Genomic DNA, 288358 nt, shown 5'->3' with positions numbered 1-288358 from the left:
AGGCAGGTAACCAAAAGCATTGTAACAGAGAGGTAAGCTTTAAGTAATATTTTAAAACTTGGGACATAAGGAGGATCAATGAGGGGAGTTCAGAATTCCAATCCCAGGCGTCTGAAAACATGGCAAATGATATTGACGTGATGGAAGTCAGGGATGAAGAAGAGACCTGAGTTGAAGGAGATGCACAGCACTCTCAGAGCTCTGGAGCCGGAGGATGTTACAGAACTGGAGTGTGATAAGGCCGTGGAGGGATTGAAAATGAGGAGGAGAATTTTTAAAATTAAGGCATTTGCGAACGGATTGTGAGCCAATATGAGTCAGTGCACAGGGAGGTGATGAGTGAGCAAGACATGGTGCAAGTTAGGATGGGCAGCAGGGTTTGGGGTGAGCTCATGTTTGTGAAGGCTACAAAATGGGAGAAGAGCATGGGATTAGCAGTGCCCAGTGGTAGAAAGTCATAGATGAGTGTTTCAGCAGGAGATGAGCTGAGGCAAATGTGAAGATGTATGATGTTAAGGGGGTCAGCCTGAACAGTCAACTGAAATGTGCAAGTCTGGGATCTTAGGTAAGGGCGCTGATGGATATGGAGTCAAGTTGGCTGTAATGAAATTGAGGTGCCAATCATCATGTTCTAACTGAATGGTGAAACATGCTCAATAGACCAACAGGCCTAAATTGGTCAAAAGATGCACACTAAGGTTTTTGAATATTGTTTCCAGTTTTGCAACAAGACGGAAATATTCAGGCCTTGTGGATTAAATCATAGAATCCTTACAGTGCTGAAGGAGGTCATGGTGGCACAGTGGTTAGCACTGCTACTTCACAGCTCCGGGGACCTGGGTTCAATTCCCAGCTCGGGTCACTGTCTGTGTGGAGTTTGTACATTCTCTTTGTGTCTGCATGGGTTCCCTCTGGGTGCTCCAGTTTCCTCCCACAGTCCAAAGATGTGCGGGTTAGGTTGATTGGCCATGCTAAAATTGCTCCTTAGTGTCCTGAGATGCTTAGATTAGAGGGATCAGTGGGTAAAATATATAGAGATATGGGGGTAGGGACTGGGTGGGATTGTGGTTGGTGCAGGCTCGATGGGCCAAAGGCCTCTTCCTGCACTGTAGGGTTCTATGATTCTATTCTATGAAGCCATCCACTGAAGTGTTCGCCAAAAGGAAGGGAACAGTCTTGCCTGGTGATTGTCGAGCGATGTTCATTCATCCATTGTCGTAGCGTCTGCATGGTCTCCTCAATGTACCATGCTTCGGGACATCCTTTCTTGCAACGTATCAGGTAGACAATGTTGGCCGAGTTGCAAGAGTATTTACTGTGTACCTGGTGGATGGTATTCTCAGGTGTGATGATGGTATCCATGTCGATGATCCGGCATGTCTTGCAGAGGTTGCTGTGGCAAGGTTGTGTGGTATTGTGGTCACTGTTCTCCTGAAGGTTGGGTAGTTTGCTGCGAACAATGGTCTGTTTGAGGTTGCGTGGTTGTCTGAAGGCAAGAAGTGGGGGTGTAAGGAAACCAGAGCTCCCAGAGGAAACACATGCCAACACGGGGAGAATGTGCAAACTCCACATAGACACACGCCAAAGGCCAGAGTCAAACCCGGACCCCTGGCACTGTGAGGCAGCTGCGCTGTACCATCATTCCATCCTAAACAGGGGGTTAAACTACAGGATCAGAGGACTGAGAAAAATTGCAAAAGTAATATGGAATTGTTAAATCCCTACAGTAAAGAAGGAGGCCGTTCAGCCCATCAAGTCTGTACTGGCTGTCTGTCAGATCCCCTTACCCAGGCCCTATCTTTATAACCCCATGTATTTCACTTGCTAATCCCTCTAAACTACACGTCTTGAGACACTAAGGGACAATTTAACATAGACAACCCACCTAACCCGCACATCTTTGTACTCTGGGGGGAAACTGGAGCACTTGGAGAAACCCATGCAGACCACAGGGAGAGATGCAAACTTCACAGAGACAATCACCACATGGCCAGAATTGAACCTGGGTCTCTGTGAGGCAGCAGGGCTAACCACTTAGGGTAGGACCTTATCAAAGTGTGCAAAATTTCCAATGGTATAAAGGAAAATCCTGAAGATAATCTGATAACAAAGATTTTAAAGGTAGATCTAACATCAAGATCAGGAAAAATTCCTTCAATCAATGATTAATCAGCATTTAAATATATTTTTGGGTGAGATTGTGGGGTTAAAAACCTTTGAATTCATTCATGAGTCAGCAGGCTGCATTTATAAGATTTTATTTTTATGATGGATGAGATAAGATTCTCAAATGACCTTCCTCATCTGTATTTATCTTGCGAAGTAAGACACAATCAGTATAGAAATCCACATTGAATCAAACTTGACAATACACTTAATTAGACATGTTTCGCTGTTTAGCTCCTGTCTGCATACAGTTAATCTAATCAACTTAAATAAATATTATTTCATCCAGTAACGCCTTATTGCAAAGCCAAATATTTGAATCGGATTACAATACACAGACATCTTGTCACCCAGTAATGTCCAGAGAGTGTAAAGTACTTAATCTGGAGCCAATAAGTGGGTCACCCATCTTTGACATAGTTACACCTGCTGGACTGTCTTGCAAGTTCAGTCAGATTCTGTCAGGATCGACACAGTCTGACAATTTCCTCTCCAATAGGTACTTTGTCCAAACTCTATCACCATGGTGATGATGGAGCGAGACTCAGGAGTCGTTAGGCCAGCTTCCCAGACATCACAAAGTTGCCGCTGACAGCTTTCGAAGCACTTCTCAGCTCTATTAAGGGCTGCAAGATTTTTATTCCATTTATGTATCCTGCCAAAAGAGCTATTGAATATCTTATTTGCTGCCATTTCTTCTACAAATTTGGCAAGAAAAGTCATCCGATTTATTTTTCAGGTTTTTTTTTCCCATAATGCTTAACGCCTGTTTTTTCCTGAGAGATTAAAACTACTTTTGTAGCTTTGTCAGAATTAATGCTGTTAGAAATAGCAAGCTATCTTATGTCAAAGCAACATTTTTATAAATCCCTCACATTGGATTCTAATACTTAATTGCGTATAATATTCATGTTCAAAATGATTTAACCTGCTTCTGTGATTTTCTTTTGGCTTTACGTCTTATCCAATTATTTGCTAATTTAATAGGGTTCAGTAGTCTACATTTTTATTTGCAATAAACATTCTGGTAATACTTAGCTAACATTTTTCTTTTACAAATGCAATCTTGCATCAGTGTACTGCAGATTATACCCATAACAGTTTACTTGGTGTTGTAATTTTATGAAGCTCTTTAACAGATTATTTGTAATGGGCCAATTACACAACAAAGCTAATGTGATGTGCTTCAGGAAGTTTTGCAAATTGTGCATGACTATTTCAAATTAATCACATACTAGAAAGGTGAAATGGAAGATATCTTGTGATGCACACCTTTCCAGATTTACTGGTTTTGTATGAGTAGATCTCCCATATATCATTCACGCTATTCCATTTGCCACAATCTCTGCAGTGTTAGCCATCAACTCACCTATAACAAGAAAACATGCCCCATTAGTTTTATGTTGTAGTCCCCATCCAGATGCTTTTGTCTTGTGTTCCACTGCAAATGGTGCATGAAACTGAAATTGATAGAAAAGTATGGCAATGTCAGTGAAGCTTCCTATTGAGTCATTCCTTTGAATATAAAATGTTCCAGATTTGTTAGCCAAAATCTGCGGTATTCAAATCCAAAGTGGTTGGCATCTTCTCAAAACTTTGTTTAATATTGGACGCCTAAGCTGGGTGTGCTAGAGAATCTGTAAATACCCAGATAAAATTGTGGTCTGTCTAGGAGGAGGATATATTTGCGCTTCAGTTAATATCAGTTTTAATTTTATTCTGTTCTCTCATTCAGACCTGCTTTAGTTTGGGAGATGGTGGATAAGCATTGAACTAAAATGTTCACTTGGGCTTTGACTGTCAAACAAAATTTATTGAATAGTAAAAGGACAAGAAAATAGCAATACTATTTTATGGTTTTCATTAAATTCAGCTAATAGTTTGTGGCATGCAAGTTATTATGTATTAATGTCACAAGAAGGCTTATATTATTAGGGCTATTGGGGCGAATGGGATCAAAGATTATGGGGAAAAAGCAGGATTAGTCTACTGAGTTGGATGATGAACTACAATTGTAATGAATGGGGCAGCAGGCTCGAAGGGCCGTATGGCCTCCTCCTGCTCCTATCTTCTATGTTTCTAATAACATTGCCATGAAGTTACTGTGAAAATCCCCTAGTCGCCGCATGCCAATATATGTTCGGGTACTCTGACGGAGAACTTAGTGTGATCAAAGTCTCTAACAGCACGTCTTTCGGAATATGGGAGGAAATTGGAGCACCTGGAGGAAACCCACAGTGACACGGGGGCCAGGATTTTACCGCCTAGCCCGCCCTAGTTCTGTATTGTCAAGTTTGATTCTCTGTTGGCCCTCAGGTGGGATCTTACGACTTCGGTGAATAAGAATGTAAGATACCGAACAGGGAGAATGTGCAAACTCCGTGCAAACCCGGGTCCCTGGTACTGTGAGGCAGCATTGCTAACCATTGTGCCACTGTGTCACCCTTATTATTGCCCAGTTGCTGCATTAAATAATAACAAGAGCAGTGTCTTGAAGTTGTGCTTCTTTTCTTTTTATCAGAACTGATTGTCTCTTCAAAAGCTCGAAACAAACTCTTCAACCTGAAAAACTTAGGCTGATAAATCTGCTCCAAATGTGCCCGGGATCCAGTAAATTTCAAACATTGCCAATTCAATACAGAGAAATCCCCACTAATCAAAAGCCTATTTGTACAATTCACACATATTGCTTGCATTTGGATAGAATGGTCTTGAACCTCCCCTTGGGCATTTACCTGATGAAAACCTTTGATTTAGCCACAATTCCACCAGCAATGAGCTACAACAATCTTCTAACACCTCATGCATCATGTAGGATTGGTATCAAATCCAGGAGAAAATGTGCTTCTTTTCTGTCACACTACAATTTCTATGTTGCTCAGAGAAACTTATCTTTACCCATTTCTCAGTCTAATTACTGGTGGGATGGGGTGGGGGAGGGGGAGGGGAGGTGGACGAGCAAATGGACAGCAAATTGTTTGATGAAGATAGACTGGTATGATACGGTTTTCTAAGTTTCAGCCAGAACAAATGTTTCTTCACTGGGAAAGCGATTTTCAGATGCCTGCCAGGATCTTGGGTACTGTGCAGAGGAGATTTGCTCGGATAGTACGGGAGATGAGGGACAACAATTACTTCAAATCCTGCGGCAGGCAGAATGCTGACATTGTGTTGCCTGCTAATTATAATGATTGCAAACTTGAGCGGCTGCTTGGTTCAGCGGCGGGGGGGGGGGGCTCCAATTTTGTGTGAATTCTGTGAAATTAATAAGGAAGCTGGGTTTGATTTCCTCAGAGCATGGACGGTTAAGGAGAGATTTGGTGCCGGTGTTCAAAATCATGGAAGGTTTTGATAAGAATAAATAAGGAAAATATATTTTCATTGATAGAAGGGTGACTAAACAGAGGTCACAGATTTAAGTTAACTGGTAAAAACTAGTGGTGAGATGAGGAAAATGACTTTTATGCAGCAAGTTGTTGATGCACGGACTGAAAGGGATGGCAGAAACAGATTCACATAAAGGATTGAATAAATACTTGAAAAGGTAAAACTTGTATTTTTGTGGAGAAGCAAGTTAAACTAACTGATAGCTCTTTCAAACAAGCAGCGCAGTCACCATTGGCGGCTTCACTGGAGTGAGACCAGAAATCCCTGCCTGAGGTCAATGGAGATTGTCGGACACTCCGGTTTTGTGGCGGACAAGGTGGAAAAATTCTGCCCCATTTGTTGCCTCTTTCAGACCTAAGGGGCAAAGTGCCAATGCCCAGGGGGAACCTTGCCACTACCATGGGGGATAGGGCAGGTCTCAGCTGGCTGGGTGGGGTCAGGACAGCAGGGGTGGGAAATTCAAGACTATGCGGGGGGTGGGGGGTAGTGAGAATCGGGCAGGAGCTGGAGATTGGGACATGCTGGGAAAAGGGGTTTGGGGTTGGCCCATGATCAGGTGGGAGGGGAGGATGCGGAGGACAGGCAATGCAGGGGTGGCAGGGCTGGCCAGCAATCAGAAGGCCAGCATTGTGGGGCGGCGGCACATGTGCCAATCTTGGCACTGACAGATCAACGCATCCACAGTGGCCTGCTAAACGCTATGCTGCCAGCCTCTACAGAGGGAATCAGCCCCGTCCACTGATTTTTAACGATATACATGCTCGTGACCTCTGCAGTGCACCGAGTGTAGGAGATTCTTCTCTGAATTCCCACTGAAAAAAGCAGCGTGAAGTACTCCAGTTTTGAAATTCACACTGAGAATTTTTTTGGGAGAATTTCAGCCATTGTGCTGAGATACAGGTAAGGTGAAGAGAAAGGTCAATCCCAGAAATATAGGCCTGGGAAGCTACAATGATGTTCAATGACCTCACATGAGTCACAAGTTCAGTATTACATCTTCATCTGCCATATCCTACATTACCATTCTCAGATACTGCTCCATTCTCCACTCCACCCCATTCACCTACCTCTGATCTCTATCACCATGATTTACATCTCACACCTTGCCTCCCTCTCACACACTCCCACACTCTTGTTGCATGTTTTGCAACCACATCTCAGAGATCGCAACATTGCCAACCATTCAACTGGCAGGTACATATCACCTAAACACAATTCACCACACACACACTGCCACACTAGCCTCTCTCTTGCAGGACAAAGTGCTCGATGAAATGCAACAGCAACTAAACAACAGCAAGGTTGCATGCACTCACCTCCACAATGGTAATGGTGTGAGCCATGATCAAAGTTTCTGTCCCTGAGGGAGTGGCAAGGCTGGAAGCATCGAGGATGATTATGTTCCAGCCTAGCCCACTTTCTCACACTCCACTCCACTATCACCCTGCTATCGGTATGATATACAATCTGCATGATATACAATCTGTATGATATGTAGTCTGAATGAATTGTACTCTATATGATACGCACAGTCTGTATGATACACAATCTATATGATATACAATCTGTTTGATCTGTATTGTGGATGATATGTTGTCCATATGATATACAATCTGTATAATATGCAATCAGCAGAAGCATGCACCTCTTTTTCTACCTGCCTTCTGTCACTGCATCTCTCTCCTATGACTTTCTCCTTTAAGCTACCCAAGTCTGGCCTGACCAGACTATGTAAAAAGTCTGACAACACCAGGTTTTAGTCCAACCGATTTATTTGATAGTAAATGCACAAGCTTTCGAGGTTTCCCTCTTTGTCAGGTGAATGGAGAGTTCTGGCCTCAGACAGAGCATATAAAACACAGACAGTATAGAGATTACTGATTAGAATGCGAATCTTTACACCTAACCTGCTGTTCAAGTCCTAAAGTGGCCGACAATGTGAGTGGAACAGCAGGTTAGGTGTAAAGATTCGCATTCTAATCAGTAATCTGTAAACTGTCTGTGCTTTATATGCTCTGTCTGAGGCCAGAACTCTCCATTCACCTGACGAAGAGGGAAACCTCGAAAGCTTGTGCGTTTACTATCAAATAAATCGGTTGGACTAAAACCTGGTGTTGTCAGACTTTTTACTGTGTTTACCCCAGTCCAACGCCGGCACATCCACATCCTGACCAGACTATGGCACAGAGGCTAAAAGCCTAGACGAAGAAAAGACAGACAAGGACAAAACATTGTCATTCAACCTGACAGTCAAAACCACTGCTCAGATACTGCCAATGACCATAGTTTAGTGTGTGGTGTAGAGATTGCATCTGTGTATGCTGAATCACTCAACACGATGTGGCCAGGACAGGGGAAAGGACTGCTCAGGTGCCAGGTCCAAGGAGGGTAAGTTTGCACACCTATGGAGGACTTAAATGATGAGTTAGCACATGAACATTGACTGTTACAAGTGATGGCCCGGCAAAAAGCGTGCTGTCACTGACAAGAAACATGAAGGAGGTCAAGTTAGTCCCTGACTAGCATAGAAGTGATGAACAACTCCATGGGATCTCTTGCACACCTAATCATGATGCAGTGCCTGCTGGCCGATGTCTCAGCTTCCATCGCAGCCCAAGCACCCAGGATCTGAGTGGAAGCTCAGACTGCACTCATAAAATCTCAGCTTGATGCCATGGAGGCTCAGGCTGCAGTTGTTATGGTTATAGACACAGATCCTCAAAAAGCTTCTTAATGTCTCACAGCTATCCACCAATCTGTAATCCAACAAATTAGTAGGATTGCAGAGGAATTTAGCCAAGAAGATGACAGTGCCTGCAGGTTGTCCTCTCTCAGGAGAGCAGCATTCAGCCTCCCACAACACTGTGCTCTTTTTGTTGCCTGCCAGCCAGCCTAGACTGCTGATGCCAAGGCTGAGATGTTATTGTTCAAAACCAGTTTTTTTAGGCCCCGAACTGGTGCTGCAATGCCTTCTGAAGTCTGTCCCAATGAAGGTTCAGCAGCCCTTCATCAGTCATTGCAGGCACCGGGATAATCCTGTAACAAAACATCGGACTAGGTAAAAGCACAAATATCAAGGGAAGTCACACAGTTAAATAGTTGAATTTTGTATGGATTATTGGATAAATTGGGACCCAATTTTAGCAACTTTTTCCGGGCACAAGGCTTGGTAAAGTCGGTCACTGGGCGAGTAGCACAATCCGCAACAGCCTCTGCGCCCATTCACCCTTTACCAAGCGGCTAAAATGGCCACATGCATTTAAATTGACTTAATGGGCTGCACACCCAAGCTTATCGGCATTTCCCCCTTTACCATCGTGTTTGCCCTTCCAGATGTGACGCAAAACAGACATGCTCAGCAAAGGTCTGTTTTGGGCTCTCCAGCTTCTGAGGAGGTAAGTTCAGAGCTTCCAGTGGCTCTGTGACTCAGATCGGTGGTGAGAGGGTGAGGGGGGAGGAAGGTGGATCAGATTGTTCTCTGGTGGTGGAGAGGAGGGAGGTAGGCCAGATTGTTCCCTGGTGGTGGGGAAGGAGGCCAGATCGTTCTCTGGTCATGGGGAGTAGGGGGGAGGGAAGCCAAATCATTCTCTGGTGGGGGGAGGAGGGAGGTGAGCCAGATAGATCTCGGGGGCGGGGGGGGGGTGGGGTATGGACGGGGGCGGGGGGTGCGGGAAATAAGGAGGGCCGGATCGTTCTCTGGTGGGGGGCGGGGGGGAGGGAGGACATTCATTCTCTGGTTGGGGGGTGGGGGGGGGGCGGGTGCGAAGGAGAAGAGATGTGGGCCAGATCATTCTCTGATGGGGGGGGAGGGGCAGGGGAGGGAGGCGGGCAGATGGATCTCTCGTGGGGATGGGGGGAAATGAGGAGAGCCAGATCGTTCTCTGGTGGGGGGGTGAAGGGAGGCCATATCATTCTCTGGTGGGGGGGGTAGGGGGGGGGGGGCGGCTAAGGAGAATAGATGCAGGCCAGGTCATTCTCTGGTGGGGGGGAGAGGCAGGGGAGGGAGACGGGTAGATGGATCTCTCATGGGGATGGGGGCAGGAGGAGGGCCAGATCATTCTCTGGTGGGGAGGTGGGGCGGGATGGGGTAGGGGCAGGGGCATCCGCTGCCACTCTGTGGGTGATTGATGGAGGGAAAGGGGGTATTCACTGCCACTCTGCATGCGATCTGTGGGGGGTGTGGGGGAAGTGGGGCAGGGGGCCACAATCGGTATGGATAGTGGGGTGGTGGGGGACAGTCAAGTTATGGGCATGGAGCGATGTCTGTGGGGGCCACCGCTCCCGGGTTGTTTTTTGCAGCCCGACAGCAATGTGGCAGGAGTGCATTTTTCAAATTTTTTTCGCTGCGCATGCGCAGTTGGAGGTTCCGATTGGAGCAGCAGCATTTTAAATATGATAAGCCCCACTCACTGGCTTCTGCAGCACAATTCAGTCTTGCTGCTTCCTTATTTTCAGGCAGAGTGCATATGGGGGCACTGAAGGACAAGTTTACAAGTCAGATCTGTATCTCTTAGCACCTGGAATCAAAATGGTAAAATTGGGCCCTTGTTGTATAAATTCATCAGGAATGTTGTTTTTTTTTATTACCAGGGCATCTTATTTCAGCAGTGTGGCTAATAGATCATTGTGAGGGTCTAAACGAGAGACGGTACAGATCTGGGATTGCAGTCACAGGAAATGGAGCAGAACCAGACTCACTGACACACCCTGGAATGTGAGAGTGCCAGCTGCCCCCTCCTCTTTCTCCTTGTTTTAAAAATCTTTTACCCCATTCTTGAAGGTACAAAGCCAAGGCTCAGAATGGGCCGGGCAAACCCAAATCCATTCCTTTCTTGCTCCAAAAAGCCAAATTCAAAATCCCATTGAATCCAATTCAAGGTCCCACAAGGGACACAGGCAAGATCCAAGCTGATTATAAGGCATTGCACTGTGATTGTCAGGTTGTTAAGAATGCAGTACACCACCCAGGAATCGGGATAGCCACATTGGAGAGTGTCCCTCCTGAGTGGTCAAGGCAGCAGAACTACAGCTTCAATACTCCAATTGCCTGCTCAAAGATGTTTCTCCAAGCAGTATGGTTCTCATTATGTGAGTGCTGACCAGATGGAATTGGCTTTCTGAAGGGAGTCATCAACCAAGCGTAGAATGAACAGCCCTTGTCTCGTAACAGGTTCTATGGGCACCTTCTCTATGAAGCACATAAAATGGTGAACATGCTGCTCTTGGCTCATGTGGAGGTAGGAGAAGTGCTCCCAGAGGATCTTAGGTAGCTAAGACCTTCAGCTGAGAGCTCGTGTTCCACATCCTACTCTCTTTATGGGCACCATTGCTTTTTATTAGCCAGCTCTTCTCCATATCATTCTCATCCTGCAGCCTAAGGAGAATTGCTCCAATAACCTCTATGACTTGAAGCAAAATGTGTTCAGACAGCTCTTGCAGTTGTGACCGATACCTTCCCACATGAAGCACTACTTCCTGCCGTCCTCTCCAACCGCAAGCATCTTCTCCAAACACCCAATACTTCCACAAGCTCAAACAGAACCAGTAAAAAGTAAGGAGCAATTAATCTGCAAACTGAAGATAATCTTTTTAAATTACACTGGTCGGAGATGAAAGGGTCCCATAGTGCGATGAATCCTGGTTCATCTGTCTGTATTTAGAAAAGTGCCAACCAGTCATCAAATGATCAATAAAGCACTGACTCCTTGAAAAAAAAGTGCATTAGAGCAGCAAGGTCCAAATGGCAACAGGGGCTTCAGATCCCAATCTGCATACTTATGTTGTATGCTATTAATAGCAGTGCAAAATTTCTCATCAAGATAGCATTCGGCATGAGTCATGCGGAAGTAATGTAAATTTCACTTCGAGATTAAACTGGCACTCATAATGCCAAAACTACCAATCGAATTTATATTTCAAGATTGATTTAGAAATTGTACTTCAGAGTGATGTGTCAATAGCAGTGAAGAAAGCAGCATTTACTCACATCTTCTGTGCTACTTCCATCTTCAAGCCATTTGCTTAATTATCAGAACAAAGTAAAAGAATCAGAATTCTGTGGTAATAATGATGGTGAAATTGTTGGCATTTGTCCTCATTACTCATTTGAAACTGAGAGTCGTCCTATATGCAATTAAATCAGAGGTTGTTTTCAGTGATTCTATCCATCCTCATCAGACAAACTACTGAGGATTCCCTGACTGTGATCAAGTAGAAATCAACAAACTTGTGTGTGTGTGTGTGTGTGTGTGTGTGTGTGTGTTTGCCTGTGCGTATATGTGTATGTGCATGTTTGTGTATGTGTGCATGTGTGTATGTGCGTGCGTGTGCATATGTGTGTGTGTGTATGTGTGTATGCATGTGTGTGTACTGGACCCCCGTGAGTATGTGTCTGTGTGTGTATGCGTGTGTGAGTGTGTGTGTGTGCATGCGTGTATGCATGTGTGTGTATAAGCATGCATGTGTGTGCATGTGAGTGTGCGTACGTGTGTGCAAATGTGTGTGACCATGTGTGCATGTGTGCGGGTGTGTGCACATGTGTGTGTGTGAGCATGCATGTGTGCGTGCTTGTGTGTGTGTGCGTGTGTGTGTGTCTATATGTGTGTGTGTGTGTGTGTCATCAGGCATGTGTCCCAATATCATCACATGCATGAACAACATTGCAGTGAGTGCATGTATTTGGATATCTGAAACTCACCCACCGATAAGTAAGTGAGCAATTAAACCTATTAAGGAGTAATTGGTGGCCCATCCACTTTTACAGTTGGTGGACAGGCCAATTGACTAGGCAACATTCACGTTTTCACAACAAACATATTGCACAGCAGGATAAAACACATTTATCATCTATTAGACACATTAACACTGCAATGAAGTCACTGTGAAAACCCCCAAGTTGCCACACTCCGTCACCTGTTTGGGTACACTGAGAGAGAGTTCAGCATGGCCAATCCACCTAAACTGCATGTCTTTGGACTGTGGGAGGAAACCGGAGTACCCTGAGAAAATCCATGCAGACACGGGGAGGACATGCAAACTCCACATTGACAGTGACCCAATCCAGGAGTCGGTCCTTGGCGCTGTGAGGCAGCAATGCTAACCACTGTGTCACCGTGCCATTCCATCACCCATCAAGCTGATGGAAAAGCAAAGAAAAGATGTTTGAGGGCTGAGGTGCCACATGGTCTGCTGTCAGGCACTTGAATAGACACACTTTGCAGGATTTCCCTGAGTTCATTTCTTCCATACAGTCGTGCAGCTCCCTGAGGCAGCCCCACAGTCACTGTCAGCCTTAAGGGAGCTCACTAGAAACAGCCACCCATACTCGCACTTCGCTCAGTGCCCACCCTCTTCCCACTGTGCTGAATCTTCCCCTCCCAGCTGGGCTGAGCCTTTCTAGTTAATTAACCAGGCAGCGTCAAATCGCGGCTGGGATCCCACTGCGGCTGGAAGTACCTACCACATCCACTACCAAGTCATTTAATTGTGTGCACCCAATCAGTGTAAGATTCAAGCCAATTTGCCCTTATGCATTATTATTATTGCAAAAACCTTTGAAAAAATTATTAACATCAGACTGAAGAACTAAATTTCTATTTGGAGAATATCTAATGTTGTCATTATGATAAAAATTTATGTTTTTCAATTATTTCCTTAAAAATAATTTTAATATTAATTTAGCCTCTGTCTTATTCTCACAGTATGTTTCAATGATTTATTTCACTCCATAAAATGTTAATTAAAAGTGAAAAATTCAATGCATTTTACTTCCTGGTTTGGTGTCTAAAAATATGCTACCTCTTCACCTGACACTCCTTCTTTAAGACGCTCCTTAAATCCTGCCTCTTTGACCATTAATAACCACAGATGTGTCTCGGTGCCATATATTGTTTTATAATTCTGCTTTAAGGAACCTTGGAACATTTTATCGCATTAAAGGCATTAGCCAAAATCTTCCAGCTTGCCCTGCTGATGGGATCTTCCGGACCTGCTGATGGCGACCGGCCCTCTGACACATTCCTTGGTGATGGATGGTACAGGGCATGCAAAACCCCGGAGCCATAGGTAGGTACAGTAGGGCAAAATCCAGGAAGTGTGGGCTGCAGCAGGAGTGTATGCAATGGGTTAAATAGACAGCATTGAACATCCACACTCACCGCAGGCAGACAGGACAAAATACAAATGTTTTTTTTATATGGTACTAAAACAGTCACACCCCATTTGATTTGATTTGATTTATAATTGGCACATGTATTAACATACAGTGAAAAAGTATTGTTTCTTGTGCACTATACAGACAAAACACATCGTTCATAGAGAAAGAAATGAGACAGTGCAGAGTGTAGTGTTATAGTCATAGTTAGAGTGTAGGGTAAGATCAACTTAATGCACGGTAAGTCCATTCAAAAATTTGACAGCAGCAGGGAAGAAGCTGTTCTTAAGTCGGTTGGTACGTGACCTCAGGCTTTTGTATCTTTTTCCCAAAGGAAGAAGATGAAAGAGAGAATGTCCGAAGTACGCGGGATCCTTAATTATGCTGGTTGCTTTGCCGAGGCAGCAGGAAGTGTAGACAGAGTCAATGGATGGGAGGCTGGTTTACATGATGGATTGGGCTACATTCATGACTTTTTGTAGCTTCTTTTGTTCTTGGGCACAGCAGGAGCCATACCACACTGTGATACAACCAGAAAGAATGCTTTCTATTGTGCAACTGTTGGTGAGAGTTGTGGCTGACTTGCCAAATTTCCTGAGTCTTCTGAGAAAATAGAGGCATTGGTGGGCTTTCTTAACTGTTGTGTCGGCATGGAGGCACCAAGACAGGTTGTTGGTAATCTGGATATCTGAAAACTTGAAGCTTTCGAACCTTTCTACTTCATCCCCATTGAGGTAGACAGCGGCATATTCTCCTTTACACTTCCTGAAGTCGATGACAATCTCATTCATTTTGTTGACATTGAGGGAGAGATTATTGTTGCCACACTAGTTCTCCAGATTCACTATCTTATTCCTACACTTCCTGTAGCCCAGGTGGTATCACTCCAATTTTATAACAACCACATGAGAATTGATATCAATTATCAAGGTTCCAAAAGGTCTAGAGGAACCATTATGCCTCTGAAAATGTATTCAAATATCCAGGAGGTGAGACAATTAACATCCCATCAAAATCAGTTTGAAAAACACAATGCTTTGACGTTGTAAACACGTAGACAGGAGATGTCCAGAATGTGATTAAAGCTTAATCACCCAAGACAATGGAACTCTACAATGTATCAAAAACAGAACTTTAACCAATTCAAAATAACAATATGATAACCTGATATGAATGTAATGCTTTGTAATGTGAAGAAAGGGGTATAAGAATCTGTAAGAGTCAATGTTCAGTGGAGTATCTCGGAAGTAAATTACAGCCACAAGTTCTGCTCTCCCTCATGTATATTGAACAAAGCCATTTTTGTTGAAGTTCTACATGGTCTTGGAAGTCTCAGTTCATTTATTCCCTCTTACAGTGGGACCAAAAGATGCTACCACTGGCCAATGGTGAGCTGTATCCCCTATTGAAAAATAAACCCGGGGGCGGGAAGTAGGAGTGGAAAATCCCGCCCATTATCTAAATATATGTTGTTGCTGATTGGCTGCTTACTACGTTTGATGACACCACTGTTGTTGGATGCCAGGAGCTCTCTTGCACCTGACACCAGGTTCAAGCTAATGGCAGGAAATGGGGAAACCTGGTACCCAGAGATTGCTGCTTCTTCAAAGTTGGCAGCAAGCACTGCTGTTTTCCTATTGACTGTAAATCTGGTCCTACATAATAAATTATTATTGCAGGCATTAACTATCCCACATCAAAATGCATTTGCCTCCTGACAGATGATGATGTGTTTTCAATGAAAGCTCAGAGAAGCAAATGAAAATTCAGATTATCACAACATTGCAACTTCCCCGAGATACTGGGAGATTTCAACTGCAGGCTTATTGGAACGCAGGCACTTGTTCCTCTAACGGGATTTTTATTCTTGCTGAAACGAGTAGTAAAAGTTGAACAACTAACAGTCACGGTATGTTTTCAAATATGGTGTTGAAGACCTAAAGCTATCTTAGGAATCTAATTTAAATATATCCATTTGGCTCTCTGTCTATTTTCATGTTTTTGGCATAAACTCAACAGAAGAAAGCTGAAAGCACTCTGCTTAGCTGACATCCAATCCTTAATAAGATAAAATGCTTCCAACACCAATTTAACAAGACCAAAGCTATCAATTTTCTTTTACATCACAAATTCAACTCACTTTGACTGATTTTGCCTCCTTCTCTGCCTTTTTTTCACCCTGGCAGCACGGTGGCACAGTGGTTAGCACAGCTGCATCACAGCGCCAGAAACCCAGGATCGATTCCTCAGTGTCTGTGTGGAGTTTCCATGACTCCACATGTCTGCGTGTGTTCCACCTGGGTACTCCAGTTTCCTCCCACAGTCCAAAGTTGTGTGCGTTAGATTAACTGGCCAGGCTAAATTGATCCTAGTTTCAGGGGGATAAGCAGCATCATTATGTGGGGTTACGGGGATAGAATGGGGTTGTGCTCAATGGGGCTGAATGGCCTCCTGTGCACTGTACGGATTTTAACCTAGGCATCTGGTCAATCATGAATTAAGCTTCAAACTACAAATCTGTTCCCTCATCTTGGCAAATTCTTCCTGTTCTGCATCTGCCATGGTCTCTCTGCCAGTGGAAATCATTGATGTCTCCAATGTCATATTCAGACTCCCCAGACAATCGAGGCTCTGCCGAGCCATTTTGTAACATACTAGTTTTCTTCTGTTCACAATAAAATTAACCTATGAGCCAAAGGTCTCTTCTTTCCTGGGTCCATTCCTTATCAAAATCCTTGCCATGGCTTAGTGGGAGTGCTTCATACTTCCAATGCTAATTCAAAGATTGAACAGCTGGCTATTTGTCACAGAATTGTGTTCTGCCCAATATGTGGGCCGCATCAGAAAATTATGTGCACAAACATTCCAGCATTTGCAAAATTACCCTGTGACCAAATCAATTGCTGGACATCACGAGACAACTGCGAACTCAACAGGGTTTCTTCTTGCAAACATAGAAGTGTAGTTTAATTACTATCATTATTAATTTATAACATGACTGCACACTCAAATGTTACTTGTAATCATCTTTTTGAAAAGTATGCTAATGTTTTGAAAAGTCTGAAGAGATTAGTGATTACAATCATGGCTGCATTACGGTTTAAGTATAAGCAATTTAAAGGCTCAAAAGACATGAAGTGCATTCACAGTTTGCAATTACAGAGCCATCCTTTCGATGAAGGGCGTACCCGGATCGACCAGCGAGTAATTACAATGACCTTCCAATGATTTTCTTCAATCTTTGAAAGACATCAATGTTGAAGATACAAATACAAAGATTATGAGTGGAAACCTAATGCTTTTAACCTTCAAGCCATCTGCACAGTAGTGACCCACATTAATTTGACCTGCTTTTGCTACTGCTGAGGAAACTTCCCAACAAGTTGCATGTCCAAATTGAATTTGAAATTAAAGTTGTGTGCGGAATACACCATTATCTGGCAATTTGCTGAAAAAGAAGTACTTTCACTGTATGTACAATAGTCATTCAACAACAACAAATAGTTAGTCCCTATATAGCAATATCAAGATTTTTTTTAAAGCCTCAAGTTTCGTCACAGCGGTGCAGGGGAAATTTGAATATTTAGGAGACGTGACCCAAAACTTTGTCAAAAATGTCATTTTTGATGGTCTTAAAGGGGACTAGGAGGTGGAACAGGTTTAAAGAGGGAATCTTAGAGTGCAGGCACAGTTGTCAGGTGTCACCAAAGGCCAGAATCAGAGGCATGGCATAATAACTAAAATCAAAATGTGTGAAACATCTCAGCAGGTCTCGCAGCAACTGCATAGTGGCACAGTGGTTAGCACTGCTGCCTCACAGCACCTGGGTTCAATTCCAGCCTTGGGTCACTGTCTGTGAGGACAGAGGTCAGCACATTTCCCCATGTCTGCATGGGTTTCCTCCGGTGTTCCAGTTTCCTTCCACAGTCCAAAGATATGCAGATGTAGGTTGATTAGCCATGCTAAATTGCGTCTTAGTGTCGGGGATTGGCAGGGTAAATATGTCGGATTATGGGGATAGAACCTGGGTTGGATGGTTGTCAATGTAGGCCCAAATGGCCTCTTTCTGTTCTGTAAGCATTCTATGATTTCAACTTCGCAGAGGGAAATAGAAATTCTGGTTCTTCACACCCTGCCACCATTGTAAGCAAGGACAGAGATTTTGGTGCTCAGCCAAATCTCCATCTACTGCAGCAGGACCACTGGCGTGAATGGCTGGAAAATTCAAGTCCAGTACAACTCTTCTTCTTCTTCTTTATCTATATTCACTGCATATCCTTTTCCATTTTTAAAGTAGAGAAAACACAATACCATGGTTATTCTGAAAATGTGTCCAAGTGTTAACGTTGTTTCTCTCTCCACAGATGCTAGCACACTTGCTGAGTTTTTCCAGCACTTCCTGTTTTTATTTCAGGTCTCCAGCAGCTGCAAAATTTTGCTTTTATTTCAGAGATGTGGGGAGTTCGGTAGAGGGGAGCATTAGACTGGGTAGAGATAAAAAGGGCTTTGTCCAGTAACTGATTTAAACACAAAAATGAAAATGTTATTTAGCAAGGCACTAGGGAAATTTCAAGTCAATGGATGAGTGGACTTGGTGCAGAATAGGAGACTGGCAGCAGAATTTTAGCTGTGTTGAATTTACAAAGGGTGTCCAGGATGAGTGCTTATTTGGAGGAAAGTGAGGTTTGACAGTATATTGATGTGGCTCTGCACCATATTCTCAGCACCTCTGGTCTGGACAATGAACAGGAGGTGGGAAAGAGTCAGGGGAGGACATCCAAGGAGGGGGTAAATGATTATTTGATTACAGTAACAGTTGCAATGTTGCATTGCAAATAGAAATCCAAAGGTAAGGAAATTTGTTATTTGAAGTTATGGCTGTTAATGGCAGTTTATTTTTCCCAAGGATCAATTAGTAGATTTGGAAGGGGACACATGCACTGAGGAATACAAAAAAGTAATCAGAAATGACCTTGACAGCGATCAAGGTAATGGGAGTAGAGAGGATAAGGGAGGTTGCAATGTTGCAGAAGAGGCTATGAGTATGGATAGGGAGCTGCTATGAAGGGCAAAGTTTATGAAGAACAGGACGTCAGTGCCTGCTGGGGTGAAGAGGCAATGCCAAAATTGAAATCATCAAAAATATGGAGTTGATGAGTGTAGAAGTTGAGGGAAGAATGGAGGCAAACTGAGGGTGGAGGGGCAGGACGATGATAGAGTGATAATATCACTGGTCTATTAATCCAGAAACCCAGGTTAGGGACTTCAGTTCAAATGCCATCCTGGGATTTAATTAAAAGGTTCAAAATTCAATCAATAATAAAAAAAATCTGGAATTGAAACTCAATTCCATTTATATGCATTTTGCGCAGATTGCCTGTCCGACCACAGGGGTGGGATAACTTTCGATGGGACCGTAAGTTCCTACTTGCAAGAAGGGTCAGAAAAGCCCATCCAAAGGCACACCCAACTCCTGTTAACGCTGTAAAGTCCTCTTCACTAACTTCTGGGGCGTGGGGCTTGTGGCAAAATTGGGAGAGCTGTCCCAAAAATTAGCTAAGCAACAGCCTGACATAACCATACTCACCCAGTCATATTTTACAGCCACTGTCCTGTCCCACTGGTGGAATGGACCCAGCAGTGGCAGCAGCACAGCAATATACAGTTGCCCTGAGGTTCATCAACATTGACTCCTGCTCCCAATAATTCTCATGGAATCAGGTCAAATGTGGGCAAGAAATCCTTCTTATTCCTGAAGTTCCATCTTTGCATTGAGCATGCCTCCATCATATTGTGTGACACTATCATTGTGCTAAATTGGATAGATTCAATTGGGCTCTTGGGCAAAACTGGATGTCCCTCAGGCACTATTGGCCATCACAGCAACAGAACTGTGGCATAATCTGTAACCTCAAAGCCTGATGTATTGCTCACTTTACCATTACCCTCAAACCAAGAGGTCAACAAAGAGTGCAGGATAAATGCCAGAATCACCATCCAGCATACTGAAATGAGGAGTTAATCTGGTGTAGCTCCAACACAGGACTACTTGCATGCCAAATAGAAAAAGCACCATGCAAAGACAGAAGCCATCTAACAACCAATGGATCAAATCTGAACTCTGCAGTCCTGCCACATCCAGTTGTGGATTGCGGTGGTCAATTCAACAATGAACTGGAGGAAGAGGTTGCACAAATATTTCTATCTTCAATGATGGGAGAGCCCAGAAAACCAATGCAAGAGACAAGGCATTCACTACAATCTTCAATCTTCAGCCAGAAATGCTGAGTGGATGATCCATCTCGGCCTCCTCCAGAGATCCCCAGAATCACAGAATCTTCAGCCAAGTTGCATCAGTTTCAAAAAATTGCTGAAGCCACTGGATGCTGCAAAGCCCATGGACCCTGACAATATTCCAACAATATTACTGTAGATAGATCTCCAGAACTAGCTGTGCCTCTAGCGAATCTGTTTCAGTGCAGCTACAGCACTGGCATCTATCCAGAAATGTGGAAAATTGCCAAAGTATATCCTGTCCATAAAAAGCAGGACAATCCAACCCAGCCAATTAATGCCCCATCAGCCTATGCTTGATCATCAGTAAAGTGATGGAAGGTGTCATTCACAGTTCTGTCATCACTAACTCAACAATACCATGCTCACTGATGCTCAGCTTGGGTTTAATCAAGGCTACTCTGCTTGTGACTTCATTACAGCCTTGGTTCAAACATGGACAACTCCAGAGCTGAGGCGAGAGAAAGACCCCAGTCAGCTTCCATCAATTGACCTTAAGTAGCCTCTTAATGAATCTGATCAGCTCCCCACTGCATGAAAATGGTGCAAGGATGGGGTGGGTTGGGGAACCAGCCCATCAGCTAGCAATGCTACATTTAGCGTCCACCCAACTCAGCCCGTGGACATTTTTAAGGACAGCGAGAGAATAAGATTTTGCTCCTAATGGCAATCCTTCAGTGTTGGAATACATGTTATTGCCTCAATGATCATGCTTCAGAGCCGAGACTTCAGGTTAGTTCACAATGTCCTGTGATGAGAGACTAAGTAAATTGGGTTTATATTCTCTGGAATTTAGAAGAATGAGAGATGATCACATTGAAACCTGTAACATTTTGAATGGGTTCGATGGTGTGGATGCTGAGACTTTGCTTCATTGGCTAGGGAATCTAAAACACTGGCACACAGTCTCAGGATAAGGGGTCAATCATTTTGGACTGAGATGAGGAGAAATTACTTCACTTCAAGGCTTGTGAATCATTGGAATTCTTTACCACAGAGACTTGTGGATGTTCCATCATTGACTATATTTAAGGCTCAGATAGGCAGATTTTTGGTCTATTGGGGAATTGAGGGGGATGGTGGAGTGGGCAGGAAAATTAAGTTGAAGCCCCATTCGATCAGCCATGATCTCATTGAATGGAAGAACAGTTTAAACAAACTGTGTAGTCTATTCCTGCTCCTATTTATTATGATCTGATGTACTTGTAGTCTTAAACATACTGGGGGGAATTTGTAGTGGGTGGGGGGAAGGCCATCCAAAGGCCTATTGACCTCCAGTGGGATTTTCCAGTTTTGAGGTGAGAGCAGACGGGGAATCCCACCCATTCTCCTAATTGAGAGTATATCGAAAGAATTTGTTTACAGAGGGCATGGATTCTGGAGGTTTTCATCTCATTAGTGTTTTGTCATGTACATAGCATCTAGCTAGGGTACATCAGGGTTTGTCTATTTTCCCAGATTAAGCTAATCAGGACTGTAGTTTGTTAAAATCATTATTATTTATTTATAGTTCCACGTATATCTTAGAAACTCTGCAGAAGATTGACATTTTCCTCCTTCAGATCTCTGTTAGTTATGTGTCGTTACATCATTGTTACATCGACATCAGGTGCTTCTGATGTTAACTCTTTTCTCTACTCCTAACACAAAGTTTTTACCCAATGATATTCATCCTCCAACATTCCTTCCTCAAAGTATCGGACTTCACACAGTTAATCACTGAGGTGTATTTTCCAATCTCCACGATCTTGTTTTGGCCTCTTTTTGGGGTCTAGGATATTCTGCACTTTCTCCTTGTTCAGTCTGAGTGGCCATCTCTCTCTAGCGGCCATAAAACTTTGTCTTGTTTCTTGTTCGTTATCTCTGTTCAGATCTGAATAGTAAAACCAAGTTTCCAGTGGCTTTCTTTCCAAAGATATGACGGCTCTGCAATTTCTCGATCCTATGAGATCGCGATTGTGATTTCTTCTATTCTTGTGCCTTTTTTGGCCTTATATTCATTCTCTCCCCCTGGGCTATAGCACTGTTAAGTCTTGTGCCCTGTTCCTGAGGTTGATGTTATGAATTTGTTTGCGTCTCTGTCCCTTTTTAACTCTGTCACAGTCATTCAGGGTGATATTTGGTCTTGGATTCTGTTGCAGACTTGGACATTGTGTTCTCAGCTCTCTTCCTACTAACAACTCTGATGGTGAGGAGGCTTTTTGAAGTGATGAAGTTCAAAAACTAAGAAGGGTTAAGATCTTCATTCTTCTTCGTCAAGTCTTTGATACATTTGAACATCTCCCTCAGCTTCTCCATTTGTCTGAGGTCAGAACATAATCGTACTCTCACTTCATTTAGAAACAACAACCACTTTTTCTTCTAACCAGCCTTTCCCAGTTTGAACGCGGAACAATTTGCCAATCTATCAAGACTGCCTCCCTCAAATGGAATAAGTTTAATGGATTTCTGAAATGTTGATCGGCAGAGAATCCACTGGAAGTATTGTTGGAGCTATTTCTGACATGATTCAATGGGACCCGCACTTGTGTGCTCATCAGTCTAATTCTGAATTTGGAGAAACCGGCAACCTGAATTCTCTCACTGTCTTCCCTGGAATTCTAGAGTACCTAGATAACAAGAACACCTATATCAGACTCCTATTTATTGAATATAGCTCAGCCTTCAACACTAATATTCCCACGAAACTCATCTCCAAACTCCGTCGCCTGGGCCAACGCACCTCCCTCTGCGATTGGATCCTGAACTTCCTAACTCACAGATCACAATCAACACATTCTCCACGATAATCCTCAACACACTGTGTTCTCAGCCCTCTACTATACTCCTTGTGCATCTATGACTGTGCGGCCAAATTCCCCTCCAATTTGATTTTCAAGTTTGCTAACCATACCACCGTAGTGGGTCAGATTTCAAACAATGATGAGACCGAGTACAGGAATGAAGTAGAGAATCTGGTGAACTGGTGTGGCAACAAAATAAAAGGAGGCTTCAGGAAGCATAAAGGAGAACATGCTCCTGTCTACAAGAATGGGGACAAACTGGAAAGGGTCGAGAGCTTCAAGTTTTTAAGTGTCCAGATCACCAACAACTTGTTCTGGTTCCGCTCCCCCCCATGCTGACACTATAGTTAAGAAAGCCCTCCAACACCTCTACTTTCTCAGAGGACTAAGGAAATTTGGCATGTCAGCAACGAATCTCACCAACTTTTACAGATGCACCATAGAAAGCATTCTTTCTGGTTGTATCACAGCTTGGTATGGCTCCTGCTCTGCCCAAGACCTCAAGAAACTACAAAAGGTCATGAATGTAGCTCAATGCATCACACAAACCAACCTCCTAGCCATTGACTCTGTCTACACTTCCCGCTGCCTTGGCAAAGCAGCCAGCATAATTAAGGACCCCATGCACCCCGGACATTGTCTCTTCCACCTTCTTCCTTTGGGTATAAGATATAAAAGTCTGACGTCACGTACCAACTGACTCAAGAATGGCTTCTTCCCTGCTTCTGAATGGACTTACCTTGCATTAAGTTGATCTCTCTCTACACCTTAGCTATGACTGTATCACTATGTTTTGTACTCTCTCGTTTCCTTCTCTGTGAACAGTATGTTTTGTCTGTATAGTGCACAAGAAACAATACTTTTCACTGTATGTTAATACATGTGACAATAATAAATCAAATCAAATCACTGAAGGAGATAACATGGAGACCAGCAAGAACTGCGCATTAAGTGCAAGTGAAAGGTATCGAATTAAAAGAAAACCTCAGCATGGCTGAAATATTTGAAGAGAGGTTTGCTGTGTGAGGTGACACATTGTGGCAGAGCTCTTGGGGCCCATGTACCACTGGTTCGAGCTCTGGTCCTGCCATTAGGATAGGGCACAGTTCAGAGGCTGGGAACTTTCCCCAGGAGAAGGGAAGGCAGCTGTGGAGGTGCATAACTCTGGGCTGCACTCGCATTTCTTATAAAGATCAATAAAGGTATAAGCAGAAAGCTGAGAGCAGTTGACCTCACTGCCTTCTCCAAGCAGAGAATGGCTGGTCACCTGTCAGGAAAAGGGTCAACTTAGGAGCAAGGTTTTTTGAAAAATGTAGGGTTGTAAAATTGCTGCTGTGCCAAGAAGATGTGCTGTGGGAGCATTGTTTTCTTCAGGATGATTTCAATATGAGAATAACATGCTCAAGAAACTGTTTCACTGTAACACATTCAGCAATTCAAGTTACAAAATCAACCCCCAAATTGCTGCCATTATTGGGCTGAGTCTTACACTACCTGCAAGAGGGGGTGGATAGTTGGTGGAAGAGGGCGGGGTGGGGGGACTGAAACAGATACTGGGGTGGAACATCCCTCACATTCCTGCCATTTTACCAATGGCGAGAAAGTTGGAGGACAGGCCTTTTACCCAGAGGCAATTTGCCATTTAACTGGCCAACTGAGGCCTTCACCCCTCCAGCAGTGACAATTTACTGGTGGTGGGGAGACAGCGTCCCTGCTAGAATGGAAGACCACCTACTGATCACCGATAGGACAACCTCCTGGCCCATGGAAGGATGGGCCAACGGTGTGGGTTCGATTCCTGTTCCAATCTCCTTGCGCTGCCCCAGAGAGTGGAAGGCAATGGCAAACCATTATCGACATAAACCATCAAGAACATTGTTCAGAAGGAAGCATTAGCAGGCAATGAGCCAAGGATCTGCCTTTGGACAGAACGTAAATGACATGGCATCCTTTATGACATCCTTTGGGACGGAAGAATCAGCGAAACCACAGAGTTGAATGGACCTACCTTATATTAAATTGATCTTTCTCCACACCCTAACTATGACTGTAACATTACATTCTGTACCTCCCCTTTCCTTCTCCCCATGTACTCAATGAATGGTATGCTTTATCCATATAGCGCATAAGAAACAAAACTTTTCACTGTATCCCAATACGTGTGACAATAATAATAAATCAAATTAAAAAGAAACATGTGCATAAATGGTTAGGTAATTTTAGTCAAGTCTGTTCTGCCAAATTTATGATAGGAGAGAATTCCCATAGAAATTTTCCCCCTTTGACGCGGAAATGGACCCTGCATTTATATAACATCAATCGGAGCCTCACAAATGTTCCAAAGTACATCTTGTACAATAACTGTTTTAAATTATAGCCACTTTTCTATCTAGATGAGTGCAATGGCCATTTCTGATGAGTTATCTCCCAGAAGCAGGAATGAGATGAAATCCAATGAAAGAAAAATCAGTCTTCATGCATACTTTTTTAAAAATGTTATCTTGTTTGAAGTTAAATAATAAGTGGGAAATCGGATAAACATATTTGAAAATTTCCACAGAGCATTACACATGCACCAGAATCATTGTTTTAAATATGGCATCTGAAGAATATTGCCTCTGATCAGGCAATGCTCACTCATGAACTGAAGTGTTGTTGTTGATTAGATAATACAACATTAATTGAGGTACACTCACATACAAGGTTCATTTGTTGTCAGTTTGGAGAATGTTTGTATATGTTGACAATAAACATTGCAGTCTTCCTTTATAATAAAAGAACTTGAGGGTTTCATATTTATCATTTTTTTTATCAAACAAATTTTGAGACAAGCCAGCCCATAACTCCAAGCTAATTACTTAACGTTTAATATTGCACCTTTGCGAATGCAATATTATCACTGTATTTTTGCGTTGAGAACATGATTATTGAAGTTTGCACTAAAAACGTGGAAAACATCTCCATCTACTGGTGGGATTTACCTGCTTCAGCTACAGTTCCTAAAATTTCACACAACACAATTTTATTAACTGCACACAGGAGGCAAATTCTAAGCTGTTTTACAGCAGCACTAAAGGAAATTGTGCCATGATAAATGGTGCTAATGTTTTTTTGCCAGTCGCACAGGAAACAATGATGACTTTATTTGTGGATTTTAGTGGCAGTGTTCTGAATTAATAACAGTCACCTTTGGTGCACGGTGGGTGAATTTTAATTCTGTGTCACACAATGTGATCAGCATTGTCACCGCAATTCTGCTGAAATGCTGACACCACAGAGGTGTTGGTCCAGCAAGGTGAGTTGCAAGGCTTCCCCAGAGGCGCTGATGCAAAGTCAATGAGGGTAATTTTGGCTTTAATTTGAGATGGGTCAGTCTTCTGCAAAGTCAATTTGAAATGGAAACCAGGGGAGATTTTTAACAGACTCACCCATTCTAACTAATGCACAGTTTGCCACAGTATGCAACACAATGCTCAACACTCATTTGAAGTTGCACAGTCACCTGACAGAAATTAAAAAATAAATACGTTGGCTGATGCAATGTCAAATGATTTCACAGGAAATATGTTCTGCATGGCCACTATTCTGAGGAAAGTAATTTCCTCCTAATCCTAAACACTGTCCTGAGACTCAAAGACTTCTGTTCTCATCCTTTGGGGTGGCACGGTGGCACAGTAATTAGCACCACTGCCTCACAGTGTCCACGTTTCAATTCTCATCCTGGTTGACTCTCTGTGCAGAGTTTCCACGTTCCCCCTGAGTTTGTGTGGGTTTCCTTTGGGTGCTCCGGTCTCCTCTCACAGTCCAAAGATTTGTGAGTTAGGTAGACAGGCCATGCCAAATTACCCCTTAGTTTCAGGGGGACTTGCAGGGTAAATACATTGGGATATATGGATAGGGCTGGGTGGGATTGTTGTCAGTGCCGATTGTTGGCAGCCTTCTGCGTTGTAGAGACTCCATGATTCCTGTAATTTGCTCAAAGTTCATGCTGAAGGTTTATTATTTTAAGTTTTAGTTTTGCTCCTGTCTGTGGACAATGCTCTCAAAATAACAATCCTTTGTTATATTTGTATCTCAATGTATATGCTTGGCTGTGAGGAATACTTTAATTGTTTGATAATCCAGACACAGAGGGCTGCCTGCTGACATTTAATTTACTATAACCTGAGATATTAATCTAATGGTAGATTCTGCATTTTTCCAGGTCTACAATGCAGTAAATTCTTGATTGTTCCCTGATAGATACTGCATTTTTCCAGGTCTACATTACAGTAAATTCCCTGATTGAGTTACGTGCACCAATGTAAATGCAGCCTTTAAATATTCCACTTGTCTTTATAATATCTGCCTGTGTCATATCTCTGGGAAATTAGTCATGTGAGTCTCTGAAGCAATCTAGAGCAAGAGAAGTTGAGAAATGGATCCCAGGGTACTAAAAGAGATGGCAGGAGGGTAATAGTAAATGCACTTGTGGTAATTTACCAAACTTCGGTGGACTCAAGCAGTTCCAGCAGATTAGAAAACAGCAAATGTGACGCCACTATTTAAAAAATGAGGTACACAAAAAGTGGGTAACTACAGGCCAGTTAGTTTAACTTCTGTACTCGGGAAAATGCTTGAATCCATCATCAAGGAAGAAATAGCAAGATATCTGGATAGAAATTGTTTAATGGAAGACACAGCATGGGTTCATGAAAGGCAGGTCATGTTTGACTTATTTAGTGGAATTCTTTGAGGACACTATGAGCACGGTGGACCACAGGGAACCAGTGGATGTGATGTATTTGGATTTCCAAAAAGCATTTGACAAGGTGTCGTGCAAAAGTCTATTCAATAAAATAAAGGTGCACAGCGTTATGGGTAATGTATTAGCATTGATAATGGATTGGTTAACTAACAGAAAGCATAGACTGGGGGTAAATGGATGTTTTTCTGGTTGGTGATCAGTGACTACTCAGGGATCAGTGTTGGGACCGCAATTGTTTACAATTTACATCAATGATTTGGAGTTGGGAACCAAGTGTAGTGTGTCAAAGTTTGCAGATGACACTAAGATGAGTGGTAGAGCAAAGTGTGTAGAGGACACTGAACATCTGCTAAGGGATATAAATAGTTTAAGTTAATGGACAAGGGTCTGGCAAATGGAGTACAATGTTGGCAGATGTGAGCTCATCCATTTTGGTAGAAATAACAACAAGAGTGATGTTAATTTAAATGGTAAAAAAATGCAGCATGTTGCTGCGCAGAGGGACCTGGGTGTCCTTGTGCATAAACCACAAAATGTTGTTTTGCAGGTGCAGCAGGTAATTAAGAAGGCAAATGGAATGCTGTTCTTCGTTATTAGAGGGATGGAGTTTAAAAACAGGGAGATTATGCTCAACTGTATAAGGTGCTGGTAAGGCCACACCTGGAGTACTGTGTACAGTTTTGGTCTCCGTACTTGTGAAAGGATATACTGGCACTGGAGGGGTTGCAGAAGAAATTCACTGGGTTGATTCTGGATTAAGGGGGTTGGCTTATGAGGAGAGGCTGAGTAGATTGGGACTATATTCCTGGGAAATTAGAAGAATGAGGGGGGATCTTATAGAAACGTATAAAATTATGAAGAGAATAGGTAAGATAGAAACAAGGAGGTTGTTTCCTGGCAGGTGATACCAAAAGTAGGGGCAGAGCCTCAAAATAAGGGGGAGCAGATTTAGAACTGTGTTGAGGAGGAACTTCTTCAGTCAAAGTGTTGTGAATCAGTGGAATTCCCTGCCCAGTGAAGTAGCTGAGATTACCTCATTGAATGATCTTAAGGCAAGGATAGATAAATTTTTGAACAGTAAAGAAATTGAGGGTTATGGTCAGCGGGCAAGTAAGTAGAGTTGAGTCCATGAAAAGATCAGTCATGATTTCACTGAATGGTGCAGCAGGCTTGAGGGGCCAGATGGTCTATTCCTGCTTCTAATACTTATGTTCTTATGCCCTTAAGAGACCTGAGACTACCTGCATGGGAGAAAGAGGACAAATCATTCAGAATATGCATCCAGGTATCGATTGCTGCCAGAGGAAAAAGTACTTGCTACCCTTCCCAGACCATCGTGTATATCAAGACATGTGGCTGAAGGTTTTGTGTTGTTCTGTGCAGATTTTACCAGAGTAAATACATTTCTCTCTACTCATACAAACAACATATAAGCAAATGTAAGGCTGGAGCTCAATCATTGCATTGAGCAGTGGATAACATCACTCAAAAATAATACTAACTGCAATTATTTACACATCAAATACAAGCAGAAATTAATAATGCAGTTTATTTTATGTAGTTGCTTTGCTTGTAAAACTGTAAAATATGTGTGAAGAAGATTAAAGTTGGTAGAGAGAATGATCATGAATAAAATACAAGCTCCTCGGCTAAGTTTTTCAGACTTGTGATCCTCTTTGTACTTTTTATGCATCTCCCATCCTGATTCAATTATCTTTCAAACTACCAAATTAACTGCCGCGTATACAAGGAAAGATAATTTGAGATTATGTTGCTTTCTCTGTCTATAATGGTTGGCATAAATGTTGATTCCTATGCTGAATGATAACAAATCCCGTGCTATATTTATTCCTCCCAGCTCAGTGATGCAATGTCACATTTTACACATGCTTCAGATGGCTTCCCGCATTCCACACTACATCTGTGGTAGCCCAGGTGCATTCAGCTTCTCATAGATCTGAGACTTCATTCATCTGAAAGCTTTCGTTCTTGAGTTCTTTGTTATTTGGCCTCACAGAACAGGTTTTCAGGTCTCATGCAACCTGTGACATTTCCCCGAACCATCTCTTATCTTACAATCACATATTCATAAATTTACTGACTGTCGAGAGGAAGGATTATTAAACAGCTACACAGCACTTGATCACAATTTTCTTTCGACACAGTTTTGTTCATTTGAGACTGTAAAAGATTTGATTTGATTTATTATTGTCACATGTATTGGGATACACTGAAAAGTATTATTTCTTAGGCGCTATGCAGAAAAAAATGTATCGTTCATGGAGTACATTGAAGAGAAGGAAAGGAGAGGATGCAGAATGTAGTGTTACAGTCACAGCTAAAGTATAGAGAAAGGTTAATTTAATAAAAGGTAGGCCCAATCAAAAGTCTGATGGCAGCAAGGAAGAAGCTGTTCTTGAGTCAGTTGGTACATGGTCTTAGATTTTTGTATCTTTTTCCTGACAGAATAAGATGGAAGAAAGCATGACTTGGATGTGTGGGGTCCTTGATTATGCTGCCTCCTTTTTCCAGGCAGCGGGAACACTTGAGCTCAACAATAAAATAATTCTTATCTCGGGTATGTTTGTTTAGATTTCATGCATCCCACTTAATAATCCAAAAGTCCCTCTTTGTCATTGCTTGCCTACAAGACGTACATGCTGGGAAAGTGATGGCAGATTTCCAATTGGCAGAAAATCACAGAAGCACACGTCTGAGATTTATGTACATCTTGAGCACAAGTCCAACTGGAAGTGGACTTTTCCTGGTGGCTGTAGTCGTGATGAATGATACAAGAGGTGATATCCATCAATGAAACTTGTACGTGCAGCTTTTAGCTTTCCCTTTACATTTTTGGAAGTAATTAGCTGGAGTCAGGAAAAGGAAATTGGGTAGTATTCATACCAACTCCCAATCCGGTTCTAACAATTACCAAAAAATTCAAATTCTGATTACTTACAAGATCTTTAAACTGTCAACATAACTAGATTTTACTGATTATTGCAGCAGCAACATATACACAGTCTCATATCATTAAAAATGTTAATTAGATAAAGAAAATATCCAAGCAGATTCTTTGAAGCAAGAGATCATGCACAATAGTCAGAATATCTGTGTAATCAAGGCCTGTCTGATTGTAAGGGATTTTAAGCTCAACGTGAACTGTTATTGCCCTAATATTCATCAGCCGTTTTATTTATTTTTTGAGAAAATGAACAAGGAAGCGCAAATGCACTCATAAAAAGAGATTAGATTCATTAACATTATCAGTAGAAATGAGATTTAAAATTACATTTATCAACCAGCAGATCAGATAAGAGCTCTGCAGTCCTGTTGTGAAAGGCCTAAGAAAATTAAACAACTAACGTAGGAAAACATAGGAATCATTAAAACATAGAAGGAGCAGTAGACCATTTGGCCTATCTCACAAGAAACTGGCAGAATACTCGAGATTTTTCAATCCTCACCAGCTGCATGCAAGGTTATGCAGAGAATGTGGATATTGGTTCATTTATCCATCATACTAAATTTTTGCCCAGTTAGGACAAGATCATAATATAACTAATTTTAAACAATCCTGCCATTTTGTCAGGAACCTTGAATAAAATGGCAAGGCTAATTGGTTCAGGGCACCACACATACTACACACAATAAAAGATGGGTGACACAGTGGCACAGTGGTGAGTACTCTTGCCTCATAGCATCAGGGACCCGAGTTCAATTCCTGGCTTGAGTCACTGTCTGTGTGGAATCTACACATTCTCCCCATGCCTGCGTGAGTTTCCTCAGAGTGCTTCAGTTTCCTCTCACAATCTGAAAAACGTGCAGGTTAGGTGCACTGGCAGCGCTAAATTCCCCCTCAGTGTAGCCGAACAGGCGCCAAAGTGTGGTGGCTGGGGGATTTTTACAATAACTTCATTGCAGTGTTAATGTAAGTTGACTTGGGACACCAATAAGTAAACTTTAAAAAACCTTTATAAGGAAAAATGAGTCAGGAAATCAGGGATAGGTGGCATCAAGCCTAACTCTTAGAGGCCGTACATTATAGAAGGAAAGTAGAGTTGAAGAGAATAATTTTTAGAATGGGGTCAAAAGGTTCAAGATAACTTGAGACAAAAATATTAAAATAAATGAACATCGCTCCTATAGAAATTTAGAGTTCTCGAATATAAGAACAAAATAGGGCATGGAGTAGTATATATATCAGCATGTTCCATCATGCAATACAATCAGGCCTAATCATCAACCTCAACTCAACATGCTAGCTGAACCCCATAACCCATGATTTCTTTAGAGTCTAATAACATGTCAACATCAGTCTTGAGTATACTTAATGAGTGAGCTTCCACTGCCCTTTGGGGTAGAGAATTCCACCGTCCTCACCTCAGTCTTAAACAGCCTGCCCTTTATTTTGAAACTGTGCCCCCTGGTTCTTGACTCACCAGCCAGGGAAACATCCTATCTATGTCTACCATGTTGTAAGAACTTTGTAAGTTTTAATGAGATGAGGAAGTAGAAGGCTTCATGAACACCGTCATCCTCAATAATTCCAGAACCCAGTACATGAGTTCAAAAGACAAGACAAGAAGAATTTTCAATCATCTTCAGTCAGAAATGATTCATCTTGTGTTTCTCCTGAGGGTCCCAGCATCATTGGAGCCAGTCTTCAGCCAATTCGATGCAAAGCACATGATAGCAAGAGAAGGCTGAAGGCACAGGGTGAAGCCAAGTTTATCGACCCATTTAACAATCTGGCTATAACATTAAAAGGACTTGTGTTCTGCTTTAGCTACACCCTCAGCAGGCCATTCTAATGCACCTAGAAAACTGACATCTGCCTGACACTGTGAAACATTGCCTATGTGCGCGCTGTTCACAAAAAAAAGGAGAAACCAAAACAGCCAATTAGCTTAGTCACAATCATCAGCATTGTGTTGGAAGGTGTTGTTGAAAGTGTTATAAACACACATTTTCACCAATAACCTGCTCTCACCAATTCTCAGTTTTAACTTCCCAAGGACATTCAACTCCAGACCACTTTACAACCTCAGTTAAAACATAGGAAAAAAGAGTTAAATTCAAGAGGTGATATGAGGGCGACTGCCCTTGACATCAAGGCAGCATTTGACCAAGTGTGACATCAAGGAGCTTCAATACAATTAAATTCAATGGAAATCAGAGAAATATTTTCCCCTGGTTGAAATCATACGTCAGACAAAGAAGAGGCCAATTGTCTGAGCCTCAGGACGTCCAGAAAATGGTGGCCAAGGTTCACCTATCTTCAGCAGTTTCATTCGTGACCTTTCCTCCATCGTAAGATCAGAACTAGTTATGTCGCTGATGAATGCACAGTGTTCCTTGTTCTGTTTCATTTGCATCTCCTCGCATAATTGACAAATCCATGTCCAAATTGCACCAAAACCTGAATAATTTTCCTGGTCTGGGCTGATAATTAGTGAGCAATATTCATGCCATACAAGTGCCAGACAATGATCATCTCTAAAAAGGGAGAGTGTAATCATCTCACCCTAATATTTAGGATGGGATTTTCTGGCCATGCTGCCCCAAAACCTAAAATCCCACCCAAGTTCAATGCATTGTCCACCCCTACCCGCTGCAATTCCTGTGGTAGGCAAGACAGGAAAATTCTGGTGTCAATGTCATTCCCATTGGTGAATTCACCACCATCAACATCCTTGAAGTCACCATTGACCAGAAACGTTATTGAAGCAGTGATATAAATACTGCTGCTAAAACATCAAGTCAGGACATAAGAACATAAGAACATAAGAACATAAGAAATAGGAGCAGGAGTAGGCCATCTGGCCCTTCGAGCCTGCCCCACCGTTCAATAAGATCATGGCTGATCTGTCGTGGCTCAGTTCCACATTCCCGCCCTCTCCCCATAACCCTTAATCCCTTCTCTTATCAAAAACCCATCAACCCGCTTCTTAAAAATATTTAGCTAGGTAGCCTCCACCACTTCAACGGGCAGAGAATTCCAGAGATTCACCACCCTTTGAGTGAAGAAGTTCTTCATCAACTCCGTTCTAAACCGCCCCCCCTTTATCTTGAGGCTGTGCCCCCTAATCCTACTGTCCTTTCTGAGCGGGAAGAGTCTCTCCACCTCTATCCTATCCATCCCATTCATCATCTCATACGTCTCAATGAGATCTCCCCTCATTCTTCTAAAGTCTAACGAGTACAAGCCTAGTTTATTCAGCCTCTCCTCATAGCTCAACCCCCTCAACTCCGGCATCAGTCTAGTAAACGTCCTCTGCACTCCCTCCAAGGCCAAAATATCCTTGCGTAAGTACGGCGCCCAAAACTGCACACAGTGCTCCAGCTGCGGCCTCACCAATGCCCTATATAGCCACAGCAAGACCTCCCTACTTTTATATTCAATCCCCCTCGCTATGAAGGCCAGCACCCCATTCGCCTTCCTGACCACCTGCTGCACCTGCAAGCTGGGTTTTTGCGACTCATGCACAAGGACCCCGAGGTCCCTCTGCACCGTCGCCTGCTGCAGTTTTTCTCCACGTAAGTAATAATCCTTCCTACCATTATTCCTGCCAAAGTGGACCACCTCGCACTTGCCAACATTAAATTCCATTTGCCAGTTCCTGGCCCATTCGCCCAGCCTATCTAGATCCTTCTGCAGACTCTCCACACCCTCTGCACAATTTGCCTTTCCACCAATCTTGGTGTCATCAGCAAATTTCAACACCATACACTTGGTTCCCTCCTCCAGATCATCTATATAAATGGTAAATAGCTGAGGCCCCAGCACCGACCCCTGAGGCACTCCACTAGTCACCAATGGAAGGTTGGAAGAAGTTGGATATTCTGCAAGGAATGATTCATCTCCTGACACTTCTGCAATCTGCAAGGCACAAATCCAGAGTGTGATAGAATACTTCCATTTATCCGGATGAGTGCTGTTTCAACAACAGTCAAGAAACTCAGCACCATCAAGATAGCAGAGTGGTTAGCACTGCTGCCTCATAGTACCAGGAACCCGGATTCAATACCTGGCTCGGGTCACTGTCTGTGCGGTGTCTGCATGTTCTCCCTGTGTCTGTGTGGGTTTCCTCCAGGTGCACCAGATCCCATCCATAGTCTGAAAGATGTGCTGATATGGGTATATTGGCCATGCTAAATTCTCCCTCAGTATACCTGAACAGGCGCTGGAGTGTGGTGACTAGGGGATTTTCACAATAACTTCATTGCAGTGCAAGTAAGCCTACTTGTGACGCTAATAAATAAACTTTAAGACATTGTTACCCGATCACCAATATTAAACATTCGCTACACCAACTAGTGCAGAGTGGCAGCAGTGTGTGCCAGCTACCACATTCGCTGCAGCAGCTTTCCCAACACTCCTTCGACAGCACCTTCCAAGTCCAGGAGCTCCACACGTAAAGGGGGTGGGGCAGTAGATGCATGGAAATATCACCATCTGCAAGATAGATCTGCAAATTCTCTTCCAAGTCACGCACCATTCCAACTTGTTGTTCCTTCATTATAGCCTGGTCAAAATCCAGGAACTCCTTCCTTAACAACACCATGAGACCACTCCTGTGATTCAAGAAGGTGGCTCATCCCTACCTTCTCAAGGGCTATGCACAATGTCTGTTGGTTTTGCCGGTAACATCCGTGTATGAATTTTTAAAATGCGCCTATATTTAGATAAGAAACCAACAAATTATATTTTTTCGCTTTGGATAATAAAAGTTGAAGAATGCTGCTTTCCATCACAAATATTCCTATAACACAAATTCCATGTGGTACAATTCAGTATCATGACTGTATGACATTTAATTCCATCCTATATTTGTGCTTTGTGTGAATGATATCCCTTAGCAATTCTACATTTATCTGTCTAACATTATAGTGTTCTTAATGGAATTGTGGAAAATGTCTGTGAAGAGCAGATTGATCATGAGCAGTTTGATCTTCATGGGTGTGAATAATATTCCTGAATATCAGCAGACCAATAAATAGAAAATAATGTGGCTGGTTGTGTGGAATACTTTGTTTTTCTCAACTTATGATAATCACCTCACACCACATTGTTGCATTCAGCTAATCTCTTGCAACAGTCATGGCCTGGTTATTGGAATTAATTGCAATATGTAATTGAACAAATTGTAGATTTGTAGAAAACGTTTCCAATATTGTCCATAGAAAGCGAGATGAAGTGTAATCTCTTTTCACAGACTATCTACTCTATCCAGTTTTCCCAACCACCCATTTAATTGCCTAGACTTTGAAGTATGTCTGTTCAACTTCCTGGAGTACACGCATGTGCAGTCAAATGCAAAAATCCAGATGGTTTTCTTTTATTCATTTGTGGGACATGGACGCCACTGCCTGGTCAGCAATTATTGCCCATCCCCAGTTGCCCTTGAGAAAGTGGTGTTGAGCTGCCTTCTTGAATCACTGCAGTCCATGTTCTGTGGGTTGACCCACAATGCCAGGTTAGGGAGGGAATTCCAGAATTTTGACCCAGCGACTGGGAAGGAAAAGCGAAATATTCGCAAGTCAGGAAGGTGAGCTGCTTGGAGGGGTACTTGCAGGTGGTGGTGTTCCTATGTATTAGCTGCCCTTGTTCTTCCAGATGGAAATAGCTGTGGACTTGGAAGATGCTGTCTGAGGATCTTTGGTGAATTGCTGCAGTGCATCTTGTAGACAGTACACACTACTGCCACTGAGCATCACTGCAGGAGGGAATGGATGTTTGTAAATGTGGTGCCAATCAACTGAGCTACTTTGTCCTGGATGGTGTTGAGCTTCTTGAGTGTTGTTGGAGTTGCACCCATCCGGTCAAGTAGGGAGTATTTCATCACAGTCCTGAACTGTGCCTTGTAGATGGTGAACAGGGTTTGGGAGTCAGGAGGCGAGTTACACGCAGCAGTATTCCCAGCCTCTGATTTGCTGTTGGAGCCACTGTGTTTATGTGGCGAGTCCAATTGACTTTCTGGTCAATGGTAACCCCAAGGACAGTGATAGTGGGGGATCCACTATTGAATGTCAAAGGGTAACACTTAGGTTGTCTCTTTTTGGTGATGGTCATTGCTTAGCAGTTGTGTGGCGCAGATGCTATTTGCTACTTGTCAGCCAAGCCTGGATATTGTCTACATCTTGTAGCAGTCAGTGATTCTACATTTCCCCAGAGGCTGCATTGTTAAGTTCTCCCCAGACTACAGGCAAATAGAAATCAGTGAACTAATGAAAAGTTGCCCTTTTACTCTATTCATCTTGCTGTAAAAACACTTCAAAATGTTACAACTTGCTGAATGAGGTGTAGCACTGCTAAAAGAAAATCTCTGGCCTGAAAAATTTAAAATTCTGTGATGTTTTGTGCTCATTACACCAATAACAAGGGGAATTCTACCAAGAAAATCAACCCAATCAAGCAGAAAGTCCACACCATCATCTGGTTATTTTTCATCTGAGTTTGATGGATCTTGCTTGTAAGCTAATTGGCTGCTATATTTCCAACATTACAACTGTACATTCAAATGCATTCAACTGGCTGCAAAGCATTTTGAAATACCTGGAGGACATAAAAGATGCTGTATAAATGCAGGTCTTTCTTCAGATATCTGTATAATATGACCAAAGTTCCAAAGCTTCGGTCCAATTAACAGGAGCCATTCCGTGCACAGTTGCAAGAAACAGTTTCCTTTAAGCCAATAGGTAATTAAGGTAATTGTGACAGTCCATCTGAAAATATATGGCATCACATAACTAGTTTTACAACATTGATTCAAAAGTAATTGGCAAGGTTATTATCATATGGTTAGCCTGAGACCTATCTTGGGTTTTCACATAGATTTAATTGCAAGTAAGAACAGCATTTTGACTTCTACAACTAAGTAATCTGGACATTCCAATAAATTTTTCTTGATAACTTGGCCCTATAGGGAGCAAGTACTTGTATTTAGTGCTATGTCCAATTTCACAAAGCAAAGTTCAAAATGCATTGGGAAGCTCAAGACACTTCACGGGTTGATCCAAGTAAATAATGTCAGAGCAACCTCAGTATCACAATCCATCTTCGCAGACCCACAATCTGCTATATTATAGAGAATTATAACACAGAAATAGGCTAAGCGCACATGCAATGGTCTCACGCCTCCTTATTCTGCATTCCTTCAATCACCTATCTAACTTATTCTTCATTGTTCTCACAGCTTCTGCTTCAGCCACTTACCGTGAGAATGGATTTCATAACATTTCAATCCACTGAGTGAAACAAAAGGTTTCTCCTGTCCACTGTCCGAAATCTCTTATATTTATACCCATAGCCTCCTTCTTTGGATCCCCCTCACCCCCATTGCCCTTCTTGCCCCTGCAGTTGCTGGTAACATTCTCCAAAAACTTTCCTCAATATTAAATTGATAACAACATCAACTCAGGCAAAATGTTGGAGGCAGTGTAAGTCTCAATCTGCTTGTCATGACCCTCAGCGTATGCATTTGAAAAATCTTTCTTCCAGAAATGAATCCCATGGAATTGAAACTCCCACATCCTAGGTTTTTCTCTGTTCCTCAACCGTCATTACTTGCTCCTGATCACTCATACTACTCCCCAGGAGCTCATCGTTCAAATTTTCTTGTGTGTATCTGACCCAGCATGCAAGAGAGGCAAAGTTAAAGGAGCTAGTGTGTCTGATGATAGTAGACCTGGCACAAGTCCCTTCAATACACCAAAAGAAATAGACATGGTGCAATGACTGCATAAGGCAGCCTTCACATACAGTTATCACCAGACGGGAACAACACAGTGAAACTTCTCAATACTTCCTTCATGTGACTGAGAGAAGAGCATGAGAAGGAAACACAGCAGAAGATTATCACAGATTTCGAGATGACACCAGCCCTCCTTCCTTCCCATTTCTAGAATTCTTCATGTTTGTCCTTCTTATGACTGCCTCCTTTTCCTGTAAATATTCAACCTCCCTTGTTAGTAACTCATCTCCTAAAATCAAAGTAAAAGAAGAGAGAAGTTCTAATTATCAAGATGAATTTTCTGAGTATCAGTAGCTAACCAGTACTGGGTGTTATGACATGCCAACAGTTAATGATATGAGTCAGAGGCTGGAATTTTACCACCCTGCCTGCCACAGAAATCAGAAAGGGTGAGGGGTGGATCATGAGAAGGTCCGTTGGCCTTGAGCAGGATTTTATTGTTTTGGAACGAGTGGGGCCATAAAATTCTGCCCAAGATCTTTTGGTTGTGTATATGCAGTAAGTCCTCGCTTAAAGTTGCAGTTGTGTTTCTGAAACTTTAAGTGAAACAACTTTAAGTAAGTCAATTTTTCCAATTAAAGCCATTCTAAAAACTGTAGTTAGATTCTGTAGAATCTTCCTCATCAGAGGAAAAACACATTAAAACATTCTACTTTGCGTGTTGTTATTCCTCAAATTGTTAAATTTCCATGTTGGTAATTTAAACAATTCAGGCCCCCAGTATATCAACTTTAAAAAAAATAGTGATGATCCTGGGCAGACATGCAGAAAGAAACTTTTGTTAAAGTCAAATAGGTTTTACAGTCACCAACATTGTCCTTGCACTTCTACCCAAATATTATTAGTCACTTGTGACACCATAAAATATGGAGTTGGAGTAGCTCCATCCCATAGAAAGGCAGACAGGGTGAAGGGGCCAACTGCATTTGCTTCAAGGACTTTATCAGACGCTGAGAAAAAGTACTAACAAATCAGTAAAGAAAACCTAGCAGTCATTTACATGGTGAAAACATTTCGCCAATATGTCTATGGTCAGCATTTCACTATTGCGACAGATCATAAGCCATTGTTGACCAATGATCCGCTGAGGCAACAGGGGCCAGTGTCACCTATTCCTCAGCCAGAATTTAGAGATGGCCCTTGCTGCTGGCAACAAACAGTGATACCTTCAAGCATTGGCCAGGAACGCTGAAGTCAAAGATGGGTGATTTGAGCTGCCTCCCACTATCACAACCATACCATTGTCACTTGTTCCACAAGAGATAGTATTGGCTTGCACTTCCTGGATACCTTATCTGTCTCAGCAACTCAAATAATGTCATGGATGGATAGGGACCCATTGAAGTCAAAGGTCAAGAAAATGGCACTGACAGGATGATACTTCGACAGGGCAGGGCTGATGAAGTCATATTTACAATGCAGGGATGAAATAACCTGTGAAGTGTAAACGATGCCAGACTCTGCAAGCATTGCCACCACCAGTGAACATGCATCCCTGGGTGTGGCCAGGCTGTCTGTTACCATGGCTTTGTGTAAATTTTGCTGGACCTTTTTTCGGACACATGTTCCTGATCTTAATAGATGCCCATTCCAACTTGTTGGACATTCAGCTCATGAGATCCACCACAGCTACACTTACTATCAATAAACTGAGGCAGGCCTTGCAATCCTGAAGTGTTGGTACCAGGCAATGTAACAGCATTCACAACAAATGAATTGCAGACTTTGGTCAAGTCTAATAGCATTTGTCATGTCAGGATGGCCCCCGATTATCCTGCCTCAAATGGGTTGGCGGAGTGAGCCACGCAGACATTCAGTGCTTTCATGATAAAGGAGGCTGTAAGGCTGTTGCCATTGTGATTGGCAAGCTTTTTTGCAACCCCATGACACTACACCTCAAGTCATCACTGGCGTCATGCCTGCAGAGCTACTAATGGGTCAGTGCCTGCATACCTGTTTGGACTTAGTGTTCTCAAATTTTGTCAAAAGGGTGGAGGCTAGGTAAGCCTCCAGAAAGAGCATCATGACACTCAGAAAGGGGACAGATCACTTAATGTAGACGAGCTCGCATTGGCACGGAATTTTGGTGGCCGACCTGCTAGGTGTCAAGCAGAGTTGTGGTGAAGACTGGGCCTATTTCATATTTGGTGGTGGCACAGGGCTGTTAAATTAAGAAGTATGTCAACCACTTACACAAGAGAACAGAACCAACCCCAGGAGACAAGCAAGTGTACCCTGCATCAAGCCTCTGAACAAAACAGTTGCATGTCCATGGTGGGATCGACAGAGATGATGGTCTGAAAGTTTCTGGACCAGTTGATTTTATGAATTATCTTTCCCTGGTCTTTCTTTTGTAATTCTGTTGTTTGCCTCTGTGTTAATTGTTTTTCTTGTTTACTTATTGTTTAGTCTAAGAAGTTGGGGTGGGGAGGAAGGAGTTTAGTAGCGTGATCCCTTTAAGGAATGTTCACTGGGGGCAAGATGATTGGATTAGAAATAATAGAGCAAGTGCGCATGGAACATAGGCCAATCAGGATCAAAGGTGAGCATTCATGGAGTTTCAGTTTCAATCAGGGTATTGTTAGGAATAGACCAATATGGTTGTGCTGTTAAACTCTTTGTTGTAGTTTTTCTCATCAATAAATTCTTTAGTTAGTTATTGCCACATCAATTTGCCTCAAATTATTACAGTGTGAGAGGAAGGAAGAACAGCTTTGACTTGCAAAAGGTAAGCCCTGAATTGAAGAGACAGAAAGAGGGTGGGGCAGGAAGCAGAAATTGCTGTGAACAAGGGAGACAGTGAGAGAGACAGTGAGAGAGGAAGTGAGAGGATCAGAGAGCAACTGAGGCTGTGAACCAAAGGATCAGCAGTGGGATGGAGGAGCAGGTAATGGCAAAGGCCATGAACTGAGGGGTTGGCAGCGAAAGGGAGGGTCAGCACAGCCCAGTCCAAAATGGCCCCAATGGCATGTCTCATTTACCTACAGTGTTAAAATGAACAACTTAAAAATGGGGCAATTTAAAATGTGGTTTGAGTGAAGGAGAATGTAAACCTTGTTGTGTAAAAAGCATTTCCTATAAGACTTTAAAGTACAGTAGTATGAACTGTAATAGTCAGTGGGATATATTAATGAAGATTAATGGTGGTTTTTTTCTACCTTTGCTGATCTAAGTAATTAAATGCTTCTAGTTGTACTATGTAATAGACGTCGCATTCATGATAGTCACCACCTCCTCCCAATTTCATTGTGCTGTTACTCTTGGAACGCAAAAATGCCCTCTGTAGTAGAGATCCCCTTGCCTCACTGCACTTTCTCCAGCCCACCACCCCGCACCCAACCCAACCCAACCCAAACTGGAAAAGGAACCGTGATGTGTCCTTCTGCTTTCCTTACAGATATTGCTTTTCCAAAGAAGCTGATTAGCTTATAAATTTGCAAATCATCATTTTAGCTGCTGTAGGTCTTTAAATGCTGCAGTAATTGGATTCATTCCAAGCAGTGGATGAGCTCTCAGTTACGGTTGTATTCATTCTGGAAGCTTGTCCATACTGCGACCCAGCAATATAAATGTCTTGAATAGACGAAGATTTGGACAGCTGCCTTTCTTCCCATGCTTGGTTTCCAGTTGATCATTAATCTGACCTGTAAATCAAACATGACTGTCCATTATAATTATCTAAGCAATTTTCATTTTGGATTCTGTATAATAGAGCATAAATAACAAAGTGACTGAGATAAAATTTGACATGTTCATGCAGTCCAAGTCAAGTTCAGATGATTATGTGCATAATCAGTTGAGGATTATTTAGTTTTGTTAATGTGCCAGTCCAGTTTGTGCCACCCATTAACTTGCCCCCAAGCAGCCACTGTAGATTTTGTGTCTAATGTCAGACTATGACTGACTTTTCAATTAAACAGTTTTACCAGAATTAAAATGTTTTATCATTCTTAAAAACATATTGCTTTGTTCATTTGAGTAAACCAACAAGAAAGATTTGCAATGTCTGAAAGTCTCTTCTGAACTACACTGCAATACATTTTACAACTCGCATAGAATATTTTTCTACCCTCATTCCCGATTTTATTATTCTGTGATAAAGGGCTGTTCATGCTCACATTATTAAGCCTATGATGCAAGATTACCTGACCTCAGTCGCTTTGTCTTTACCACGTATGGTTACTTAACCTCTTCAACTGAATATGATTATCCATAATCTCTGGAAATAGGTGGGCATCAGTGAGAATAACTTATATTGTCCTTTAAGACATACAAGCAATTCTTTATTTTATGATGTGCTCAATATGCTAATACAAGACAAAACTAGTTAGTGTACCACTGAGCTTATGGCACTTGCAGAGCTCAAAGCAGTTTAAGAGTGAAATACCTGGGGTATTTAGGGTGATTTAGCTGGGGTTGATCATGCATTGTCTGAAGCTCTTTCTGGCTTGGATTCTGTATTTTTCTGTTTCTTACTCCAGCTGTTTCTTTTTAATCTAGCTTTAGTGAAGCAGTTTATCTCAAGTCCACAGAGACACTTTCCATTTAATTCAATGAGCTCCGTTAATGGGAAAAACCGTCTCTTCAAAAAGGCAATCCAGCTCACTGAATTAAAGACTCTATCCCCTTTGTGCATTTTGGGACTTGGTTCATTTTTGGGGGCTGTTTGGTGTGTTAGACCAAAAAATGCACTAAGGGCCTGAATTACAGTGATACCTTATGGGGAAAGCTTATTTATTATACAATTAGGGTGGTGAGAAAGCAGTGATGTGATGACAATTCTCCTAGGTTATTTGACCAAGGTGAGAGCTCAGTGCTGAAAAAAGGATCTTTGAAATGCAATGATCATCTGAGCCGGTGAGCAAGTGCAAAGGAACAAGGTTAGAATTACATTTTGTCTTGCACCCCACCCGTCCCAAAGTTACTCTGAATTAGCCATGCATAAATACATGCATGATACATCTAATGCTATACTGAGCTGGAGAAGCATAGCCCTGGCTTAAATTATATACCCATAAATCAGGCTGCAATGTAATAAGCCAAACTTTGTTGGTTCTGCAGTGCTTTTTTTTTGATATGGATGGGCCACCGTTTCTCTTCACTGGCCGCAGATTGGATTTTGATATCCCAGTTCAGTCATGCTAATAATCACAATGTTCCAATAATATGCGTTTGATTTTGTGGGGAAGATGAACAATTTTCAGTTCAAGATTGGCTCAATCAGTGCCATTGACTCTTTGGGATTTTCAGTTTGCTGAATTAGTTTGTTTAATACTTTCCTTTCATGCTGAAAATCCACAATTAGTTATTTATTCCAGCTATCTCTGTGGCCAGTACATTTTATTTAATTTACATAATTAAAAACTTTTTAAAGGAGCAACAATTTAGAATGCTCTCCCTAATTCAAAATTTTTACTGAACCCCAAATGTTCTCCATAGAATCATAGCTTACCCAGCGTGCACAAGAGATCATTTGGTCCATCAAGTCTACACTGATTCTATGACAGAGTATCTCACCTAGGCTCTATTCCTGTAACCCCACACATTTACCATGGCTAATCCCATCTAACCTACACATCTTGGGACACTAAGGGACAATTTAGCATGGTTAATCCTAATCTACACATTTTTGGCATGTGAGAAGAAATTGAAGCACCCAGAAGAAACCCACACAGACATGGGGAGAACTTGCAAACTCCACACAGTCACCCAAGGCCAGAATTGAACCCAGATCCCTAGAGCTGTGAGGCAGCAGTGCTAACCACTGTGCCATAATGAAATAATGAAGTTTTCTAATTGACACATGTGAACTCATTCTATTGGTGGATAGCTAAGGCTTTGTCCGTACATAAGGGCTGGAATGTTTCAGCCTTTCACACCAGTGGGATGTTGTGGTCACACCAAGGGTTCACCCCCACTGTGGGTTTCCTGGCAGCAAGGGTGTGTATTAGAAAGAAGCCCCTTTGACAGCCATGGAACCATGGACAATACTGGGCCACCTCTGCCAGTGCAAAACAGGCGGTGTATTGTGTGGAAAATTCCACCCAAGGAGTACTTCTAAACTGGAAGTTGGGAGTGTGGTGAATTTGGGTACTAGTGGTATAGTCTTATTTCCTACTCATACTCCTGCGAGTGTGGATTACATCTGGGCATTTACGTCAAATAATATCAGATAAAAACATTCTAATTCTAAAGCAAGTCAGTGTCATACAATTGTTCAGAATTTTTATAAAATCAAGGAAAATTGCAATCAAACATGAATAACAATGTGCAGTAGATTTGTTTGTTGTAGCAATACTGTAAGGATAGAAGTTGAATCTTGTACCATTCAATTGTTTGGGACATTGTATCGAACACCAGGGATGCCTGAAAAATGTCCAACCAAAACTGGATTCAGCTTTTTTTCGGGCACCCAGGAGGTCATCTGAAATTTAAGATTCTTGTATATGCTAATATGGTGTTTAACATGTCTTTTAAGCAGTTTTGGGGATTGCCCTAGCTGAAGTTTAATGGGCTTGTTTCATGTTGATTTTCTTGAGCTCATTATGGCCCAGCCACTGTGTGACTGGGAAGGTGCCAGATGTTAAAGTGCATTCACCTGAGTTTGGGAGGAGGTGTCAGAGACATCAGAGAAAGAGGAAAGTCACAATGAATGCACCAGTGGGCAGCAACATGAAGCCTTAGGAGTCACTTCTTAGGATAGAGTATTTAAATAATCAACATATGTATGGATATCTGGCAAAGTTTACTGAAGCAATGAGAGCTCATGCTCTGCAAATAGACTCCGTACATTCATGAGCTCCACATTGCCCTGCAGACAGAACCAGATGAGCTCTGATCATGAGAGATTAGCCAGTCTCATGGAGAGGCACATGCAGCAGCATACAGAGTGGATGTCAGAACAGTGCCTCAGCCAGGAAAGGGTGTAAGCCTCCCCCAGCAGCCTGGATCAATTCACTTGAGTTTGAGTGCTGACCTCTACTGAATGCATAACGAGCTGTATTCTCTGAAAAGGGCAGTAGGATTGTTGGCACAGCAGTTATTAGAAGGGACAATTCCTATACACCAACAGCCAGTACCATCAACCCCACCTGAAGTCTGCCCTAGGGTTGTGGAGGTTAATGAAGAGGGTGAAGGTAGCAAGAACTCACGATCTTCGAACTGCCCAGCACCTCAGCTTGAGCTCTCTTTTTTCTTCTTGCGTTTCCATGACCATAGCTATCCATGCAGAAATTCAGAGATCACAGAGAAGGAGGTCCTCAATTGGTTTCTGCATGATGAAACTATCCACCATTCAGCAATGTCTTCAGCCATTTTTGGCAAGAAAAATAATTTTGACAAGTTTCATGAGCGTTCGTGGTAGTCTGCCTCTCATTCGCTCACCTCGGAGTTACTTGATACACAAAGAGTGGTCTGAGCTTCCGGAAGAAGTGATTGAAGCAGGGACATTGACAACATTTAAAAGGCATCTAGACATTTACATGGATAGGAAAGGTTTAGAGGCATACGGCCAAATGCAGGCCAATGGGGTTAGTTTAGATGGGCTTTTTGGTTGGCATGGACCAGTTTCGGCTGCAGGCTTATCTCCGTGCTATTGATTCTACAATACAGCTCAGAAACCCCACCCTCCTACTCCTTTGTGTGAAAGCCAGGCACCTGCGATTGATTTTTGTCGCTTCTGTGGCAGTTGCTCCATTATCCAAAGCGGCCTCTGAATGCAACCAAAAGGGTACCCTCCCCGAGGAACCCTGTAAACTTTCCACCTTCTCCTTATAGTTTGAAATTGCGCGACTCATGTTTCCTTCCATTTGAAAATCAGATCTAACTGAAGGCAGGGGAGGCCCACCTTGAATAGAAAATAGGGGTCAAGTGATTGAGACTTGAGTAGGTGGAGAGAGTGAGAACTAGGAGTTCAAGATGTTGAGGCTTGGTCAGGGAGGGATTGGGAAATGGATTGGACCTGGTACACGGGGCTGAGAGAAGCAACAGCAACAACATGGTGATTGCTGGCAGCCCCAAGAGAGGAACAGAAGTAGGCCACTCAATCCCTTAAGAACATTCAGTTAGATTATGGCTAATCTATGGTTTAAATTTGTTCATCCACTTTTAACCCATAATCCTTTGATATCTTAGCTGATAAAAATCTGTCTGCACGTTTAAATTAAACCTGCATCCGCAGACTTAAAGGAGGAGTCTTCAAATTTCCACAACCCTTTACATGAAAAAGCATCCTTGGATTTCACTCTTGAATGACCTCGCTCTAATTTTAAGATTGACCCCTTCTTCTTAATTTTCCCCCATCAGTAAAAATAGCTTCTTTGTAATGACTTTGTCAAATCATTTTTATAATTTTAAACACACCAATTAGATCAACTCTTAGTTTCCTATTGTGGGGAATACAAATTAAAGCAATCTATCCATATTAATAAAGACACATTAACAAAAGCCTTGGTATCATTTTGATAAATATACACTGTCCCCACTTCAAAGCTACCTTATATCCCTCTGACGTGCAGTGCTCAGAATTGAAGACAATTCCCTGAATGGGATCTGACATTTATTAGTGAGGCTTAACTTCCTCCCCTTTATCATATAACAAGGAGACAAATATTCCACTAGCTTTGTAGCTGATTATGTTTTGTACCTGATACCAATTTTCAGTGACTTGTGTGCATGAATGCTCAAACTACTTTGCATTTGGTCTCTTGCCATAAAGAAAATGTTTTGATTTGTCCACCTTGCATCTGAAATGGATCGCTTCACACTTTTCCCGATCTACATTACATTTTGTCTGCTACTTCCCCTTGTACCTTTTTGATTTGATTTATTACTGTCACATATATTAACATAGAGTGAAAAGTATTGTTTCTTGCGCGCTATACAGGCAAAGCATACTGTTCATAGAAAGGAAATAAGAGAGTGCAGAATGTAACATTACACTCATAGCTAAGGTGTAGAGAAAGATCAACTTAATGCAAGGTAAGTCCATTCAAAAGTCTGACAGCAGCAGGAAAGAAGCTGCTCTTGAGTCGGCTGGTATGTGACCTCAGACTTTTGTATCATTTTCCAAAGGAAGAAGGTGGAAGAGAGAATGTCTGGAGTGGGTGTCCTTAATTATGCTGGCTGCTTTATCGAGGTAATGGGACATGTAGACAGAGTCAATGGATGGGAAGCTCGTTTACGTGATGGATTGGGCTATATTCACAACCTTTTGTAGTTCCTTGCAGTCTTGGGCAGAGCCGGAGCCAGCCAAGTTTTGATACAATCAGAAAGAATGCTTTCTATTGTGCATCTGTAAAATTTGGTGAGAGTCATAGCTGACATGTCAAATTTCCTTAGTCTTCTGAGAAAGTAGAGGTGTTGATGGGCTTTCTTAACTATAGTGTTGGCATGGGGGGACAGGACAGGTTGTTGGTGATCTGGACACCTAAAAAGTTGAAGCTCTCAATCCTTTCTACTTTGTCCCCAAAAATGTAGACAGGGGCATGTTCTCCTTTACGCTTCTTGAAGTCGATGACAATCTCATTTGTTTTGACATTGAGGGAGAGATTATTGTTGCCGCATCAGTTCACCAGATTCTCTATCTCATTCCTGTATACTCAACACTGTTTGCGATCTGACCCATTACGGTGGCGTCATCAACAAACTTGAAATATTGCTGAGGTCTGCACAATTTACTGTTCCACCTAACTGAGTGTCAGCTGCATACATGGACATATAGGGCAGTATCTTGAGCCCTCGTTTGCCACCAGCGACTGAAGATCTGGAAGTCGCAGTTCTCGCTGGCGGATGCAACTTTGGATATCCCCCACCGCTCAACAGTGATGTCATCAGGCTTTCGCTCACAACGGGCATGAACATGATAGACATACATTTCCATGGATCTTAACATAATTCATAGAAGGAGCAGTGCAGAAGGAGGCTATTCGGCCCATCGAGTTGCACCAACTCTGACAAAGTATCTCACCTAGGCCCTCTTCCTTGCCCTATTTCCCCCTAACATTTGCCATAGCTAATCCAACTAAAGTAAGCACCTTGGGACATTAAGAGTGGAATATTACTGGCACATCCACCCGAGTTTCATACAATCCTGCCCGAGGTCAACAGAGAATGCCATTCTCTGAGCCTCGCCCACGCCCAGAATCGGGGCGAGCTTGCCGGTTGAATTCCAGCCTAAGTGGCAATTTACCTTGGCCAATCCACCTAACCTGAACATTTTTGGACTGTGGGAGGAAACAAGAGCATCTGGAGGAAATCTACACAGGCATAAGATGAACAAGCAAACTCCAAACAGTCACTAAAGGCTAGAGTTGAACCTAAGTCTCTGGTGCTCTGAGGCAACAGCGCTAACCACTGTACCTTGTGATATCTTAACCCTTCGCCATATCTTCAAACCATACCAACATGGCGTCACATCATTGTGGTTTACAACAGGTTCGCACAGGCGTGAATCTGCCATGGGGGTCTTCCTTTAAAAGGAAGTCTAGCCCTCAGAGGCTAAGGGACAATTCTGGCAGTGCCCTGGCAATGTCCCCTGCTATTGTCTCTGTCCAGGCAACATCTCCTCCAATAAATCCGTTGTTATTTTGAATCTTTTTCCACATTTTTTTTTCTTTTCTTGTTTAAAACCTACAACACCAAACATGGTTAGGGCATGAGACCAGGGAACTTCACTACATGTAAGTAGTGAGAAATTGTTCCAACTGCTTGGGTGAATGGGCAACAAGATGACAGATTGTGTTTTCATTGGGTGAATGGATTTGAAAAGGAGACTATAAATGCTGAAGCTATAGCCGTCAATTTGGAAAATTAAGGAAATTTCCAGGCTGCCTTTAAATTATTACTTTTTAATCAAGAAATATTTTTATCAAGAAACCAAAATGTTTCACCTGTCAAGAAGCAATCCGTACTTTTTACAGCTTTTTTATGCCCTCATCTTCTCAAGTCATTGAATATTGGGAGATGGGCAATGGTGGGAGGAGGGGGGTTGAATTCCTGTGTTGCTCACCCTCTCTGGTATGTCCGTCCTATGCTGATTCTTTGTGTGAGTTTGCCTTGGTAATAAATACCCATCATCATCCATTGCTCCATTGTCACCTGATGTACAGACACTCTTCCAGCAGAGGTCTCTGAGTAGCAAAAAGATGCAGCAATCCTGACTGTTTTTCCATATCCCACTTGATGAGATACATTGCAGTTCATCTATCACAGATGGCGGCAGCTAAAATAAAACAGCATGGATTAAATATTGAATTTGAGTAAGTAAGATACTCATCTGAGGAGACCCAAAAAGGCATTTATCAGTGACATTTACTTGCTGATTTTTTTTTTCTGGAACTGTTATTTTAGATAAAAATTTCATCCCAGATTATCATTTCCTTTAAGAATTTACAGAATTAGGGCCTTAACTGATTCCTATTTTAGGCTACTAATGAACTACTCACCATCAATAAATTATGTTGATAACACACTGTCTGCAGTTTTGTTCAACGCCCTAGAAAAATCAGTTAATATTTAAAAGTCATGAACAGTATCATCACAATGAATAACGTCCCTGATTCTTAATGAAATTTTAAAGTGGATGGGACCAGGGGAAAGTTTTAGACAAGATGTTCTTAAAATCTTCAAAGTTCTGAGCTCTTAACCAATAATGTGAGTTTTCTTTTAATCACTTCAATCACTTTCTATACTGTGTCCTGCAGATGGCATCAGTCTGTACAGTTTCTATCTTTTTCAATAGAGCGTAAGAGTATTTTTACCATGTCCAGTGTAGCAAGTGACAAAGAAGGCGGGGGGAGTGGGGAGGTGGGGGGAACAAAGAACAGAATTCTCCCATATCGGGACTAAGTCTTATGGCAGGAATGTAGAGTGTTTCCCATTGCGGAGGCTGGCAGGTAAACTTGCTAAATTTTCCAGCCTTGACTCATAAATTACGCATCAGGGGTCTTGTGCCACATTCTGTGAAGAGACAGGCCTAATAGCACATAATTCACCCTCCTATTCAGGTGCTATATTGAAAAGGTGCCCAAATTTACTGACCCACTGTTGAAGAAAGAGGGTGGATCACCTGAAAATGAAAATAGGTTTCCAGGAGTGCTCTGAGGCTGGAGGATGGACCTCCTGGACACAAAATCTGGAAAGTTAATCTGCAGATGCCACCCCCCCATACCCCCAAACTCTCACCCCCTTACCCACTGTAGTGGTATTCTGTGGCCTAAGGTTGCCAACGGTCTCCTTCCGAAATTGTGGAGGATCGCACCATGTTGTTCCAAATGTGTTTTGCTCTGTTATGTTTTCCCGCTGGCACACAGAATTGGGTGTAGGTGCAAATGAGTTTCACGCTAGCCTCCAGTGGGCTTCCCCTGCTCTGCCATGATGGGCACCTGTGGAAGATCCCACAGGAAATTCACACATAAAACCAATTTTTGGGCCTCATGCCAACTTCTTCCACTCTGCCCACCATTGAACCCTCCAGCGGTTAATAACTTACTCCCATAGGAATATGAGGGGCATGATCTTACCTGCTGTTTACGCTACGCTTCCACTGCAGCACGGTCAGAGAATTTGGCGGGTAGCCAAATCTCCATTCACTGCAGCAGCATGGGAAAACCCCACCAATGTGAATGATCAGCATGTATCAGTGTCATGGTAAGATTCTGGCTGAGGTGTTTGCTGTATTGATCGGTGTCTTAGGTAATTTAATATGTTTCTCAGATGTTTATAACTTCAATGTAATTTAACATCCTGGATGTTGTTTGTTACAATTGAATTTAGCTAGCCCGGGGAGCCAAGCTGGGAGGCAGGGAGAGCTGATAGAACAACAGGCAGAGAAGCTGCCTACTCAAAGGAGCTGAGCAGCCATTTATCATAGTAAAGGCACGTTTAGGGAGCAGTTTATGCTGTTGTCGGCATTGCGTCAATGGGGGTAGTGAGGTCTCCCCCGCCCCCTTGACCCCCCCCCCCAACTGGGAAGGTGGTTTCCCTGCCACCAGGCTCAATGACACAAAGGTGGGGCACTTGCCAGGGAAAGCAGCCCCACATACCAAATGATCTTCCCAGAATTGTTTCTCCTCCAACTCTTGGCACGGTGCATTATCTTTTTAACTTATTGACGCATCTCCTGAAACCTTCTGCCCACCTCAGCAGTGACCGTCTCTCCCGATGTCTCTGCTGAGGTTTCAGAGCTCATGGGTTGGCATCATCAGGAACTAGCCTGCCTGCTATTGGATGGTAAACCTGCCATTTAATTGCAAGGCTGCCTGCGATGGAATTGCTGAGCTGGTCCCACTACTGGCAAGTGAGGGTTCAGCTTCTGTTTTTCCTTTGGGGTCCCAATCAAATTTAGGCCATCAATTCTTTGATAAAAATATTTCCCAGATTTGGATTTGATAAAAAGTAAATGTAAAATGTATTTGTGCATCATTTGGTGTGTTTCCAACTGAAATATCTTAACTGCATATGTGAAATGTGAGCCATGAATCATCATCATTAATGCTGTTTCTTGGGGTGATAGAATTCATTGTGTATTTTGTTTGCGAATTGCAGATATAGTTTGAAGTTGGGTAGATAATAATTCCTTACGTTTGCAGTGTTGATTGGAATAGAGTCATAGAGGTTAACAGCATGGAAATAGGCCCTTTGGCCCAACTTGTCCATGCTGCCTCTTTTGTTAACCACTAAGCTAGTCCCAATTGCCCGCGTATGGCACATATCCCTCCATACCTGTCTTATCCATATAACTGTCTAAGCACTTTTTAAAAGACAAAATTGTACCCGCCTCTAAAACTACCTCTGGCAGCTCATTCCAGACACTCATCACCCTCTGTGTGACAAAACTGACCCTGTGGACTCTTTTATATCTCTCCCCTTTCATCTTAAACCTATGCCCTCTAGTTTTAGATTCCCCTACCTTTGGGAAAAGATTTTGCCCATCTAGCTGATCTATGCCCCTTATTATTTTATAGACCTCTATAAGATCACCCTTCAGCCTCCTACGCTCCAGGGGAAAAAGTCCTAGTCTATCCAGCCTCTCATAACTCAAACTATCAAGTCCTGGTAGCATCCTAGTAAATCTTTTCTGCACTCTTTCTAGTTTAATAATATCTTTTTTAAAATAGGATGACCAGAGCTGTACACAGTATTTCAAGTGTGGCCTTATCAGTCTCTTGTACAACTTCAACAAGATGTCCCAACTTGTCCCACCAGTCATTTTCTTCTTCCCGAGAATATAGCTGCCTGTACAAATGATTACTTCCGATTACATTGTTTAAACATAAGTCAGGAGATGGTATCCTGAGGTTACACTTATCATTCCACTCTGACCTTTAGTTTGCAAGCATACAGACCCAATTTCCACTGCCATCCAATGATTTGAATTTTTCAATAATTCTGAAGGCAGTTCCCAGGTCTCTGATCAATGAATGCAAACTCAATAGCCAAACAATTCATTCCTGTTGATGGATTCAGATAGGTAACAGAACCAAGAATGTTTCCCAAGTGCATGTTAAAATTAAATAATAAATGTTTGCTCAACAATGCCAACTAGGTGGTGTTATCAGCATGTAGGACATGATCACTACATTCAATCTGTTATAAAAATGCAAGTTGTTGCCTTGCACCCTGATGTAGTATTTCTACAAAGTGCTGCTACACACTTGAACTCATAAGAAATGAACTTGGATTGAAATTCCCAACCACTGGCGGTTTCATTGGAATCAAATCACCAATCTGATTTCAATGTCACACTGTCACTTTTGCAAAGCTACAAAGCGAAAACTACTTCACAGCAATGCAGAAGTGTCAGCTTAATTGCAGCCTAAATTATTAAACTTCTGAGTGCTATGGACAGGCTTAACTGCATGTACACGGCCAGATTCTCAACTGAATGGCAACTTATTTCAGTGAGACTTTTTTCCCCACATCTAAAGTTGTCTTGTCAGTTTTCTTTTATCAGTTGCAAAAACTAGCCTTTTGAGTTATCCAAAAAAGATGTTGGGAGCAAGTGGGTAGGAGAAACCGAGTAAATTACACATCTTAAGGCAGGAAGGAGAAATAAAATCTGACAAGATAGAAAAAAAAGCAAAATACGTTTGTTTTTTAGTACAAGTATAGAGAGTATAAAGGAAAAGGAATGAAAGGGTAAACATAACTTTTACATCTTTATTTAAAATGTTTTAGGTACTTGTTTTAATTTGTGTTTTAATAGAAATAATGGACATTTTTCTTAGAGTCATAGAGCAATACAGCATGGAAACAGGCCATTCAGCCTAACCAGCCCATGCCAACCATTGTGCCTTCCCAGCTTGTCCCAATTACCCTCATTTGACCCATATCCCTCTAATCCTTTCCCATCTATGTACTTACCCAAATGCTTTTTAAATGTTGCTACTGTAATAGAATTTAAATATTGCTATTGTAATAGAGTATTCTGTTCACAAAATATGAAGGCTGACTGTTTTGCCAGAGTACATGAGTACAAAAGCAATTTCTCAAGAGAGAGTCCAGATTGTCCCTGGATTTTCTGCAAATCAAAGAGTTCATTTAGGAATTTAGTAACTGTATTAAACCCCTCTTGACATTTGCATTCACAATACAGACTCAATGGGCTGAATGGTCTCTTTCTGTACTGTAGGATTTCTATGATCCTATGATCTATGAACTGTATTAAAATGACTTCCTGAGCTGAATGTTTTTGTCCCTCACTGCAACTGCCTAAATCTAGAACAACAGCATAGATTAAGAAAGATTGATCAGGTCATAGAAATAATCACACTTATCACTAACACTTGTCAAATACAAAGAGAAAGTGTTAGAAATAGACAGCAGAACCATCTGTCTGAAAAGAAGAGCAGTTTGTGTTTTACTTGGGATTTCCCTTTTCAGCTGCTGATGACCCAGATATTCTATTATAAATGCAGTTATCAATAATGTACATTTCTTTGAGTTTTTTGACCGCATATAGTTCAGTTGACAGAACAATAAGGGTATGCTGCGTACAATTATAATTCGGAGTGCCAGACCGACCAGTCCATACTTGTTAGCTTGGTCTGTTTACTTGATTTTTGTTTCAAACAAACTACTGATCAACAGAAAGGATACTCAGCATGGCCTGAACACACAATGGGATGCCAGATGCTCATCTGCTTTTGAAGAATGATGTGGAGCCTCATTTTCTGACACAAGCATCCTGTGTCTTGTGGGAATGCACATGGAAGCAGCGTGCCAGCGCTAATCTATAAATAGTTCTTTCGTGAGTCAAGGTCGAAATCTTTCTACTTTCAAAACAATAGTCATTGTGCAGAAAACTAAAATTAGGTGTAGGAATATGCTAAAACTGTCCAACAATAGTATTTATCAACTGAGCCTTGATTTAGACTGAAATGTAAGCTCAATATATTCATTTTTAAAACCTTTACATAATTGAATAGATATTTTGGTGGCTCATTTTGTATTATGTGAAGCCAATAATATTTTGACCTATTGGTATGTAATTCAGGGGTGCTGGAGCGGAGGGATTTGGGGCTTCTTGTACACAAATTAACAAAGGTGGCAAGATGGGTTAGAACACAGTTAGGAAAGGCAAATGGGATATATGAAGTTATGGTGGATCTTTATAAAACACTGGTTTTGACCTCAGCTTTTTGATTTATTATTGCCACATGTGTATACAGTGAAAAGTATTGTTTCTTGCATGCTATACAGACAAAGCATACTGTTCATAGAGTACAGAGGGGACACAAAAAGGAGAGGGTGCAAAATGTATTACAGTCATAATTAGGATGTAGACAAAGATCAAGTTAATATGAGGAAGGTCATTCAAAGGCCGGGTGGCAGCAGAGGAGAAGGTGTTCTTGAGTTGGTTAGTATGTGACCTCAGACCTTTATATTTTTTGTTCTGACAGAAGTAGGTGGAAATAAGTATGTTTGGGTTGAGCGGCATCATTGATTATGCTTGCTGCTTTTCTGAGGCAGTGGGAAGTGTAGACAGACTCGATGGATGATGTGAAAGCATTGAGGTGAATCCAGAAAAGATGCATGAGAATGTTTATAGGAGCTGAATCTCCAATTACATTGACCATGGAAGTTGGAACAGGTCTCTTTTGAGATTGCAAGATTGAAGGGAGATTTGCTAGTGTTGTTGAAAGTTGAGGGGTCTGCATAGCATATACAGAGGAAAACTATTCACGCTGATTGATGGGTAAAAGCAGATTTAAAAGATTGGCAAAGAAACCAGGGATGGCATGAAGAAAATCTGTCACATGGCATGTGGTTGGGATCTGCAATGAACTGCCTGAGAGTCTGGTGATGGCAAAACCAATTGTTCCTTTCATAAAGGAATTAGATAATGATCTGAAGAAACAAAATTTGCAAGGCTATAGGGAAAGTGGGAAGTGTGGTGCAAGGCAAGGACTAACTGAGTTTTTTTTATTCATTCGTGGGACATGGGCATCGCTGGGTGGGCCAGTATTTATTGCCCATCCCTAGTTGCTCTTGAGAAAGTGCTGATGAACCGCTTTTTTGAAACACTGATACAACTGAGTGATTTGCTTGGCCATTTCAGAGGGCAGTTGAGGTTCAACCATATTAATGTGGCTCTGGAATCTTATGAAGGCAGATCCGGTAAGGACAGCAGATTTCCTTTCCTAATGGACATTAATGAATCAGGTGGGGTTTTCCAACAATCAACAACGGCTTCATGGCCATCAGTAGATGTTTAATTCTAGTTATTTTTTTAACTGAATTCAAATTCCACCACATGCTGTAGAGAGACTCGAATCCAGGTCCCAAGACTATTAGTTAAGTTTCTGGATTACTATTCTAGTGATAGCGTCACAGACACTTGACTCCCCTTATTGCTTTTGCAGAGAGCTAGCACAGGCACAATGGGCCATATGCTATAACCATTTTATGATTGTATGTTCTCAATGTAATTAATGACAAAATAACATGGATAATCTGTGATTTATTGTTCAGGAAAATGCCAAAAGTTGATATTTGTTATGTACAATAGTGATTTTGCAAGATGTATTGCCTAGAGTAGAGAATATCTATTATTGCCATTGCATAATTGTGTTAAATGAATGTGTATTGATATCATGTCTTGCACATGACTAAATATCATAAAGAACTTCACAGCTGGTATAATACTTCTAATGTGTTTTTCTTGTGGGGGTAAGATACTGCAAATTTTCAACAAACATAAGGTATCGGGTTTTCTGGGACTTGGTTCAGAGTGGGGCAGGAGCTAAAAATAACTCTGAGCTGGTGTGCCAGTTCTCCAGAGGCAAGATGCATTTTTGCGGTGATGGGAATGGAGTCACCATGCTTGCTTGCCTGTATGCACATGGCAGATAACCAATATGATCTCAATTAGGCTCTTAATGAACCAATTAAAGGAGGGCCCTCCTTCTTCTAGTCAGCTCCATATTTCTACAGAGAGGGTCTACAACAGGAGGACCTGTTTAGGGGCTAGGAAGTGGGCAACCAGCAGCAACTGAAGGAGCTGTACTCCAAGTAGGCTTGGAGGCCCTCCCTGTCTACCTGATGCAGCAGCAATTATAGGATATCCTATAAAAGGGTTAACCCCCACCCTCCGGAAGTTGTGGTCTAATTTCTGAATCTATCTTTAATCAACATTTTTTTAAAAAAAGTGGGAATGGGGCATTACCATCTGAAAGCACTCTCTCTCTTATCTTCCATTGTGAACTGTTGTCTCCCCAACTTCCACCCCAGCTCCCCCCACCCCCCAACCTCCTGCTGCCCCACCCCACCCAAGGGGAAAATGTCCTGTGGGTTACTGTTTACTGTTGGGTCAGTTCAGGAACTGTTTCCCACCTCCCCATAGTAACATCCAATTCTAGGTCCCAATGGAAACGCAAATTTGCATTTATGTGGACATATGAACTTTAACAATAGCAGTGTCTAGTTACAGGTAATATGCTGCAGTTGTTGGGGTTAGGAAAGTGGCAATATGAAGATCACAGGCCCAATTTTCTGACTCACTTAACACTCTATGCTAACTAAATGCCAGGCCCAAAATTCACTTTTTTTTTAACAATTACAATGTACTTTTTATTTTTCAATATGGTTTAATAGAACGGGAAATGTATATCACAGATGGGTTTAAAACACAAGCTCAAGCAATTATTCGGGACATGCTTGTTACTTTGTGATTCAAAAGCTTTTTGACCTTGGGCAATGTTTTATTATCACTCTCCATATAAAATCTTAATGTGCAATCACACAGGAGTGATAATACCCAAGACTTAAGATTGCTGGTTTGTCTGTAGACAAACATGTTTACATCACACTGTATTTCTGTAGTATAATGATAAAAATGGAACACATGCTACATTGTTTTGCACCAAAATAATTCATTATTTCAAATGGCTCTTTTAATAATAATTATTGGAGCAAGAGGACTAGCAGAATGAAAGAGCAAAATATTGAAGAATATTCAAGAAATTGTCAGGTTTGCACTTTAGACATTGAAGATGCAATAAGCTAGAAATTTCTAACTTGAAACAGAAGCTGGTTTGTTGCATTCAAACACAACATTTATTCAGAACACACGTTGAGACATTGACAGGCTTGACACCCATCTTACTACCCAAGAGCACAGCTCCAGCACTGTCCACTGGTTGATTGGCAGAAGGGACGGATAACCAGCACCATTACCACATTTACTCCCTCCTGAAGTGCCTTAACAAACTACACAACATATGTAGATCTCTTGCCTTTAGCTTCTCTTCTACAAATCATGTTTCTAAGATCTTCTGTGGAAATAATTAAAGAAACACAACTCTACCGGGTTGATGTTTGGAACAGGAATGATGGTGTCCTGAGCTGCAGAACAAGATGCATTACCGGAACTGGGTAGATCGTATTCAACAGCTTGCCGGATGTATCAGGAATAACAGCTTTAAGGTAAACATACACTTTAAAGGTTGACAATGAAACGTCAATCACAAGTTGACCCTGAGTGCTTTGGGATGTTTTTTTTTTCAAATGTGATCCGTATGTTTGTGCACTGCTTTGTCCTTTTACTTGAACTTGAAATGGCAATGGACTAGTTTCCGATGTTACCCACGTACAGTAGGTTGCCTACTTTGAATTTACGGGCACCACTGTGTATGTCTTGGTTCAGTGTTTAATTTCTGTCTCATCTCCCTCTCCAAATTGGGAAATGGCAAATTCAGACAGGTATGCAAGCAGCATTTTGTCAGCCAGCATGGAACTAATAGCAGTCTGTGGCGTCATGTGGTAATTCAGATGGAATGTGTAAAGACACGAGACTCCAAAGTACTTCCAGACAATTTCTTCATATTGGCTTTGAAGGTCTGTTGGTGAGAAGCTAGCAGGGAGCAGTCTTTCTGAACCTAATGCCATTCAGGTCAGTGAACCTCTGAAATTCTGCACTGGTGAAAGCTGTTCCGTTGTCAGAGAAATTAAGAGTTCAGAGCTTCTCAATAGTCACAGCTAACGTTGGTGTCTTCACTTCGTAGACATCAAGCCACTTCAAATGTGCATTGCTTCAACAGGAACATGGTGTCCAGAAATGGTTCCACATTGTCAATATGCAGTCAGACCCAAGGATGGCCTCACCACTCCCATTGGTGAAAAGGAGCCAGAGGGTCCTATTTCTGGTGTTGCTGGCAATGGGATAAGTGATTAACCATGTTCTCAAGTCACTGTCTAACCCTGGCCGCAAGACATTACCACGTGCTAACAGCACCATCCTAGACATGACTGGGTTTGCTCTGAGAAGGGACCACGACTCTGGAACCCCACAACAAGATGCTGTCCTGGCAACTCATTTCAGTGCTTCTTGAATAAAAGGGATACAGGCTTTTTCAACTTGGGAGAATGATCTTGAAAGGTAGTTAAAACTGATCCACCATTCGATGCAATAGTATGGCTCCTATGTCGTCATAAGAGCGTTACATGTCAGCACAATTCTTTAGATGGATAATACCAACGAGCATGATGACTAAAGTCGTTTTTGTTGTTTCATGCTGCAAGCCCCTTGACCAGTGATGGTTCTTCCTCTGCAATAGGTGGAGTGGTGCAAGGATGGTGGATAGATTAAGTAAGAAACAGATATAATAATTCATCATTTGTTGGAATGGCTTAAGCTCTGTCACATGACAGGGTGACACATATTTAATGTCTTGAACAAGATGCTGCCCCATAGCATCTACTCTGTGGTCCAGGTTGGTTACCTTAGGTGCCAGAATAGTGCATTTTTCTCACTTCAATTGCACACCATAAATCTTTCCAGCACTTGCTCAAGGTTAGCTAAATCTTCAGCTTCAGTTGGTGCAGTGATGATTATACAACCACTTCACAAATCCCTGCAGGAGAGGTCCCATGGTTTGCTGACAAATGTCACATGCGGATGAAATTCCTAAAGGCAACTAGGTATACCGGTAGTGGCTTCTGTGAGTATTGATTGTTACAAACTCCCTCAATGTGCTGTCCAATTCCAACTGCTGATAGGCATGAATCATGACTTGCTTCCTGCTAACTTGACGTATAATTAATTTTGTGAACAAGGTGATTGTCTAACATTGCTGCTCTGTTCATTATCAGTTTGTAGCCACAATGTAGACATATGGTCTGGTCTCACTTGACACTTGGGATAATGGCTGAAGCCCACTCAAAAAACTGAACAGGCTGAATTATTCCCAAGTTTTCCAACCTTCACAACACTGCTTCCACTTTTTCTCTTAGTGAGTAAGGCACCAGCCTGGCCTTGAAACACTTGGTGTTGTGCGGGGTCAACACATACTTTAGGTTGCACACCCTTCAGTTTTCCCAATTCATCCTGAAAGATTATCATATTTCTTCAAAAGCTCTGGAATTCCATTTAGGCAAAAAGAGATGTAGAGAGAATTTGAGAGAAAAACATATATAGCGAGAGATGTTTACAGAGTTGTTTCTGATGCATGTTGTCAATGTTTTTGGAGTTGCCTCTTCGTGACTTGTTCTGAGAAGGCTGTTCAATTGTTAAAGTCAAACTTTCTCCACTTTCTGCTAATTGTTGTTAATTGACATTTTTCTGATTTATGACCATTTTAATGGTGGTTACACTTTCTGAATTCACCATTTAAAGTGTACTTCAAAGAACAAAGAAAATTATAGCTCGGGAACAAGCCATTTGGCCCTCCAAGCCTGCACCAACCTTGCTGCCGACTGACCTAAAGCCCCCTACCCTTTCAGGGTCCATATCCTTCTATTTCCATGCTATTCATGTGTTTGTCAAGACACCCCTTAAAACTCACCACCATATCTGCTTCCACTATGTCTCGTGGCAACGAGTTCCAAGCACCCACCACCCTCTGTGCAAAAAAAAAACTTGCCTCGTATATCTCCTTTAAACCTTGCTACTCACACCATAAACCTATGCCCCTTAGTAATTGACTCTTCCACCCTGGGAAAAAGCTTCTGACTATCCGTTCTGTCCATGCCCCTCATAATCTTATAGTCTTCTATCAGGTCACCCCTCAACCTCTGTCGTTCCAGTGGGAACAAACCAAGTTACTCCAACCTCTCCTCATAGCTAATGCCCTCCATACCAGGCAACATCCTGCTAAATCTTTTCTATACCCTCTCCAAAGCCTTCACATCCTTCTGGTAATGTGGCGACCAGAATTGAACACTATATTCCAAGTGCAGCCTAACTAAAGTTCTATAAAGCTGCAACATGACTTGCCAATTTTTAAACTCGATGCCCCAGCCAATGAAGGCAAGCATGTCATATGCCTTTTTGACTACCTTCTCCACCTGCATTACACTTTCAGTGACCTATATACCTGTACACTTGGATCCCTCTGCCTATCAATACTCTGCCATTTACTATATATTGCCTATTTGTATTCAACTTTCCAAAATGCACAACCTCACATTTGTCTGGATTAAACCCCATCTGCCATTTCTTCGCCCAAGTCTCCAACCGATCTATATCGGTTGGAGACTTGGGCCTTCGAGGGCCACTGATGGTCCTCATCGTTATCCACAAATCCACCAACCTTTGTGTCATCTGCAAACTTACTAATCAAACCAATTACATTTCCTCCAAATCATTTATATATATTACAAAGTTTCTGGCACTGATCCCTGAGGAACACCACTTGTCACAGCTTCCATTCAGAAATGTACTCTTCCACTGCTAACCTTTGTCTGTTATGACCAAGCCAGTTCTGTATCCACCTTGCTAGCTCACCTCTGATCCCATGCAACTTCACCTTCTGCACCAGTCAAAGGCCTTGCTGAAGTCCATGTAGACAACATCCACTGCCCTATCCTCATCAATCATTTTCATCACTTCCTCAAAAATCTCAATCAATTTAGTGAGACACGACCTCCTCTTCACAAAACCATGTTGCCTCCTGCTACTACATCCACTTATTTCCAAGTGGGAGTAAATCCTGTCTCAAAGAATCATCTCCAATAATTTCCCTACCACTGACGTAAGGCTCACCGTTCTGTAATTACCTGGATTATTCTTGTTACCCTTCTTAAATAATGGAACAACATTGGCTATTCTCTAATCCTCTGGGACCACCCCTGTCTCCAGTGAGGATACAAAGATTTCTCTCAAGGCCCCAGCAATTTCCTTTCTTGCCCCTCTCAGTATTCTGGGGTATATCCCATCAGACCCTGGGGACTTTTCTATCTTAATGTTTCTCAAGAACCCAAATACCTTCTCCTTTTTGATCTCAACATGACTCTACACACTGTATTCCCAGATTCATCATCCACCAAGTCCTTCTCTTTGGTGAATACTGAAGCAAAGTACACATTTAATACCTCACCCATTTCCTCTGGCTATACTTATAGATTTCTTCCTTTTCATATGATGTGGTTTATGATTGGGGGGTATTGTAAACAAGTGGTCCCCATAAATCTCAGTTCAGATAAATCAAACATCTTACAAGGACACACAACTCTGACCCCACACTCCACACACTTTCCACCTTGCTGAGAAATATTCCTTCATACAGAAGTTGCCGTTTACTTTTCAGTTATCATTCTTGGGTCAACTGTAATATTCACATTTCTGAGTCACAAGGATGTAAGTTCAAGTTAGAAGCCTTGTGGTATTCGACGCTGAATAGTTAAGCTTTTTACCTCAAAGTATTTTACCCAGCAGTACATCCAAATACAGGAATGTATAATAACCACATTGTTCTCACTATGACCGCAACAATATACTTTATTTCCTTTCTGCATAATTTCAAAGGTGATGAGCAAGAACATTAGATTGGTGTTAGATGTGCATCCAAAGATCTAAGTTTACTACATGTAATGATCATTAATTTTTTTGAAGGAATATTTTTGATCAGCATAACTGTCTTTAAGAATACATGGATCTGTGGTATGTACAATTATTTATGGAATTAAATGACCATTTGTTAGCACACGTATCACTGAAAAAAGACACATGTTGACTGTACTCAACCACTTCCTGCTTGAAAAAGTCAAAACTCAATGTCCTATATTAAATGTGATGCTGAGATTGGACAGCATGTAATAGATAATTCTGTGCTAAAAATTGTGCTGTTAACCAATTTAAGATTATCAATGGGGCTTGGAGTGTGGCTCACTTATGTGTGCCAAAAGCTACATGTATTCACATCCAGGGCTCTATTTTACAGACTGAAAGAATATGTACACACATTGTGCATGTTTCAGCTGAACAAAGTAGGCAATAGTCATTCTCTGTTTCATTCCCCAGAGAAAATTCTTAACCAATCAAAGGCAACCTGCCTAGTCTGAATTTAAGCAAAGTTTGACAGTTAACTGTCAGTCATTAGTTAACTGGTGCATGCTCTTTGGCTGTTTCTTGAAATATCAAAATCCACTTGCCAACCAGCACTCTCTTCTCATGAAATAGAAATTGTTGCTCCACCTGACTTTTGGTATTGTTGTGAATGTCCTGATGATTGCAAGACAAAGTTCTTCAACATTTGTCTTTTTTTTTTAGTTTTTTTTATGGGTATGTTATTCCAGCTACCAACAAAGTGTCCCTCCAGAATTCAGTGCAGTAAGGAGATAGTTTGACATTGTGAGGGGTGTCAGTATGGATTTTGAGCTGGTAATAGTGGCAAAATGTTAACGTTTGCTGTCACTGCACTGGAACTGACAGCAACAACAAGAATTCACAGATATGAAGAATAATGTGGAAATCGAGAAGTTGCTGTCAGTGATTCTACACACCTCCAGGGAATATACTGTCAGGGAGCTCAGAGAGCAATGTCCAAGCAATCAGTAACTTGACAAAGAACTTACATTTACACCATGAGTCACACTGTAAAGAATCCTTGAGAAAGATGCTCCTTGTCGAATGAGCTGTAACTGGGTTCATAAGTGTTTATTGCACAACATCATTGGTCTAGGAAAATCAATTTATCGTTGTTGAATGTCATATTTATTACAATTGGAAATTCTTCATCTTGAAAAAGTAAGGTTTTTAGAGTTTGTGTGATATCCTAGCTTATATCTCAACCATTTATGTCACAATGTAAAATTTTAATTTAAAGGTGAAGTGTACAGTACTTCCTGGCTTGCTGTCTATGTGACTATTTCAATGTGAATGGTTGCTTAATTTATTTGCTGATACTGCTGCACTGAGGGTGCTAGATTTAAAATACTATCTGAAGGGGAACATCTATGCAATAGAAATTGCTATGTCATTTTCTGGCCATCTTTTTTGGAGGTCAGTGAAGAGTACTGTGGCTTTGTGGCCACCATCTTTTTGGATGAAACATTATAACAAGGTCCCCATGTGTTCTCTCAGGTGGGATCAATAGATTCTGTGACACTATTCAAGGAAGAACAAATGTGTTTTCCTGGTATCATGAGCAACAATTAGCCGTCAACAATCAAAGCTAAAATAAGCTAGCTTATTTATTTATGTGCTATTTATTGGTCCTTGCTGTGCATACATTGCAGGTAAACTCAGCAGACCATGTAATAGAAACTATACTAAAGGTTTTACATTGCCTGTAAAAGATTTCAGAAGAGTATAATATAAATGTAATTTTATTTTTACTCTCTTCAGTTTTGTTTCTCTTTGTCTTGTGATGACTATGACTCTTGACAATTTTCAATGGGCTTCAGTGATGCACTGGGCCAATAAAGTGATTAATTTCAATGCCTCTGCAGTCCTCCTTTCTGAGATCAACTAGCTTAGCACCAACCTGGAATCTCTCCTTGCGCAATCCTGGATTGGAGAATGGGTCTACTCCTGATAAATTAACTGATCAGGGAAGACCCTCAAAATGATTGTTTTCCTATAGGTGTTGAAGTCAGGGTAGTTCCTTGTGATGGATTTGATAGTCAGATTAGAATGAGAATAGTCCCCAAGGATGAATACCACGTAGCAAGCAACAGGGAGATGACTGAATAGTGGAGATTTGAAATAAGGTTTATGATGTATGAGCTTTGTTAATAGAATTGATTCTTGAATAGCAGAGACTTTGGACAACCAACTGATATCCTCTGAGAAACTATAATTTTTTTTGTTTCTTTTCCTATTCTGAGTAGTTCTACTGCTGTGGTTTCGGCAGACACAGTAAAAAGTCTGACAACACCAGGTTTTAGTCCAACCGATTTATTTGATAGTAAACTCACAGAACCAGAGTTACATTTCTCACTCCCCTTCTCTGACAGTTGAATAGTCATGGCAGATGTTCTCTGGGTTATGGAAACTGAGATCTCTACCAAAAACTGCCCCAGCTACACCTGTTCTGGGCCTTTGAGGCACGAGTCAACATGTGAGGCTGTGACTAAAGAGGGAAGAGAGAGGAGAGAGGTGAAAACTGCTCTGCATCTTCAGAGGAGGAAGAGTCTAGGCTGTACAGGTGCCTGCATCTATTTGCCTGGTTTTAACATGATTGAGTTATACAAGCATTACCTACTCTGTTTAGTTTTTAAGTTGTGACATTTGCCCACCACAGGAGACATTTCTGATTAATTTTCTGGAGAAAATTGGGCGCCTTATATTCCTCACACCTGGCTGCATTCTACTTTATCTGCTTTCAAAACTAATGAAATGCAACACACTCTCATTTTAATGAGTTTGTTTATTTGCAAAGTGACAACTGCAGAATAACAGAGGTTTTAAAGGTAAATACACCAAGGGTGCAGTAAGGAAGTAAAGATTCCTTGCATGCTGCACGAAAAACAGTGACCAAATGTTTGGTATAAATTACAGTACTGAAAAGATCCAAGCTTACATAAATATATACTCCCTCAACCTTAGAGTCCAATGATATACTGAAAGGCAGTGTTAAATAGTTGATATAATTCCAATTTTTGTCCTTCCGTGTTGCAAAATTAGTCTGTAAAAATAGGAAACTTTTCATCCTATATAACCTTCCAAAAGCTCGCTATTTGTCCAAAAATTATGTTGTGACAAAGATGGCTTATGAAAGTTTCTCAATTTGCAATGAAATCAAGTGAAGTTGCTAAATCTCATCTCACTTTATTTGGCATAAAAATTACATAGAAACTGATGTGCTGTACTGCAAATGTGTTTTATTTTACAAAATGGCAGATCTTTCACAATTCATCTTGTCAGCTGTATTAACTCCAAAACTGAAAGTAGCTTCTTTCAGATGCAGCACAAGAGTTAAGACTGGCAGCTGAAATGTAAACATTATTAGAATGTCACGGCTAGAAGAATTCAGAACTCCTGGACTTCCCAAAATATTTGAAGTACCTCCATAATTTAAGTTTGGCAGATGTATGGAGCACCACTTCAGCACCTCCTGTATAGAGGTGATTAGCTGTTAACAATATCAAATGCAATAACGTATGCTGAGAAACTGTAGCTTGCATGTTCTTCTACAGTGCATACATACACCATAAATATGATGTTGGTATCAGATGGGATTGGTTGCAAGTTTGGTACAACACTATCAATGAAGTTGTACTGCACATGTTTTTTACTGCAGATAGATCGGAGCTTACTTGATGGAAAAATGACCCTGTTTATATTGTTCGCTAATGCAAGTGAACTCTCGTATAGCACTTAGAGCTGATTATTACAGACCACTGAACACTGTAGGCCAATTAAACTATACTCCAGACCATTACAGGGGCAGCTCCTAATTGGCCAACGTATATCTGAATATTTTGAAATCTTGGAGGAAGAAGTTTACAGTTTCCAGTAGATAAGCACAATATTAGCTGAGACAAAAAAGAAACAGAAACATTTCATAAGTCATCATGCTTGGTTGTGAATTCTGTAACCAGCAAGACTAGGAGGTGCAGATTGTTTTCCAAAGTAGACAAACCCTCTATTACCGGTCTCTGATTTTAAACAAATAAGTTGGGCATGAACACTAATCCTTCCACCTGCCCTGCAGCTGAACTACTTTAACTTTACCCTATCAACAGTAAGAAATGTATTCTCCCAAAACTGTAACATTGTCTTGTGTTGATCTTGGCTCAGTAAGGTACAAAATGTTCTTCCTGTTCTGAATGGTCATATGAAATATTGTACAATACAGTTATCTCAATATCAGTTTGTCCATTCAGCAGTTTTATACACACCTGCCATAATTCTGTTGGCACATTCAAAGGCTCAGAAAATTGGATTCACCAATGATACGTTTGCCAATATCAATATGATATGTACATAGACATTTGGATTAACAGTATATTTATATATCTCCATAAATATAACTCTGTATTGCTGGCACTGCATAAATAGTCTATGATTAACTTTGGTGTAATTTATTTGTGTTGTTTTATTTTATTGTTGCTATACTAATTAATATATGAACTTCAAAGACTATTTAATATCACAATCTATAAATGATCCGTAGCCCATTTAACAATCATTTTATGCTGTATAAATATATCTTAGATCACAAATGGGAATATTGAAATTTTTAAATTGATTTAAAGAGACCTCTTATTAAGATCTCAGTGTGGGCAGCTCTTCAGAATAATAATGGTGTTGTATGAACATTTAGGTTAATGCTCAGTCAGTTCTTTGAATCCTTTTAAATTCAGTAGATAATTTGAAGTTTCATTCAGGAAAGAGCTGATTGATCATCTGAAAATTGACTGAGGTGTGGATATGACATTGTTGTTAAAGTAAAAGATCTTTGTTACTTGGAATATGCTTTTGTCATAATGTTTTCATCCTCTGTAGGCCTTTTTCCCCAGATCAAGGCATTGCAATTACACTGGTTTTGAAAACATGTTTAAGATTCATCGGAAACAACATTTACAATTTCACATTTTAGAGTTTCACCCCAGATTGAGCGTCAGAAAACATGTGACACATGATCTACTTTTAAAATACTATTAAAATTTAAACAATTAAGCACAATGCACCAAGGATATTTGAAATCCATTGTTAGTGCAGATACTATAGATGCACACTTCTGGAAAAAATGGGTCTACAATATTACTACTCTGCTATTTCATTATCAGTCTATTTTTGATTAAGTTTGAAGCTGCTCCATTTCTTTGCATTGGGACAGTGAAAAGTTTAAAGCTAAATGATGCACGTTTTTAAAAGATACTTTTGGGGTGAATATTTCTGAAAAAGAACAAAGACTTAAAATTAGGATGAACACTTTATCGTGTATGGTACTACACTGTGTATATCAATATCTCTGGAGTTTCCTGCCATCTTTTATATTATATTACTCCTGTTCAGGTGATAAAGAATAGCAGAGTAGTTGAGGAAAGACGCCCAGCCTGTTTTTTTTTGCACAGTATTTTAACATTGCTTTCTCGTACCTTTCTTATCAGTAAGGTTTATGCCTGTGACAGGGGCATTATGTCTGCATTGAGCAATGCTTGCAAAACCCTGTTTTGATGAAAGTATTTATAATGTAATTTTTGATAATTGGTTTGAAATTTTAAATTTTGGCTTTCATGAGAAAGGGAATTTATGACTTAAGAATGGAATTGTTGAGTGTATGAAAATGGTTGCATGGATTAATTTAGTATTATCTATATTTCTTGACTAGTTTAGAAGTGATGTCTAAAGTAAGTGTTGTTCCTGTGTGTAATTTAATTTTGATTGTATTTTATTTCTAATGAGATAGTGATAAAACTTTCTCCAGACTGAATCCATATTTCATTGTCATATAATATGCTTTTGTATGAATATTTTACAACATGAAACCTTTCACATTCTTTCCTACATTAAGTACAGTACTAGTCAACCAGCATAAGCAGTATCCATATAATCACTCATAATGTTTTCCAAGAGGCCGGATTCCCACAATAGATCACTCTGTGGTGAGGCTCTATCAGTGTCTACCTCACTCTGTGGTGAGGTTCCAGTGATGTGCATCTCATTCTGTAGTGAGATTCGAGTGATGTCCATCCCATTTTCAGTCAAGGCTCTGCTAAGATCCACTTCATTTTGAGATGAGCCTCCATCAATGTACAATGCTGCGATGAGGCTGTGGCAACCTCCATTTAATTCTGCAGTCGGCTTATTAGTATGTTTTCCAGCAGACAGCACTTCGTTTAGTGCCGAGTCTCTTGTGTTGGACACTCCTAACTGTGGTGAGGCTGATGCAGTTTTTTGGAATGTTTAGTTTTTTTATATACACATTTTTTTGACCCTCTGTATCTTCAGTTAAACAAAATAGGCGTTCTTTTCAGTGCTTCATGGAAGTTTGACCACTACAACACAAGCACCAGCTCTTCCGATCTTTAGAGGCACCTCCTATTGGTAAGAAGTAAGTCTATGAGTAACTGAATTTTACAGCCTCCTAGAAAAGTTTAAGATTAATACTATAAGGTCATTAACTACAATTTAAACCACTGAGGGAATTCCAATGGTTGCATCTTTGACAATGTTATGGGACATTCTCTAAATGCTGTGGTATTAGAGTTTGTAAGGGTTAATGTATGGGATTGTGGAAATAGCATCCCTCATGACAATGATGTAAGAAGACATATGATTAGCAGGGATGGAAAGGAGAATGTTCATGGCTTCAGCGGTGTAACCTAGGGTAATTCTCCAGCATCCACGCAGCAAGTGGCAGAGGCACTTGCCATCAGCTCTTGGAGAGATCTTGAGGTCCCAATAGTGAATTACATTCCTAGCCTGGGCAAACATTGGGGAACCAGTGATGAGTATTGACTTCAGTGGGACTGGAAGATACTGCTGGTAGAAAAGGTTGGAGATTCCTACCCCTAGTTATCAATAGCTCAGCATTAATCATTTGCATAAAATAAATCCGTTGTTCAAACACACCAACATCTCAGTAATCATTCCAAAGCTGGACTAACCACCATATAATCAATATCACCTACATTATTCAACCTCTGGTATTAGATTTCGGTTCCTAATGAAAAGGTTGGTCTACTACCAACTGAGCCAAATTAATACTCAGGCGGTCTTCAACTTTACAATGTTTGAGTTACATTACACTGGCAATTATACTGAAGCAAGATCTCAAAGACATTTCATTAATTCAGTAAAGACAACTATCATGGCTTGGTTGAGGAACAATTCCCCCATTTAAAACATTGTTCCTATGGGAAAACCATTTCCAAGTTAAGATGTCTTGACTCAAAATGTGAAATCTTGTCCTCAGTAATTTCTGTTGGTTGTTTTGAAAATTCATCTCATTTAAATGTTATTGATCTCTATGGGGTTTGCAACAACTGCTAATTTATTTTCTAGGAAAAAACCTAAGTTTAATGTAATTGTAAATCCATTTAACATTCTACTGGATCTTAATGATCTATTACCTCTGTCCATTCATTGTTTTGTGCATCGTAAGATTCTACAGTATTTAGGTAAGTCTGTCCATCATATCCTCCCACAGCATATAACCTGTCCCCAAGGAGACACACTCCTACAGCATCTCTTGGAACACTTAAAGGTGCCACAGTTGTCCAGGTGTCTGTTTTCGGATCGTACCTACAAATGTAAAAATAACAAGGTTAGTTTGCAAAACTGGCCAATCTATTTATGAAAGATGTTTCGATATACATTTTCAGAAAACTTGGTACAAGCTTATGGTTGTAAAAGTGGTTGGCTTGTGAATTAAAGTTTTCTCATTTTGAAACCTTTGAAGGTTCATTATTGTCAAATATGTATGTGCAGGCTTGAGATATAATACAATACATTCACACAGTTGCAAAAAGGCTAAGCAGTGGAAATAATCAGATTATGTCTGTGAGAACTAATTTCCACTTCCAATTAATTAAATGGAGTTTTGGAAAAATGCCATGAAAAGACAAATAGGATTCTAAATTTTAAATAAAGGGAGTGGGACTCTCTAGACATCCAGGCCAGCAGGATTCTCTAGGCCCACTGCAATGAATGGAGATTTGATTGAATGCCAAATTCTCTGTCCTCGCTGGCAGTGATGGCAGGACGTGAACAGCCAGAGAATTTCATCCAGGACTTCAAATACAATGTACAGGGTGGTGATGAAACTTCAGAAGATGTTCGTCAGGCCAAGCCTGGAATACGTGGGTAAATTTTGCAGAGCGAGGATCCTCCCCGCCCCCCCCCCCCCCCCCCAAAACGTTGAGAATGGTGTGAGTCTGACATGCTAACCGAGCATGCTGATTCTCTGACTCAAGCTCCAACCAAGCAAGATTCTGCAGTAGAAGCAGAGCATTGCAAAATGTACCCTGTTGTCTGCATTTTTTGGCTGCCCTGTTGCAGAAAGGACATTGGAGCCAGGAAAAGTTGGAGTTATAAAGAGGGAAATGGAAAACTTGAGCTGTGTTTGCTGATTACTAGAAGTGTTCAAAAATGTAAAAGGTTTTTCAATAGATAAATATTGAAAGGTTACTTCCCTAGGTTGATGAGTCAGTGTTTGATTTTTTTCTTGCAAAAGCCAAAACACATTCTATCACAATATTTTAGCTCAAATTAGACAAATATTTAAATATTAAGTACTAGGAATTGATACTCTGAGCAGATAGCCAGGATGTGGAACTAACACAGGCATTGATACAGGGCTGGATGGCCACATCCCCTGCTGAAATTCTGGATGTTCTATGGAATGTCAGGGTATTGTGCTAAGAAGGTGCTCCAAAATAACCTAAGAAGGGCTACGAACTGGGAAGGGAGGCAAACTAAACTTTATTTTTCTCATTCTCCATCTGTTAACAGGTGTTTTAATTTTTGAGATAAGTTGTGGAAGTGTTTCCATATACATGTGCATGCAGGCATGCACAATCACACTTTTACAACTAAGAATAACTTTAAAAAGGAACCAAAGATGTGGTTATTTATTCATGTGAACGTCAGAGGGCAGTGGGAGCTCCTTCATGTATGAGGAATTCAGCTAGCTGAGAACAAGAGTTGCAAAATTCCTTCAATGTTGGCGAGATGAGATTGACAGAGAATTAGTTTGATATACAGATGATGGCAGGAATCCTCCAGGGAACCAGGTTTTGAGGAGGTTTAGAATTGAGACACGCTTTGTTGTCAGCTTGGAGTCTGGCTTGGATGTTAGCCTGGTTGTTAACTGTGACTGCTTTGGGAGTCCAAGAATGTAACATTAAAATTTTCCAAAACCAAGGGAACTTGGATAACATGATCTTACCTGTTTGCAGTGCTGATGAAGAGTCATCCAGACTCAAAACTTTAGCTGTGTGCTCTCTCTCCACAGATGCTGTCAAACCTGCTGAGATTTTTCAGCATTTGTTTCAGATTCCAGCATCTGCAGTAATTTGCTTTTATTATGGTATTGCTTGTTAATGATTCAGATTACCAAACAGTTCTGGTCAAAATCATCGTACACCTCAGGAGATAGATGGTGGCTATTATCCACCACAGGTATAACCAATTTTGCTGGTTCTCTTTGTTTTACATCCACACTGGGGAGACAGATAATCTCCTGCTTCATTGATTGTAATGGGTCCCCACAGTGATAGGTGTGAGATTACACAAGGATTAGGGTTGAGCTTTCTTCCTTCATTAGTGTTGGAAGTTTCTAGAACTGTAGCCAAGTTACAAATCATGTGACCTGTAGCAGCCTGTATTTTGTCCATTTTAAATGAATAAAAAGTAAGGTTTGATTTAAGCAATGCATGATTTCTTTCATCTTGCTATCCATACAAATGTTATAGTTTTCTTTTTAACATTGTACTTCTTAGGTATCTTTTATTGATGCCATGATCGTAGCCCCTCTGATTTCTCAATTCCTGAGGTTGTTCAATGGCAGTAAGGAACCATTCTGCAAGCACTTCCTGTAACATAATAGGTTAATAGAACAGGTATGCTAACGAGCGATGTGGACAATGATATATCAATGAAAAGTCATATAGTACAGATCCTGCAAAGTGTGCAAGCAGCCCTTGGGTTAAGTGATCAGTAACCCACTTTGTATATATTGTACTTAGGCTACATACTTTTGAATAACTACCTGAGTCAAGCTACCAGTCCTCTTTGTAAGATACATGACCTATCACATCCATCAAAGGTTTATAGGCAAGAAAGGTAGTTAGCTGAAGGGACCAAGAAACTTGGCCATTCTTACCGTTCAACACAGTCTGACAACCTGGAGCAGTGATTAGAAGCAGGGGCATCATGCCCTCCCACTGCGTAAAGAAAACCATTGCACGTGGCAACTCCTACCCCTCCTCTTCTCTTGGACATGGGTGCACACATGCTCCATTTATTGGTGTGAGGATCAAAACACTCCATTGATCGTAGGCACGAACTGCCATCTCGCCCACCTACTGCATACAGCCTGCAAAACATAACGTTCATCATTAGGAATTTGCAACATGAACAGAATAAAGACCCTCAAGAATGCGGTTCAACCCCTATCTTAAGTTCAATTTGCAGGCATTTTGGGGGGAAAAAAAATGAACATATATCCATTGCTACACGAAGAACCCCCAGCTCTGAATCCCAGTCTGTGTCGAGTTAGTCAATTCCTGCTGCAAGCACATGTGACCACCTCGGGAAAGAATGGGAGAAAATTTGAGATGGGAGGAGCGAGGCTGCAGATGAATGCAAGTCAGGGAGAATTTGATTCCCATGGAAAAGATAGAGGCACATTCTGGGTCAGTCCATATTATTTCAAGTGAGCAGATCTCCTGTTACTTGTCTAAATTGCAGTGGAAAAGAGTATTTCTAAATAAGGTTTACAAACTTTTCCATTAAATGGATAAGGCTTTTGCAAGAGATGTCATGACTTTGTGGTGATTCATTAGATAATGTCAGAACGGATTAAATCAATAAAATTTTACTGTCTCTCACAATACTATAGGGAGGAGGGCTCTAATTAGCAGTAATTAAATTCCAATTGATGTTTCAACATTGTTAACCGCTGTTCAGTTCTGTTCCTTCCCCAAAGAATAATGGACAAGATTAAAGGTCAGTCTAAGTGGAATATTAATACGTTCCTAAATTTGTTTATTTAGTTTAATGTGATTGATTCTGATGGAATTTGAGGTAGAATAGCTGTTAATTATGAAGTGACAAGTGATGTAAATAACCATCAATTCTCTTCTTGAGCACCTTGAATTTCATAGAATCATAGAATCTAGAAATTCTAGAATGTAGAAGAAGGCCATTCAGCCCAGCGAGCCTGCACTAAATACAATCTCACCTAAGCCCTATCCCCATAGCCCAACATATTAACCCCTCTGACAGTATGGCATGTTAAATTGCCCCATCAACCTAACCTGCATATCTTTGGACTGTGGGAGGAGACCGAAGCACCCAGAAAGAATACAGGGAGAATGTGTAAACTCCACAGAGACAGTGACCCAAAGTTGGAATTGATTCCAGGCCTCTGCCACTGAGGGGTAACCATGTTAATCGCTGTGCCACTGTGCTGCCATTTGTTTCATATCTTCGCCTATATAAAATTCTTCAGCATGGAATACCCAGTTTGTATTTCTTACAGTTGTAACAAGAAATGTGGAAACCTGTTGCTTAAAATAATGAATAAACAAGCAGTTTCACATTACTACCATAGAGTGAATGCAAGCAGGCTTTTTCCACTGAGGCTAGGGGAGAAAAAACTAGAGGACATGGGTTAAGGGTGAAGGGGGAAAGTTTTTAAAGGGAATATTGGGGGGGAGGGTTTCCTCACACAGAGTGGTGGAAGTGTGGAATGAGCTGCCAGATGAAGTGGTGAAAGCGGGCTCACTTTTAACATTTGAGGAAAAACTTGGACAGATACGTGAATGAGAGGGGTGTGGGTGGAAATGGTCCAGGCGCAGGTCAGTGGGACTAGGCAGAAAAATAGTTTGGCACAGCCAAGAAGGACCAAAAGGCCTGCTCCTGTGCTGTAATTTTCTATGGTTCTAATGGCTAAGCAAACGATATTTTCCACTAACAGATACTGATATCAATCCAGAAAGATGTTGGGCATACAGTTAAACAATGCTGTATATGAGTTTCAGTGCCAGTCCAATGTCAGGTCTTTCAGCTGTATGTCCCAGTGGTTAGATGATCAAATCAAGGAGTGGTTCCTTTGCCTGTTTGTAATAGCCAAGTGGCCTGTGCTTGCAGATCCTAAAGCAAAATGTCTACTAGTAGATGTGATTGGGCAGTGCTTGCTGAACAATCCTGAATATGCTAATGGCTACACTAACACCAATTTATGATAATCAGTCAAGTTTGTGACATGGTTCATTTATATTTGCCAGAGCTGACGTACATTCAAGCACAAGGACCCATTCTCTGCATACAAAAGGAATGTGTTCAAACCATGTACCATTTTTGATTTACCCAGGAGCTTAAGAGACCAATAGTTCTCTATGGCCTTCTCCAAATGCATCAGCCAATAGAGTCAATTTGCAAACCAATCAACACTTAAGCCAGCACCATATTTCATTTTTGCACCCCCCCCCTCCAGTTTCTATAATCTTCTCTCCTACATCTGCCAATTCATTCTTTTTCCTTTGGTTCAAATAGTGCAGATCATATTTTGATACCTTACCCATGTGGGTGTCGTTCAAGCATTTGGTTTGAGTGCCTGGCGTCATGGGGACATCACAAGCAAGCCTAATTCTGGCTTTGCACACTTCCAGTGGAAGTGACATGGGTTTGATAGAATCGTGATTATGTTACTGCTTCCTAATGACCCTTAGACATGACACCTGACTTATTAAGCCAATGTAGGAATTTACATTTAGATAATTAAATAAATCTATAATAAAACAACTGGCTTAGTAACATTGAAACAACTGGATTGTTGTTAAGATCCAATTGGTCACTGATGTCCTTTAGGGAAGGAAATTATGATTTATCTGACTGCAGAACAACAAGAGTGTGATTGACACTTATCAGCTCTTAAAAATAACCTAACAAGTCACTCTATCACCTTCCCAAGGGCAATTGGGGATGGGCAATAAACATTGCAATGCCTGCATCCTGTCATAGATATATTTTCTGTTTTTTTTTATTAGAAGGAATTTGTAGACCAAGATCATGGGACAGTTTTCCCTTTCAGTACCCTGGGGTGTCCATCTGACACTTAAGCTGGGATCAGCAGAGATCAGGGACTGAACGCAAGACCTTTCTTCCTAGTTTGTTTCGTTCAGCTGCGCTGCCTGAAACAAACACTATTAAAATGTACTGCAGAGCTCACAACAAATTCCTAATATGTGCCCAAAAGGATATCCCGTGTACCAAACATTCAAAATATTTCGAAAGTATGAATATTGTATAGATTTGAGGAGAGCTGTGTGAACTTGTTGGTCTGTGGAGAAAGCTAAAAATATACTTGATCAATACCCAAAGACAGCCTCACACCAGTCGGACAATTTAGTATTTTACCCTCTTCAATGTCTGAAGGGGAAAATAACATTTCATTGAAATATGAGGCAGAGTTGTTCAAAACTGGCTCTGTGCCTGCTTTTGAACTTGGACATCCAATTACTGGACAGAAAAAAGGGCTACTCTGATCTTTTTCATAGGAGTTGTGGAACATTCTTTGTTGCAATTCTATTGCAGTCCCCCTCTGTGACCTCTTCCTTTGTTACACTGATGATTGTGGTGGAATGCTGACTTTGCTGCAACCCACTACATCAAATCCTCCTCCCATTCCTGCAGTGTCCCTGCCATGCTTGATCTCCTACACTCCCCAGTGAAGCTCAATACATTCTTCAATGTCCATGGCTCGTTCTTCCTAGCGGTGCCCTGCAGGACATTGATTTTATTTTTCCTCTCGCATCTTATTTTCTCCCATCCACTTTCATTTCCTGCCTCTCCCGTTTTAAAGCTACTTGTATTACTGTTGTTCCAATAACTGGCCTTCCTGAAACGGGTATTTGGATGTGTTACAGCTGCTCACCATGCATTTCTGACATGCCTTCAAATAGTTGTCAAGTGTTAAGACGTTTTGAGTGCATTAATGTTCCATCTATTGGGAAGAGCTGTGTACATCAGTGGCTCTGAGCAGAGAATTGAAAATAATGCTGACGATACCCAAAGACAGCCTCAGGCCATTAGCATAAATTAGTCAACTTGTCTTTCCCATGCTTTTCACTGGCTTACTTAGCAACTTCCATAGGCTTGTATTTGAATTCTTTTTCCCTGCCTCCTAAAGTGATCCTTCTGTGACATTCCTCTTTCCAGTTCTTTTTACCTTGACATCTACTTCCTGTCTCTCACTATTTTGTGTTGTTCAGTTCGATAGTGGGGCCTGAAAGGATCTAGAAGCACAACATTAATGTAACTTTACAGTTGTTGACTGACTGCTGTTTCATTCCAGCATTTCTTGTTTCAGATTACCAATACTTACGCAATTTTTCATTAAATTGGAGACCAGGTTTCAATTCCCTGTGGCAAAAATGCTCTAAGGCCCAGATTTGAAGGTTGCAATAATGACAAAACTGTTCGTGTTCATGGTCATTATTCAACTAAACTGATAACTTCTGGCACCTGTGTAAGTGGAGTTAAATGTAAAAATCCCACATCTGCGCTGTGATTTCCTGCTCCTCCATAATTTGTGCTGCAGGCGGTCATCTTTCAGAATGAACAGAATGATGAGAACAAGCTCTTTCTACATTATAATAATGCTATTAACCCCCCCTGAAAAAGTGACGCTCTAAAGTAACTGAATTTTTTACTAGTATTCTACTGATGAACAAACCCGCTGACCCTGGAAAGCTAATTTTATATTTGTATGATATTGAATGTTTCCTCCACCATGAAATGTCATTGTTTTCGTTGTAAAAAGATTTATGACATTGTAATTTTTTGTCTTTGGCCTAATTGTTCTTTTGTTCTCTGTGTAATTTATAAGTGAAGGGTAATGGTTGCATGTTTACTTCCTGGTTTGCTTTGAGAGACTTCTTCAATATGATTGGCTATTAGCACTGCCGGACAACATCCTCTTACATTGTTCTTTTTTCAAAGGTGCAAATCATACAAAAAGATCAGTGGAACAAAAACATGGATTCTTTACAGAATCATAGAATCCCTACAGTGCAAAAAGAAGCCATTTTGGCCCTTTGAGTCTGCACTGACAACAATCCTACCCAGGCTCTATCCCTGCTAATCCCTCTAACCTACACATCCTGTGACACTGAGGGACCAGCTAGCATGGCCAATGCACCAAACCCACATATCTTTGGACTGCGGGAGAACCTGGAACACCTGGAGGAAACCCATGCCAACACAGGAAGAACATGCAAACTCCACACAGACAGTGACCCAAACTGGGAATTGAACCTGGGTCCCTGGCTCTGTGAGGCAGCAGTGCTAACCACTGTGTCACTGTGCCATCTAATCTGATGACTAATTAAAGATAATATTCACTAAGAGGGTAGGTATTGTACATCTAATCTCTACCACTGCTGCTTGCAGATTGACTACAAGGTATGTGATTAATACATTGCATCCTGTGGCAGTCATAATAGTGATTGACAGTATTTAAGATGTGCCACTTTCAAGGTGCAGGACACCATATCTGAACACGTGGTGGGGTTGGAGAAACTAGGCTGGTTGTTCTTCCAGTGGGGACATTGATGGAGACTTTTTTTAAAAAACAGGGCGGCACGGTGGCACAGTGGTTAGCACTGCTGGCTCACAGCACCAGGGACCCAGTTTCAATTCTGGCCTCAAGTCACTGTCTGTGTGAAATTTGCACATTCTCCCCGTGTCTGTATGGGTCTCCTCTGGCTGCTCCAGTTTCCTCCCACAGTTCGAAGATGTGCGGGTTAGGTTGATTGGCCATGGTAAATTGACACTGGTGTCAGCGGAATTCGCAGGGTAAGTACATGGGGTACAGGAATAGGTCTTGGGTGGAATCGTGGTTGGTACAGACTCGATGGGCCAAATGACCTCCTCCTGCACTGTAGGGCTTCTATGAGATCAGGTAGAATTTCCACCTGCCCCTGGCAGCAGGGCCAATGGTGGATGAAATGGGAGAGAATTTGGCATGAGGCCCAAATATCAGTTTCATGCCTGTATGAATTTACAGCAGGATCAGAAGTCCCACCAGAGGCTGGGTGTGGAACAGATTTGCATCCAGCTAATAGGACGCAAATGAAGTCCTGGCCAGAATCTTCCCCCAAGGTCTGCTTCTCCATGACACCAGCAGGAAAACCCATTGGTCCTGAACACATCTGGACCAACATGGCATGCAGAATTTAGGACTAGCCTGTCAAATGCCTGAGGCTATCTCAGAGTTTGGGATGAAAGCCAACAGACACCAGAACATCACAGCAGTGTATGGAGGACCATCAATCTGGTGGATTTTCCAGCTTCAGTGTCTTCAGGAAGGTCCATCATCCAGCTTCAGGGTGTTCTGGGAGATCCAGTTTCTTTCTTCACGAAATCCTTTTTTTTTCTTCAATGGTGGGTCAATGATGTTGGGTGCCTTTTCAATATTGCATTCAGGTGTGACAGCAGGATGCATTCCATCATTCCCACCTACTGAAAAGATGGCACAAAACCCTTGGGTCATAACTAATGAGGTCAGGATTGGAGGACATGGCTTCCTGTCAGCTTCCACAGTGAGAAACACTCTCAGTTCCTGCCTCTACCATCACTCTTAGACCCGAATGAGAGAATTCCACCCATGACTGCTGCTGGATGCTTAGAGATTCCGTAAACTTGGTGCTGAATTGAAACTAGTATCAGGAAAATAGATTGTTAGACCTTTTGTAGATAGTTTTCTTCAAGGTCAACAGCAAGTGCTGTCAAGCTACCACTGACGATGAAATTTGGGCCATTGTACCATTAAGTACATTTGGTGAGTTACATTATTAAAAAGTTATACCAGCATTTATTTTTGAATCAGTGCAATGATTTAACATGAGAGATGTGTAATTTTGCTACTTACTTGCCATTTAATGCTGCAACTCCTACCGTGCTTCTTGGAGTTGACATGCTAGCAACATAGTTCCACTGACGAGCTTGTGGATCCCATCGTTCCACTGTGTTAAGGTAACTCCATCCATCGTGTCCACCAACTGCATACATTGGTCCTTCAAGTACTGCTACTCCTGAAATAAAAGTGGATGGAATTGAGTCAGCCTTGCTGGCATCAGAAGCAGATTGTAGGGACCCATGGTCAAGTGCCGAGGCGGGTTTGTTAGAAGGCCCATTTCTATTTTCTGAGACATTGAATGAGTTGTATTAAAAGTGGTGACATCCTCAAGCCCCCACCCCTCACATCCCATCACCCTCTGAGTCACCCTATTGGCTGAGAATGTATGATACCAGTAAGATAATAACAGCAAGTGCTCAGAAAAAAATACCAATTCAAAGACCATCTTTAAAAAGATACTTCTGTGTCTACAATCAGCCAGGGCAATTAGAGTAGAAGTAGCAGAAGCTTTAAACACATTGTCCGAGTGCAGGGTGTCGAAATTTGCTGATGACACCAAGATTGGGGGAACGGCAAATTGTGCGGAGGGTGTGGAGAGTCTGCAGAAGGATCTAGATAGGCTGGGCGAATGGGCCAGGAAATGGCAAATGGAATTTAATGTTGGCAAGTGTGAGGTGGTCCACTTTGGTAGGAAGAATGGTAGGAAGGACTATTACTTACGTGGCGAAAAACTGCAGCAGGCGACGGTGCAGAGGGACCTCGGGGTCCTTGTGCATGAGTCGCAAAAACCCAGCTTGCAGGTGCAGCAGGTGGTCAGGAAGGCGAATGGGATGCTGGCCTTCATAGCGAGGGGGATTGAATATAAAAGTAGGGAGGTCTTGCTGCAGCTGTATAGGGCATTGGTGAGGCCGCAGCTGGAGTACTGTGTGCAGTTTTGGGCGCCGCACCTGCGCAAGGATATTTTGGCCCTGGAGGGAGTGCAGAGGAGGTTTACTAGGCTGATACCGGAGTTGAGGGGATTGAGCTATGAGGAGAGGCTGAATAAACTAGGCTTGTACTCGTTAGAGTTTAGAAGAATGAGGGGAGATCTCATTGAGACGTATAAGATGATGAATGGGATGGATAGGATAGAGGTGGAGAGACTCTTCCCGCTCAAAAAAGACAGTAGGACTAGGGGGCACAGCCTCAAGATAAAGGGGAGGCGGTTTAGAACGGAGTTGAGGAGGAACTTCTTCACTCAAAGGGTGGTGAATCTCTGGAATTCTCTGCCCGTTGAAGTGGTGGAGGCTGCCTCGCTAAATATTTTTAAGAAGCGGGTTGATGGGTTTTTGATAAGAGAAGGGATTGAGGGTTATGGGGAGAGGGCGGGAAAGTGGAACTGAGCCACGACAGATCAGCCATGATCTTATTGAATGGCGGGGCAGGCTCGAAGGGCTAGATGGCCTACTCCTGCTCCTATTTCTTATGTTCTTATGTTCTTATGTTCTTACCTCTTAAGCTTATCCAAATAAACATTCAGGCATCAATAAGAGTAATCACAAAAAAAAAACAGTTCGAACAACATAAAGACATCAAGAAAGCAAATTAAAAATTCCACTTAGTTGTCATAACAGAATCCTAGCTGAACAAATGCATTTATGCATCTTGGCACTCAGCCAGACATTCATAATGAGGCCACCTGGGAACTGTTTCTGTAGGAACAGATGGACAGACTTCTGGATTCTCCACATGTGCTCTTTATATTAGGATATTTTGAAAAGAGACAGGGATAGATTGAAATGTAGTGACTTCTAAAATGTTCCACGGTACGGAAAATGGATCAGAATAAACAGCCCTTAAAGTTTGGGGCCATTTTAAAAATAGTATCAAAGCAAAAAACATAAAGATAGAACATCCTTATTCAGCAAGCAGTCCAATGTTCTGCTGAAAAACATGCAGGGGATTTCAGAAGTACTGATGATAAAATATTACATTAACAGAATAATCCTGACTTCATAGGCTGTGTATAGTGAATTGATCAAAAATAAAGATTCCGTTTGAAGTATCTGAGAGATTGAGGCTCAGATTTTAAGATCTATTGTAGGTCAACATCAGACTGATGAGTTATCCATCTTGCTGCTGAAGTGTAGTTCAGTTCATGTAGATGATGATGAGCCCTGATAGATTTATGGTGTAAACCCATAATCTCTTTTAGAGTCTATTTGGGCATTTAGATTGTGCAAGGACATCAGAGTTTTTGGTCTTTTAAGAGCCAGCCTTCAGGACACAACTTTCTTTGTTAGTGTGATTGTATGGAAGAGTGCCATGTACAGATCAAGTACTTTGAATCTTAATTTGAATTATGGATGGGGTATAAAAGTTGGAGTGGAACGAACTAGAGTGAAGTGATGAATTTCTAAATTGATTCAATTTTTCATTAGTCAATGTAGGGTAAAGAGTTAATTCTAATGATAGCTACTGAGCATATGCATAAGGAGCTAAAGCCCAGTGATATCTCTCTCTGAGAGGAAATGAGAGTGAAGCACCTCAGGGAATAGTGCCACCTGTATCTTGGTCTTATTTAACCTTTGTAAATAGTTAGCATTTAAATGTTTTTGAACAAAAGGCCATCGGTTCCAACAAGATCTCTTCTGGCATAAGAAGCTGACAAATTGTAAAATAAACCCACAATAAAAGATGATGACAGCAGTGACTACACCCACAGAAAAACAGTTGAAAATGATAGAAAAAGCCTCAAATGAAACTCAACAACAGTGCACAGCAGCTGGTGAAGCATCTCAAGGCTAACTATATCAGAGATGAAAAAATTAAGTTTTCAAAGTTTAGTTTCATAGGTAGGCTGACATTAACATTGCAATGAAGTTACTGTGAAAATCCCCTAATTGCCATACCCCAGAGGTTGTTCAGGTACACTGAGGGAGAATTTAGCATGGTCAATGCATCTAAGCAACACATCTTTTACACTGTGGGAGGAAACCGGAGCACCCAGAGGAAACCTGCACAGACACAGGGAGAACATGCAGACTCCGCATGGACAGTGATCCAAGTCAGGCATTAAACCCGGGTCCCTGGTGCTGTGAGGCAGCAGTGCTAACCACTGTACCACCGCAGTCAGAGACTGTCGAGTCAAACGTCATAAATACAGCCACAAACCGGGATCAGAAGTGGTTACTACATTACCCCTACTAGAATCCTTTCATAACATAGAGGGCCCCAGATAGTCTGAGCAATGGCAAATTTGCTGACGGGTATTTTACCGGGTACCCCAGCACCACCCTTGCAAATAGAACAAAGATCAAGGGCTGAGTTTGGTCCTGCCAAAATCGACCAAGACTTGCAGGGCTCTATGTCCACCATGTGGCAGAGTCAGAAAATCCCGGGCATGTTAGCACTTGTATGCTGTTGGGAGCATAGTAGATAATGTGGTGGGCAGACAGGCTGAACGAAGAGACAACAAATGGATTTCACTGGAGTCAAAGTTAAAGTTAAAGTTTATTTATTAGTCACAAATAAGGCTTCCATTAACAGTGCAATGAAGTTACTGTGAAATTCCGAGTCTTCACAGTCCAGCACCTGTTCGGATCAATGCACCTAACCAGCCTGTCTTTCAGAATGTGGAAAGAAACTGAAGCACCCAGAGGAAACCCATGCAGACATGGGGAGAATGTGCAATCTCCACACAGTCAGTGACCCAAGCTGGAAATCAGACCTGTGTCCCTGGAGCTGTGAAGCAGCAGTGCTAATGGTGGTACTGTGCCGAAGTGGCACGGAAGAAGAAACAGAAGCAGAAACAGAACTGGACTGGCCACATAAATGACCACAAGAGCAGTTCAGCGGCTAGGAAACCTGTGATAAGTAACTCACCACTTAACTCGCCAAAGCCTGAACACCATCCACAAGGCACAATTCAGGAGTGTGATGGAATGATGGATGAGTGCAGTGCCAACAATACTCAAGAAGCTTGATGCAATTCAGGACAATGGTGTCTGCTTGATTTGCATCCAACCCAATACCTTAAATATTCACACCCTCCACCAACATACAGTGGCAGCCAATGTGTATCGTCTACAAGATGCACTGCAGCAAGTCACAAAGACTCCTTCGACAGTACCTTCAAGATCTGTCACCTCTTGACAGTTAAAAGGACAGCAGATACGTGGCTTCTCCATCACCTGCAAGTTTCCTTACAAGTCTCACACCGTGCTGACGTGGAAACAGTGCCATTCCTCTTTGTCACTGCGTCAAAATCCTGGAATTCCCTTCATAACAGCACTATGAGTATTCCTACAATACATAGACTGCAGCTGGTCAAGAAGGGAGCAAACCACCACCATATTGAGGACAATAAGGGATGGGCAATAACTGCTGGCCCAGTCAGCAATGCTCACATCCCAGGGACAAATCTTAAAAAATACAGAAACTCATGGAAATTGTAGAATCAGAAAGGCCCTTTATTTTATAAAACACATTTTAAAGGAGATGGTTGAGAGAAGATTTGATAGGTGTCTTCAAAATCTTGAGCAATGGAGGAAAAATCAATAGAGAAAATCCTGTCTCTATTGTCAGAAGAGTTGAGAACCAGGGAACATTTTATTTAAGTTTGTTTATTATTATTGTCGCAAGTAGGCTTACATTAACATTGCAATGAAGTTACTGTGAAAATCTCTACACCACACCATGGGAGGAAATCAGAATACCCAGAGGAGACCCAAGGAGAATGCGTAGACTCCGCACAGATAGTGACCCAAGCTGAGAACCGAACCTGGGTCCCTGGTGCTGTGAAGCAGCAGTGCTAATGACCGTGCTGCAACCACAGCTGATTAATAAGAAATATGAGGAAAATGTAATTGTGCAATGAGCAGTTAGGATCTGGAACCCTCTACCGAAATTATAATGTGGGTAGATACAATAAGAGCCTTCCAAAGGGAATTGGATAAGAATGAAGAGAGAGCATTCACTACGCTGTTGGAAAGACTGGGGGAACAGTGTTAGGTAAGTTGCTCATACGCAGGGTCAGCACAGGCAAGACTGGCTGAATGGCCTTTGTGCTTTAAGCCGCCTATGACTTTGTGAAATCCTGCTCATTAATGTGAATTATTTTAACTGCTTAAAACGCAGATAATGCTTGTATTTGATTATATTTAGTTATGTTGATTTTGCACCTGCTTAATTGTAAAGAAAGTCGCAAAAAGACAAATAAATCTCATTTAGGGGTATTTTCACATTTTAGAATCAGCTTGAAATACTTTGAGAGATTTTCTGGCCCCACTCGCCCCAAGGCTGGAAAATCCTGCCTGAGGGCAACAGACCTTTGCATGGTCTGCACATGCCCCCGCCCCCGCCCTCCCCCCATCCACTGTGATTCCCTTGGCAGGTGGGATGGGAAAATTCTGCCCTTTATGTAAGTATACAGATATCAATAGTGAAAGCTTGCTAAAGATTTTACTTTCAATGAATTTTCAAATGCCCAGGTTAAAAATACCATGGGCAGAATGTTTATCTCCCTGTCGGGTCTGATATATAGTGAATCATACTAACAGCCAAAAAATCCGACAGCCTTCCACATCAGACCTCAAGTATTCCTGTTGTACATTTGAGAACAGGTTCATGGTCATCTTTTTGTGGAGCTGCTTATTATTTAAGGCTATCCCAAGTTAGCATGAGCTGAGTAATGAACATAGCTGGTCCAATCCAGAGAATTTGCATATTTGGAATTAGGACAGTAATCTAGTATGGCAAGTAAAATATAGACACAGGATCATCCACAGTTAATCATTTCAAGATTGGAAATATAGTTTGAAATCTCTGGTTGCTGCGTTAAGATAGCAGGTGTATTTTGCAATAATGGCATTCGGTGTCCTGTTTTTACTGCAGATGCTACCATAGGGACATAGTCCAACATTAGAGGGCACCAGTGGATCGATATCTTTGCCTACATGGTGCTCTGCATATTGTCTAACTGGTAAGGAGTCTGGACCTCCACTTCTTCAGAATAAGTGTATCCATCTCCGAGTATATCTATTACATAATACAAATAATAGTGCTCGTGTTTGGATTAATAACTCATGGGTTGTATGGCCAGGATTTTCTGGCCACTGTCGCCGGTAACATTCTCTGATCCCACTGCAGTGAGTGGGGATTTGGCTGAGCGCCAAATTCTCTGTCCCCATTTGCAGCAGCTGGGGGGAGCGGGGGGAACAACGAGAAAACTCCAGCCCGTATCTGTCAATGACATAAATGAGCATTTTGTTTTAACTTTCGCTATTAATGTAGTCTTGAAAATCACTAAGTATACCCATTAAATAACAGGGCATATATGTAAATTTGGATTTAACACTGAATGACAGAGCACTCAAATGGGTCAGCAATGGATGCATTCAGTATTGACACAACAACTTTACTGTCTAAGTCCACACAGGAAGAGTGGGTATAGGATGGAAGGATAATTATAATCCATTTGGGAATCAAACCCTGAAGAGAAATTGGTCCATTTCTTGCCCTATTGTGTAACATTGTCCTACATCACTCTGCTTATAATGGAATAAGAAATTGGCAAAATACTTTGTTAATGAAATTCAGACTGTTCAACTTTTCCCACATTTCAAAAGTATTTTGCAATTATCTAAATCAACAGTTATGACCTTGGGTCTGTAATGATTCCAATGCATTTCCAATGCATGAAAAACATGTGAGAAAGTTTAGATTTATTTAATATCAGCAATTTACTCCCATTTGCTCCTCCTTTATAATCATGCAGGTCACTCTACAGCGCTATACCAGGTTCTGTTCATAACTGTATGGGCAATGACAGGCCAGTTTGTTTCTAACAATTAGAATATAATGTCAGCAATAATTATCATATCCGAGCAACCACCAGTATTAAAGTAGCATCAATAGGAAAGTTCAAGCATGTGTGCTAATTGGCTCTTTAACGATTGAAGAGGGTAATATAGTGCACCCAATCTAACACCACAGTGATTCTTGCCAATGTCTGATGACCCAAATGTGGATCAAAGATTCGAATACTTCCAGCAAAAGAGACATGCCTTTTAAAAAGGCAATTCCTGTGTGTCATTATAACATGAACATGTTTGTGACATAGAAATCTATACAATGAAACAAATTGCTGAACCTTATTTAATGGGTTTATGGGAGTATAAGGCAATTGCACTAATTGAGTGATACATTAAAACAAAACAAAACATCTACTCACTTAAATGGAAAGGGTTCTCTGCGCTTCTGAGTGCTGCTATTAGGCCAGTCTATTAGCTCAATCAGTCATGGGGTGCTTTGATGTCAATAGTTAAATTATCGATCATAATCACTCAAACCATTTCCTTCACATTGTCTCCCTTCTGCTATGTCCTGGACAGCACCTTTCCCTCAACATCGCTTCATAAAAATCCAGTTGAACTGGTCATTACCTCAGTGTTGTTTTTGGTGAGGATCTTTCTGTGTCAAATTAGCTGCTGTATTTACTACATTATTATTATAGCAGTGACTACACTTGAAAAACTACTCCATTGGCTGTAAAAGTGCCTTTGGCCATCTTGAGATCAAAGAAGGTGAGAAAAAGATAAAAGTCTATCTTCTGTTTTGTTTGGAACCTGAGCAGAATAACATGATGGCAATACTGAATGACACTTGGGGAAGGTTTTCTAATCTGCCCATGGGACCGCGTGGTGGCACAGTGGTTACCAGTGCTGTCTTACAGTGCCAGGGACACAAATTCAATTCCCAGCTTGGGTCACTGCCTGTATGGAGTTTGCACATTCTCCCTATGTTTGCGTGGGTTTCCTTTGGGTGCTTCGGTTTCCTCCCACCATTATGTGCATTGACCCGGACAGGCACCGTAGTGTGGTGGCTAGGGGAATTTCACAATAACTTAATTGCAGTGTTAATGTAAGCCTTACCTGTGACAAATAAATAAACTTTACGCAGGAATCGTAGCGGCGACAGACCATGCGCAGGTACATTGACCCTGGGCGGGATTTTCCATTTTTGAGCTGCGCAGCACTGGAAAATCCCACCCACAATGTTCCCTGGTCACAGCAATAGTGTATTAAATCAATGTTCATCTAACTTCTAAATGAAATAACAGACTAAAATCTGAAATAAAGCAATTGGGTGTTTCAATATTTATTAAAAGATATGAGGACCAAGATTCCCTGGTGTTGAAGCAAAATTCTGATGAGGTTGGTGATCTGTTTTCAGAAAGTAAATCAATGTAAATCACTCGCAGCTATGGAAAATATTGGCGCACAGCACTTGTTTTATTTTGTTCATCATTTTTTAATGCCCACTTTCTAAAACCATGAATTACATCGGGATGTTGCAGTTTTGTGGGGTCCTTCGAAGTAGCACAAAATGAGCAACCGTAACTGGTAGTGATTTTCACACCATCCTAACTCAACTTCAATGGAATAGAAAATCAGACAGGTTGTTCACTCTCACCCATTGGCGTGACTACCAATACCAATTTCACTCACTTAATACTTTAATGTGACTGGAATAAGCATAGCAGCTCAGCTTCAGATATGAAATGTCTTTGCCTTTTGTGCTCTCCTATTTTTTTTCCACATTAGAGCTAGAGTAATGAATCCGTGAAAGATTCATCATTCCTCCTCTTGATTTAACAGCCTGACCTTGATTCTATGAAACATCTTTTGAGGCCAAGTAATTTTAAACAAAAACTTCTATTATACCTAATAATCCAGATATATATTTTATGAAATGATGCCAAGAAGTTTTTGTTTAAGAATTTCAAGTATGATTGACGATGATGAAATGATAAAGCACTACACAGATCTCAAATTAAAATCTTTATTTTCAGTACGTAATATAGAATTTGAAAATAACTTTTAAGTTTGAACTATTTTTGCTTCAATCTTGTAACTGTACATTAAACTTACAGAAGACACAATTGATAAACCCTCTTGCCTCAATAAGATGTTAATTTGCCACGAATAGCTTGAGGGAAATCAACTTTGTAATTTGCTGCTGTACAATTGATTTTCAATTTTGTTTATATTCAATGAGACTCGAGTCTCTCTCTGAGTCTAACTTCAAGACTTCCTATTGGCCAAATTGGAAAATATACCATGTGGTGCGATAATGAGCCATTCAAATGAGCAAAGTGCCTTATTTTGTTCAGTCAGACTATTGGTAGATGTCCCAGTTCCTCACAAGCTGATGAAATCCAGATGGGCACAATTAACACACTGAAATGTTAAAATGAAACATTTCACCATGTCAGATGTTGAAATTTGAACTCATTAAAAATCTGGAAATAAAAGTCTGTGACTAGTGTCGATTGTTGTAAAAACCCATCCGGTTCACTAATGTCCTTTTAGGGAAGGAAATCTGCCATCCTTACCTTGCCTGGCCTACATGTGACTCCAAAGCCACAGCAATGTGGTTGACTCTTAAATGCCCCATGATATGGCCTAGCAACCTATCTAGTTCACAATAATTAGGGATGGGCCATAAATATTGGCCCAGCATCCCATGAAAAAATTTTTAAAAAAACATTTTGGGAGCAGCCTTATCTTCTCGTCCCACCAGTCAATGGGTAGGGCAGGCCGGTAAGGTCACAACAGAGGCAAAAAAATCAGGCACATGTCCGAACTCTCGCGATCTTATTGGGCTCAGATTTCTGGTGAGATCAAGTCAATATGATATGAGATGTGAAGGGAAACTTACACGCTGTGACATTCTCATACGCCTGCTGCCCTTAGCCTTTCAGGTGGTTGAAGGAGCCTTGACAAGTTACTGAGATGCATCTTATAAGTGGTGCATCCTGCAGTCACTGCACTGATGCTGGGAGGAGTGTATGTTTAGGTTGGAAGATAGTGTGTCGACTAAATATGTTGTTTTACGTCCTGGATAATGTTGAGTTGCTTGACTGCAGTTGGAACTGCACTTATCCAGGAAAGTTTAGAGTTCTGGGGAGGCAAGTGGCCACCAGGAACTGAGCAAGAGCAGTCTATTTATCTTGTTTATGGAATTTCAGTTCTCTTTCTGAAACGACCATAACATTTATGTGTCATGAAATTTGGACGTTAATATATGTCTCAGCACTTTGTTGCAAATTGCACAAACTTACTACAGGAATGTATCCTTCAATATTATAAAATATAAACATAATTAAAAAAGGCATTTGTTATGTCCTGGAATACTGCAGTTTATAATATGTTTCTGTCCACCTCAGACAAATGAACACAAAATTCATGTACATCAACAATAAAGTTTTAATTTGCAATAACAAACATGCATTATAATGTAGCTTGTTACGATAACTCAAATGAACTTTGTGGATATTTGATGATTCCAATCATTGACTGGACATGAAGCTCTGTGTTAGTTGTGTTTCCTGGCAGGTTGGGTACTGCCTGCCAATCTTACAATCCCTGTGCATCAGTGACTACTTTAGCAATGAAATTGGCTGTAGTAACTTCAAAAAACAATGACATTGAATAACTTCTTTTTGGAGACCAGATTTTTTAAATGGGGTCAGAAATCTGACACCAGATGAATTTGGGTTCCTACTCAACACCAGACCTGCACTGGTCTTGAGATACTATTTTGAAATGTAATTGGGCTAATGGTGGTTTGGTGGTTAGCATTGTTGCCCCACAGCGCCAGGGCCCAGATTTGATTACCCAGCTCGGGTCACTGTCTGTGTGGAGTCTGCACATTTTCCCCATGTCTGCATGGGTTTCCCCCAGATGCTCCAGTTTCCTCCGACAGTATGAAAAACGTGCTGGGTAGGTGCATTGGCCATGCTAAATTTTCCCTTAGTGTACCCAAACAGATGCCAGAGCGTGGTGACTTGGAGATTTTTACACTAATTTCATTGCAGTGTTAATGTAAGCTCACTTGTAAATAAATAAAAAATAAACTTCTAACTTAGGACAGGAGCCTGAGCCCAGTTAGAGGTGCCTAGTGCTCCCAAAAGGCAGGAACTAGCTGTCTGCTGCCACCATGTTGGATGGACCTGGTGCTAGTTGACCCTTCCACCTAAAAAAAAAAGTACAGATGGAAACCAACTTTCTTTTCCTCTGGGTGACTGCCCCAGGCAATTTAAATTTGTTTAGAAAAAAGAGTGAAAATCCCATTCTGTTCCAAACAGGCCCCTTAACAAGATTCTTGAAGAACATAATGGGAGGTCAATAATTGGCTACAAGTAGGTTTGTCATTCCCTCCATGTCGCAGGCCCTTTGAAAGTTGCAAATTGTTTTAGGCATTGTGGGATCGATCCAATGCCGCACCTCAGGAACACAATTTACCAATCATGCCCATAGCAGTTCCTGGTTCCAATAGCAACTGAAAATCCAACCCCAGATATTTGGAGTATAGTTGGCCTCATCCAACTGTAGAATAAAAAGTTTGGATGAGAATCTAATTCATTCTAACCCTATTCATTTCACGGACAGAGACAAGAATTAAAATTAGAATCAATGCCTTTAGCCGTGTCAAAATAACTGAATGGTTAAACGTTTCCTTTGGCTGCTTTTATGTTATATGCTGGATTTAAATTTATTATATTGCCTCACTCTACACTGTAGAGCTGTCTGGTCTGTATTCTGGATAAATTAAATTGAGAGTTTAGCTGTTCAAGTTTACACTTGTAAGATTCTAATTCCCGAAATATAGGACACTCGATCAATCCAGGAACATAAGTAGGTCTGTCTAATATGCTACACAGTGACAGCAGGTGGTAGTTGTTTTAAGACATGCAGATAATTAGTCCATAGAGTGTTTTATTAATAAAAGAGCAATGTAGTAATATATAAATATAAAATCTATGCACAGGTGTGAAGGGCACCTTCCAGTCAACCTGGCTTGTCGGATGCTCACACACAAGCATACGTACCCACACATGTGCACACACACAAGGTGATAAACGCTGCGGCTGTTTTAGATTAGCTGGTTTCTTGGATGCAATCAGATGTAGAAAGTGTTGCAATTATTCGGCAATGTCAGTTTGCTGGTCAGTGAGTGGTAGAGTTGGCTTCTTAAATTGGGTGACATTCCAAGAGAGAGAAAGAGCAGCCCTCAGCCATTTTCATCTGCTAAAAACGTTCTCAATACCTCCTATGCCACATGCAACCTCTAACATTTAGCAGCCTTGTTTTGAAATAATTCAGCCATTATGTATTTCTAAGACGTTTTGGATGTATCTACCTGTAGCAGCCTTGTTTCAATATCCAGTACTTTGCATTTTAATGTCTCTTTCTTAGACAGTTTCAATGGGTGTGCGGAATATCACATTCCCCTGAGGGGAATTTGTTTCTCATCTTCACTTTGGAAGTGTGCCTTTGCATTTTTAAGCAGTTTGCTCCATTTTATTTCAAACTGCAACACTTCCAGTCAGTTAAGTTGAAAATTCATACTTTTAAAAGTAAAGTATGAACACTGCCAACAAAATTTGCTTACGTTAAATGGTAGTCATGCCAACAAAAATATTTCTGAAAAGCTATTTCATAGACATGTAGCATTAAATATATATAATTAGGAGTACCTACGTTTTTGTAAAGGACAATCCCCCAAGTTGTGATGGGAATAATATCTCCTGCCGTCGTCAAGATCCTGGGACTGGCAGACAATGTGATATGGGTTGCATATCATTCCTGCCACGAACAACCTGTCACCCACAATGAGAAGAAATTCAAAGATGTGCGGGTCAGGTTGATTGGCTCTGCTAAATTGCTCTTTAGTGTCAGGGGTAAGCAGGGTAAATAAGTGGGGTTTTGGGGGTAGGGCCTGGGAGAGATTGTGATCAGTGCAGGCTTGATGGGCCAAATGGCCTCTGTCTGCACTGTAAGGATTCTACGATTCTAAATCAGCGAGTAGGCTTCCAGCAGTTGCAGGAGCTCCAAAGATCCAGGGGTAGAGAGGCAAGTCAGGGTGGAAGTATTGTAAGTAGTAAGGTTGCTTGATCTAATCAGAAATCGCCAAAGGACTTAATGGCAAAGGTGATCACACTTCAGTCAGGTGTAAACAACTGCTTAAAATATTTGCACCCTCCATTAGAGTCATAGAGTCATTGAGGTTTACAGCATGGAAACAGGATCCTCGGCCCAACTTGTCCATGTCACTCTTCTTTTTAAACCCCTAAACTAATCCCAATTGCCCACATTTGGCCCATATCCCTTTTATACCCATCGTACCCATGTAACTGTCTAAATGCTTTTTAAAAGACAAAATGGTACCCGCCTCTACTACTATATCTGGCAGTTTTTTCCAGACACCCACCACCCTCAATGTGAAAAAATTGCCTCTCTGGACATTTTTGTATCTCTCGCCTTAAATCTATACTTCTAGTTTTAGACTCCCCTATCTTTGGGAAAAGACATTGACTATCTAGCTGATCTGTGCCCATCATTATTTTATAGACCTCTATAATATCACCCCTCAGCCTTCTAGCTCCAGAGAAAAAAGTCCCTGTCTATCTAGCCTCTCCTTATAAGTCAAACCATCAATTCCCGGTAGCATCCTACTAAATATTTTCTGCACTCTTTCTAGTTTACTAATATCCTTTCTATAATAGGGTGACCAGAACAGTACACAGTATTCCAAGTGTGGCCTTACCAATGTCTTGTACAACTTCAACAAGATGTCCCAACTCCTGTATTCAATGTTCTGACCACTGAAACCAAGTATGCCGAATGCCGCCTTCACAACTCTGTTCACCTGTGACTCCACTTTCAAGGAGCTATGAACATGTACCCCTAGATCTCTTTGTTCTGTAACTCTCCCCAACACCCTACCATTAACTGAGGTGAGTCCTGCTCTGTGACAGGGACAATGACTTTCAAAGGACACGAAGACTTGCCCTGGTGTGGCAGGGAGAAGGGAGCCTGCTGAAAACTGGGGAGGGTTTTTAACTTGAACCTACAAGTCTACTTATCTGCTGGGAGTGGTTTAACTTACAAAATGGCCATAAGATATTTTCAGTTGTGTCAATTAGTTGATGGATCCTTTTAGCAGTTGGCTATATTAGTTGCCTATTAAATAATGTTTAGCCTAGATTGATTTTAGTTTGTTTGTTATAATAGAAGTCTTAAAATTGAAATCCTGGCCTGATTTTTTTTTTTCTGTTGGTCACTCGGAAATCCATTTTTATTTTTAATAATTATTGGTTTCTATGGGGACCTTTAATATATCTAAAATAAGTATTTGTGTTCAAGATACAAATAGCTTTTGCTTACCTAGGCCATGCCTGTGAGTGGACATTGGAGGCATTATGGACCAGACTTTAGCTGTTGGATTGTAGCACTCCACAGTGTTGGATGTCTTTAATCCATCTCTCCCACCAACGACATACAGCTTACTATCAATCACTGCCACACCAAACTGCAGTCGTCTCCCATTCATTGTGCCTACTTGTATCCAATTGTTTGTCCTGAGATCATATTTCTCTACTGTTGTAGCACCTGTAGAAATTGGTAGTTACACATTACAGAAATACTGAAAGAGTTATAAACTTAGAAGATATAAATTCAGTAGAATTGTTAAGCCCTAGCTTTCAACCAGCACTTGGCACAGTGATTCGCACTGCTGCCTCACAGCGCCAGGAATCCGGGTTCAATTCCAGCCTTGAGTGACTGACTGTTGGAATTTGCCCGTTCTCCCCGTGTCTGCGTGGGTTTCCTCCGGTTGTTTCGGTTTCCTCCCACAGTCCAAAGATGTGCGTGTTTGATTGATTGGCTATGCTAAATTGTTCCTTAGTGTCTCAAGATGTGTAGGCTAGGGGAATTATGGAGTAAATATGTGGGGTTATAGGGATAGGGCCTGGGTGAGATACTCTGTCAGACAGTTGGTACAGACTCGATGGGCCAAATGGCCGCCTTCTACACTGCAGTGATTGTAAATGAGTCTTAACATTGCTGGTGAACCATGGCTGAGTAGCTTGGCTTCCCGATGCTCTGTTACCATTATTTATTGTCTAAGGTGTTAAATCACACAAGTTTACAATCGTGGTGGGATGTAAAGCAACAACAATTAGGGTGGTCGATACAGATATAGCAATACCACTCTGCAAATGCAAAGTGGTGAAATGTGGTTTTTCATTGTTTGAAATTCCCACAGGAGGTCCTAATCTGAACTGTGGCCCATTATGAAAGCATGGAACAATGGTCAAAGCACTGATCATAAAATTGTGGGACAATAGGGCATGGTGGCACAGTGGTTAGCACTGCTGCCTCCCAGTGCCAGGGACCTGCGTTCAATTCTGGCCTCGGGTCACTGACTGTGTGGACTTTTCACATTCTCCCCGTCTCTGTGTAGGTTTTCTCCAGGTGTTTGGGCTTCCTCCCACAGTCCATAGATATGCAGGTTAGGTCGATTGGCCAGGCTAAATTGACCTTAGTGTCAGGGGGACGAGCAGGGTAAATATGTGCAGTTAGGGGAACAGGGCCTGGGTGGGATTATAGTTGGTGCAGACTTGATGGGCTGAATGGCCTGCTTTCACACTGTAGTGATTCGATGTATCAGAGACTTCCTGGAGAGAAATGAAGGAATAATTTCTCAGCTGAAGAAGTGGAAACTGCAACATGGAATAGTGGGAAATCATTTTTAAAACAAGCAGAGAGGAAAACTTTGTCCAGATTTCCTCTTGCCTTTGAGGGCATGCTTACTAATTTCACTCCTAAATGGGTTAGTTTTAAGTTTTAGATTGTATTGTCTTGTTCTGGATTTTCCCAGCAGAGGAAATAACTTAACTACATGTACTTTAATGAATCCCAATATTGTGAACGTAAGCATAAAGACCATCACCAATAAAATTACAAGAATATTATCGTATCTTTCCAAGTGTGTTAATATTATCACCAATACAGGCTTCAATCACTTGTTCAGCCTTACCCTTGGTAGTGTCCATTCCTCCTACTGCATAAAGTGCTCCTACTGTAGACTTTCGGGGTTTGGTTCTGGGACTTTGCATCATAGGTCGTCTCTCTGGCAACAGGTGATACCTCATAGCTTCCATCAGAAGTTTTTGACATTCTAGATCATCAGCAAACATTGGATTGTTTTCCAAATCAGCCAAAAGCTATCAAAATAAAATAACTCATCAATCAACATTTGTTAACATAACAGCATGTTAGAAATAATTTCATTGTGCATTATGAGATTTGTCATATCCTGCATGTCAGGGAAGGTGATGGCGTCGTGGTAGTGCCACTGGACTAGTAATCCAGAGACCCAGGGAAGATCTGGGTTTGAATCCCATCATGGTAGATGGTGAAATTTGAATTCAATAAATGTCTGGAATTAAAAAGTCTAACGACGATCACAAAACCATTGTCAATTGTCATAAAAACCCCTCTGGTTCACTAATGCCCTTTAGTGATCAAAATGTACCATCTTTATCTGGCCTGGCCTACATGTGACTCCAGATCCACCCTCCAATGCCCTTTGGAATGGAGGGCAGTTAGAGATGGACAATAAATGCTGGTCCAGCCAGCGATAATTAAAATGCTAATAGGCACAAATTTTTGAAGATGATGTATTAGCAGTTCTATGTATGTGACAACATTAAGGGCCTGATTTTAATTTCGGTGGGTTGTGAGAATTGGTGGTGAGGGAGGTGGGGTGGTGGGGGATAGTTAACATCATGAGGCAGAAATGCCCTCACTATTGAGATGAGACCTGGGTGATTTTTAAATCCCAGCAGCCAGTCCCCCACTTGTTTCTATTGGGAAGTCAGCTAGGAGTGGTGGAAAATTGCACAGCTGGATGACCCATCCTTGCAACAGCAGGTAGGCAGCAAGACTGCTTACAGTGCCATTATATGGGGATGTTGCTATCAGTAAGGTAGGGCAGGGGGTGTGGCTTGGGGGGATGTGGTTGTGGGGGCTGGGACAGGGGGAACTATGGCACTCAGGACCTATTCTTTCCTTGTGAGGCCCAGAGTAGAACTCCTGCTCCTCTTGGCTCCATGAAGAAAAATCTTTTAAAAATTGTAGCTGCTTGTGTCTCTTCTGACCCACATTCAGGTTGTTAAGTTCAAATTGAGCTTGGTCCTGATAACATTGTGAGGATTTGAGATGCTTCTGCAAAAAAGGAAAGAATTAAGCTATGTTTAGCCTTGGATCTTCACCACCTGCTCAGGGACTCCAGGGTGAGTAAGTAACATAGCAAATCCCCAACCATCATTTCCATAGGGTGAATTTAGTTAATATTGTGCTCATGGTCTCATCAGAAACAATTAAGAGGAATTTAGCATTGATATCAAGAGATTATCATCAAAATATTGCATGAAATGTTTCAATAAAGATAATCAGTAAATAGATATTGTCATACTGAACAATGTTTTCAGAACTCTGTGAAACCAACTTGCTATCCATTTACCTGTGGAGAGAGTAGAGGTAGTCTGATGTAAGATAGGAGCATTGCAAGGTCCTGTTGTCTCTTCTGCAAATCGTGTTTTACCCACATCATCAAAGCTTGAAATATGGTCTCCTCATCAGGAACATTAATGTCGTCACTGGCGAGGAGCTTCTCAATCTCAATGGCAGGGAGCAGAAGGAACTCCTGGTTCTTGATCACTTCCAGGAAATGCTCCTGTGCAGCAATAGAATGAAACAAGGATTGGCGACAGCAATCAATGTTTTTGACATGACATATAAATGGGATTGTAACATCCTCTCCACATTCATTAAACATGAATGTACCTGTTGACCGCTGGTAGGGTTTCACTGGAAGTGGACACTCAGCTGATGTAGGAGCAGCACTCCAAAAGCTTGTGAATTCAAATAAACCTGTTGGACTTTAACCTGATGTTGTGAGACTTCTTACTGTGCCCACCCCACTCCAATGCCGGCATCTCCGCCTTAGGGTTTTGCTGAGCATCGCTTCAATTTCTCAAGTGATGGTGTAGGATTTTATTCATTGCCGGAGCAATGAATAAAATCAATCAATACACTAAAACCCAGGTAGGCAGCAAGACTGCTTACAGTGCCATTATATGGGGATGTTGCTATCAGTAAGGTAGGGCAGGGGGTGTGGCTTGGGGGGGTGTGGTTGTGGGGGCTGGGATGAAGTCGATTATCATGGATAATATCAGCTAATAGAAATAAACAGCCATTTAAACCACTGCAGAAGAGCCCCATGTAAATATTTACTCTACAATGAAAGCTCTAAGATGAAGTCAACACGAATTGAATGCTTCTTGATGGAGTGGGAGGATATTTACAGCAGCAATAGCAAGATGATTCCCCACCCATGCCCCTTTTGCCAGAAAGTGACTGAGTTCCAGAAATGTGGGACAGACAACTAATAAGTTAAAACATGTCTCCTGAAATCACAGAAGGAAGTAAATGTCAGTGCTGTAGGGAGTTGCTCAGAGAAGCCAAAAGTGCAATAAATGCCAACCTTGGGTAGCTGCAGAAGAAAGTCTGCATGTTTAAAAAAAATATATTATTTCTACTGAGCTATGCTACCAGCAGGCAGAGTTAACCATTTCAATGCTGATGTGAGAAATCAACATGGATAGAAATATTTCAGCTGGCAGGGTTTGTATTTAGCAGGACAGCAGGAATTCACAAAAGGACTTGTTGGCATTGCACCGAGCCTAAAATAGATTAATCATTCATCTTAGTATTGTTTATAGAATATTGCTGGCATGGCATGTCTTCTTAATTTTCTAGTGAATAGTCACTGCACTGTGAAGCTCATTGAGGCATTTCAATATAATGAAGGCTCTATATAAAACCAAACATCATAAACATCAATATTATTTCACTTATCCTTCAGAAACATCTGCTTTTGATTCTTTGACAGATTTGATTGAATAGCCAAGTCAATCTGTCAATGAACAAATTAAGAAAAACACAGAGCAAAACATATGGAGCAGGCCTTTTCAATTTACACTTTGGATTAGCATCATTTATATGTAAGAGTACAAATGGTAGACCTTCGACCTTCATAATGACCAGACATTAACTGAGAGCTCTGCAATCATTTTCATGTGCAGTTAGCCTGCTCAAAAATTGCATTAAAAAAACTAAAAATATTTTGAATGTTATTAATTGGGGCCCAAGAATAAGAGGCAACAATACATTTCTGTTAAGCATTGGTTAAGCCACAGCTGGAATGTTGTTTTATTTGGTCATGGGATATGTGTGTCACTGATAAGATCAACATTTATTGTCCAACACTAACTGCCTTTGTGAACGTGGTTATGAGACATTTTCTTGAACTGCTACAGTCCCAACACTGTAAGGGAGGGAGTTCTAGGATGTTGAACCAGCAATAGTGAAGAGTCAGCAATAGTGATCAAAATGAGGATGATGTGTTAGTTGGAGAGAAACCTGCAAGTGGTGTGTTTCCATACATCTGCTGCCCTTGATCTTCAAGATGGTAGAGGTTACATGTTTGGAAGGTGCCATTGAAAGAGTCTTGGTGAGTACATCTTATAGATGGTACACATTTCTGCCACTGCACTGTGCACTAGTGGTGGATGGAATGGATGTTTAAAGTGATGGATGAGGTGTTGATCCAACAAGCTGCTATGTCCTGGACTGTGTCGAGCTCTTGAATGTTGTTGAAGCTTCACTCATCTATCTAAGTAGGGTGTATTCAATCACACACTTGTGCCTTACAGAAGGTGGTCAGACTTTGAGGAGTCAGAAGTCAGCTGTTTATTGCAGAATTCCCAGCTTCTGACATGCTTTTCCAGCCACGGTATTTATATGGCTCATATAATGTCAATGATCAATGTTCAGTGGCAACCCCTAGTTTGTTGGTGGTGCAGATTCAGCAATAGTGATGTAATTGAATGCCAAGGGGAAGTGGATTTCATCTTATTACAAATGGTCATTGCCTGGTACTTGGTAGCATGATTGACTATATTAGTAAAGTGTAATTTATATCATTAGCAACAATTGAGCAGAAAACCTAGGCTCTGGAAGCACAGCAAAAAATCAGAAATATCAAGATATATATTGTTTAAATGTTACTGATTACTGCAGAAGTAAATCAAAAAGATTTCAAGACACAAAGCAGAGCAAAATGTAATGGTAAGTTTAAAAAGGTTAAGTTTCTTCACACAGGCTTCTACATTACAGTCAGAAAACATAGAGCTAACATCTGGGCCAGAAGTAATTTAGGCAGCATTATTTCTGATTTCCATTTCATTTATTATTTGATGATATGACTCCTTTTGTTATTTTGCAGATTTGAATTCCAAACCCATACTGTGAAGAAGAAATCTTTACAGCATCATTTGGCTTTTAAGAACCAACTGTGACATGCAATTAGACTACAATCTCCATTGGTCTTAATGAACCTCTCATGAGCATTCCAAAGTCAGCTTTAATCTATCTTCCGTACCAATGTGTTATTTGTTAAAATGTATTCTCAGCATAAATGTGCAATATGTTACAGGGAATGATCAATGTTAAAGGTGTGAAAACAAACAAAAGCTTTGGATAGCAAAGTCTTCAACCTCATCCAGGCACACCTCTGAAAACAATTACCAGGGACATGTAAAATTACGCACTTTGACTCCACTTCTCGCATATGAAATATTGCCACATGCCACAGTAATATCATGCTACAGCAGGCACACTGGCACAGTGGTTAACACTGTTTCACAGCGCCAGGGGCCCAGGTTCAATTCCGGCTTTGGGTGACTGTTTGGGGTTTGTATGTTCTCCCCTGTGTCTGTGTAGGTTTCCTCTGAGTGCTCCGATTTTCTCCCACAGCCCCAAGATGTGCAGGTTAGATGGATTAGCTAAGGTAAATGTGTTGTTATGGGGCATGAGGCAGGTCGGGCCTGGGGAAGATGTTGTTTAGAAGTGTCAGTGCAGATTCAATGGACTGAATAGGATTATATTATACTGTGGTGCTGAACTGTGGACCCAGTTATCATGATTTTAATTCCCACCATAGCAAACTAAATTAATAAGTAGGGTCATTGTTAACTACTGGCATCAGTTGGATTGTCACAAGCATGCAACGGTTCATAGTTATCAGGAAAGCAACCCTGATATTCATAGGGAAGAAAGACAAACATTTATATGGTACCTTTCATGACCACCAGACTTCCTAAAGCACTTTACAGCCAAAGAAGTACTTTTGAAATGTACTCACTGTTATCTGTGGGAAGCTTGTCAATCAATTTATGCACAGCTAGCATTCACAAACAGCAAAATAAAAACAAAATACTGTGGATGCTAGAAATCTGAAATACAAACAGAAAATGCTGCAAAAACTCAACAGGTCGTTGTGCACATGTGAAGAGAGAAACAGACTTAATGTTGAGAATCTGTATGTCTATTTCTAGAGCTACAGAGAAGTAGAAATGTGATAGATATTATAATGTTGAAGAGCAGGAGAAGCAAATAGAAGGTCAGGAATAGGTGGGAACTCAGGAGATCAGGATGACTTGCTCCTTCATTTGATATGAGGGAGAGATTATTGTCATGGCACCATTTCACCAGACTCTCTATCTCTTTCCTGCACTCCATCCCGTCATCAATCTTCTGGTCCCATCTGACCCATAGTGGGTTGGATCGCAAACAGTGACTTCAGGAAACATGGTGGAGGACGTGCCCCTATCTGCATCAATGGTGCTGAAATGGAAATAATCAAGAGCTTCAAGTATCTAGGTGTTCAGATCACCAACAATGCCTCTACTTTCTCAGAAGACAGGAAATTCAACATGTCTATTATGACTCTCACCAATTTTTACCAACGCACCATGGAGAGGTCCTTTCCGGATGTATCACAGATAGGCATTGCTCCTGTCCTAACCAAGACTGCAAGAAACTATAAAGGGCTGTTAACGTAGCGCAGTCTATCATGCAAACCAACCTCCCATCCATTTTCTCCATCTACACCTCCTGCTGCCTCAGAAAATCAGCCAGCATAATCAAAGACCCCATGCACCCCAGATAGACTCCCTTCTTCCATTGGGGAAAAGACACAAAAGTCTGACAACATGTACCAACCCACTCAAGAGCAGCTTCTTCCTGCTGCCATCAGACCTTTGAATGGATCTATCATATATTAAGATGATCTTTCTCTTCATCCTGTCTGTAACTGCAACACTCTATTCTGCACCCTCTCCTTTCATTTCCTACGCACTCTATAAACAGTATGTTTCGACCATATAGCACACAAGAAACAATACTTTTCATTGCATCCCAATACATTTGACAATAATAAATCAAACCAATTATTTTATAGATGTTTCTTGATATCCTCAGGATATCCCAATAAATGTCTTAAGTTTTACTTATTAGTATCACAAGTTGGCTTACATTAACACTGCAATGAAGTTACTGTGATAATCCCCTAGTTGCCATACTCTGGCGCATATTCAGATACACTGAGGGAGACTTAGCATGGCCATTACACCTAACCAGCACATCTTTCAGACTGCAAGAAGAAACTGGAGTACCGGAGGAAATGCACCCAGACATGGGGAGAACGTACAAACTCTACACAGACAGTGACCCAAGCCGGGAATCAAAGCTGGGTCCCTGGTGCTGTGAGTAACAATGCTAACCACTATGTCATTGTACCCAAAGGTAGCTTTAATTGAGTTGAGCATATGCTGGGACCCAATTAAACAAACTGTTTATTAGCAGTACTTTTTGTTGGCAATTACTCTCTGGTGGTGTTTAAGCTTACTCCTGACAACATCACACCCTTGTTTGTTCCACAAGTACAACATTCAGTTAATCTAGCGGAATTACTTGAGTTATTTTTGTACTGTGTTAATGTCTTTCATCTCTTTTCATGGTTTGTTAGAAAATAAAATGCACTTGCAAAACAAGCAGAATTTGAAGTGTTGATTCCAAAAGTAACAAAGGGATGTGAGCCATTATCCACATCCTATCTCAACCTCTTGCTGTGTTTTTGTCAGGAAAATAGGAACAGGAAGCTGAGTCCATTGCAGTTTACAAAAATAGGCAAAGCTGTTTATCAGGATGGGCTTCATGTGTGTGAGAAAGATACTGAAGCAGGAAATTGTTAATAAGATCTGTACCATTGTGTCCATGACTGAAGAGATTAAACTGGTGGCGGGGGGCTTAGGTCTTACTCAGTGTATTCACTTTTAAGTCACATGTTTCAATGAAGATTCCTGTGTTTCAGTGAAGATGGCATGAAAACTATGCAACATTGTAATTAAACCATGATTACAATATGGTTCTGTCATATCTAACATAATGCACTGAAATTCCGCTGAAAGTACTATCAAAAGTTTTGTGGATAATTTTCCCCTTTTGTTTTGATGATGTTTTAATGGTTTAAAAATATCACTTTTGAACAAACAATGGATCTCACTTGAAGAGAGGTTGGGAACAAAGAGCAACCAGAAGAGAACATGCTGGAAGATTTCAGCAGGTCTGGCGGCATCTGTAAGGAGAGAAAAGAGCTGACGTTTCGAATCTAGATGACCCTTCTTCAAAGGCCATCTGGACTCGAAACGTCAGCGCTTTTTCCTTCGCAGGTGCTGCCAGACCTGCTGAGATTTTCCAGCATTTTCTCTTTTGGTTTCAGATTCCAGCACCCGCAGTAATTTGCTTTTATTTAGCGGGGAACAGCAAACTCGAATGAATTCAGATTTGAGTGGGGATAGCTAAATTAAACCCTTAAATCTGGAAATTGTCATGTGGAAAACAATTGATTGACATCATGCAGGTTCCACTGCGTTGCAGAGTTATTTGTCCTGTCAAATCATGTCTGGTTTACCAGCCGTGCTGCACTTTAGTGAGGTGTAGATATGAAGCAGGAGTTTAGTGGCAGGCAGATGTAATTTACGAATATGAATTTTCTGCAGATTTAATTAAGGAATACCTTTCATTTATGTGAGGCTTTTTCACAACTTCTATTGTTTCACAGTCAATGGATGAACTTTCTTGCAGTGCAGTCATTTCAAGCTTTAGGATTTTTACAGTAACAAACTGTTGAGGTGGCATGGTAGCACAGTGGTCAGCACTGCTGCTTCACATCTCCAGGGTCCTGGGTTCGATTCTGGGCTCAGGTCACTGTCTGTGTGGAATTTGCACATTCTCCTCATGTCTGCATGGGTTTCCTCCAGGTACTCTGGTTTCCTCCCACAGTCCAAAGATGTGTGGGTTAGGTTGATTGGCCATGTTAAGAAATTGCCCCTTAGTGTCCAGAAATGCATAGGTTAGAGGGATTAGTGGGTATAATATGTAGGGATATGGGGGTAGGGCCTGGGTGGGATTGTGTTCAGTGCAGACTCGATGGGCCGAAGGGCCTCTTTTTTTGTACTGTAGGGTTCTATAGTTTAAATGTAAACAAGCAGCAATTAAATATTTACTTAGTTGGCAGATAATGCTGTAAATCCAGAAAATAAATTCCTTAATAGTTTCTTAACACAGCTAAAAAAAAACCCATGCCAATGTGTTACAGCACACTTCCCACAGAATTACAGTCCAAAGTTACTCCCAGTTTCCAATGGGCTCACTTCCCCACTTCTGGCTGAGTTGTGATATCAAGTGACCATCAAAGGTCCTTTCCTCAGTCTTCTGAAGAATCCCAAATCAACCTCCTGCAGCCTGGCTTATTCTGAAGATCTCTTCCCCCTGTCATGAAGGGTGGATCTTCCAGAGTCCTTAAATTCCCACAGTTTCCATCTTTTTAACTGGGGAAAATCCTCCCTCCCGTATGTATTCTCTCTGGTAGTCATCAGCTTTACATCCCATGCTGCTGCAGCATCTGCTCCCTGTAGCACTCCACAGCTTTCATTGTCTCTCACTGGGCAAGAATTTCCAGGAAAATAGCATAGGCCAACAGAGGGCAGGAAGCCACCAAAAGCAACGGCCACTATCTCCACCATATAGCTTGGGGCTTTGAAAAATAACTTCAATGGGTGGATGCCATGATGTATCACTGGCGAGTGATCCACCTGCTCCACAGCAACTTAGACACTCGAAATCGGGGCACCATTTTTAAACAGTGCCCCAGTGCAGAGGGAGAAAAAGACCTTCCCCTATAACTTCCCCACACCATCCCCTGAGTATTGCCAGGAGGTAGTACCCCAGCATGATCCTCTCCCCAGCATGAGAGCATGATGCTGGTGTACTGCCTCCTGGTAATACCTAGAGGATGGTGTGGGAGAGTTACAGAAGGAGCTCTTTTGCTCCCTCTGCACTGAACGTTGCATTCTCCTGATCTTTCCTGGGAAGTCTGCTCACCAGGCGCACACCTTAGGAAACCAATCGTGATTCACTCCATTCTGCTGTCATACCAATATGGATGGACTTTCTGACGAGGGGGATGTTTCAGGCATGGTGGCCTGATACATTCAAATGATTGGGACCCTCATTGAGAAATGTGTCTCATCACTTAATGGGGGCCAGGGTGGGGGGGGTGGGGAGGGGGGACAATTGTAGCACACACTTATGCTGAGGGAAAATGTGATTTTGCAGTTCTCATGATGTTATCAGCTCCCAGTGCTGATACTGCCCAACATGAACCATTTTCAAAATCTTTCAGACAATTAATCTGCAACAGTAAAATCTGTCTCTCCCTTTTTATTATGGTGTTAGACTTGGCACATGCATTTGACCTTAGCTGCCTGTCCCCATGCTAATCAAGCCACACAGGCTTGCTGTCCAGCAGAACAAGCAGCGGGTCACATGGCCTCATTCATTACTCCATTTATTCTGAATTAGAGACAGTTTAAAGCATAACCATCTTGTAAAACCTTACATTCCAAGCATGTTATTGACTCGCAAGTGTGATCTTCTCACATAAACAGTCACTCCAGTATCACTATCAGTATTATGTCCGTGACAGTCTTTGACAGAGAATGGTAAATTCAAGGTCAGTGTTTCCGTGGGACAAATAAACTGATGCAACTTAATACCACCTGCGGATAGTGATAGACTTCTAGAGAACACAGACAGGTTGGTACATGGCGGATTAAATTTAATGCATAGAAATGTGAAGTGATACGTTCCAAAAAGAAAAATAAGGAGATGAAATGTAAATTAATGGGTACAATTGTAAAAGGGATGTTGGAACAGCAGAAGGTATTTAATAAGAGAACTGTTGTCTTGCCCACAGGCTGAAAAGCCAGAGAGAGCACCACATTGGGAACAATGTTCCCACCCTGCCATGCTAATATTCCAGCGCAGCAGGGTGGGAGAATCTAGTGGCTGGGCATGCACAGGATGTACACATGCATTCCTGCCACACACATCTCCCAGCACTGGGTTTTCAGCATCATCAGATTCACACTGGAAACAGGCGGGAAGAGAGTTAAGTCATTTATATCTTTATTTAAATCTAATTTTAACGTAATTAGCAGGCCCAGGACTGAATTTTCCAGGCCCGCTAGCCTCTGGCACCCCGCTTTACAGTATCTCGCCACTTTCGGGTGCTTCTTATGAGCAAAAACAGTCACTAAGAGGTAGCCTGAGAAGAGTTGAGGGAGGTGGTTGAAGAAGTGAATCTCCTAGAGGAGATGATGAGGGTCATGGGGAACAGTTATAGAATGAGGCAAGGACATATCGAGTAGCAAAAATTCAATTCTCTAGCTCTCACTCATAGTGAAGGCTCACGTAAACATGGTTCATGGGATGAGATGCAACTATTCACTATATTAATCCCAATGTAGATAGTTCCTGAATGTATGGTTTTGCTGAATGGAATATTTGAGGAAAGAAAATTGGGGTCTAATTGTTTATTCATATCTTCAACAATAATGAATGGTGGAGAATGCACATTATAATCTAATTGTCAAGCTTTCAACATTACCTAGTACAGCACAATGAAACACCAGTGATTTGTAAGTATCAGCTGAAACTGCAGTTTAGAATAAAGTGTTGAAATTGTCCTTCCTGCTTGTTAGTAAGATCACTTATTTACTGAAAGCTGTGGAAGGCACAGAGCTTTCAGGTTTTCGTTTACACTGTCTGGAGCTGATAGATTCTTTATTTCGTTTTAGGTTTCTAATGTAAATGAATTCAATTTTACGCAATTTAACTTTCTCTGTAAATATTTCAAAGATGATTGTTGCAGGTGAATTTGAGAAGTGATATGATGATGTGCATATAAATAGATAATAGCCGCAATTCTCCCATCCCGCTGTGCTTCTTTTTAGCACATCAGGCCAGGAGAATCCTGCAGTGACCGATTTGCGGGATGTGCGTGAGTGTTCATGTCCTACTTACGCCTTCCAGACGGGGACTTCTGGATGCATTTGCATTGGAATTTGGGCTGAGAAGAACAGACCATTTAAATGGTAATTATAATATTATTTCAATATCATTGGAGGGCCTGGGACCGAAGTCTCTGGGTCCATGAGCAGCTCCCATCCCACTAGAGTGTTTCACTCTTGCGAGGATTATAGTAGCTCTTCACTTTCAGGGAACTAGCGGCCCAACCCCACTGGAATGAAGGGAGAGCAATTGGGCCCTCCCAGGGGGGTCAAGGAGATGGTGCCCCCTGGGCATTGACAACCTGTAAGTGCCAGTCTGGGCCCCTAGCACTGCCCAAGGGGCAAAGTGCCAATGCCCAGGGGGCACCTTGGCACAGCCCATCAGTCACAGGCCAGTGCCAGGGAGGCAGGGCATATGGGGGCAAGGAATGGGAGTGGGGCCGATGGGGCAATCAGTCAGGATGGGGGTTCCCACTGCCACTCTGCAGTCGGGATCGGTGGGGCAAGGAGAGAGGCCAGCGATCAGACTGGGCTGGGTGGTGGGGGGCTATGGTCAGCCTGCAGTGGGAAGGGGAGGGGTCAGCACTGCAGGGGGGTCGGTGTCAGGACTGCGGGGGGGGTTACTGTTGAGGGTGGGGGGGGCTGGAGATCACAGCAGGTCAGCAGGGTGGGGATCTGGGCTGGGCCTAGGAATGGTGGGGGGTAGCAGCGAACAGGAAGTTGGAGGGGGGGTGGATTTTGGGGAGGGGGGGGGTCGGAGAGCCAGAATTGAAAGGGTCGCAAGGCTGGCCAGCAATTGAGCTGGCAAGCAATTGGGAGGATGGCAGTGCGGGGCCACTACGCATGCCCTGATCTTGGCACCAACAGAGCAGTGGCCCACTCAGCGTGCTGATTTAAGCCTCTCCAGCGGGCACAAGCTCCAGCCCCTGAAATTCATGCTGGTGGCCTTTGCAGTGCACAGAGTGTGGGAGATTCTTCTCTGAACTCCCACTGAAAAAAAAACTACATGAATTACTCCAGTTTTCACACAAATTCGGCACTTAGAAATTTTTTGGGAGAATTCCCTCCACGATGTTTTGTTTCAATTCTGAAATTTGTGACAGGTTCACTCCTTGACTCCTGTACTTTGTATCGTCCCTGAAGTTACCCCTGTCCACTGTATTATATTATTTACTGTCACCTTATTCTTGTTTCTCTGCCACTTTCCCTGGGCACCCCACTTTAGGAAGATTGTGAAAGTTTCGAGAGCATGCAGGGAAAATTTCTGAGAATGGATCCAAGGTTGTGGGACTCCTGTTATATGGATAGATCGGAGAAGCTGGGGCTGTTCTCCTTAGAGAAGAGAAGGTTGAAATGACTTGTGATAGCCAAATAATGTTCCCTCAGTGTGTTGCTTTTCACAATAAATGTCATTGCTTCCACTAATTCAAGCCAAGTCAGCATAACCAAGCCAAGTCAGCATGTAGCACAACTGATATAGCACTGGAATCTTACTTCAGTATTCGGGGTCATATTTAGACAAAATCATCTGAACATTCTGTAACATTTAAATGTTCTATTTCCATTCTAATTAACATTGCACAGAATTTCCCTCAAGTTGTCATTTTTGTCTTTTGCAATTTTTATTTTCTGCTTATCATTTGTATCTATTTGATGTCATTCCATGACTCAGTTGTCTACTTTCTCCCCTCTTTTTTGTTCAATTTCAAAGATGCTGTACTGAAAAAGGAAATTATTGACATAATGCTTTTCACAACCTCAGGATGTCCAAAAGCACAATGAATGAAGTACTTTTGAAGTGTAGCCACTTTTTAAATCTAGGAAACGCAGCGACCAATTTGTACAAAGCAAGATTCTATAAACATTTATGGTAACAATCAAATTATCTGTTTTGGTCATGTAGGATGTTGGGTAAAAACTGTTCTTCTTTGCAAGCATAGAATCATAGAATCACTACAGTGCAGAAGAAAGCCTTTCAGCCCATCCAGTCTACACCAATTCTCCAACAGGGCATCATATCAAGATTTATCCCCATAATCCCACATATGTACCCCGCTAATTCGTCATTCTTGGGACAGTAAGGGCCTGATACTCCCAAAAAAAATTCTAAATTCTGTATCGGCAGGAAAAATGGTATAATTCACGATTGTTTTTTCAGTGGGAGTTCAGATTCGAATCTCTCGCAATCTGTGCACTGCAGAGGTCACAATCGTGAATATCATTAAAAGCTCTGGGGGCAGGGCCTATTCATAAGAACATAAGAACATAAGAAATAGGAGCAGGAGTAGGCCAACTAGCCCTTCGAGCCTGCCCCGCCATTCAATAAGATCATGGCTGATCTGTCGTGGCTCAGTTCCACATTCCCGCCCTCTCCCCATAACCCTTAATCCCCTCTCTTAACAAAAACCCATCAACCCGCGTCTTAAAAATATTTAGCGAGGCAGCCTCCACCACTTCAACGGGCAGAGAATTCCAGAGATTCACCACCCTTTGAGTGAAGAAGTTCCTCCTCAACTCTGTTCTAAACCGCCCCCCCTTTATCTTGAGGCTGTGCCCCCTAGTCCTACTGTCCTTTCTGAGCCAGAATCTGACAAATTCAGGCCTCTGCACATGCACAGTGGCCCAGAGCTGTCAGACTGTATTTTGCTGACCAGCTCAATCCTGGAGCACTGCAACCTCCAACCTCCCCCCCCACCCCCTCCAAGCAGTGATGATTCCCCTCCCACCGCACCCCCCCGCCCCGGGGAGGAAGATCACCCCTCCCAGCAGACCACCGCCTCCCCAAACCCACCCCGATTGCTGGCCTTCCTCCAGCCCTGACCAATTCTACCTGCAGAGTGGTAGCGGAACCACCCCCGCCCCCCCAACTCCCACTGATCACCCCTAGGCTGTGCCCACAATAGGCCCCACCCAGTTGACACTGTCTGATGCCTAGTGGATAGTACCAAAGTGCACCCTGGGCATAGGCACTTTGCCTCTTGGGCAATGCTGGGGACACAGCCAGGGTACCCATTCCCAGGGAGCACCACTCCCTGCTGTCTAATGCCTGGGGGGGCCCCAATTGCCCTTCCCTTCATTACAGCGGGGTCTCCTGCTAGTTCGCTGCAAGTGGGGAGCTACTGTAAACCTTGCCAGAGTGAAATCCTCCTGGCGAGGGGGGAGATACTATGCGGCCCAGAGAATAAAGTTCCAGGCCTGATAATGACATCTAAAATAGATTAAAAATAGATTTAAATCAATTACCTTGCCTTCCCGTCAGTTTCTAGCGCAGTTCCAACTGTGCCTGTTCTCCAGCTGTAGGAGATGTGCATGCATCAGCGATGCATGCGCGAATCCCATGAAATGGCCTCTCCCAACCTAACGTGCCAAAAAATGTGCACGTTGGGATGGGAGACCCGGGCCCTAAGAGGAAATTTAGCATGGGCAATCAACTTAACCTGCACATCTTTGGACTATGGGAGGAAACTGGAGCACCCAAAGTAAACCCATGTGGAAAACTTGCAAACTCTACACAGTCACCCGAGCCATAATTGAACCAGGGTCCTTGGAGCTGTGAGGCCGCAGTGCTAACCATTGTGCTGCCCACCATGTCAGGGGATATTGTAATGTCCAACTAAGCAGACAATTGGAGCTTTGGTTTGAAGTCTCATTTGAAAGATAGCAATTCCCTCACTACTGAACAGAAATGTTAGTATTATACATTATCTGCTGAAGTGTCTCAGATGGGTTCTGGAATAAGAGAAACCCATCAAGCCTGCATAGACTTACAGAACTGATACTTTATCGCCAAATTACTGACATCACTACAACCATTTAATAAGATGGCTTATAAAAGCCAAAGATATAGGCTGGAATTCTCCAATGTTGTTCACACTTGCCACTGCTGCCAGCAAGCAGAGCGAATGTGGTGATTAGCCAGAACTCCATTCGCTCCAGCGGGAACAGAGTTTCCCAGCCACGGGCAAGGCCAGAGAATTCCAGCCATGGTTTGAATTCATTGGTTGGACAACTATTGAACAAATTATTAAATGTTTCCAAAATGATACCATGAACAAGAGCAGATCAACAATGCCCATTGAGAAACAATTGGGTTTAGGGAGGGAACTCCAGAGCTTGGGGCCTAGGTAACTGAAGGCATGGCCACCAGTGATGGAGCCATTAAAATCAGGGATGCTTGGGGGAGATTTGAATTAGAGGAATGAAGATATCTGAGAGGGTTTTTTGAGCTGGAGGAGATGACAGAGATATGGAAGGACCTGCCAGTAGAGGGATTTGAAAACTAAATGAGAATTTTAAAATCAAGGCATTGTTTAAATGGGAACCCATGTAGGTCAGCAAGTACACAGATGGGGGAGGATTAACGTATGGTTTCCTTGCAAATTAAAACTCCCTTTAGCAAATTCTTTCATGCCATACTGAAAGACACTATAGCATTCTGTGCCTGTGAGAAATACTGTGAAAATTATCTGAAGGAAGTTTACAGACTCAAGTCAATTTAATGCAAAGTCCTTTGTGAACTGGAATTCTGCTGCCTATTTCACACTGATTCCTATAGTGTAGTGAAAAATGTAGAAAACAGCAAAACAAATTGTTTCCAAGATCTTAGCTACAACATTTATTGTTTAAAAATGTTTACATGCATTAATTCTAGAGAGTTGCTTAATGAATTACACACTATAATGGTTTTATACTTAAATATTTGGTAACTTCCTCACTTGGACAGACATTAGATGACCAATGTGATGATGTGCAATAATTTCCTACTCTGCGTTCAGATTTTAGGACATTGATTGCATTTCTTCGCACACCACCCACCACCACCACTACCACTTGGGAATTCTGTCTCAGGAACTGCCTTCAGAAACAGCTACAAAAGCTGGCAACAACCTTTGATAACCTTACCGTAGTATAGCTATGGGCCACATTTAGCAGATTCATGCAGCCTTGAGCATCAGCGAAGGATCTTATTCCCAAACAATTGGATGGATGGAGCTGTTTCATGAGGAAGTTGCAGCATACATCCACCACTTGAGAGAGCTGGAGAAGACATGCTGCAGCCAATAAGCTCTCTATAGTTTCCTCTTTCAGTTCCAAGAGGCCTGTAAAATATACAGCGAAACCAATCAAGAGCAATGTAGAAGAAGCGTTGTAATTTTATTCTGAGAGGCATTCCAGTTTCAACATCTTGGGCCCATTTAATTGAGTCCCAGCTCTACATCCAAATATTTTGAGACAGTACAATTCATAAACAACTGACAAATTTGAAAGAAAGTTATTTCCCTTGAAGAGACTGAGTAGATTTTTTTGTTACCATCTTATTAAGCAGAACATTTAAAGTATATATTTCTTCCTAATTGTTTACTTCATTTTTCAACGGCAGCAATAAATCTGCCAGTCACATTTCAGTAATTTGATTACATAACTAACACATAACAAAGACAATTGTTTCTTTAAAAAGTTGCAAACTTTCGCATCCCTCCTGCCAAATGTTTCAATATCTTCCCAATACATCTCATTAGTTTTGGAATAAAAACAAAATGCTGGAGAAACTCGGCATCTGTGGAGAGAGAATAGAACCAATGTTTTGAGCCTTGCCTTTATTTTGCTTTCATCAAAAGCTTTGACCCTGATTCCTCCTTAATTTCCCAACTGCAAACAAGCAGACTGAATCTCTGTAGCAGATGGTACTGTCCACGTGCACCATTTCAAATCTAGTGTGAGAAATACTTGGTAATGTACAGCAGACTAAGGACATGCATATCACATCCTTCCATGGGGTATTGATTCATCAGCTGAAGGGGGACTGTACATTGTAACCAGTAAGAGGTTTCCTTGCCCATGTTTAACCTGAAGCCATGAAACTTCATGGGATCTGGATTCGGTGTTCAGGACTCCCAGGTCAATTCTCTCCTGACTATATTACTGTGAAGCCTGCCACCTCTGCTGAGTCTGTCCTGCCAGAGATGGTAATGGTGATGTCTAGGATGCTGTGAAAATGATAGAACATAGAACATAGAACCCTACAGTGCAGAAACAGGCCCTTCGGCCCATCGAGTCTGCACCAACCACAATCCCACTCAGGCCCTATCCCCATACATTTACCCACTAATCCCTCTAACCTACACATTCCAGGACACTAAGGGGCAATTTTAGCATAGCCAATTAACCTAACCCGCACATCTTTGGACTGTGGAAGGAAACCGGAGCACCCGGAGGAAACCCATGCAGACACGAGGAGAATGTGCAAACTCCACACAGACAGTGACATGATTATGTCAGATTGTTGCCTGACTAGTCTGTAAGACAGTTCTCCCGATTTTGGTCCCCAGACATTAATAAGGAAGACTTTGCAGGGTCGACAAGGCTGTTTGTTTTGCTGTTATCTTTTTAGATGCCTAGGTCAATGCCAGGTGGTCCATCCAATTCCATTTCTTCATTGAGACTTTGTAGTGATTGATACAACTTTGTGCCTTGCTAGGTCATTTCAGAGGCCAGCTGAGGGACAACGACATTGCTGTGGCTCTGGAGTCACATGTAAGCCAGACCTTTGGATGTGGTCCCACAACACCTTTGGAAGACATAAGTTGGGGGAGATAAGTGGCAATTTGAGAGGTAAGGTATCCTTTGCGATTGTTAGAAAATGATGGCACAGTGGTTAGCACTGCTGCCTCACAGCGCTAAGGACCCGGGTTTGATTCACAGTGTGGGTCACTGTCTATGTGGAGTTTGCATGTTCTTCACATGTCTGCGTGAGTTTCCTTCTGGTGCTCCAGTTTTCTCCCATGGTTTGAAAGACATGCTGATTAGATGCATTGACCTGAATAGGTGCCGAAGCATGGCGACTAGGGGAATTTCACCGTAACTTCACTACAGCGTTAATGTAAGTCTTACTTGTGACTAATAATTTTTTTTAAAAAACTGGACGTTACTGCATGTAAAATGTGTGTGAACTCATTGAAACTGTCACAAGAATTGTAAAAAGCAATTGTTAAGGCTTTGAAACAATTTCCCTTTAAATCTTTGAAAAGAAATCTGTGTGGAGTGTTAAAATAAATGATTGTTTGCTATTTCACTCTGGCTGTTAACTTAAGCTGGAGAGCCACGATTACAAAGAACAAAAAAAATTACAGCACAGGAACAGGCTCTTTGGCCCTCCAAGCCTGCACTGACCATGCTGCCTCCTACCCTTCTGGGGACAATATCCCTCCATTCCTATCCTACTCATGTATTTGTCAAGACACCCCTTAAAAGTCACTATCATATCTGCTACCACTACCTCTCCCAGCAGCGAATTCCAGGTATCCACCACCCTCTGTGTAAAAAAACTTGCCTCATACATCTCCTTTAAACCTTGCCCCTCACACCTTAAACTTATGCTGCCAAGTAATTGATTCTTCCACCTTGGGAAAAAACTTCTGGCTATCCATTCTGTCCGTGCCTCTCATAACCTTGTAGAATTCTATCAGGTCAACGCTCAACCGCCATCATTCCAGTGAGGACAAACCAAGTTTCTCCAACTTCTCTTTATAGCTTTTATTCTCCATACCAGGCAACATCCTGGTAAATCTTTTCTGTACACTCTCCAAAGCCTCCACATCCTTCTGATAGTGTGGCGACCAGAATTGAACACTATATACGAAGGGCAGCCTAACTAAGGTTCTATAAACCTGCAATATGACTTGCCAATTTTTAAACTCAGTGCCCCAGCCAATGAAAGCAAGCATGTCCTGGAATGTTGTATGCCTTCTTGACTATCTTCTTCACCTGTGTTTCCACTTTCAGTGACCTGTGTACCTGTACACCCAGATCTCCCTGCCTATCAATACTCTTAAGGGTTCTGCCATTTACTGTATCTTTCCTATCTGTGTTAGACCTTCCAAGATGCATTACGTCACATTTGTCTGGATTAAACTCCATCTGCCATCTCTCCACCCAAGTCTCCAACTGATCTATATCCTGCTGTATCCTCTGACAGTCCTCATCACTATCTGCAAATCCACCAATATTGTGTCGTTTGCAAACCTACTAATCAAACCAATTACATTTTCCTCCAACACATTTATATATATTACAAACAGCAAAGGTCACAACACTGATCCCTGAGGAATGCCAGTTTTACACCTGACGAAGGGGCTAACCCGAAAGCTTGCAAGTATATTATCAAATAAATAGGTTGGACTAAAACCTGGTGTTGTCAGACTTTTTACTGTGTTTACACCAGTCCAACGCCGGCATACCCACATCAATGCCAGTTGTCACAGCCTTCCATTCAGAAATGCACCCTTCTACTGCTACCCTCTGTCTTCTATTACCGAGCCAGTTCTGTATCCATCTTACCAGCTCACCTCTGATCCCATGCAACTTCATCTTTTGCATCAATCTGCCATGAGGGACCTTGTCAAAGGCCTTACGGAAGTTCACATAGACAACATCCACTGCCCTACCCTCAATCATCTCCTTGAGAAATCCAGTAAATTAGCGAGACATGACCTCCTTTTTACAAAATCATGTTGCCACTTGCTAATATGTCCACTTATTTCCAAGTGGGAATAAACCCTGTCTTGGAGAATCCTCTCCAATAATTTCCCTACCACTGATGAAAGGCTCACCGGCCTGTAATTACCTGGATTATTCTTGCTACCCTTCTTGAATAAAGGAACAACATTGGCTATTCTCCAACCTAGGATATATTTACATTCCTTCAACTATATAATCTCTTAAAAAACAAATATACATTCAAGTCCTGAATTCCTTATAAAAGCAAACATTAATCTTAATGTTGCATAGCCTTCCATTATCACTGTAAGTTGCCTGTCATTTCACAGTTTGATCAACAGGTACATGTGGTTATAGATTCTTTGAAGAGTGGAGCCATCAATTGCAATGTTTGCTTTTATAAGGAATTCAGGACTTGAATGTATATTTGTTTTTTAAGAGATTATATAGTTGAAGGAATGTAAATATATTGTGGGGAACGGGGTTTCCGTTTCCATTTTCGGGGAATTGGACGATTGGTGGGATGGGAAATCCCAGGGAGTCTAAAAACGTGGTTTATGGCAGTGAGATTTCACATTCTAATTGTCCCCACCTCTTGCCAATGATGTAATGGGAATCCCAACGTTAATATCATCAGGTGTTTATGCCCGATAGAGCCTCTCTGCCATTAGATTGTCCATTTATGTTGGTGTAACCTCAGGCTGACAAGAATCACAAGAAGTCTCCCATGATCTGCACATGGCAAGCAGAACTCACCAGAGATGCACTGCTGAGTATATCCCATGGGGAGTGGGTAGGGAAACATGCCTGGGCAGTACTCTGGTATTGCCCCTTGGCACTGCCTGGGGGTGGGTGTTCTGGGGCAGGAGGTAAGTTATATAGTTTTTTAAGAAGTCCCTAAAAGCACAACAGAGGAAGCTGCCCTTGGAATCAACGGATCCCATGCCATTTTCAAGATGGCGTCGGAGCGAGGCTACTTCTTGCAAGCTCTGCCCAGAATACCTTCTAATTCTATCTTATACTCTTGTTCTATGCTTCTAAAACTTCACTCTAACTCTGTTAAACTCTCTTATAAATGTAACACTACATTCTGCAGTCTCTCATTTCTTTCTCAACAAACAGTATGTTTTGTCTGTATAGCGCGCAAGAAACAATACTTTTCATTGTATGCTAATACATGTGACAATAATAAATCAAACCAAATCATTTTCCCACTGGCTGTGTCACTCTGCCAAAAGAAAGATTTCACCCAGTAAATGGGTTTTTAAGTATGGGTTTTTTTATAATTATAATTTGCAATAGGCATTTAGAACTTTATTTAATTTCTTCTCAGCATGGGTCCTGAGGTCTGCCCATTGTGGATACTGGGTGAGTTGGCATGTCAGGTTGTAAGGGCAAAGAGTATTGGGTGAAGGTTGGTGACAGTTGGCAATAAGAGAGTGAGTAGAGTGGTATATGAGCAGAATGGCATGGAGCTCGCATGAGGTGCATGAGGGGTGGTTATAGGTTGGCATGGAGGGCATGATGGGCATGGTGGGCCATGAGGGTCAGGGACACGAAGTGGCATGTGTTGCCATAGTTGGAGCATCAGGAGTGTGTGGGAGGTGAGTGATGCAATTGGTGAGGGATGGAGGTTTGTTTTTTATTTTATTTATTTTTTAAAACTTCCTCACAGCGCTGGTGCACAGCTTCCTCACTCCTTCCATGACTCCGATTTCCACCCATCCCCTTCATGGACCAAAAGTCCGAGCTTCCGGGGCACTTTCTCCCGGGTTGGGTTTGCGGAGCAGGAAATTGGCTCAAAAGTGAAAATCCAAGCCAAAAGTTATATTTGAAAATGTCATGAGGGAACTATGAGTAAGAGTTTATTATTTAAATCCAATATTTTTACAAATTACTTGGACTGAGTTACCCAAATTAAAAAAAACAGTAATTTTACCTTAATTGTTAACAACTTTGACCATGTGATTCACGCAAGATTGTTAAATGGTTAAAAATAAGAACAAAATAAATATATAGCACACTCTTGATTTGCTGTGCTAGAGCACAGAAACAGGACGCGAGCATTTAGCAAGGCAGGAAACATAACCCAATTTTAAGTATTCGCAGAAGCAGACGTTTAAAAAAAAAATCAATGCACATATCCTGCACCTTGAAATGTATTCAGAGTCAAGACGGTTGATTCAGATTTTCTGTGAAATGTAACTGTTATTTCCTTTACTGGAAATCTAAAATGGAGGTTGACTCCAATATCGACTTTTGCTACCGAACACATAAAAAGTCATCTATAAATATGACATTACAGGTCACCTGTGTAAGCATAATGGACAAGTGCTTTAAGTGCATCTGGGTCGACGCCCTCCATTTTAATCTCTTCTTGCTTGGCCTCACGTACATCATTCGTAAACATGGCTGCAAAATAGTCCGAAACAGCACTGAGGACTAGCCTGAAAGCAATGAAGACAACATAAGAAATAAGCTGAAAACTTTGAAACAAATACCACACCACTAATGTTTTTGTCAACTTCATTAGTCTGAAAGCTGCACTTCTTAAAAATAAAATGTGGATCAAACATATTTTATATGGCCTTTAATTGGTTTTATACAACTATTGAGTTTTCACACCAGGGAATTATTTAAGTCTACTTAATTATGTTTAATAGATTTTCATTCTGCTATATCACTTTGATTACTGGTCAAAATGCACTACATTATTTATGCAGCAACATATAAAATAGTGAAATTTAGATTTATAATTGCTGCCAATTCAGTAAAGGAAGTCATGAACACAAGTTAAAATTGTGTCTAGTAATAGGTGGCCCCAGAGGAAGTGCTAATTATGTAAACATCAAGAAATTCTACACTGTTGTAAGTTTTTAATGAGATCAACTTTGTTCAGCAAAAATAGGATTCAATCATCGACCAGGCTTTGTTTAAGCACTGATGTTTCAAGCATTAAGCCAAAAGCCTTTAATCATTGCCATCTGGCACTTCCAAAGGTTTAAGACAGGGACTCGGGAGAAATGAGGACAGTGATTTAATGTTTAATTCCTGTTGTTAACTTGTGGCCCATTACACTTTTAGCGGACTTCATTGTTTCTTTTTTATCATTTTTAATAAATCAAGTCACATTGATTTCCTTTTTCCCTGAAGTAGTTCTAAAAATACAGACACAATATTGTTATTGCCCAGAGCAATAGTTTATTTGTCAAGTCAATCTGCATGGCAATAAGATACACCGATATTTTATTCAACAGCATGGCACACAAATTGGCGCTGTGTATTGAATAACTAAAACCCGCAACTTGGAAGCTTTCTTCCCATGGTATTATGCCTCTTCCTTTTCTCTTTGTTTTATGCCATCACTGATGTCAAATATTCCTGATGTCAAGAGCCTAAATTGGTATCTTATTGATATCTTACACAAGGGCAAATAGCGAAGAACAACAATTTCTAGCCTTGCCAGTGATACTCACATACCATGAGAATATATTTTTTTTTAAATAAAAATGAGACATATAAATATATGCCACCAGATGAATATTTTAATTCCAATATTTTTGTTCACAGTGCTGCAAATTTAATGGTTTCTTACCATTCGCTCTGGATTACCCTTCATATTCTTCAGAGCCATTTTATTAGGGTTTTGATGCATATACTTTTGCAAAGGTTAAGTGTTGATATTAGACAGTGTTGTAAAACTTCTAATATTTTGATAGACCTGTCTTAAACCAATATTTTATCATTGAGTAGTTTGGTAAAAATGATTCAAAGTGAACCATTTTAGCTTTCATCAACTGAACAGCACTGATGATTCCATATGAGTCTAAATGCAATATATTGCTCAGGCGCTGACTGTATGGGTCCTGTAATTCAATCAAATATACTGCATACTTTACCGATGAGCAGGAATCTTGTGATCTCCAGCAATCAGGAGAACATCACACAGTTGCTTGTGCTGGAGGTAATTCTCCATTTTCCGAAATGTTTGTTCTGCATGATTCATTGACTGGAAGAACTCATCTGAACTACCGGAACTCATCCTATTGGAAGAACAGCTGTTCAATGCCAACCTGTGAACAAAGGAAAGGAAAGCAGATTTGTTAACGAACATTGGAAGCTAAACCTACAATCATCCATGTATTTTTCACTTCAAGTTTGTTTCTGAAAGCTGTTGTGAAAATCAATACTTAGTCAGTCTTGTTTGATATATAACAAACCAACAAAACAATAGAGCACTTTGATTCTCTCTTGTTGAATAATACAAAGTTGGTTAACAAGCTAATCCATTTTTAAGCACTATTGATAAAGGCTAGCAGCTATGGATGATTTTTTTTTAACCATTTGCTATTTCAGAATACTACTCTTAAGTCTAACAAAGTTATTTTCTTTAAATAAAATAAAACTGTCAGGAGGAAAAAAGGTATGTTCTTCTGCTTGAGAAAAGCAAATCATTACTGGATTTTGGATTCTTCAGTGATTATAACCTTAATAAAATACAAGGTATCCATCCAGCATGGTGGCACAGTGCTTAGTACTGCTGCCTCATAGTGCCAGGGACCCTGGTTCATTTCCCAGCTTGGGTTACTGTCTGTGCAGACGCTACACATTCTCTCCGTGCCTACGTGTGTTTCCTCTGGGTGCTCCAGTTTCCTCCCGCAGTCTGAAAGACGTGCTGGTTAGGTGTATTGGCCATGCTAATCTCTCCCTCAGTGTCTCTGACCAGGCTCTGGAGTGTGACAATTGGGGATTTTCACAGTAGCTTCATTGCAGTGTTAATGTAAGCCTACTTATGACACTGTAAGAAGTCTTACAATACTAGGTTAAAATTGAACAGATTTATTTGGAATCACGAGCTTTCAAAGAGCTGCTCCTTCATCAGGTGAGTGCAATTGTGTCTTTGTCTATATATGCCATGTTTGTGAACCGACCTCTCCATTTGTCGGATAAAGGAGCAGCATTCTGGAAGCACGTGATTCCAAATAAACCTGTTGGACTTTAACCTGGTGTTGAATTACCAGGTAATTTATGAGCACAGGTTGCAGGAATTTAGCTTGCCTTTCCTTGAGTTTAGAAAATTGAGGAGTTATCTAATTGAGGTGTTTAAAATGATCAGGAGATTTGATAACATAGACACAGAGGAATTATTTCCTTTGGTGAGGAATCCAAAAATAGAATGCATGCTCTCAAAATTACAGCTATGCCAAAGTCAGGAAGTATTTTTCACAGGGTAAGGGAAATCTGAACTTGCTCCACCAAAAAGCTGTAAATGTTGAGCTAATTTTTAGTTTTAAAACTGAGATTGGTGATTTGTTGTGAAATAAATTGAGGAAACTTGAGAAAAGGGTGACTAAATTAGGATGAGGAAGCTGAATGGGGGAACAGAGTAAAGGGAATGGAAGATCCATTCTTGTTTCTATATTTCACAGCTCATAGCACCATTATGGAAAAGAGCAAAAGTATCAATTCTCTCTGATTTGTGTTCTAATATTAGAATCCCTACAGTGCAGAAAGAGGTCATTCATCCCATCAGATCTGCACCAACAATAATCCTACCCAGGCCCTATCCCCATAACTTTGCATTTTTACCCCGCTAATCCCGCTAACGTACACATCCTGGGACACTAACAGGCAATTTAGCATGGTCAATGCATCTAACTCATACATTTTTGGAGTGTGGGTGGAAACAGGAGCACCAGGAGGAAACCCATGTGGACACGGGGAGAACGTGCACACTCCATACAGACAGTGACCCATGGCTGGAATTGGACCCAGGTCCCAGGCGCTGTGTGACAACAGTGCTCACAACTATGCCACCGTGTTAAAGATCATGAAAAAAGTTATTAAAGATAAGGCATTTGTGCAATTAACAATTGTCCAATATGATCCACATGAACCATTGTTATCTAAGATTTAGCTTGGTAATCACTGAAAAATGTTTAAGCTTATTTTGCTCCTGTTTTGCAACAATTGTTTTATAAAACTGGGGACGTGGCAGAGTCAAGTCACAAATTTAAATATGAATTTTCTATGCGCTTTGTTCAAACACGTGTTTGATGGACCTTTTTAATTCAACAATTTTTTGGATATGACGTGGCCCATGAAACTCTTTCAAAACATTCTTAACAGCCTACTCTTTTTTGCAAATCACGGAGTCTCTCTGATTGAGAATGATTTAAGTCAGATAACTTAGTGGTTGATGAGAAAAAAGAGGCACATTGTGTATGATAAATTATCAATGCAGTTTTCCCAATAAATTCCATTATTATTTTCTATTACATGGAGTTAGCTAAGCTTAGCACTTATTAAAATGTCATAGTACTTCTATTATTTGCTTATTCCATTGCTGGGAAATAAATGTGTTTGACAGTTAAACCCGAAAGAAGGTCTAGTAAAGTTGGTGTAGACTTGATGGGCCAAATGGCCTTCCTTTGCACTGTAAGGATTCTAAAGTTTAAAAGTTTGCATTTATTTATTAGTCATAAGTAGGCTTACATTAACACTGCAATGAAATTACTGTGAAAATCTTCCAGTTGCCACACTCCAGCGCCTGTTCAGGAACACTGAGGGAGAGTTTAGCATGGCCAATTCACCTAACCAGCATGTCTTTCAGCTTATGAGAGGAAACCAGAGCATCTGGAAGAAACCCATGCAGATACAGGGAGAACGTGCAGACTCCACACAGACAGTGACTCAAGTTGGGAATCAGCCCCAGGTCCCTGATGCTGTAAGACAGCAGTGCTAACCACTGAGCCACCATGCCACCCTACATGTGGCTCTAATTGAGACACATTCTAGAGAAGTTTCTATAAAACATTCTATCATCAATCTTTTATTAAGTGCGAGGGCAAATACTACAAGAAGATTATTAAGCCTAAATGGAAGTCAAAGCCTTTGATAGGATCTTGTTCATTCTAATTAAATGCAATTCCTGATCCAAGCGTTTGATTTAAATACAATATCTGCCTCTATAAAACTCAAATGTCCTTATTTAGTAATGATATTGTTCTGATTATAAAGTAGTTTAGTCCAAATAATGAATGAAAACTTTGAAATACATCCATCACGTTTGCAAAGCCTGCTAATTTGCTCATGTTTCCCAGGGATTAAAGAACACTTGATTATTATTCACCTGCTTCATTGGCTTTCATCATGTCTCATGGATTTGTGCAAACAACATCACAAAAATCCATTAGTTTTTAAAAAGAACTTCAGAATGCGCATTGTGATATCTCATTTATGCATAATTCTGGTAGAATTGCATCACACCATTCACTCTAGTTTCTGCATAATGCCTCATTCACGTACAATATCCCTATTAACAATTCAGGTTTTCATTGATTTCATAATCAATATGATTAGGGTGTTGCAAAACCTCATTTAGAGGTGCATAAGAAAGCTAAATCATTATACTTATACTATTTAGAATTTCTGGTCACAGCAAAGTATATCTTGAAAAATAGTTCTGGGTTTATCACAAGACAACTGCATTGACAACTGCATTAATGGGGATTATGTGCTTATATTTTATGTTTTTATACATCTTGTAATGATTTTTAACAACTACTTCATCGTGATTATCTGAATTTAGGAATCCTTGTTACAACTTAAGATGGACATTTTAATCACTTAAGTAGTCAGCATTTTGCTTTGTTTTTATGAAGACACACAATAGGGACCAACTTGATATGTAAGCAATGGTCAGCAACCATTTATTTCCTGTCTTCTAATCTCCCAAAAGCTTCAATTATTCAATATTCTATGTGATTTGTTGTGAACTCAACTTTTGGCTATTTTCTTAATAACGAATAATTAATTAATATTGATATATAGAAAATCAATTCAACAAACCTGCATCTTAGTAACTGTAATTAATGTTTCAGATTAAAAGGTAAATGATGTTCTTTACCACCTCCATAAATGCACACACTTTTAAAATCAGGAAACTAAACATTGTCAGTAAACAGATTACAAATTGAAATAGGAGAAACCGGCATATATTAAACCAATATAACTTTACCACTAACTAGAATGTCATCTAAGAAGCACCATACGCCCTTCATTCCATCCCATCCTCGTCGGTGCCCCTTTTTTGGGGCGGCATGGTGGCACAGTGGTTAGCACTACTCACTCACAGCTCCAGGGACCTGGGTTCAATTCCTGAATTGGGTCACTGTCTATATGGAGTTTGCACATTCTCCCCACGTTTCCTCCAGGTGCTCTGCTGTCCTCCCACAGTCCAAAGATGTGTGGGTTAGGTTGATTGGACATGCTAAGTTAACCCTTAGTGTCCCAGGATGGGATATGTTAGAAGGATTAGCAAGGTAACTAAGTGGGGATAGAGTCTGGGTAGGATTGTTGTCGGTGCAGACTCGATGGGCTGAATGGCCTTCTTCTGCACTGTAGGATTTCTATGACGATTCACTTAGCACTAGATCCAGAGCATTCTGGGGGAAGTAGAATCCTAAAATGGTAATTTACGTACTAGCACAATCCATTGTGTTTATGAGTGGTAAATAATAAAGTAGCATTTGACAGGTCTGTCTTACTGAACATCTTCGCTTTAGCTGAATCAGAAAACAAATCTTCATTGGATGGCTGCTTCCATAAGAGTTTTAATTTTTTAAGTCGACTGTAGCGTATTTCCTCAAACCCTCAGTTCGTGAAGTGACTTTTAAAGTGATCCGGAGCAAACTCTCTTTAGGGTAGAAGTATTGTTTATTCATACATTCAAATCTAGGGGATGGATGTCTCAAATACGTACATAAGCACACAATAAAGAAACAAGAAAGGAAAGAGTTTTATTACAAGAAATAACTAAGAGCAGTAAAAAAAACAAGTTAGAAATATTTATTCACTTGAATGCTGGAGTCCACTATATCAGAGTCCACAGGGGAAAAGTTGGGTGTTCAGCAGCGGCAGTGGAGTTGACAAATTAGGAGATGGATTTCATGGAATTATAAACTCTGTGAGGAAGTGATAGGAGAGAACATCGAGAACAATGCAAGTTTAGGACTAAGGTATGAGGGACCTGCAGAGGAAGTTTAGTGGAGATGCAGGTGATTGTTTACTGTAGAGAGAAGAAGTCAGGGGTATTTTTTGTGTTCCAGGATGATTCTGAAATAGTGAACAGTTCTGGCATAAGGGGACAGAAGCCAAATGTACTCTTATATGTTTCATTCAGATTTGGTGGTTATTGGCTGAACCAGTTTTCTATCATATCCTTCCAACCCTGCATTCCTTGGATTTAAGGAAATGGAGTCAAGGACTGCAGCAAGCAAGCTATCAGGGTGTCAGAAAGCAATGGTTTTGATGGAAACACAGGGGCAAAGGTGAGGTGTGGTTAAACAGGTAATAGCTTCAGAAGTGTCAAGGTCAACAATGGACCAAAAGCTGGACAATTGGGAAGTGAAAAGTATAGTGAATTGGGAAAGAGCTTCTTTCAAGAGGGAAACACAGAGGTAAGTGGAATTGGGAGGAAAAGGGTGATGTGTGTGGAAAGTGATACAAGGGGGCGGGCTATGAAAATGGCTTGGAGCATTTACGTGGAGAATTAAAGGAAGGGAAAATAAGACAGCAGTGAACTTTGCAGAATAAAGGGCATTGAAATGGAATTTGAAACTCCAGAGGATGAGAGGTAACATGGCGCAGAGTTGAGGGAGGAAAGCAAATAGCTGTGAGGAAATTATTACAGTACATGCATGAGGGGTACTGAATAAGGATTTAAATGAGAACTGAGAGTCATGGAACAGGGTAAATTGCTCTAAAGAGTAGGAAGAATCAGAGGTGTAAGAGGGCAGGATATGATTTGATTTGATAAGAGCCATATCTTCACCATGATGACAATTGGTGGATGACATAGTCAGGTGGAGAGACATCCATTAGGGGAAAGATGGCATCATTCCTTAGCTAGTTTTTAGTAAGGGCCATGATGGCACAAATATCCATTGTGCGCTCTTTGGATGACAAATCCCTGTCCACAAGACTTTCTGGAAGGAGAGGTAGAGAGCAGTGGGAGTTGTTCTTCTAGCAGAGTCCACAAGGTCAGCACTGGGTGGGGTGAGGGGGACAAGAAGGAGATTGATAAGATTACCCCGATGGGCATGCTGGGCATGGCTTTGTCACCAGGAGAGTCCCAGGACTTTGCTTATATGTGGCAGCACTGAGTGCATGTGATGTTCACATTTTCAGTATGCTTTTATCCAAGTAAAAACAAGTTTAAATTGACTATAATTACTGTAAGTGCTCTCTGAACAAAAGTCCTAACAGCAGCCTTATTTGTACTACTTCACCATTGAGTCAAATTATTATTAGGTTTGAAAATCTGTAATGATTCTGCAAAAGCCATTTGTCAATAGCTTTTAAACAAGCAAGATGGCAAAATTATTATGAAATGAAATATGTTATCTTGTTTGAGCATACTTTGCAGTAACAACTTGGGAACTTCTTAGCCAACTTGGGGCAGGTGACCACCCCAAATCACAGCCGGAGTGAGAAAGTAAATTGTACAGATGTGTATTCCTTTGATCATTTGATGTTCTTTGAAATTAATATTGAAGCTTGAATTATTTCACAATCTTTATGCCAATAAGTAGATCAACAATCTTAGCATAACACGATTTTTATGCTATCCTTTTCACAACTTGGCTTGCACTTTGTGTATGTCTGGTTATACAAGCAAAGTTGTTGATTGGTCAAACTCATTGTTCGTGCATATGTTTTGCACTGGTCTGTATGAATCATAAAATAGAGTAGTGATTACGATCGCTATAGAAGTTAATTCATCTACCCCTTGGTTAAGCCATTAATATATTAAATATATTGCTCATACAAACCAGTGTAAGTTTTAATCTGTGCTTTATCTGTCATCCATGACAGGGTGCTGTTAGATTCTATCTGGAAGATCTATGGGCTTTGATCCATATGTAGTCCAGAACACCCCTATTAATACCTGCAGAAGTTCATGCATTCACAAGCCAGGAACAACAATCAGTAGTGATATAGATGATACAATTAGACTAGCTGGAACCTAAGAGTGTCTCTTTCCTCAAAACATCATTAGGATCTAATAAAATAGTGCAAGTGGGGGGAAATTTCCAGGAGCTATTGCGGCTCCAAATTATTTACTGCAAATTGACAGAGCATATTTCAAAAACTGAAAATCATCCAAATCAATGTTGGCACTCTTCTGAATCTTGGTGCTAAACTGTACATTGTGAAAGCTTGAGGGAAGTGATAAAAATTATAAATACACAGTGTCTATTTGCCTTTCATTTCTTGTTGTAAATAATTAGCAACTCCTATTTCTAAATCACAGTTGAAATTCTCAGTGCAGAGCTGCCAATATATATTAGATTATATATGCATCGTTTACATTTTCAGAAGGATTTTAATTTGCTGTTGAATTTTCCAGCCTATCCCAATTGACAGCTATTTTTAGCACTTCTCTCTGCAGAATGGAAACATTATAGGTTTCTCTCTTTGTGAATCAGCTTATTAAAATATCTTGGAGCACAGATGGGAAATTTGAGATGATTGATGGATAGAATCGGAGAACATTTCAAACCCATTCTACCTCTCCCTCTCACGTCCCTACCCCCACCTTTAATAAAACAGCTTTCAATACCAGAAAGGTTTGGTGTGTATCCTCTCAGTGCAGATATCACGAGCTATCTATTAGGGTTGCTTTTACATTTTGTCATATTGAAAATAAGGTTTGTGTTGAATTCATTTTAAAAGCAAACAAAGTACAAGACTGCACTGAGGCACAGCGGCACAATGGTTAGTATTGCCGCTGCACAGTGCCAAGGACGCACGTTCAATACCGGCCTCTACTGAATGTGTGGAGTTTGCACGTGCTTCTTGTGTCTGCATGGATTTCTTCCAGGTGCTCCAGTTTTTTCCCACACTCCAAAGGTATGAAGGTTAGATTGATTGGCCATGCTAAATTGACACTTTGGGTGGGATTTTCCAGCTGCCTGCCCCCAAAACTGGAAAATCAATGGACCTTTCCATGGTCTGCCCCTCACCTGCTACAATTCCTGTGGTGGCGGAACAGGAAAATTTGCCCCTTAGTGCCAGGGGGATTAGGAGGGTAAATACATGGGGTTACGGGGTTAAGGCCTGGATGGGAATGTTGTTGTTGCAGGCTCAATGGACCGAATAGCCTCCTTCTGCATTTTAGGGATTCTATGATTATACTTTATCCTGACAACCTGTATGAAACCCTGGAGGAAGTGTTGTTTTCATTCTCAAATCCATTGCAGGCAATCATCCAAGTGTCCTTTGGAGACTGACTAGTAATTACGTTCTACCAAAGCTCTTGCAGCTGAATTAAGGAGAATGCCAACAAACGGATGAGTGAAGATGTTGTCCCTCGATGCAAGGTGGATTAGGAAGGAGCCAATTGTGGCTATGCTTTTCAAGTTGAAGCTAAGAGCATTAGTACAAACAGATTGTGTACTGCTGAGATGGGGATAGGAAAAGCTGCAATATTTTGCTGCTACGCCGATTAATAGTATCAAACCTAATACTTTATCTTGCACGCCATGACAATATAATTGACAGTAGCCACCAGGTGACATAAAGAGATACATCAGCACTGTATGGGGTGAGGAAAAGCCATCATGGGGAATAACATTTGTAACTTGAGACAGAGTACATTCTGTTCAGGTGGGCTAAAATGAAAGTAATAAAACTTAACACAGAAAGTACTGTAAAGCATACCAGTCTGTACAGTTATTCAAACATAATTTTCCATATCTTCATTTGTGTCATTTTGTTTTTCAAATTCTTAATTAATTCAATAATGTATTTTTATTTTGATGATTGCCAGATAGAAGTTACTAATGTATTAAAGAAGCAGCTTTATCTCTCATTTCCAGCAACAGTGTTACACTCTGATATTCCAAGTTCACAAGCCAATTTACTGCCAGTCCCCAAACTATGCCATTGGGTCATATCTTCATATTCACACTTGCAAACATAATGCCAGTCAAAACTGAGAGCATGCGGGCAAGATTTTATTTGAGCCACTGCATAAAGGCTGGCACTGCCAGGCTTACTTCACTTCTGAGCCTCAAAGGCCAATGGAGAAAAATAATATTTGAACTATTCTGGTGCAAACAAAATTGAGGCATTTGAGCAAAATTGTTTTAAATCATTAAATGGTGATGAGGATCCACACATTGCAAGCTGAGCAATTGTTGAAATCCAAAACAGGCAGCTAAAATTAGATAGCACAGCATGAACGTCCCTTTGTTGAGTTAAGGAAAAGAGAAGTAGAATGTTGCTCAAGAGTGAAGTGGGAGGGTCTGGTGTCTAACTTCTGCAGTTAAGATTGTATCAGTTTGCACATTGATATTATAGATAATATGTTGAAATATGTAATAAACCTGTCTCTTTGTTGTAGACTTGTATTTTGTTACAAAACTGGCATGTACATGACAAAGTAGGAAATTGCCCAGGTATGCCCTGACCTCAAAACAACAGGACAAATCCAATCCAACCAATTGCCTTCCCATCAATCTACCCTCAAACTTCAGCAAAATGATGGAAAGGTTTGTTGATTGCTATAAAGTAGCACCTACTCTCCAATTACCTGCTCATTAATGCGCAGTTCCGGATTCTGTCAGGACTACTCAGCCCCAGACCACGTACCACTTTGATCCAAACTTGGAAAAAAAGAGGTAAGTTCCAGAGCTTGATTTTTTTTAAATTGATCATATGGGGCACCAGGAACCTTAGAACAATTGAAGCCAACAGGAAAAATTCCCCACTGGTTGATATCATTCTTAACATAATGGGAGATTGTTGTCGTGATTGGAGGTCAATCATCTCAGCCCCAGGTTATCTTTGCAGGAGTTTCTTGAGATAGTGTCTTAGACCCAACTGTCTTCAGCTACTTCAGCAATGCCCTACATTCTATCACAAGGTCAGAAGTGGGGATGTTCGCCGATGATTGCACAGTGTTCAACACTGTCATGACTCCTTAGATACTGAAGCAGTCCTTGTCCATATGCAGCAAGATCTGGATAACATTTAGGCTTGGGCTGATAGGTGGCAAGTAACACTTATGCCAGGCAATGGCCATCTCCAATAAGAGAGAATCTAATCATCTCCCCTTGATATTCAATGGCATTACTATTGCTGAATCACTATCAACATCTTGGGGTTTACCAAGCACCAGAAACAGCACTGAAACAGCCATATAAATACTGTGCTACAAGGGCAGGAATTTGATGGTAAATAATTCACTTCCTCACTCCCTAAAGCCTGTCCACCATCTGAATGACATAAGGCAGGATTGTGATGCAACTTCAACAAAACTCAAAAAGCTCAACACCATCCAGAACAAAGCTGCCCACTTTTCTGGCACTCCATCCACCACTCAACACTCACTTCCTCTACAACTGATGCACAGCGGCATTAGTGTGTACTATCTACAAGATGCAATGCAGCAACTCACCAAGGGTCCTTCGACAGCACCTTTCAAATCTGCAACATCTATCACCAAGAAGGGCATGGGCAACAGACAGATGGGAACAGCACCACCTGCAAGATCCCTCCAAGGCACAGACCATCCTGACTTGGAATTATACGACCATTCCCCTCACAGTGGCTCAGTCAAACTTCTGTAAGTCTCATCCTAAAAGCGCTGTGGGTCCACATACACCACATGGACTGCTGCTGTTCAAGAAGGCAGCTCACCACCACCTTCTCAAGAGCAATCAAGGATGGGTACTAAATACTGACCTAACCAAACCAGCCCTCATCCCCTGAAAGAATTTTTAAAAACTCCACAGCTGAGGCTGTGGTGCGCACTGGTAGAATCAGTACTGTTCTTTATTAAATTGTGCAATATGCTTCATGTGAGTCCATTACCCCTGAGCTAGTATGACTATTGTGTCGCGCACTTTCAGCTTTGTGGTCGCTGTTATGTTTATCATTCTATACCTACGTCGCTCCACCTATACTGCACTGAAGGAGATATCAAGCTTTTTTTTAACAATGCTATCTGTAATTATTGGAGATTGACAGTGGAGAATAATGTATGTCCTGTAAGAAGCAATTCATTCTTCTTCTGCTGATGTTAAAAAAAACACTTAAACCATACTTTCTTCAAAACCACTTAATTGAATTAGAAGCTTTTCATTCCTCGATTATTTTATGGAAATTTCTCTTAACTAATTATCATAGTGGTTAACAATAGAATGATTCCAAAAAGATTCACTCCTCAAACCGTTTTAATTATTTTAATACAGGACAGAGAAATAAGTTTATGCTGGAAACTGCAAGAGAAGAAATGTGAGAATGAATTTTTAAATTAAAATTCATGAAGCGAGTTGATCCCTACTATTCATTATTGGAGAGAAACATACACATCAATAAATCAATAAGGACACCAGTAAAAAGATTGCACTGCCTTTAACTAGAATTTATCTCCAGTTTTGAATAAATCCATTATCTCTAGTTAGAAATTCTTTTTGTGGTACAATGAATCATTGCAAGTTTTAAAGAACAATTTCTAAAAAATTCAAAATCTGTATCTCACGTATTTTTGGGTTGTGTGCAATTTTGGATCTGAGTCTGTGATAGTTGGAAGTTATAAAATGATAATTTTGCTTTTGAGTATGTCAGAATGTTTTGAGAAAGAGGTGTCATGAAATTATGCGCAGCTGCCTCACAGTGCCAGGGTCCCAAGTTCAATTCCGGCCCTGGGGGCCACTGTCTGTATGGAGTTTGTACATTCTCCCCATGTCTGCATGGGTTTCCTCCCACAGTCCAAGTGGAACGGCATGATGGCACAGTGGTTAGCACTGCTGCCTCACCGTGCCAGGGACCTGGGGTTGATTCCCCAGCTTGGGTCACTGTCTGTGTGGAATTTGCACGTTCTTCTTGTGTCAGAATGGGTTTCCTCCAGGTGCTCCGGTTTCCTCCCCCACTCTGAAAGGTGCGCTGGTTAGGTGCATTGGCCATGCTAAATTCTCCCTCAGTGTGTTCCAACAGGCACCGGAGTGTGGCAACTAGGGGATTTTCACAGTAACTTAATTGCAGTGTTAATGTAAGCCTACTTGTGACTAATCAATAAACTTTATTTACTTTAAGATGTGTGGGTTAGGTTGATTGGCCATGCTAAATTGGCCCTACTGTCAGAGGGATTAGCAAAGTAAATGCATAGAGTTACAGGAATAGGGCCTGCGTTGGGTTGTGGTCAGTACAGACTCAATGGGCTGAATGGCCTCCTTCTGTACTATAGGGATTCTATGATCTATGATAACTTGTCAATCTATACTTTATTCTACCTACCTACTGGACATAGTTTAAATTGTACATCCTTGTATGAAGTCAAGAGCTGAACAGACACATCACCATTAGTCAAAGGTGGACTTCAACTCTGTAGGTTAAAATTATGTGTAGAAAGGAGTAAACATTTTATTTTTTGTATCATGTGGAATGTATGAATTAAATAATTATTCAGTCATCTGCCAGGGATAGGGTACAACCAGGAAATGATAATGTCACTACAGTATTGCTTTTGGATGACTGAATGTCTTGGTTTGTAACTGGGACTGATAACAGTTCAAACGCCAAGGGACTCGATCTTGAGATATCAGCAGCTTGTGGCTAGTGCGCTGAGCCTATCAAAGTGACCCGAGAGAACTTCATTTATCATTCAAAAAAAACCCTGCTGTTGTCAATTTAAAAATTGATTTTAATGACATGAACTCTGAATATTGTCAGGTTGACCTCCAAGCAGTTAATTAATATCAAGAGGGAATGCAGAATAAGACAAGGCTTTAGGCACCAAGGAACGAGAACTAAGTTAGAAATTTGATGCCAGTGGGGATTCAGCACAGAGGGGGCAGGCGATGCTGTTTTTCACTCTCCAGTAGCTGATGACTGTTCTTCAAGTTAGGAGATTTGGTACTATTTCTGCTGTGTAAATTATTAACTAATCAACTTAATCAAATAAGTAATTTAGGCCGACACAACATAGATTGTGGTGTAACATGGCTGTCTAACCTTAGCTGGAATGGATCACAGTCCTGGACAATCAAATGTTTGCAGCTTGAGCACTTCCAGCTCGGAGTTCCCAACTTAGTTCTCGTTCCTTGGTGCCTAAGGCCTTGTCTTATTCTGCATTCCCTCTTGATATTAATTACCTGCTTGGAGGTCAACCTGACAATATTCAGAGTTCATGTCGGTAGAATCAATTTCTAAATTGACAACAGCAGGGGCTTTTTTTGAATGATAAATGAAGTGCACGAGTCACTGTGATAGGTTTAGCGCACTAGCCACAAGCTGCTGATATCTCAAGAGCTGATCCCTTGGCTTTTGAACTGTTACCAGTCCCAGTCACAAACCAAGACATCCAGTCATCCAAAAGCAACACTGTAACGACATTATCATTCCCTAGATTCAAGCAACAGAGTTACTGAGCTGGAATTTAATATGCCGACACTGCACATCATCAGGGATGCGGGAGAGTTACATAGTCATTTTGTTTCAGGGAGCAGTCAGATCCCTTAGGCTAGGTAGTACTTTCGAGTTTGTCAATTATCAGGGATGGGAGGTATCATTGTGAATGAGGCAGGAATGGGGATCCAACAGCAAGCGATGGAGAAGCCTCCGCCTTTGACTTTGACCTACAGGTATGAACTGCTTGTGACCTGTGTGGATGAAGAGAAAGACTGCAGGTTGGATGAGTAAACTGACCATATCACCATGGCACAGGATGCTATTCAATTAACGGAACCAAAAAGGAAAGTGGTAGTGATAGGGACCAAACATTCAGGGGCTATATACTGTTCTTTGTAGCTGTGACTGGAGACTCCGAATACTGTGCTGCCTGACCGTTGCTAGGTTTGAAGACATCTCCGCACGGCTGAAGACAAATGTGGAATGGGCAGGAAATGATCCAGTTATTGTGATCTATGTAGGAACCAATGACATAAGTAGAACTAGGAATGATGTTCTGCATGGAAAGTTTGAAGCGTTCGGGTCCTAATTAAAATGCCTGTAATTAGTAGAATGCTGCAAAAATCAGTGTCAGGGCCTGAGCTATTTACAATCTTTGACGAGAATTCTCCAGTCATTCACACCCTGCCACCATTGCCAGAGAAGACGAAGAACTTGGCGCTCAGCCAAATCTCCATTCACTGCAGTAGAACGGGAGAATCCAGCTGGCGTGAATGGCCAGAGAATCCCACCCTGTATATCTTAGACAAAGAGAAAGATCACAATGTAGCTAAGTTTGTGATATACAAGGCAAGGTAGAAATGTAAGTTTTGAGGGGAACACAGAAGCGCTGCAAACAGATGTACACAGATTAGGTGAGTGGGCAACAAAATGGCAGATGGGGTATAATGTTGGCAAGTATAAGGCAACTCACTTTGGTCATAAGAATATAAAAGCAGAATATTTCTAACAACGTGTGAAACGTGTAAATATTGATGCTCAGAGAGACTTGACTCTGCTCATTCAAGGAACTCAGTGAGTTAGCATATAGGTGCAGCAAGCAATTAGGAAGGCAAATGGAAAATGGCCTTTATTGCAGGGGGATCAGAGTACAGAGATAAAGCAGTCTTGCTATAATTGGTACAGAGCTTTGGTGGGTTGGCACCTGGATTAGTGTGTGCAAGTTTAGTCCACATATTTAAGGGAGGATATGCTTATTTACATCGGAGGCACTATAGTAAAGGTTCATTAGATTGGTCCCTGGGATTAGGGGTTTCCTATGATGAGAGGCTGAGTAAATATCAGGCCTAAATTCTCTGGAGTTTAGAAGAATGGTCTCATTGAAACTTATGAGATTGTAAAAGAGCTTGATAGGGAGAACACTGTGGGCCACAACTTCCATCCAGAGGTGGAAAGTCATAGCCCATTGGAATTATGAGAGTTTAAAGTGCACTGACCTGCTCTGTAAACCTTGTACAAACCTCTTGCTGGCTGGAACAATTTGGAGTCTACAGTACAGGTCACAGCAGTGCAACTCCAGTAAATTCAGGGCAGGCCACACCACTTTTTTTTATTGCACTGGCTGCCAGAAAGCGGGTTGGTTTAAAGAGCCCAGTGAAATTGACAGGCCAGGATGAAGGTAAGCATCCAGGTATGTGGATTGGATTTGGCTTGGCTGGTCAGGGGGATTGGGTTAGGAGGGGGTGGGGTTGTGTGGGTTGGGAGGTGGGGTGTCATGTAGGGTCATGTATTAGTATACAGTGAAAAGTATTGGTTCTTTCATGCTATACAGACAAAGAACAACATTCATAGAGAAGGAAATGAGAGAATGCAGAATATAGTGTTCTTGTCATAGCTAGGGTGTCGAGAAAGATTAACCCAGTGCGAGGTAGGTTCATTCAAAAGTCTGACAGCAGCAGGGAAGAAGCTGTTCTTGAGTTGGTTGATACGTGACCTCAGACTTTTGTATCTTCTTCCTGGCGGAAGAAGGTGGAAGTGAGAATGTTTGGGGTGCAAGAGGGCCTTAATTTCGCTGGCTGTTTTGCTAAAGCAGTGGGAAGTGTAGACAGAATCAATGGATGGGAGGCTGGTTTGAGTGATGGACTGGGCTTCATTCATGACCCTTTATGGTTTCTTGCTGTCTTGGACAGATCAGGAGCCATACCAAGCTGTGATACAACCAGAAAGAATGCTTTCTATGGCGCATCTGCAAAAGTTGGTGAGAATCATATTGGACATGCTAAATTTCCTTAGTCTTCTTTTTAATGTTTCATCAACAAAACATAAACTTGCAATTTTTAATCAATCAGGATTGATAAATAAATTCTTTGGGGAGAAAAGCATTCTGTTTCAGGAAAATCATGAAGTTTAGTTTTTTTTAAAGTTTTAACTCAGGCCAAACACAAAATTATACCATGTCAGAATTGACCAGTTAGTGTTCATCACAATAATTTTTTGATGTGCAGTAATATTTCCTTTCATTTTACCTGTTAGCTATGACCTGCCATAAGACAGTATAACCAATATAAAAATATTATCTATTGCTATATATATTCTAGCTTTGACATTTGGATATTATAGTCAGCTTTTACTGATAGGCTCAGCAATAGATTGGAACAAGCTTTCCCATTTAATTATGTTTTCTCCATCAAAATGTATTGAAAGTTTTGCATTATTTTTCAGCTAAAGACAGGATTTAATGGAGTGTAGCCTCTGAATGTAGCCTGAAGGACACGCTGAGCAAAGGAGCAGGATCTATCACAGCATTGTTATCATTTGAATTTATTATAAATCAGTCTTGTAAAAATTTGAAACAAAACCAGTTTCTAATTCTTTCCTGCAGCTTTTCTTTGAAACTGACTCACTAGTGTAGTACCCATCCAGATATCTGAACCATTCCTAATGACAGGTTGATACAGCCAGAAAGGAAAGGAATGAAGACGCACGGAAGTGTAGAGCTAATAAAAAAGCACAACATCCTGGCTACGTGACTATATTGTTGGTCAAATAATCACAAGCCGACAAACAGAATAAAATATGAACAAGAGAATAATCTTAAACCTTGAAAATTCTCAAAAACAAACTAGCATTTGCTGCTCTCTGCCCATTTTGTGATTTCTGGCTGAAAATGGATTTTACATTAGAATCAAAGACAACAACTTACTTTAGCAATATATATATAAGCAGTAAGATCAATGCAAGAAGTCTGCTTGGGAACATAGGAATTAGGAGCATGAATAGGCAACCTTCAAGCTTGCTTTGCCATTCAATCAGATCATGGCTGATCTCTCCCTGGTCTCATATCAACAAACAACCCAAATTTTATTGCTGTAGGGAATATTTAAAGGCCAGATTTCAGCTACCAAAGTGGGAAACTCAAATCAGTAAAATTCCTGACTCAGCAGAGCTGTGTTTAAATGGTCCTGCCACATCCCATTTTCATTCCTGGAGGTGGGCTATAGATATGCTTACTGATCCTGGAGGCATTTTGTAAGTGGCCATGGAGGTCAATGAGTGCTGAGATTGACTGGTCAGAACTATCTCAGTTCTCTGTGGTTCATATTCCGATACTACCCCCTTAACCATTTCCTCAGCATGAGTTAAGATCTTTAGAAAAGAGAAAATCGGGTTGTTTGAACTCAATATTAATTTCAACTGGCCCTGTCAAGTTCAGATTTCCCACCTGTGTGACTCATGCTTTATCCCTGCCATCAGAAATGGGATCCTTCAGAAATAGGCGTAAGATCTGGGTCCCATCTGTCATTGTAAGCTCCATAGAAATCTTGCCCTTTGTAGTGGGGCCTCCAGCAGCAGGTGAGGGAAAGAACTGAGTAGGGAAACTGGTTGGCCCCTGTGGGCTTCTTCCTGCAGGGAGCAGAGTCTTTAACAAGCTGAGGGGCAGAGCCTAAGCCATAAGGCAAGAGGGAAAGCAACAAAGACAAGCTTAACACTTGAGTGGCAGTGTGGTGGGAGCAAAGGTCATGAATAGGGCAGCTTGAAGCACCTGTGGGTGGCTAAAGAGCCAGGAAGTAGAACTGTTGATGTAGTCAGGCTTATTGACCACACACCTGAGTCAGAGAAATCTTGAGGAGAAGGAGAGAAAAGTAACAGCAAAGGGCCAGAGCAGCAGTTCAAGATTGGTGAGTCACTGCATTGAGGTATCAAAGGTAAGAATAGGAAAAATCTGGAACATTGCTCATGAATATTCACTTTTAATATTATGTTCCTTGAAGTTAAGCTTTCCCTGGAGGAGTTCATACAGCTTTAATGCCAGTGGAATATAGGATTTTTTTTAACCTTTGTGCAGTCTGTGTACTTAAATTTCACATTACACTAGGACTTTAAAGTAAATGCCAGACCATTCGGGAAAGAAATTAGGAAAGATTTCTTCACACGAACCGTGATGGAAGTGTGAAAACCTGACATGAAAATCATAGGCATTAACTCAATTAATAATTTGAAGTCTGAGATGGATCGTGCATTGCTAACCAAGAAAATTGAGGGTTGTCGAACCATGGGAGGTAGATATAAATCAGCCATGAGCTTATTGAATATTGAAACATGCCGAATAACGTGAATAAACATACTTTATGTTTCTAAAGTATATGTGGCACAATGTTTTGTGTCTCACAATATCTTATAGTAACCTGATTTGTGGCCCTGGTCCAAATTTTGCTAGAAAATTGGCTAAACAAAGATACTAAAGGTTGATGGGAAATGTGGCCAAGTTATACAGGTACTTCAAGGAATCACAGGCAGTTCTGCCACAGGATACAAGGCAGCAGGATGACTGGACTTCAAAAGGTGATTGTTATCAGCTTGAGGTGCCAGAGATGTGAAATGAACAAATGGTTGTAAACAATCTGCTATCACAGGAGAAGTAGGAGATAATGGTTGTGACAGATGGGAGGCCATTAACATGGACATCTATAGTAAACGGTTGGAACAGAGGAATGAAAGCAGCTACACCATGTCTGACCAAGGAAGATATAAATATTGTCACAGACTTACCAGTGATAACCTATAGGAAGAACAATCGTGGAAGGAAGCCTCAAGCTTTTTGGGCTTGAAGACAGGGTGTGATCACCTTTCATGCCTGGCCAGTATGATTAGATGGTGACATCTGCACAACTTCACCAGAAGTCATTAGATACGAATTATTTGTTTAAACCTGTGCTGAGGAATTCGTAGTGACAGTGAAGGGAAGTCAAATTATTTGTGTGTTTTAAACAGGTTAGAGTAGTGATTAGACATTGGGATTTTGTATTCTGTTTAATAAAAAAGTGACATGATTCAAGAATAACAATGTTGTGACTGTTAATCAACTGGAGAGAGGGTCTCAGTCAACAGATTAACAGCCAAGGCCATTCTGTGGCATGATATGCTTTGAACCAAAAATCTCTTATTGTAAGTATTTTCACAGTAAAGGAATTCATCCATCTGAATATAGCAGCATGATACATGCATGTGTGACAACAGCCAACAATTGACTATCACCTATATTAGAACAGCTCATCTTTGCTGTACCGTCTGGAGGAGAAGGCTGCGCCCACAAGGCTGGATTAACCTGAACAGGATGAAAACCTGATGGCTTATGGCTGTTGAACAATTCTAAGACCCTTTCTGAATAAATGGGGAAGAGGCACAGAAGAGTTAAATGATAGTGAAATAGGTTAATACTACCCTACTCATTGTCTTCCTTCTTGCCTTCTTATCCTGATCAGCCACTAACTGTTATCAAAGCTTACAGTGAAGCATAATAAAATGTGACTCATTCTGCTGTAGGTTTCATTTTATAATTGTAATGATGACGGTATTGTAACATATGTTTCTCTCCTCTCTTTGGATGTGTCACTGAAGCAGTGCCAGAGCCAAGTGGTTCATGCCTCGGTACCTCACAGATGAACACTCTTGCAAGCATCAGTTCAGGTATATCCACAGCAGGGATTTCAGCTAATGAGGTAGAGGAAGATGCACGGCTCAGAAAGAGTGGGTGGTTGTGGGAAGAGGGGCAAGAGTAGAATTTTGTTGTTTGAATAACAATGTTATTGTTAGCTGTGCTCAGCAATTTGGATCTCCCAGAGCTTGCTTCAAAAGAAGAGTATTAATTGAGCCATGATAGATTATGACAAACAAGCTGTGATCATTCAGGTAACACCAGGTTTTAGTCCAACCTATTTGTTTGATAATATATATTTGATAATATATTATCAAATAAATAGGTTGGACTAAAACCTGGTGTTGTCAGACTTTTTACTGTGTTTACGCCAGTCCAACGCCGGCATACCCACATCATCATTCAGGTAGACAGAGTGTAAATGGCAATAGTATTTTTATACATCTGACCTCAATATGAAATGTTTTCCTGATCCTTGGACATCATCTTAGGCAATGGCATCAAAACAGCCAGTATCACATAGCTCCCTATTATATACTGCGCCTAGTGTTCACTTCTATTGCAGTTAAGGGAACCCATTTTCAAGCACTGCATATAATAGGGGAATGATCTGACAGCGCTTTTGCACTTTTGAGAGCAATTTTGTAACTTCATATCATGTCAAAGGGAGTCTGAAAAATGTGTTAAAATACATGTCAAAAACAGATTGTATTTGTGAAATGTTAGTTTGTCAGTACATCACTCCAAGACACTAGCTGGGCCAGGTAATGCATATAGAGATTTAAATATCTGTTATTATTAATTATGTATTAACTTATTCACACAAAGAAGAATGCAGCTAACATGTCAATATTAAATGAACCATATTTTATTTGGCGAAGACATACAGACTGGCTTTCATAGAATTCCTACATTGCAGGAAGCCATTCAGCCCATTGATCCTACCCTGACAACAAATCTACTCAGGTCCTGTCCCCATAACCCCACATATTTACACTGCTAATCACCCAGATATTAAGGGTGGAATTTTCTCATCCCGTCCGCCACAGGAATCGTAATGGGCACGGACCATGTAATGATCTATTGACCTCGGGTGGGATTTTCTTGTCTTGGGTCGAGCTGGAAAATCCCACTCTAAGGGTGAATTAGCATAGTCAATCGACCTAACCCATATATTTCTGGACTGAAGGAGGAAAGCGGAACACTCAGTGGAAACCCACACAGATACAGGGAGAACATGCAAACTCCACACACTCAGTCACCCAAGGTTGGAATTGAACGCAGGTCCCCGGAGCTGTAAGGCAGCAGTGTTAACCACTCTGACACTGTACCGGCCCATATTGATGCAGCAGTCCTATTAAAATAATCGTTTTTTTAAGAGGTGAAATGTAAGATGAGTTGACGGCTTAGGCCTGTCAATATCCACTGAGACTAGAGCTACAAGATAAAACTGGTCAGGAAGGAATAAAAATGTAAGAAAGAACATAGATGCCAGGAATGGGACAAGTAAAGATTAAAGGCAGTACTTGCAGAAATGACAGCAAATGTGGTTTAGCATAACCTGAGTGACCCAATTCAAGGCTGTTATGCATGATATTATCACTTGAATATAACTATCACTGTATTTGGATCAATTCTGTTCACTGCACTTCACAGTTGACAACTTAAACTTGCTCTAGGCGTAATATCTCTAGAAAAACATCCAAATTCTCACATATCTGTTGGAAGTGGATTCATACAATAGCAAAACACTGCAGATGGTGGAAATTTGAGGAAGAAAAGCCAGCAAATTCTGGAAATACTCAGCGGGTCCAAAGCATCATCTGTGAAGTGGAGAGCAAAGATAACAGGAGGACCATTTCCACCTTAGTTTTTGCACAAACAGTGGGATGACTTTCAGATTGGGAACCCTTGGGCAAAAGATGGAAGGGGGTGTGACAATGTTGAGATACCGGTTCCATGGCTTTTCTTTCCAAATATTCCCAGTATCCTAAGCTCCAACCATGTGTTCAACACCTGAGGAAACTCAGCAGTCCACCCCACCCAACTTTTCAGATCAATTAACATTGATCAGAAGTAGTTAAAGTTAATTTATTTTCACAAATTTCAATAAACTGGAACTTCTAACTGCATCGCAATGGAAATTGTGTCAGCTGCGTATTGGACCCGACAGTGCATTTTTTTTCTCTGATAGATAGTAGCATGTTTTATCTGAGGGAAGGGGCTGGACAGGGCGGGGGGAAATGAAACATGTCGGAAGAAATGTGAAGCGTTAAAATGTAACTACTCACAGCTTTGAGTTCAAAGTAAGGATGTGGCATGTAAAGGGCTAAATTGATATGGTTAACTTGATTTGGAGTCTCCTTAGCCCTTTTGTTGGTCTCTATGAAGATACTTTGAAGATTATGGGAGAAGATATTCACCTCAGTGAAAGGAGGGATCTAAAAACCTCTGACAATTGTCTGAATGAGACTGCTTTGCTCCTTCATCCTCACCCAGCCTTCTAGCATGGTGATGAATGTTAAAACTTTTGCTTTGATAGGTACGGCCTTTGGGAGAGGTGCTTTTGCTGAGTCTGACTGACAAACTACAGGGCGCCCTTAAAGGGGAAATCAAAATGTAAATTAAAATCAAATTCAAATTATATGTTTTTTTAAAGATTCAATGAGAATATTGTGTTGAGCTTCTATCATTGCCAGAGAATCACCTGCAATAGCTAGCCTTCCCACTCCCACACCATTATTTCTTGAATTCCTCAAGAATTTATCTTGGCAACCCACATTTTCAATGGCTTAACGTTGATGCTTTGTGATTCTGCTTGACAATACGGTTTTTAAAATTTTATTTATTAGTCACAAGGAGGTTTACATTAACACTGCAATGAAGTTACTGAGAAAATACCCTAGTCACCATACTTTAGCACCTGTTTGTGGACACTAAGGGAAAATTTAGCGTGGCTAATGCATTTAACCAGTGCATCTTTCAGACTGAGTTGGAAACCCATACAGACACATGCACACAGAGGGATCAAACCCAGGACCCTTGTGCTGTGACAAAGCAGTGCTAACCATTGTGCCACAGTGCTGCCCTTAACACAGGTGTCCTATGTTCCAATAAGGTATCAAAAATGTATGTGGAAATAGTTATTGAATCATTGCTTGAGAGAGAATGATATTTCAGTTTCCATTGTTTGTACAGATTGTAGTTAGCTTATTTAAGAGTAGAATTGACATGTACATCCCATTTTAGATATGCCTAAATAAATCTACCCAGCAGTTTGAAAGTGTTCAGAAAAGGGCTTGTAAAATCATTCTTGGCCAGGATGACCATTATTACTGAGATGCCTTACTTGACTATAGCCACACGATAACCGAGTACAGACATAATCAACTCTGCTGTTCCTTTGAGAGAATTGCCAAAAACTTCAATGCTTCCAAAACTCTGCTGCTCATATCCCAACTTGCATCTATTTCCCCATCACTCTAGTGCTCACTGTCTCACATTGTCTACCTGTTAAACGATGCATCCATTTTAAAATTCTCATCTTCATGCCCCCAACCCTCCCTACCTCTGTAACCACCTTCCGTCCATGGCTCTCCAAGGGTTCCACATTCCTCTAATTCTTGAGCTTCCCTGATTAAATGTGGTAATGTCACTGGGTTAGTATTACAGAGGCCCCTGACTAATTCTCTAGGGAAACAGGATTAAATCCCACCACGGCAGCAGGTGAATTTTAAACTTAATGAACAAAATCTGGAATTGAAAGCTTGTTGCAGTGATTGTCACCATGAAATTATCATCAATTGTCGTAAAAATGCACTTGCTTCATGCATCTCCTTTGGGGAAGGAAATCTGCCATCCATACCTGGTCTGGCCTACATGGGACTCTAGATTCACATTAATCATCTGCAATAGCTTCCCTTCCCACTCCCACACCATTATTTCTTGTATTCCTCAAGAATTTATCCTTGGCACTCCACAATTTCAATGGCTTAACATTGCTGTTTTGTGATTCTGCTTGACAATACATTTTTTAAAAATTTTATTAGTTACAAGGAGGCTTTCATTAATGCAATGAAGTTACTGAGAAAATGCCCTAGTTGCCACAGTCCAGCGCCTGTTTGTGTACACTAAGGGAAAATTTAGCATGGCTAATGCACTTAACCAGCACACCTTTCGGACTGAGATGGGAAACCAGAGCACCCGGAGGAAACCCATGCAGACTCTTAACTGCTCTTTGAAATAGCCCAGTAGGCCATTCAGGTCAAGAGTAATTGGGGGCAGCAACAAATGCTGTCTGTCCAGCAATGCCCACATCCAGTGAAAGAGCTGGGACCGTAAATGATAGTCACAGCAGAACATTTGAAAACCTTTTAATACCACAACTATTTCCATCTAAAGCTCATTTTGATTTTCACCTCCATTTTTACCTTGAAATTAAATGAAGATTGATTTTTTTAATATTGTTTTTCCACTGCTTTGCTTCCACTCTGAAGAAATTAAATACTACCAATGTTTAATGACTTGCCAATTTCCCTTAATTTATAGGGAAAATAATTCTGTAACTCATTGACATGAACAGCAGCTTTGATATTATCTGGCTCATGTACTTTACAGTTGCTATATTATTGTGTTGTATATAGCGTCCAAAGTCTGCATAACAGTTCAAAATCCTCCCAAATATTGCATGAAGTTGTTTCTGGTGGTATACTATAGCTTAAATCAAGTTAAAAGATATAAACAGTAATGACTGGAGGGACATGAAGATAAATTACCAGTCATCATGTGATATAGCTGTCATTTTGAGTCTGTTTCTTTCATTTAACAAGTCATTTGCACTAAGAGGCTTTGTTATTCGTCAGCCCTAATGTTCTACCCAAGGAATTAAAGGCTGAGTGCTTTTTAATATCGATAAGAGGCTCACAAGTCTCTCTGTTAAATCACCCGTCATAGATGGTAGTGGTGCGTCGTATTTAATAATCCACCACTGAGTGAGTGAGTCTTGAACCTGTGAACCAGCCTGCAGTGGCCCATCTGTTTATTTATAACTTTGTTACTTCTAAAATGATGCTCAGTTCGGTTGCAATCTGTAGATGTATTGGATTATTGCAGAATATAGACAACCCACGCTAAAACAATGAAGGCTTTTTTGCCGTATAGTTAAAATATTCTTGTATCTTAGTTTGCCAGTTTTAACAATGATCACAGAAATATCCAGGATTGAAGATGTTTGTAAAGTAGTACTGGAGCAAACTAAACCTGTAAGCTCAAGGGACAAGTAAACGGGACAGTCAGAAATGCATCATGTTAGCTCCCTCACAAACAGTTAATTTTCAATAATCCATCCATCAACTAGAAACTTGAAACCGACAAAGAACAGTACAGCACAGGAACAGGCCCTTCGCCCCTCCAAGTCTGATCATGATGCCTGCTTAAACTAAAACCATATGAACTTAAGGAGTCCATCCTTCCATTCCCTCCTATACATGTCTAGATGCCCCTTAAATGCCGCTATGGTACCTGGTCCCACCACCTCCCCGGGCAGTGTGTTCCAGTCATTCACCAGCCTCTGTATAAAAAAACTTGCCTCACTCATCTCCCCTAAACTTTTCCCCACGCATCTTAAACTTTATGTCCCTTAGTACTTGACTTTTCTACCCTAGGAAAGAGCATCTGACTATCCACTCTGTCCATGCAACTCATAATCTTCTAAACCTCTGTCAGGTCACCCCGCTACTTTAAAATATTTTACATTCAAAGTACATGGAATAATGTAATGAAATGGTGAATATAATGTTAGCACTGCAGCCTCAAAGTGCCAGGTACTCGGGTTCAATTCTGGCCTTGAATCACTGTCTGTATGGAGTTTGTACTTTCTCGCCGTGTCTGCATGGGTTTCCTCTGGGTGCTCCTGTTTCATTCCACAGTCCAAAAGATGTGAGGGCTAGGTTGATTGGCCATGTTAAATTGACCCTGGTGTCAGAGGGATTAGCAGGGTAAATATGTGGGGTTATGGGAATAGGGCTTGGATGGGATTGTGATTGGTAAAGACTCAATGGACCAAAAGGCCTCCTTCAGCACTGTAAGGATTCTGTGAATTCCATTTGAAATAAACCAGCGATGATCCGCATGTAGTTTACTTATTCACAAATGTTATTGCTAAACTGTTTATGCTTTCTGAGCTATTATACTTCAAATAAAATAGAATCAAGTGTTTTAAGATTTGACTCCACACGTTGGCAAATGCCATTTCGGTGAGAAAAGCCTCTATGGAAACTGATAGCTCACCTTTAACAAATATAATAAGAACAAAAATGTGTTCCAAGTTCTTCACAGTACCCAGTATTTGAGAAACATTATTAAGTATTTCTGAAACTATCTCTGCATTTTAGCGATGTCTGAAATGCATATATGCCCATGAAGAGCAAAACTCTCCTTTTGCATAGGGAGTTTGTTGATGTTTAAGCAATTGTTTATTCATTAAAAAATATCTTCCCAAAAGTACAGTGTGCATTATTTAACCAGTGGTTAAAGGTTATACACGGAGTTTAATGTCTTTGTTTCTGGATTGGTGCCCAGTGCTATTTAAAAATACATGAAGCTCAATCCAGCAAACACATTAACTTGTATTGGGAATACACAGTGAATTGTAATAATTTAAAGTATACAGTTTCAGTTTCAATAACTGAGTTGACTTCTATGTATAAAAGAAAATACCAACATACATTTTGACCACCCACTCCCCAAATAGCAATGGGCCAATGTCTCAGTGTCTGGATTATTGGAGACCAGACTTATAACTAAAACTACTTGTCAGGAACCTGCAGAAGTTCTAATGCAAGGGCCCATGATGTGGGAATTGCCCAAGAAGTTTACACTTCTTGTGGACAATTTCCCCACTTCCTAAGATCCTCCACGAATGTCTCCAACTTTCCCAATCCAACCCAAATACCCCACACTCGACCCAGTTACACCACTGGCTAACCTCTCCAACTAGCCCTGACTACACTCCTGACCTGACCACATCACGAACTATCTTCCAGACCTAACTAACCCCCTGCCCAATCCTATTGCCCACCTACTATGTCACCATTTATCCACCCTACTGACCTACCCATTCACTCACTCACCAGCTCACCCATTCACCCATAAACCAATATACTCCGCCATTCACTAACACTTAACACGTGCCAGTGACTGTTGTAAAAATTCACATGCCCTATCTTCCCTTGACTCTACTCCGCTCCAACAGATTTCCTCAAGGGATGCAGTGCTGCACATTTCTGTGATAGTCAGGATCAGAATACTCCAGAAAAAGTGCACCGCAATGATGAGTCAGGGCAATTTACAAGCACAGTAACAATCAGGCAATCATTGCTACTGCTCTGAAGATCTGGGTTAATACCTCTAAGTTTGGGGTACATTTATTTTATAACTGAAGAGATTTAGCTCCATGCGGATGCTACACTTGTGGGGTAAATGAAACCTGAATTGGAAAAGAAAAATTAAAAGTCTTTTTCCACAGAAATGGTGATTAAAACACTAAGAACTGTACCATAAAAGAAAATAAATAAATATTTCAAGAGTAAAGTTGTGGCACAGCAATTCCTTGATTAAACATAATTACCTACATTGAAACTGTATGACTCAAAAACTTGGAAATCTAATTCTGGGCTTTTTTTTCCTGTATTCCAACAGTTGCAGTTATCAGGGGAATAATTTTTCATGAATCCATTGTGTAGTGCTTTGTTAAGTGACTATTGATGGAGTGTGTTCAAACTTAGCTATCATGACTCATGAAATGTCAGTTCAGAAACAATCGGTACATGAATTCTTATTGTCTCAAAATATTGAAAAATACAGAGTTAAAACTTCAGCTAAACCCCTTAGGAGCTGTGGGGAGGATAATGCATGATTACTCTGCACCTTGTCCAGTTGATGCAGGCAGCATGCACAACAGCTCATTTCAACGATTGTGGTAATGTAGCCTACAATGAAACGCACGACTGGTCTTTTATTGGCTGGCATATACGTCTAAAGACAGCTTCTCTCCTGTACCAATGCTTGAGCAGCGTATGGCCACACGTCAAAAACATTTGAGAGAGGAAGATGGTTGCAACTGGAGCAAGTGAGAGTGTTTCCTGGTGCAATGCTGGAGGCCCAAATGCAGACTTCAAGAGAAGAAGAGAGGTGATGTCCCCTTAGGAGGCCCTTAAAGCATATTCCCTGGAGTCAATGACCGCAGATAGTCAGGAAGCTCAGTTCCCCAGGTCAGGCCCCAAAGACCTGGCTGCAATGGAGAAAAAGGTTCAATTACCGCACACATCTGGTTAGGGTCAATGAATGCATCTTCAAATGAAATTTCCAGCATTGCACCACCAACCTCCCTCAATGCATCAAAGCCTCATCACTCACCCATTAGCAATCTGGATTTATGTCTAACGTAAAGATGCACTAGCAAGCACACCTTCACACACTTCCCATTGCCGCTAGCCTCATATCCATCAGTTGTCCACTTCCACTTACGTCCAGCTTTCAGCTATGGCAGGCACCAAGAAACATTGCAACACTATCTTGCAGGACAAGGTTGCGTGTAACCACAGGGAGCAGCAATTAGGCAGGGGACAGGCGCATTTGTACCTGCTGAGTCTCTTGGAGGAGAGAGTGATCCACATTATAGGGCTGGCATTACGGAGGCATGTGGTGTTGCTGAGAACATTAAGGATGAGTGTATGCACCTTTTCAAATCCCCCTTCATAATTTTACCTTCATCACCAAGAGCAGCAGCTTCCCTGCTTCTGTCAGATTTTGAATGGACTTATCTCGCATTAAGTTGATCTTTCTCTACACACTAGCTATGGCTGTAACACTACATTCTGTATTCTTTCATTTCCTTCTCAATGAATGGTATGCTTTGTCTGTATGGCAAGCAAGAAACAATACTTTTCACTGTATGTTAATACCTGTGACAATAATAAGCCAAATCAAAATCATTTGTCTGCCAGTGCAAGCTATAAATAGTGTGACCAAACATCTCATGCTTTCTACATTCTAGTTTTCCCTTTCTCAAGCAGCCTAAACTCACCACTACCACCCCAAACCACTTCTTCTTTGTTACCAATGGTTTGGCCAGCCAATACATAAAACCATGGAAACATAGTAAACAGGAGCAGGAATAGGCCATTTGGACCTTCAAGGCTTCTCCACCATTCATTATGATCATGGCCAATCATCCAACTCAACCTGGACCCACCTCCCCACCCCACCTCGCCCCCCCACCCCTCAACCCCATAAGCTTTGATCCCCTTTGCCCCAGGAGCTCTATCAAACACCTTGCTGAAAGCATACAATGTTTTGGCCTCAACTACATTTTATTATAGTGAATTCCACAGCCTCACCACTCTCTGGGTGAAGAAATTTCTCCTCATCTTAGTCCTAAAAGGTTTACCCCGTATCCTTAGACTTTGACCGGTGGTTCTGGACATCCCCACCATTGGAAACATCCTTCCTGCATCCACACTGTTAGAATTTTATGGATGTCTATGAAATCCTCCCTTTCTCTTCAAAACTCCAGCAAATATAATCCTAAATGACTCAATTTCTCCTCATATGACAGACCCGCCATCCCAGGAATCAGCCTAGTAAACATTTGTTGTACTTCCTTTATAGCAAGAACATCCTTCCTCAGATAAGGAGACCAAAACTGCATGTAATATTCCAGGTGTCATCTTCCCAAGGCCCTATATAATTGCAGCAAGACATCCCTGCTTCTGTACTCAAATCCTCTCGCTACGAAGGCCAACATACCATTTGCCTTCTTCACTATTTGCTGCATCTGTATAGACAGGCACAAGGAACAGCAGAAATTTGCTCAAGAACCTTGACCTGCATTCACAGCCACTGGCTCAGGCACTGGCACTATACATAGTTTAGTGCACAGAGTATTAGTGTATGTGGCACAAGGGTGAGATCAGCGCATGGTGAGTCATTGGGCATAAGTGGGCTGCAGCCAGGTCAGGAAGGAAGGATGGTGCATATACCAGCTCTTCATAGAATGAGATTGGAGACTAACTCCACTGCTGAGATTTTGATGCACTGTCTAATGACCAGTGCAGTATAGATCGAATGGTGACAATGCTGCATACAGATAGAAGTATGACAATATTGTACCTTTAAGAAATTTAGGCCATATTTATTTAGCAGTTTGTTTTATTATTGGTCCCATTTTGCCTGCATCCACCATCCCTGTTGTTACTGCAGAAGCATAATTGATTTTAATTGTGAATATGTTTGTTTTTATCTGGGCTAATGTCGGCTTATTCATTTATGTTTTCCCCTGACATTTTACAGAGTGGGGTTTGACTAGGTTTTGACAGGAAATGCCAGGTGACTGGGCAAGCTTAGGCTCACAGAGAGAAATCTAGTTCAGCTGCTGCTTGAGAGCTGTACAAAGAAATAACTCTTTCATTCCCTGTATTCTGAGATCTGCCAAAAAAATAAGTCTCTTTCTCACAAACACTGCTCTTCAAGGATATATCCTCCTCTGAAACTGCTGTATGGGAGTCAGAGGCAGGTGTCTTTCTATCCTGAGGGGCTAAAAGACTGGACAGCCAGCATCCACATCAGTATATCTGATTTTGGTGCTAATTGCTTCTCAAGAAGCACGTGTGTCTATGGGGATATTGCTTAAATTGGAACTATAGAGATGAATAGCTATTAAGAATTATACTTTGTCATGTTTAAGCATTTCAACTGGTAAAAACTATGATAATTCTTTCTGTTATATTCTAACTGTGTTCTTAAATAAAGTTTCTTTTTAAAAAAAGCTTCCTAGTGAATCAATCGAATCACATCTGAACCTTATGCTCATCTTAGTTCCAAAATCAAAAAAGTTGGGATCTAGGCAAACTGTGTAACATACCTTGGAGTTTCTGATCTGGTCCCTAATAGAAGATGTGTGATATTTTGTTGCTGCAATGGAACCTCAGTCTGAGGTCATGATGTCCTGTGTGTAGAGTCATACAACCTCTAATTGTTTTTAAGATTAGGTTTATTAGTGTCACAAATATGTTTACTTTATCATTGCAATGAAGTTACTCTGAAAATCCCCTTCAATGTACTCTGTCCCCTGTTCAGCTACATTGAGGGAGAATTTAACATGGCCAGTGTAACTAGCATGTCTTTCCGACAGTGGGAGAAAACCGGAGCACCTGGAGGAAATCCACACAGAAACAGGGAGAATGTGCAGACTCCGCACAGACAGTGACCCAAGCCAGGAACTGAACTCGAGTTCCTGGCACTGTGAGGAGCAGTTCTAACCACTGTGCCACAATTGCTTATAGCTTTGGATGCGAGTGCTCAAAAGGAATTGCAGTCTCCCGCAGCAACCTGTACTCTAATAGATAACTAGGAGTGCTGAGGCATTGCACCAGAGAATTGGCAGTGGCTCCATGAAGCACAAACCTGCTGTCTCCTTTTTGGGCAACAGCATTTGTTCTGTCATCACCGCTGCTTCATTAGTGGACTTAGATTGCAGAAGTGAAAGCCAGTGCCAGACTTTCAAGGTTAGAGCTGCTCAAAAGACGACTGCAGTCACTCACACTGAAGCTTAACAGTCTTTCACCAGCCATGCTGCAGCCACACTGTGTAGAAGCATGAGACCAAACAAAGGCATTCATAAGACAATCAGTAAGAGAATGTTGAAGGGCAAATGCTTCAATTTTGTATTAGCAATTAGCTTCACAGAGCCAGGGACCTGAGTTCGATTCCCGGTTTGGGTCACTGTGTTTGTGGATGTTAAACGTTCTCATGTGTCTGTGTGGGTTTCCTCCAGGTGCTCCGGTTTCCTCCAACAGTCTGAAAGACATACTGGTTAGGTGCATCGCCGGACTGTGGCGACTAGGGGAATTTAAAAGTAACTTCATTGCAGTGTTAATGAAAGCCTTACTTGTGACTAATAAATAAAATTTACTTTATTATGGAAAATATTTTTGGATGAAGGCATCATGAAATGGTACTTTCTGATTTTGGCCAAGAGGTCACTTGATAGTCCATGGACAGGGATGGAAAGCTGAGGAGTTGTAGAGCAATGGGAATGTGGTGGAGATTGAATAGCCAGTCAGCACAGGCAGCTCATCTGGACAGAGGGGGTGCTGGATGCCATTTCCTTCTTCCTCCTCCTCTCACTCCCCTCCTGCTCATTCTTCTCTATATCTTCCTCTTTCTCCTCCTCTTCTTCCACTTCTACCCCTTCCCAAAATGACCAGCTCAAGCCTAATTGCAAGGCCTGCATCCTCATGAGACTGAGTTTATGAAGAATGCAGCAAACCATCAGGATCGCGGAGGCCTGTTCCAGTGAATATTTGTGTGGTCCATGCAGCAGAATCATTGTTTCAGAATGCCAATGGTTTGCTCCACAGCCCTTTCTGACAGCAGCATAGTTCTCAGTGTAGGTGAGAAACCTATGAGTGGCCAAATCAAAAAGCAGAGTCATGAGCAATGTGCAACCCTTGTCATCAAAGTGGCTCAGAGATGACAGGCACAGCTGACTGCCCCGAGATGGAAGAATAGCTGCAATTTACTCGCTTGATGTTCAGGATGTGGTTACAAAGCACACCAGCCATTCATTAAGTGAATGGTGGTCTTTCTGGTTGTGGTACGTCTTTTTAATATGTAGGGCCCCCAAAGCCACATGCATGCAGTCAGTGACTCCCTGCACCAATGAGATTTCCATTATTCCAGCAAAGTTACACCCCTGTTTCTTTCTCTTAAGTGTGAAGACCATGAGGTTCCCTTTCCTTTTACACAGGGCCTCTGTCACCTCACTGGTGCAGCATTGCATAGCAGATAGTGAAAAGTTGGCAGCATTCTCTGTTGCGACCTGGAACGACACATGGGTGGGCAGTGAAATTGAGGGTCATTATGATCTTCATGACCACGACCACTGCCCTGCTGTGTAGCTTTAGTTTTTTTTTATTCATTCTTAGGGCACAGGCATCACGGGCTGGCCAGTATTTATTGCCCATCCCTCGGTGCTCTTGTTCAGAGAGGAGTTGAGGGTCAATCACATTGCAGTGGGTCTGGAGTCATACATAGGCCAGACCAGGTAAGGAGAGCAGATTTCCTTCTAAAAAGGACATTAGTCAACCGGATAGGTTTTTCTGACAATCAAGAATGGGAATGGTTTCATGACCATCATTAGACATTTAATTCCTGATTTTTTTAATTATCGAAATCAAATTCTACCATCTGCTGTGGTGGGATTCAAACCGGGTCCCCAGAACATTAGCTGAGTTTCTGGATTAATATCTAATGATAATACCACTAGGCCATCAGCTTCCCAGGTAGGAGGTGGATGACTGTGATAATTCCTTGGTGAGTTACAGCCACTTTAGACACTGTTTTTGGCTGAGGTGGATATGAAAGATGTCCTCTTTGAGAAGCTCTGGTGGCTACAATTTTCTATTGAGAGCCTTCCCCAGGTCCTCCCTCTGTGCACAATCTCTGCCGCCTATACTCCATGTTTCCATTGTGCTGCAACTGAGATGGATGGTGATCATTGCCCCAAGAAGCAAAAGCATGTTTTCTGCTGATAGGCCAACCAACTAATCCTCTCACTTTGTTTTCAATATCCAGCTCCACCTCTTTCTGAGATCAAAAGCTTTTTCCAATTCCTCCAATTACATGGTACTTTGTAACAGGAAGAAAGATCAAAGGAACCTCACCCGGAAGTGCCACGGTGACCTCTTCAAATAGTTTGGGGCAAGTTTCTCATACAATATGTTCAGCAAGCAGTGTTTAGGATATGACATTAACAGGATTTGTTAGGTCCAGAAATGGCTGATTTTGTTTTTATTCGTTTACAGGAGAGCCAACATCTATTGTCATCCCTAGCTGTCCTTGAGAAGGTGATGGTGAACCACCTTCTTGAACCACTGCAGTCCTTGTGGTGTAGATACAACCACAGTGCTGTTAGGAAGAGAGTTCCAGGATTTTGACCTAGCAATCGTGAAGGATCAATGATTATAGACTTGGATGTTGCACCCCCTCTACCCCACGGGGTGTATCGCAGTGTGGAGGTGGCCCATCATTTTCTGTTAGTGCAATCTTCTGGTCCCACCACTGTCAATGGGGTTCCCAATTGGGCGGCACAGTGGCGCAGTGGTTATCTCTGCTGCTTCACAGTACCAGGGACCCGTGTTCAATTCCCAGCTTGGATCACTGTCTGTGTGGACTTTACATGTTCCCTGTGTCTGCATGGGTTTCTTCCAGGTGCCGCAGTTTCCCCTCACAGTCCAAAGATGTGCAGGTTAGGAGGATTGGCCATGTTATACTCTCCCTCAGTGTACTCGAACACGTGCTGGAGTGTGGTGACTAGGGGACTTTCACAGTAAGTTAATTGCAGTGTTAATGTAAGACTACTTGTGACTAATAAATAGACTTTTGAAAACTTTGGTTTGCACTCTCCACCTCCAGGGAAGCCACGGAGGGTTGTCACCATCAATGGGACTGGAAGATCTCATTGTTGGGGATGGCTGGAAAATTCTAACAATTTTTCCAAGTCATGCTGATGTGGTGGAGGGGAACTTGCATGTGCTGGTGTTCCTATGCATCTGCTGCCATTGTCTTCTAAAGCCAGAGGTCGCAGGTCCGGAAGGTGTATTGAAGGAGTCTTGGTGAGTTGCTGCAGTGCATCTTGTACATGGTACACACTTGGTACACACTGCTGCCACTGTGCATCAGTGATGGAGGTGTTGGTTGACGAAGGTGGTGGATGGGGTGCCAGTACACTTTGCCCTAAATGGTGTTGAGTTACTTGAACGCTGTTGGAGCTGTAACCATCCAGACATGATGTGGAGATGTGGCAGTGGACTGGGGTAAACACGGTAAGAAGTCTCACAACACCAGATTAAAGTCAAATAAACCTGTTGGACTTTAACCTGGTGTTGTGAGACTTCTTACTGTGCTCACCCAGACAAGCAGAGAGTATTTCATCCTAACTTGTGTATTGTAGATAATGGTCAGGCTTTGGGGAGTCAGCTGGTGAGTTATTCATTGCAGAATTCCCAGCTTCTGATCTGCTTTCGTAGATACAGAATTCAGTTCCACTTCATTTTTTGATCAATGGATTCCCCCAGGATATCGATTGAGCACCAAATCAGTGTTAAATGTTGTTTGAATTCACAATCTGCCCACTCCACATGCTTCCAGCACACACACAGCATGCCCACTCACGCACCCTTACAATCATGGCATACCTTATTGAAATTGAACCATCTGCCACTTCACAGGCTCCAGAGTATTTCACATTTGATATTAGCCAATCTAATAATTGTATGAAACATGAAGAAGGGATTGATTTTATGAATTTAAATCTGACTGATGTACAGTCAAAGCTCAGGTATGTTAATTTTTTCAATATGACCTTCACCCCAAACAGTAATGTTTTGACTTTTTCAATAGGGACCAGTAATAGTTGGTGCTTTATTTACTTAACTGTTAAGCTCCTTCTTAAGGATGTTTGTCTGCTAAATATTGATTGCAATCTCTTGTTAGCTGCTAAATCTTGTGCGTGGACAAAAATGGAATTTGCACTGGTGAGGTCTCAGTTTGAGATCTTCCCCACTCCTCATCAATGACATGCTCAGGTTCACGCCCAAAAAGGGTGTGAACCTGATTTGCATACATTATTATATGATATTAAAGAGCTTGACACCCCTGGTCTTTCTTCTGTTGTTGAAGTTGGAGGTTGTTCCCCCCCTCTCTGCTGTGGTGTCCTGAAGGGAGGGGGATGGTCTTAAATTTAACACAGAGATCAGGGCGTTCTTTCAAAATGGCATACAGTCACAGAACCCTGGCGTTGCCGATACGTTTAGGCCCTGCCCTCCAGCAGGTTGTGTGATTATCGCCAGTGCATTGAAACTGTATAGTGTGCTAGATAGTCAGACAAGAAAAGATGTCTATGAAGCCAATGAGTTTCACACAGCTTTCCTTTTGGGAAAGTTGCACCCAATGGATGGAATTTTCCCATTTTTTTCAGGAAGTCAGACTCTGATTGAAAACCGGAGCATTGCCAAGTTCTGAGTTCAGGTCTTGAACCTCTCTGAAGAAAAAAAATAGTGGGCATGTATGACACCATCACCGTGACAGAGTGGGGTCTGATGGAATTAAAAATGGCACTCAGATCAGCACAGAAAGAAATACCATCACCACAAGAATTGGGGGTCCCCCCACCACCTGCCACCAACAGCATTAGGGACTACCCATCCCAACAAACATAATGTATACCCAAAGGGGCTCCTCAGAGAGTCTGCCTGTGGCACTGCCCCAATACAGACTGGCAGTACTGGATTGGCACTGCCAGGTTGGTCTCTGGCAATTTGGCAGTATCAACCTGTGCTGGGGCAATGCCAGCCTATACCAAGGGGCAGTGCCAGAGAGCAGTGCCAAGGGATTTCCCTGCATACTACATTTATCTTTGCACCCCTGAGACTGATCATCTCCACTGATTTGTGTTTTTCAATAGCTGTTGGAAACCTTACAGACATGACTGCACATTGGCAAGGTTTGAATATTCAGTGAGGAGGAATCATATGGTGGCGCCGGTGGGTGGGGAGCAGCTCATTTATTATATTAAAATATATGTAAAAGCATATAAATGAGTCTCTCATCCTTCGTGGGTGTGAGCCACAGTATAAGACTGGTGAGGTATGGGGAAAAATCGGGAAATGAGAACTCACTGGTAAGCATCGCGTTTCCCAACTCTCGCAAGATTTTGCAACGATGTCACTGTTCTCGCTGATGACAGATGAATTCAAAATCACCCCCAGTATGTTTCAAAAACGGCTTGTTTAAATTTTCTGGCAATGAATTATTGAGGTTTTATGTGAAGTTGGCACAAGAACCTTCAATCATGAATTCTACTCTTCAATAAACTAGGAAGAAGTAAACGCGAAGAGTGAAGCTATTTAAGCTGACATTGTGGTGAAGGATTATCTATTTTAAAGTAGTATTACTTTTGAGACTGCTGGAACAATGCTCTGTGACTGATCACTAAAAATTTGACTTTAGCCGGAAATCTTTACTGTCATTCATGATTAAAAAGTGAAGGGACTACTTAGAACCTTTCCTTGGTTTACGTGACGCCTTCAATTATTTATTGAACTTAACTAAGTGAAGAATATTTATAAAGCTTCATGAAAAGTTTGCACCTCTTTAAAAACATTCCTTGAAAGTAATCAGGGGCGGCATGATGGCACAGAAGTTAGCACTGCTGCCTCACAGCACCAGGGAACTGGGTTCAATTCCAGCCTCGGGTCACTGTGTGGAGTTTGCACATTCTCCCTCTGTCTGTGTGGATTTCTTCCAGGTGCTTTAGTTTCCTCCCACAATCCAAAGATGTGTGGGTTGGGTTGATTGGCCATGATAAATTGCCCCTAGTTTCAGTGTGATTGGCATTGTAAATATGTGGGGTTACGGGAATAGAGCCTGGGCGGGACTGTGGTCAGTGCAGACTGGATGGGCTGAATGGCCTCCTTCTGCACTGTAGGGATTCTATTGTATCAATTAACTGATATTGATGGTACTAGGCTCTGGATCTCTTTTTAATAATTGCTTGCAGAGAGGAGCAACAGGGGTGTCAACTTTTGCCAAATTGAAAATTAAAAAGTCACATGGACTCCAAAAGTTGTCTCTATTTTCTCCATCCACATATGCTGCCAGACCTGCAGAGTTTTTCCAGCGTTTTCTGTTTTCATGGTTGAGAATTACTGGGGACAAGATCGGGGAGTGGAATGTAGCATGATTAGAATATAGATTCTCAAAGGGAGTTGTTTTATTGTTTATGTTGTTGGCAAAGAGTGAGAAACAATATTTATTATGTGCATGTATATCCAGAATGCCGCACCACATACAACTACACTAAGCTGGTGCTGTACAGCGATGTATCAATGAGTTGGCATATGGTGAGATCTGTGATGCACACTCAAAGAAATCTCCAGCTTTTTGTATCTAAATGTGTGATTTTTTTTAAATTCTGGGATTCACAAGGCAACACAGAGGCAACAGAACTGAGTAAAACCCAAACATTTTAAGCAGACTCAACGCTTCATTGGATTGAGAAAAATCAACTCGAGCAAGTGCCAAAACGGAAGAGAAAAACTGAGTGAATCCGGCAAAAATAAAACCAAACCAGCCCTTACTGCAGCAATGAATACACAGTTACAGCGTATAATTAATTTGGAGATCGATTATGTTATGGAGGCATTTGAGAAGATTAACATTCAACAGTTTTCTAAATGGCACCAGTGTAGCGGAAAGAGTTAGGTTCATCCTTTTGACAACAGCAGACAAAAAGTTAAATTTGGTCAACTGGACTGGGAGATTATTGAGAATGGTAATAAAACAACAGATTTTTTAAAATTTAGCATACTTCTCCAGCTAAAGTCAAATCAGTGGATCTAGATTTATGAGTCTAAGGAAGGAACCAGGTGAGCCTAATGACAATTTCCTCAGGAGGTTGAAAACTGTAGCCAGCAAAACAGATTTGAACAAAACAGATGGAAGACTGGTAGATCAGATCTTCTGGTGTTCTGCATACCTAAAGTACAAAATTATCTGATTGGAAAGAACAAGCTCAGGGCACCATAGATTGTAGATACTGCCAAAAGACATGAAGCCATCAGTAGACAGATGAAGATGCAGACTACCAGCTACACTTCAGTTACGTCAAAAGAAAGGCAGCAGAGTTGATGCAGTGAAACAGCAAATCAGCCTCCCATCCACTGACTCTGCCTACATTTGCCGCTGCCTCGGCAAAGCAGCCAACATAATTAAGGACTCCATGCATCCCAGACATTCTCCCTTCCACCTTCTTCCTTCGGAAAAACAATATAAAAGTCTGAGGTCACGTACCAACCAACTCAAGAGCAGCTTCTTCCCTGCTGCTGTCAGACTTTTGAATGGACTTTCCTTGCTTTAAGGTGATCTTCCTCCACGCCCTAGCTATGACTGTAACACTATATTCTGCACTCTCTCATTTTCTTCTCTACCTATGGTATGCTGTTTCAGTATAGCACACATGAAACAATACTTTTCACTGTATGCTAATACACATGACAATAATAAATCAAAATGAAAGAATGCCCACTAAACAGAGAGAAATATGTGCAGGAGCATGGATAATCATGAGTTTACAGGCAGAAGGAGATGTCCCACATATGCATCAAACTGCAGAGCTTGGGGACAACTCAGTCACTGAGAAAAGATGTGCTGAACAAGGAAAGAAGATGGTAAAGGGGTTAACAGAGGCAAAGCAACAGGGCAAAAAGGAAACAAAATAACCATATCCCAGATACTGATGATAAGTTTGAGGGCACATTAGTCATAGGAACCACACAGATAGCTGAAATGTCTGCAAGTGACAGTTTACAGAGAAAAGGCATTCACACAACCATTTAGTTCAGGAAAAAAGTGAGAAATAAGCCCATATCTATAAATATGTAACTGAATCTTGATACCAGAGCACAGAGTGACATCACCCCACACAGACTCTATTAGAAGAATTTCCAGAAAGTTTGAAAGAAAACGGTTCCCCAAGGAGAAATGCTCTGAAATTGATTAACATCATGCAATTGGCATATTGAGATTCAACAATTAGCAATACCTCAAATCAGAAGGACATGGAAAGGAGAAGACTTTACCTGTGTTATAGAAACAAATGGTCCTCCTGAACTGGGGTTGGGCAGTTGTGAAGTGTTGCAGTTGATCTCAGAAAACAATGAATGAAGGGGATGTCACAGAGAGTTGTAAGAAGTGCACACACTGCAATGTGCCCTCCAATCAGGAGCAAGGATGACTTGGACCAACTGTATCCTGCATTTTCATGAAATAGCTGGATGCTTTGAAGGTTTTGCATATTGCGTCACTATTGATCTAACGTAGACATCAATGAGTCAGCCCCATATACCAGTAGAAGTAAGAGCAAAATTTGAAACAGAGCTCAAGAAAAAGAAAACAATCACCAGAATCTCAGGACCTACAGATTGGGTAAATTCACACAAACATAGGGAGGTCAAATTGCTGCCCAATTTGATTAAAGGACAAAATGTACAAACACAGAATCCAATCATGAAAATCTGGAACTCAGCTTGTGAAACTCAGACTCCAAGGTTGGAGACATTAATTGAGATTAAAAAAAAAGCAAATGAGAAGGAATAGAATCCATGCTCAACCTACACCTGAGCTGGAAATGCAGGAAAAGTTTCAACATCACTAACCAGTGAGACAATATCAACAGCATCGCTAACATGCAGTCAACAATATAAACAAGCAACACAACATCAGGCAGCAGCACACATAACTCCTAAACCACCAGGCCCAATAACACCAATACAGACTGCCAACTCAGCACCGAGAGCAATGAATGCCAAATCCATGAAATGGAGGCACAACATCCTACCATCTAAGCAATACTTTGAATTATGCTTTTGAGAAAAGAAAATAAGCCATAAAAGGCTGCTAAGATGCTTCACTTAATTGTAAAAGTTGGCTGTTACTCAATTTTAGTTTAGACATAATACAAAAAAAGTTATTGATTGGAATAGTTATATCGAGGGGCGGCACAGTGGGTGGCACTGCTGCCTCACAGCACCAGGGACTCGGGTTCAATTCCCGGCTTGGGTGACTGTGTGGAGTTTGCACATTCTCCCCATTTCTGCATGGTTTCCTCCGGATGCTCTGGTTTCCTTCCTCAATCCACAAATGTGTGGGTTAGGTTAATTAGCCACGCTAAATTGCCCTTTAGTGTCGGGGACTAGCTAGAGTTAAATGCATGGGGTTTTGGGGTAGGGCCTGGGTGGAATTGTGGTCAGTGCAGATTTGATGAGCTAAATGCCCTCCTTCTGCACTATAGAATTCTATGATTTTATGATAACGATGTTTTCTTGTTACATTATTCATTAAGAGTTAGAAACTAGATTAGCTCATTTTTTCATGTGTTGTGGGTATCACTGGCAAGGCTAGCATTTGGTGCCCATCCCCAATTGCCTTTGAACTGGACAGGCTTGTCACAGCATTTCAAAGGGCATTTAAGGTTACATTGCTGTGGTCTGGATTCACATGTAGGCCAGACCAGGTAAGAACAGCAGATTACCTTCTATAAGGACATTAGTGAACCAAGTGGGTTTTTCTGACAATTGACAATGGTTTCATGGTCACTATTACTGAGACTAGCTTTTCAATTCCAAATTATTGTTTGAATAGTGTGGCACGGTGGCCCAGCGGTTAATACTGCTGCCTCACAGCCCCAGAAGTTAAATTCCTGGTTTGACTTATCATCTGCGGAATCTGCGTGTTCTCCCTATGTCTGCGTGGGTTTCCTCCAGGTGCTCCAGTTTCCTCATACAGCCCAAAAGACATGCTAGTTTGGAGCATTGGACACGCTAAATTCTCCTTCAGTGTACTTATATGGGCGCTGAAGTGTGGCAACTCGGGGATTTTCACAGTAACTTCACTGCAATGTTAATGTAAGCCTACTTGTGACACTAATAAATAAACTTTAAATTGAATTCAAATTCAGCTGTCATGTTAGGATTTGAACCCTTGTCCACCGCACATTAGCCTAGACCTGTGGATTACTAGCCCAGGGACATTAGCATGACACCATCATCTTATATATTGTTCTGCACCTACATACTCAGAATGCCACATCAATGCACTACAATCAGGTGTTGAACTGTCAATCTGCAGCACATGGTGAGATCTGAGATATATGTTCAAAGGAAATGTGCTTATTTTTAACTTCTGGGAACCAGAAGGCATAATACTGGCACTGCATCCAAGCAGTTACAGGGAGGATGCAACAAAGAGAAGATACTTTAAATCTGCTTGCTACCTTGAGACTTTTCACTTGAATTGTTTATGAGGATTCTCTTTCATGATGATGAGTTTTGACCACTCTGTGCCTCAAGGTTTAAGTTCTGAAATTTCCTTTGATTCTGTTATGCAAAATCATTGCATAATTTTAATAATTTGTCGGGGAGTAGTTACAGATGCAGACCATTCAGCTCCATCAAGTCTGTTACTCTATTCAGCGAGATCACAGTGCACACCTTACGTGCACCAGTCTGCCTTAGCTCAGTGTCATTTTATAACCTTGTGTAGAAACAAAAATCAAAAAAAACCTGTTGATCTCAGGTTTAAAATTAAGAATTGAGCTAATCTTCAGTGTTTTTGTGGGGAGTTCAAAACTCCCTCAAACCTTCATGTGAGAAGTGTTGTTATAACACCTCTCCTGAACAGCTTAACTCCAATTTTAAAGTTATGTCCCCTTTACCGAGACTCGTAGGCCAAATTTTACCAGGACGTCCACCCCAATTCCAGGGGCAGGCAAGGCTCGGAGTATGGCATTCTCCGTTGGCCACGGGCAGTATTGTACGAATCTCAGGCAGACATGCTGGTAAAATTCTGTCCACAGAATCATAGGATCCCTACAATACAGAAGGAGGCCATTCAGTACATGGAGTCTGCACTGACCACAATCCTCCCCAGGCCCTATCCTCATAACCCCACACATTTACCCTGCTAATCCCCTGGCACTAGGGTCAATTTAGCATGGCCAAACAACCTAACCCTTTAGAGTGTGGGAGGAAACCAGAGCACCTGGAGGAAACCCACGCAGACAGTGGCCCGAGGCCAGAATTAAACCCCGGTTCCTGGCGCTGTGAGATAGCAGTGCTAACCACATGGCATTGTGTCGCCTTAATGACTCAGGGCCTGGGAAAGTGAAGGGGTTTTGGGGGGTGGGAGTGAGGGCACAGATGATGCCAAACATTGGGGCATAGAGGCTAAGTGGAGACCTGGCTTGGTGCTTTAACTGGAGTTCCCATTGTCCAGCCTGCACTTCCAGAGCTTCAAACCCAATAGACCAGATTAAAAATAAATCAGAACTGTCAGTCTGACAATACTGATTTTGTTTTTAAAGCCAGTCTTTCAGGTCAGTTTCACTAACTGCTGCATTGCTGGTTCTGAACTTCAGAGAGATTAGTGATTCCAATTTATAGTTTTTGAAAATCCTGCCAGAAAAATCACAAAGTTACGCTAAGGTCAGAAGCAGTACAGCAAGTGAGAAGATTGGTTGAAATTGGTATATTAGAATCATAACCTTTGAATAAATTGAGGGTTAGAGGGGTGTTGGGGAATGTTAGGGGGAGGATTGAGGGAGGTGGCGGGCTGGTTGGAGAGGTGATTGGTGGAAGTTATTGGGGTATTAGGAGTTATTAGGAGGGGATGACTGGGAAGTGGGCTTTGGGAGTTGGGAGGTAGGTTGAAAGGATGGGTTGATGAAGGGGAGGTGACACTTCTGAGGTTTAGCATCACAAAGTAAATACTGTACATTTCGCAAAATTAAGTTTTGAATTTAGGCCAGCACAGTAATAGCAGACTAAACTTTTATTATGCCATAAAATAGACACAATTCTGGAGGCATATTGCATCGATATATCAGATGTTTGAGAATATTGACACTCATCAAAATAAATGTGAGAATCTGAAAGCCAGGAGTGATGTAACACAGGATATTAACTCACTATCACTCGTTTTATGACTCTCTCAAAGTCTGGGAATGAAATCTCTATTTATCACCAAAAAGATGGTTTAAAGAAAGGTTTTACAAATCTTTATTCCATCCTAAGTTCACCCGACCCAACACCATCCTGTTCAAAATTTAGCAAAGCTCATTTACGCTGTGGGATGATCATTTCTCTGGGGGTAAGGAATATCAATCGTCTATTGTAACTCCACTGAAATCCCAGAGAAGCAGCATAAAGAACTGTTATCATAAAAAAGGCCTTCATAAAAAACCCAACTGGATGACTTAAGTCTTTCTAGAAATTATTTCTCTCAGGAGTTTGCTGTCGCACTCTTTTTTACTATTGAATTTTCTTAGATTTATTCATTCAATTTGTCCGTTTCTTTCACACCTTGAACAACAATTCGAATAAAAAAAATACTATTTACACATTTTTTGGTACAAGAGTAATACACCTTCATATGCAATCTACAGGTGGGCTATTAATTCAGTGTCCAACACAATTGTATGATGTGTTGACGCCAGAGAAGTCAGAATGATAAGTTTGTATTAACTAAATGATTCAATTATTTAGTAAATGCAGTGATTTCTTTGTAGCTACTTTCCTAACGTCAGTTGATTGCTCTGTGATTAATTATCCTCAGAGATTCAGCAATGGGCCTCCAATTCATCAATGACACAGTCACTCTGCCTACTACATGCAAGTATTGCAAGTATAATGAAAGAAAGAGAACATCTACATTGAACCAGCACCTTTCACGATGTTCCAAATTACTTTACTGTCAGTTAAGTACATTTGAGTTGTAGTCAATGGTATAATGTTGGCAACATTGTCAAGTGTTAAAGCAGTCTTGAGGGGCTGATTCCATTTGTCTTCCTTATTTTCTGCTGTACCTGCATGCTATATTTCTGTGATTCGTGCAAAAGAACACCCAAATCCCTCTGCACTGAACTAGTCCGGAGTTTCTCCTCATTTGCCTTTGTATTTTTTTTATCAAAATGGAAACCATACCACCTTAAACTCCAACCGCCAAATTATGCTCATGCATTTAGCTTATACATATCCATTTGTAAATTTCTTTTTTCTTTATCATAACTTACTATCCTACCTATTTTAGTGTTATCTACAAATTTGACTGTAGTTCCTGCATCCAAGGGTCTTACATACGTATGTGGACCCTGCATCCAAGTCATTAATATAGACTGTAAATAGTTGTAGCCTGAGAACTGAACCCCGTGGCACACCACTAGTTGCATCTTGCCAACCAGAAAAAGACCCGTTTATCCCAACTCTCTGCTTTGTTTTGGTTAGCCAATCCGCTATTCAAGCTAATAAATTATCCCTAATCCCACATGAACCAACCTTGTGGGGGAGTTTATTAAATGCCTTCTGGAAATCCAGATATACCAGATCTACAGGGCCGCCATTATCCACTTTGTTTGTTGCATCTTCGAAGAACTCAAGCAAATTAGGCAAACATGATTTATCCTTCATAAAAGCGTACTGGCTCTGATGGATTGCATTTTGATTTTCTAAATGTTCCGTTAATATAATAACAGATTCTAACAACTTCTAACAACTGAGATGTTAAACTTATTTACCTCCAGTTTTCTACATTTTGCTTCCCTTTTTTTTGAGTAAGGGTATTATATTAGCATTTTTCCAATCCACCTGAACCATTCCCTCATCTGGGAATTTTTGAAATATTGTAGCCAATGGATCCACTCTGTCCGATGCTATTTCCTGTAAGATCTGGGGATGTAGACTATGAGGCCCCGTGGACTTGTCTGCCTCCAATCCCAATAGTTACATCTGTACTTTTTCCCTCCTGATAATGATAATTCTATACTTATCCCTTTCTATTACCTCTGCATTTTCTGTTACTATTGGGATGGTGCTGGTGTCCTCCGCAGTGAAAAGTGAGGCTGAGTAGTTGACACAAAGTGTTGTCCAAAGGACTGCTGTTTCCTTATTTTAATTTGAAGTATTACCCACATTAATTTCTAAAGAGCCCACATTAACCTTTATCCTTTATATTCTAATACAATCGCATTGTAATACTTTTTGTATTAATCTTGATATTGCTCACAAATTTCTTATTGTATTTTGCAGCTCTAACTAAAACTTTGTCTTCCTTTGTACAGATCTCCAAACTTCAGCATGTACAATATTCTGCAGTTTTATTTGTTCTTTCCTTAGTATTATATTACCTCTCATCTCTTTTATTGACAATGGCTGTTTTATTTGACAGATAGGGCCCGATTTTACCATTTTCATTCTAAGTGCTGAATCTAGACATACTGCAGATCCGATTTGGAAATCTGCTTTCAGGCGCTCCCATGCATACTCAGCCTGAAAAAAATTTGTGAGTCCCATTCGTGCTGTGGGTGGGGCTTAGCGCGCCTGAAACGAAGGGAGCTCTGAACTGCGCATGCGCAGTTAGAAAAAAACTTGAAAAAGCTCGCCCATGTCAGATTGTTCTCAAGCCACAGAAAGCAGAGAAAGCGGCGCAGGAGCGAAAAGCAGGAGCGATGGCCCCCACAGACATCACTGTCCCCCTTATCCACCCCCCCCCCCCAGTTCCCACACACATCACTATCCCCTTTATTCATCCCCACACCCGTCACCCAGACCAATCACCACCCCTACTCCCCTCCTCCCCCAGTGATCACCAGCAGAGCAGCAGCAGCAGACCCCCCTGCTCCCCCTCACCAGCCCCACCGGAGACCCATCCACCCCCACCATCAGAGATCCGTCAGCTGCCCCCCATCCAGTGATCCATCTGCTCTCCCTCGTTCCCCCTGCCTGTGATACATCTTACCCGTCTCCCTCCTCCCACCCCCCCAACAATGACCTGGCCTCACTCATTCCACCCCCCCCCCCTGAGAATGGTCTGGCCTCACTCACCAGCCCTCACCCAGAGGAACATTTGACCCTCCTCCTCCACCCTCCTCCCAGACAACAATCAGCACTCCCCCTCCTCCCCCCCACCAGCAATACATTTGACCTGCCTTCTCCTCCTCCTCCTCCCCACCCCCCTCCACTAGACAATGATCTGGCTCTACTCCCCTTCACCTCCCCAACCAGAGAATGATCTGATCCATTTCCCTCCCCCCCCACACCACTGATCTGAGTCAGAGAACCGTTGGAAGCTCTGAACTCGCCTCCTCAGCAGCTGGAGTGCCCGATTCAGATTTTTATTTAGCATGTCCATTACAGCTCGGCTCTGGCAAACACAGTGGTAAAGGGGGAAATGCTGATAAAGTTTGGCGGGTAGTTCATTAATTCAATTTATGCATGCAAATACATTTAAATCGCTGTCACATCTGTTTTGGGCGCAAATCAAATCACTGCCATTCCCGGGTTTCGGTAAAGTGGCCATCTGCGTGGATGCGGGTCGCATTAATGGCCTCTCGCCCGACTTTATCACGCAATGTAAAATCGGGCCCGTAGACTTGTTTTCCCTTAGTGGCACATACTTGCCCTGTAATCTGTTAAATTATGATTTTTTTTTCAAACTATTTTTTACTCCATTCTTAAAGTTACAAAGCTAATTCTCAGAGTGAACCAGGCAGCCCTAAATCAATTCCCAGTTTACTCCAATCATTAAATTCAAATTCCAATTAAATCCAATTTATGGTCTCCAAAAGAGAGACAAGATCCAAGCTGACAAGATAAGGCCCTATACCCCATCTTGGGCTTGATCTGATGCTTGATCTTACATCGATATTCAACTGTAATTTTGCACAAGTGCTTTGACCATTTAGTAGGTTATAGTTTCTATCTCCGCTTTCCCAAAATTTAAAAACTTGCTAACTGAGTTAAGTTTCTTCTTTTCAAACCTGGCACTGAATTTGATTATTGTAATCAGTGTTAGATACATTTCCTCTTCCTGTGAGATTTTTAACTATGTTTAGCTTGTTACTCATTACTAAAACTCTTGTGGTCTGCCATCTTATTGGTGCAAGAACATATTAGTCCAACAAATAGATTGAATGCATTCAAGAAATTCCAATTTTGCTGGTGTGCTCTCATATTTCAGCTCAATTATTATTATAATTTAGGTTGTTTTGTCCCTTTATAGACTTCAAGGTTCACAATGTATTTATTAGTGCAATATATTAAAATATATTAAAAATACATTAAACATTTGTTTATCATGCTGGCCCTTTGAAAGAGGCATGCAATTATTCTCGTTACCATCCCCACCCTTCTCCATAGTCTATACCTTTTTCCTTTAGAAGTATTTAATAAATTCCCTTTTGAAAGTTCTTATTGAATATGCTTCCACCACCCTTTCAAATAGTGCATTCCAAATCATACAGCATTTTTTAAAAATCCTTTCTCTCGTATATGAAGTCTTAAGTCTTTTGCCATCCAACAAATTATTTATCTTAAATTTGTTACTTCTGAATATTGACTCTTCAGCCAGTGAGATCCACACTGCCCTACTTAATCCTGTCATAATTTTGAACGCCGCTCCAAATTTTCCTATTAATCTTCTCTTCTTCAATGAGAATAATCCTGTCTTCTTTAATCTCTCCACATAACTGAAGTCCTGAAATTCCTGATACAACTCTAACAAATCTCCTTTGCAACTTTTCCAAGTCCTTAAAATTCTATCTGAAGTGTGATTTACAGAATTGAACCCAATACTTCAGCTTATGCCTATCGACTGACTTGTAATGGTTTAGCACAATTTCCTTGTTTTTGTTGCTTCTATTATAAGGCTAATAATTCCACACATTTTTTAAACAGTTTTCGTAGCCTGCCACCTTCAAATATTAGTGGATATACATCTCCAGGTTCCCCTGTTCCTGCACCCCTTTTAAAATTGTTACACGCACTATACAATTGTCTCTCCTCATTCTTCAAAAATAAGTAGGTAATCTCACGCAATTAATGTAACATCACAAATTTGCCATCAAATGAAAGCCACATATTTTATGGATGGCCTTGCATTTCCTCCCTATCCTCATCAGTTCTCTTACATTCATTAGACTTGACAACGTTCAATTGAGCATTTCTCGACATGAATAAGAAACCTTGAAAAATAAAAATTCCTAAATGTTCCTGTATTTTTATTCAATGCATATTGCTCCATCTTTTGTAATCCACAAACAGCATTGCAGTACAGATGAAAAAGAAAAAGAATTTTTTTGAACACATAATTACCTCGAGGACAGCAGTGTAAATCCTTAAATGCTTGTGGAAAAGTACATTGAGCTTTATGCAACTGTCCCGTGAACTTTGAAAGACAGAACATAAGAATCTCTAGGGATAGGAATCTGCCTTTTTTCCTAACGATGTCCAATTATGCAAAAGTTCAACCCTTTTCTAGTTTCAAAATAAATTTCCGAATGTAATTAATGGAATTCAAAAAATATATGCTTTTTTAAGTGGAAAAAAATGTTGTTTAAAGACTTGGAAGGTGCAAGAAGCATTAACTGTCAGTACAAATCCCCAGAAAAGTGCAAACTGTCTAGTGATCTGGTCTGGCTTCATCTAGAGAACACTATTTCAATGCTGGTCATCGCATGTCAAGGAAACTAGACAGATTCTCTACTCAATGGAGGAGAGAACAATGATAGTGATTTTTTAAATTTGATTAATTATTATCACATATATTAGTATACAGTGAACAGTATTGTTCCATATGTGCTTTACAGACAAAATACATTATTCATAGAGTACATAGGGGAAAAGGAAAGCTGAGGGTGCAGAATATAACGTTGCAGTTACAGATAGGGTGTAGAGAAAGATCAGGGCCATTAATATTATTAGATAGTTTAAAGGAGTTAGAGTTAAGTTTCAAGAGCATAGAATGAGAGTAAAAGATAGATTTTGATGGCGCGCTGGGGACAACTTGCAAAAAATCACCTCACTCCAGCACCATCTTTCTTTTCTTCACACCCAGAATGAAAGACAATGAGAAACATCTTTATGAACTAAAGCCATTCAGCCTCATAAGGAAATATCACAGTTGAAACAATGCACAACAGGGTATAGAAGTAAATTACTATATCATTGGCATGATAAAATGATATCAGCATTCTGTCCTGATCTTTAAATTAAGGTACATGATTACAGGAAGATTGACAAAATACCGTAGGCTAGTCACAATGTTGCTATCCATATCATCAAGATCCAATGTTTATTGAGTAATCAGAATAACAATTAGATCATTATTGTAGATTTATTTTTAAATTGCTTGTAAACATGAAATCGCATTAGAAAATGCTGAAAATCAGTGGAGGTTAACCAACAGAATTCTTCCAGCCAGGTTTTTGTGTTTCTCTGGATAGTGATAGTCACACCTCGCAATTCCAGCAGCATCTGTTTCTACTTTGAATCATAGTCAATTTTTCCTTATCCAAAAATTTCACAAATTTGCATCCTTAGATATAAAAACAACTTTTTTGAGTTTAGTTTGAAAGTTTATGACATGAATGGAATCATTTTTGTTTGGGATGTGTGCATTGCTGGCAAAGCCAACAACATTATGCTCCCTGAGTTACCTTTGAAAAAATGGTGATGAGCTGCCTTTTTGATCTGCTACGGTCTTTGCAGTGTAGGTGTGTCCACGTTGTTATTAAGGGAGGAGTTCAAGGATTTTGACCCAGTGACAGTGAAAGAGTGACAATATATTTCCAATTTGGCATTGTGTGTGACTTGGAGGAAACTTGTAGTTGGTGGTGTTCCCATGCATCTGCTGCCCTTGTCCTTCTTGGTGTTAAGAGGTGTAGATTTTGAAAGTGTTGTTACAGGAGTCTTGGTGAGTTGCTGTGGAACATCTTGTAACTGGTACACACTGCCGCTGCTGTGCATCAGTGGTGGATGGAATAGATGCTTAAATTGGTGGAAGGGGTACCAATCAAACAAGCTGGATGATTTTGAACTTCTTGAATGTGAACTTCACTCGCCGAGGCAAGTGGAGAGTACTCCAATACTCTCCTGACTTTTGCTGTAGATTGCTTTGAGGAATCAGGAGGTCAGTTAGTTTTCTGCATCAAATTTGCTTTTGTAGCCATAGTATTACTATGGCTGGCCCAGTTCAGTTTCTGGTCAATAGTAACCACCAGGATGGTGATAGTGGGGAATTCAGTGATATTAATGTTGTTAAATGTCAAAGAAGGGTGGTTAGATTCTCCTTCATTGGAGAAGGTTGTCGCCTGGCACTTGTCTGGCATGAATGTTACATGCCATTTGTCAGCCCAAGGCTGACTGTTGTCCAGGTCTTACTGCATGCAGGCACAAACTTCTTCACTATCCAAAGAGTTGTAAATAGAACTGAATGCTGTCCAATCATCGGTTAACATCCCTACTCCTGACCTTACAATGGATGAAGAAGCTAAAAATAGTTGGGTCGAACTCAGCATCCTGAAAAATTTCTGCCATGATATGCCGGCACTGAGATGACTGATATCTAATAACCACAACCTCCTTCCTTGCTACTCCATATGACTCTAGGTATTGGAGAGTTTACTGTCTGCTTCCTATTGATTTCAATTTTGCTTTGGCACCTTAAAGTCTCATTCAGATAAATACTACCTTGATGTCAAGGGCAGTGCCTCTCATCACATGTCTAAAATTCAGTTCATGTCCAGGTTTAGTCTAAGGCTGTAGAGATTTTGAAGCAGATGGATGTTAGACTTGATTCAATAGTCGCATTATTGCCTGCAAGAGACCTGAGCATTGAAGTTAGACTCACATTGAAATGTAGTAGTACTGAAGGAATGCTGCATTTTTGCGATGGAATTGCCTTCTGTGTGAGACACTAAACAAAGCACCTTCAAATTAACTTAAGAGAGCCTATCAAAGGATTTGAAGCAAAATGGGCAAGTTTTTACTTAGATAAGTCAATATTTATCCAGCCACCAAAAGTACCAAGTCAGATGATTGGATATTTTGTCTCATTGCTGTTTCTGGGATCTTGCTGTGCTCAGATTGCTTGTGTCTCCCTACAATATGACAGTGATGATACTTAGGCACTAATTCAATGTCTATTTGGTGCTTTAGGAAACCATGAAGTTATGAACAGTGCTAAATGCAAGTTCTTTCTTTATAATTGCAAAGAAGCATTTAAAATGTTGTCAACTATCATCTTCCACCCAATATTAAATATTAGTTATATAAAAAGGCCAAAGGTTTAGATCATCATAGGGAATTACAGATTTATCAAAAAACTGAAATTAATGGATCTGTTTGTAACTTCTGCATTATGGCTATAGGTTATCCATATAGAAGATGGAGTCAGCTAATTTTATTGCACTGATCTGGAATCAGGTATTTGTTAAGGATTAATAAATGACCATCTCTTGAGAATTAAGGATATTACAGTAATGATAGAACATCTATCTGCTTATGAACAAAAGTCACACGAGCTCACTTAGGGCAGTCAAGAAACTACATTTTTGGCCTCAGCACTTACAGATTTACATGTCTGTTATGGGACAAACAAGATTTTTGTCTGTTTTGTTGTAGCAACAATAAGAGCAGAATTTTTTGTAATCCATTCCTGCCAACATTTGGAAGTCCACTGCCATTTCATGCTCAACTGAGCTCCAGTTGGCCTTGGGCAGGACTTTCATTCACCATTGCATGGAAGTCCAACCTGGAGAGCTATTGGGCATTCAGATTGAGTGACAACTCTCCAACCCATCCAGGCACAGTGCTGGAATGGCTAGAAGAGTTACTGCAGCGCTCTGCCTAGAACTAATACCTGGGGCTGTTCTTGAGATAAGGTCCAAGGGCCCTGGAGTGAGAGGATAGAAGCTGTCCTTGGGAATTGGGAGGGGCAATCCCAGCATCTGGGGAAAAGAGTCCCCAGGTCCTGGAAGGGTTGATACTCTAAATTAGAGGCCTTAAGAGAATGGCACCCCTCTCCCTTCCTCCACAAGATGAAAGTTTATGCATTTCTCAGTTTCTCATCCTGCTCTGACCCAAGCCTGTCAGCCTACAAATTGAGGCTGGGCATTAAAAGGCCCTTAAATAGCCATAAAATGGCTGGTTAAGTGTCTTAATTGGGAAATGGGTGGGATTTCTGCCCGAGATCCTCCCTGGCTCATTGTGAAATTGCATCTGGTTCTGGGTGTTTGGGAACTCAAAGGGCATCCTTTCTATGCAATTACACACTTCCCCACCCCCATCTCAGAACCCACCTGGAGGTGAGTAAAATTCTGCCCTGGAAAGCCTAGACAGTATGGTGGCAGGGGGGTTAGCACTGCTGCTTCACAGCCAGGGACCTGGGTTCAACTCCCGGCTTAGGTTAATGTCTGTGCAGCATCTTCACATACTTCACATCTGCATGGACTTCCTCCGGGTGCTCCAGTTTCCTACCACAGTCTGAAAGACGTGCTGGTTAGCATTAACCATTCTAAATTCTCCCTCCAAACAGATGTCAGAGAGTGGCGACTGGGCGATTTTCACAGTAAGTTCGTTGCGGTGTTAATATAAGCCTGCTTGTGACGAATAAATAAACTTTAAAAAACTTTTTATTTTGTCATCTCTGATATAGTTAGCCTTGAGGTGCTTTATCAGTTGCTCTGCACGGCTGTTGGGTTTCATTTAAGGCTTTTTCTAGCATTTTCAACTGTTTCTCAGAGAATCAACCACATTGCTGTTGTTCTGGACCACATGTAGACCAGACCAGGTAAGGATGACGGATTTCCTTCCCTCAAGAAAATTAATGAACCAGATGGGTTTTTCTGACAGTCAACAACAGTTTTATGATTACTGGTAGATTCTTAATTTCAAATATATTTTTTATTGAATTCAAATTCCACCATCTGCCGTAGCGGGATTCAAACCTGGGTCCCCAGAGTATCATACAGCCCACCACTGCTGCCTATTAGAAAGGAGAATTTGGTTCTCAACCAAATCTCATTCACAGCAGTGGGACTGGAGAATCCTAGCTGCAGAGCAGGTCGGAGAATCCTGGCTATTCCCCAAAATTCCTATGAAGCAGTTGATGTCTATGCTGAAGTTTGCACGGTATTACTGGAAAATTCAATCCAGTTACTAATGATGTCGTATCATCAATGTGTTACTCAATTAGGCAAAGATAACTTTTTGTACTTGTATAATAGACTGTCCCTATTGACTGAACAGTAACCAAGTTCAGTACTGTAGGGAGATAGATAAGAATGTATTAGAGAAGTGTAACCGTTAGCTGTATTGCTGGGACATTTTGGATTTGCATCCAATCAAAAATGGATGGAGAATGTAATATATAGAAAATATAAATTCAGGATGTAATTTGGTCAAGATGGATTCCAAACTCTTACCAAATACAACAGTAGAACTTTGTAACATTGTCACTGTAGATCACACTTTATTCCTTCAGAATCCTTGTCGAACGACTTTCATCATTTTAATTGACAGAGGGCTGTTACACTGACAAGAGCATCAGTCACAGAGAAGATATATGCTTTCAATTACTATTCTCCTAATCTTCCCTAATGTTTTTGATTATTTCGCTAAAGGCCCTTTAATTTTAGTATTTTCTGTCATTTGAAACAATCTCAAGCAACAGATTTCAAAATATTTCATAATCTATATCACTGCAATCAATTAATAATCATGGCTTATCAGTAACAATTTTTCTTACACCTTTAATGTAATGAAACATCCCAAGGGGCTTCACATGGGTGCTGTCGAATAGAATTTGACACAGAGCACATAAAGAAACATTAAGATGAGTGGCCAAAAGATTGGTTGAAGAGATTTTTCCTGGGAGTGTTTTCAGATAGGAATGAGAGATGGGGAGGTCTTGGAGGAAGAAGTCTGGAGCTTAGCACTCTGGCAATTGGAAGCATAGCCACAGCCACCAATGATGGGGATGCGAAAACTCAGATGCCTAATAAGCCAGAAGGAACAGAGGATAGCTCTGAGGTTAATCGGCCTGGAAGAAGTTACAAGAATAGAGAGAGGCAAGGCCATGGAGGAATCCAAAAACAAGGATGAGAATTTAAAAATTGGGGAATTGGAGTCAATTTACAATAGCAGATAAAGGGGCAGTGAGTAAACAGAACTTGGTATGAGTTGGGATATCAACAGAGGACAATTCACCTGAAAAATATGTGCATACATACGTTTGATAAATAATTTTTAAAAAATATATAGACTTAAGGAATTCAAATAGCACATTTAGTCTGAGCATAACTATGTGAAGATGTTGCGATGTTACTGGCTACTGCCAGACTTTAACAGACAACACCTTCATTGATGGCTATTTTGTCTTGTCACTGACATTGCATTAGTGGAAAACAGGAGACATGGTAAGCCAAGCATCCCCACTGTTCCAACACACACACCATGAGTTTGGTTTTGTGTGCATGCTCAAAAAGGGAGATGTGTGTGTGTGTGGTGTGTGTGTGTGTGTGTGTGTGTCTACCTGAATGAGGGAGCATGTGTGTGTGTGTGTGTGTGTGTGTGTGTGTTTGCCTGAATGAGGGAGCATGTGTGTGTGTGTGTGTGTGTGTGTGTGTCTACCTGAATGAGGGAGCATGTGTGTGTGTGTGTGTGTGTGTGTGCTTGCCTGAGTGAGGGAACGTGTGATAAAGAGATCCTGAGGTTGGGCTCAACACTGAAACACACACCACACAAACACATACAGACACGCACACAGACTGAAACAGAGACACATACATATGCGCACTTCCCCTCTCTTCCTCCTCCTCTGTCCTCAAAAACCCATTCACGTACCAATCAGGTCGAGTAAGACAATCCAGGCGACCAATGTCCGACCCCGACAAATACCCAAGGCCAGCTCAGAGAATGCACCATCAATGTCAAACACAAAGTCAATACTCGTTAAACCCAACTCCTCAGCTCAGCCCCTGTCCTCTCCCCCTTCCCTGCTGACCAAGATTTGGAGCCTAGTCTGTTTCTCTCTATCTCTACCTATTAAGCGAAAAAGCACAAAATGGTTTCATTAGTTAGTGGCTATTTGGCACTTCAAAGTAACCATTTTCTTAATCACTTTTTTTTAAAATATTCATTTTATTGCTTTGACATTATTGTTAATGGTTTCTTCATACCTTAACTTTTTTTTTGAAATTCATGTTTAATGATCTTCCAAACCTGATCTCAGGCAGTTGCTGCTGGGTTTCTTGGTGATGGGGAACGAGAGGTTCACAAATTTTCAAGGGCTGGCAGAAGGGGTTATTTTTGCTTTGATAGGAACTAAAAGTGTTTGAAATGCTCAGCATGTATAACTGCATATGAACAGAAACCAAGAGGTCGGTGATCCTTTGTCAGAACTACTGTGGATTGTGGACCTGAAGTATTAACTCTTGTTTCTCTTTTCTATAGATGCTGCCTGGCCTGTTCAGTATTGTAAGAAATCTCACAGCACTAGGTAATGTCCAACAGGTTTATTTGGTAGTAAATGTCACTAGCTTTCTGAGCGCTCGCTGCTCCTTCGTCAGGTGAATGGGGAGTTCTATTCACAAACAGGACATATAATGACACAAACTCCATTTACAAAATAATGGTTGGAATGTGAGTCTTTACAGGTAATCAAGTTTTAAAGGTACAGACATTGTGAGTGGAGAGAGCCTTGAGCACAGGTTAAAGAGATGTGTACTGTCTCCAGACAGGACAATTTGCAAGCCTAGGCAAGTCATTGAGGTTACAGATAGTGTGACATGAACGGAAGATCCTGGTTGAGGCCATCCTCATGTGTGCGGAACTTGGCTATCAGTCTCTGCTCAGTGACTCTGCGCTGTCGTGTGTTGTGAAGGCTGCTTTGGAGACCACGGACTCTGCGTTGTCGCGTATCATGAAGGCCATTTTGGAGAACGCTTACCCGAAGATCAGAGGCCGAATATCCATAATCGCTGAAATGTTCTCCAAGAGGAAGAGAACGCTCTTGCCTGGTGATTGTCGAGCGATGTTCATTCTGTTGAGTATTTCCAGCATTCTGTTTATATTTCAGATCGCCAGCATCTGCAATATTTTGCTCACCTATTATAGGTTCCATGCTGGGCATTTGTAAGTGTGGTTAGTTTTAAGTTAAAATTATCCATTTTTCTGTTAACAAAGCCCACTTGTATGGATAGAAATAGCACATTACAGCAAGTGAGTTTGTTGGTGCTAATTTATTGGAAAGTTTCACCATTTTTAAACTTGGAAGTGAAACTGGGAGCCACACACCAATAGCGTATGTAACTGTCAGTTCTTTGTATATGGAACTGTAGTTTGTGGTGCTTGAGGTTCCAGTCTTGAGGATTGTATTGTCCAGATATTGTGTAGGGTCAGGTTTGAAGAAGAGGAGCTGGCTGCACAATATGAATGAACAAGTTGTCTGTATTTGTTTAACAGCAGTCTTTATAAAGGGTATCAAACTGAAACCTGAGCTCTTGATGGGTTTTATAAATAGAGGCATAGAATACAAAAACCAAAATGTTTTGCTGTACCTGTATATAATGATTTGATTTGACCCCACTATGGTTCCCAGTTCTGGACATTTGAAGTATGTGACAGAGATATATCATGCTATACAGAAGATGATATTGTAGGAGGAAAATAGGAATTAATTTGTGACTGATTTTCTGTAACTTTATCACTGGTTGATGCCTGTATAATGGTTCAGTGATTAAACTGGAGCATGCATATTCTAATACCTTGCTGAATGTCTTGCCTTTGACATTTCTTGGAGGAAATGAACAAACCCAATGCATTGTATGCATCATTATTTGGAAGAAATACCATGTTGCTCTTTGAAAAAGGTTTGAATGGTGGCATAAATAAAGAAAGTTCAACATCATTCTAATTTGTTGCAAACATAAGTAGCAACAGTACAATGAGTTGTGTTACATTTATAGCTGTTCAAACCCACTATCAAATGCAGAAAGTTATCCCCTCAGTTGTGAAAGTGTTTTCCTAAGAAAAGCTGCCAAAGCGAAAATAAACAATGAGAGCGGAACTGATTTATTTCGATTAGAAGCCCTGAAGTAATTTTATGTCTAGCTTAAACCTTTTTTATTAAACTGATCCAAAAATATAAGGGTTGATTCCCCTGCCAGGTGCTCTCAGAGACCTACACCTGGCTTTGACTAAGATCTCCACTGAGGAGAATGTGTCCCTATAATTGAAGGTCAGGCAGTACAGTTCAGAATGGTGCCCACCTGTGTTCAATTCTAAATTCTGAAAGACGTAAAAATATATATATGATTAAACTTAATTCTGTAAGTGGCCTGAATTCTGTCAAGCAGAATGGGGTCAATTCAAATCTTACACAATCTTAGACAATAATTATGTGGATATCCTGGTAGCTTGTTTTGGAGACTCTTAAGTATCTTAACAGATTTCTCTGCATGGGGTTAAACACGCACTGATCAAAAATAAAGACCCATTTTGCTTCTTTTCCATTTGTTTCTGCTGCCTCTTTTCTCACAGGAAATGGGATTTCCCTTTGATTGTGTTAGAAGTTATATCTGAACTTATTTATGAAATGTGGACCCAGCAAACTGAGAAAGCCACTTGCCTTGACAAGTGGCCAACTAAAATGTTACAATTCCAAGAAGAATTACTCCATAACAAAACCCTGATCAATTAATTGTGTCACAATAAGCACATAACTATAATAGTTTATAAATAGGGCTGTAGTTATCTTACTGAGGCCATCTTCCAGCAGCATCACCCTTATTTACAATATGCTCAAGGTGCCACTCAGCAGCTACAGAGTGCAGGCCAGCCCTAAAATCCTTCAACTGCTGCCTGAGTGGACCCAGCTGGTTTTAAACCTGCCTCTGCTCCTTCTCTACTGGGCAAGCCTCCACTGACCTAACAGGGGAATTTATATTCTACAAGGCTCACAGGAAGATCTATTGACAATCCCTCATGGCTATTGTATTATCGCTCCCCTTCAAGTCCGTTTCATCCCCAACACCCCACCACGGGAGGGCCTTTTCTGTCACTTAGTGAACAGCCTGTAGATAGGACAGGACCAGGGGGTGTGAAGCGGATTGGAGACCTTTGTTTCCGAAGGAAGCACTGTGAAGCCACTGACACTAGTTCTTCTTGAGATCTTGCTTCTGTTGGGGTGCTGGTCTCTTCCATCTCCATCTCAGAATCCATATCCTCGTCATTCAGAGGAGCAAGCGTAGGATTGATTTCTAGCCATGGCTCAATGCTGGCAGTGGTCATCCCCATGTCTGATAATGAGACATGCAGTGGCACAGGCTCCCTACTCCAGGTGTTGCCTGACAACCTTGCCTTCCACTTGGACCTTGTAAGCCCTGATTTTCCTATTACGATCCCAGGGACAGCTGAGGCTGTCTCCAAAGTTTCTCGTGAGAACTGGGTCACCAGTTTTGAACATTCTTTCTGTCCTTTCAGAATCATAGTCCTCTTCCTGGTTCTCGAGTTGGAATTCCACTCTTCCCGCCAGGTTTGGGAACAAAATGCTTAATCTTGTCCAAAACCTCTGTCCTATTAGTGATTCCTGTGACACGTAGTCTGATAGTGGAATAAAAATCGCACCAGTTTGGTCTTTATGAACATCTATAGGTTGCTTCTTCATGCCAATCTTAAACGTCTGCCCCGCCATTAAGCTAACTCCTTCAATGACAGATGATCGGATGCTGTTCTAATGTGTTTGATTCCATTGGAAGGCATGAAGGTCTGAAACCTGGTACTTGTAAAGCCAATGCCATTGTCAGAGAGCAGGACTTCGGGCATCCTGTGCTTGCAGAAACTTTGTTGTAGTTTCTCAGTGGTAGCATAAGTGGTGAAGTCCGTGTCATGTAGCTCCATCCATTTGAAGTGCATGCCAACTATAATTTAGAACACAGAACCTAAAAAAGGCCCAGAAAAGGCCCTGCGCATTTGCACCCAGCACCTACCAAGCCATCCCCATGAATATAGGGAGGCTGAGGGGGATGGAGGTGGAGGGGTTATTTTGGCATGACTTAAACTGTCTGACCAAATCAGGTATGTGTTCGTTGCACATTGAATAGTGTTTAGATAATATTGCTTCAGTTTGTTTATGACAGTCGAGGTCTTTAGAATTGAAAGCTGATTGTGTGATCTTTCTAAAAAGTATTTGTTTCGACTGGAATTGTAACATGAGGGATGCACACTGAAATAAACATCAATTATTGCTGGACAACCACCACCTCGACGAAATGCTATCTATGTGCCTGGAACTCGTTGGTCTTCCAGCTCATGGAGCTGTTGACAACCATGGAGGCAATTCTCCCAGCAGTACAGCGGGCCAGGAGACTCAAGCAGAGGCCATGTAATGGGCTGGGTGCTATGGCGTCCACCAGCCTCTGGCCACAAGATTTCTGGCACAGCCACCTCCATGCCATAAGCCAGTGTGGAACTGAATTATCTTAATGTTCATTACTGTCTGATTATCAGGCCCAGGACTGAAGTCTCCAGGCCTGCTGAAGTCTTAAAAGTCTAAAAGTCTCACAAAGTCTAAAGTCTTACAAAGCCAGGAGTGTTTCACTCCAGTGGGGTTTATAACAGCTCCCCACTTGCGGCAAGCTGGCAGCCTGAGCCTGCTGGAATGAAGGGAGGCCATGAAGGCACCCCAGATGTTCAGGAGTAAGGAAGGATGCCCCCTGCGCATTGCCAACTGGTAGTGCCAACCTGGCCACCTGGCATTGCACAGCCGGAAAAATGGCAATGCCCAAGGGAGCACTTGGCACTGTCCACTGGGCATTGGGCAAGGCCTAATGGGGTGAGGCCTAATGACGACAGGGTCTCTGGGGGGGGGATATCAGTAGGGGTGGAGGGTCCCACTGCCACTCTTCACTGACAGAGAGAAGGAGGCTAGCAATCGGGGCTGTCCATGGGATGGGGTGGGGACGGTTGAGGCTGAACTGGATACGCCCAGGAGGTCAGCAGTCAGGTGGCGAGGGGGTCACGCAGCCAGTGATGCAGGAGTTACAGAGATGGGCAGTAATCGAGCTGGCCAGCGAATGAGAGGCTGGCAGTGGAGGGCCACTGCGCATGCACCAATCTCTGCTCGGACAATCAACACATGTACAGTGGCCCTACTCAGTGCTTTGCTGCTGGCCTCTCCAGTGGGAATAGGCTCCATCCCAGCTTTTTCATTATATTTATGTTTTTTGAACTCTGCAGTGTACAGCGTGTGGGAGATTCATTTTGAAAATCCTGTTGAAAAAACCAGCTGGAGTTACTCCAGTTTTTACGCGCATTTGACACTTTGAATTTTTTTGGGAGAATCCTACCCTAAGCATTGCCCTCTGTGCTGAGGGATGTACTAAACTTGGAGCATCACTGCAAATGCTCAAAAGGGAATAGCCACTGTCTAAGGCCCTACCACTTAAATATACGTGAAACAACGTAAACCGCAACCCCCCACCCCCATACTGTATATATCAAAGGATGTTTAACACAAAATATTAATTTATATTAGAAATATAATCTGTAATGTCAAATGTAATCAGGCACCTCATGCACTATATGAAAGAAACTGATGTTTACTGCAATTTATGTCATGTAAATTTTCAGCTATTTTGTGATAACAAATTTTATACTTTCCGTAAAAGAAAAGATTGATACAGCAGCAGTTGGATACATTCACAGTGATGTGGTTAGAGTGCTCATCTGCAATGTATCACAGCAGACCAGAAAGAGCTTTGTTCTTAAAGTTCATTATATATTATCAATGACATAGATATTTTTATCACCAACACTGCGTGGGAGAAGTGTTCCACTCTGCCCCAAGTACCAAACGCACCTTAGAACAATCTATAAAAGGAAGTGACCTGCAATTGACATTCACCTCAGAATAATCATGAAAAGTACTCCAGTTGTCACAATTCAGGTTGACTCCAGATATCTTTATTCACACCCTCAAAACAAAGATTAGTTTCTTTACTCAACCATTCATTCTATTTGGACTGAAGTGTTACTTTATGGTTATTTCAATCTAGGAAAAAATGGTTGCATGAAATAATATGCTCTTTGTTATATTCCAGGTCAGAAACTTCAATATATTTTATGAAGCCAACCTAGACCATAAGTTTCTTACTTTGCATTTAGCTAGGGTAAGCATAAGGTATGGAATCACTTCAGGTATGATCCAAATGACCCATTGGAAGCTTCTTTCAGACAAATTTTAATTAAGAATACTGTCAACACATAGAAAGAAAATTAGCAATAACTTTTACCAATTACAAACAAGAAGAAAAACAAATGATAATGTATAAACCTTAATAATGCATTGTTCCAACATAATAAACCTCCTTGCACTATAACTGTGCAAAGTTGAGCATAGAAAGAACATAAGAACATAAGAAATAGGAGCAGGAGTAGGCCATCTAGCCCTTCGAGCCTGCCCCACCATTCAATAAGATCATGGCTGATCTGTCGTGGCTCAGTTCCACATTCCCGCCCTCTCCCCATAACCCTTAATCCCCTCTCTTATCAAAAACCCATCAACCCGCGTCTTAAAAATATTTAGCGAGGTAGCCTCCACCACTTCAACGGGCAGAGAATTCCAGAGATTCACCACCCTTTGAGTGAAGAAGTTCTTCCTCAACTCCGTTCTAAACCGCCCCCCCCTTTATCTTGAGGCTGTGCCCCCTAGTCCTACTGTCCTTTCTGAGCGGGAAGAGTCTCTCCACCTCTATCCTATCCATCCCATTCATCATCTTATATGTCTCAATGAGATCTCCCCTCATTCTTCTAAACTCTAACGAGTACAAGCCTAGTTCATTCAGCCTCTCCTCATAGCTCAATCCCCTCAACTCCGGCATCAGCCTAGTAAACCTCCTCTGCACTCCCTCCAAGGCCAAAATATCCTTGCGTAAGTACGGCGCCCAAAACTGCACACAGTACTCCAGCTGCGGCCTCACCAATGCCCTATACAGCTGCAGCAAGACCTCCCTACTTTTATATTCAATCCCCCTCGCTATGAAGGCCAGCATCCCATTCGCCTTCCTGACCACCTGCTGCACCTGCAAGCTGGGTTTTTGCGACTCATGCACAAGGACCCCGAGGTCCCTCTGCACCGTCGCCTGCTGCAGTTTTTCTCCACGTAAGTAATAATCCTTCCTACCATTATTCCTACCAAAGTGGACCACCTCGCACTTGCCAACATTACATTCCATTTGCCAGTTCCTGGCCCATTCGCCCAGCCTATCTAGATCCTTCTGTAGACTCTCCACACCCTCTGCACAATTTGCCTTTCCACCAGTCTTGGTGTCATCAGCAAATTTCGACACCATACACTCGGCTCCCTCCTCCAGATCATCTATATAAATGGTAAATAGCTGAGGCCCCAGCACCGACCCCTGAGGCACTCCACTAGTCACCAACCGCCAATCCGAATAGCACCCATTGACCCCCACTCTCTGCCTCCTATTTGACAACCAGTCCTCTATCCACGCTAACACCCTACCCCCAACTCCATGCCCCCTGACCTTCTGCAATAACCTCTTGTGAGGTACCTTGTCAAACGCCTTCTGAAAATCAAGAAAGACCACATCCACCGGCTCTCCTCTATCCACCGCCCGAGACACATCCTCATAGAACTCCAGTAAATTTGTCAGACACGACTTCCCCGTAACGAAACCGTGCTGCGTCTGCTCTATCAAGCAATTCCCCTCAAGATGCCAGCAATTCCCCTCAAGAAAGTAAGAATGCTCATGGATTTTCTAGCACTACAACACCTGCTATGAATTAGTTCTTGTTCGAGAAATTTCTAGCACCTCGAGGTAGAGATAATGCCATTGCTGGTGTCTAGGTAGTGAACCACCAACAGCAAAATTTTCTCTCCTTTAAATAAGAGAGATTGCTTCCAGTACTCGGTCCACACAGCTTCTAACTAAACAGTAACCAGCAGAATTCCCAATACCAGGGAGAGAGGCACAGAAATACTGCTTTTCAGTCGGGAGTCCCAACAGCTTCCCAAGGGGAGACAGAGATAGAGATAAAGCCTGCTTGCAGCTTGAAAACCAGGACTGTCTCTAGTAAACTGCATGAAGCTGAAAGTAAAAAAAACTGTCCCACCTGACCTGTCAAACAGTCTTCCCACAATACTTCAAAAAGGGTCATGAAGTCCTAGCGAATGCATTAGGCCTAGATTAAAAACAAACTAAACCCCATTTAATCCATTTAAGGGGCATTAAAAGGACATCTAATCAGACAGCCAGGACCAGATGAAAAGAACAAAACTGCTTATAACTGCAGAGAACATGATTAAAAAATACATTCATTAAAGGCACAGTAATATCACATATTTTGTCACTGAGATGTGCTCTGGCAGTAGCATTGGATATCACCAGACAATGCTGATTGAAAATGATGCACAGACAGATAATAAGGCTTGAATGAAAAATGTGAGTCAAGTGTATCAAGACTAAATATGACAAAACTTTAAAGAAATGACAGATAGAACTAGATTGCAATAAATTACTTCAATTGCTGTCTCTCTCAAAGTAATACAAGTCAAGAGCTTGTGGTAATTGCCTAAAATACATTTTCAAACATGAGCTATGCACGCTGAATGAACAGTTTTTATATGAGAGATGAACAACACAGTGCCCTCCAATAGCTCCCGGCATGTATACATTGAGATGTAAACAGGCCAGCAAAGATTCCACATTCTATCTCTTCATTTCCTTTCATCCAGGCTAGTACAACAAGATTAAATAGATTTCACTCTCAATTAATCAAAGCTAACTCAATGTGAAACACTTCCTGCAGTGAGTTACCCCTCAATCATGTTCAGTTTTCACAATTAACAATCCGGCCTCTTGAGCACCAGACAAGCAATTCACATACCTTCAGGACATGGGCATAGTGAAAGACTTGCTTGCAGGACACCTCATGAGACAATTACAAAGGCTACAGTTGGAAGTATAAGCAATAGATTGTAATCGATATTAATTATTTCTAACATCAGAATGTTCCGCGTGTCTCCCAGCATTTCCTTTAGCTTTAGGAGGTCAGACAAGCCTCTTTCAAGCTGACACTGAGATATTGGAAAATCTGGTGTATTTATCATCTTCCTTGCTACATAGAGAGAAAAATGGACAGCTATCCCCAAAAGAATTTACATTGCTGCAGGATTGGAAAAAATCAGCTTATATAAAAACTAGAAGGATTCTAATAACTTGATGCAAGATATTGGGCCAAATTTTCTCATTCTGTCAACTATAGGAATCATAGTGGGTGAGGGGAGGACCATGGAAAGGTCAGTTGACCTGGGGCCTGCTTTTCCAGTTTTGGGGCAAGCACAGCCAGAAAATCCCACCCATAGTATCATAAAATTAACAATAATTGTTAATAATGAGAAATAAAATATACTGGAGAAATTGTTTTATTGCAGCTCTCATTGGTATTTATATGCAATAATATTCAGAATACTTTTTGACCTCACAAAACTCTTTGAGATTTAGCTTATGGAGAATCCTCCTTAAATTGACTGTCTTCAGAAATATGTCACTTACTCCCACTTACTCCACCATTACAAGCAAGCCATAATTCTCACCAATGGAATCACCACAAATCCGATGTCAGAGAAAACTGGAGTCAAACAAGACTGTCATTTCACCAACCCTTCTCCATTTTCCTGCAATGCTGGATCTCAACTCCAAATACAGTGGTAGAGTGGTTAGCATCACTGCCTCAGAATTCCTCTGAGAGTGCCAGGGTCCATGTTCTCTTCCCAGCTTGGGTCACTGTCTGTGTGGAGTCTGCACATTCTCCCCATGTCTGCATGACTTTCCTCCCACAGTCTGAAAAACGTGCTGGTTAGGTGCATTAGCCATGCTAAATTCTCCCTCAGTGTACCCGAACAGGCGACAGAGTATGGTGACTGGGGGATTTTCACAGTAACTTCATTATGGTGTTAATGGAAGACTACTTGTGACACTCGAAGGCAATCAGAGAAGATGCTTAAAAGACAAATAATAGGGAGAGAAATAATAATAATTCATGAAGAAGATTATATAATTGCAGATCAGAGTTCCTCTGAGAGTGCTGCAAAATTAGAAGAAATAGAAAAATATGTACAGTAGGGCAGCACAGTGGCAGAGTGGTTAACAGTGTTGCCTCACAACATCAGGGACACGAGTTCAATTCCGTTCCTGTAACTGTGGAATTTGTACATTCTTCCCGTGTCTGTGTGAGTTTTTTTCCCAGGTGTTCCACTTGCTTCCCACACTCCCAAAGATGTATATGTTAGGTTGATTGGCCATGTTAAATTGCCCTTTTTTTCGGGGGGATTAGTAGGATAAATATGCAGGGTATTGGGGATATAGAGATCCTCAGCAAGATTGTTGTGAAAGCAGGCTTGATAGGCCAAATGGCCTCCTGCACTGAAGGAATTTCGTGATAAGAACATGGAACAAAGCACTGAAATGCAATTTATTGAGAAAAGTTATGCCAAGTAGGAAAGAATATTTTAAAAATTAGCGATTTTAAAAAGAAAAATTAAAAACTAGTTAATCTATTGGGGGAAGTAATTTGATATATTTAATGCAGTGAAACTTCAAAAATATTAGCATAGATCTGTTGGTTTACCTCAGACTGTCAGTAAACCAAGAATATTTTTTAAAAAATATTATCTCAGAAAATTTGAATACACATTTCTATATACTGCAAATGAAGAGCACTAGGAGAATGAATGATCACACAGAAAGTAATGAGTTAAACATAAAGTCCAAGAAACCTTGTGTAAGGGATAAAGTAACAGTGATAAACACATGCACGAGAATGTCGTAGAGCTATGTTGTAAATCTCATTTTCCCAAAGAAAATGCTCATTTGAAACTGAAACTCTGCATCAGCCACTTCACAAATTGACAATTTATTTTCATTAATGAAGCCCGCGTCAGAAGTACAGCAAATTATGGGCAAGGTAATCCATTCAACCATTCGTAGCTGATAAATCATCTACAGGGTTCTTTTGAATTAACTGTACTGAACAGTATTATTCAGATGTCAACCTGCTAGATCCCGAGGTAAAACTGATGAACTCCACAAGTAGGCCAACAAGGAAATGAATCAGTGTAGTCCATTAATTCACTGAATAAGGATTATTGAGCTGAAGTAGCAGGTAGAATTCTTAAATGAATTGTTTGCATTAACTGAGATTTTTGTAACTAGAATTGCTTTCTTTGCAAATGTACCAGCACTAATGTGTGACACATTTAGGCAGATTTATTGGCTTTAAAATTGCAAATGAAATGAATTCCTACAAGCGCTGTTCCAAACTGAAAGAATAGCAATTAACATCGGCACGCAGCAATTCCCCACTTCTTCATTGTATATATACTATGATAGGTTCATTATAATATCTGTTTTAAGACCCAATCTGGAATTTGACATAGCTGTAAAAAGGACATTACAAAACTAAGCATTTATATTTTTGATTTAATGTAATTTAAAATATCGAGCAAAATTACATTTAAAATGGAGGTTTAATTGAAATTTACCGAATTCAGATTGAGGAATTGAAGATAAGCTTTCAGAACAGTTAGGGTCCATAAATTAGGTAAAATGAAAGTATTTTTAATGAAGGAACATTGACACAACAAATGCAAATGAAAGACTCAAGGAGACCAGCTGATCAGTCACACCAATCCCATTCTGCCACATGGTATAATTTATGCACACTGTGCCCACTACCTGCCCCTTTTCACCAACAATAATGTCCTGAGGGACTTAAAAATTAAATGAATGAAATTCAGAATCACAATCTCAGTGTCACAACGATAAATGCTGTGGAAAATGGAAAAGTAGTTTCAATGTTCCTTTGAGACTGGGGGATTCAGGATCATTTTTCGAACAGTGCAAAAGCAGTGCTATGACCCAATGAATAAGTGTGCATATCAAATTCCATTAGTAATTTCTTAAAAATCAGCTGGAATATAGATAAAGCATTTCAAATGTTTCCATATTGTCATTGTGTTTGATTCTGATGCTGGATCCTAGCAGTGGAAGCATGTATCACACTGCAACATTGATATTCCTCCTCACAACTTCGAAAAAAAGCCTCAGGAAAAGGTCTGAAATTTACTCTTGAGGTTTAAATTATATTTATCAGGCATGAAACCTTCATTTTTTTTTTGCTGTGCTCATTTGGACCCTTCAAGCAAACTAGTTTTTCTGTAACTCACTTTATCTTAATTATTCCACTTCACCTCTTGGTGCTATTGATTCTTTGCTAGGATGTGCTGTTATGGGTTCACTAAGGCTGGGTGAGAGACCATTGCACATCAGGCAAATACAATCAAGGCAGATGCAGTCCACATTCAACATTCTCACATGCGTGCATTCTACATCAGGCAGATTACTGGATATGCAGTCAGCAGATGAAGAGCTAGTTAATGTTTTCCTCATTATCCCAGAGGCACTGAGAGATCATTTGTAGTTCCTTAAATAGCATCCCTGACTGAGGTCAGCTTATTGAACACAGAAACCTTGGGTTTTCCTGTATGGATCAGCTACTTCCTAAATATTGAGCCATGCAGAAAGCCTAATGAGTCTATATGGTCCTGTAAAACAGCACTAAAAGAAAACAGATTATCAGGTAATTATTACATTGCTACTATCTGGAGTTTGTTGTGCATTAATTGTGTGCCATGTTTCTGACATTGTCTACACTTCAAATGTACTTAACTTGCTGGTAGGCACTTTGGAATATCCTGCAGTTGTGAAAGGTGCTGTACAATTGGAATCTTTCTTTGTCTTACAAGATCTTTTTTTTTAAATGATTGTTTTAACGGGGAGGATTATTCCACCCATTGCAGCGCCTCCCCTACCGCAAGTTCCCTGGCAGCGGAGGGCGTGAACAATGGGGAAACCTCGTTGACAGTGGCAGGACCAGAAGATACTGCCACCAGCCAATGGTGGGCTGTCTCTGCTGTTGCAAAGCATGCCACAGGTGGGAGAGGAGAGGGTGGAAGCAGAAAATTCCATCAAACATATTACAATTGTTGCATACTTTCAAATCCTATAGCAATATCAAAATGAAGGTCATGTAAAAGGTTGCTTGACGGTTGAATGCTAGAAGATTGAATTTATCCAGTCAACAAATCTGCATTTCAGTGTCAATCTCAGATAGTACTTTGGTGTCTTTAAAGGGAGCATGATTCCTGTTTGTTCAGCTTGACGGAGTGTTACAGCATTCAGTAGAGTCCAACACGCCACAGCGTTAACACCCTTCGTGAAAAACAAGGCTACCATTTTAAACTTGATGATGAAACCAAGTGTCCGTGCCCCTATCAAATCTTTTCATTAATTTTAAATTAACCAAGCTTATCTCATTTAATGCAGACAAAGCTACAGGAAGCTTCTTCCATCATGCCACAATGTCATCAGAATTTTATCTTGTTATAGTTCTAATGCCAAGCATTATTTCCAATTCGGTTTCGGATTGAACATGACAATGAGCCCTTACTGAATTATATCATCTCAATTAACTGGAAGCAGCAGGAAATTAAGTTTAATATTTGGCTGATTGAATGGTTGGGCAAGTAAAATAACCTGCTGAATGAATTTTGTGATGACCAATTGTTGTTGGGGCTGCTGTGTTAATAAAATTTTGCTGAAGAAAAAAGCAATATCTTGAAATAGCAGAGTACTCAGAATACTAATACTGAGTGTACGTTTTGAAGTGCAGCCTCAATAATAACCATCCATAATGAAGTCCCAGGAAGAATAAAATTAGGATATTTTCTAATCTGATTTCCTCATGCCTTGCTTCATAATGGATCTTTATCCATCTCCAATATGGAAAAGATTTATTGTTTAGGGTGTAAGGATGCATTCTTGATGGGGAGTGTGTGATTTTAGCCCCAACTTATGTTGTATGATAGACATTAACCAACTCAAACATAACTATACTTATCACTTCTTTCACTTCCGCAGTGATACTTGAAAATGTTGCCTTTTGCTCATTTGATAACAACAGGACTGAAGCCAAATGATTTTTTTTTGGTTCAATCGGCATATGTCTGCACAAGATGATCGGGATTAGTATTTAATAAGGCTTTATTGAGGAAGAAAATCTTTAACTTCCTTAATTTCTTGGTGAATGCATTTTCAGAGTTTCAGTCATATGTGAATCTCTCAGTGCGGAAGAAGAGGCAGAATGAGCAACCAGGCATGCAGAACCAAAACAGAAAGAAAAGAAGTTTATAAAGTGTACTGATATAGTGTCTCTTATGGCCTCAGGAAATCTCAAACCTAATTCATGAAATCAGAAGGGGCAGTGTACTAGTCACACTACATGACTAGTATAGTGGAAATCACCGCTGCCCTCAGCTTATTGAATACTAGAATTTACTGCATCACGATATTATGCCTGAATTGATGGTTTCTCATATGACCCTTCCAGGCTAACCTCACACTTTTACTTGTTGTATGTTTGAAGAATGCTGCAACTGTACAGGGCACTGGTGAGGCCGCAGCTGGAGTACTGTGTGCAGTTTTGGGCGCCGCACTTACGCAAGGATATTTTGGCCTTGGAGGGAGTGCAGAGGAGGTTTACTAGGCTGATACCGGAGTTGAGGGGGTTGAGCTATGAGGAGAGGCTGAATAAACTAGGCTTGTACTCGTTAGAGTTTAGAAGAATGAGGGGAGATCTCATTGAGACGTATAAGATGATGAATGGGATGGATAGGATAGAGGTGGAGAGGCTCTTCCCGCTCAGAAAGGACAGTAGGACTAGAGGGCACAGCCTCAAGATAAGGGGGCAGCAGTTTAGAATGGAGTTGAGGAGGAACTTCTTCACTCAAAGGGTGGTGAATCTCTGGAATTCTCTGCCTGTTGAAGTGGTGGAGGCTGCCTCGCTAAATATATTTAAGACGCGGGTAGATAGGTTTTTGATAGGCAAGGGGATTAAGGGTTATGGGGAGAAGGCGGGAAAGTGGAACTGAGCCACGACAGATCAGCCATGATGTTATTGAATGGCGGGGCAGGCTCGAAGGGCTAGATGGCCTACTCCTGCTCCTATTTCTTATGTTCTTATGTTCTTATATGTGTAGAGGACTCGGCAAAGAAGTTGTGTCATAGAAAACTGGGATGATAATGGTGGAGAACAGCCACCAAGACCAGATCTGCTGCTGCAGTCTGGGAAATAGGCAAGTGATCTCTGTGATTGGTTACCACTGCAGTGCACTGCCATATTTTGAAAATATTCTCTGAAGCACATTTTAAGTTACCCCTTTCCCAGGGAATTCAGACATCAGAAGTATTTCTCTATCAAATAATTCCATGTGCAATGAAGCCGCAATCTTTTAAAAATTCATTCTTGGTATGTGGGCATTGGTGGCTGGGCCAACATTTATTACCCATCCTTGATTGCCTTGAGCACCCTTCTTGAACCACTGCAGTCCAACTAGTCCAGTTACATTCACTATTAGGAAAGAAGTTTCAAGATTTTGACCCAGTAAAGGAACAGTGATGTATTTCCAAGTTTGGATGGTGGGAGGTTTGGAGGACAAAGTAAAGTTATTAGTCACAAGTAAGGCCTATATTAATACCACAATGAAGTTACTATGAAATTCCCCTAGTTGCGACACTATGGCACCTGTTCAGGTCAATACACCCAACAGCGCATCTTTCAGACTGTAGCAGGAAGCCAGAGTACCTGGAGGAAACCCACACCGACACTTGAAGAACATACAATTCCACACAGACAGTGACCCAAGCAGGAATCGAACCCAGGTCCCTGGTGCTGCAAAACAGCAGTGCTAACCACTGTGCCATCTTTCAGCTGCTGGTATGCCCATATGTTTGTTCCTTTATTACAATCCCAGTTGTTGTTATAGCATCAGAAGATCCAGAATGGAAACCTAGCTCAAAAGACTGTAACTTTTCCCTTTTTTTAATAGCATGTGCAGGAACAGAGTCATGGGACCATTAATTAGTTTTAACAACAAGAACATTTTTTCCACAAGAAAAAATTGGATTATGATACAATAATCCTTTACTCCCCCCTTCACTTTACAAATACATACAGATCTTCAGATTAACATGGATAATAAAGTACGGGCAGGATCTTGAACCTGCATTCTCTGTGCGTGAGATCGCCAGTGAGGGCTCAAATTTGGATGAAAAGCAGAAATTTCAAATCGCGTCAGTAAGATGGTGATCTGCGATTTTCCCCACCCTTCGCCAGAAATGCAATCAGGATTGTGCCTGTAATGGACGAGAACTTGATTTTAATTCATTTCCATGAATTTAGATATCATTATATAATCCCTTTACTGAATTTTCATACCTAAACGCAAACCTGTCAAGGGATTCCCTTCAGAGGTGCAGAGGTCAGTATAGCCCCCGTGGGAGAGGGACGTGGCCTACCAGTGCACTGGCAATGTCCCCTTGCACTGTCTCCTTGCACAGGTTGGTACTGCTAGGCTGGCACTGCAGTGGCAACCTGGCAGGTGATGGAGGGAACGGACTCAGAGGAGGATGGGAATGCAGAGGAGGTGGGGAAGGGGATGTGAGGGATGGGGATGCCGATGATGATTAGGGAGCGGGAGATGCTTGGGATAGTCAAGGGAGAATTTATTCTTCGTTGTGATCAGAGCATCCTTTGAAAAGGGCATTCCAATCTCAGCAGAGCTGGTTTCTGGCTCTAAGAGTCCTCAACCCACCAGCGTGATGACACAAACATCGCCCATTCTTTTTCTCAGATGTCAAAGCGACAAGATCTGGAGATAAAACAGATCAATTTAAGCTGGGAAGCTTCACGTCAGTTTTCTCACCATGAATAACACTTCCCCATTTCTGCTAAGATTGCCCCCTATATTGCCCCCTATATGCTAAGTTACAACAGTCTCAGTGACACAATGGCCCTTTAACCACACAAGCTGGCTGCGGTCAAATACACTCTTCACTCTGAACTTCAAATGGATGCCTGTGGACTTCTTCTCAGAATCCCCTCACACCCAAATAATTATCATAGCAGAATTTCCAAACTCTACTCTCAAAAAGCATGCCTTAAAACATTCTTTCACAATAATGCTTTATGTGTGAAATCCTGTCAAGGTTTTCCAAATTTTAAACAAAGCTTCTGTTCCAAATTTAAAAGCAGATCTAGTATCCATGTTTTATAGCACTGTCTTTAGGACTTCTTTGTTTTGACTGCTGAAAAAACTGCTTTAGTTATTTTAACTCTTGATTCCCAGACTCTCTTAATAAGCATTAAACTTCTGATTTACCTCTGAAGTTTGCTGTCCCACTTTAAGTCTGGTTATTGCGATAGTCTCAGAACACTTTGTTTACTCTTCCTTGAATTCTTCTAAAAATACCTTGTTCTCTGTTCTCTTAACTTCAATGTCTTGAGACATTCTTTCTGTCCCAACTCCCTGATTATCTGGACAGTAACTAGTTATTTGGGAAGCCTGCCTTTTTGCAGCTCCTCTTCAGTCCAGTCTTTCTCCTGGCAGAATTGAGAGATGTTCCGTCTCTAGTGTCCTTCAACATACATGCATAGAAACTAGAGGCAGGAATAGGCCATTCAGTCCTTCAAGCCTGCTCAACCATCCAGCAAATTCTCACCTCCCTCTGCTCTCCCTCCCAACGTTTTGGTCTCAACTACTTTTTGGGGTAATGAATTGCACAGATTCACCACTGTCTGGGTGAAGTTTCTATGACATCCTCTCTCATTCCTCTAAATTCCAGTGATTATAATGCTAACCAATTTAGTTTCTCCTCATATGACAGACCCGCCATTTCAGGAATCAGCCTGGTTAACCTTTGCTGCTCTGTCTCTATAGCAAGAACATTCTTCCTCAGATAATACTCACATAATACTCCAGGTGTGGTCGTACCAATGCCCTATACAATTGCAATAACACATTCCTATTCCTATATTGAAATCCTCTCGCTATGAGCGTCAACATACCATTTGCCTTCTTTACTGCCTTCCGCACCTTCATGCTTTCAGCAATTAATGCACATGGACACCAAGGTCTCACTGAGCATCCACCTCTCAATTTACACTGATTCAAATAATAATCTGCCTTCCTATTATTGCTACCAAAGTGGATAACTTCACATTTATTCTTATTATGTTGCATCTACCATGCAGTATAATGCAGTTGACAACTGCCAAGAGATTCAGCTAAACTATTAACAAAAAAAAAATCCTACCTTAAAAGGGCCTTCAGTTGCAACTAGTGCTATTTTGCTGGTCTATTCACTCTTCATGACATAATCCTCTCTAAACACAACAGAATCACAATTGAAAATGAAACCAGTCCACACATGTACAAACAGCTTTGTCCAGCATGAATCTAACTATAGATTTTAACTCTTTCAGGCACACTTAAAACTATAACTCATTTCTAATATTCACCAATACCCATATACATCCCTTAAAATGACCATATTTTCCTAACACCCTGTCCTTCTTGATGGTACTGATGATGTATTTGGAAGGTAGTGTGTGGAAGGTACTGTCCAAAGAAGCTTAGTGAGTTGCTTATGTGCCATGTTATATCAGTTCTTTCCATAGTAAGAGGCGATTTTCATGGCTTATCAGATATGTTTGTACTGAATAGTCCATATTTTCACATTGATAGACTATTAGTTCTTTCTACATAAGTGTGACACAACATTGTTGAGCAACGCACAAGCCAACTTATTTTTCATTTGATTTTGGCTAAAAATGTTGCATGTTCCATACACTCTACGTTTGGACAACTTATGTTTTATTTTCTTATAAAGAAATGATGACAGGCTAGATGTTATCTGAAAACTAGCTGTACAAATATTTGGTATTTGTGTTTGAGTTTTTCAGTGGTGTTAATTTCCTGTGGATCCTGACCTCCTGCATTAGCCTTGAATATATTTCCTGCACTTTAGCACTTTTCCAGTTGAGCAATGGGGGATGCCAATTAGGGGATGAGATGTATGGGATACAAAGGCTCACTGTCTGCAGTCCAACGCTGCATCCAACCCTGTGAAGTGCCAAAAGTCCTTTGTGCTGAAGCCATTACGGATTCAATATTTTGGAATTTGTCCTGTGGTCACTTGCAGAAGAATACATCATGGAACAGAACTATCCACTGAGCAAGATAAAGCATATTCTACACATGTCATTAATGCCAGATGATTTGTCTCAGCAGAATTCACTTAACATCAGTGAGTTCTCAGCAGTTCTCCAGCACCTTCTGCCCAGCAACTCAGAACTATCTGCAACGACAAACTGGTTCAAGCTTGCCACAGCTACTTTGTGCTGTTTGGATCCTACAGCAGCAGTAAAAGCATTGATGAGAAATGCCACAATGGCTAGGTTTATGGTTTATGCAACAGAGGCTTGCACTTGTGGATGTCACTGATATTTCCTGCATGGTGGCAGCGTTGCAGATAACTTTTCAGCCAATTAACTAACACATTACCGAACTGCACATCTGGAGACAAGGGGCTGTTTAAAACACACCACTAGAAAATACACTGGCTGTGATCTATGATCTACAAACAATTCTGGAGTAGCAGAGAGCAGACTGACTCTTTTGCCAAAACCTAATTTCTGTTCATCACCCTCAGTACAGTTACCCATTCACTATCAGTGCCCTTTCCTTCTTGTTTGAAACCTTAACCGCATCACTGAATTTTCATTCCCATTATACCACCATAATTTAAAAGAAAAATTACTCAAGTCATGTATCTCTATGAACCTTGTCTCTGTGTAATGTTGGGGATCTTAGTTTCACTGTTAATGCTTTGAGATGGGATCCAGTAACTGAAACAGAACTTGGAGATATCATTTCAGCAAATATTCAACAATCTGATGACTCTATGGTTTGATTCTTAACTTTTCATCTTTTAAACTGATTAAGTGGCTTGTTGTTATCTGACAAGTTGTTTTAAAACAGAATTCATAATTACAGGTACAACATCATGAGTTATTTGCTGTTCACGTCAAAACAATCTTAATGTATAAAACTGACCATTTAAAAATTAGCTACACCACTATTTTGTTAATTCCTAATAACTGAAGTGTTACTACTGTAAAACTAATGTTGAGATGAAGAGGGAAGGGGCCAAACGACTCTCCTCTTGTCCCATTCCTCGTTTGACAGAACAGGTTTTTTTTAAGTGATATCCTTTCCAATTCAATTAATGTTTAACCATTCACAAACGGTGACTATAAATGACACAGACATGACATATATTCCCTGAACAGAGGTATTCTTTCAGTTGAGAGAGCAGCAGTAGGGAATGGCAATTTATCAATGGGTGAGCTGTAAGGGATGCATAGGTCCAGTATCTGTAGCTGCATCTAATCCCATGAAATGTCAGAAGTCCTTTGTTCTGAAGCCATTGCAGGTTGAATGTCTAGGAGTTGATCCTGTGGTTACTTGTGCAAGACTACATCATGGAACAGAACTATCCTGTTAGCCAGATAAGGCATATTTTCCATGTTAAATTAATTTGCGATTTAAAAAAAAAGAGAATAGCATTTATTATACATGACACGGTTTAGAATTGGAAAATAAGAATCCCTACAGTGCAGAAAGAGGCCTTTCAGCCCATCAAGTCTGCGCCAACCACAATCCCACCCAGACCCCATGCCCGTAACCTCACATATTTACCCTGTTAATGTCCTGACACTATGGTCAATTTAGCATGGCCAATCAACCTAACGTGCACATCTTTGGACTGTGGGAAGAAACTGGAGCACCAATGGAAGAAACCCACTGGTTTCTGTGTGGAGGAAACCCACGTGGACAAGGGGAAACTGTGCAAACTCCACACAGACCGGAATTGAACCTGGGTCCCGAGCTCTGTGAGGCAGCAGTGCCAACCACTGTGTCACCATGATGCGCTAGTTTAAGTAAAATAGTAAAAACATGCTCTGACTTTCACACACACTCAAAGCTCACACTTGCTCAAAGAGATCGAGATGAAGTGGAAGGATAGATTAAGCAATTGAAAGTCCAGTAAATTTAAAGGGGTAAGTGGATCTTGAAGATTGGTTATTTGGCTAGCTTCAGGCTGAACCCAGTGGTCCTTCTGGCAGTTTAAAGATGTAGGCAGGTGATATATCTGTTTCTCTGAGTATGGCAGCTGTGGGGTTGAGTTCTTATCAAAAATCTCTGTCGTTGGCAAATGCCGCCCCCCACCCCCAAACACCAACCTTTTCCTTTCCTTTTGTTTCCAACTCCTAAGTTATAGTTCCCAGTGACCTGCAGTATCTCGTGACAGGAATTGATCTACAAGATTTTAACAGTTTCTGCAAGCTAAATGTGAAAAAGGTTATAACATCTCTGCTCAATACTGTCCACATCCATGCATTTTCATCAGAGGTTACTTTCTAATTTGCAAACACTGAGGCTAGTTGGGTACTTCACTAATAGCTCAGCAATGATCAACCAAGTCAACTCCAAGCAGGTTACCTAGAGCAGGTAATTTGGCATATTCCTTATGCTGCATATAGTGCATCCAGTGAACAGCTAAATTCTAAGATTGCTTGGACGTGGAAGGAGGTGAAAAATAGTTTTTACTATTGGAATTTGTACATACCAATATTGCCACTCGTTTCCCCTTGTTATTTGTAACTATCATGAAACTATTGTGTTCTGATGTACACCATTGTCCTGGATTTTTACTGTGACAGAGAGGCTCACTGTCTTTTGAAAAGGGCAGATGTGCCCGGAAATCCCCAAACGCGATACCTACATTTTCATGGGGGTGGGAATGGGGACAGGTCCCGTTTTGTATATACACATTTCACGGATGTGGCTACCATTGGAAATCAACAGCTGCTTCCACTCAAGTTGAATTTTATTCTCACAGGTGACTGAGACATGACGTGCGCAGAGTAGCTCTGGTAGGAGCAAACTCTCAACTTTTGTGCATAACCAGGGTGCACCTCTTGAGAGGTGCAAGTGCCCCTGAGGAGCTTACTATAAACTTGTCTTAGCTGCCCCAGGATATACAAAAAAGTCAATTCCAACTATGTTGTTTTAATCCAAAGTTCTGAGCCAGTGGGTCTGCTGGATTTGCATCTGGAGGCCCGAGTGAGGGCAGATGGTCAGAAGGAATGGCCTGCACTATGTGCACCTGGAGTGAGGAGGAGGAGATCCAGGATGCCCAGGTACTACCCTGCAGGAAGGCTGTATAAACCTACCTAAATATGATGGAGAACCAGAGCTGAAAATCGCTGAGTCAAAGTCCCAGGATGTTGACAGATAAATGTCGTATGATCCAGCAACAACTTGAGCAAGAATCCGTCTACCCCATATACTGCAGTGGCTGTGAAGGTAACCATCACCCTCCTGCCTTAGGATCTTTCCAGACCTCATCAGAAGATCTGTCTGGTATATCCTGGTCAGCAACATGCAGCTGTAGTAAGGCTGAACTTCTACTCTTTCTGCCTGGGGGGGTGATCACATTACTTGCCCATTAGATTTGGTGTCTCAGACGCAGAGCGCCACAACTTTTGTCCAATTAGTGGCTTCCCTCAAGTGCAGTGTGTTACTGATTGCACCCACCTTGCCATAAAGGCTTCAAATCATTATTTGGGCATCTTCGTAGACCAAAGGCTCTTGTACTCAATCAATGATTGACCACAACAATGTCTTCCTTCATATGTGTATAAGGTCACTTGACAGTTGCCATGATACATTCAAACTAAAGTATTCCCAACTCCTTCAGCTGCTTCATTCACCAGCACAGTTCTGTGGTTGTCTAGTAGGGGTTAAGGACTGCCAGTTAACAATCTGGATAACGACCCCCTATCGAACCCCTCAAACAAGTCAGAGTGCATCTACAACATCAACCATATTGTCATTGAGCAGGCAATTAATCTCTTAAAAATGCGCTTCAGACACCACAATTGCTCAGGCGGAGCTCTGCAACATGCCCAGCAAGGCTAATAGTAGTGGTTTGCTGCATGCTGCTCAACCTTGCACATCGGAGAGGCTTAGAAATCAGTGACGATAATGCCATGGTCAGAGATCCAACATCTGAGGAGAAGGTGAGAAGGGTGAGGAGGAAAAACAGGACCCCCATCAATTCTGATGATTACCAAGTGGAGGAAGAAGGGGAGGTGCCAATGGCAGAGTAGCTGGGGGGATGTGCATGTAGCCAGGGATCATCGTCAGCTGTGTCCTTCAGCCAAATGAATTCACACAAGGTCCCTGAATCTTACACTTTCCATCAGTCAGAGCCTGATGAGCAATTTCCAAATAAAAACATTTTACATTGACGCCACAATGATTCAATGGTGAGGAAAGTGGTGGCCTGCCTCATCGTTAAGCATTTGTTAGGGATCTCCTTGAGACTGCAACTTCAGCCTGGGCAGCCATGTGGCTCAGTTAAAGGCTCTGGTGGAGGGGCGGGCAATGGCAGGGCTGAGAAGCTTCCAGTGCCTTTACCCCACTAGGTGACCTGCACAGTGTTAGCCTTCAGGTGGGGTTGATAGGGTTGGCCACTGCTATGTAACCATCACCCATTCCAGTAACCTCTGTGTTAACAATGTGATCATCCTGTGAAGAGTACATAACTCCTCATGTATTCCATGGATGTCAGCACTCATATGCTGAGTGGACTGATCCAGGTTACTGAGAGAGGCTTGTACCTTACCTTGCCAGACATTTATTCTGGGTGCTGCTGCGTGTGTTTCCTCATGGGATTGGTCAAACACTCATAGCCAGAGCTCTTGCAGTTGAATCCCTAGGAATATGTAGAGCTCATCATGGTGATGGACTCCTTCATTCACAATCCTAGAGCTCCCACTGACTTAGGGAACCCCACGAGATATCTACACATCTTTTACTTATTGTCCAAATACTGTGTCCCAAAAGGTGATTCCTGAGGCTCCATGTTCTTCCCATTGGAGCTTGAGCATCACTTTCCTCTCTCCTCCAAGCGGGACAGATGTGTACAGATGTGTTTGACATTGATACCTCCTCCTGTATCCTGCTGTGATGACTTTCACTTTGTGCCACCAATGCTACAGGTGCACTACAACCCTTGTATCTGAATTGGCAGTGTGTGACTTAGTCAGAAGCGATGCTGTCTCAGACATCACTTCCTTCTCTTGATGTCCAAGGGATGATCTGGCATAGGGGAGTGAGGGAGCAGAGCTGGGACAAGTGTGGGGCACAAAAGGAGTTATTTAGATATAGCCTGTCACATTATGAAGACATGCTGTGATGCACACCACTGTCTTTAACTATTCTGATGCTGCCTATATGATGCAACCCCTCTCATTGTTGCACTCACTCTCATTCAAAGTCCCCTTGTGCTCAATGCATTGACACCATGATCGCCACCATTAGCCCCATGTGCCAAAGTGATTTCAATTGTCTTTAGCACCTATTAGCTTCACCATCACTAATAGATAGCTGCTCAATGACCCGGCAATCTCCATTGCCACCACTTCAACAGAGCAAATTCAGACTGATCCCCCCAAGTCTGGGCCACCTCCTTGCTGGTCTTTATCCTTTCCCATGACATGATTTTATGTTAGTCTGTCATATAGTGCATTCTATTAGATGGTGTAGGAAGGAATGAATGGACTGAATCTTCCCAGGCTGTGTAGAACTTCAACAAAAATGGCTTTATTCAACATGCATGAGGGAGAGCAGAAATTATGGCTGTAACTGCAGCTTACTTCTGAGCTATTCCACTGAGCATTAGCTCTTACAGATTCTTATACCCCTTCCTTCACATTACAAAGTATCACATTTATATCAGGTCATCAAATTCTTAATTTGAATTTGTTATCATTCTGTTTTTGATTACATTGTCTTGTGTGCTTTAGTTTTAACTGTTTTCTGGACATCTCCAGTATAGTTATTTAAGATATCAAAGTGTTGTATTTGTCAAACTGATTTAGATGGGGTGTTAATTGTCCCATCTCCTGGATACTTGATTAAGTTTTCAGAGTTCAACGATTCCGCTTAACCTTTTGGAGACTTCACAAGTGATATTAATCCTCATAAAGATGTTGTGTAACCTTGGAACGATTCCATCTAGGCATGACTGTTATAGTGCGTCTGAGATGTAGTTATTTGCATTTTGGCCTGTCTGCCTGCAGTGAGTACTGTCTGTTTAACCCTTTCCCTTCCTCTCCTGCTGCAAGCCCATATTCCCTGGGTTTTGCCCTAATACAGATGGGTGGCAAGTGGATGTAATAATGAATGACACCATTCATCATTCATCCACCCACTGAGTCTTGTCAGCTAACTGTATGACTGCAGAATATAAGTACCCTCTGTAGTGGTGGTAAGGTAATGCCATCTCTATGGCCGTATGTTGTAAATCCACACCATGTTTCATTAGTTCAGGAAAGTGCACTTTGATTAGATGACAATTTTTTTTCCGAGGATAATTCCATGATGAGTCATTCTTTGCAGGGTCAGCTACCAGTTGAACAATATCTACTGAGTTCCCAGTCACCTAATGAGGCAATGATATCTCCTTTGAGGCACAGGAACTTCACTGTAGATGACTAAACTCTCAACTGGACCTTTCTGAACAGCCTGCTTTTATTTCTTATCCCGAGTCACCCAACCCAGCTTGAGTCCATCTCTGACCATTCCCTTCTTCCAGGCATGCCCAAATATAATCCACTCACCCCTAGAACCAAAAATCTGATGTTTGGCGAGACGCTTATGGAAAGCGAGCAAGAAATTCTCCCATCTCTGTGCACCGGACACACAGATATAAGTCTAGACCACTGTGTAAAGTAACAAGAATAATAGTCTTCTCAAGAATACCATCTGATTCAGAGTACTGTTGGAATTTTATTGTAAAATTGAGTACTTTTTAGACATAATACAAGAGTTATTCAGCAAGTGCAAAATAACTCAAAATGGATCTGATTTTCAGCTTGTATGGATGTGTGAGTTTCATATAATATCATTAACTGTTTTCTGATTCGTAACAGAATAACCCCTACCTTACAGAACATATGTGGGTAGAAGAAAGGGGACTATTAAAATCTAATTCAGGATGGTATGACTATTGGGTTTTTTCACTCTGTACAATCAAATGAAATATTCATTTATGATCGCATCTGTTATATAATCTGAATATTTAATTTAAGAGTCTCTTTGTGCTCTCCCACGTAATGGTTACACTCTTGAGATAGGTAACAAAGGGGAAAAGAACAATTATTTCCGCTTTGAATTATTGAATAAGATGCATTCAAAAAAAAATTCTCTTTGGATTACATTTTGACACTGCCACCAAGAGCCCCACATTAAAACAGCCCAAGCATTAAATCCTTCAACGTAGTCCAATTGAAGCATACGGTATCTGCTAGAAAATCCTTTACAACTGCAATGTATATCTGAAAAATACCTCCAACCACTGATCTGAACATTACCATTACAATTCTCCAACCCTGCACACTCATGCACAGATTGCACTAGGGCTAGAGAATCGCAGGGGAGGGGACATAGTGCATTTAATGCAGGGGAGAAGCTCCTTCTAACGTGATGGCCACAGGGAGGAGCTCAGAGGCCATTGATGTTCCTGGGCGGTCACGCGCAAGACTGGCCAGCGACTAGCCATTACCCAATGGCACTCTTGCCGTGGCACTGCCAGAGTAGCACTGACAAAGGGTAGGGCTTGAAGGGGGTTCACGGAGGGGTGCCTGAAGATGACAGGATCTGAAGGGGGTGCCTGAAGGGGCAGGGCCTTCAGCAATCCCATAGTGAGATATTACTCACTTGGGGGAGTGGAGGTCTAATGCCAGCAAGTATGGATTTGGGGTGGCAGAACACTCTCATGCCTGTGTGATATGGGTGGGGACCATAAGGGTTCTGGGGATGTAGAGCTGACATAGACATTTAGTGATGGAGTGAGGCTGCCCCTCCGGGGTCAAGGGTTGGGGATGTTCACCATGTCTGTGGGGGTGGGGGGCTGGGGTTGCGATATCTGTGGGAAGTGGTGAAGGGGAACATTCAATTTAACTTAGAGATGGGAAGCCCAATCTCAGAGGAGCCAGTCTTGCCGGCGTTCTTTGATCCCACTCCAAAAACAATTTGAAATATGGGAGAATACACTGAGACTCTTCCCAAGGCTCAAAAAGATTTCTCAGTGTGGTTAAATTGAGAACTGAATTGCCCCAACCCTCCTAATGGGAATCTCATCTGCTTTTCTGCTGGGGCCAACACATAGAAATCTTTTGGGAGAATTGCACCCCACATCTCTTAAAAAACAGATATAAGAAAGTGACAACTTTTTTTAAGCGTCTTATTCAGTTTCAATATACCTATTCTGTCTCAGCTTCTGCTGAAACCTTCAGCATCTTTTCCTTACTTCTGAACTGGGCATTTCTGATGTTTCCTTGACCAGTTTCCCATCTCCCATCCTCCATAAACTTCAGCTCATTCAGAGTTCTGCTGCTCATCTCTTAACTTGCACTGAGCCTCATTCATCCATCATCTGTCTATTTGCTGATTTACACTGACTCCCAGTCCAACGATGCATCAATTTTAAAATACACATTCTTATTTCCAAATCCCTTCATGGCATCACTGTTCCCTACCCCTGTCGTACCCTGCGACCAGTCAGGATTTCTGTCCTCCTCCAATTCTGGTTTCTTGCATGCTCCTCGCTGTCTTTGTCCCTGCATTACAGGCCATGCCTTCAGCTGCCTCAACCCGAAGGTCTGGAATTCTCTCCCGACACTTTTTTGCTTCTCTAGCTCTCTCTCCTCAACTTAAGATGCTCTTTAAAACCTATCTCTTTGACCAAGCCATTAATCAATTGTCATACAATCTCCTTATTTCATTTAAATTCTGTTTAGATAACGTTCTTATGAAGTGCCTTGAAATACTTAAATAGATTAAAGCTATATAAATGCTAGTTGTTATTGATGAAACAGTTCTCATACTATGTTTATATTATTACCCCATTACAGGATTGAAATGATGTTGTGGGGGGGGGAGAGATTTTGCTCCTGCTTTTGCCGGCTATGGGGGATATTGTGCCTTCGTTTGCCAGCTATAGGGGATGTTGCACCTGTGTTTGCCAGCTATGGGGGATATTGCGCCTGCGTTTGCCAATTATGGGGGTTATTGTGCCTGTGTTTGCCGGCTATGGAGGATGTTGGACCTATGCTTGCTGATTATGACAGATACTGTGCCAGCGTTTGCCGGCTATGGGGGATATTGCGCTGGTGTTTGCCAGTTGTGGAGGATCTTGTAGCTGTGTTTGCCACCTAAGGGGGGATATTGCACCTGTGTTTGCTGGTTATGGGGAATATTACACATGAGTTTGCCAGATATGGGGAATATTACACATGCGTTTGCCGGCTATGGGGAATATTACACATGCGTTTGCCGGCTGTGGCAGGTATTGCACCTGCATTTGCCACTATGTGGGGTATTGCACCTGCATTTGCCACTATGGGGGGTATTGCACCTGCGTTTACCAGCTATGGGGATTATTGCACCTGCATTTGCTGGCTATGGGGAGTATTGCACTTGCGTTCGCCAGCTATGGGGATTATTGCACCTGCATTTGCTGGCTATGGGGAGTATTGCACTTGCGTTCGCCAGCTATGGGGATTATTACATCTGCAGTTGCTGGCTATGGGGAGTATTGCACTTGCGTTCGCCGGCTATGGGGATTATTACATCTGCAGTTGCTGGCTGTGGGGAGTATTGCACCTAAGTTTGCCGGCTATAGAGGATATTGCACCCGCATCTGCTAGTAATGGGGGATATTGTGCCCAGGATTGCCGGCTATGGAAGATTTTTTACCTGCTTTTGCTAGTGATGGGGGATATTGCGCCCATATCCATTAGATATAGAGTGATTTTGGGCTCATATTTTGCTGGCTATGCAGGATTTTGTGCCCACGTTTGTTGGCTATGGTGGGGAATTTGTATCCAGGTTTGCCGGCTATGGGGGGGATTTTGTGCCCACATTTGCTGACTATGGGGTGGGGGGGAGGTTGTACCATGTTTGTCGGCTGTGGGGGATATTGTGCTTGTGTTTGTTGGTTATGAGGGAGGGGATATTGCACCCACATTTGCTGGCTATGGGGGAGGGGATATTGTGAACACGAAATCCCTGTGAATGCCTGAAATTGGGAATCTCACCGGCCAGACCTCAGGTTCTGATTCTCCCACTCCTCGTCAATGACATAACAAGTTTTCCACCCAGGAAGATCCCCACTGCATTGTATCCACCCCCGCGCCCCCCAACTGGGAATTCCCCCTTCACCGCTGTGACATCTCATAGGCAAGATTTACAACAGGTTTTCAAAATGTGGAACAGGCCAAGTGCACCTGCTAGGGGTGTCCAGGCATGTATAGCTCCAGAGAGAGGAACATGCCTGGGCACTGTCCACTGACACTCCCTCCTGCACCCTGGCAGTTTTCCTGGCATTACATTGGCATCCTGGCAGTAATGGAGACCAATGTACATGGGGCAAGAGGAATATTTGGAGCTGGGGCCCTGGTTGGTGAGGATGGTATCTCTGTCTGAAGGGGAAGGTTCTAAGGTGTTTTTTTTTGTTCCAGAGGCCCTTTAGAAAGGACGCCCTGACCTCTAGAGTGCCAACATGGCTCTGCCAGCAAAACGGTGTGAGACGCACCTCCAACATTGAATTTAAGTGCTGGACAAAATGGAGAGAAAAGCTAGCTGTGCAGCTGGAGAGCTACACACCGGTTTTCTCACCTCATCTGGCACTTTAAAAGGAAACTACTTCATTTCTATTCAAAACCCAGGATAATGGCTGGAATTTTAACATTGCACCCACCATGGGAATCGGAGCAGGTAGGGAACGGACTGTGGAAAGGTCTGTCGACCTCGGGTGGGATTTTCCAGTTTTGGAGTGAGCAAGGCTGGAAAATCTCATCCAGTGCATCAGATCATTTCCCAGCACCTATTAAATGTCCAGAACAAAAAGCATTTGAAGAAAGAATTTATCAGATTCAGGTGGCCTACCTCTTTAAAAAGATCTGTGCCACATGTGGAAAATGCTTCCACAGGAGTGAGATGCTGTAATATTCATGAGTATTCTGCTGCAACTTGATGAGATGATGTAGGAAGCATTTGCACACCTCCATGTTACACCCACCTTATCATTAGTATTTGTATGTCAATTCATTCTGATTATGATGCTGGTAAATGACTATATGCTTGTGGGTGGTAATGATTGCCATCTGTGTGGGTAGAACGTGTTTGTCAGGGTGAAATTATCATCCATTTCCAGTCTGCCTGTTTTAAAAATCTTCAGCCTTTATCAAATTTTAAAAAGAGTGCTTTTTCATTGGGTATAACTGAAGCTGTGTTTTCAGTGTGCCAGGTCTCTGGGTGGTCAATTTTGCAGCAATTCGGAGGTGGGACTGAAAGGCAGCATTTTTTTTAATCATTATCTGACACATACCTTGTTGATCAGCCAAATCATAAAATCTACAGTGCAGAAGGAGGTCATTTGGCCCATTGAGTCTGCACCGACCAGAATCCCACCAATCCCATAACCCCTTGCATTTACCCCAGCTAGTCCCCCTGGCACTAAGAGGCAATTTAGCATGGTCAATCCACCTAACCCGCACATCTTTGGATTGTGGGAGGAAACCAGAGCATCTGGGGGAGAATGTGAACTCCACACAGACAGTATCCCGAAACTGAGAATTGAACCCAGGTACCTGGCGCTGTGAGGCAGCAGTGCTAACCACTGTGCCACCGTGCTGTCTCTCTTCCATTTTCTGGCAATGTTGTTAGGACTTTTTAAAGACAAGATAGAAGGATTTTTTTCATTGGAAAATTAATATATTTTTATGCCACCAGTCACAGAAAATACTCTTTGATGCCATAACATATGACTTTGATGTCTTTTTTTTCACAATCCTGAGGGAGTGAAATGATCCTCGGGTTTCTCATCAGGTATAGAAGTGTTTTTCATTGAATAATTGAATGGTGCAAGAATCTTGTGGACTAAATGGTCAACTCCTGTTTCTGTGTTTGGAATTGAATTACCAGGATTTGCAGTCTATTATAGCCTTGTACAGTTTGGAATCTCAAAGTCTGTGTCCATAGTAACATGCTGACAGTCAGTTGCATTTGTCAGCCAAACCATTAGGAAAGTCCCTGGCAGGATTTCCAGTCCTGAAGATCGGAGGTGGATGGGTGCAGAGTTTTGAATCACGGACTGGTATGTCAATTTGCCATCACCCATCCCAACTCCCAGCTGTATTCCTGGAGGCAGGATGGGGGCAGTAATGTTTTCTGCCTGCAAGCAGAAGGTAGTAAATTAAAGGTGGTGAGTAATAGGTTATTTAAGACGTATTGTCCGAGACAGACTAGATGTTTTCTGTTAGCCTGTGGGTCCCCCAAGAAGTTAGGGAACAGGTTGCTGCCTGGTGGCAGACTTTGTGGCCCTCCCTGTCAATTTGTCTTCAGGTGCAGCTACAGGCTGCCCTTTGGAGGACCCTTTCCCTGAGGGAATTTTTTAATTTAAGATTTTAAACATTTAGAGGGTGAAGCTCCCATCTGAAGGTTTCCTCTCTCTCGCTTCCCTGAACCACAAGCTGCCGCTGCTTCGTGTTAGAGGACTTCTTATTTTTACCGTCAGTTTTGGACAGTTTGTTTGCCATCGTTAATCGGACTATGAGCCCACCATCTGATCTCTGGCCAATTCTGGGAAAAGCAGTGACTGTTCAAAAGGTTAAATTAGCAGAGGACAATGTTCATTATTTCTGGGAAAATTATTCACAATTTTCTGATATTTTCTCTACTTTGATAAAGATTTCTGTGAGTGATTTTCGACTCCACCCACCCCCCACCAATATATGGATTGACTTTTCCTTCTTTTTACATACTTCTCTCTGTCCCATGATGTGGATTACTCTTCAAAATATAATGGTGGTTTTGACAGTGTGCCTTTAGGCTCTTGCAATATTCTTAGAGCAGCCTATAGAAACTTGGTTTTCAAATTTCTCTCCTTCTCAGTGGCCACCTGTTCCCTGCTCCGCCTGTTGTCAGGAAGCTTTTTTGGCGCAAATGCAGGCTCAGAATTTGAATCTAACCACTATTGATCTATTGTGCCTATATCCCAACACTCTTCCCATGTGCTGCCCCTTCACTAAACAGTCTTTGACACAGAGTTACTTGCTGAGGTCCAAGACTTTACGAATCAATATGTATGGTGTAGAATTATGTAGAATTACTTAGATTTTACAGCATAGAAACGTACCACTCAACCCGACAGGTCTTTTCTACACACTACCCCCCTCCTGTCTTGCTTCATCTCACCCTATCAACATACTCTACACCTAGTTTCTCCCTCATATAGTTACTTAGCGTCAGCCTAAACTCATATATGCTTTTCAAATCAATCACTCCATGTTCCACATTCTCACCATGCACAGTACCTGGACCATCTTTGGAGTGGGTCCAATATAAGTTTTGGGAAGTATAAATCAGAAGTTTCTACTGATAGGGTACTGGGGAGAAACACCAACATAATCTGCTTTCGACAAGTGCCACAAAATGAAGCTCTGAATAAACATGATTTTGACACATTTTAAATATAACCCAGAATAAATCATTTGTCTCCTCTGCTGACTGTAGTGAAAACAGAAGTACGTCTGAGGCTACGTTACCAGACCACACAAAATTCTGCTCTCAGCCTATGGAGTTGCAGCATACATTTGCATCTTTTTACTAAGCGGTGATAAACATGTGATTGCAGGCAAATTATCTAGAGGCATTAGAATCCTTCATGAGAATATCGTAATAATACGCCAAGCAGCTGATCAGTCACACTTATCAGAGATAAAGGACCAGAAAAAGCTAAGAGCATGCATAAAATATGCTGCCAATATTATGCATACTCTCAATTATGGCCCAAATATATATACATACATATTTTAAAAGGAATTATATAAATTACATTCAGTTTTCCTCAGTATTAGTGTTTTCTCATTGCAAGCTCCTACCTCTCTGTAGCCTCGTCTGTAAGATCAACACCTTCAGATTCCACTGCTCCTTTGTTTTCTTTCTCTTCTTCTTTAACAGTGTCTTCTTGTACAGAAATTTTAGCAAGTCCTTCATTCTCTGGCGTGCGTGGCACAGTATTCTGCTGTTGCCATGGCTGACTGTCAGGTCTGCTGTAAATAGGAGCTGGCACAGGTGCCAGCAAACTGTTTACAGGACTACTGTTTTTCCTCACTCCACCTCTGTCCCGAGAGTGGCTTTTCAACCTGTTTTGACCCATGCCACGGTGCTCAAATCCCTCCTGCTGGAGGCAGCCACTGTTACCAGAAGAGCTTTGCGAGGGGTGGCTGAACCATTTCCACCTCAGCCTCAGAATCTGCTTCATGTCAAACTCTTTCCTCCCGGACACAGACATCATTGTCCAAGGCAGTCTTAAACTTGTGAACGTGAGCCTGCTTTTGTTTGTTATCCACCGTCGCACGCCTCTGCACCAAATCCCTACACTGGAGAAACCAACAAGAACAAGCCCTTTCTTCTCTGAGCTGTACACAGTACAGCTCGCACTCGCTGCAAATACTAAGCTGCTGCTAACAGTGTAGGTGGGATACCATACTGACAGGATGATGAGGTCAGCCCTCAAACGAGTAAATCAGATTAACACAGGAAGACAGCAACCAAAACTCTAAACAGCAGCTGGTCCTACACACAGTTAAACACAGGTTTAGCAGCACTGTTCTTTGCTTAGCAAGATCCCGTCTGTTTAAGGAAATACAAGCTGTAATATAAGATCCAGGAAAACCTGCAATAAATAAAGTACGAGGCTTGCATTTCCCGGGAGAAGTGCATGCAGCCTGTTCCTTTTCTATATGGCACTCACATGAACTCACTAAAGGATTGAGACAACAACAAAAGCATTTATTTTTGGTCTGGCTTTAATGGTTCCTTGACTTGCCTTAACACTTTCTTCACTGAAGAAAAGAGGTCAAAAGACAAGTGTCAACCCCGGGCACACACTAAATAGCAGTTTAAAGTGGTGAGAGGGGAGAATGGTCTGAGTCAATTAGGATGTTTTGTGATGTGATTAAACTGGGGCAAAGGCTGTTTAAATCTTGCAGAAGTGTCATTGATCGAGCACAGTTTCTCTGCATGATGTACGATGTGAAGGAATCACTGAAAGCAGGTTAAAAATAACTAAAGATGTGATTTCTTCCGACACACAATATCAGTTTTGATTCATGGTTTTCCAGTTTTTTCGCTGGCAATAAAAAAAAATCCCTAAGGATGACTTGACTCTAATGCAGGAGGTCGTGCTTTAATCAGAGACACAAAACAGAAGTAGAAATTTTGTTCCAAGTTGCCTGTGACCAAAACTTCCAGCTGTAAATACAAGCCAGAAACAGAATGAAGTTCTCTCACTCTATAAGCTTTGGCTGTCATAACTTCTTGACATTGAAAAATGATACTTAATCTACCTCACTGCACCAGGGACCCGAGTTCAATTCCCGGCTTGAGTTACTGTCTGTGTGGAGTTTGCACTTTCTCCCCATGTCTGCATGGGTTTCTCTTGGGTGCTCCGATTTCCTCCCACAGTTCAAAGATGTGCAGGTTAGGTGAATTGGCCATGCTAAATTGCCCCTTACTGTCAGGGGGACTAGCTAGGGTAAATGGGGTAATGGAGATAGGGCCTGGGTGGGATTGTAGTGGGTGCAGACTCAATAGGCCGAATGGCCTCCTTCTGCACTGTAGGATTCTACGATTTCAGATATGGATAAAAATCTTCACGTACGTTTCTGTAGGTGAAATTGTAGATTCAGTGAGAAAAACTTTTCTGCCATTTATAGTAAACTATTATATAATTATAAAATGACCCAGGTTGGAAATGACCCAAGTGCAAATGATAAAACAAAAGCAGCACTAAACTTTCTTGGAATGTTGTACAAGATGGAGTAAAGTCAACAATTTATTCCAATATAAGCCTGGATTTTAACTGACCAAATCCATCAGGAGCAGGGGAAGGGTGGGAAATGATGGTGCTGTCAGTCAGGTACAAGGAACACAAAATCAGGATTGGCATAGCGCCAACCTGGCAGTGCCAAGGGGGCAGTGCTAGAGAGCATTGCCAGTCCACTACCTGGCCATGTCCCTCCTCCCTGGAGGCTATGTTTACCTTGAAGCTCCTAGGAGACATCCTCATGACAAATTCACGCCTAGGTGAACTTGTTGTAATCCATGCTGATGTGATATCACGCCTGAGTGATTTGAAAATACAGCAGAGGTCAATATCTGATGAGGGGACGTGATAATAGTACTAAAATATCTTTAAATTAATGCTGTTATAGTCATGAACACAATGATGTCACCAGCGAGGAGCAGGCAAGATCTAAAATCGCGATCTCACAGACAAGATCAGCGACCTCCGATCTTCAGCTCCTGCCAGCATTCATATGGATGGTAGGCGTGGGCTAAAGTTGCCCCCTTTGTGACAGGAGCTAAAATAGAATCCTGAAATCCTTCAAACCCTGCACTAAGACATTAAGAGCCCAAACATATGGAAATGTCACAATCTGCGAGCAGCTGCTAAACAAGGAAGGTGAAAGAAAATGAACCAACATCTGCAGGCACAATATTGGGTAAGCGAACATGGTACAAAGCTTTCCAATTCCAGCTCCTGTCAAATTGAGAGGCAATGTATGGCAAAATGGATAGTTCTTTTTTCCTACATACAGTGGCAAAACTACAAGATAACAATAGAGTAGATTAACAAATTGGAACCGATAAGAGGAGCCACACTGCTGAGGAAGGATCGCTACAAAGTGTCTACCACTCTAAATCGAACTGAAGAAGAAAGAAAACAAACAGCAGGAATTTTGAAAGCCTTGAACACACACTTTGAAACCCGAGTGGATGTTACATGAAGATGCTATGTATTCAAAAGTAGAGGCCAAGATGCAATGTAAACCATAGATCAGTACGTGACTGCAGTAACACAGCTTTCAGAATTATGTGAAATCGAACAGCAAAAGATGATCTGAATAAGGCAGAATAGTTTTAGGCATTTGAGATCCTTCAGCGAGAACAGGTCTACTGAAAGAGCTGAAACTTACTCAAGATCGTGATAGATATGTTTAAAAATGCAGAAGTTGCAAAATATCAGCTGGAGCATACGTATGATAGAACAGGCGAGGATATATATTCTGCTGAGAGATAATGCAGGCTGAAAGAGTAGAGCAAGCACAGATAAAAAGCAAGATGCAAACACTACAGAGGATATCCTATTTTTAAAAAGTAAGAGAAGTGTTTTGAGCGCAAGAAACCAAATAATTTCACACACAAGTGTTTGGCTAGAAATAAGCAAATGCAGATGGCCTATGGAGAGATATTAGCAAAAGATCCTGGTCAAGACATCCAAAGATGTGTGGGTTAGGTTGATTGGCCATGCTAAGTTGCCCCTTGGTGTCAGGGGGAGTAGGGTAATTACTTGGGGTTACAGGGCCAGGGCCTGGGTGGGATTATTGTCATGCAGGTTCGATGGCCTCCTTCTGCACTACAGGAATTCTATGATTCTAAGAACTATAAATGATAAAACAGGTTGATTGTGTCAAGTTTATAGGAGATAAATTGTTGTGACTTTTACAATGATGAATGTTGAAGGAGAGCATCAAACAAACATGAAGTGTCAGATAGACATTGGTGCTTCTTGCAACATAATGACCTTCACAGACCTGTGTGAAGTCACTCAACATGGCAATACAAACTAAGTTTGAGGCTATATAATTCTACAGGACTCATATCGAGAGGACAAATTAGGCTGAGAGCCCAATGTGATGGCAAGAAAGAAGATTTAGAGTTTTCTATCATAGATGGGATGCCAACAACAATTCATCTCAGCTAGAGCAGGTCTGAAGCTTAGATTGGTAACCCTGAACATGCCAACAGAGGTTTACAAAATGTACAAAACCATTCACCCAGAACAGATCATAGAGGGGGAGGCAAGGTGGACTATGGTTGGCACTGCTGCCTCACAGCTCCAGGGACCCAGGTTCAATTCCGGCCTTGGGTCACTGTCTGTTTGGAATTTGCACATTCACTCTCTGGGTGCTCCAGTTTCCTCCCACCGTCCAAAGATACATGGGTTAGGTGGATTGGCCATGCTAAGTTGACCCTTGTGTCATGGGATTGGCAGGGCATAAAATGCAGGTTATGGGAATAGAGCCTGGGTGGAATTGTGGCCAGTGCAGACTCAATGGGCCAAATGGCCTCCTTCTGCCCTGTTGGGATTCTATTCTAGGAGCACAGAGGTGTGTTTACAGGGTTGTGACATCGACCTGGACAACACCATCTGGAAGTGGATGAGAGTGTAAGACCAAATCATCATTTGCCGAGAACAGTTTCAATCAACGACCCTCAAGTCAAGCCTAAAGGAATTGGAAAAGAAAGGAGTAATCAAGAAAATAACAACTTGTACGGACTGGGTTAGCAGCACGGTTGCAGTGAAACAACCTGGAAAGCTGAGAATATGCTGAGACCCAAAGGGTCAAACACTGAAGCGATCTCACTATCTCGTACAACTACTGAAGGAATTTTGCCACAACTTGCCAAGACAATGATATTCACTACCCTCGATGTGAAGGATGACTACTAGCAAGTGAAGCAGGATGAAAGTTGTAGCTTTCTAACAACATTCTGGATGATGTTTAGGAGATACAGATGTTTGTGCTGCCGTTTGCCCTTCCCAGAGCTCCTGAAGAGTTTCAGTACACACAACATGAGATAGTCAATGATCCTCCGGGTATGGAATTCATCATAGATGATCCACTAGTCTAGGGATGTGGAGGCACAATGGAAGAAGTCACCGCTGACCATATTCAGAATTTAGTACAACAGCTAGAGAGAGCTCACCAGTTGAATCTGAATCTAAAATTGTAACTGAGGATGCCTGAAGTCAAATGCATAGTTCGCGTACTGCCAGCAAAATGTCTTCACCCAGATCCTGACAAAGTGAGAGCTGTGACAGTGATGCAGTGCCCAACAGATGTGAAAGCAATGAAACAATTTGTTGGATTTATGAATTATACAGCAACAGTTTTGCCTAATTTGTCATTACTATGAACTATTACACCAACTCATTGCCAAAGATGTGCAGTGGTGTTAGAATAGAATAGAATCCCTATAGTGCAGAGGGAGGCCATTTGGACCATTGAGCCTGCACCAACAACAATCCCACTCAGGCCCTATCCCGTAACCAAACGCATTTACCCCGCCAGTCCCCCTGACAATAAGGAGCAATTTAACCATGATCAATCAACCTAACCTGTACATCGTTGGAGTGTGAAAGGAAACCAGAGCACCTGGAGGCAACTCACGCAGACATAGGGAGAATGTGGAAACTCCACACAGACAATGACCCAAGGCCGGAATGGAACTCAGGTCTCTGGCATTGCGAAGCAGCAGTGCTAACCATTGTGCCACCCTGTGTTATGAGAAAGAACAAGAATCCGTGTCCATTAAAACCAAACACCAGTGCCGGTGTTGAAGTACTAAGAAAACAATGAGGAAGTCACATCTCGTGTGATGTCAGCAAGACGGATCTGGGAGCAACCTGAATGTGGCAAGAACAAACAGACATGTTTATATCCAGGGCAGATCGAGAAAGAGTGCCTAGCTATTGTTTTTGCTTATGAGCATTTTCATCAATAGTTGCTTGGGAATTATAAAGTAAGAGTGGATCCCAGCCACAAGCTACTTCAAAGCATTTTTCTCAAATTGTTACTATCTATTCCAAAGATTCGTGAAAGAATTCGAGTAAATCTGACATGATGTATACAAGGCAATCCTTGAGTGGAGCAACATCGGCTGAAGCCATGGAAAGCAGTCTTGGCCAAAGATCAATGCCATGCTGCAACCAAACTATTCTTCCAATGGCAAAAAAAGCCACTGAAACCAGAGGTGGTGGTCACAGATGGGAACGAAAAAAATCAAGGCGAAATGGTAGAAAATTAAATATTATTTTGACAAGACTACCAAACTATTACCAGAGCTAAGAATCAGCAAGTCAGTCAAGGTACAAAACCTTCAACACAGAGCAGAATTCAGCCCATTTAGGAACTTGGGGCGTGTATAGAGAAATTGTCAGCTTGATTGTATGCAGTGGGAGTGACTGGCCAAAATATGCCAGCGCAAGTGTACAAGTAGCAAAGCTGTTTCTTCACAGTGTGAAGCTCTTCTTTCACAGCAATTAGGGGCAAGAAATCTCACCAGCTGTACTGAGTACAGAACTACCATTAATCCCAAAAGTCAACATATTTCCAACAACCGCAATGCAACAGCAACAACTACTAAGGCAACAATTGTCATAAGAACATAAGAACATAAGAAATAGGAGCAGGAGTAGGCCATCCAGCCCTTCGAGCCTGCCCCGCCATTCAATAAGATCATGGCTGATCTGTCGCTGCTCAGTTCCACTTTCCCGCCCTCTCCCCATAACCCTTAATCCCCTCTCCTATCAAAAACCCATCAACCCGCGTCTTAAAAATATTTAGCGAGGCAGCCTCCACCACTTCAACGGGCAGAGAATTCCAGAGATTCACCACCCTTTGAGTGAAGAAGTTCCTCCTCAACTCCGTTCTAAACCGCCCCCCTTTTATCTTGAGGCTGTGCCCCCTAGTCCTATTGTCTTTTTTGAGCGGGAAGAGTCTTTCCACCTCTATCCTATCCATCCCATTCATCATCTTATACGTCTCAATGAGATCTCCTCTCATTCTTCTAAACTCTAACGAGTACAAGCCCAGTTTATTCAGCCTCTCCTCTCGCCTGCTGCAGTTTTTCGCCTCGTAAGTAATAGTCCTTCCTACCATTTTTCCTACCAAAGTGGACCACCTCACACTTGCCAACATTAAATTCCATTTGCCATTTCCTGGCCCATTCGCCCAGCCTATCTAGATCCTTCTGCAGACTCTCCACACCCTCCGCACAATTTGCCGTTCCCCCAATCTTGGTGTCATCAGCAAATTTCGACACTCTACACTCTGTTCCCTCCTCCAGATCATCTATATAAATGGTAAAAAGCTGAGGCCCCAGCACCGACCCCTGGGGCACTCCACTAGTCACCATCCGCCAATCCGAATAGCACCCGTTGACCCCCACTCTCTGCCTCCTATTTGACAACCAATCCTCTATCCACGCTAACACCCTACCCCCAACTCCATGTCCCTCGACCTTCTGCAATAACTTCTTGTGAGGCACTTTGTCAAACGCCTTCTGAAAATCTAGAAAGACCACATCCACCGGCTGTCCTCTATCGACCGCCCTAGACACATCCTCATAGAACTCCAGTAAATTTGTCATGGGACACTCTTTGGACACCCTGATGAACAGCCAATGTCAATGCGCACAAATACTGTTAAGATACCTGCACAATTTGAAGTCTATGTATGAAATCAGGTGCAAAGATAGACGAGTAGAATGAACAGTTGTTAACTCACACAAACAGTGGATGCATAGTGAGCAAATTGGATAATTGAGAAAAATGCTTTGAAGTGGCTAGTGGCTGGAATCCACTGTTACATGATTCTGCATGCATATGTATCTTTTGTTTCGAACTTTCATGAAAAGGGGATGTTTTGGATTTCAAAGTGCAACTGTAATTTATGTCCCACCTGACTTACTATGGTCACATGACCATGCAATGAGGCCATCTCCCTGGAGGGTGCGATTTTGTCATTACTTTAATAAAGCTTTATAATGAGAAAACACCGGTGTTCTTAAACATGAAACAAGGTTCTTACCTCTTGAATCTAACAGTTTTTGCTTGGATTTGTTAAAGGCAGAAGTGGGATGATTGGAGTGGGAATTTGGTCAACATTCTGGAACACTTTTGCTGTTCTTGTCATGTGGACAAACCTAATAGTCAATTTACAAACATCGGTAACAACTTGTATTTATTTGGCACCTGTGACCAATAAAATGTCTGCAAGTTTCACAGAGCAAAATTTAACTCCAAACCGCAAAACGAGATATTATGGTAGACACCAGGATCAAAGAGAGAGAGTTTAAGCAATCTCTTTCATTTTAGATTCTGTTTCTCTGTAACCATATCAAGGCTATGACTAACAGCACAAGGAAAAGAGTTAACAAAAACACACTGGTCGGGATTCTTCGATCCTGGCACCCACCACCACTGACAGCAAGAATGGAGAATTTGTCACTCAGCCGAAATTCCATTCACTGCAGCAGACCAGAGAATCTCAGCCATGGGTGAAGTTGGGGAATTCAGCCATGATCAAGCACTGAGCAATTGAATGTGACATATAATATGTGAGTAAACTAGCCAGAAATATGAAAACGCATGATGAGATCTTTCATAAACTGATAAAAAGAAGAGCAGTTATGATAAACGTTGGTTCCTTAGAGGCAAAGACTGGAGAAAGTATCATGGGGAATGGGAAAATGGTAGATATTTTTATGTCTGGCTTCGCAGTAGAGAACACAAATTACAATCTGGTAAAAGAGGGTGACCAAGGGGCTAATCAAAGTGAGGAATTCGAGTTAATTAATATCAGCAGTGAAAAGCATTGGAGAAACTTCAGATACATAAAGCTGACAAATGCACAGGATCCAATGGCTACATCCCGAGTGTAGTACAAAGAGGATATGATAATGCTTATCATGCATTATAATATATCATTGGCATCTGACAGTCACGTGTCACACTTGAGAGAGAGAGAGAGGATGGAACACCATGCTCATGACCAACATAAGTACTCTGCAACCCATTCAGATGTAATACAAATAACAGGTGTTAAACAAGTACCAGAGTATGACTGCAGTCTGGACTATCTCAGAACATGGTGGCAGCAGTGTAGACATCAATGTAAACAGTACATTGGTGTTAACAAAGGAATCACAAAGTGAAGGGTCGGATCTCAAGCAATGATGAGACAGAGTACAGGAATGAGGCAGAGAATCTGGTGAACTGGTGCGGCAACAATAATCTCTCCCTCAATGTCAACAAAATGAAGGAGGTTGTCATCAACTTCAAGAAGCATAGAGGAGAACATGCCCCTGGCTGCATTAATGGGGACGAAGTAGAAATTGTCGAGAGTTTCAAGTTTTTAGGTGTCCAGATCACCAACAACCTGTCCTCAACAACAGACATGGGGAGAACATGCATTGGGCCTTCACAATAAGAAGCACAAGCATTGAATCAGTTCCTTTCTCTGTGCTGTGAGTTCATTAGCAGACAATATTCTCTTGAGGTTGGGTCTGCGGAGTCCATTGTGGACTTTGAGACAATTCTCAGAGCCTATGACACCTATTTTAGCCCGAGCGAAAGTCAGTTATAGAATGAGCACATTTTAACCAGAGATCGTAATTGGAATCAATCGAATTATTTCTAACCATCCTATATTGCTGAGCTAGATCTTGCAGAAATGTTGCTGTGGAAGATGAACTAATCCATGATTATATAGTTGTGGCCGTGCAAGACACAAACTCTCTGATTTTCTGCAGATTACAGATTACTTTCGATCAAGTGGCCCAATGTGAGAGTCAGGCTGTTCTTCGAGCATTTCATTGGACTATCATTTGGTGGGATTCTGAGATTTCACATGACTCCACTAACTGGATAGACTCATTGGCCCTACACATAAGAAAGTCTCCCAAGCTACCAAACTGGGCAGAAGTGAGGGAAGCTGCACACCTTAGTCATTTTAAGATGTTTGCGCTGTGGTGCAAAGAACCAAGGCAAACACCAGGGCTGCCCAGCAGGAGGCGCAGAATGGTCCCAGTGCAGCAAAACTGGGCATTGCCAAGTATTTCTGCAAATTTAACGGGCGGAAATTTCCCCCAAAAAATAACAGCAAGAAAACAGGAGTCCGCTCCATCACTCTGTTCAGTGAGCTCCACACTGCAATCTTCTAGTACTTTGCCACTTTTTTTTTGACAGCTGGGAGCTTGACGCTGGTATGGGGGTGGGGGGGGAGGCAGAGCCTACACATGCCAGTGAAACCAACTCCTCCATCTTCTTTGACAGTGGAGATGGGGAGTAAACTGCTGGAGAATTCTGGCCAACACACTTTAAAAAGATGTGAAACTTTGATTTTTAGAGGTTTAGGTACAAGGAACACAGATAACATCCAGGTAAAAATTAAGAAAGCAAATGGCATGTTCGATTATTACAAGGGGATTGGTGTAAAAAAACGTAATTTTGCTATAATTGTGCAGGGCTTTGATGAGACTCCGCCTGGATTACTGTGTGCAGTTCTGATCTTTGTATTTGAGGAAAGGTTTTGGTGGCAGTACGGCAAGAGATCAGTAGATTGGTCCTTGGGATGAGAGAGTTGTCCTTTGATAAGAGACTGACTGAACTGGACCAATATTTATTTTTATTAATGTCACACAAATCCCCTGGTCAGCACCTGTTCAGGTACACTGAAGGAGAATTTAGCATGGCCAATGCGTCTAACCAGCATGTCATTCAGACTATGGAAGGAAACCTGAGCACCTGGAGGAAACCCAGACATGGGGAGTACGTGCAAACTCCACACTGACAATGACCCAAGCCAGGAATTGAACCCGGTCACTGATGTTGTGAGGCAGCAGTGCTGCCAGGCCACTGACACTATCCGAAGTTTAGAATAATGTAAACATAGAAGACACTGAAGAATTCTGACAGGATAGGAACTGAGGGATTGCTTCACCTGTTGAGGAATCTAGAACATGTGTGTGCAGTATCAGAATAAGTAATTGAACGTTCAGGACTTAGAAGAGGAGAAACCTCTTCACTCAAATGGTTACGAATCTTTGGAATTGTCTGCCCAAGAGGGGGTGTGGATCCTTCATAATTGAATATTTTTAAGACATGGGAAGGCAGATCTTTGACATAGGGAATCAAGGGATATGAGAAGTCGATGGGAAAGCAAAGTTGAGGCAGACAATCAGCCGTGATCAGGTTGAATACCAAAAACAGGAGCAGGCTCAAAAGGCTGAATGGTCTAAGCCAGCTCCCATTCACACAGCATGAATCCCCAAACTATCACAAATACTGTTTAATGAATCATGAGTTCACTTTGTCAATTGTCACATTTCCGTGACCATCAAACTCATTTTGTGGTGCTTATGGAGGTCTGCTCATGTTTCTGAAAATCTTTGCAGAGTTGACAACTTTTTCGCATTCCGAAGGAACTGTTCCGATTGTAGCTGCACTTATAGAGAGCCCGATTGTTTCTGAACATTTGTACAGTAATTTTGTTCCCTGCTTAGTGCTCCTGGTAGAATAATTCTTTCAGAATGTGCATTAGTTTGACATTAATTACTGCAAACTCGCATTTTAAATAGTTCATCACAGGTGCAACGCAATCATGCAAATCCTGCTGAGCTAAGCCACCCAGCAATGTTCTATCAATACATACGCAGTGAACACGTGCGTAATAATGCATCTATAAAGTGCAATTTAATACCTACCATCTGCTAAGCAATTGCTGAGTCAGAAAGCTACTATATATCTTTCATCACATGTACATAAAAATGACAAAACTACTGGAATACATCTAATTGCTAATGCGCAATTACAGTGGAACTCTACAATTTATGAACTACCTGATTCTGCACACAAATTGCAATGATTATAAAAATGGTATGGTGATAAAACACAGGGAGAAGCCATTCAGTGCATCCGACCTATGTTGGCTCTTTGCATTCACAAAAATCTGAGAATTGAAAAGATTGCTCGCTGGCTGTTTTGTTCCCTAATTCCTCTGGTTTTGAAGGCTGTACCTCATCACTAAGATAAGCAGCGATGAGGGAAACTACTTGGCCTATCTACTAACTCCTTCCATAAAAACACACAGATTCCAGCACAGCATTGTGATTCTTTTGAGTGATCTTAGATTCATTCTGTTGTGCTGCAATTCAATGATGGTCTGATTCTCTCGTACTTTGCCCAAACTACATGTTTCAAACTGGATAGTAAATGTCAGAATTATACCTAACAAGATGAAATCTCAATGAAATATCAAGTTCACCTTATAAGTTTGAAAGGGACATGATTCATAGAATCACAAAATCCCTACAGTGCAGAAGGAGACCAATCAGCCTATCAAATCTGCACCAATTCTCCAGCAGAGCATCTTACCCAGGCCCTATCCCTGTAATCCCACATATTTACCCCATTAATCTCCCTAACCAACACCTCTTGGTACATATAGGGAGAATTTAGCATGGCCAATCAACCTAACCTGCTCTATTTTGGACAGTGAGAGGAAACTGGAGCACCTGGAGGAAATACAGGTTGATTGGCCGTGCTAAGAAAATGCCCCTTAGTGTCCAGGGATACGTAGGCTAGAGGGATTAGTGGGTATAATATGTAGGGATATGGCCTGGGTGGGATTGTGTTCGGTGCAGACTCGATGGGCTGTAGGATTCTATACATGCAGACACGGAAAGAACATTCAAACTCCACACATACCCAAGGCCAGAGTTGAACCCAGGTCCCTAGCGCTGTGAGGCTGCAGCACTATCCACCACACCATAGATTAAGGAATGGGTTAATCTGGAGCACAGGTTTAGTGTGGAAGTGGAAGAGGAGAATCTAAGTTTAAAAGGTAACTACAACTCCTTCTTCATACAGAGAGTCATCATCAATTGGAATGGATTTTGGGGTAAAAGAAGATTGACAAAATCACTGTAGTCATTTAACAAACAATTAGATGAGACATTTAAGGAAGTGTAGATATTTTTTGGATGGGTGAATTAACTGACTTTCCTTATCCATAAGTATTTTAGAATCTGATGTCCTCAGTCATTCTCTGACAAGAGTTGTTAATGAGAAATTATCATTAATCACAAACCTGGCTAGTTCCTTCTCTTGTCAGTTTGAAAATTTGTCATGAAATATTAGATTATTAGAATCTTCCATGTGCATATAGCTCAGTAACACATCAGTCCAACTATGTTAATAAATATCTGGCACAAAACACAAGCTATCTTCAATTTCCATACATGAAACACATATGCAGTTAACGAACAAGGACATTTACTGTAACTTTTCAGAAGCTAAAATGTATGATTCAGGACTATAAAACAGTACTGACAGCATACCTCAACTTCTGTTTAACAATTCTGAACACAAAAAATTGGTAATATTCCTTATTACAGTTCAGCTGTGGATAGTAATCTCAGATTACTCTCTATGGTTTGCAATATCACAGGCAAACTCAGGTTATACCACCAGCTGTACCTTATATTGAATTTAGCAATATGTTGTGTGTATGTATGATTGAACTGAAGCATAGATCTCTTATTCAGGTGCAGCAAATTTTCAATGTTAGAAGTGTTCAATAAGAAATTAGATATAGCTCTTGGGGCTAAAGGGATCTCGGGATATGGGGAGAAGGTGAAATCATGATATTGAATTTGATGATCAGTCATGATCAAGATGAATGGCAGAGCAGGCTTGAAGGGCCGAATGGCCTTATTCTTCTATTTTCTATGTTTCTATATCAGCGCCAATTTCCCCCAGAAATTAAAAATACAAGAAAGTTCCACACAGTTTGTCACAGGGCCTTTGTACAGTTAAGCTTCATACCATGCTGGTGCAACGTCCAAATAGCGTGAAGCTATCTGCAGTTTTCATCTTTATGCATTGGAAGCCACATTGACAATCTGATTGTGCTATTACAGCACCACTTTCCCATTAGTGTGCACCTAAAACTATTTCACATTACACATAAATTGTTCCTATGTATTACACATCAAAAAAAAACTGATGTCTTAACGGAAAAGAAGAAAGATGACTCGAAACAAAATAGAGAATAAGGGATTGCGACAAGAGTTTTCCACAGGATCAGCCTCTGAGAAGAATGATGCATCAACCATTGCACCACTGAGAATGCAACCACCTGTAATCCTGTTTGGCAACACTCAAAGCTAAATAGAGCAAGGGTGTAGGTGGTAGATTATAGTAATTAACAGATTTACGATGGTTAACTTCTGCCTATGCTATTCTGTACTGTAATGCACAATGTCGCTGTGCAGCTGTTTTAATCAATGTGCAATACACTAAAACACTGTTTTGAGTCTTCCAATTCCCTTGAAAGACACAACTCTCAGAACTTGACTCCATACCCAGACTAGCTATTCTACTGCATGGAGGTTGCAGAGAAAGATGAAGTAGCAGGTCATTCTCAAACTCATATCCAGTACAGTCCTACTCTTTAAACCATTTCCCGACAGGAAAGGACACAAGGGTTGCAGAAACATTAGAGCAATGATGGGCAACCTAGGCTAGTCAGTGGGCCGCAAGATTGAAATGGATGAGCACCTGGCACCATCATAACATTCAGGGCTAGGGACCAAGTGCTGGCAGATGGGATTAGGTGGGAATTCAGGTGTTTCTAATATGTCAATGTGGGCTCAATAGTCTGAAGGGCACTATATAATTCTATGACTATATGAAACATGATGTGGAGATGCTGCCATTAGACTGGGGTAAGCACAGTAAGAAGTCTCACAACACCGGGTTAAAGTCCGACAGGTTTATTTGGTAGCACAAGCTTTCAGAGTGCCAGGGACAGGGCATCCTGCATGACAAGATCCTCACCCACAGCTCAAATATCAGTGGTGGTGGGATTAGGCATCAATTTCTTATTTAAGGGCCTCAATTGACATTAGTACAGGAAGACCATTCTTAAACCTTCCTACCTTGGATTGAATCAGGGGAGAGGCAGGAAGGTTTCACCCACAACTCCCCACAGATTAAATACCCTCCACCTCCAAACACACCTCAGGGGCTTTAAATTCCATCCAATATGTTGCTACGTGTATTATGTTAATAAAATTGGCCCTCCATTATCCTGAGTAAAGTTTGTTCTCCATCTTGCTGCCTCAGCAAAATTTACTCAGGGTCATTTAACTAATGTTAACTGAAATGTAAAGGATTTCACAAGGAAAGTATATTTCAATCCATCTAACGTCTCATTTAAAATGCAAATGCTTTGGGAACATGGGCTTATAATTATTTCATTACATTATATAAGCAGAAATTATTCATCTTATCATGAACATTGCTATTGGGACCCAGTACAAGGCTGATTTAAGTCAAGTTGCTATTCTTCCTGTGTGATTTGTTCTCAGTTTTTCTGATCCTGCTTGGATGAGTGGTTGCCACATACCAGAAAAGTATGGGATGATGAACTTAACAAATTTGCTGGAAACATTGTATCTCTCTGATTTAATAACCATACCCTTGAAATGTCCTTATAATCCTCTCTTTCCAGCAAAACCAGAAACCACAGCATTCAGCTACATTAATTTTTTAATTTCAGAATGGTAGCATTACAGCTTTTAATTTCAGAATGGTAGCATCAGAACTTTAGATTAAAGCAGAGTATGCCTTTTCAAAGAATGTCCAAAAATACTAAGCTGCTAGGTTAGTGGCAAATAAAAACATGGGAACAGAGGATCTCGAAGCAAGAGTTGGCCATTTGGCCCTTAGAGTTGAAATCACAACCAGCTATGGTCTCATTGAATGACAGCGCATCAGGCTCAATTTTCCTACACGTTCCCCCTAAAAGCTCAACTCCCATGTCTATCAAAAATCTCTCAAACTCAATTTTAAATAAATTCAATGACATAATCCTCACTGCCTTCAGCAGAAGAGAATTCCACAGACTAACTATTGCAGGGTGTTGGTTACAGTTCAGTAGGTCTGAAGAAGTTTTTGTAGTTATACATATGTGAACTATAAATCTCCACTGACTCTTGGAAATATTTACAAATATACAGTAAAGGGTACAAGTTAGGAGCTGTCCCTATGTTTGCTGGTACACATGGATCTGTCCAACACTCAACTGACCCTGGGTGTGAATCCTTTGTGGCAGTACTATACTCACCAAAGTCTATCAACTCACAGCATTCGCAGGACCCACCCCCATCACAACAGGGCTGTAACACTCCTCCCCAAGTTTTTTTGACTTTTCCTTCTGGGGTGCAGCAGCATATGTCGAATATTTGTAGTATCCATGTGCCATATTATGTATAACATAGGTAGCTTATTTGGATTATTGTGAGCAACAATGGGCCCCATATCTAAGGAAGGATGTGCTGACCTTGGAGAGCATCCAGGGAAGGATCATGAGAATGATCCCGGGAATGAAGGGATTGATATATGAGGAAGGTCTGAGGACTCTGGGCCTGTGCTCAACGGAGTTTAGTAGGATGAGGGGGATTCTCATTGAAACTTACAGAATACTGAAAGGCCTGGATTGAGTGAATGTGAGGACATTGTTTCCATTGGTAGGAGAGACTAGGATCCAAGGGTACAACCTCAGATAAAGGGACAATCCTTTAGAATCAAGACAAGGAGGAATTTCTTCAGCCAGATGAATCTGTAGAATTCATTGTCACAGAAGGCTGTGGAGGCCAAGTCTTTGAGTGTATTTAAGACAGAGATGGATGGCTTCTTGATTGCTAAGGGGATCAATGGTTATGGGGAATGGGAAGGGAGAAAGGGATTGAGAAACATATCATCCATGATCTGATGGCAGAGCAGACATGACTGGTCAAATAGTCTAATTCTGCTCCTATAGAGAGCACAGTAAGAAGTCTCACAACACCTAGAGCAGCAGGTAGAGAGAGAAACAGAGTTAAGGTTTCAGGTTAATGATCCTTTGTCAGAACTGAGAAGGCTTAGAGATGGAATTGTTTTTAAGCAGGGAAGTAGGAGGAGAAAACAGTAGAGGTTTGTGAATGGCTAGAAGGCAAGATAGATAAGTAACAAAACGGATGATGGTGAAAGACAAATGGGGATGGTAAAAGGCCAAGTAAAAAAAAAAAGACATGTCTCACAGAGACATAAATGAAAAGGCAAAGTTGCCACCATTAGCTTCCATACAAAGGAAAAGAGCCGAGGTTATAAGCTGAAATTGTTGAACTCAGTGCAGAGTCCAGAAGCTGTCAAGTGCCTAGCTGAAAGATTAGGTGCAGTTCCTTGGGCTCACACTGAGCTTCACTGTAACAGTGTGAAAGCTCAAGGACAGATAGGCCAGGGTGTGAGTGCAGGGGCGATTTCAAATGACAGGTGACCAGAAGCGCAGGGTCACACTTGCCAACTGAATGGAGATCTTTTGCAAAGCAGTCACCATGTCTTTGTTTAATGTCCCCAGTGTAGAGTTTGCCTTGTGAACAGTAAGTACAGTATGCTAAGTTGAAAGAAGCACAAACGGCTGTTTAATCTGGAAGGAATGTTTTGACACTTACGTGTTGAGGAGTGAGGAGGCCAAAGTGCAGTTGTTGCATTGTCTGCACCATAGAAAAATTTTGTGGGAAGGGGATGGAGTGTTGAGGATGATTGAAGAGTGGACCACAGTGTCGCAGAGAGAAAGGCTGAAAGAGCAGGGAAGGAGAAGATGTGCGTGTGGTGGTGGTAGTGTTGCACTGGGGATAGCAGAAATGACTGAGGATAATCCGTTGAGTGTGAAGACTGGTGTAGTGGAAAATAATGACAAGAAGAAACCCTGTCACAGTTCTGGTGGTGGTGGAAAAAAGGAGTGCAAGCAGAAGAATGGCAGACATATCCGAGGGCTCTGTCTGAGGGAAGAGAAGCTGGGATCCTTGGTTGAGGAAAATGGAAAAAATATCAGAAGTGCTTGCATGGAATTTGCATCAACAGAACAGATGCAATGGAGATAGAGAATTTGGTAGAGTCCTTAAAGGAAATAGAACATGGGACAGTACAGCACAGTACAGGTCCTTCAGCCCTCGATGTTGTGCCGAGTTATGTCCAAACCCAAGATCAAGCTATCCCATTCCCTATCATTCTGGTGTTTTCCAGAATGGATTGTGAGGAAATGTAGCCAAGGTAGTGAGGCTTATAATTAATATCAGTTGAAAGCCTTCACTAGAAATAAGCACAAAGAAGTTACAGAAGGGAATGTTGAACATGTGAAGGTGAGGGGAAGGTGGAAATTGAACAGTAGCACAAAGGTGGCTTGTTCACCATCCATCTTCCTGAGGATAAAGCTGAGTCATGCCACTGAAACAGTTGGAGTCCTTGAATTTGTTTTTTAAATGCAGAGAATTCTGACCATTGGATCTGTCAGGGCACTCCTGTTTTGAGGTCTTGAAAAGGTGGTAAAAGCAGGCAGTCTGGGGTTTGGGGGTGATGAGGTTAGAGAGTATAAGGGGAAGATCTCTTGAGGAAATAAGGTCAGAGACAGTCTTGGAAATGATGACTTGAGGTGAGTGGTGGGGTGATGGTCTATTTGAGAGGGTGTCAGTGGGATTTTCCAGCTGCACTCACCCCGAAACTGAAAAACCTGCCCGAGATCAATGGAGCTCTCCATGGTGTGCCCCTCACAATCCAATTCCTGTGGAACAGGAAAATTCACCACTTGGAGTCCAGCCTCAGCTGATTAGAATTCACTTCACCACACAGCATGGGTTCTATCTTTGTCAACAAATTTAATGGCAATATTAGGATTGGATTGAAAACAATAGAAATGGTTTTGCTCATTTAAACAGTCTGCCTTAGAAACAGTCTCTTCTTGTGATTTTCCTACTCAGTCACTGAGGAAAATGAAACATCATTGTTTTTCTAGGGCTGTCCACTCTAACATTCCACATAGATCCCATTTGTACCTTCTGTGAGTGCTGTGTTGCTCATCCGAATGGAATGTTTAAATGGATGATTATGTGTACATTGTTCTTTTAGCAGACATACTTTTCTTTGAGAACTCCACTGAGGGCAATTACAGATCAAATTCTCTGTCATGGATTATAGGATACCTTTTGGAACACATAAAGTATCTAGCTTACCTAATATGCATGTCTTTTCTAATTCTTCAATAAAATTTGAGCGTTATTGGCTAAGCCAGCAGCTACTGCCCATCCTTAATTGCCTTGGAAATGCTGCAGTTTATGTGGTGTAGTTACATCCACAGGACTGTGAGGGACGGAGTTCCAGGATTTTGACACAGTGGCAGTAAAAGGACAGTGATATAGTTTCTAGTCAGAACGGTGTGCGGCTTGTCCTTGTCCTTCTAGGTGGCTGAGAGTTTGGAAGAGTCTATCAAAGGAGCCTTGGTGAGTTGTTATAATGCATGGTAAATGGTGCACTCTGCTGCCATTGTGCATTGGTAGTGGAGGGAGTGAATGTTTAAGGTAGTGAAAGGGTTGCCAATCAAGTGTGCTGCTTTATACTGGATGGTGTTAAATTTTTTGAATGTTGCTGGAATTGCCACCATCCAGGCCAGTGGAGAATATTCCATCAAACTCTTGACTTGTACTTTGATGGTGGACAGGCTTTCGGTAGTCTGGAGGTGAATAACTCGCTACAGGCTTCCTAGCATCTGATCTGGTCTTGTAGTCGCAGTATTTATATGACAGGTTCAGTTCAATTTCTGGTCCATGGTAACATCAAAGATGTTAATAATGAACTCAACTGTCCATTTCTTCTTTCAAAACAGTTGGTTCAGAGAAAATTAATAATTTCATTGTCAGAGACTTACCAACAAGAGATAATATTTTATAGTCTTTTAAATAATAACCATTTGTCATCTTCACACTTTTCAACACAACTGATAATACTGTTTGTGTTAAATTGCTCTAAATAAAGACATGAGGACTAATTTTCAAGATCCTTATCCATGGGAATTTCTTGCTTGCCCTTCAGGCAAAGATCAGGATAAAGAGGCAAGATTTCTTATCAGGTCTTGTTTCCTTTGTTTCAAAAAGAAAAGGGGCAGCACAGTGGCACAGTGGTTAGCACTGCTGCCTCACAGTGCCAGGAACCTGGACTCAATTCCAGCCTTGGGTCACTGTCTGTGTGGAGTTCGCACATTCTCCCCGTGTCTGCGTGAGTTCCTCGGGTGCTCCGGTTTCCTCCCACAGTGCAAAGATATGCAGATTAGGTGGATTGGCCATGCTAAATTAACCATATTGTCAGGAGGATTATCAGTCTAAATATCGGGTTACAGGATTAGGGCCTGGGCAGGATTGTGGTTGGTGCATGGTAAATGAGCCGAATGGCCTCTTTCTGCACTGTGGGCATTCTATGCTTTCTATTGTTTTTCAAAGCCATAGAAGCTGGGCCTGCATCTGTTGCAGCTGAGAATCTATAGGAATTTTCCATTGAAGGAGGAGGGATATTTGTGATCTACCACCTCATTCTCTGCTTGGCATAGGGGCAAAGGGAAAACTTGGCACTGCAGCCTGCCCGTACCAGTCTTACTGGTAAAAGAATATGTGGCACGGAGAAAGGTACGAGCAGTGCAGCACACCCATTTTTAAAACCAGTTTTTAACACTTCTTGGATGGCCCTGTCATCCCCGAGGCCTTGACATGCAATTACAGTGCCTGCAGATGCACCTCATCTCCTATACTGGACTCTATCAGAGGGTGCCTTCGGACTTAGTAAGTGACATTCCCAATAGTCCTGAGTCTGGACAGGAATAATGCATTGGGAGGAGACAGGGTAGGGTTGGGCAAGAAACACTGCCCAATACAGTAATAAGTAAGAAAAAATATATGCCCCTGTCATCCTGCCTGATTTATAATATCATAGTCTCTGCCATCCCCTTTCATTACTGGATTCAGGAGAGAATTATTCATCATCTGCTGATATAACATTTCTTTAGTGTCACACTTCAGGAACATTAAGAATTCTCTCTTATTTCCTTCATGACACCCATGCTTTGGAAAATGTCCCCGTTTCTTAATTACTTATTAATAATGTTAATATTTAATTACTTATTAATAATTACATTGACGGTCTTTATTTGTTAATTAGAATTATAATGTGCACTTTCCAATTGTACCGCAAATGCTATCACAGGAGTTGAACAAAAATCCCAGCATGGGTTTGTACAATATGCTTTACACTGTTTGGATATACTGGGTGGAAATAACTTTTCATAGTCAAAACTTAATTAGTATTACAATTATTAGACGAACTTCTACTCCTTTAGTTAGCCAACACCAGCATCAATCTATAACTTGTATATCTCTATTTGCTGCTAATTTGATTGGAAAACGGAAATGTCAGGTGGGGAATGTGTTAATGACTTAATTATTGATTTTGGTTTCTTTGCTGGGAGTTGCATTGATTCTCCAGAGTCTGGTGTGAAAACCCCAGTGAATGGAATTTCACCACCATAGCTCTTAATGGACTCTGGGTCCCACTGAAATGTATAGGAAGTGAAACCTTGTCAAATACATTAAGTTATTGGTGTGATGGCTTCCCCAAGGCATTTCAAGTCCATTCTAAGATCAGTCTGACCTCAATACAGCCTTAGTTCAAACATGGACAAAAGAGCTGAACTCCAGAGATTTACCAGGCTGATTCTGGGGATGGCGGGACTAATGAACGAGGAGAGATTGATTAGGTTAGGATTGTTTTCGCTGGAGTTCAGACGAATGGGGGGATCTCATAGACACCTATAAAATTAAAGCAGGACTAGACAGGGTAGATGCCGGGGGGATATTCCTGATGGTAGGGGAGTCCAAAACCAGGGGTCACTGTCTGAGGATTCAGGATAGACAATTTAGGACGGAGGAGAGGAGACATTTCTTCACCCAAAGAATGGTGAGCCTGTGGAATTCATTACCACAGGAAGTAGTCAATGCCAAAACATTGAATGTATTCAAGAGGCAGCTGGATATAGCACTTGGGGTGAATGGGGAGAAAGCAGGATTAGGCTATTGAGCTGGATGATCTCCCATGATTGTAATGAATGCTGGAGCAGGCTTGAAAGGCCAAATGCCTTCCCCCGCTCCTATCTTCTATGTTTCTATGTGAGGTAAAAGTGACAGCCCTTGACATCAAATCAGAACTTCTGTAGAAGGGTCATAGACTTGAAATGTTAACTCTGTTTTTCTCTCCACCAATGCTGCTAGACCTGCTTGTCTGGCATTTTCTGTTTGCATTAGCCACATCAGTTTGTATTAGCAGGTTAGAAGCTATGAATCCCCAGAAATAATTCACCTCTTAACTCCCCAAAACCCATCTACCATCTACAAGGTGCAAGCCATGAATGTGATGAAATACTTTACTCCTGTTCAGATGTATGCAGTTCCAACAACACTCACGAAGCTCAACACCATCAGAATGAAGCAATTTGCTTGACCCCGTCCACAAATATTCACTTCCTTCATCACGGACGAGCAGTGACAGCCATATGTACCATCTACAAGATGCACTCCAGGAAGTACCAAGATTTCTTCGGCAGCGCTTTCCAAATCCACAACCACTACTACTTAGAAGGACAAGGGCAACAGGCACATGGGCGCACCATCCCTCTAAGCTACTCACCACCCTGACATAGAAATATATTAATAGTCCTTCATTGTCACTGGGTCAAAATCCTGGAATGCCCGACCTAACAGCAAGATGGGTGTACCTACACCTGAGGGACTGCAGCAGTTCAAGAAGACAACTCACAACCACCTTTTCAAGGGCAACTGGAGATGGGCAGTAAATGTTGGCCTAGTCAGCGATACCTACATCCAATAAATGAAAAACCATCTTTATAAATAATATTTCATTTTTTATATTTTTTCATATTTATTCTAACCCTTTCTGTATAAATGCGACCATAATCAATTAATGAACTGGATTCCGTGTTGTATGTTTGGCACCATAAGCATGAATTAAAAGTTCATCATTGTAATTCTTTATATTCTAGGGACAATTTCAGTCTCACTCAGTTGTTTTTCTTGTGTTATTAGTTTTACATTGTTTCTCTTGTTCTGTACAATATCTCACTGATTTCTCTCATCCTATAGGTTTGCAGAAAATGGTTTAACACTAGTGGTATTAAACAACTAGCTTAATACAAACTACTTGTTTCACAGGATCCCATAACTGAACTGACCTCTTGTTGCCCCAGCTATATTTATTTTATCATTATTCATTTTTACAACAGATAATTCATAAAACTCTCATCTCAGTTGCATTCCTAGATATGTTTGTTATAATATTGAAGTACACATTACCATGATAAAATATTGAGTATCAGAGGATAGAATCCCTACAGTGCAGAAGGAGGCCATTCAACCCATTGAAACTGCTCCGACAACAATCCCACCTAGGCCTTATCATTGAAACCCACACATTTACGCTGCCAGTCTCGCTAACATACACATCCCAGGATACTAAGGGGCAATTTAGCATTGTCAATCAACCTAACCTGTACATCTTTAGACTGTGGGAGGAAACTGGAGCACCTGGAGGAAACACACGCAGACAATGTGCAAATTCCACACAGACAGTGACCCAAGCCGGGAATCGAACCCAGGTCCCTGGAACTGTGAGGCAGCAGTACTAATCACCGTGCCTCCACGCTGCCTGACTGGCAGACTATTGGAATACAATTACTCCTGCAGTTTTCACAATTTTATTTTTCCCTTTTCTCAGAAAGATCGGTGTTCAGAAGAAATTAAAACATCTGTGACAGATTTAATGCTAAAATATAGGTCAAGACGCAAAAAACTGGTTGGAATGATAACTATTCTTTGTGAATCTGTGAAAATGATTAGTTACGCAATGCATTTTGTAAGTAAGTGTAAGACCAGAGAAACAGTCCTCGATGGGACATGAACTGGTATTTTTGAGGGGTGAAATATGAGATGGGTTATAAATCAATGGTCAATGAGAAAAATGAAGTATGTAAACTAAACTATCACAGTTTGGTTTAGTCCTTTCATTCTTCAATGCAGAATCTTTACTCTTAGAGGAGAATCTCTAGAAGGTGCCCATGTACCTGTTGCCTTTGTCCTAAATGGTAATGGCTTTGGATTCAGAAGGCACTGCCTAAGAAATCTTGGTATTTTCTTTTTCAGTGATTAAATATCCCTTTTTGCAAAGGCATGTGAATAGTTAAAACTTTCAGCTGATTAAGAGAACTAAGTCAATCAGGAATTCCACTCAAAACCAAGCAATCCACTTTATCCACCATTTTTGAGATAAAGTGTATTCAAATCTTTCCTACTGCTATTTTCTTACCATTTACAAACAACATGCGGGATTTTCAGTGTCGTCTGGGCATGTCACTTGGCAGCTGAGGTGGTCCGCTATTGGCCGGTGGTGGGACCTTCTGATACTGCCATTGTCAATGGCGTATCCCATTGGATGCAGTCCCCACTGCCAGGGAACTCAGGGCGGGCATTTGCCATTTACAGGACCAAAAGATCCCGCTGGTGGGAACAACCGGAAAATTCGGATCAATGTTTCAGCAGTGTAATATTCAATTGTTCACCTGATATTTCATTGCGTAACTGTTGATTAAACCAGCCTCCCATCCATTGACTCTGTCTATACTGCCTGCTGCCTCGGAAAAGCAGCCAGCATAGTTAAGGACCCCACAAACCTCGGATATTCTCTCTTCCACCTTCTTCCCTCGGAAAAAAAATACAAAAGTTTGAGGTCAGGTACCAACCAACTCAAGAACCGTTTCTTCCCTGCTGCTGTCAGACTTTTGAATGGGCTTACCTCGCATTAAGTTTCTCTGCACCTGAGCTTTCACAGTAACACTACATTCTGCACTCTCTAATTTCCTTCTCTATGAACGGTATGTTTTATCTGTATAGCGCGCAAGAAACAATACTTTTCACTGTATGCTAATACATGGGACAATGATAAATCAAATAAAATCAAATCAAATTATTCTCTGTTCTGTGCGCTGTTTGTTGAGCCTGGGTGCCGTGACTGGGAAAAAGAAACTCAAGATGATCTGTAAGCCTGTGCTGTCTTGGGATCAATGGATTTTAGAGTTGATAGCCAACTTGCTGATTACAGAGATAGATAGCTCAGAGCAGAAGGCCGCTGAATATTCGTGCAAAGACATGTCTCAGTTTGATATGACAGTAAATGCTCTCGAAAAATACTTTGAGCCAAAGGAAAGTGTGATGATCAAATGATATATATTCCATCAGAGATGCCAGGGAAATGGTGAGATCATAAAGCAGTACGTGGCAGCATTGCCGCAGTTGGCTTCTGCATATGAATTTGACACTGCAACTAATGAACTAATTCACAACCCCAATTGATTGAAAATAATTCAATTCTACTAACTGGGAATGCTTGTTCAAAGAGAATGATGATAAAGCCACGGTTTTCGCAGCCCAAATCAAATCCACCATGGTAGATTCAAAGCTGTTACGCAGAAATGCACCCTCAGACTTTGGATCACAGCCACGACTTTCCCAACCAGCTCATGTTCAAGGGATTTGGACAAAGAAACTGAAGCGGTCTAGTCAACACTTGACCCATCACGGTCAGTAATGTGCCTAAACTGTAGAGGTACACATCAGTTCCCAAAACCATACCCCGCATGAGGGGAAAAAATCTAACTCATACGTAAAGTTTTTATTTATTCATTCATGGGATGTGAACATTGCTAGAAAAGCCAACATTTGTTGCATGCAGGCCGGATCAGGTTGGGACAGCTGATTTCCTTCACTAAAGGGCATTGGTGAGCCAGATGGGTTTTTATGACAGTTAACGCTAGTTTCGTAGTTATCATTATTGAAACCAGGTTTCAATTTCAGATCTTTTTAATTGAATTTAAATTCCACCAGTTGCCATGGTGAGGTATGAACCTATGACTCAGTGTGTCAGCTGTATCATTAGTCCAGTTAATTTATCACCATCTTCCCCAAAAGCAGTATCACTTTGCAAAGGGGCACAGGTCATCAAAGAAGAGGACTGTGTCAATTCAACAAGTGAAGGCATCTCTTCCTGAAAGTATGTCACGTGTATACCATCACAGATGTTAAAGCACCAGATTGTTTTAAGGAATGCTCAGTTGAGATCATGGGCAAGTATCTATATTGAACAACAAATTTTATCATTGTTATTTTCACAACTTACTCTCAGTCTTGTCAAAGACACGCTCCCAGAAAAAGTTTATTTATTTATTAGTCACAAGTAAGCTTACACTAACACTGCAATGAAATTACTGTGAAAATCCTCTAGTCATTCGGGTACACTAAGGGAGAATTTAACGTGACCATTTAACCCAACATGCACATCATTTGGATTGTGGGAAGAAACTGGAGCACTCAGAGGAAACCCACTCAGACACAGTGAGAATGTGCAAGCTCCACACAGGCAGAGACCCATGCGGGGAATCAAACCCGGGTCCCTGGTGCTGTGAGGCTGCAAAGCTAACCACTGTGCCACCATGCCACCCCAAACTCAATTATTCCAGTTTTAGGAACAATCATAATTCTAGTGCGCTATGAAAACATCACCCGAGATAAATTCATGCTCTACATAGACAAAGGCAGAAATCTAATGAATGATAAGCATTTTCAATAGGCTTGATTTCTAACTTGAGGATCTCACTTAGTCACACATTAATGCTGAAACAGACAATACCCAGTGATATGATGCCTTATTTATCAGGTCTTGGATGATTAAGGGGTACTCTCATGCTCTTCACATTGACATATAACTCCACCAGTATCACAAAATGTAAGATGGTTGCCACTTGCAACTCATATTGTAGTGTCACAGGGAAGTGAAAGAATTTGAACATAAGAACATAAGAAATAGGAGCAGGAGTAGGCCATCTAGCCCTTCGAGCCTACCCCGCCATTCAATAGGATCATGGCTGATCTGTCGTGGTTCAGTTCCACATTCCCGCCCTCTCCCCATAACCCTTAATCCCCTCTCTTATCAAAAACCCATCAACCCACGTCTTAAAAATATTTAGCGAGGTAGCCTCCACCACTTCAACGGGCAGAGAATTCCAGAGATTCACCACCCTTTGAGTGAAGAAGTTCCTCCTCAACTCTGTTCTAAACCGCACCCCCTTTATCTTGAGGCTGTGCCCCCTAGTCCTACTATCCTTTCTGAACGGGAAGAGTCTCTCCACCTCAAAAAAGACAGTAGGACTAGGGGGCACAGCCTCAAGATAAAGGGGAGGCGGTTTAGAACGGAGTTGAGGAGGAACTTCTTCACTCAAAGGGTGGTGAATCTCTGGAATTCTCTGCCCGTTGAAGTGGTGGAGGCTGCCTCGCTAAATATTTTTAAGAAGCGGGTTGATGGGTTCTTGATAAGAGAGGGGATTAAGGGTTATGGGGAGAGGGCGGGAAAGTGGAACTGAGCCACAACAGATCAGCCATGATCTTATTGAATGGCGGGGCAGGCTCGAAGGGCTAGATGGCCTACTCCTGCTCCTATTTCTTATGTTCTTATGTTCTATCCTATCCATCCCATTCATCATCTTATATGTCTCAATGAGATCTCCCCTCATTCTTCTAAACTCTAACGAGTACAAGCCTAATTTATTCAGCCTCTCCTCATAGCTCAACCCCCTCAACTCCGGCATCAGCCTAGTAAACCTCCTCTGCACTCCCTCCAAGGCCAAAATATCCTTGCGTAAGTACGGCGCCCAAAACTGCACACAGTACTCCAGCTACGGCCTCACCAATGCCCTATACAGCCGCAGCAAGACCTCCCTACTTTTATATTCAATCCCCCTCGCTATGAAAGCCAGCATCCCATTCGCCTTCCTGACAACCTGCTGCACCTGCAAGCTGGGTTTTTGTGACTCATGCACAAGGACCCCGAGGTCCCTCTGCACCGTCGCCTGCTGCAGTTTTTCGCCACTTAAGTAATAACCCTTCCTACCATTATTCCTACCAAAGTGGACCACCTCACACTTGCCAACATTAAATTCCATTTGCCATTTCCTGGCCCATTCGCCCAGCCTATCTAGATCCTTCTGCAGACTCTCCACACCCTCCGCACAATTTGCCGTTCCACCAATCTTGGTGTCATCAGCAAATTTCGACACTCTACACTCGGTTCCCTCCTCCAGATCATCTATATAAATGGTAAATAGCTGAGGCCCCAGCACCGACACCTGGGGCACTCCACTAGTCACCATTGAAGCATGTTATATCATTGAGTTAATCAATTCATTACTATGGATATTGAACCTAGTCATTGCATGACACAAAAATGGCAAACTTCCACTATTCACCGACCTTAAGGGAGCCAACAGGGAAATTGGTTCTTAAGTACACAGAGATCATGGTGCCTCTTCGAAAGCTTCAGCACAAAGATGCACAACGGGGATGGACAATCACACCTCAAACAGTGTTTGGCCAAGGCAAAGATAGAATCTCCCCCAGAGTTCATGCATTTCAACCTGCATGTGGAACCATTCATCACAACAGATACATCAGGAAATGCAATTAAAGTTGTGCCCTCAAAATGCATGGAAGGAAGCAAATGACCAATTGATTATATGATCCTTGGAAACTGAATGTAAATGCTCTACTGGAGAGCAGGAAGCACCACCCTGCATCTATACTTTAGAACATTGGCACATATATCTTTCTAATAGGAAGTCCACTCATTGCAACAATCTGATTACTGATTATATCGTTAGCCATTTCAGGATCTGATCAATGACGCTTGCGCAACTATAGACAATCAGATTGTCTTCATCAGCATAAATTTAAAGTTGAGTATCTTGCATTCTCATGCAACTAAATAACTGATACTTAGCCATACTACTACCATGGAAAATGTTAGTGACAGTGAAACAACTTGTGACATTGAAGACTTTGCAATTACGTGATTTCACATGTGACCCTGAATCTTGTTACACAACAGGTGTTGAAGGCAAAATTGGGGATAGGTAGCATATTACAGAAAATAAGCCTGTACCTAAAACACAAGTGGCCAAGCAAAACAATGGAAGAACTGTTGCTATATTACAGGGTATGCAATGAACTCCCATTGTTTGATGACAACGTGAGACAGTTGAGCAGTTTTCCCTAAAGTATTACAGTAATGTGTATTGCAATTTGGCAATGAAGGACTTTCAGATGTTGTTAAGATGATGCAGCGATCCTGTAAGCACTGGATTTCTGCAAGAAAGGGTTCACTAGATACTGTATAGCTTGTACACTCAGTGAACAATCTATTAAACTGTGTCCTGCTTGTCTACAATTGACCCCATGACCCACAAATCCATGGCAACAACTCCACGGAGGTATTTTTGGAGAGGTGCAAGCATCCTCTAGCAATCAACGTTTTTTTACTTGTTGTTCATGACCCACATAGAAAATGGCTGTAAATCACGGCAACAAATTTCACAACGACCACTTTGGTCGTTGACATTGAAATGAGTTGTTTGCAAAGTAGGAATTGCCAGACGCCATCATTACAGACAGTTCACGGAGCTCCTGACAGAATTCAAAATGTTATGAATGTAGCCCAATTCATCACGCAAACCAGCCTCTCATCCATTGACTCTGTCTATGCTTCCCGCTGCCTCGGCAAAGCAATCAGCATAATTAAGGACCCCACGCACCCCGGACATTCTCTCTTCCACCTTCTTCTGTTGGGAAAAACATACAAAAATCTGAAGTTACATACCGACCGATTCAAGAACAGCTTCTTCCCTGCCGCTGTCAGACTTTTGAATGGGCTTACCTTGCATTAAGTTGATCTTCCTCTATATCCTAGCTATGACTGTAACACTACATTCTGCACTCTTTTGTTTCCTTTTCTATGAATGGTATGCTTTGTATAGCACAATACTTTTCACTGTATGCTAATACAAGTGACAACAATAAATCAAATCAAATTAAAAATTCACACCGTAAAACATCATGATATAACCCACAGTATATCATGATGTCAGATGGTGGAGAATTTTTGATTTGATTTGATGTTGAGTGAATTAACAGGGTGATATGGACAATCTGAGAGCTAGTATGTTAGAAGGGAATAAATACGAACAACCCTTTTTCCACTTCACACATGTCAATTCGCCCACATTCTCTGAACAGAAAGCTGCTGGTTAAATTTATGATAGGTTATGTGAACAGATTTAACTATTCTTAAATCATCACGACTGCTGTCAGGAAAAAAAAGCTGAAGAAATCACCAAGCAATTGGGTAAGGTAAAAACATAGTTTCAAAAGTGAACACATGCAGGAAAATACAATTTGAAGTCGGAGATTGGGTTTGCATCAGGCTGCCAAATCATGATCAAACCTCAGATCATCTCTATCATGACCAGAGGTAGCCAACTCGGCCTCCCAAGCCTGCTCCGCCATTCGATGAGACTTGATTGTAATCTCAACTCCACATTCCTGCTTACCCCCAATAACCTTTCACTCATTTATTAATCAAACATCTATTTAGCTCTGCCTTAAAAATATTCACAGATTTTGCTTCCAATGCCTAATCAGGAAGAGAATTACAGAGACCCTTTGAGAGAAAGCATTTCTCCTCACCTCTGTCTGAAATAAGAACATAAGAACGTAAGAAATAGGAGAAGGAGTAGGCCATCTAGCCCTTCGAGCCTGCTCCGCCATTCAATAAGATCATGGCTGATCTGTCGTGGCTCAGTTCCACTTTCCCGCCCTCTCCCCATAACCTTTAATCCCCTCGCTTATCAAAAACCCATCAACCCGCGTCTTAAAAATATTTAGCGAGGTAGCCTCCACCACTTCAACAGGCAGAGAATTCCAGAGATTCACCACCCTTTGAGTGAAGAAGTTCCTCCTCAACTCCGTTCTAAACCACCCCCCCTTTATCTTGAGGTTGTGCCCCCTAGTCTTAAATGAGTGACCTCTTATTTTTAAACAGTCACTGGTTCTCTGACAAGAGGAAACATTCGCTCCACATCTACCCAGTTAATACCCATCATCATTTTCAAGATTTCAAGTAAGTCACGTCTTTTAAACTCTTCTGGATACAAACCTAACCTTTCCAATCTCATAAGTCAAACCGCCCATTCCTGGTATTAGTTTAATAAACTTTCTCTGAACTGCTTCCATCATTTCCATCTTTATTTAAATAAGGAGGCCAATGCTGTACACAATACTCCAGATGTGGTCTCACCAATACCCTGTACAACTAAAGCACAACCTCTCTACTGTTGAATGATACGACAAATGAGGATGAGAGGTTTGACAGCAAGCCAAAGAGGCTATTTACATTGAGGAAACATTTCCTATTCCAAGGGATGACCACAATGTTAATCATCCACTTTATCCCAAATGACCATCCAAAACAACAACTTCATGGATCTCAATGCCATCATCAGCAATCTTTTTATCACAAAAACTCGTTCTGCGCTGAGAGTTCAGATTATCTGTTTTCTCTCAGAAATTACTTGATGCATATATGTTTGTTGTTTAGGATGATTCAATTACAGAATTGTTAGAATGCAGAAGGAGGCCATTCGGCCCATTGTCAGGAAACAGCAGTAGGCTTAAGTGATCTATGGCTGTATTGTTAGATATTAGAATTGTTTTAAATATAAGTGAGTTTAATTTAGTGATTTTGCATAAAAAAGTGTACAATTCTGGTTAGATTTATATTAAATAAAGGTGTTTTCATGCATGTTTCAGCTCAAATGAGTTTCTTTTGTGCTGAGAGTGTTTACAATGTGTAAAGTAAACAAGAGACTGGGGAAAGAATGAGATGTTGCTTAGCAACCACGGGTCAACTTTAGGGAAAATACCTTTGTGAGTTTAGTTTTAACTGAAAACCAAGATAAGATGGAGCTTAGCAGGGAGATGGAACATCTCTCACAACTTTGCTCGAAGAAAAACCATACAATGGAGTAAGGACAGGGAAGTAAGTGGCAAAAGTCTAAAGTACAGCTAGTTAAGGAAACTTGAGAAATGAAGAGAAATTTTCAGGAAACCTGAAGTTAAAGGAACAGAAGAAATTTGAACTGGAACAATACGCTATTCATTGAAGACAAGACATAGCTGAGAAGAGATTGGCTATGGGAAGCCAAGAAGATCTTAAGTGGCTCTCATGTTTGCAACATCAGACTACAGCCTGTGAAGTGGTTTTGAAGTAATTGTGGAGCAATCAGTGGGTGGATCTTGGAGATGGTGTAAAACCATTCGAGACAAAGGAAAGGCAAAAGGAGAGTTGGAAAACCTGGAGGTGGAACCTTGCTAAAACAACTGAGAGAAAAAGGGGGATTGAATATAAAAGTAGGGAGGTCTTGCTGCAGCTGTATAGGGCATTGGTGAGGCCGCAGCTGGAGTACTGTGTGCAGTTTTGGGTGCCGCACCTGCGCAAAGATATTTTGGCCTTGGAGGGAGTGCAGAGGAGGTTTACTAGGCTGATACCGGAGTTGAGGGGGTTGAGCTATGAGGAGAGGCTGAATAAACTGGGCTTGTACTCGTTAGAGTTTAGAAGAATGAGGGGAGATCTCATTGAGACGTATAAGATGATGAATGGGATGGATAGGATAGAGGTGGAAAGACTCTTCCTGCTCAAAAAAGACAGTAGGACTAGGGGGCACAGCCTCAAGATAAAAGGGAGGCGGTTTAGAACGGAGTTGAGGAGGAACTTCTTCACTCAAAGGGTGGTGAATCTCTGGAATTCTCTGCCCGTTGAAGTGGTGGAGGCTGCCTCGCTAAATATTTTTAAGACGCGGGTTGATGGGTTTTTGATAAGCGAGGGGATTAAGGGTTATGGGGAGAGGGCAGGAAAGTGGAACTGAGCAGCGACAGATCGGCCATGATCTTATTGAGTGGCGGGGCAGGCTCGAGGGGCTGGATGGCCTACTCCTTCTCCTATTTCTTATGTTCTTATGTTCTTGTGCTAGAAGAATTGAAAACCAGGATGTGGATCCTTGTTTAAAACAACTGATGGGAAACTTTGGTTGAAAAAAGATTTTAAAGCATGTCTTTTTGGGAGTGGAATTTAGAACCGCTTGTGTGACAATTATCTGGGCAGAATACACAGAAGACTAATTGCATGGTATCTGCCATTTGGTTTCAAAGTGGGGTGCTGTGTGATCACAGTCAGCCTGTTGTTTTCATTAAACATAAAGTCCATATAACCCAAAGTGACATAAAATATATTGTGCAACCCAAGTTACTCTTAAAATCTGTGTGCATTTGTGAAGCTAAGAGGGAGTGAAGGAATTTAGTAATATAGTTAAATTTTTAATGTTTGATCATTTTTTGTTGTTAAAATCTAATTGGCCTTCATGTGGCTATTCCTCCATGTTTTCCTCAAAACAAAGTTACAATCTTTTGAGCTGGATACCTAGTCTGAGATCTTCCCGTCCAGTTACAAGATCAATTTAGATCGTAACATTATCATGCCTGCAACAGTTCTCTGAGTGAGCAATTCACCTAGTGCTACTTTCCTGTTTTCTCTTCACAATACTGCCCATTTTTCCTTTGCATTCTCTTTTGAATGCTTTGATTTAACCTGCTGCCACCAAATCTTCTAGCAGTGTATTCCAGAACCAAGCCACTCACTACATGAAAGATTTTATTCATATTTCTTATGCTTCTTTTGTCGAACACATGAAAGCTGTGTCCCCTCATTCTCAATCCTTTCATGAGTGCATAAGGGTTTTTCCTATCTACCTTGTCAAGATGCCTCATGCATTGACTACTGTATCACTAGTAAATCTTGTTTCAATTGTCTCTTCTCCAAGGAAAACAGTCCCAAATTCTCCAGTCTATCTTCATAACTGAAGTTCCTCATCCCTGGGTCCATTCTCATGAATCTTTCCTGCATTCCTTCTGAAAGTCAGGCACCCAAAACTGGACATAATACTCCAGCTGCTTTATTGACAGCCTTCTCAACCTGCCCTGCCATCTTCAATGACTTATGTACATATGAACCCAGGCTCTCTCTGCTCCTGCACTCCCTTCAGAGTTGTATCCTTTAATTTGTATTGTCTCTCCATGTCCTTCCCACCAAAATATTCACTTCATACTTCTCTACATTGGACTTCATCTGCCACTTTTCTGCCTGTTCTGCCAACTTGTTAGTGTCCCTTTGAAGTTCTACACCAACCTCCTCACGGTTCACAATGCTTTCATATCATCTGTAAACTTTGTAATTGTGTCCTGTACACCAAGGTCTCGATCATTAATATATATCAGGAATAGGGTCTCAACGCTAACCCCTGAGGAAATCTACTACAAACCTTTCTCCAGCCTGAAAAACATCCAGTAACCACTACTCTGCTTTTTGTCACTCAGCCAATTCCATATCCATGTTCCTACTGCCCCTTTTATTCCATGAGCTATAACTTTACTCACAAGTTTGCTGTATAGCACTGTATTAAATGTTTTTTGAAACTCCATGTACACCACACCCACAGCATTGCTCTCATTAACACTCTCAGCTATTTTTTTCAAAAAAACTCCAGCAAGTTAGTTAAACATGATTTTCCCTTAAATTTATAACTTTATTTATTAATGTCACAAGTAAGTTTACATGAACAGTGCAGTGAAGTTACTGTGAAAATCCCCTAGTCACCATACGCCAGCGCCTGTTCAGGTACACTGAAGGAGAATTTACCACGGCCAATGCACCTAATCAGCACATTTTTTGGACTGTGGGAGGAAACTGGAGTACCCAGAGGAAACTCATGCAAATATGGAAAGACTCTATATAAAAGGTGACCTTAGCCAGGAATCTAACCCGGGTCCGTGGTTGCTGTGAGGCAGCAGTACTAACCAGTAAAAACGCGGTGCTGGTTTTCCTTAATAAATCCGCATTTGTCTGTATGACTATTCATTTTATCCCACATTATTGTTTCTGGAAGTTTCTCCAACACTGAAATTAAACTGATCGCCAGCAGTAGCTGGGCTCATAGTGTCATGGAAACAGGTCCTTCAGCCCAACTTGTCCATGCCACTTCTTTATTTTTAAACACCAAGCCACCCCTTCAAAAAACTCAATCCTTACACTCTTTTCAAACAAGGGTGTAACATTTACAATTCTCCTGTCATCTGCCACTACCCCTAAGTTTAAGGAAGATTTGGAAATTATGGCAAATGCTTCCACAATTTCCAATTTCACTTTCCTTAATATTTTGGATGAATTGGTGCTTTAGGAACTTAAAATACAGGCAGCCTATTTATAATACTTCCATTTTAGCAATTTTAAATCCCTCTTGTCTGTGAATTCATCATGGTCTGGGTAAAACTTTTTTCACTAATTAGTCCTACCTTCTCCTTCTATCATCCTTTTACTATTTGTATGCTTATTGAAGAATTTATGATTCTCTTTAGTGTTAGTTGCCATTTTATTTTCATGCTTTCCCTTTATTTCTCTAATTGCTTTCTCTCTCTGAACCTTCCATGACACCTGACATCAGTCATAAGCATACTTTTTTTCATTTTCTGTCTTAAGCTCTATCTTTTGTCATCTAGTGAGCTCAAGATTTGTTTGCCCTACCTTTTCTTTTCAAGGGAATATACTTTGACTGTGCCCAATTAAATTTCTTCTTGAAGTTTCCACTACCATTTTAACTGCCAACCTTTGATTCCTATATATTCAGTCCAGATCTATTCTTACCCCAATGAAGTTGGATTTTCCCCAATTCATTATTATGAGCTGATGTTATTCTTTGTTCTTTTTCATAGTCAGTCTAAAACTTATAATATTGTTTGGAAGTAGCTATATAGTTTTAATTAATTTATATTCATACGTTATTAACAGGGTGTAATTCAGGTTTAAGCTTAATTTATACTTCTGAAGTTAAGGAGTTTTCAGTTATGGTTTCACTTTAAAAGACTTCTTCCTTTTTATGAGGGGTTTTACGATTTTAAAACAAACACGGTGTATAGAAAACTGAACTGTTGCCTAGGGGCCCATAGAGGCAGCAAAAGTAGTTTGAGTTCAGTTAAACAGCAAAAGTAGTTTGAGTTCAGTTTGAGGCAGCATGGTAGCACGGTGGTTAGCACTGCTGCTTCACAGCTCCAGAGACCTGGGTTCGATTCCTAACTTGTGTCACTGTCTTTGTGGAGTTTGCACATTCTCCTCATGTCTGCATGGGTTCCTCTGGGTGCTCTGGTTTCCTCCCACAGTCCAAACATGTGCAGGTTAGGTTGATTGGCCATGCTAGATTCACCTTAGATGCATAGGTTAGTGAGGATTAATGGGCAAAATATGTACGGATTGGGTGTAGGGCCCGAGTGGGATTGTGGTCAGTGCAAACCCGATGGGCCAAAGGGCCTCTTTCTGTACTGTAGGGTTTCTATGACTCTTAGAGAATGTAATCTAAAAAAAGAAAAGTTTTACAGAATCTGCTGGAACAGAGACATGAAGAGGAAACTGCAGAGAACAGATCCCAAACTAAAGAACAGAAAGGTCCTAAGAGCAGACAGAAGGGCAATTTATCATAGCCAATCCACTAGCCTGCACAACTTTGGACTGTAGAAGGAAACCGGAGCATCTGGAGGAAACCCAGATAAACATGAGGAGAATGTGCAAATTCCAAACAGATGGTCACTCAAGGCCGGAATTGAATCCAGATCCCTGAGGCAGCAATGCTATCCACTGTGCCACCATGTTACCCAGTACATATTTTCTTTTTTATCTGTTTAATCTTCCTTTGCTGTATTCTGAATTCATCTCTTCCTTCAGTGCTGTCACTGATTTTTGCCTCCTTATATGTTTTCTCTTTCAACTTAATACTCTCCTTAACTTCCTTGTTTAGCCATGCTTGGTTTATCCCTCTGTTAGAATCTTTCCTCCTTACTGGGATATACATTTTGCTGACAGTCACAAAATAACTCTTTAATTTCCTGCCACTGCTTTCTTCTGTTGCCCAGTCCACTTCAGCTAGCTCTATCTCATTTCATTGTAATTCCCTTTACTTAAGTTAAACACAGTTGCTTCAGATCCATACTTCTCACTCTCAAACTGAATATTAAATTCTGTTATACTATAATCACCACTCTTTAGGGGATCTTTTACTATGAGGTAATCTATTAAACTTGCCTCATTACCCATTACCAGGTTCCCTAGTTGGCCCCATGTCTAGGAAACTATCCCTAATACATTCTATGAATTAATTGTCAAAGCTAACCTTTCTACTTGTTCAACTCCGTCATCTTGAAGATTAAAGTCACCTATAATTATTACTCTATTCTTTTCATATGTTCTTATTGTTTGCTGATTTATACGCTTTCCTACAGTGCCGCTACTGTTTCGGTGTCTATACATTACTTCTGCCAATATTTTCTTTCCCATGCTGTTTCTTGACTTCCACCCAAATGGACTCTACATCATCCAAGCTGAGATTGTCTCTCACAATTGTTCTGATTTGATCACTTATTAACAGGGCTACCTCATCACCTTTTCCTTCCTCCCTGTCTTTCTGAAAGGTCAAATATCCCTGACTTTTAAATTCCCAGTTTTGATCTCCTTTTAACCAATTCTTTGTAATGGCTATGAGATCATATCCATTTACCTCAATTTGAGCCATCACTTCATCTACATTATTCTGAATGCATCATGCATTTAGGTACAAAGCCTTTAGGTTTGCCTTTTTGCCATTTTTCGTCATCCTAACTTTTCTTTGTACTGTGCCCCTATGTGCCTTGTGCACCTTGATTTTTACTGTTCTTATTTTTATTCCTATCCTTGTTTCTCTTTTCCTTGTCACCTGCCTGGGTTCCCACCTCTCTGCCATTCTAGTTTAAACCCTCCCTATCCACGCAAACACTTGCCCTAGGGCATCAGTCCCATCCTGCCCAGGTGTAACCTGTCCACTGAACCCACCTCCCCCAGAACGTCCCCATGCACCATCTTTCCAGCCATGTATTCATCTGATATATCCTGGCATTTCTACCCTGACTAACACATGGCACCAATAATAATTCTGAGATCACTATCCTGGAGGTCTACTTTTCAACTTATTTCCTATATTTGACTTTTAGAATCTCATTCTTTTTTCCTACTTATGTCATTAGTAACGACATGTACCACAATCACTGGCTGTTTCCCCTCCCCCTCCAGAATGTCCTGCAGCTGCTCTGAGACGTCCTTGAGTGTGGCGAATGGGCCAGGAACTGGCAAATGGAATTTAATGTTGGCAAGTGCAAAGTGGTCCACTTTGGTAGGAATAATGGTAGGAAGGATTATTACTTAAGTGGCGAAAAACTGCAGCAGGCGACGGTGCAGAGGGACCTCGGGGTCCTTGTGCATGCGTCGCAAAAACCCAGCTTGCAGGTGCAGCAGGTGGTCAGGAAGGTGAATGGGATGCTGGCCTTCATAGCGAGGGGGATTGAATATAAAGGTAGGGAGGTCTTGCTGCGGCTATATAGGGCATTGGTGAGGCCGCAGCTGGAGTACTGTGTGCAGTTTTGGGCGCCGTACTTACGCAAGGATATTTTGGCCTTGGAGGGAGTGCAGAGGAGGTTTACTAGGCTGATGCCGGAGTTGAGGGGGTTGAGCTATGAGGAGAGGCTGAATAAACTAGGCACGTACTCGTTAGAGTTTAGAAGAATGAGGGGAGATCTCATTGAGACATATAAGATGATGAATGGGATGGATAGGATAGAGGTGGAGAGACTCTTCCCGCTCAGAAAGGACAGTAGGACTAGGGGGCACAGCCTCAAGATAAAGGGGGGGCGGTTTAGAACGAAGTTGAGGAAGAACTTCCTCACTCAAAGGGTGGTGAATCTCTGGAATTCTCTGCCCGTTGAAGTGGTGGAGGCTGCCTCGCTAAATATTTTTAAGAAGCGGGTTGATGGGTTTTTGATAAGAGAGGGGATTAAGGGTTATGGGGAGAGGGCGGGAATGTGGAACTGAGCCACGACAGATCAGCCATGATCTTATTGAATGGCGGGGCAGGCTCGAAGGGCTAGATGGCCTACTCCTGCTCCTATTTCTTATGTTCTTATGTAGCAACAGGAAGTCAACATACCATCCTGGGGTCTCGTCTGCGGCCACAGAAATGCCAATCTATTCCCCTGACAATTAAGTCCCCTACAATTATTGAATTCCCACACTTTCTCCTCCTCTTCAATGCAGCAGAACCAACTGTGGCACAACAAATTGGACTGTTACTGGGAAGCCATCCCCTCCTCAACATTATCCAAAATGGAACATCTGTTCTGCAGTGCATTGGACCACATAGGGTTCCTGCACTGCCTGCCTAGGTGGCAGTTACTCTTCCAGGTGGTCACCAATTCTCTTTCTGTGTGTGGAGTCTTAGCCTGGGCTGTGACCATGACTCTGAATATGCTATTTACAATGCTCTCAGCTTTATGGATGTTCTGCAGTGTTTCAGCTGCTGCTCCAACTCAAACCCTGCGTTTCCAGCTGGAGATACTACCTGCACACAAAGAAATGTAGAGAATAAAAGCAGGAGGAGGCCTTTCGATCCTTTTGAGCCTGCTCCACCATTCATTATGATCATGACTGATCATCAAATTCAATATTATGATCCTGACTTTCCTCCCACGTCTCCTTACCCCTTTCACCCCTAGAGCTATATCTAATTTCCTCTTGAAATCTGCTGGCCATGGGCACTAGAAATATTCCCTGCTTCCCACATGGAGCACAAGGAGCTCTTCCAAGTTCTTCCACATTTTTCCTGCTTCCCCAGTGATATTAATCTTTCACCATTCTCCACTCGTCACTCGGTGACATTTATTCTGGTTGAAAAGCAAGATGTCCAATCAGAAATCCATCCCACCTATTTAAAGTTAGAAACTAAGGTAATGAAAATATGCTTCTTGATTTCTGTGAATCATTTTATGCATTGGAGGAAAGTTGTGTCCTAAAACTGGCTGTTAGCATTCAGATAAGACAGCTTATAGAAATCTTTTAGATGTATTAGCATGTTTTGAAATGATCAGCATGTGACAATTGTGGGTCAACAGTTGACTGCAGCAATGAGGAATGTGAAAAGTATATATGTGATAATGGAATAAATTGATTTTTGTTACCTTTGTTACTGCAACCATCCTTCTCCCAAACTTCCATTTCTTTGACTTTCCCTTTATCTCACCTATCATCACTTATGTATTCACTTTTTGAAGTCTATTCATCAGGATTTTTGCAAGGTGAAGCTTCCCCTTTTGGCTCCATGCAGAGACCTATCTCCATGCCAGTTTATGATCCGTAAAATGGAAGTAAAAAAAAACACTGTCTATCTCAGTAAATCCTGTGTCAAACAATAATCAGGAAAAGCATGTAGTCCTGTGCAGGCTAAATATCCCTTACTTATACATTCCTCAGGTGTGTTGCTATCTTTTGGGGCAGTTCGAATTTAGTTAAAAAAAAAGGAACATGGTTATCACCCAGAGCTGACTTCTAGACTTTCTGGATTGATGCTCTCTATTATATGTTGCTTTTCTTTAATACTCACACAGATTCCACATTTTCAAATCAATCCCTGAGCTAATCTATATCTGCTTGCCCCTTTATTAGCCACCTATCTGCATTCAATCCACATGTCAAACATGAATTTCTGATGTCTGGATTTAAAAGCTGTTCAAATAATCTCTCAGTTGATCCATAGCCTTTTCGTTTCAAGGAGTCATCCTTTTTCATGTTTAACAACTTCTGTGAAGCTTAATGTTTTTCATGCAGTCCTCTCTACAGTCTTAGAAGAATTATTATAACTCTGAAAAAGTCTTTAAATCATTTCTCAATTTCTGCCACACTATTATAAGCTGCTGACAGGGTATATTGAAGAATTGAATGAGTAATTGTAGAAAAAAATTGCACTAGGTATATGTTATTTCAGTGAGCTTCAGGCAATGATTTTTTTTATTCATTCACTCATGTACACTAAGATTTTCAACTTGCTTTTTCACCACATCAAAATCACTGTGTACTCAGATACGTTTTGTTCAAAATTGGCATTTGAACAAAGTCTTGAACATAATAAAATTTCCCCAGGTATCTCACGCAAGTCTTATCTAAGAAAATGTGACACTGAGCTAAATTGAAAGTTAGTGGGACAAGATAGATCAAAGAGTTGGTTTTACCTCTGCTGTGTATTTTAAAACACTGCATCCCTGTGTGACTAGTCACATGATGTGCTGTGATGTCATCAGAGGCTTAAATGGGTTTTTTTATCTCTCCTCCATCTTGGACTTCAAGCTGTTAAATAAACCTGCATTGAGTTCATTCAAAACCATGGCTGGAGTTCTTTGGCTGTTCACACCCACCATTGTTGCCAGAGAGGAGGGAGAATTTGATGCTCAGCCAAATCTGCCTTCACTGCAGTGGGATAGGAGAGTCCTGCCCGAAGTCAACAATTTGCAAGAGCTACTTTTAAGTTGTGGTGAAACTAGTTGCTGAAAAGTAGGCCAGTCAGATTGATAAAGACCTGTTCTTGTACCACGGCGAAGTGTTTGCATACACTGCAGAAAAACTTGAACTTTCCACCATCTGATCTATTTATATATTTCATGGCAGTAATAATGTATCAAAATGAAGAACATTTTGGCCTCATTGCCTCATGTTACTTACAATGAACTTGCTAGCTATCACTCTTGTCTAATCAACACTGCTGCACCTAACATCACATGTTCAAAATGTTTAAGATCCACAGAAGTTATTTATTCCATTTAATTATTAAAGTTGACAGGAAGTCTCTTGGAAAAACAATACTTGTTCAAAATGTGAAGATATCATCAAAGAAGCTCTACATGAGCTTTTAAAAGAAGCATTTTCTAATACAACAGCTAATGCTGGAATATGTGTTGTTAACTCTTCTTACAGCCTTCATGTCGTCCATGCCTAAAGTCACTTTAAGCTCAAAACAGTGACCTCAGAACTTGTTGAAACCTCAGTGGTCCCTGAGACTTATTTTGCTGCATTGCAGATATAAGTCAAAGCCCAACATGATAGACTGTGTATTTATAAATGAATCATGGATGTTCTCTTTTACTTAAATAAAAGCTATAAATATGACTTTTAAAGTCAAACCTAAAGTCAAACAAGTAATTATTTATTCGGAAGAAACAATCTAAATATCATTTTGTTTTACACAAAATGTACAAACTAAATTAACTATTGTATTAAATAACAAAATTGCTCGGGACATCACTATATTACAAGTAGAGCTTCGCGGGGATGCAGACCACAGATCTAAGTTATACTGCTAAATCCGCATTCCTCTCTGACCATGGTGATGAATGCTCTGGGCAAGCCCATGATCTGCTCATAAACATTCAACAACCAATGAAATTGGATTGTTGATAAACAGAGAAGATTGTACAAACAGCTCATTTTAAGATTTCAAATTAAGCTCTTTGCTATAGCCCAGTTTCAGATCCACTGCACTGAATCTCGGATACAATTATACTGTTGCCGCAGAGTGGGCATTGAGTAGCCATTCACAGTGTTTGCATTATCATGTTGCCACATAAGGCCAGAGTCAGGGATGGGGCAGTGTGAGACCCCAGAGGAGATTGTTCACAGTATAAATCCGGCCTTGTGTCAAACCTGGAGACAGAGGTGCTGAGAGAGTCTTTTGGATTTCTTAATATGTGTGAAAATCATTGCAGTTCACATATATGTATGGAGTGCACTTACTGTCCCTTATGCTGTCAAAATATTTAAATTGCCTTTTAAATTGGCTGGGTCACTGTCTGTGTGGAGTTTGCACATTCTCCTTGTGTCTGCATGCGTTTCTTCCAGGTAATCTGGTTTCCCCTCACAGACCAAAGATGTGTGGGTTAGGTTGACTGGCCACGCTGAAGTGCCCCTTAGTGTTCTGGGAAGCGTAACTTAGAGGGATCAGTGGGATAAATATGTGGGGTTACAGGGATAGGGCCTCAGTGGGATTGTTGTCAGTGCAGACTCAATAGGCCGAATAGCCTCCTTCTGAACTGTAGGGATTCTGTGATTCTATGATTGCAACCATGTACGAACAGAACATTCTCTGCGCATGAGAGTTGCAGTTGAAGCCAAGGGGCAGCATTTTCCACTTGAGTACTTTAGGCATATACTCAGTATTAAAATTAATGCTCAGGTACTTAAAAGTTGGAGTGTGCATTTCTGGGTGCGAATTTCCTGGTCATAGGAAATTCCAAACACTTACTAAAGATATAGGAAAAAGGAGCAGACATAGGGTCTGCCATTCAATAAGCTCATGGCTTCAACCTCAACTCTATTTATCATAGGATTGTACATTACAGAAGGAGGCTATTTGGCCTATCAAGTCTGCACTGACCACAATACCACCTAAGCTCAACCCCCATAACCCCATGCATTTACCCTAGCTAGTCCCCCGACACTAAGGGGCAAATTAGCTTGGCCAATCCACCGAACCCACACATCTTTGGAGTGTGGGAGGAAACCAGAGCACCCGGAGGTAACCCACATAGACACAGGGAGAACGTGCAAACTCTGCACAGTGAGCCAGGCCGAGAATCGAACCCGGGTCCCTGGTGCTGTGTGGTAGTAGTGCTGGCCACTGTGCCACCATGTCACCCCAGCTATTTGTAATGCCCTAACTATGTTAGACATTGTGAGTTTTAAACATAAAGAAAAGATGTTGGTCAAAATTCTCCTAGCTTGCCGACTGAGAGAATCAACAAAGAACAACACAGCACGGGAAACAGGCCCTTCGGCCCAACGAGCCCGCACCACCATCTTAACAATGTATTTTTCCTACACCTCCCTTGACCCGTGTCTATGCTTATGGTATCCCCATTGGAAACCAGATTCGGGGAGAATACTTTAGGGACAATTTGTTACACCAATCAGCCTAAGAGCATATCTTTGGGGTGTGGGAGGAAACTGGAGCACCCGGAGGAAACCCACGCAACCACAGGGAGAATGCGCAAACTCCCACAGACACTGGCCCAAATCCATGTATCTGCACAGCTAGCAGTGATAGTCACTGAGCTGTTGTGGTGCCCATCTGCTGGTCCAGTTTTAAGCATACACAAACGACGCGAAGTACTAAGCCACTCTCGAAACATCCAAGAGCAGCCCATGCACGACCCACCGTGTGCATGCCCCTCATTAGACAACAAGGTGGACCGACACACCTGCGGAGTAAAAGAGACAAAACATCAACACATGTAACATTACGTTTCCAGAAACGTCCCAAGGCTCTGACCCTTATTTAAAACCGTCTCCAAAACCCTCCATCCCTGTTTCACTCATGTGTCTATCTAAGTAAGCCTTAAACAAGTCCAGTGTGCCTGCCTCCACCACCTTACTTGGTAGTGCACTCCATACCCCTATGACCCTCTGTGTGAAAAACCTCCCTCTGGCATCCAAATTATATTTCTCCCCCCTCACCCTAAGCTCGTGGCCCCTCGTGATATTTGTCTCCAATCTAGGAAAAAGCCTGCCACTGTTTACTCTACCTATACCCTTCATTATTTTATACACTTCTATCAGATCTCCCCTTAATCTCCGTCTTTCTAAGGAAAAGAGCCCCAGTTTACCCAATCTTTCCCTGCTCCTATTTCTTATGTTACTTATGTTACTTATGTTATGTTATGTTACTTCCATACCAGGCAGCATCCTGGTAAACCTCCTCTGCACTCTATCTAGGGTCTCCATGTCGTAGCAGGTGAGACCATCCAAAGGCCCGTTGAGCAAGGGTCAGAATTTCCAGTCTTGGAGAGTGTTTAGCTAGAGAATCCCGCTCACTGCTTTCACATGTAAACTCAGAATAGCAACAAGAGATTTAGTGAAGCCGCTATTACCAGTACAGATTAGAAAATGAATCTAAAATAGGAGCCTGTGAAACACCCCAATGACATAATCATTAAACCATAGAACCCTACAGTGCAGGAAGAGGCCCTTTGGCCCATCGAGTCTGCACCGAACACAATTCCACCCAGGCCCTACCCCCATTTCCCTACATATTATACCCCCTAGTCCCTCTAACCTACACATCCCTAGACACAAAGGGGCAATTTCTTAGCATGGCCAATCAACCTAACCCACATACCTTTAGACTGTGGGAGGAAACCGGAGTACCCAGAGGAAACCCACATAGACACAAGGAGAATGTGCAAACTCCACACAGACAGTGACCCGAGCCAGGAATTGAACCCAGGACCCTGGAGTTGTGAAGCAGCAGTGCTAACCACTGTGCTATTGTGCCACCCAATGTGACCAGCTCTTAAAGTAATCACACAACCACTTAAATATATAACACTATTTTCCTGCCCAATCTCAATGTCCTTGGATGTTTTTAAACAGTAAGTTTTACACACCTTGTTAGTGTATCTGAAGGCAGGGGCTTACAAAATAGAATGAATGGCCTGTCTTCCACCTTTCCCCCCATCCCTGATCTATCTCCTATAATACAGGGTGTGAAAAACATGTTCACCCACCCTTAGGACCTCCCACCCTTAGGCCTATTGAAGCTGTAAAGTGACCAACTATTGACCACTTAAGGGCCTCACTGCCCCATGGCTATAGTTTTATAGCTGGCTGAGGAACATGTGGGCAAGAAGAGCAGCCCAGCAGCTTTCATGCACGGGCTGCTGGCAGACAGGAAGTTGAGGATACCTCCTTGATGAGTGGGGGAGTAGGAAGAGGATTTTGAGGCAATTGCCCCAAAAGTTATACATTACTTTCATCCTACCCTCCCTGGCCTCTAAAACCCAAGCACAAATCCATTGCTCATCTTCTTCCTGGACTGCTGTAGTTCTAGAAGTGACCACTACTTGCTTTTGGGACTGTTGGAAACATAGAGATGCCAGATAATCAGACCGGCGAGGGCGGGACTTCCTCCAGATAGGAGCGGAAGTGCCACTGTAAACTAATTAAGGTTAGTCCCAGCTTATTAGTTTGCAGAGCAGCAGGGCTTCTGGACAGCGAGGTGTTGAAGGATTTTTCAGTTGAGGTTGAGTGGGTGAGTAATCAGTTCCCCTGTAAAGTTTTAAAGTTTATTTATTAGTGTCACAGCTAGGCTTCCATCAACTCTGGCATGAAAATCCCCTAATCACCTCACTCCTGTTCAGGTACGTTGAGGAAAATTTAGTGTGGTCAATGTACCTAACTGAACTTCTTTTGGACTATGGGAGGAAACTGGATCATCTGGAGAAAACCCACGCAGACACGGGGAGAATCTGCATTTAGACAGTGAACCAAGTCAGAATCGAACACAGGTCCCTGGCAATGTGAGGGCAGTGATGTTAACCACTGTGCCACCCACAAAGTCCACCCAAGTGTCTAAATGTCAGTCTTTAATATGTTTAATGAAATATTGATACCCCTGTACAAGACAGGTCACCTGTGGTGGCTCCACAGTACTGGTGAGTGATGGGGAAGAGTTAACAGCCAGGTGGTGTTGCTTATCACTGTCATGTGGACAAATTGCTACTGTTGCAAATACAGTACCCAATGGTCATCATTTCCACTATTTGCTCAAATGAAAATTGTCTCCTGTGGATTTATTGGCTGCTTCAAACAACCATGCTCTTATGAGGTTGCCATGTCCTGAGCTGACAAGCCCCTACAACCAAGAAAAATGTTTGATAAGCTTCTTCCTGGAAAAGTAAAAATGAATGATTTTAAATTCCACAAATGAATCAACAAGAGGGATGTGTAGCAGCAGGCCTTAATAGGAGGGTAATGATCCAATTAGCAAAGCATGTAGCTTCAGTAGAGAATTGTATCATTTAAATTCCAGTTAAATTCACTTTACCAGTCAAAAAAGAATAAGTATCACATCTAGTGGAACAAGGGTAATTTGTGAAGAGGTAAATGTGAATTTAATGGGGTGATTCTCCATCTAAATCTCCAGCAAACTTGAATTATATGGATATTTTGAAATTTTAATCTAGAGAATGTTATTTGGATCACATGAATATTGGAATGCAACAATCTATTAGCTATGCTCATGATATCTCAATAAAAAGAATACAGACTAGATACTGCTATACCAATAATGAGACTAACATTACTTACTGTTATTAAGTCTAAATTTAACCAAAACTTTCAGTGACTGCACAAGCAGTGAAGAATGGAAACCAGCAGGTAGCTGTCCGAGTTGCTCTGTTCCTCCAAAGTTACATTATCTCTCAACAAGAGATGGCATTGATAAACAGAGGGTAAAATCTGCCAGCCAAGCCCATACTTGACTCAGAAGCATGTTAAATGGTGTGTGACAATGTTGAACACTTATCCTGACATCACTGTGCTCTCATGCAGTTGGTGGATGCAAGCACAGGTCAGAAGCTAACCACTATCAATTATGCTGTTTGTTGAGGGGATTAACTCCCCAGCTGACCAGCTGAAGTCAAGCAATGACAGAGAAATGGGCACGTGTTATCGCTGGCACTTCACACACCTGTTCCTCTAACCACCATCTGCCCCACTTGAGGTAGCACGTTGGCACAGTGGTTAGCAGTGCTGTCTCACCCAGGGACCCAGGTTCAATTCCCGGCTTGGGTCACTGTCTGTATAGAGTTTGACATTCTCCCTGTGCCTGCATGGGTTTCCTCCGGATGCTCTGGTTTCTTCCCACAATTTGAAAGACGTGCTGGTTAAGTGCATTGACCCGAATAGGTGCTGGAATGTGGCGACTAGGGGAATTTCACAGTAACTTTGTTGCAGTGTTAATGTAAGCCTTACTTGCGACTAATAAATAAATTTTAATTTTTAATTTTTGTGACAAAGACTGTAGTTCTCAGATGACTGGTGCATTGGACTCTTCAGTCACCTGCAAACTTATTTTTAATTTGGAAGCTAATCATCCTCAACTCTGAAGGACTGTCTAAGAAAAGATGATTGTGATTGTACTGATAAGTGCATGACAAAAAGCTTCAAGTAAAATGCCTGTTTCAGTAATAGTCAAATTTACAACACATGTAAGCATGCCATCACTTGCCCTCCCCCAGCCCTCTCCCCAACTCTGTCCCAAATTTGGGCAAAGTTCTTTCCATCACACCACCCCAAGACCTTCCGCTAACTTTGCCTCTGCCAGGTAGAAATTCTGGTCATCACACTGCCAAAAGGATGTGGAGGCTTTGGAGAGGGTACGGAAGAGATTTACCAGGATGTTGACTTGTATGGAGGGCATTAGCAATGAGGAGAGATTGGAGAAACTTAATTTGTCCTCACTGGAACGATGGAGGTTGAGGGGCAACCTGATAGAAGTCTACAAAAATTGAGGGACATGGACAGAGTGGATAGTCAGAAGCTTTTTCCCAGGGTGGAAGAGTCAATTATTAACGGGCGTAGGTTTAAGGTATGAGGAGCAAGGTTTAGAGGAGATGTATAAGGCAAGTTTTTTACATAGAGGTGGTGGGTGCTAGAATTCGCTGCTGGGAGAGGTAGTAGAAGCAGATACACGAGTGACTTTTAGGGACATCTTGACAAATACATAAATAGGGTCAGAATAGAGGGATATGGTTCCAGGAAGGGTAGCGGTTTTAGTTCAGTCGGGCAGCATGGTTGATGCAGGCTTGAAGGGCCAAAGGACCTATTCCTGTGCTGTAATTTTGTTTGTTCTTTGTTATAAATGGTTTAATTGATCCACTATGACATATCTCATAATCCATATAGTGCTAATGATGTTTAACCCTGAGTGTTCACACACCCCATGAAAGTTGTGAAAGACTAATCAAGGCCTTTTTCTCTGTCTGTGCTGCACAGGTGAACCATCGTCTTCTGAGCCTGCCAACCTGAGGCAGGGGAAGCCTCAGAGCAGCATCGCATCCCTGTACCAAGCACCAGTGCAGGTACTGACAGCTTGGCAGGGATTGGTGTTGCAGAAACATGGCAATCACAAACCGGTGAGGGTACTTCACATTTGCCCATGCAGAATGTTGTCGAACAAGCCTCTGACAGTTGGAGGAGTGCCTCAGATATTCCAGAGACTGCGTCTAAGTTGGCTGATGAACCTCTGGAGTTATCCGTGAGGATGGCAGATGTTGGCTATCCAACATGGGGTGCATGGGAATTTGGCAGATATACCATAGGGTTGTGTGCTCCAACCTAAACTGTGGAAGTGTCCGTCCAATCCACGTGCACAGCAATCATCCACTCTTCAGAACTCCAACCTTCCTCCACAGACAGACTGGTGTCTGTCCTGAGCGGGCAAACCCACTGTATTGCAGAAGCAATCATGGGGATGCCCTCTGTCCTGCTCTCTATTGCCCTGGGTTTGAGCTCAGGAGCCCAAACCCAGGAGAACCTATGGCCTGGACATCTCACCAGCTCCTGGAACTTCATGGAAGGGCAGAGTGGACTAATTGGTCCTCATGGTGGAAGATGAACAGCAGCTGCCACCATCTGGTAGCACCACTCAGGGCACTTCTGTTGAAGGAAGAACGTTCTTCCACCCCTCCATCATTGACACGGTACAGAAGGTCCTCATGCCACTTATCAGGAGACTTCAAACATTGTTAGACCCCCCAAGCCATCCACAGAGGATGCAGGGCCAATGTCATTCAGGACCAAGTAGATCAGGTGCCTCTCCAACATAGCAGCAAGTCAGGGCAGAGAAAGAGATTGGTGCAAGAGGAGGCGGGATGGGGTGGGGGGGGGGGGGTGGGGAGGGTGGTGGTCTGTGGCACTACATGCAGTGCGCATGGAGAAGAACTTTTAAAGATCCACAGTAGTAACAAACAGGTTCACGCAGATGAATTTTGTTCATGTATCCCTCAGTGATGCCATTAGCCATATGTAAAGAAAAGCCTAATCTTCATAAAGAAATTTAGTTCACCTTTAATTGATTAATGATAAAGCAGAAGAAAAGATTTATGTATTTTTAGTAGTGGCCATTAAGATGCAACAATGCCTGAAGTATCAAGATGATGAATGTGTTGACAGGAATCTCTCAGGCAGATTGACATTGAGACAGCAACAGGCTGAATCTCATAGACTAGGGATGTCTGATCCTACGGGAACCTCTGCCATATTAAGGACTCCCAAATGTCATAGGTATTCATGTACCCATGTACAGGTCCTTGCTCTTCTCCACTGGGATATTTCCTCACCCCTTCTTCAACCTCTTCATCAGAGCAAGATTGGTGATCCTGTATCTCCTGTTCTTCCAGCGCATCACCTCTCTGAACAGTAAGGTTATGGAGAGCACAGCACACAATGGACCCTCAGCGACACTCTGGATGGAGGAACTTCAGCAACACTTTGGATGGAATGACTTCAGCACCCCTCCTGAATATCCAGGAATTGTGATTTCACCTTTAGCAGCCCAAGTGTCTGTTTCAGGAAGGGCCTTGTGCTTCTGTAGGTATCATTAAAGCTCACTGCACCTATTCCACACGCTCTGACAGGTGTCATGAGCTATCTCTTCAAAAAAATAACCCTTGTCAGCCAGAAACCAACTGGAGCCTAGCCTTTATGATGATGTTTCCCTTGATCCCTGGGGAAATCTGCAATCTCTATGAAACCTCTGGCTTGTATAAGTTGACTTGGTCCATGGAGAATGCATGCTCTGAACTGACCTACCCTTTGGAACGTTGCATTGGTAAAAATCTTCATGCAGTGGTGAGCAGCAGGGTGCACAATGCACTGTCTCCGTAGGCTGCCTCAAAGAATTCAGTGCCTCAATGATCTTGAACACTCCTGGCATTGGCTGAGCACCCACACAGTTGGAAACTGTCTCCCCTGCCAACATGGCACAGAGAGAGGTCAGTGTGGCTCTGGAGAAGGTGGGATTTATGGCCTCGCTCTGAAAATCCCACCCGAGGTCAACGGACCTTTCCATTGTCCGTCCCTTGCTTGCTTTGATTCCTGTGGCGGGCAGTAAAATTCCCCTAAATCTGCTCTGTCACTGCATCTCTGATATTTGATTCAAACTCATTCTCTACCTATGGATAGCATAAGTCTTTGTTCTGCATCTCCATAATTGCAGTATCCTGCCTTCATCAGCTATTTATCCGGCATTGGTCTGCTCCCTCGTGCACGTCCAGTGTACCTGCCCTGACCATCTAGCCTTCTCTCTCTCCCCCTCTCAACCTCTTCCTCCTCCTCCTCACTGGAAGATGCATTTTTTTGAGAAACCACTCTTCCCACCTTCTTAAAACCAAACAGGCTGAGGTGAAGTTGAGGAACCATAACTGCACATTTCTTCAAGCTCGTACATTCATGAAAACAGCAAAAGTATATCTTAGAACAAGACCTTCCAATAGCAAATGATAACAGTGCTCATACAACAGCCTGAGCTTCTGAGGTCAAATAAAAGACCCAGCTTCTGCCTTTAAACCAGCCCTTACAACCACTCAGTGCAAAAAGTGAGTTGCCCTCCTGGCATGCTGCACACTCTGCCTTATTCTTCCAGCATGTATTGCTGCTGTCAGTTGGATTTTTAATAAGCTTAACAATCCAATTTAAAACAATTTGAATATAGTGGACAAACTCCCTATTTCTAGGGCCCTTGCCTAGCATATTACCACATTGCGGTGTGATGATGCCGGGAGTGTAACCTGATGACATCCTGCCGAATGTTAATTACAAGGAGGAAGTCTCACAACACCAGGTTAAAGTCCAACAGGTTTATTTGGTAGCCCACGACAAAGGGGCAGCGCTCCGAAAGCTAATGGCTTTTGCTACCAAATAAACCTGTTGGACTTTAGTCTGGATTTGTGAGACTTCTTACTGTGTTTACCCCAGCCCAACACCGGCATCTCCACATCATAATTACAAGGAGACACAGGTTCAAGGTGAGAGGGGAAAAATGTATGAGAGGTACGCGGGGATGTTTTTCACACAGAGAGCAGTGTGTGCCTGGAATGCACTGCCAGAGGAGTGGTGGAAGCAGGCACATTAGCAACATTTAAGAGGCATCCAGACAGGTACATGAAAAGGGAAGGAATAGAAGGATATGGTTCAATTAAAGGTAGAAGATTTTTTTTAGTTTACTTAGGGCATCATGATCGGCACAGGCTTGAAGGACTGAAGGGCCTGTTCTTGTGTAGTACTTTGTCCTTTGTTGTATTAATACGCCAGCACGGGCACAGAATAGGACATTTTTGCTACGTGTTATTCAGTCAATGGCATTTCATTCTTCAAACTTTAATTCTGTTGAAGATTAATCTTGTAAAAATGTAATTTTTTTTCACTTTTTCTTTCTGTCACTTTTATCTCTTCCTCCCCAATCCAATTTTCTTTGCTTCTGTTTAATTTACTTTTGGTACCTGATTTGACATTGAATTGAATATTTTAACTGATGTTTCCTCTTAACTATTCATTAACAATTCTTCAATTTTGTTGAAGGAGATGTACAATTGCTTTCCCTGTTCACACAGGTCCCAGATCTTCTATCAGAGGCCCTTTCTAATCCTGTAATTTAAATAAATTCCAGTGCAAGCTCCCACAGAAAGCCACTGGATGAGGATAAGTGTAATGAATGACTGGCAGTGTGCTGAGAGCAGCAATCCAACTCATTATCTCCACATTCTTTAGTGGTGTCATTTGCTACACTGCATTCTCTAGCTTCTGAGCGTGCTGTCTCAACGAATTCTAAAATGTAACACCACAGTCCAATATTTTTTAAATGATCTGTTTTTTCACATTTATTTCTGTGAATTTGTGGCATTTGGTTCTAGTTGTGTCACATCACCATCTGCTAATGTCAGCCATGGTTCAGTGCGTAACGTTCCGACCTCTAAGTTAATTTCTGCTCCATATTTTGAGGACCAAAATCAAGGCTGACACTCCAGTGCAGTGCTGAGGGAGTGCTACACTTTCAGGGGCACTGTCTTTTAGGTGCAATGTTAAACCAAGGCCCCATTTGCCTTCTTGGGGCCTGTAACAGATCCCATGGAGCTATTTTTTAAAGTTTATTTATTAGTCACAAGTAAGGCTTACCTTAATGCTGCAATGAAATTATTGTGAAATTCCCCTTGTTGCCACATTCCGGTAACTGTTCGAGTCAATGCACTGAACCAGCACGTCTTTCAGAATGTGGGAGGAAACCCAAGCAGACATGGGGAGAACATGCAAACTCCACACAGTGACTTAAGCCGGGAATCAAAACCGGGTCCCTGGCGCTGTGAGGCAGCAGTGCTAACCACTGTGCCACCCACATTTTGATGAAGAACAAGGAAGTTATTCCTGGGGTCCTGGCCAATATTTATCTTTGAATCACAAAGAAACATTATCTAATGATGATCTCATATCTGTCTTGTGGGAGTTTGCTGTACGCAAATTGGTTTCTGCATCTCCTACTCCACAACAGCAACAATATTTCAAAAGTACTTAACTAAGCACGGTGGTAAGTGCTGCTGCCTCACAGTGCCAGAGATCCAGGTTCAATTCTGGCCTTGGGTAACTGTCTGTGTGGAGTCTGCACATTCTCCCTGTGTCTGTGTGGGTTTCCTCTGAGTGCTCCAGTTTTAGAACAAAGAACAAAGAACAATCCAGCATGGGAAACAGGCCCTTCGGCCCAACGAGCCCGCGCCGCCGCATCCTCCTACGCCTAATCTGCCCTGCGTGTCTACGAGAGGAACCCCTAACTTAGCCAGATTCAGGGGAGAATAGTGTCAATTTGGTAAACCAATCAGCCTAAGAGCGCATCTTTGGGGTGTGGGAGGAAACCGGAGCGCCTGGAGGAAACCCACGCAACCACAGGGAGAATGCGCAAACTCCCACAGACACAGGCCCAAATCCATGTTTCTGCACAGCTAGCAGTGCTAGTCACTGAGCTGTTGCGGCGCCCGTCTACTGGTTCTCCCACAGTCCAAAGATGTCCAAGTTAAGTTGATTGGCCATGCTTAATTGCCCCTTAATGTCAGGGGCAATAGCAGGGTAAATACATGGGGTTAAGGGGATAGGGCCTGGCTGGAATTGTTGTTGGTGCACACTTGATGGGCCAAATGGCCTCTTTCTGCACTAGAGAAATTTTATGATTCTATGAACTGGCTATGATGTGTTTTGAGAACTCCAGTGGTCAGAAGTGCTATAGAAATGGAAGCCCGTGTCAGAATGAAATGGAATGAAATGCAGTAATTCTGAAATTCTTAAAGTAAAATTAAAGTTTATTTATTAGTTACAAGTAAGGCTTACATTAACACTGCAACAAAGTTACAGTGAAATTCCCCTAGTCGCCACACTACGGCACCTGTTCAGGTCAATGAACCTAACCAGCACGTCTTTCAGGGAAGAAACCGGAGCACCCGAAAGAAACCCATACAGACACAGGGAGAACATGCAAACTCCACATAGTGACCCAAGCCAGGAATTGAAGCCAGGTCCCTGGCGCTGTGAGGCAGCAGTACTAACCATTCAGCACCTTCAATGCTATTACCCAAAGACTCTTTAAAATATTTCCTTAGAAGAGAACTGGAAGCAGGGATTCTACTCAAGCCCAGTTTTAATCATTGGGTGATAATGTCAGTCGTTTGACATTTCCCTGCGAGGTCCACGATCAGCCAGCTACAAGATCATTGCCAGTAAATCCTTCACACTGACAGGATTCAAGCTAATTTAATTCTTTTCAATTTTTGGTTTTGATTGCTCTTTAATTGGAAAGTAATTAACTCTCTTACAGTCAAACAATTATTTGGTATGTCTAAATATGCTTGAGGTTCAGTTCTAATGTATAAGAATTTTCAATCTCCAGGGTTACCAGTTCAAAGCTGCATCGTGCGAGGATAGAAAACAATGATGAATTTTTTTTGTAGCAGCACTGCGACATCATAGTAAAACCAAAGGCTTGAAAATTAGGCACCTTGGACTTGAACCTCACGTGCACAATCTGCTGAAGCGGTCTTCATGCAGATATGAATTTTAAACAAATCCACTCAACTTAAGCAATACATTTCCCCAAATGTTTAACCTTCTTTTCTGTTTTTGTTTTGTTACTAGTCAAAATGGTTTCTCAAGGAATGTTTTTCATGCATCCCCAAAAGGACTTTATACAAATGCCCAGCAACTGTGGGATAATGTTTCATAAGTAGAGTTTATTTATGGTCACAAGTAGGATTACATTAACATTGCAATGCAGTTATTGTGACAATCCCCTAGTCACCACATTCCAGCGCCTGTTTGGGTACACTGAGGGAGAATTTAGCATGGTCAATGCACCTATACAACACGTTTTTCAGGCTGTGGGAGGAAACTGGAGCACCTGGAGGAAACCCATGCAGACACAGGGAGAATGTGCTGACTGTGCACAGATAGTGACCCAAACAGGGAATCGAACCTGGGTCCCTGACACTGTGAGACAGCAATGCTAACCACTGTGCCAACTGGAAGGAGTTGGGGAGTAGAGATGGGAACTGTGTAAGCCTGACCTCCAGCCATAACATGGCCAAATTGGGCAAATTGGCTAACAGTGGGATCTCTTTCCCTCACAGGAAAGGAGGTCTGCCCTCAGGAGTTACCGGCCAGTTTGATAGACAAACAGCTCCAGCAATCTCAGCAGTGTCGAGAGCTCAATAGTTGTAATATTGAGACTACCTTTATCTCAACAAGAAGACCCGATGGATCCCAGACCTAAGTCTGTGCGAGTGAACGGTGAGGGTTTGACCAGCTCAGTGAATGATGGTGGGTTTCTGGGGGTGGTGGGTGAAGGGGGGGGGTGTTATTTGGACAGCAAGCAGGCAAAAAAGGAAAGGGGGGTACCCCTTCTGTATTTTGGACACCCACCTCCTCCCCTTCCTTCCTATCCTTTTAAAAGCCTTATCCAAAAATGGCCTATTCAGTCTTGCCTGCCTGCTCAATGTTAACAATGTTTCTGCATGTTATCCTGGTCAATTGGCTTGCTATCAAGCTCAATTGAAACTTAGTTATAATTTTTAAACACGGTGAGCAGTCTGCTGATTTCAGCACCCATGCATCTGCTGTGTTACTGGATGACCTCAGGGGTGTGGGGGAAGATGACCATATTTCATATGTCCTTCCACTGAAAACATGGCTGGCAGGGGCAAATGAAATACAGCCCAACAGAAACAAACAGAAAGAAAACAAGAGATCTAAGCTCTTTACATGAATGACTTGATGGCTGGCTAGAATCAGTCATTTCATATTCATTTTTATTTCATATTTACTGAAATCTCATAGACATAAATTATTAACATGGCAGAACAAGACAGATATTATGGCCTGGATTTTTGCGAATTTAGGATAGTTCTGGGACCCTTTATAAATGGCAGATGCCCAACCCCATTCCTGAATTTACTAGCATAGGCAGATTTGGGTCACATGCCCACACTCTGCAGTCTCTGACTAACCAGTTTCAATTCAAGAGACTGAGAGCACTTGAAATCTCCTTACCTTATGTAAATAAACATTGTGCAATTGGCACTAGAGATCAGAGAACCAGAGTTGTCAATCAACAAATGTTTTCCCTGGGTCTCAGGCATTTCAACAGACTGATGGATTTCTGGGCTTTCAAACCCAAAGAGGTTTCAAGAACTTGCATTTTCTGCTGTGGATACTTTAAAGGAACTAGATGATTGACTTTTTTATTGCCCTGTAGTAAAATGGCATTTTAACATAATGGAAAGTCATGAATGAATGACTTTTTTAAAGCATTCTTTTGCACATCCCATAATCCTCATTGAGTCTGTTTGTTCTATATAACCGGTTAATGGGCATAGGAGTGCTACAGAATGGCATAGAGGGCATGAGGGGCTGTTGGCGTAGGTGGAGGAGCATTGTCAGGCATGATGCATAAAAGGCCATGGGAAGCAGATGGAGGGGCTTAGGTAACTTGGAAGAGCTTGTGAAGTGTGTGTGGGGTGTGAGAAATGAGGTCTTGAAGGTTTTTCTGGTTCAATTATAATTGGGATGAAGTCTCACAGCACCAAGATGGGCTTTTTAAACATCATGCCTCAACACTTGACAGCCCCTGTGGCTGCTTGCAACCTCTTTGCAGTGTTGTCTGGCCTGACTGCAGTCCACCCTATTCCTCAACAATGACGATCCCATCTTCGTGGGCAATTTTCCCAGAACAGAGCAGATGAGGCCAGGAATTTTCCTAATTCCCTTTACCCACTCAAAGATGGAACTCTCACACCATTGTGTTATTATCTTTTATTCCTCTAAAATAGAGATAAATTACATATTTTATTTCCATGCCTGAGATGTGGACTCTTGGTGGCTGGGCCAGTATTGATTACCCATCCCTAATTGCCCTTGTTGATATCGCTGCTGCCCTTGTCCTTCAGAACATGAAATCTCCCCACCACTTTCATCCTATTTCCTTGTATACTATTTCATTTTGTCACTCCATCTCATTCATTCATTTTTATCATCCTTCAATCACACTTCCATTTTTCCACTTCTCCGTTCCCGATCTCCATTTTGCATCCCCCCTCACTCCCACTTCAGGGAACTGCCACGTTCCTCAGGCAGTCCCTTTACAATCTGTACCTCTGTTCTGCCATTCACACATTCTGATCTTTTAATGGATATGTTTAGCACCTTTCTCAGTCTTCTTCATCATCATTTACATTCCCTTTGTCCATTTACTGCCCCCCCCCCACCCTCATAGTATAAATCTCTTCTGATTTCCTTTACTCTTAGTTCTGATGAAGGGTCACACAGACTGAAAACCTTGGCTCTATTCTCTCTCCACGGATGCTGTCAGACTTGCTGAGGCTTTCCAGCATTTTCTGTTTTGTTTCAAATTCCAGCGTCCAGAGTAATTTGCTTTTACCCTTCTAGATGTTAGTGGCCATGGGTTTGGAAGGTGCTGTCTAAGTTGCAGTTTCAGGCTGCCACAATGTACAAGGTGTTAGTTGTGAGATGAAAGCATATTCTACTCTGCAGACTGCGCCCAAACAGATCATGAGAACTGCACTGTCAAATACTAAACGGCAATGGTGAAAAATGTTTCATGTAAACGTGATCTATAGTGAAAGATTGTCTCCTACCGGAAAGGATTTCATTTCTAATTAACATTATTTGTTTCAAGAGAAGTTATTTTTGTCTTCTTGCCAATTTTGCCTTTTTTTTCCCGATCCTTTCTTACCTCCCGATGACAGTTTTGTCATTCCACAACTACTTAGCACCCTCCGTTACCGCACACTAGCGGCCATTATTTTTCTACGGTGGCCATTGGCAAATTATTCCACTGTAGGAGCACCATCACAAAATGCAAACCCATTCAGGCAGTTTTGAACAGAGATTCAAGGGCAGGAAGCCCAATTTACTTTTCCCCCTTAGTCCACTGGACACCCTTTGAGCCAATGCAGTTCAGATAATCAATCTCGGTAGACACTTAAGAGTCAGACCTGGGGCATTCTGCCTAAACTACCCAAGATTTTTAGAAAAGCTGCACATGCTGAAGATATGAAATAAAAACTGAAAAACTCAGCAGGTCTGACAGCATCTGTGGAGAGAGAAACAGACTTAACATTTCAAGTCCGTATGATTCTTCTTCAGAATAAACTCTGATAGAAAATATCTCCACTGATGAGGAGTGTAGATGCTCATACGCATATCTGTTCTATTTATACATTTTTATATTCAAATATGTATTATATATTTTCTATTCATATCCATCTTATATTCATATGTATATATTCTTATATACATATATTCATATGCATTTCTGGAGACAACCATTAGTTGTATAGCGTGCATCTGTGTTTATCTTGATTGGTAATCTGATTAATGCTTGCTGGATAAATAGATTCCCTAAGTACAACAGATGTTTACTGGGATACCAGTCACTCAGGAGAGAGAGAGAGACATGTAATTATGGAATTCCAATGGCTAAGCAGTGCAGCTATGAAAGAATTAATTCTGATGGTTAACACTTCTGCTTGCACTTTATTCTAAAGAACATTTCATGTTTACCTTGCTATGCCTATGGATGTAGAAAGCACACCCTTTTCCCAGCAATGCATGATAATTCTCTCATTGAAAGCCAGTCACTTAAAAAGTACAAGCGTTCATTCTTGTCAAGCTTCTGAGCAATCTACCAATGGTTAGCAAGTTGATGCAGATAATGCAGAGCAGTAGTTAAAGTACAGCAAATCTAAGTACCCCAAGTGGTAATTCCAGTCCCTAGCTTTGAAGATTTGCTGCTAAAGTAAGAAAGAGGACAGGAAAGATCTGGAAGATTTGTCATTTGCCTTGCAGGATTCTATTCCAGCATGTTAGTCTGAAATTAATTCCATTAATTTTTTATTATGTTTTCAGAAAGATGCAATAAAATATATGCAGGTACCCTATTTAATCGTATAAGTTTGGTTTGCAGTATTTGATAATAGTGTAAACTTAAAATTAAAAATGGAAATATTCTGAAATTCTAATCAGTGTTCAGCTATTCAGAATTAAGCATATCTTTCATCTAATGTCTGTTGACATTATTTTAATAAAACATATAATATCACAAACCCATAAAATGACCTCTAGGAAGCATTTGTCAACCCAGTCTGAAGGTTCCAATTCAAAAAGCAATATCAACCAAAAGTTGCACTTACCACATTTTCCCAAATGAATAGAAGAGCCAGGGAGAAAAAAAATTATCTAAAAATTAAAAGTGAGCAAAGAGTCTGGCTGAACCTGATTTTTGTGCGAAAATTGGTGTGTAACGACCTTTCAGCAGCAGAGATAGAAAAAAAAAGTCGACACAAAATATCACATCAATATCACATCAAGGCTGGTTGGTGATTAAAGCATGAAGGCTAGAAAATGTGAAACACATTGCCCGAAGCAAACACATGACAAATGAGTAGAACTGCGGTTAAATATGTGCCATTGGGTCTATACATGGTAATTTTTGCCTGCATCAGTCTATTGGTTTCCAAAGTCATTCTTTTTGATTCAATTTTGACAGTGCCCAAATTGTCTTTTGATTTGCACTGGATTCGGTGGTGGTTTAGATTTACGGGCAGCAGGCAGCTGCACTTAGATTGGTCCCAGAAGCCTGCTGGCAATAAATAGTCTCCTCTAACCTCCCATTAGATTCTTATTTTGGACACAAAGACGGAGAATTGATTAAATCAAGGTGTCATCAATTATGACAATGGGGACTTCACTTATGATAGGTTTCCTGCAGCATAAGTTATGAAAGAGATGAACACTATCAAAATTGCCTGCCTGAAGCATATATTACACCATTGAGGAGGAGCCCAAGAGGGATATCAGCATAATTAACACTGCAGCTTTTTTCCTTCGAGCTGCCAGAGGTTTTCTTCACATTTCTGCATGAAGGAAATTTAATTTGACCTATTTTGTTATTTTGGAAGCTCTTTTGGAGTTAGCAGTCTAACAGGATGCTTGTTTTCTTCAGACAAAAGTGGGATCTTTAATCATATTCATTTCTGTAGGAAAAATAACAATGTTTATGATATGAAAGGAATCTCTTCAGTGGCACATTTCCTTCAGTACATCCTCCCCTAATTGTTTTGATACCATAGTGCTTCCCTAAGTTTAATTTTGTTGTTGAAGAGAAAGAACCTCTCCTCACAAAGAGGTCATAGTGCAGTGAGCAAAACACTCTCTGGAGTGAATCATTTTGGAAATACAATCTTGGCTTGGGTTAACATCTTAAAGTTGAAAGTTTATTAGTATCACAATTAGGCCCACATTAACACTGCAATGACGTTACTGTGAAAATCCCTTAGCTGCCACACTCCAGCGCCTGTTCACGTATACTAAGGGAGAATTTAGCATGGCCAATGCACCAATCCAGCACATCTTTCAGACTGAGGGAGGAAACTGGAACACCAGGAGGAAACCCACCCAGACACAAGGAAAACATGCAAACTCTTCAAATACAGTGACCCAAGCTGGGAATCGAACCTGGGTCCCTGTCGCTGTGGAGCATGATTGCTAACCATTGTGCCAACATGCCACCATGAAGCGTCAGTGATGTTAATATTGTTTCTCTAATGAAAACAGAATATGGACCCAACTTACGACCCACAACAAGAATCAAGGTTCATTATTAGAGACAGCGCTATGGCACAGTGGTTAGCACTGCTGCCTCCCACTGGGACCCAGGTTCAATTCAACCTTGGGTGACTATCTGTGTAGAGTTTGCACATTCTCCCTATGTCTGTATGGGTTTCTCTGTGTGCTCCAGTTTGCTTCCACAATCCAAAGATGTCCAGGTTAGGTTGATTGGCCATGCTCAATTGCCCCTTAGATTAGCAGGGTAAATACATGGGATTACAGAGATAGGTAATCCTGAGTGGGATTGTTGTCAGTGCAGGCTCAATGGGCCAAATGGCCTCTTTCTACACTGTAACAATTCTATGATCCTATGATTATATGTAAGGCAGCTGGCACAGTGTCACACATGCAGTGGCAGTGATGAGAGAGGCTTGTACTGCCATCTGAATCGTATTAATCAGATTACTACTAAAACCACTCAGCTATTCCTTTTTCAATGTGTGGTGGTTCACAGTGTGTCAAAAAATATGGGCTTCCATCTCAAAATTTTCTGGCATTTTTTTCTTAAACTTATCAACTTAGTAGCACAATGAAAGGATAATCAGCTGTCAACCATATTTTAACACCTTGTTTGCATTTTAAACTAGTGCCACATTGAATATGTATATGTACCTGCCTCCCTCATACTTTCTATGTTGATTTGATACAGGTGCTTTGACAATATAAATGGCCTCATATCACTAGACAGTTGCACTGATCTCCCTGCAAGATGTATTCTGACAATGATGGAGTGAGTGGAGTGAGATGATCAAATGTTTCTTGGACGCAGTGTTTCCTGTTCTTGGTAGATATTGACTTGGAGACATGACAGTGATATGCAGGTCAATAAATATTTTGCAGCTTGGCAAGATTACTTTCAGGATTCAGGCACTAGTATAGAATGACCCCTCCACAAGTTAAATAGGTAGAGTACTGTGGGTCACATATAACCTGTGCAAGGAACATGCTTCTTCCCTTTGTCCTTGTGTTACTTTGAGGGTTTATTACTAAAGTATACATGGAGAGAACTGTAAAATCTACTGCAGAATGAATATTGCATATCACATACTGGCATCCAGCAAAGCCAGCTGAGTGGATGTGACTGACTGGTAGCGTTGCATGGTTGATGTATAAAATCGAGAGCTGAAATCTCACTGTAGGATTTGAACATATAATCCAACAGTAACTGGGGAAAAAAGGTGATGTTATTCCCAGTAATCCCAGCATAATGCTCTGGAGGCGCAGGTTCAAACCTGACCATAGCAGCTGGGGAAAGTTGAATTTAATAATAATCTAAAAATAAAGACCTAATTCCATTGCCATAAAACCCTAACTGATGAACTAAGTCTGTCATCCTTACCTGGCCTGGTCTACAGGTGACTTCAGATTCACAGTAATGCGCTTCATGCTGAAATGGTGTAACAAGTTAGCAGGCCATGCAGTTGTACCAAAACACTAAAAGGTCAAAAAGGAATGAAACTGGATGGATTATCTGATAATCACCTAAGCTTTGGAAGTGACATAGCTGTTAGACTGGCTGGAGAGGGAACTGACAAGATGAAAAAACATACTGGACCTCATTCTCATTACCTGCTTGCTGCAAACGCATCTGATCATGACAGTATCAGTTGAAGTGACAACCACAGTCTCTATGGAGACAAAGTCCCATTTCAACATTGAAGTTCCCATCCGTTTTATTGTGTAATACTAACACTGTGCCAAATGGGATTGATTTTGAATGGATCCAGCAACCCAAGATCGAGTAAGCATGAGGGGCTGTGGGCCATAAAGAGCAGCAGAATTGTACACAATCACAATCTGTAATCTCATGGTTCAGCACATCAGCCACTCTAATTTAACACCAAACTAAGGAATTATGTAAGGTTATCAAGCTTCAGTAAATAAAACAGGAAAGAAGTTTATTATCTGAATGGCTATAGATTGAGAGAGCACAATGTGCAACAAGACCTGGGTGTCCTTGTACACTAGTCACTGAAAATAAGCAAGCAAGTGCAGCAGACAGTGAAGAAGACAAACGGTATGTTGGCATTCATAGTGAAAGGATTTGAATGCAGGAGCAGGGATGTTTTGATGCAATAATACATGACTTTGGTGAGATCACACCTAGAATATTATGTGCAGTTTTGTCTCCTTATCTGAGAAAGGATGTTCTTGCTATGAGGGGTTGCAGCAAACGTTTACCAGACTGATTCCTGAGATGGCCAGACTGACATATGAAACTAAATTGAGTCAGTTAGGATTATGTTCGCTGGAGTTTGGAAAAATGAGGGGAGAGCTCAGGGAAAACTATAATATTCTTTCAGGGTAGATGTAGGAAGGATGTTCTGATGGCAAGAGAGTCCGAAACCAGGTGTCAAAATCTGAGGATATAGGGTAAGCCATTTATATCAGTAATGAGGTGAAATTTCTTCACCCAGGGAGTGATGTGACTGTGGAATTCTCTATCACAGAAAGCAGTTGAGGCCAAAATATTATGTCTTCAAGAAGGAGTCAGATATAGCTCTTGGGGTGAAGGCAATCAATGGGGAATTGAGGGGAAAGTAGGAACAGGTTACTGAATTGGCTGATCAGCCACGATCATCTAGAAAGGAATAATTTGATTAAGATGGTTTTGTGAAGGGTAGATTGTGCCTCACAAACCTTATTGAGTTCTTTAAGAAGGTGACCAAAGAGGTCGATGAGGGTAAAGCAGTTGATGTGGTGTATATGGATTTCAGTAAAGTGTTTGATAAGGTTCCCCACGGTAGGCTATTGCAGAAAATACGGAGGCTTGGGATTGAGAGTGATTTAGTGGTTTGGATCAGAAATTGGCTAGCTGTAAGAAGATAGAGTATAGAAGGATGGGTTAGTAAATTTGCGGACGACACTAAAGTCAGTGGAGTTGTGGACAGTTTAGAAGGATGTTGCAGGTCAGAGGGACATAGATAAGCTGCAGAGCTGGGCTGTGAGGTGGCAAATGAAGTTCAATGTGGAAAAGTGTGAGGTGATTCATTTTGGAAGGAGTAACAGAAATACAGAGTACTGGGCTAATGGTAAGACACTTGTTAGTGTGGATGAGCAGAGAGATCGCGGTGTCCATGTACATAGATCCCTGAAAGTTGGCACCCAGGTTGATAGGATTGTTAAGAAGGCGTACTGTGTGTTAGCTTTTAGGGATTGAGTTTCAAAGCCATGAGGTCATGTTGCAGCTGTACAAAACTCTGGTGCGGTCGCACTTGGAGTATTGCGTACAGTTCTGGTCGCCACATTATAGGATGGATGTGGAAGCATTGGAAAGGGTGCAGAGGAGATTTACCTGGATGTTGCCTGGTATGGTGGGAAGATCTTATGAAGAAAGGCTGAGGGACTTGAGGCTGTTCTCATTAAAGAGAAGAAGGTGATTTAATAGATGCATACAAGATGATCAGAGAATTAGATAAGGGTGGACAGTGAGAGCCTTTTTCCTCAGATGGTGATTGCTAGCATAAGGGGACATAGTTTTAAATTGAGGGGTGATAGATATAGGACAGATGTCAGAGGTAGGTTCTTTACTCAGAGAGTAGTAAAGGCATGGAATGCCCTGCCGGCAACAGTGGTGGACTCATCAACATTAAGGGCACTTAAATGGTCATTGGATAAATATACAGATGATATTGGAATAGTGTAAGTTAGATGGGCTTTAGATTGGTTTTCACAGGTCGGCATGATATTGAGGGCTGTAATGTTCTATGTTCTATGATAAAAATGAATGGAGGAGAAGGCTTGAAGGGCCAAATGGCTACTCTTGCTCCTATTATTTATGTTTCTCCGTTTTAAAGCTGGTTCAATGAAAAGTGCAGGATGGCATGTCAGAAACAGCGTCAGACATACCTAAAAAATTAAGAGTCAGTCTAGTGAAGCCACAGCACAGGACTAAGTGGTGAAGAGGGGATAAGGTCTGATAGAAGGCCAGTGGTTGGTGGAAGTCGGAGAGAGGCAAAGAGAATGTAAATGGTGGTGATCATGGTAAAAAGGTGCTGATAGTGGCCAGTAACAGATCAGAATGTGTAAGTGGCAGAACAAAGGTGAGCAGAGTGTCAAAGGATGATCTGAGACATGTAACAGATGTCCACAGTAGAATAGAGGGTTTGGAGACAATGGCGGGGGAAAAGACGGAAAGTGGGATATTTAGTTGAAAAATGAAACAATGGAAAAAAATGAAAATAAATTTTAAAAAACCAAAATTTCAAAAGTAAAATAAAATGAAATAAAATAAATTGATGGAAATGGGGTGAAGGTAGATGTGAAAGTTCATGGTCTGAAGTTGTTGAGCTCCATGTTAAGTCCAGAAGACTTTAAAGTGCCTAATCAGAAGATCAGATGCTGATCCTTTAGCTTGTGATGGCGTTTGTGTTGCATCACTCTCACCTTAACTCTGGGGTTCAGCTCTTTTGTCCATGTTTGAACCTAAGCTGTAATAAGGCCCTGGCTCAACCCAAACTGAGCACCCAAACTGCCCTTAACATCAAGACTGCATTGCCTGGGTGTGGCATCAAGGAGGCTTGTAAAACTGAATCAATGGGAATCAGGTGGAAAACAAACCACCAGTCATACCTACCACATAGCAGCATGGACAAGTTGGGCTGAAGGGCTGTTTCCATGCTGTAAACCTTTATGACTCTATGACACTGTCATTAGGTCTCTCTCAAACAGCATTATAGATGTAGGTTCAAGAATGCAGCTCATCAAGGGCAAGTAGGGACAGGCAAATTCTGGCCTAGCCAGCAGTGCCCTTGTCACATAAATGATTTTTTTAAAAAATACTGGAGAAATATTGCATTATTCAAAGAGCAATAAAAGAGTTCTTCTGATGTCTTGCGCAAAATTCCTCCTTCAGGCAATACAAATACTATTTTAGTTGGTCAATCATTCATATACAAAACCCATTGTGCACAAATTGGCTGCTATGTTTATTTTTATAGCAACAATAAGTGCACTTCAGAAATAATTCTTTAGAAGCTTTGAGATATCTGAGGACATAGTAAAGCTAAATAAATGCAAGTGTTTCTTCTTTACCACAGGCATTTTAAGAAGCAATTCATACAGTTAGTTTTGGAGACATGTAACCATTTGCAGTTTCATATCTTTACTGAGATTTTCCTCCTCTCCTATTTGGAAGGGAACAACCCCACAATTTGCCCAGCACCCAAATAGCTGTTCTTCATGTTTGAAATTTGACAGTGTCACCAGGCTATTGTACCTTGGAAAGCATCACACCCCTCTTTAAACTTGAGCCCATGCGATATCCTTTTTGATTTGATTTGATTTATCATTATCATGTATAATATGTATTGCTATACATTGAAAAGTATTGTCTCTTGTATGCTATAAGGCACAGCATAGAGTATATAGGGGAGAAGGAAAGGGAATGAGCAGAATGTAGTGTTGCGGTCATAGCTAGGGGGTAGAGAAAGATCAACTTAATATAAGGTGGGTCCATTCAGAAGGCTGATGGCAGCAGGGAAGAAGTTGTTCTTGTTTTGGTTGGTATGTGACCTCAGATTTTATATATTTTTCCTGATGGAAGAAAGTAGAAGAGAGTATGTCCGGGATGCATGGGGTCCTTGATTATGCTGTTTTCTTTTCCAAGGCAGTAGGAAGTGTAGACAGAGTCAATGAATGTGAGGTTGATTTGCATGATGGTCTGGGCTTTGTTCATGACCCTTTGTAGTTTCTTTCAGCCTTTGACAGAGTAGGAGCCATACCAAGCTGTGATACATCTGGAAAGAATGGTTTCTATGGTGCATCTGTAAACATTGATGAGAGTTGTAGCTGACATGCCAAATTTCCTTAGCCTTCTGATAAAGTAGAGGCATTGGTAGGCTTTTTTAACTATAGCATCGTGTGGAGAGACCAAGACAGATTGTTGATCATCTGGACACCTAGAAACTTGAAGGCCTCAACCATTTCCAGTACATTCACATTAATGTAGACAGGGACATGTCCTCTACTATGCTTCCTCAATGACCGGAATGCTAGCAACCCAACATCTAACCCCATCTCCCAAATCCCAAAGCTGTGATATACTGAAGCCAATTTCAGCAGTGCAACCTTCTGCTCAATTATGTTTGGTTTATTTAATACAGACAAGAGTTTGAATTCAGAAGCTTCTGGCACCAATTATTTTTCAATGGAAAAAGATTGTGTGTAAGAAATGATTTTGGCGGAGAGAATATTCAAGAAGGTTTCTGTCAAAAAAAACAATTGACATTGTAAAGTGCAATAATCTAATGACATGCAATCAGCCAGCTCATTTAATAGTGCCACAAGTTTGTTTTTGCTTTAAGTAAAAAGCTCTTTAAGAGATAATTTTGCTGCTGGTGTTGCATTTTTTTCTTTATGAATTTTAAATCTGTTCAGTTATAACATTAATGAACAATGTTCCTGTCAAGTGATCGGGCTCACAGAGTTCTCTTTCAGGAGAAAAAAATGATTACTAATAAATCCTGTAACTATCCAATTTATCTGCAGACAGCTTATACTCTTCCAAATTAAACATAAATGAGTCTATTTGTTGATCAAGCCATGAAAAAGGCGTGAGTGTGGGGGGAGGGGGGGGGTTGATCTCGGCCCTTAGCATACTGCACGCTAACTGAATGCTTTGATTGAAGCTGTGGCAAATGGATTATCTGGGCAGAAGTTGGAAGCCTGATGTTGCTGAAGGAAACAAAAGTACCTATATTCGCAATTTGTACTCTTTAAATTATCATATTCCTGAATTAATTTTCAGGCCCCCAAGCCTTTTCAGATTTGAGAGCTGCACAGGTGGCACAGCTGTCTCACAGCACCAGAGACCCGAGCTGGGTTCACAGCTTGGGTCCCTGACCGCGTAAAGCTGACACATTCTCCCCGTGTCTGCAGGGGTTTCCTCCAAGTGCTCTGGTTTCCTCCCACCGCCTGGAAGACATCCTGGTTAGGTGCATTGACATGAACAAGTGCTGGACTGTGGTGACTAGGGGAATTTCACTGCAGCATTAATGTAAGTCTTACTTGTGACTAATAAATAAGCTTTAAAAACTTCAGCTAAATGCTCATCTGTGTACTGCAGAAGTCCCATGGACAGTAAGTTACTAAATACTGACAAACAAAAGGCAAATTTAAAAAGTATGTGCTTGTTCTGAATGTGAGCCCTACTTGAGTGCAGTAAATAAATAAAATAATTATCCACCCCCCACCCCCACGGGTGAGATTCTCCAGCCTCCCAGCTGCATGGTTCCCGCCAGCGGGAGGTGGCGCGTTGTTTGCTGGTGGCAGGATTCTCTGGTCCCGCTGCTGTCAATGGGAGTTCCCATTGACGTCAACCCCCGCTGGCTGGGAATCCACACACTTACCCTGCTAATCCCCCTAATTTACACTAAGGGATAATTTTAGTATGGCGAATCTACCTAACCCGCACATCTTTGGACTGTGGGAGGAAATCGGAGCGCCAAAAGGAAACCCAAGCAGACACAGGGAGAACGTGCAAATTCCACAGACAAATAGGCATAAAAAAACGTGATACACACGTTCTCATTCACTGCTGTGTGCAATGCTGGAGAAAAATCAGAGGGTCAAAAAAGATATTTTTTAAAAAAATCTTTGAACTTTCCTCTTCATCAGATACAAAAATATCGAAAATAGGAAAGAAAGATTGACAGTCAAGCAATGAATTGGGCAAAGAATCTTCCATTTGCTACATGAAGGCAATACATCACAAGGATGTATGTTTTGACCAACAAATGGCTGGAGTATGGGGCAAGCTATATGATGAAATCGCCAGCAATACATAAAATAACAGCTCCAGGGACTTGGGTTCGATTCCCGATTTGGTTCACTGTCTGTGTGGAGTTTGTAAATTCTTCTGCGTGGGTTTCCTCTGGGTGCTCCAGTTTCCTTCGAACATCCGAAGATACACAGGTCAGGTTTTTAGTGTCCTGGGATGCATATTTCAGAGGGATTAACACGGTAAATATGTGGGGTGATGGAGATAGGGCAGAGATGGGATTGTTGTCAGTGCAGACTCGATGGGCTGAACGGCCTCCTTCTGCACTGTAGGGGTTCTGTGATTCTATAATAATCACTGGGGGCAACTCTAAAGGGGAGGGGATTGACATATAGCATCTGGGAATAATGGGGCACTTCATTTCAAACTGAAAAGTGCTGTAATTTGTATAATGTCTGTGAGGAGGCAAGGGTCATATGAAAAGATCTAATCAAGAGGAATCAGATCATGGGAGGAGGCAGAACCATATGAGAGGACCTGATTAAGATACAATGAGGGAAAGAGACCAAGTCAGATGAAAAGGTCTACTTTATGATGAGGCAGTTGGTCAGTTGGAATTCTCGTAACAGTATAAACTGAAAGCTTAAATAATGTACTGCAGAACCGCTATTCCTGAGAGTGGGGCTTCTCCTTGCATGCTTGTAAAGAAGATCACTCGCTTGAACAACATCTGACTCTCAAGGATTTTTTTGGTACTGGGGCAAGCCTATCAGCAACCCAATATTAAAACCATGTTTTATACTTTATTACATAATAGCCCATCCATTCTATGAATGTCAACTGATGTCTCTGTAGTCAGGAACCTCCGAGATTGGATTGTTTATTAATGAACTTGAATTGGAACTCCCACTGCGAGTTTCATTTCTACAACCTTTTTCCTTTCACACAGCAGCACTGCTTAACTCTGTCTGCATATGGCTGCCTTTCTGACCTTGCACTACCTGTCTGCAATCCCCAAAGACTCTCTTGCTGTTTTTGGGTCACAGGACCCATTTAAACTGGCAGCTGCTGTTTGCTTCAAGTTTTGAGTAGCTTCCCTGTTTTCCGAATATGTTTTCTTCCCCCTCCCCCGAGATGTTTTCACTGTGATTGCTCTCAATGTAACTTCAGGGAGGCGGGAGAGAAGGGCCGATGAAACTGAGATCAGGTTCTGCACTAATATTTCTCCAGCCTTCAATTCAGCACTCCTCTAATGCTAGTGAGTTAACGTACTTAGCCTGTATCACACACTAACCCCTCAGCAATTACAGATCTGTTGCAAAATGTTTCATGTAATCACTTAGCAATGGGTTTTCTCTGTTACCATTGTGTATTTATTGAAATATGGGGGCCTTTGTATTTTGTTCACTATCTTGTTTATGAAACCTTTCCTGGTAATTCTTATTGCATTTTTCCCTAGAACTGAATTTTTTGATTCCTCTTCTATATGTATAAAATTTTGTGAGCTGTGTTTATTAATTTTCAAAGCAAAGTTCATTTTGCTAGGGATTTGAGTAGAGGGATGAAACAAAATGCAAGCTCCTAGATATTAGGGACTCACATGTCAGAATTACACAACTTGGTACACTGGGATATAAACAACTCTGGGCAATTCCCTCAGCTCGCACAGGCCAATGGGACAGAAGTTTTCTATCTGTGACGAGGGCAAGCGTAGCCAACTTTAATATGAAGACAGCTTTGCCAGCTTCCCATCCTGGCTTCCATAGTTGCTGACATTGTTCATGGTTCCCCTCTCTAGGTATTGTTTCTCCCTGCCACCTTCAAACCTGCTGCTATCATTCACATCCTCAAAATAAAACAACCCTAATTACTTTGTCATTTGCAAACGACAGCCTAATCCCAAGTCTCCCTTTCCTCTTCAAATTCCTTGAATGTTTATTCCCCAAATCATTGCTCATATTTCCCACAACTCCATTTTTGCACCCTCCCCAGTACCCATCTTGAAATGGCCCTTGTCAAAGTCACAGGTGACATTCTACGTGAATGTAGTCTTGATAAACTGTTCCTCCTTATCTTTCTCAACATGTCTGCTGTTGACCGCAACATCATGTTACAACGCTTCTCCGTTGTCCAGATGGGTGCATGGCATGGTGGCACAATGGTTAGCACTGCTACCTCACAGCGCCACGGACCTGAGTTCAATTCGAGCCTCGGGTGACTGAATAAAGTCTGCACATTCTTCCCATCTCTGCGTGGGTTTCCTCCAGGTGCTCCCACACTCCAAAGATGTGCAGATTAGGTTGATTGGCTGTGCTAAATTGCTCCTAGGATGTAGTGTTAGGAGGATTAGCAGGGTAAATACCTGGGTTATCGGGATAGGGTCTAGGTGGGATTGTTGTCGGTGCAGGGCCAAATGGCCTCCTTCCACACTGTAGGGATTCTATAACTGACCTCACCTGGTTCTGTTCTTATCTATCTAATCACAGTTGCAGAATTAATTCCCATACATTACTTCTGAAGTCCCCCAGAGATCTATGCTTGGGCACCCTCCTGTTTCTCATCAATGTACTACACCTTTGCAACATCATCCCAAAACATTTCCATGGGCTGGATTTTCCCTGTGTGTTTGTGAACCCCATCGTCAAGCTCAGTCAGAAGCCCACATTGTGCAGGAAACAAAGACTCAAATGTGACTTATGACCGGATCAGTCAATTGAGTGGTGGGGTGGGTGCTCAACATCCAATTAAGGATGGAAGTTGAGGGCCAATCTGAGGCTTACCAGCTTGAAAACAGATGCAGGAATCAATGGATGGTATGTGAGGGAGAGGGTGCCTCACAATGAAGAAGACCTCCGTCCAAATGTTTTAAAATTTAAACTAAAAAATGGCTTTTTGAGCACGACCACTACTGTGGTGTTGGTGAGGACGAGCCACACCATGGGGGGTAACCTCCAGGCAGCCAAACTGGCCCTGCCACATGTAAAAATCTGCATGTTGACTGGAAAATCCTGATCGGCTGTCTCTAATTGGCCTTAGGTTGCACTGAACGAGCCTGATCAGTTACGCACTGCATTCAGCTAGGTAACCATATAGCCACCCCATCCCAACTCCAGGCAAATGGCTTGGTCATGCGTGGAGCCTGAAAACTGGCACGCCAGTGGCTGGTGCTATTTTTAATACCTGTCCACCTTTGCTCGCAGTCCTAGCAAGATTAAAGATCTTGTATACTGATGTATACTGATGAGAATCCCTCTTTCTCACCGACACTTCCCCAATCCCTCCATTTATCCTTCATTCTTCATGCTGCTAGTCTGACATCCAGCATACACTGCATAAAAACTGGTTCAAACTAAATATTGGAAAGACCAATGCCATGGGTAGAATATATTTGCTTTTTTACTATTCTTGATCAGTCTGTTTTTTATAGAAAAAGGTGTGTTTTTTCTCACTGTTGGAGCATGTATTGCAATTAAATAATTCAATAGTGAGCTTTCATGAGTTTTAAATAGACAAGGTTATTTATTCTCAAAGACTTCATAGAATCATAGAATCCCCACAATACAGGAGAAAGTCATTTGGCTCATCAACAACAATCTCAACCCCTATCCCTGTAACCCCATGTATTTACTCTGCTTATCCCCCTGATACTAAGGGGCAATTTAGCATGGCCAATCAACCAAACCAGCATATCTTTGGGTTGTGGGAGGAAACCGAAGCATTCAGAGGAAACCCGTGGAGACACGGGGAGAATGTGCAAACTCCACATGGACAGTCACCCAAGGCCAGAATTGGACCCAAGTCCCTGGCTCTGTGAGGCAGCAGTGCTAACCACCATGCCACCGTGCCACCCCACTCACCCTGAATTAGCACAATGCCACACATTTGGTATCACACACACACACCCACACACACACACACACATACACACTCACACACATACACATACATACACAAATTTTGTACAGATAAAGATAGTGCACTATTACAGATTACAATTAATTCAGCCTCTGATTTCCTGCTGCCCTTGGCAAGCCTGTGATTTCTTGAATGAATTTGAAGATGTAAGGTTGAAGTGAGGATCTTGTAATGCAAAGGGTTGGCAGCAGGTTGACAGGTTTCTTGTCATCAAATATCTTGCAGGTTGTTCTCAGTTGAACTTTGAAACAGGAAGAGGTTAAGTACCTTGTCTGCTGGATGGCTTGCAGCTAGTTTCTGATTCTGCTTCTCAGATTGGCTGGCAGTGGATGGTTCTAATGCACCTGATTGTAATAAGAGAGTAGTCCCTGAAACCAGTTTCAATCACATGACCACTGGATTACACTTCTGAGGCCCACCCAATCTAGTCTGGATACTAAGACCATTGTAATAAAATGGGAAGTCAATATTGGAGATTCAATCTTCCCTATTATCCAGTGTGAATCATGGAGACACACAGTCTGGAAACTCTGTAGTCTTTAAGTTTTGGTCTATCCTTAAATAATGCACTGTGTGAATTCCACAAATGACTGTCCTCACCATGTCCATATTTAATTAAGTATTCGTCAGAGATGTGATGATGTCTGTGGTCAAATGCTAAAGGTCATATGGTTTGCTGCAGCAATGTTGGCAGCTTGTTTGTATCCAATTTTTAAAACCATTTACTGAAAGTTCATAATATGACCTGCCTGAGTTGGGGATGACACCAAAGTCATTGGGTTGAGCTGGCGGGGGTGGGGGGGGACATAAAATCTTGATTTTTGATTTGATTTGTTTTATTATTGTCACATGAATTAATATACAGTGAAAAGTATTGTTTCTTGCGCACTATACAGACAAAGCATATCGTTCATAGGGAAGGGAATGAGAGAGTGCAGAATGTAGTGTTACAGTCATGGCTATGGTGTAGTGAAAGGTAAGTCTATTCAAAAGTCTGACAGCAGCAGGGAAAAAGCTGTTCTTGTGTCGGTTGATATGTGACATCAGACTTTTGCATGTTTTTCCCGACGGATGAATGTGGAAGAGAGAACAATGAGGATGCACTGAGTGCTCCAACACACACCACCCACCCCATCCTGGGCTAATTGAGGCCCTCAAAAGACCAATTAATGGCCACTTAAGCACCTTAATCCATCATTGCCGTTATATTTTTTACCTGGAGAATAGTTCAAAAGAACATGGCAGAATAAAGTAAACTTGGAAGGAAAGCATAAATTGTTCTTAAGTAAATACTTTCAGAAATTATTCAGACAACAAGGCATGTTTATCGTAAGTGACTGCTACTAGCAACTCCTGTGCTTAAGGCATTTAAATGAAGCACATGAACTATTCATTTTTGCAGGGCTTTCTATTGAGGGTAAGAATATCGCAAAATCAACTTATTGAAGTTATTGAAGCTTTTGCTTCATAGTGTTTGGAAAAGTTAACACATCCACAGTGAAAGTGATTGCATTGATGCACTGCTTTGTATGGATTGGTCGGAGACACATTTGTACAGCAACTCTGAGTTTAAATATTGAAGAACAAAGGAGAAACCAAGCTGTTCCCACAGCTGAAGCGGGAAAACTGAAGGCTCCCAATTGGCCTTTAAATAAAGAATTCCTCAAAGCAGGATTGGTGGAGGAATGAATATGATTAATTTGACCCTCTGGATGTTTGTTCCAGGAATCCCTATAGAAAGTGAAACAAATTCTGAGGCAATAAAATGTTTCCATTCTTTTGTTAAATACCTTACAACCAAAGCTGTTCATTACACCAACATACGGCTGACAAGTGGGTGTTGTGTGAATAATCTTGAGATGTATGCAAAACCTCAGACTAACCTAAAAATGTTCCCAAAGAATTTGAGTCTCAGCCCAAAAAAAAATATAAACCAGCAGTATGGTCAAGATTTGTCAATAAAGTTCATATTGTACGTTGACTGAAGTTTCCTCCCTTTGATTTCTCAGTTGTGAGCACTGAAGAATGACATTGCATTATAAAGTTGTTTGGGTGTTTGGAGAGGGCTACAGATAGTGTGGCATGAACCCAAGATCCCAGTTGAGGCCGTCCTCATGTGTGTGGGACTTGGCTATCAGTTTTTGCTCGAGGTATAGCTCTGACAAGGTACTATCTTCTCTCAGGCTCTCTCTATACATGATCTACCATCCTGTGACTCTCCACATCACAATGTGGGTGGAACTGTTCTCCATTCTCATTGTAACCTTTGCGAGGTTGAACACCCTTATACTACACATTTTTGTATGGTTTTGCCAAAGGTACTTCCCCAGAGCTATAAAATCATAGGATGGCTTCGCTCAAGCCATTCTAGAAGGTCAGATTTCCTTTAGCAACATGAAAAAGCTGTGAAACCTAATTAGCCAGTCACTGTATGATAGACCTACCTACCACCTGTTTCCTCATTAGATCCCTCGATCACTTTCTCTCTAGAAATGCACATGTTACTTGAACTCATTTGTACTCTCCACTTTTATAGCCTTCTCTGGTAAGTTACTTAACAATCCTGTGACTTATTCAGAAAAGAGATTCCTTGATTAAGTAAGTTTTAATGTGTTCCTCTTGATATTTTAGCCATTTGCTATTTTAAGCAATGTTTAATCAGGCCCTGTTGATGATTTGAATCAGAGTACTTGAAATCTCGTCCAAATTTCTTAACATTTCATTATGACTTACATTTTTAATAATGAACCAGTGTTCTTGTTTACCCTGTTTTATTTCACTTCTTGTTTTGCCACTTACTTTTTCTATCTCCTGCACCATCTTTTCTTGTCTCCTATCAGTGTAATTAGCTTCTTGCTACATACAATTTATTACACAGTGCTAAATGCCGTTTGTGCAATTTTTATTTCAGAAAGAACAATGTTCTGGTGTATCAAATGGAGCATACAGAACAAATGGGGCATTTTTAAATTCACTCATAACCACTGGAATTCTGTTGTTTGTTTTTGATTTCCCTACGGTACAATATTTCCAGGGATGCGAGAAAACGAATGCTGCAGCCTTAATCTGAGAAATCTTTCCATATCAATGTTTACACAGGGATTGCTAAAAAATATTGTCAATACCCACATGGACACAAATGCTGAACATGAGGAACAGAAAACATGCTTGAGCAGCAAATAAAAGAATAGCACAACTGCATCCATGTTTAAATTAGTATGTATAAGCCATCTATTGATCCAAATAGACTGCTTCACAACATTAAGTCATATCACCTTTAAGAAAATGGATCTTCCTTTAATAAAGTATGTTGGTCACCTTGACCTTGCAATCAGGTAACCAACTGAGCTACAACTGTTGACATTAAGTTAATGCCAGAGATTGTAAATTGTGCCATGTCATCATTTCACATGCATTCTGATTTTTTTAAGTAGAGAATTATCTATCATAAATCATACAGTTTAGATCATAAACACCCAAAGGCTTCTGAATTAGAAATTAGTAATTAAAAACTTGACGTATGAGTTGCATCTAAGAACTCTGGGCTGTACTCGATGGAGTTTAGAAGGATGAGGGGGGATCTCATTAAAACTTACAGAATATTGAAAGACCTAGATAGCTTGGACATGGGAAGGATGTTTCCATTAGTAGGAAAGACTAAGGTACCGAGAGCATAGACTCGGAGTAAAACGACAACCCTATAGAACTGAGATGAGGAGGAATTTCTTCAGCCAGAGGGTGGTGAATCTGTGGAATTCATTGCCACAGAAGACTGTGGAAGCCAGGTCATTGAGTATATTTAAGACAGAGATAGATACGTTCTTGATTGGTAAAGGGATGAAAGGTTATGGGAGAAAAAGCAGGAGAATGGGGTTGAGGAACTTATCAACCCAATGGGCCGAATGGCCTAATTTTGCTGTTATAACTTATGGTCTTAAATGGTGACTATCGTCTGGATAGAGATTTTCAGTCAAAGATTTCTTCACTGTATTCCGGGCTGAATATAACAACTAAAGTTCAGAAGTCCTCAGAAATAGGGGAGAAAATGATTGTACCGAGGATTATTCAGGTACTGAACTGCAATTTGCTTTCCAAAAGGAAGGGGATTATTTAACATTTGCGAGGCAAATGTTTAAGCTGTAGTTAATATTTTTCTTCATCCAAGGTGTCATTTTATGTTTAGTTTTTAATAAATTATTACTGTGTTGCTCATGTTATTACTCATGTTGGCATCTTTTCTAAATTGTCTCCTTCTTTCTCTAAGCTCTTTGCCATGCGTTGTTGCACTGTTTCTTCAATAAACCATCAAAAAATAAGATGAGACAGCAAGTGAAAGAGTTAAGAAGTATCCAAAATGTTTTGCTGAGCTCTTGGTAAGATTTAATTTTCTCCTGAGAAACACTAAGATTGCAATTTTTTGCTCTCAGATTCTACAATATTGATGCTGGATGTAGTGGCTTTCTTTATAAACTAAACTTTACCAGACCCACTCCATATGGAGTAAATCTGGGCAGCAACATAGCACTGCTGTCTCACAGCACCAGGGACCCGGGCTCAATTCCCAGCTTGGGTCCCTGTCTGTGTGGAGTTTGCATGTTCTTCCCATGTCTGTGTGGGTTTCCTCCGGGTGCTCCAATTTCCTCCCACATTCTGAAAGACATGCTGGTTAGGTGCACTGACCTGAACAGGTGCTGGAGTGTGGCTACTAGAGGAATTTCACAGTAACTTCATTGCAGTGTTAATGTAAGCCTTACTTATGACCAATAAATGAACTTTAAGCTTTAAAAATCTATAAAGGTATGATCAGAGTCATAGCTTTACAATAACTTAAAACTTAAAATATAGGGATTCCAAAAATGTTAACTTCTCTTTGGGGACTGCATTCCATGATTTCACCCTTTTCTTCACATAAATTTAAAACCAGTGATCATAGCCACAGTAAACAGAACATTTTGGAGATGCACATCAAATGGGAAGAGTGTTTAATGTTAGCTTAGATTGCTCCACCAAACTGAGAAACACAGTTAAGGATGTTGATAGGCATCTGTAGAACTTACTAAAAGAAACTTTAGGTGCTGTGCTGTGACTCGTATATAATTATTTAAGGAGAGTGGCTGCCAAAGGATAGGTTTTTGTTTGTGTGTCTGAATTTGATGGCTGAGTTACAATCGCCGCTTAGGTTACATAGAGTTACATAGTGTTCAATTCCCAGCTTGTGACACTGCACATTCTCTTCGTGTCTGCATGGATTTCCTCCAGATGTTCTGGTTGCCTCCCACAGTCCAAAATATGTGCTGGTTAGGTGCATTGGCCATGTTAAATTCTCCCTCAGTATACCCAAACAGGCACCGAAGTGTGGCGACTCGGGGATTTTCATAGTGATTCATTGCAGTGTTAACGTAAGCCTACTTGTGACACCAATAAATAAGCTTTTAAAACTTTAAACTAGAAATAGATTGAATGTATAGCACAGAAACAGGTCAACATATCCAACTGGTCCATGTCAGTGCTTATGCTCCACCCGCGCCTCTTTCCACCCCTCTTCATCTAATCCTATCAGCATAACTCTTTTTTTGTTCACCATTTGTTTATCTTGCAGCTGCTTAATTGCATTAATGCTCTTTGCCTCAACTAGTCCTTGTGCAGGATTTTTCAAATGGTGGAGTTTCATATTTCAGCATTGGAAGAGTAGGCAGGGAATGTATATCCATGGATCACAGTTGCGCTATGGCCATGTAATGCTCCGAGGTTTGTTAATTAGCTGGATTTACCCCCTGACCTCACTGAGGCAGAATTCCAACCTCAGAGCTGCTGGTCAATTTTAGTGCAGCACCAGTGGCAGCAGTGAACAGGACTGGGACTGCAAGTAGCCCCTACATTCGAAGCACTGGAATTCAGGACCAGGTCATTACAAGGGTCTCACAGGGGGAGGGGAGATAAGGCTGTGGGGGGGATGGGGACTGGTGTGTGCCTTAGTGGAGAGGCCATGTGAGGAGAAGGCACCAGTGGGGTCAGCCCTTAGGAGGACCATCCCATGTGGAAAGGGGATTGTTGAGGGAGGCAATCCAAGGCTTGAACACAGTGTCCTGCCCAGCTTACGCATTGCCCCTGGGCAATAATTGGCCACTTAAGGGCCTCAATTGTTGAAAGGTGGCTCATGTAAAATTATGAACATGTCAGGGGCAGATTGGAGGACAAGAGACCACAAAGTTCTATCCTTTGCATTATTGAGTCCCACATTCAGAATCAACAGGTTCCGCCTGAATTCCCTTTTGATATTACTGGTGACAGCTTTATGCTAAAGTTCCCTCCCTGTCTTACACTCTGCCACACTAGTGGGAACATCTTCTCTGTTTACCAATTCAAACTCTTTTGCTTTTATTAATAGCAGGACTTCACCCCTCGGACTTAATTTTTCCAGAGAAAAGTTACCCAGACCCACCTACCTTTTCTGATAAGTATATTGTCTCAATTCAAATATCATCCTTGTTATCTGTGTTGCCCAGGGCCTTGATGTCATTTTCTGTGATACGTAGTGCACAGTACTCCAAGGATGATCTAATCAAGATTTGATATAAGTATAGCAACCACATCTTTGCTATTTAATCCAACCATTTTAGAAACGAACCTCAGCACTTGGCTGGTTTACATCATGGCCTTCTCAACATGTGCTCTACTTTTAGTGACTTGCGCATCAGTAACCCCAGATTCTTTACCCCATTTAGTTCCAAGAAGTATGCAGCCTCCCTAGTCTTCCTCTCAAACTCAATATTCTCACACAATTATTGAAGATAAGGTAAATCCACCTTTTAATGGACATTAATACAATATGTGGAATATAGACAAAACTGGCTGAAAGACGGACATACTTAAAATTCTGTGTTTCAAAACAGGCCCTGCTAGACCTGATTAAATATGTTACCATTGCAACATCTATGGATGGCACACATTATAGACTTCATGTTGTCTGTGAAATCCAACAGGTTTAGACCCCAAACGTGTCGTGCAAAATTATCTCAATGGGAAGGCAATCAATTTGATTCGATTTGATTTATTATTGTCACATGTATTAGCATACAGTGAAAAGTATTGTTTCTTGCACGCTATACAGACAGAGAATCCCTCCATAAAGAAGGAAACGAGAGAATGCAGGATGTAGTGTTATATTTATAGCTAAGTAGGTCTATTCAAAAGCCTGACAGCAGCAAGGAAGAAGCTATTCTTGAGTTGGTTGGTGCATGACCTCAGGCTTTTGTATCTTTCTCCCGACGAAAGAAGGTGGACGAGAGAATGTCCGGGTGCATGGGGTCCTTAATTATGCTGGCTGCTTTGCCAAGGCAGTGAGAAGTACAGAAGAGTCATTGAATGGGAGGCTTATTTGTGTGGTGGACTGGAATACATTCACAACCTTTTGTAGTTTGTTATGGTCTTGGACAGAGCAGGACCCATACCAAGCTGTGATACAACCAGAAAGAATGCTTTTGTAAAAGTTGGCGAGAGTCGTAGCTGACATGCCAAATTTCCTCCTGGGGACTATCAAAACCATTTTGCACCTCATCAGCTCCAAGCAATCATCAAAATTCAACCGACCGTTTGGAGAAGCCTGCTGCAAATTCAAAGGCTACATCTTTTAAAATCAGACAAAGACAAAGTACAAGAGACTTTTAATCAGAGCAGATGGATTGTTCACTGCTCCACAGCCAGGGATTCTTCTCCAAACAGAACAAACCAACTTTGACTGAGTTACAGCCTTGTTCCTTATCAGGTCCAACAACTGATTCTAAGATTATTCTTCAATGACCAAAGAAAGAAACTCAACAAGTATTTACCAGCAAAGATCCAGGACACACGAAATCACATTTTCAGACACAACCCCAGACTGAAGGCCTGGGTTGCACAGCAAAGATTTTTTATGCCGACCTGACCACACAACCAAGGTGCACGTCCCTTGAAGGCAAGATGGCCCTGACCTTTTCTGAAAGACAGCGCTGCCTCTTTGACCCCAGGAGTGGTGAGTATAATCTACAGTCTTCAGAAATCTCCAATTAGCCAAGTGTTGAGGAAGGGTGGTTGGGAATTGTATAAAATTGTGTAAACCTAAAAGAATCCATTATGTCATTATAGTCTCTTCCTTCCATAGCATGGTTATATATACATGTTCACAGGTATGATTAATTTAATTCCTTCCTGAATAAAATTTGGCTTTTTGTGTCACCCACTTGTCTCTCTTTTCATCCTGGTCGATCACGGAGCCAGAACATAATTCCAAAGTCTAGAACCATAGGGCTCAGGTGCTTTGAAAACACTCACTCAAGTTCATTGGTCAGGCATAAACCGTGGCTCACTTTCTCTCTCTCCTGCAAAGTCATCCCCGTGTGACACTTCTGCATTTCCTCCACCTGCAGGAGAGAACACAAGTCCAAGAGTGGTAGCGGAGAGCACCACGTGTGGAATAATTATTCTGGATGCAAAATCAAACGGGAATTGCATATCTACTCAATGTGTTTATTTTATGTAAACATCCTCTTTTTTAAGGTATCATTTTACCTGTTTTGCAGAGAAAGCTATATAGGTAGCTGTAAGTCTGTCAGTCAGAGGAGTGCAGTGCAACAGAATGATAGGGAAGTGAAAGAGTAGCTGTAAACTGAAAGTAGGACACTCAACTTACCCAAACTTGCCAGGTCAACAAGGGCTTTGCAGAACTGGATCCAGTTTTTCAGTGTTACATCTCTGCTTCTTCATACTGGATCCTGTTCCTCAATGCTACATTCCTGCTTCTCAATACTGAATCCAGTTCCTCAGTGTTACACCCCTGTTTCGCAATACTGGATCCAGTGCCTCTGTGCTACATTCCTGCTTCTCAATACTGGATCTAGTGCCTCAGTGCTATATTCCTGCTTTACTGCAGAAAGTACAGATGCATGGGATTAAGGGTGATTTAGCAGTTTGCATCAGGAATTGGCTAGCTGATAGAAGACAGAGGGTGGTGGTTGATGGGAAATATTCAACCTGGAGTTCAGTTACTAATGGTGTACCGCAGGGGTCTATTTTGGGGCCACTGCTGTTTGTCATTTTTATAAATGACCTAGATGAGGATGTAGAAGGAAAGGTTAGTAAATTTGCAGATGACACTAAAGTCAGAGGAGTTGTAGAC

The 288358-nt window shown here is 41.6% G+C and overlaps 1 protein-coding gene across 2 annotated transcripts; it reads right to left on the bottom strand.

Moving 5' to 3' along the window:
• Positions 1 to 65760: 65760 nt before the first annotated feature.
• klhl4 (kelch-like family member 4) lies at positions 65761 to 266167 on the bottom strand. 2 transcript variants are annotated; one of them, XM_080187717.1, is made up of 11 exons: positions 266093 to 266167; positions 119091 to 119264; positions 117502 to 117638; positions 111598 to 111794; positions 96900 to 97112; positions 95412 to 95598; positions 93758 to 93982; positions 79557 to 79719; positions 72783 to 72995; positions 70030 to 70201; positions 65761 to 68995 (listed from the first exon to the last, which is right to left on the bottom strand). In XM_080187717.1, the coding sequence occupies exons 1-11, from the start codon at positions 266095 to 266097 to the stop codon at positions 68936 to 68938; spliced, it is 1746 nt and encodes a 581-aa protein (XP_080043843.1). In that variant the 5' UTR covers positions 266098 to 266167; the 3' UTR covers positions 65761 to 68935. The 2 variants fall into 2 exon arrangements, with proteins under 2 accessions (XP_080043843.1, XP_080043842.1); XM_080187716.1 differs by lacking the exon at positions 266093 to 266167 and adding an exon at positions 207001 to 207559.
• Between the last annotated feature and the right edge of the window lie 22191 nt (positions 266168 to 288358).

Source organism: Carcharhinus amblyrhynchos, chromosome 4 (genome assembly GCF_965287045.1).
Source record: "Carcharhinus amblyrhynchos chromosome 4, sCarAmb.v2.hapA, whole genome shotgun sequence".
NCBI lineage: Eukaryota > Metazoa > Chordata > Chondrichthyes > Carcharhiniformes > Carcharhinidae > Carcharhinus > Carcharhinus amblyrhynchos.
This window is presented reverse-complemented; position numbering and strand designations above follow the sequence as displayed.

Coding starts and splice junctions, on each gene's coding strand:
- klhl4 (XM_080187716.1), bottom strand. CDS start 207,416: ATGATGTCTGTGTCCGGGAGGAAAGAGTTTGACATGAAGCAGATTCTG. Junction 97,113..111,597: donor TGGCCCATAGCTATACTACG/GTAAGGTTATCA, acceptor ATTGCTGCACAG/GAGCATTTCCTGGAAGTGAT. Junction 72,996..79,556: donor GTTGCAGCATTAAATGGCAA/GTAAGTAGCAAA, acceptor TATGTTTTGCAG/GCTGTATGCAGTAGGTGGGC.